The 252610-nt window shown below is 35.3% G+C and overlaps 8 protein-coding genes and 3 long non-coding RNA genes across 27 annotated transcripts; 8 read left to right on the top strand and 3 right to left on the bottom strand.

Moving 5' to 3' along the window:
- Window positions 1–8159: 8159 nt before the first annotated feature.
- LOC141396714 (uncharacterized) lies at window positions 8160–10562 on the top strand. Its single transcript, XM_073972352.1, has 2 exons — window positions 8160–8726; window positions 8789–10562. Exons 1-2 carry the CDS (start codon window positions 8303–8305, stop codon window positions 9139–9141), a joined length of 777 nt encoding a protein of 258 aa, XP_073828453.1. The 5' UTR covers window positions 8160–8302; the 3' UTR covers window positions 9142–10562.
- A 9102-nt stretch (window positions 10563–19664) lies between these two features.
- RpL17 (ribosomal protein L17) lies at window positions 19665–24799 on the top strand. Its single transcript, XM_073973580.1, has 3 exons — window positions 19665–19718; window positions 19965–20061; window positions 24207–24799. The coding sequence occupies exons 2-3, from the start codon at window positions 19981–19983 to the stop codon at window positions 24684–24686; spliced, it is 561 nt and encodes a 186-aa protein (XP_073829681.1). The 5' UTR covers window positions 19665–19718; window positions 19965–19980; the 3' UTR covers window positions 24687–24799.
- Window positions 24800–53825: 29026 nt separating this feature from the next.
- LOC141398844 (synaptic vesicle glycoprotein 2B) lies at window positions 53826–160131 on the top strand. 3 transcript variants are annotated; one of them, XM_073976551.1, is made up of 6 exons: window positions 53826–54628; window positions 74942–75617; window positions 152190–152405; window positions 152476–153019; window positions 158506–159275; window positions 159337–160131. In XM_073976551.1, the coding sequence occupies exons 3-6, from the start codon at window positions 152369–152371 to the stop codon at window positions 159711–159713; spliced, it is 1728 nt and encodes a 575-aa protein (XP_073832652.1). In that variant the 5' UTR covers window positions 53826–54628; window positions 74942–75617; window positions 152190–152368; the 3' UTR covers window positions 159714–160131. The 3 variants fall into 3 exon arrangements, with proteins under 3 accessions (XP_073832652.1, XP_073832649.1, XP_073832651.1); XM_073976548.1 differs by lacking the exons at window positions 53826–54628; window positions 74942–75617 and adding an exon at window positions 125035–125223; XM_073976550.1 differs by lacking the exons at window positions 53826–54628; window positions 74942–75617 and adding an exon at window positions 125302–134852.
- A 2199-nt stretch (window positions 160132–162330) lies between these two features.
- Window positions 162331–175712, bottom strand: ari-1 (E3 ubiquitin-protein ligase ariadne-1). 6 transcript variants are annotated; one of them, XM_073976555.1, is made up of 9 exons: window positions 175075–175253; window positions 174384–174694; window positions 173652–174068; window positions 168598–168753; window positions 168466–168525; window positions 167742–168391; window positions 167548–167671; window positions 167245–167471; window positions 162331–163714 (listed from the first exon to the last, which is right to left on the bottom strand). In XM_073976555.1, exons 3-9 carry the CDS (start codon window positions 173865–173867, stop codon window positions 163633–163635), a joined length of 1515 nt encoding a protein of 504 aa, XP_073832656.1. In that variant the 5' UTR covers window positions 173868–174068; window positions 174384–174694; window positions 175075–175253; the 3' UTR covers window positions 162331–163632. The 6 variants fall into 6 exon arrangements, with proteins under 6 accessions (XP_073832656.1, XP_073832657.1, XP_073832658.1 ...); XM_073976556.1 differs by having other exon boundaries at window positions 174798–175100; XM_073976557.1 differs by having other exon boundaries at window positions 174841–175092.
- On the top strand, window positions 175142–182149 carry LOC141398849 (uncharacterized). Its single transcript, XR_012411718.1, has 3 exons — window positions 175142–175243; window positions 179725–179778; window positions 182057–182149. It is a non-coding gene; the product is annotated as an uncharacterized lncRNA (long non-coding RNA).
- A 15477-nt stretch (window positions 182150–197626) lies between these two features.
- LOC141399651 (uncharacterized) lies at window positions 197627–209519 on the top strand. Of its 2 annotated transcripts, none has more exons than XM_073978777.1 (4): window positions 197627–197805; window positions 205480–205739; window positions 206102–206896; window positions 206951–209519. In XM_073978777.1, the coding sequence occupies exons 3-4, from the start codon at window positions 206145–206147 to the stop codon at window positions 209499–209501; spliced, it is 3303 nt and encodes a 1100-aa protein (XP_073834878.1). In that variant the 5' UTR covers window positions 197627–197805; window positions 205480–205739; window positions 206102–206144; the 3' UTR covers window positions 209502–209519. The 2 variants fall into 2 exon arrangements, with proteins under 2 accessions (XP_073834878.1, XP_073834879.1); XM_073978778.1 differs by having other exon boundaries at window positions 197780–197805; window positions 206116–206896.
- Window positions 209520–209538: 19 nt separating this feature from the next.
- LOC141399649 (uncharacterized) lies at window positions 209539–214940 on the top strand. 3 transcript variants are annotated; one of them, XM_073978775.1, is made up of 4 exons: window positions 209539–209765; window positions 210972–211096; window positions 211167–211947; window positions 212017–214940. In XM_073978775.1, exons 3-4 carry the CDS (start codon window positions 211196–211198, stop codon window positions 214919–214921), a joined length of 3657 nt encoding a protein of 1218 aa, XP_073834876.1. In that variant the 5' UTR covers window positions 209539–209765; window positions 210972–211096; window positions 211167–211195; the 3' UTR covers window positions 214922–214940. The 3 variants fall into 3 exon arrangements, with proteins under 3 accessions (XP_073834876.1, XP_073834877.1, XP_073834875.1); XM_073978776.1 differs by lacking the exon at window positions 209539–209765 and having other exon boundaries at window positions 209785–211096; window positions 212017–213052; window positions 213224–214940; XM_073978774.1 differs by lacking the exon at window positions 209539–209765 and having other exon boundaries at window positions 209785–211096.
- Window positions 214941–215586: 646 nt separating this feature from the next.
- LOC141399655 (uncharacterized) lies at window positions 215587–219003 on the top strand. The gene is made up of 2 exons (XR_012411894.1): window positions 215587–217081; window positions 217850–219003. It is a non-coding gene; the product is annotated as an uncharacterized lncRNA (long non-coding RNA).
- On the bottom strand, window positions 217006–219235 carry LOC141399654 (uncharacterized). The gene is made up of 2 exons (XR_012411893.1): window positions 218509–219235; window positions 217006–218234 (listed from the first exon to the last, which is right to left on the bottom strand). It is a non-coding gene; the product is annotated as an uncharacterized lncRNA (long non-coding RNA).
- A 4573-nt stretch (window positions 219236–223808) lies between these two features.
- Window positions 223809–231084, top strand: LOC141396963 (uncharacterized). The gene is made up of 2 exons (XM_073972711.1): window positions 223809–225190; window positions 225405–231084. The coding sequence occupies exons 1-2, from the start codon at window positions 224019–224021 to the stop codon at window positions 225643–225645; spliced, it is 1413 nt and encodes a 470-aa protein (XP_073828812.1). The 5' UTR covers window positions 223809–224018; the 3' UTR covers window positions 225646–231084.
- Window positions 231085–239232: 8148 nt separating this feature from the next.
- On the bottom strand, window positions 239233–242815 carry LOC141399652 (uncharacterized). Of its 7 annotated transcripts, XM_073978780.1 has the most exons (6): window positions 242371–242815; window positions 241509–241616; window positions 241379–241445; window positions 240976–241310; window positions 240459–240923; window positions 239233–240407 (listed from the first exon to the last, which is right to left on the bottom strand). In XM_073978780.1, the coding sequence occupies exons 4-6, from the start codon at window positions 241071–241073 to the stop codon at window positions 239552–239554; spliced, it is 1419 nt and encodes a 472-aa protein (XP_073834881.1). In that variant the 5' UTR covers window positions 241074–241310; window positions 241379–241445; window positions 241509–241616; window positions 242371–242815; the 3' UTR covers window positions 239233–239551. The 7 variants fall into 7 exon arrangements, with proteins under 7 accessions (XP_073834881.1, XP_073834886.1, XP_073834883.1 ...); XM_073978782.1 differs by having other exon boundaries at window positions 239257–240407; window positions 240976–241445; XM_073978784.1 differs by lacking the exon at window positions 241509–241616 and having other exon boundaries at window positions 239257–240407.
- Window positions 242816–252610: the final 9795 nt, after the last annotated feature.

Below are 252610 nucleotides of genomic sequence, written 5' to 3'. Positions count from 1 at the left end.
AGTTCTGGAACACAGCTATAATGTGTCAATTGCATTGAATTTATGTCAAATTTTGAAATCTTTGGTCTGTTCCTTTACTTTTAAAAATGGTAACAGTGGCAGAAAATGGTAAAAGTGGTAAACTGCTACCATATAAATTGTATGCTATTAAAAGTAAGGGAACACTTTACAGGTCAAAAATGGTAAGAAATAGTAAACTCAGGCACGTAAAGGAACAGAGCACTTATGTTACCAAAAACGGCAGTTGCTGCTACCTTCTTATTGTATCATGCTCTAACATTAGCTTCGTTCCCGTACTTTTTAATAGTAAAACTCGTAAAAGAGAGAACTGCAAACAATTTGTTGTCACACACAAGTTTTTTGAAATAGTTCGGGAACGGAAAAATGGAAAATACGTCAAAAAAACTGGAACAAATGTCAAAGTCGACATATCAGCCAATCAGACGCCGGCAACCATGTTAATATTTTTTTACTCGCCCAAATTTGTCGTGTAAAAAGTTTTTAAAGAGAGCGTCATTCAGCGCCATTTTTGTTTAAAGAGAAGTGAACATTTTACAACTTTTTTGTGTACGGGAACGGTTTTTGGAGTAAAATGTGTAAAAGTCGTAAAAATTGTAAAAACTTTTTAGTTCTGGAACACAGCTATTGATACATGGAGTTGCCATTTATTGAAGTGTCAGCCATGGCACAATAAGTCCGTGTTTAGACACACAAATTTCTCGGGAAAGTAAATACAGTTTTTAGGCAGTGTTTAAATTTGCTACTAGTTTTTCGCAGAACAGCACAAGGTCTATGCTGGTGCTGTGAAAGTGACGCAGCATAGCACATAGCCACGGCATCAAAAATAAAAACGAGTGCTATTGCTATGCTGTACTGTTTTCAAAAACAAAATCGAAAACTGTTGCTGTGCTATGCTGCGAACATAAACGTAGCATAGAACAAGGTCTATGCTGTGCTTCTGAAATCTTCACAGCACATAGCATAGCATAGTCATCAAAATCAAAAACGAATGCTATTGCTATGCTGTGTTGTTTTCAAAAACAAAAACGAAAACTGTTGCTGTGCTATGCTACGAACATAAATGGTCTGTTCCAGTACTGCAAGAATCTACTAATTTTTACTATTTTGTTCGATAACATCAAGGAACAAATGTTATCGTAGTAAAAAATAGTAGCTTCTTGCAGGTTCTGGAACAGAAAGTAGCATAGCACATAGCATAGTCATGAAATCGAAAATCGATTGCTGTGCTCTGCTATGCTGTAAACATTTCTACATAGCATAGCTTAATTAATGTTAACCCAGCAAACTCACTAACCCCCATTATTATAAATAAGCCTTCTGTGGTTATAGTTTGGATTTTTCGATCAGATTTTTTAGCGTTCCGGTTAAAATAATATTAAAAGGGATCATTCAATTTCAAGGAAAACTTTCATGGCATTAACTTATAATTTTACGTTTTCAAATACATCCAATAGTAAAAGAAAACTTATAATAATGACCCTATGAGTTGTTCAGTGTTGTTTATTGCTTACAAGGTACATATGTACATGGTACTTTTTTCATCGATTGGATAATAAATGTGGTCTATAGGGTGATTTTGTGAAAATTCGCCTTTGGCCCTATAAAATGGGGACCAATTTTAATTTATATTGGCGAATTTTCACAAAATCATTTTACAGATCACATTTATTGTCCAATCGATGAACACAGTTTACAAGTTGCTAAACAAGTAATCCCACAAACATTTTTGAAAATTGGGTCAGATTTTAATTTTGGCTATATAAAGCGCCCATGGAAACTTTGAGGCCCCAGTGACACGTGTTAACATACTCCGATTGTGCTCAATCTCTGACAATCTTAATTTTTAACAAAATTAAAAGTTTTAGGAGGGTGCCGCATAAAAAATCCGACATCGATTTTTAAAATCACTCTAGTATATATATTAAAAAAGGTACAAGTGGCAATAACATGCATTTAGAAACTCGAAATTCGCTTCCATAAGCCATGGACCACACTAGCGAGAATTTTATTAAATTTCATGAAAATAGGCGTTCTTAGATCGATTCTCCACTACAGCAATTTCACGATTTTATTCCACTGTGGAACTTGATCTAGAAACACAAAATGTTATTAAGTTGTTTAATGCAATTCATGCTAGTATGGTTCCCGACTAAATAAATTAGTTTCAAGAAACTATTGTTACTACATTTTTATAGTATTTTGTGTCAAATTTGTTATATAGCGGTCTTTCGAAATGTTTTTATATTTGTCCTAAGAACATTTTTAGAACGATCAATTATTCAATATTTGAAATTTTGTTATCTATAACAACAATTAGTTGCAGAACATACAGGAATGTTTGGGCTTTTTACAGTCGACCAATAATAATAATCAGCAAATTGTCATGGGGTTTCTTTCCTTATTTCTTAAATTTTTCATTCAGGTAAAGAGATTCGTTACAATTTCACATAAGAGATTTTTTGGTACTTTAAAAAATTATATATTACTGTTTTGTCAATTAACAGACATATTTGCTCTGTTCCAGAACCTGCAAGAAGCTACGATTATTTACTACGATAACATTTTTTTCCTTTATGTTATCGGAAAAAATAGTAAAAATTAGAAGATTCTTGCAGTTCTGGAACAGACCAAATAGTTCATTTTTTATATTTTCTAAAGACAAACTTGTTAATGGATGTTTTATTTTAAAGAGTACATCTATCGTCATAATGACTAAACAGTTTTTATTAAAGTTTTTTTGGGATAAATGGTTTATCTAATCCAAAATACGTTGTTAGATTAATTAATAAGAGTATACAAAAACTAGTCTTTAAATGATGAATTTTAAAAAATAGTAAACGTACAGTCAGAGTCAAAAGAAAGTTTACACCTCACAAAAAGTTGTTAATAGCATAATTACACAGGTATTATAATATAATAAATATAAAACACAAATACAGTTTGTTTATGTGTTTAGTGTTGAATTAAAATCCATAAAATATTAGGCCTTGTATAAGCTTTTTTATGAAATAAATGAAGATTGATAAAATAACCCAAAATTTCAAGAGTCAAAAGAAAGTTTACACTCTTGCCAAAAGTAAGACATTTTTTAATTCTTTAGCTTAACATGCCTTTACTTTGGCTTTTTAGCTTATTTTGATTCTATTCGAGTGTCTAAATAATAAATCCACCAAAATTTTGGTGAAATCCGGTGATAATACCCCATTGGACCCGAATTACAGCTTTCGGAAAATTTTGGCACAGAATGGGGCTTTATTTAACATTCTTTTGGATTTTTTTCGGTAAGTACTCAATGGATTTGAGGTCTAGAGACTACAATGAGTGATCCTAGATGCATGGGAGTAAAACATAGCAATATGTTATCCATAAATATGGGCGAAGCCTTCATATCCCTGCCCAAATGTCAGATCCCCCTTTGATATAAGCCCCATTTCAGTTCACAAGGATCTGTAATCTCGTGTAAATATTAGTATACGATATTGTTCTTGCTTCCTTGAACCCATACAAACTATTTCTTTGAAGCCCGCATCTGTCAGGCACCCGATGAACATGTATAGGACACTCCATCAAGTTTGATTTTGTATACAGCATTTTCACCGTTAAAAGCTTCGTACATATTTTTCCACAGGTTTGGAATTTTTTCACCAAAATAGTTTGGGAAAATGTATTTTTATATTGTCATAACCCTTTTCACATATTGGTCGCAAAATATGCCATAACTGTCGAAAAATGTGAACGAAGCTTTTAACGGTGAAAATGTTGTATACAAAATCAAACTTGATGGAATGTCCTATACATGTTCATCGGGTGCCTGACAGATGCGGGCTTCAAAGAAATAGTTTGTATGGGTTCAAGGAAGCAAGAACAATATCGTATACTCTTATTCACACGAGATTACAGATCCTAGTGAACTGAAATGGGGGTTATATCAAAAGGGGATCTGACATTTGGGCAGGGATATGAAGGCTTCACCTATATTTATGGATAACATATTGCTATGTTTTACGCCCATGCATCTAGGATCACTCATTGTAGTCTCTAGACTTCAAATCCATTGCGTACTTACCGAAAAAATCCAAAAGAATGTTAAATAAAGCCCCATTTTGTGTCAAAATTGCCCGAAAGCTGTAATTCGGGTCCAATGGGGTATTATCACCGGATTCGGCCAAAATACTGGTGGATTTATTATTTAGACACTCGAATAGAATCAAAATAAGCTAAAAAGCCAAAATAAAGGCATGTCAAGCTAAAGAATTAAAAAATGTCTTACTTTTGGCAAGAGTGTAAACTTTCTTTTGACTCTTGAAATTTTGGGTTATTTTATCAATCTTCATTTATTTCATAATTAAGATTATACAAGGCCCAATATTTTATGGATTTTAATTCAACACTAAACACTTAAAAAAATTGTATTTGTGTTTTATATTTATTATATCATTATACCTGTGTAATTATGCTATTAACAACTTTTTGTGAGGTGTAAACTTTCTTTTGACTCTGACTGTATACAAATATTTATTGATATCGCTCTTTTTTTCATTTCTTTGTAAATTAACTTAAAACCAAATGTGTAAATTCGCACAATAACATTTGACAAATCTACAGCAGTTCAAATACTAAAGCTCTGTTCCTTTACGTGCAAGAATCTTCAAGTTTTACAACTTTTTACTCAAAAAGCGTTCCTTTACTTCAGACACCATACAATTCATATGAAAACAGTTTACAACTTTTGCTACATTTGCCGGTTTTACCACTTTCAAAAGTAAAGGAACAGACCAATAAATACATTGTCTTATACCCCGTTCATATATAACAAGATTTAACAAACCGACTGGGTTTTAAATGTCAATTCCATTGCTTATATTTCAAACAAATCTTTATAAAGAAGGTTAACCCTGCAAAAAGCTCTAATATAAACAGCATATTAGAAACATATTTGTTCTGTTCCATGGTGTAAGAAAGAAGGTGATACAATAATAGCAACCTATGTCTTCATTTGCTGTCAAAACATATTTTTAATCAAAAATAAATAACAAATATTTCGCTTCTATAAAAAATATCTGTGTACAACATCTTTGTTTAAGCTTCGCGAATAATATTTTAATGTTTTCTTCTAAATTTTAGGGAAAATTTGGCGCAAAAAAAATTTGACAGCAAATGAAGACTACAACCTAACGTCAACTATTGGATCACCTTGTTAAATTCGCCTTGTTCTGTTCCTTTACGTGCCTGGGATTACCATTTCTTATAATTTGTAACCTGCAAAGGAACGCTTTAGAAAACATACAATTTATATGAGCATACTATTTTTACCATTTTTTTTTTTTTTGTAAAGAAACAGACCAATTGATAGTACGATTACATTTACGAAATCCAATCGCTTTCAACTTTACGTAAATGTCAATTGAAAACTCGTCTAAAATCCAGTGGATTTCATTTGACGTATAAGCAATGGAATTGGCAAATCGAGTGGATTTCGTAAATGTAAACATACCATAACTTTTTCTTTGTCAGCAGACGTTTAGCAGTGGCATTTTACTCTCAAAAATTCTCTCATTTGGCCTGTTCCCGTACTTTATAAAGTGGTAAAAGTCGTAAAAGTTGTAAAAGTCGTAAACGATTTTCATATAAATTTTGTGTACGGGAACGCAAAATGTGTAAAAGTGGTAAAAATTGTAAAAACTTTTTAGTTCTGGAACAGAGCTATTGTTTTTCCGTTATTTTCTATTGCTATTTGTTTCAATCTTCGTAAGGGAGAAATATACAGTTTGTCAATAAAACGAATACATTTCTTGTATTAGTTGTCGAAAAATGGCAAATAAGTCGAGTTTTTTGCAAAATATTGTTGGTGGACTTGTTTATAAATGAATTGTATGTGTGTTCCCCTACGTTTTTAATTGTGAACGTTGCAAAATGAGTTAAACAAACACATTTGTCCAAAACGTATGGTAATATGAAAATAGAAGAAACGTCAAAAAACTACATATGTACTTCTTTGCCATCAAACATTTTTCTGGGTTATGTTTGATGCTATGCTGTTGATTTTGTTCATAGCACAGTACAGCAATAGTTTTCGTTTTTGTTTTCTCGACTGCGGCTGTTTACTATGCTGTTAAAATGTCTGCAGCACAGCATAGCAATAGCATTCGTTTTTGATTTTGATGACTATGCTATGCTGTGTGCTTCGCAGATTTCAGAAGCACAGCATAGACCATGTGCTGTGCTACTTTTATGTTCGCAGCATAGCACAGCAACAGTTTTCGTTTTTATTTTGGATGACTATGCTATGTGCTGTGAAGATTTCAGAAGCACAGCATAGAGACCATGTGCTGTGCTACTTTTATGTTCGCAGCATAGCACAGCAACAGTTTTCGATTTTGTTTTTGAAAACAGCACAGCATAGCAATAGCATATTTTTAGTGATTTCAGTGCTGTGCTGGTAGCAAATTCAAACACTGTTTTTAGGGAATAGGGGGTAGGAATGAGTATTGAGGAGCTCTTTCCTCTGCGCTCTCTCCCAAAAAACTCAATTTACTTTCCCGAGAAATTTGTGTGTCTAAACACAGACTAATACAGGTACAACGGGAAAACAGCTGATTATCACACTAGTTGTCAAAATGCATTATTGTGAATAAAATCACATTCAAAAGGTAAACGAGCAGTAATCCGTTATTGTTGAACAATTTTGACGTTTGGTATGATTTGATGTAACACCTTCTTATTCCACCATGGTGCCAGCACATAAATTTGTGTGATCGTGTTGAGGTGGCCTGGCAACACAGAAAATTTCATGGTTAAATGCACGCAACATGATTCGAATGTGGTAAAATTAAAACGAAAAATTTTGAATGAAAATTCAAATAAAAGTTGATAGCACTCTTGCTATCGGTAGAACTTCATGACCACTTTTAAATCGTCGCTAACTTACCAAAAACATCGTTAATAACCGAAATTATAAACATTTTAATTTTAGTGATATATATCGGTAAAGCGGTTTTACACGGTCGGCATCAAGACATATTTTTATAAGGTATATACATGAATTACAATAACAAATTTAGAAAAACAACAGTGTTGTCAAGGCGTATTTATATACGGTATATGCATGAATTACAACAACTAACAAATTTACAAAAACAACTAACAAATTTACAATAATAGGGTCGTTCTTAAAATTTTCTCAGGAAAAACGTAAATACATTTTGAAAATCCTCTAAAATGGAACAAATTTGAATCAAAATGTAAATATAAAGCATTCAGAACTGTCATAGGTCATTTTTATTACACGTTTAGGATGAAAAAAAGGTATTTTATTGTAGCAAATATCGAAGTTCCAAATTTCATGAGTGATCCTACTACATTTTGAACACCAAAAAAAAGTGAAAGAAGTGAAAAAAATGATCATTAAATTTCAAGAAGGACCTTCTTGGCATTAGCTTCTAATATGAAAATTGTATTTTTCATGCCTCTAAATTGGTTTATTTTGCGTTTTCAAATCCATCCAATAGTTAAAGAGAACATATAATAATGGCCTTATGTGTACAAAATTAAGATCCGTAAAAAGCAACAGTCGTTATGTAAAATAAAGTCCGTATAAAAATAGCTTAACTTAAAAAATTGGCTAAGGTAGAAGCACAATCAGCCTGTTACTTGCTTTGCTTAAATTAGTCTTGGCCATGGCACAATTACCCAGGTAGTGGCATCGTAAAATTTTGAATATGTTATGTCAAAACTTCCTTTATCTTGTTGGGGAAATTGCAACAAAAATATTTTTTTTTATAAAGGGATTTGACTTTTCATATTCGACCAGCTGGTGTGATACCACTACCTGGTAGTTTTGCCATGGTCTTGGCCGTTCTTTATTCTTTTACCCGAAATAAAGCCACACAAGCAAGACAAAAATCCATTATATTTCTATTCTAAAGGCCTGGGTACATAAGCTGCTTCGCCTGCTTCATTTCTGATATAATAAAAATAAAAGAAAGACGACAAAAATTATTCGGCACCAGAGGAAACTTGCGTTTTTCTTTTCGCACTATTGACATCACCGGAAATGTCAAATCTTAACAGATGTTTAAGCCGATTCTAGAACCCTATTTTCAGAAGTAGTTTTTTCAAACTAAGTGTTCCTACCTTGTCAGCGTTTTTGTTTTGATTCCACTATTTTTCGGCCATCACCACTTTCTTTTGTGAAGGGAGAGGGGAGAGGAATTGGCGGTGGTATCAACAAATTCATAAACAAACAAAAAAACAACTTTCTACTAAATAGAATAAAACAAAAATGGAATCCTCCGATGGTGAAACGCCTCTTAAAAAACGTCGAATGAAACCTAAGGTAATAAAGGAATGGACAGAGGATGACATACTCAAACTCATCTCTTTGGTGGAAAAACAAACATGTCTCTGGAATGCAGCTTATGAGGGATACACTAACAAAACAATACGGGACAAGTGTTGGCAACATATAAGTGAAGAATTTGATAAAAAATATACGCCTGACGACCTTAAAGCTAAATGGACAAACTTAAGGATACAATATCGAGGATATGCTAGTAGATCCAAAACCAAATCGCCACCGAAATGGAGATATTTCAACCTAATGGATTTTGTTGGACGAGCTGAGGATATACAGCAGCAGACACAGGAAACAAAATCGAATTGGTCTATAGAAATTGATTCAGAAAGAGTTGATTCCGAAAGTAATTGTAAGTAAAATGTTGACAAAAATCCCATCATTCTTTGACTAAAGCCATTAACTTTTTTTCAGTTGCTATTGAGAATTCCCCGTCACCATCATTGTTAACACCTCTACCGACATCAAACCCACTGCAGCCGCAATTTTCGCCTGCTCCGCCTGAGCAATCCGCAGCAGCTCAGATTGCAGAAACTATGCGGGAGGCAGTGATTGCAATGAAACAACGAAACCAAAACGCCTTGGATCCTAACACATCGTTTGCCAACTACCTCCTAAGTGAACTAAAAACACTCAGTGACAGTGGATCAGCTACCGTTCGAAGGAAAGTTACATTGTTTTTCCTGCAATGCGTGGAAGAAGAGAGAAATAATGATGATTGCAATGGTAGAAGAAATAATGGACTTCGAGTTCGAAAAGATCTATAGAACATGTTCAAAATGCAATTTAATTGTCATAGGATTTGATTGTTTCCAAAATAATTTGGCATATTACCCAAACAGTGAACACATGCATACACAATTTGTGTATATTGCTTTGAAGATTTTTGGGACGAGCGAAGGGGAAAAATTAAAAACTGACAAAAGCATTAGCTACCATCCTTTCTTCTTCAACCATGATAATTACTTTTAAGCGTTTAGTATTTTTATAAAACAAAATCCAGAATTATAGAAGAGGATATTTTATACCTGCTACGCAAACAAACATTGATTGTCTGTACGAAAACAAATTTGTTAAGTGCCATTAGTCGCGTAATACATTATTTTTACCTGTTTTAATGGTATCTCTCGCAGAAATAAATATCCGCATTTTTCATTTAATACATTTTGTATTGATTCCAACAAAAATGTCGAACCAATACCCAGCAAAAAAAAAATGGAAGTGGTGCAAGTTGGAGTGAGGATTTCATTACATGCATGGATGCGCTTCCAGTGGACTAATGAAAAAGGCAATCCTTTTCCTCACATTTGGATTACATCCAACAAGCACTTTTATCTATAAACGATAAAAAATTCAATTTTCATTCAACAAATGAAATTAAAGTAATACGGCGTTTATATTATAGTTTTTTGCAGGGTCAACCTTCTTTATGAGGATTTGTTTGAAGTATATACAATGGAAATGACATTTGAAACCCAGACCCACTGGGTTAACCTTGTTATATATAAACGGCCTATAAGAATAAAATTAAAATGTCTTATTAATGGCCTGTTCCCGTACTTTACAAAGTGGTAAAAGTCGTAAACGATTTTCATACAAATTTTGTGTACGGGAACGCAAAACTCGTAAAAGTGGTAAAAATTGTAAAAATGGAGTGCTTCCTAGCTGCGTGCTGCGGAAGCAAAATGGAGTGCTTCCTAACTGCATGCTGCGGAAGCAAAATGGAGTGCTTCCTTTCTGCGCGCTCCCTTGTAAAATTCACTGAGGAATTCATAGAAAAAGAAGCACTTCGTGACACTTGCACCAGTGATTTAACTGCTTCCGTGGATGCAAACTTTTTGCTGGGTAATGTTTGTTCTTGAGTTTAATCCTTTTGTGTACCAAGCATACAACTCTTGAAGTATTTTGGTGTTTGTTCATAGATAATTTTTAATATTATATACACTTCCACACTGGAGATAGCATCTATTTATGGAGTCAAAACTATGTTAGTTTGTATTTTCAAATGTAATGTTTTAATATAAATGAATATGTGTTTATGTTTTGTGTTTTGTAAGATATAGATCTCATTTTTTGGTCTGTTTCAGAACTGCAAGAATCTACTAATTTTTACTGTTTTTTTCTTTTCGAAAAAGGAAAAAATTTTATTGATTTTTTTACAATAAAATATCAATTTGTATTATTCAAATTATTTGTATTTCATTTGTAAATTGTGAAAATTTCCTCTTAATTCTATGAAATGTAGCAGAGCGGCGAGGCCTTTAAGGCCTGTGTACATAAGCTGCCTCGCCTGCCTGCCTTGGTCCCAATTTACATTAGGCGAGTTTACTTGCGGCAATTGTCAGTTTGTAGGTGAGAGAGGGGGCTGAGAGGCAAAGGCTTACCATATGTCTCACCTACAAACTGACAATTGCCGCGAGTAAACTCGCCAAATGTAAATTGGGACTTGATTACTTGTTATAAAAGAATAAAAAAGAAAAGGGCAACCCAGTTCGAAATTTGCTTGCAAGGCCCTTGAACGACGTTATAAGTGATTTCGACTATACTTCTAATTATAATTGTATTCCAGAACTTGCCCTAAATGGTACTCTATTACACTTTCATTTTTGTGCTAAAAAAACGCATATTCCAAAAACTAGAAAAAATTGCGGTGATTATTTCTGGCTCCTTTGTTCTTCTGCTAGACAATTTTGGCCGATTTTTGTTCATTTAATTTATAATTTTATTTGAGGTTTTATTTTATTATGATTTTTATTTATTTATTTTTATTTTATTCCATATTTATTTTTTTTTGTTATTTTAATTCTTATTTATTTTATTGTTTTCTTTTTATTTTGATTTTATTATTGTACATATTTATTTTTACCTTTTTAATTTTAATTTTTTATTTATTTATTGATATTAATATTATAGTAAATATAATGTTAATTCGCGAGAAAGAAAAGCATTGGCTGCAGAGGACATCAGTTTTTTTTATTTTTATTCTATTTTAATTATTAATTTTATTCATTTTTATTTCTATTTTATTTTTTTTTTTATTCTTATTTATTTTATTATTTTCTTTTTATTTTATTATTATTTTTTATTTATTTACTTATTTATTTTATTTTTATTTTATTATTATACATATTTATTTATTTTTACCTTTTTAATTTTGTTATTTTTTATTCTATTTTAATTATTAATTTTGTTTATTTTTATTTTTATTTCTATTTTATTTTTTATTTTAATTCTTATTTATTTTATTATTTTCTTTTTATTTTATTTTAATTTTATACATATTTATTTATTTTTACCATTTTAATTTAATTTTTTAATTTTAATTTAATTTTTATACCCTCCACCATATGGAGGGTATAATTAAATTTGTCATTCCGTTTGTAACACATCGAAATATTCGTCGGAGACCCTATAAAGTATATATATTATTGATCAGCATAAAATTCTATGTCGATTTGACCATGTCCGTCTGTCCGTCCGTCCGTCCGTCAGTCCGTCCGTCCGTCTGTCTGTCTGTTGAAATCAAGATACAGCTCGCAATTTTAAAGATACAGAGTCAAAATTTGGTACAGAAGTTTTTATTACTTGCAGGATGGTTGGTATTGAAAATGGGATATATCGGTCCACGTTTTGATATAGCCCCCATAGAACGGTACCTCCCGATTTTCGGTATTTTTAAGGTTTTAGCTTCATTATCCTACCAAAATGGCTGAAATTTGGTACGTAGTCTTCTTTAGGGGTATAAAACTTTCCCCCAGAATTTTGTCGGTATCGGTCCACACCTTCATATAGCCCCCATAGAACGGTACCTCCCGATTTTCGGTATTTTTAGGGTTTTAGCTTCATTATCCTACCAAAATGGCTGAAATTTGGTACGTAGTCTTCTTTAGGGGTATGAAACTTTCCCCCAGAATTTTGTCGGTATCGGTCCACACCTTCATATAGCCCCCATAGAACGGTACCACCCGATTTTCGGTATTTTTAAGGTTTTAGCTTCATTATCCTACCAAAATGGCTGAAATTTGGTACGTAGTCTTCCTTAGGGGTATAAAACTTTCCCCTAGAATTTTGTCGGTATCGGTCCACATCTTCATATAGCCCCCATGGAAAGGTACCTCCCGATTTTTCGTATTTTGAAGGTTGCGTCTTCAATAGGTCCACGTTTCGATATAGCCCCCATACAACGGTACCTCCCGATTTCCATCCTACTGGAAAAGGTCATACGAGACGCGAAGGTCAAAAGAAATGGAACAATATACACGAACAGCCACATGTTACTGGCTTATGCCGACGACATTGACATCATGGGTCGATCGGTAAAGGAAGTAACTGACACCTTTGCAAAAGTCGAAAGAGAATCTGCTAAAGTTGGTCTGGCAGTAAACGGAGTAAAAACCAAGTTGATGGTATCGACGCGTAATATGTCCATAAACACCGCACCATCTGTGAATGTTGGTACCTATAATTTTGAGGTAGTAAAGGACTTCGTCTACCTCGGCACCGCCATAAACACAACAAATAACATCAGTTGTGAAATACGAAGAAGAATAGTGTTGGCTAACAGATGCTACTTTGGGCTGAGTAAGCAGTTTAGGAATAAAGCCACCTCTCGTCAAACAAAAATAACACTGTACAAAACACTGATACTACCCGTGCTAATGTATGGTTCCGAAGCATGGGTACTTGCTCAAGCAGATAAGGCAGTGCTTTGTGTGTTTGAGAGAAAAATTCTACGAAAGATCTATGGGCCAATCTGTGTTGACGGCGAATATCGGCGTCGTATGAACATCGAGCTGTATCAACTATACAATGACATCAATATAGTTGAACGAATCGAGATACAACGATTGCGATGGCTAGGCCATGTTATAAGAATGAGTGATGATGAACCCGCTAAAAAGGCGTATAAATACGGGCCGCATGGAGGTTCTCGCAGATCTGGAAGGCCAAAGCTTCGTTGGAGCGAACAAGTGAAACGAGATATCACAAAGTTACATATCCCAGATTGGGAAAATACAGCAGCAAACAGAGAGGATTGGAGATTTTTTCTTAGTTCGGCTTATGGAACAAATGTTCTGTAAAAGGCCAGCTAAGTAAGTAAGAAGATTGTGACGTCAATATCCAACCGAAATGGCTGAAATTCGTTATTTCGTCTTGCAAGAGTTATAAAATATTCCAGAAGAGTATTATCAGTATAGGTCCACGTCTTCATATATCCCCATAGAAGCGTACTTCTTGATTTTCGGTATTTTTTAAGTTTTAGCCACATTCTCTTACCGAAATATAGGAAATTTGGTAGAAAGAAGACTAAATTCTTTGAGCCTAAAAACTTTCCGTCAGAAATTTGTCGGTATAGATCGAAGTTTGGAAATAGCCCCCATAGAATGGTGCCTTACATTGTTTTATCGAAATTGCTGAAATTTAGTATTAAGTCTTCTTCATACACGAAAGGAAACTAATTATTCCATTTTACTTCAATACAACTTGTGGTGGAGGGTATAACAAGTTCGGCCCGGCCGAACTTAACGCCGTTCTTACTTGTTTATTCTATTTTAATTATTAACTTTATTTATTTTTATTTCTATTTTATTTTAGTTCTTATTTATTTTATTATTTTGTTTTTATTTTTTTATTATTATACATACAGTGAGTGTCAAAAATATTCGGTTTTCAATTTCACCAATAATAACACCTCAGTATTTTAGAACCCCATAACCAATATTCAAAAAAAAAAAAAAAAAACAAATACTTAAAAAAATTTTGGTCCTGTGGCTATTAAAAAATGTATGTAGCATGGATCCATGGCAACCCTATAAGCGAGAATTACAAACAACAATTTGTTAAACCTGTTTTCTATGCGTCAAAAATATTCGGTTTTTGTAACTTTTGTTAAATATTTTGGCAAAAAAACAGTCAATACCAGACTTTTTCTGCAATATTAGTATAAATTTCAATAATTGCGAACAGAATCTTTGTTCCTGTGTGCAAAAATATTATATTTTATAACAAATTATTAAAATTTAGGGCTAAGGAAAATCGCTATCCTAGAAAAGAGAAAACTGTTTATATTTCATTATAAAAACGGCAGAAATAAATGGAATTTTTGCTTATTTTTGAATATTTAGTCGAATACATTTGAAATAATGTGCAAAAGTCACGAAAATATAGAAATAATCGTTTTCGTGAAACACATAAGCCAGCCAAACCAAGGACTGGGAGGGAAGGTAGAGGAATCTCCTGAAAAATTACGGCTAAACCGCCCTTAATTTTCTTGAAATTGATCGCCGAGCCCTAAATGACTTTCAGAAGATAGAAAATATGCACTTATGCTAAGTTTACATTTACGAAATCCACTCGATTTCATCTGTCAATTCCATAGCTCAAACGTCAAATGAAATCTCATCTGAAATCCATTGGATTTCATTTGACGTTTAACCTATGGATTTGACAGATGAAATCGAGTGGATTTCGTAAATGTAAACATAGCATTACTTTCCAAAAAAAAAATCGTAAGGCAGCCAAGATCACCCATATACGTTAACGTGACTGCAACAACAACATAGGTTCTCTTCATTCTCATCCGTCGTGGTTTAGCAAAGGAAAGACTCGCTCTGAGAGACTAATTTTAATTGTTCCACAAACATCCCATACGGGACAAGGGAGACTTCTCTCATATCAATGAGTGCACCCCGATTCATATTAGCTCAATGATATGGGACCTACTGTTTATCGCCGAGTCCGAACGGCGTGTCTTAAGACACCACTTTGTAGAGAAGCTTTACATGGCTGAAATACTCAGAAAATGTCGCCAACATTACTGAGGGGTATTTTGCCACCGTTGAAAATTTTGATGTTGACTGGCCGGGGAATCGAACCCACGACCTTCAGCGTGCAAGGCGGGTGTGCATACCATTGCACCACGGTGGCACACTGAGAGACTAATGCACAAACTATTTTGAGCACCACCGTCGTAAGGATAAAGTCTAAAGTGGGGTACACACGATCAGATTTGGCTGTCAGTTTTGCTCAAATAATCGGTTGCTTGCCAGTGTGGCCGTTCATTTTTGTCAGTCACATGGTACAAATACACAGGTAGCCGCATCGGCAATTGTTGGTAACATAAGATGTCAAAATTTGACATCAATTCAATGCAATTGACACATTATGTTACCAACAGCTGGCTTGAAAATGCTACCTGTATGATTGTACCATGGTCAGTCATTAGCATGGTACAATAATACAGGTGGCATTATCAAGCCAGCTGATGGTAACATAATGTGTCAATTGCATTGAATTGATGTCAAATTTTGACATCTTATGTTACCAACAATTGCCGATGCGGCTACCTGTGTATTTGTACCATGGTCATTAGGCAACCACAAAATAGATGTGTTCCCTTAATTACCTGTTACCATTTACCATTTTTAACCTGCAAAGCGTTCCTTAACCCCAAAAAGTGGTAAAACTGGCAGCAATTTTTAAGAGAGGAGAGAGAGCACACACGCTGGTACCACAGGCTACCAGCAAAATTTCTGCAGGTAAAAAAATGGTAGAACTGATTTTTGACTTTTGTTTGACGATTATTTCACAATAAAGAAAAAAATGGACGAAAAACAGCAGAAAATGTCGAACGCTGACGAAACTAATTTAAAAACTGCTCCTTTACTTTCTGGCAAAAATGTTCATGAGAGAACAATTTTGAGAAATGTTGACACTTTTCTCTTTTAACACTTTTACCATTAAAAAAGTAAGAAAACAAAGCTAATATTTTGTGGTTGCTGTACAGTTTGACATTTATCGATATTTCCGGAAAATCGACAGACAAAACTGATCGTGTGTACCCCGCTTAAGCCATTCACCCGGTACAAGTGTGCCATCTTGGATGTAGTTGTCTACGGTTTGACATTTTCTATAGACAAGGCTTGTTGAATTGACTGTTTCTATAGAAAATGTTCGTCAAAATAACTTTTTCTATAGAAAATTTTTGCTAAGTTACATTTTCCTGGAGAAAAACTTTGCTGAATTGGCTTTTACTGTAGAAAATGTTAGTTGAGTCGACTATTTTTGTGGAAAAAGTTGGCTGAATTGCCTCTTTCTATAAAAAAATCATAATACTTCAGACCATGGACCAATAAAGAAGGTCATCCAATCGGCAAATTCACCAAAAAATACAACTCTGCACCTTCATTTGTTGTCAAAAGTTGTTGTTGCTGCGAATAAAAATTATTTCGTTTTGATTTTGATATTATTAAAGATGTTTATTTATTTTTGGTTTCTTTTTTTATCACACAACAATAAACGCCACAAAACACAAAGATAATTGTAGACAATGTTTTATTCGCGATATATCAAAAGAAAATTTTAACATTTGGTGTAAAAAACCAAAATTTGTTTTGATAATTTTGTTATGGGTTACTATAGCTCTGTTCCTTTACGTGCAAGAATCTTCAAGTTTTATCACATTTTACTCGAAAAGCGTTCCTTTACTTCAGACACCATACGAGTCATATGGGAGTAGTTTACAACTTTTACTACCTTTGCCGGTTTTACCATTTTCAAAAGTAAAGGAAGTGGAGGTATCAGCTTGTCTTATTGGATGACCTTCTATTTGGATCATGACTTCAGACATTTGCAGTCTTTTGCCAAGCAACTGACGAAGTCAGCCTTGCTTTTGTCTACTACTGCTACTGTCTATGAAAAAATGATGGACTGGGGCTCAATTCTGTTTCCATGAAAAAGTGGAATGAAAACTTTTATAAAGGAAAAAACTGTCAAATGAAAAAAAGTATAAAGGAAATATTTTTCATTTCAAATTTTCGTAGAACTAGAATCCAGACCAAGGCCTATGCATACATTTGTTGGTCTGTCTCCCAGCTGTCATTTTTTCATAGACAGTAGGGCATGGCACAATAATGCTATGTTTACATTTACGAAATCCACTCGAGTTCAACTGTCAAAAATGTAAACAAGCAATTCACAGTAATGCATTATTGAGATTTGACGTTTTGTGTGATTTGATATAACACCTTCTTATTCCACCATGACAGTAGGGGTCATGGTACAATAAGAAAGGTAGATGCATCGGCGAAATGCTACAACAAAGCAACTTTTTTTGTAATGTAATCTGTCAAAATTTTCGCCAAATGGTCTCTTGTTGTCTCTTTTTATCGCTTGTGTTTGTCTATAAAGTGTAGACATGCTATCTCTTACTTACCGAATCATATGGTTTTTTGTTTTGATTTTTCATGGCGAATTCATAGTTTTTTGACGTTTTAGATTCGATCAGCTGGGCTGAGGCATCTACCTTTCTAATTGTACCATGATATGGTTTTTTGTTTTGATTTTTCATGGCGAATTCATAGTTTTTTGACGTTTTAGATTCGATCAGCTGGGCTGAGGCATCTACCTTTCTAATTGTACCATGTACCATGGGTAGAAACAGAATGCTTTGTTTCATGGTACAATAATACAGGTAGCATTATCATGCCAGCTGATGGTAACATAATGTGTCAAGTGCATTGAATTAATGTCAAATTTTGACACCTTATGTTACTAACAATTGCCGATGCGGCTACCTGTGTTTTTGTACCATGCTTTGTTTGCTTCTCAAATGTCAAATTATAAATGAATGCCGGCGCCTCTTTGCAATTCTGCCGGCGTTCCCCCATATAATTTGACATTTGAAAGCAAGCAGCGACCTGATTCTGGCACGGCCTTAAAGGCCAGAACAGAATCAATCGTCGCTTGCTTTACTTGCTTCCCACATGCAAAGCAAGTGACGATTGATTCTGTTCTGGCCTTAAAGGCCTGGGTACATTAGCTACCTCGCCTGCTTGCCTTCCTTTCCTGCTTCATTTCTGACATAATAAAAATAAAATAATAAAGAAGGCCGAGCAAATTTCGAACGAGTTGCCCTTTTCTTTTTTATTCTTTTATCCGAAGCAAGCAAGGTAAGCAGGCGAGGCAGCTTATGTACTCAGGGCTTACGAATTTTTTCCCATATGTTATCGAAAAAATATTAAAAATGTGTAGATTCCTGCAGTTAGTCCCAATTTACATTAGCCGAGTTTACTTGCGGCAATTTTTCTCGTTCCTTTTTTAAACTTGCTTCTTGCGTTTACTAGGCGTTTACACCAGACACTTTGTCTTCAAATACAACTCTGATTTACTAACACATACATACATTTGTGGTTTGCCTCCCATTTTTTTCCATCATTTTTTTAACAGACAGTAAGGAAGAAAAGTTTTTGGCATTTTTGTAAAAATAAATGAGATAATAATTGAAATGTGTTGAAAACAAAAGAACATGAACAAAAACAAAATATGTGAACGGAAAACAAAAATATGTCTATGATTTTCATTCAAAATTTTACAACTGTTTTTGCAGTTGTCGGGACGCCTACGTCACACGGGCAAGTTGTGGGATTTTGACAATCAATACATGAAGTCAATTGTTCTGTCATTTGTAAACTCAGGGTTATAAAAGGCAATTCTGTTCCGACAAGTTTTGTTTTCAAAACAATGAATATAATGTCAAATACGAAAATATAAAATTAATTGCCTGAGAATTGCCGGTACGAGCAATTTTTGCCATTTCCATTCCCCTTACGTATCTCTTCTACAAACTGGGACTTGCCGCAAGTAAACTCGCCTAATGTAAATTGGGACTAATGGGGCTGGATTCTTGAAAATTTTAAACGAAAAATATTTTCTTTATAATTTGTTTCATTTGACATTTATTTCCTTTATATATTTTTTCATTTCATATTTTCATAGAAAAATAATTGAGCCCCTGGAACAGACCTCTTTTTTATAAAAAATCATAGAAATTTATACACCCTTTTTGTATTTGGAAGAAATGATGTCGCTGCTGCATGTAGGGATCAACAAAGTGGAGTGCATATCGGGATCTTCAAGCAAGTGCTTATAAAATGTATTGAACAGAGTGCATTTTTGACGACTCCGTTTATACTGCATCGAAACATACAGTGAAATCCTGACTCCACAACTTCCAATTTTTTGCTGGGTAAATATTAAAGTATGTGACAAGGGATCATATGTCAATTCTGTCCATTATTTTTTTTTTATTTACTTTTAATTATATTTAAATTTATCTCTTATTTAATATATCTTTTAAATTCTACAAATTTCTAATATCCCTTTACATGATTTTATACATTCTCCATCTGGCATCTCTGTTTGTCGATAATAACAGTGCAAACAAAGTGGCATCATTTACACAGCCATGTCAACGACAATACAACACTGCTGGGTTGCACTGTTTTACCCACCATATGACAGCTGTCAAAAAAGTTCTTTTCCGGTTTAATTCACTAAGAAGAAGGTACGATATTTCCGAAAAATGCTATGAAAAAATTGAAAAACATCATTAAAATAAATGAAATTATGGAAAAAATGAAAGTGCTCAATGATAAACAACAATCTGTAGCATGGAAAAATGAAAATATTATAAAGTGCAAAGCAAGTGAAAGAAGAGAAAAATGAATTTGTGTGCAGCTAATCTCTGTGTCGAAACATTCAACTAATGTGTTTTGTATTTTGTTTATCTTTTCATGTGTGCGTTGTGCAGAAATTAAACACAAACCATGGGTCGTTACTCTAGGGAACCAGAGACAGCCGCCAAGGCTTGCAAAGCCCGTGGACCCAATCTACGTGTGCATTTCAAGGTAAGAAGACAATAAAAAAATTGCGACATATCAGTGCAAATGACAACATTGAGCCGAGCCGCCAATGGATGCAGCCAACAACAATAACAATTTGACAACTGTGAACGTGAAACTACGTGTGTGTGAAGAGTGTAAAAAAGAAAATAACATGTGAATTAGTGAGGTTAGGTTAGAGAAATGATTTTTTGTTTCTTTTTTTTTGTAGGATTTTGTTACGGAAAAGTTGTGAATTTCTTGGTAAACTTGTGTTTGTGGCATCTCAAATCAGTTGCTGGACCTACTCAATGTCTATTTTAACTTTTGCAAAGATGCCAGAATAAAAAGGTTTCGTAAATGCGAAATTTTGGTTTCGTTCAAGCATCAGCAGGGTATGGGAAATCTTTACAATTCCCTTATTCTTCTTAGTCTTGAATACATTTTGAAATGTAAAAAAAAAAAACAAATGTTTGGGTAACATTTTTGTGGAGGAATGCATAGCCTTATGACTTGAAGGCAACTAAGTTACAAGAATGGGAATATTATCTTGCACAGAGGAATTGTTGCTCCTTAAGAACTGAAAAGCATTAAATTTAACTCAGTTATACATCCAGGGTTGTGAAAATGCTGCTGTTGTTTAGTTAGGCTCCTGAAACCATATAAGCAAAATTTAGACTTCAGAAGCTTAACCATATTTAATCGTAGAGCTTATTTAGTATTGACTGCATTTTTGAATTCGAGTTCCAGAGCATATATTATAAACATTTAGACTTGACAGGCACCCCAGAATTTACCAGCTTGGCGCATGGCTTTAAGAGACAAAAACATCAGGTTTGAGATTTTTAGTTTTTAAATAGAATTAAATAATCAAAATGTTTTGTATTTACAGTGACATCTTTTAGTACTTGAAAAACACATACAAGTCATAGGAATGTTATTCATATATGGACAAGTTCGCCTTGTAAACAACTCCAAATCACACGTCACAAGTGGTCACACATATAAATTTGAGAGACATGCAATGGCAATTTTGAGAACTTTTTTTTATTGGTTTGCCTCCCCTGTATTATTTCCTTTCCTTTTACATGGAGTAGCGTTTAAAACCAACTTTCAAGGCCAAACAACATCAGTTAAATATAAGATGTGGGACCAATTTTGACAAATATTGTCCATTTAGCGCCACGACCATAATTTGTTGCATCGACAACAGCACCATCACAATGTAAACAAATTTATACAATAGAAGTAATTGAAGCATATCTACTAGATTTTGTAAAACTAATGTTACAACAACAAGCAACCGATTTATATATGTTTATAATAGGAAGAGATAGTGATCTTGAGAAACCTCCCATAAGATAACATTTATGATTGGGCTGTAGGATTACCATTCGGATGAATGTCAAGGAAGTCTGTAAATGATTCAAATTCAAGTTGATAAAGAATATGTAACTCAGTTTATTTGTTTTTCTTTTCAGTATTAGGATTTTTTCCAATATAGACTTTACAATGAAATACAGGAATCCCATTTAGATTCTTAGTGAAATCCTGATTTAGTCAAATCCTGATTTAAATACAATTTAATTCCAAATGATATTAGGTAAATTTGCGTCAAACATTGTCATCTCAGTGCATTCAAAGTGTCACATTCAACCATTAAAATTCAATTTCCTTAGGCTTCTAGCTTTATTTCCAATAGAAGGAGCTTTCAAAGAAGACTCGAAACGTGGATTCTAAACAAATTTAGGAAATTTCACAGGGGACTTTAAAATTAGATTTGTTAACGAGCAGCCTTTAAAGAAGTGTTGTAACAATTTAAGTTTAAAACCCCTACAAGGATCTTTTGGTCATGTCTACCTTTGATAGCCCTAGAAGATAACAATGACATATATATTTTGATGTGGAAGTTTCAAGACATTTCGTAAGCAACGTTGATTTTGAAAACAACCATGGCTTTTGAAGTCCAACATCGGCTAAGTACTGTCTTGCTTGTCCTCCCAAAATAACGATATCATATACAGAACTTTCCTTATCAAAAAATAAACATATAGTTTGTTATCAATTCCTCAAGGGCTATCAACGTTTAGACATATCAAAGAGATCCGTGTTAAGAGGGCCCATAAACTGGACTTAAACCAAGAAGCTAACAACACCATTTTCAAATGTAATTCGAAGAATTTCTGTTATAATTTGAGAATTCCAATTAAAATTCGAATATATCAATGAAAAAGTAGGTCCCATACTTTTTATCGCCTATTCCGAACGGTGTGTCTTACGATACAAGATCAAATTAGGCAAATATTTGCTACAGCGACTGTCAGTGAGCAAGTGACCGTAAATAATGCATTGAAATTTGTGCTCACTTGCTCTTAGCAAGCGCACACTGTCAATCGCTGGACCAAATATTTGCCTAATATGACCTTACCTTAAGATCATTCGAAACGGAACAAATTGAATACTCTACAAACTGACGGAAAAAATCTGAATATTTTTTTTTTAAATTGTAAGTTTTTTCTAAGTTGCCGGCCTTCAGCCGGGGATTTAAGACTTTCTCCTATGGACAGGAGCCAATTTAGGGCACGAAAACAACATTTTTTTTTAATTTAATTTTTTTTTCTTACTTTAACAAGGGAATTTTCGGAACTTCGGGGGCCCATATCTCGGGAAGTTTGGACTTGTACTACGCTGAAAGGTATTTTGCAGGCGTTCGAAAGTATGATATTTTTGCCCGGGCTAGAAATCGGCCGGGCATACAGAGTGCAAGGTGGACGCGCCTACCATTTCAACCCGGTCGTGGCATCCTAATTAAATTTCGAATTATTTCATTTTAATTTCAAAATACCAATTGCAATTCTAATTATTTAAATTAAAATTTAACATTTTTCATTTGTAATTTAAATTATTTCCTTTGTAATTGGAATTTTTCTATTTATTTTTCGAAATATTCCACTTGTAATTCGAATTTTTCCATTTGTAATTTGAATTTTTTATTTGAAATTCGAATAATTTGAAACACTTTTTTTTTTGTAATTCGAAAAAAACCAAAATTTAATTTAATCATTGAAATTACGAAATTACAAATGGAAAAATTCAAATTACAAATAAAATTCAAGTAACAAATAAAAATTCCATATCATAAATGAAATGATTAGATTTCAATTGGTATTCTTCAATTACAAAGCAATAAATAAAAAAGAATTCCCATTTCAATTGGAACTCTCAAATTACAAGTGAAATGGTTCGAAATTTAACTGAAATTATTCCTAATACCTACATACGAAAATGGCTTGGTCCTGATTTATTTCCACAAGTAGTTCCTCCACAAAAAATATAATTTGCATCTTAATCAGTTCATATGGATTTCTCAATATCCCCTTGGACTATTGCAAAGATGCTAGAGCGAAGAAGTACCCGTCCTCACAGGCGGGACTTTAAATAGCCAAGAATTCACAGAATTTTGGAGTATTGAGTATATAATTCCAAATGTTCTTCTTTCACTTGGTTACATTGTTTAACTTATTTCAATTAGACCTCTCTTCCAAAATCAAACCAACCCTTCCCTGAGATAATTTTTTACAGCATTTATGCGTTAAATGTAAAGTTCTTCTACCTTTTCATTTGACTTTACATTTAAATAAAATGCTAAGATAAAATTTTCGACAGATAAACAGTGTTTAAGGCTTAAATTATTGAGCTTAGACACTACCTGTCCTGTTGAACATTAATCAAATTTTTAAATTTCTAACAGTTCCCTAAATTGCAGCATTTTATAATAATTTTGATAATTTCGGTTAACCTTCAGGATTGTCATTTGATTAGAATGCTTAGATAAAACTTACTTAACAGATAAACAGTGGCTGAGGCTTTGTACCAACAGCTTAGACATTACCTGTCCTGTTAAACATGATCTCGAACAATCTTCACACACTCACAGTTAGAAAAATTGTACAGCATTTTAAAATATTATGTGATAAGATTTATTTTGCAAACTTATCACTAACCTAAAATGCTGAGATTAACCCCCATTGACAGATAAACAGTGGCTGAGGCTTTGTACCAACAGCTTAGACACTACCTGTCCTGTTAAACACTTGAAATTTGATATATTTGCCTATTTTATCTCTATTGTTTCAATTTTTTAGTAATTTCATTCCCCTTTTCTCTTACAGAACACCCATGAAACCGCCCAGGCCATCAAACGCATGCCCTTGCGTCGTGCCCAACGCTTCTTGAAGGCTGTCATTGAAAAGAAGGAATGCGTTCCCTTCCGTCGTTTCAACGGTGGTGTCGGCCGTTGCGCCCAAGCCAAACAGTGGAAGACCACCCAAGGTCGTTGGCCCAAAAAATCCGCTGAGTTCCTTTTGCAATTGCTCCGCAACGCCGAAGCCAATGCTGACTACAAAGGTCTCGATGTCGATCGTTTGGTCGTTGATCACATCCAAGTGAACCGTGCCCAATGCTTGCGTCGTCGTACCTACCGTGCTCACGGTCGCATCAACCCCTACATGTCCTCACCCTGTCACGTTGAGGTCATCCTCACCGAAAAGGAAGAAGTTGTTGCCAAGGCCACCGATGATGAGCCAGCCAAGAAGAAGTTGTCCAAGAAGAAGATGCAAAGACAAAAGGAGAAAATGATGCGCTCTGAATAGACGTAATTGTTTTTAATAAATTTGTGTATAATTTTTTTTAAAACTAGACCTATTTTGTGGTTTCTTTTCGCGGCTAATTTTTATAGTCGTGCAACTGCAAAACAAAACACAGAGACTAAAAGAAGAAAAAAGATGTTCAAATAAAAAAGATCCAAATTTGAACGGTGTTTTTTAAGAAAAAGCAGAGGAGTGTTTCATTGCAAAAAATCTGAGAAAACGGGGTTTCTTGAAGATTTTTGGGAGCAAATGGCTCTATAAATGTGGACTTCATAGATTATTATGGAAGTAAGCAAAGGTCCGTTTATTAGATTTTAGAAGGGAAAAATGCCATTACGAACTAGACTTCACTTAGATTTTTAGGAGGCAAAAAAGAACACCTGCACCTGGGGGCCTATTCTGTAACTTTTATCGATTGAAAAGTTGTTAAAATTTCTTTTGTTTTTGTAACAACTACAAAACAAACAAATGAAATTGTTGTAAAATAAACAATGAGTAAAATTGTTAAAAAGTTACAGAATAGGCCTACTGTAGTTTTTGGGAGATTTTTGGGGCCCACTAATGCCACTATATTTAATGATTACTTACTGATTATTAGGAGCCAACAAGGACCACTATTAACATTATCTTTATGGGAGATTTATATGGGAATTCTCGAGATTTCTGGAGACCAATAAACGTAAATTTCTTAGAGGTTTTTGGGAGCCAACAAAGACCATTTTAAAAGTGAATATTTAGAGACTTTTGGTAGCTTAAATAGGACACTATAAATAAGTATTTATTAGCCATCTTAATAATAAACCATAAACGTGGTTTTCTTGACGAATTTTTGAAGGCTATATAAATCTCACGGCAGCGGGTTCTATCGTATCGGATTGCTTGGGTGTTAAGCTCGTTGATCTAGAGGTTCTCCCCAACCCTACGGTGTTCTTTTCTACAGAAGACCCCTACGGTGCTTTTCTATTCTATAGAAGACCCCTACGGTGCTCTTCTATTCTATAGAAGACCCCTACGGTCCTCCTCTATTCTATAGAAGACCCCTACGGTCCTCTTCTATTCTATAAAAGACCCCTACGGTGCTCTTCTATTCTATAGAAGACCCCTACGGTGCTCTTCTATTCTATAGGAGAGCCCTACGGTCCTCTTCTATTCTATAAAAGACCCCTACGGTGCTCTTCTATTCTATAAAAGACCCCTACGGTGCTCCTCTATTCTATAGAAGACCCCTACGGTGCTCCTCTATTCTATAGAAGACCCCTACGGTGCTCTTCTATTCTATAGAAGAGCCCTACGGTGCTCTTCTATTCTATAGAAGAGCCCTACGGTGCTCTTCTATTCTATAGAAGACCCCTACGGTGCTCTTCTATTCTATAGAAGACCCCTACGGTGCTCTTCTATTCTATAGAAGACCCCTACGGTGCTCTTCTATTCTATAGAAGACCCCTACGGTGCTCTTCTATTCTATAGAAGACCCCTACGGTGCTCTTCTATTCTATAGAAGACCCCTACGGTGCTCTTCTATTCTATAGAAGACCCCTACGGTGCTCTTCTATTCTATAGAAAACACCTACGGTGCTCCTCTATTCTATAGAAGACTCCTACGGTGCTCTTCTATTCTATAGAAGACCCCTACGGTGCTCTTCTATTCTATAGAAGACCCCTACGGTGCTCCTCTATTCTATAGAAGACTCCTACGGTGCTCTTCTATTCTTCTATAGAAGACACCTACGGTGCTCCTCTATTCTATAGAAGACTCCTACGGTGCTCTTCTATTCTATAGAAGACTCCTACGGTGCTCTTCTATTCTATAGAAGACCCCTACGGTGCTCTTCTATTCTATAGAAGACCCCTACGGTGCTCTTCTATTCTATAGAAGACCCCTACGGTGCTCTTCTATTCTATAGAAGACCCCTACGGTGCTCTTCTATTCTATAGAAGACGCCTACGGTGCTCTTCTATTCTATAGAAGACCCCTACGGTGCTCTTCTATTCTATAGAAGACCCCTACGGTGCTCTTCTATTCTATAGAAGACCCCTACGGTGCTCTTCTATTCTATAGAAGACCCCTACGGTGCTCTTCTATTCTATAGAAGACCCCTACGGTGCTCTTCTATTCTATAGAAGACCCCTACGGTGCTCTTCTATTCTATAGAAGACCCCTACGGTGCTCTTCTATTCTATAGAAGACCCCTACGGTGCTCTTTTATTCTATAGAAGACCCCTACGGTGCTCTTCTATTCTATAGAAGACCCCTACGGTGCTCTTCTATTCTATAGACGACCCCTACGGTGCTCTTCTATTCTATAGAAGACCCCTACGGTGCTCTTCTATTCTATAGAAGACCCCTACGGTGCTCTTCTATTCTATAGAAGACCCCTACGGTGCTCTTCTATTCTATAGAAGACCCCTACGGTGCTCTTCTATTCTATAGAGGACCCCTACGGTGCTCTTCTATTATATAGAAGACCCCTACGGTGCTCTTCTATTCTATAGAAGACCCCTACGGTGCTCTTCTATTCTATAGAAGACCCCTACGGTGCTCTTCTGTTCTATAGAAGACCCCTACGGTGCTCATCTTTTCTATAGAAGACCCCTACAGTGCTCTTCTATTCTATAGAAGACCCCTACGGTGCTCTTCTATTCTATAGAAGACACCTACGGTGCTCCTCTATTCTATAGAAGACTCCTACGGTGCTCTTCTATTCTATAGAAGACCCCTACGGTGCTCTTCTATTCTATAGAAGACCCCTACGGTGCTCTTCTATTCTATAGAAGACACCTACGGTGCTCCTCTATTCTATAGAAGACCACTACGGTGCTCCTCTATTCTATAGAAGACCACTACGGTGCTCCTCTATTCTATAGAAGACCCCTACGGTGCTCCTCTATTCTATAGAAGACTCCTACGGTGCACTTCTATTCTATAGAAGACCCCTACGGTGCTCCTCTATTCTATAGAAGACCCCTACGGTGCTCCTCTATTCTATAGAAGACCCCTACGGTGCTCTTCTATTCTATAGAAGACACCTACGGTGCTCTTCTATTCTATAGAAGACCCCTACGGTGCTCTTCTATTCTATAGAAGACCCCTACGGTGCTCCTCTATTCTATAGAAGACCCCTACGGTGCTCTTCTATTCTATAGAAGACCCTTACGGTGCTCTTCTATTCTATAGAAGACCCCTACGGTGCTCTTCTATTCTATAGAAGACCCCTACGGTGCTCTTCTATTCTATAGAAGACCCCTACGGTGCTCTTCTATTCTATAGAAGACCCCTACGGTGCTCTTCTATTCTATAGAAGACCCCTACGGTGCTCTTCTATTCTATAGAAGACCCCTACGGTGCTCTTCTATTCTATAGAAGACTCCTACGGTGCTCTTCTATTCTATAGAAGACTCCTACGGTGCTCTTCTATTCTATAGAAGACCCCTACGGTGCTCTTCTATTCTATAGAAGACTCCTACGGTGCTCTTCTATTCTATAGAAGACCCCTACGGTGCTCTTCTATTCTATAGAAGACCCCTACGGTGCTCTTCTATTCTATAGAGGACCCCTACGGTGCTATTCTATTCTATAGAAGACCCCTACGGTGCTATTCTATTCTATAGAAGACCCCTACGGTGCTATTCTATTCTATAGAAGACCCCTACGCTGCTCCTCTATTCTATAGAAGACCCCTACGGTGCTCTTCTATTCTATAGAAGACCCCTACGGTGCTCTTCTATTCTATAGAAGACCCCTACGGTGCTCTTCTATTCTATAGAAGACCCCTACGGTGCTCTTCTATTCTATAGAAGACCCCTACGGTGCTCTTCTATTCTATAGAAGACCCCTACGGTGCTCTTCTATTCTATAGAAGACCCCTACGGTGCTCTTCTATTCTATAGAAGACCCCTACGGTGCTCTTCTATTCTATAGAAGACCCCTACGGTGCTCTTCTATTCTATAGAAGACCCCTACGGTGCTCTTCTATTCTATAGAAGACCCCTACGGTGCTCTTCTATTCTATAGAAGACCCCTACGGTGCTCTTCTATTCTATAGAAGACACCTACGGTGCTCTTCTATTCTATAGAAGACCCCTACGGTGCTCTTCTATTCTATAGAAGACCCCTACGGTGCTCTTCTATTCTATAGAAGACCCCTACGGTGCTCTTCTATTCTATAGAAGACCCCTACGGTGCTCTTCTATTCTATAGAAGACCCCTACGGTGCTCTTCTATTCTATAGAAGACCCCTACGGTGCTCTTCTATTCTATAGAAGACCCCTACGGTGCTCTTCTATTCTATAGAAGACCCCTACGGTGCTCTTCTATTCTATAGAAGACCCCTACGGTGCTCTTCTATTCTATAGAAGACCCGTACGGTGCTCTTCTATTCTATAGAAGACCCCTACGGTGCTCTTCTATTCTATAGAAGACCCGTACGGTGCTCTTCTATTCTATAGAAGACCCCGTACGGTGCTCTTCTATTCTATAGAAGACCCCGTACGGTGCTCTTCTATTCTATAGAAGACCCCGTACGGTGCTCTTCTATTCTATAGAAGACCCCGTACGGTGCTCTTCTATTCTATAGAAGACCCCGTACGGTGCTCTTCTATTCTATAGAAGACCCCGTACGGTGCTCTTCTATTCTATAGAAGACCCCGTACGGTGCTCTTCTATTCTATAGAAGACCCCGTACGGTGCTCTTCTATTCTATAGAAGACCCCGTACGGTGCTCTTCTATTCTATAGAAGACCCCGTACGGTGCTCTTCTATTCTATAGAAGACCCCGTACGGTGCTCTTCTATTCTATAGAAGACCCCGTACGGTGCTCTTCTATTCTATAGAAGACCCCGTACGGTGCTCTTCTATTCTATAGAAGACCCCGTACGGTGCTCTTCTATTCTATAGAAGACCCCGTACGGTGCTCTTCTATTCTATAGAAGACCCCTACGGTGCTCTTCTATTCTATAGAAGACCCCTACGGTGCTCTTCTATTCTATAGAAGACCCCGTACGGTGCTCTTCTATTCTATAGAAGACCCCGTACGGTGCTCTTCTATTCTATAGAAGACCCCGTACGGTGCTCTTCTATTCTATAGAAGACCCCGTACGGTGCTCTTCTATTCTATAGAAGACCCCTACGGTGCTCTTCTATTCTATAGAAGACCCCTACGGTGCTCTTCTATTCTATAGAAGACCCCTACGGTGCTCTTCTATTCTATAGAAGACCCCTACGGTGCTCTTCTATTCTATAGAAGACCTCTACGGTGCTCTTCTATTCTATAGAAGACCCTGTACGGTGCTCTTCTATTCTATAGAAGACCCCTACGGTGCTCTTCTATTCTATAGAAGACCCCTACGGTGCTCTTCTATTCTATAGAAGACCCCTACGGTGCTCTTCTATTCTATAGAAGACCCCTACGGTGCTCTTCTATTCTATAGAAGACCCCTACGGTGCTCTTCTATTCTATAGAAGACCCCTACGGTGCTCTTCTATTCTATAGAAGACCCCTACGGTGCTCTTCTATTCTATAGAAGACCCCTACGGTGCTCTTCTATTCTATAGAAGACCCCTACGGTGCTCTTCTATTCTATAGAAGACTCCTACGGTGCTCTTCTATTCTATAGAAGACCCCTACGGTGCTCTTCTATTCTATAGAAGACTCCTACGGTGCTCTTCTATTCTATAGAAGACCCCTACGGTGCTCTTCTATTCTATAGAAGACCCCTACGGTGCTCTTCTATTCTATAGAAGACCCCTACGGTGCTCTTCTATTCTATAGAAGACCCCTACGGTGCTCTTCTATTCTATAGAAGACCCCTACGGTGCTCTTCTATTCTATAGAAGACCCCTACGGTGCTCTTCTATTCTATAGAAGACCCCTACGGTGCTCTTCTATTCTATAGAAGACCCCTACGGTGCTCTTCTATTCTATAGAAGACCCCTACGGTGCTCTTCTATTCTATAGAAGACCCCTACGGTGCTCTTCTATTCTATAGAAGACTCCCACGGTGCTCTTCTATTCTATAGAAGACCCCTACGGTGCTCTTCTATTCTATAGAAGACCCCTACGGTGCTCGTCTATTCTATAGAGGACCCCTACGGTGCTCGTCTATTCTATAGAAGACCCCTACGGTGCTCTTCTATTCTATAGAAGACCCCTACGGTGCTCGTCTATTCTATAGAAGACCCCTACGGTGCTCTTCTATTCTATAGAAGACCCCTACGGTGCTCTTCTATTCTATAGAAGACCCCTACGGTGCTCTTCTATTCTATAGAAGACCCCTACGGTGATCTTCTATTCTATAGAAGACTCCTACGGTGCTCTTCTATTCTATAGAAGACCCCTACGGTGATCTTCTATTCTATAGAAGACCCCTACGGTGCTCTTCTATTCTATAGAAGACCCCTACGGTGCTCTTCTATTCTATAGAAGACCCCTACGGTGCTCTTCTATTCTATAGAAGACCCCTACGGTGCTCTTCTATTCTATAGAAGACTCCTACGGTGCTCTTCTATTCTATAGAAGACCCCTACGGTGCTCTTCTATTCTATAGAAGACCCCTACGGTGCTCTTCTATTCTATAGAAGACCCCTACGGTGCTCTTCTATTCTATAGAAGACCCCTACGGTGCTCTTCTATTCTATAGAAGACCCCTACGGTGCTCTTCTATCTATTCTATAGAAGACTCCTACGGTGCTCTTCTATCTATTCTATAGAAGACCCCTACGGTGCTCTTCTATTCTATAGAAGACCCCTACGGTGCTCTTCTATTCTATAGAAGACCCCTACGGTGCTCTTCTATTCTATAGAAGACCCCTACGGTGCTCTTCTATTCTATAGAAGACCCCTACGGTGCTCTTCTATTCTATAGAAGACCCCAACGGTGCTCTTCTATTCTATAGAAGACCCCTACGGTGATCTTCTATTCTATAGAAGACCCCAACGGTGCTCTTCTATTCTATAGAAGACCCCTACGGTGCTCTTCTATTCTATAGAAGACCCCTACGGTGCTCTTCTATTCTATAGAAGACCCCTACGGTGCTCTTCTATTCTATAGAAGACCCCTACGGTGCTCTTCTATTCTATAGAAGACCCCTACGGTGCTCTTCTATTCTATAGAAGACCCCTACGGTGCTCTTCTATTCTATAGAAGACCCCTACGGTGCTCTTCTATTCTATAGAAGACTCCTACGGTGCTCTTCTATTCTATAGAAGACCCCTACGGTGCTCTTCTATTCTATAGAAGACCCCTACGGTGCTCTTCTATTCTATAGAAGACCTCTACGGTGCTCTTCTATTCTATAGAAGACCCTGTACGGTGCTCTTCTATTCTATAGAAGACCCCTACGGTGCTCTTCTATTCTATAGAAGACCCCTACGGTGCTCTTCTATTCTATAGAAGACCCCTACGGTGCTCTTCTATTCTATAGAAGACCCCTACGGTGCTCTTCTATTCTATAGAAGACCCCTACGGTGCTCTTCTATTCTATAGAAGACCCCTACGGTGCTCTTCTATTCTATAGAAGACCCCTACGGTGCTCTTCTATTCTATAGAAGACCCCTACGGTGCTCTTCTATTCTATAGAAGACCCCTACGGTGCTCTTCTATTCTATAGAAGACCCCTACGGTGCTCTTCTATTCTATAGAAGACTCCTACGGTGCTCTTCTATTCTATAGAAGACCCCTACGGTGCTCTTCTATTCTATAGAAGACCCCTACGGTGCTCTTCTATTCTATAGAAGACCCCTACGGTGCTCTTCTATTCTATAGAAGACCCCTACGGTGCTCTTCTATTCTATAGAAGACCCCTACGGTGCTCTTCTATTCTATAGAAGACCCCTACGGTGCTCTTCTATTCTATAGAAGACCCCTACGGTGCTCTTCTATTCTATAGAAGACCCCTACGGTGCTCTTCTATTCTATAGAAGACCCCTACGGTGCTCTTCTATTCTATAGAAGACCCCTACGGTGCTCTTCTATTCTATAGAAGACCCCTACGGTGCTCTTCTATTCTATAGAAGACCCCTACGGTGCTCTTCTATTCTATAGAAGACTCCCACGGTGCTCTTCTATTCTATAGAAGACCCCTACGGTGCTCTTCTATTCTATAGAAGACCCCTACGGTGCTCGTCTATTCTATAGAGGACCCCTACGGTGCTCGTCTATTCTATAGAAGACCCCTACGGTGCTCTTCTATTCTATAGAAGACCCCTACGGTGCTCGTCTATTCTATAGAAGACCCCTACGGTGCTCTTCTATTCTATAGAAGACCCCTACGGTGCTCTTCTATTCTATAGAAGACCCCTACGGTGCTCTTCTATTCTATAGAAGACCCCTACGGTGCTCTTCTATTCTATAGAAGACTCCTACGGTGCTCTTCTATTCTATAGAAGACCCCTACGGTGATCTTCTATTCTATAGAAGACCCCTACGGTGCTCTTCTATTCTATAGAAGACCCCTACGGTGCTCTTCTATTCTATAGAAGACCCCTACGGTGCTCTTCTATTCTATAGAAGACCCCTACGGTGCTCTTCTATTCTATAGAAGACTCCTACGGTGCTCTTCTATTCTATAGAAGACCCCTACGGTGCTCTTCTATTCTATAGAAGACCCCTACGGTGCTCTTCTATTCTATAGAAGACCCCTACGGTGCTCTTCTATTCTATAGAAGACCCCTACGGTGCTCTTCTATTCTATAGAAGACCCCTACGGTGCTCTTCTATCTATTCTATAGAAGACTCCTACGGTGCTCTTCTATCTATTCTATAGAAGACCCCTACGGTGCTCTTCTATTCTATAGAAGACCCCTACGGTGCTCTTCTATTCTATAGAAGACCCCTACGGTGCTCTTCTATTCTATAGAAGACCCCTACGGTGCTCTTCTATTCTATAGAAGACCCCTACGGTGCTCTTCTATTCTATAGAAGACCCCTACGGTGCTCTTCTATTCTATAGAAGACTCCTACGGTGCTCTTCTATTCTATAGAAGACCCCTACGGTGCTCTTCTATTCTATAGAAGACCCCTACGGTGCTCTTCTATTCTATAGAAGACCCCTACGGTGCTCGTCTATTCTATAGAAGACCCCTACGGTGCTCTTCTATTCTATAGAAGACCCCTACGGTGCTCTTCTATTCTATAGAAGACCCCTACGGTGCTCTTCTATTCTATAGAAGACTCCTACGGTGCTCTTCTATTCTATAGAAGACCCCTACGGTGCTCTTCTATTCTATAGAAGACCCCTACGGTGATCTTCTATTCTATAGAAGACCCCTACGGTGCTCTTCTATTCTATAGAAGACCCCTACGGTGCTCTTCTATTCTATAGAAGACCCCTACGGTGCTCTTCTATTCTATAGAAGACCCCTACGGTGCTCGTCTATTCTATAGAAGACCCCTACGGTGCTCTTCTATTCTATAGAAGACCCCTACGGTGCTCTTCTATTCTATAGAAGACCCCTACGGTGCTCTTCTATTCTATAGAAGACCCCTACGGTGCTCTTCTATTCTATAGAAGATCCCTACGGTGCTCTTCTATTCTATAGAAGACCCCTACGGTGCTCTTCTATTCTATAGAAGACCCCAACGGTGCTCTTCTATTCTATAGAAGACCCCTACGGTGATCTTCTATTCTATAGAAGACCCCTACGGTGATCTTCTATTCTATAGAAGACCCCAACGGTGCTCTTCTATTCTATAGAAGACCCCTACGGTGCTCTTCTATTCTATAGAAGACCCCTACGGTGCTCTTCTATTCTATAGAAGACCCCTACGGTGCTCTTCTATTCTATAGAAGACCCCTACGGTGCTCTTCTATTCTATAGAAGACCCCTACGGTGCTCTTCTATTCTATAGAAGACCCCTACGGTGCTCTTCTATTCTATAGAAGACCCCTACGGTGCTCTTCTATTCTATAGAAGACCCCTACGGTGCTCTTCTATTCTATAGAAGACCCCTACGGTGCTCTTCTATTCTATAGAAGACCCCTACGGTGCTCTTCTATTCTATAGAAGACCCCTACGGTGCTCTTCTATTCTATAGAAGACCCCTACGGTGCTCTTCTATTCTATAGAAGACCCCTACGGTGCTCTTCTATTCTATAGAAGACCCCTACGGTGCTCTTCTATTCTATAGAAGACCCCTACGGTGCTCTTCTATTCTATAGAAGACCCCTACGGTGCTCTTCTATTCTATAGAAGACTCCTACGGTGCTCTTCTATTCTATAGAAGACCCCTACGGTGCTCTTCTATTCTATAGAAGACTCCTACGGTGCTCTTCTATTCTATAGAAGACCCCTACGGTGCTCTTCTATTCTATAAAAGACTCCTACGGTGCTCTTCTATTCTATAGAAGACCCCTACGGTGCTCTTCTATTCTATAGAAGACCCCTACGGTGCTCTTTTATTCTATAGAAGACCCCTACGGTGCTCTTCTATTCTATAGAAGACCCCTACGGTGCTCTTCTATTCTATAGAAGACCCCTACGGTGCTCTTCTATTCTATAGAAGACCCCTACGGCGCTCTTCTATTCTATAGAAGACCCCTACGGTGCTCTTCTATTCTATAGAAGACCCCTACGGTGCTCTTCTATTCTATAGAAGACCCCTACGGTGCTCTTCTATTCTATAGAAGACCCCTACGGTGCTCTTCTATTCTATAGAAGACCCCACCAGGGTCAAAAGTTGCCCATGATGTTACAGCTTGGTAAGAAAAAATGTGATTCACGATGTTATCTAATGTTTTAGCATCCGTAGGTGTACTTGAGCCGAAGCATTTCAGTTTCTTTGTCACAATCTTGTACGCCAGTCCAAACTGCTGGTTTTCTACATCATCGCAAATAGCGAGAAAACACGATCTTTTTCTTGCATGTATGGCTTTTTTGGGGGCTTTCTTCTTCATCTTGAGAACCTGTCTATACGCTTCATTGTCTTCTCTATCACGAATTCTTACAAAACATCTTCTAGCACGAAGACACTCTTTACATAGTTCAGCTATTTAAGCGTTCCACCTATATACTGGGGCTTTCTTGACACCCCGCTTCCTTTTTTGCATCGATGCGTTGCATGCTTATGTTGCCCGGAGAATAAAGGTGTGAACAGAATGAAATACGCCGCTTTTTTCACGCTCAGTTTCATGTAAACTATTAAAGGCCAAGTACTACCTAATTTAAGTGCTGCCTAATTCATTTTAATTAGTTAGTACTTGGCTTTTAGTCTTTTACATGAAACTGAGCGTGAAAAAGCGGCGTATTTCATTGTTTTTCTAACTTAAGCTCTTCCGCCATATTTTCGGGGGTTCCCTGCAGTTCTGTGTCTTCCATACATAGCGCGAATATATCTTTATCAAGTGAGGCTTTTTTTCCCAACCAGATATTTCAGGCGTTCGAACCGATCTCCTTATTGTTGCCGCGTCATTATGATTAATGATTACAGCCTGATGATCACTATAAATGAACTTGTCACTGATTTGCCAGTTAAACTGATTGGAATGTTAGTACTGCCAAACGCGAAGTCGATTATGGAACTCCCATCATTTCGACTGAATGTTGGATTACTCCCCGAGTTCAAAATTTCCACATCTAATTGGGCAAAGGATTCTAAAAATATTCGTCCCCTTTCATTTGTTCTAGGACAACTCCACTCTGTGGCCCAGGCATTAAAATCGCCCGCTATCAAAATTGACTGGATGCGGCATCATTTGCTAGGTCAGTTATAATTCTTCTGTAATCTTCAATAACATATCTTGGTGGTATATAACTGTAGACTATCCGGCGACAGTAGCGCGGATAAAACCTGTTGCAGAATTCTTAGCATTTTGTATTGGTTTGTTTAAGGACCACACATCCGGACGTATCACATCCTCTAAGTTGGAGTAGAGCTTCCTTGTATTTCGGACACACATTCGACCCACTGATGTGGCTACGATCTGTTTATGGTTCCTTGCATAGCATACACCTGGAAGGGTTTTTACAATTAGCAAACCTTGTGACCCGCTTCTCCGCAGCAAATGCAGCGGCCTGAGTTGTCGTTCGGGTTTTTGCATCTAACTGATGTATGACCAAAGTCCAGACATTTATAACACCTCATTGGTGTCAATTTTTCATATATTCGACAATCCAATATTCGCTAGCAACAAGCTTACGGAAACTGTAGCAGTTTGTGTGCCTCTATATGCGTTTCGTAGGGATTCCAGATGCTTGCAATGCTTTAATATCGTCCGAAACGTCACTGATAGCCTGGAGAATATCATTTTTAGTAGACACCCCATTTATATCTTTAATTTCCAGTTGTACTTCCTGGGTTAAGGCACGCACTTCCGCGGTTGGGCCTAAAGGCCTGCGTACATAAGCTGCTCTGCCTGATTGCTTTGCTTTCCTGCTTCATTTTTGACATAATAAAAATAAAAGGATAAAGAAGGCCGAGGAAATTTCGAACTAGGTTGCCCTTTTCTTTTTTATTCTTTTATCAGAAGTAAGCAAGGTAAGCAGGCAAGTCAGCTTATGTACGCAGGCCTTTACACATCTTCAATGGGTTCTCTAAAGTCATTTGTGTTCTGGTGTGTTGGTTTATTTAGTTCTAACAATAGCTCACCCTTCTCTGTCTACCGAATTGCCTTCTCATTTTTACCTAGCGCATCCATCTTTGCTTAACTTTTCACATCCTTCAGAATGTCTGAATATGAGGAAACTCCACATGTTTTAATTATTAAAGCATCTGGTTTATTGGGTTTCCTTCTGCTTCTAGACCTTGTTTGAACTTTATTCCATACTGCCGCATTGTGTATGGTATCGGATCTTCCCAAGTTTTCATTGATCGTCTCTTCTATTGTCTTTACAGAATCTGGCTCTTTAATTTTAGGTACGACTTCTTTTTTGTCCTATTCTCCTTCGGGCTTTGGGTTTTAGGGCCTCTTTTCAACGCAGGTGTCGATGGGGTTCCTGGTTGTTTAGGCTTAATCCATGCTTTGGTTTGGGTCTGCTTATTGTCTACCTGGCCCATTTGAGTATCTCAGCTTCCTTCTTCAGATCATCGGCTACTTTTAAATATATTGCCTGTATCTTTCTCATCATGGATTGGATATCCTTGTGGATGTTATTTTTCAACTTTTTTCAACGCAGGTGTCGTTGGGGTTCCTGGTTGTTTAGGCTAATCCATGCTTCGGTTTGGGTCTGCTTATTGTCTATCTGGCCCATGTGAGTATCTAAGCTTCCTTATGCAGATAATCGGCTACTTTTAAATATATTGCCTGTATCTTTCTCATCATGGATTGGATATCCTTGTGGATATTATTTTTCGTCTTTTTTCAACGCAGGTGTCGTTGGGGTTCCTGGTTGTTTAGGCTTAATCCATGCTACGGTTTAAATATATTGCCTGTATCTCTCTCATCATGGCTTGGATATCCTTGTGGATGTTATTTTTCGACTTAACAAATTCTTCCAGCTGCGCCATTTTCCTTTCGAGCCTCCTTAGATTTTCACTTCCAGGACTTTTGTTTTTAGGCGCTTCTTCGCCTGAATTATTAGCCAGTGTCGCCATCACAATCACCGAACTCCTTTCTAATGGGGAATCTACGCCTCCCGTTTTTCGACTCGTAGACCCGACTCGTATTTTCGATCTTTCCAGTGGGGTTTCTTCAACCTCTATATTTGTTCTCCTTGTTTCTTGATTTGCTTCGTTCATTTTACGTTTCGTGGTCCCAACTCAAAGCCGCTATCTCCGCTCGTAAAATGTGCAGTCAAGTAAAGATCCCATAGGTCCCTATTTCCATGCGAGGGTTGACGGGAGACCCTTATGAGATCTCCCGTTCAGAGCCAGATCCGTGTTAATCGGGAATGTACATCCGAACCTACACTGCCAACTTAATGGGAACGAACATTGAACGTACTTTGAGAAGACTTGCCAGGTTTTAACGGGACGGAGGCAGCTGTGGCATTAGCCTGAAAGCCATTTCTGCAAGGTTTCACCCCGACATACACAGGTTCCAGAATACCACAGCCGTCAGCCCAGGGTTCATCAATTCAAAATCGTAGTCTAGTGGGACCCAGTGGGATTTCTTCAACCTTTATGTTTGTTATCCTTGTTTCTTGATTTGCTTCGTTCTTTTTACGTTTCGTGGTCCCAACTCAAAGCCACTATCTCCGCTCGTAAAATTTGCAGTCACGTAAAGATCGAATGGGTCCCTATTTCTAGGTCCAGGCGAGGGTTGAACGTACTTTGAGACTTGCCAGGTTTTAACTGGATGGAGGCAGCTGTGGCATTAAGGCCTCGTCACATAAGAGGATTCCTGGCTTAATTCATTAACACGATTTTCGTATGCTTTGACTTTTGACTTAAAGCCTAAAGAACATGCAACGTAATGAATTAAGCCAGAAATCCTCTTATGTGACGAGGCCTTTAACCTGAAAGCCATTTCTGTAAGGTTTCACCCCGACATACTCAGGTTCCAGAATACCACAGCCGTCAGCCCAGGGTTCATCAATTCCAAATCGTAGTCCAGTAATGTCATAATCAAGATCGTGCTCGCTTGATCTGCCTTGATGCCTTTCGGTAGGGATTTGTTTTCTTCTTTGTGTAGGTTTTGACTAGGGAAAACCATGGAGTCGTCACCACCTTTCCAAACCTCTCTTGAGGTGTGTGTCTATGCGGAATACTTAATTGTCACGTAAAGATCCCATTGTCCCTATTTTTAGGTCCATGCGAGTGTTGACGGGAGACCCTTATGAGATCTCCCGTTCAGAGCCAGATCCGTGTTAATCGGGAATGTACATCCGAATCTACACTACCAACTTAATGGGACGAGCATTGAACGTACTTTGAGACTTGCCAGGTTTTAACGGGACGCAGGCAGCTGTGGCATTAGCCTGAAAGCCATTTCTGTAAGGTTTCACCCCGACATACTCAGGTTCCAGAATACCACAGCCGTCAGCCCAGGGCTCATCAATTCCAAATCGTAGTCCAATAATGCCATAATCAAGATTGTGCTGGCTTGATCTTGATGCCTTTCGGCAGGGATTTGTTTTCTTCTTTGTGTGGGTTTTGACTAGGGAAAACAATGAAACAATGACCTCCTTTCCAAACCTCTCTTGAGGTGTGCCTCTATGGCGGAATACTTAATGTTGGACGGTATTCATTCGCCCCGACACAGGGTTTCACAGAGCACCTGCACCATTTTGGTACGTTATCCACACCTGCCAAAACTAGGGTCCGCGGGGTCGTTACTCCCGTTATCCTCTTCAGAGAATACCCTTGCGGTACCCTACTGTCGTATCCTTTTCTATAGAAGACCCCTAAGATGGTCTTCTATTCTATAGAAGACACCTACGGTGGTTTTGCATTTTATAGAAGACCCCCACGGTGGTATTCCGTTCTATAGAAGAACCCTACGGTGATTTTATATTTTATAGAAGACCTCTACGGTAGTCACCAATTCTATAGAAGACCCCTACGGTAGTCTTCTATTCTATAGAAGAAACCTACGGTGGTTTTAGAGCCTTTGAAACAACCCCACGGTGGTCTTCTGGCCAATATAAAGGGCCAAGTACATACGGTCCGTTGCGTGACGCGTTGCCCGCTGAAAACAACAACCACCTGAAAAATGTGTTAATGATGCCAAGTTTGTTCTTGAAGTTTTCATGTGGTTGTTGTAATGCAACGTTCAACGGACCGTATGTGCCTCGGCCTACCCCGCACGGTGCTCTTTTATTCTTAAAAGAAACCTACGGTGCTCTTTTATTCTATAGAAGACCCCTACGATGCTCTTCTATTCTATAGAAGACCCCTACGATGCTCTTCTATTCTATAGAAGACCCCTACGATGCTCTTCTATTCTATAGAAGACCCCTACTGGGCTCTTCTATTCTATAGAAGACCCGACGGTGGTTTTAAAGTCTTTGGAACACCCCCACGGTGGTCTTCTGGTCAGTAGAAGACCCCTACGGCGCTCTTTTATTCTATAAAAGAAACCTACGGTGCTCTTTTATTCTATAGAAGACCCCTACAGTGCTCTCTTATTCTATAGAAGACCCCTACGGTGCTTTCCTATTCTATAGAAGAATTCTACTTTCTATAGAAAACCCTTGCGGCGGTTTTCTATTCTCTCTGCTACAGAAGGAAGACCCTTCTGCTAGAAGGCCCCCACGTTTGCCTTTTTATAGAAGACTCCTACGATGGCCCTCTATTCTATAAAAGACTCGTACGATTGTTCTCTATTCTATAGAATTGACATTTGAAATCCAGTGGATTTATTGAGTGAGGGCGTCCTGTGGACATCCCCTCTTCCTAATTTTTTGTATTTATTTACCATTTTCCCGTCTCACATGTCTGTCAAAAAAAGTTTTGTTTTTTTTTCATATATGCAGAGTTGTCTATGCCATTGAATGCCAAAAAACACGGCATACTTTTAGGCGCATTTTTAAAAACCAACAAAAGAGCCCTCAATTCAGTTGTTTTGCCGTGCGGCAAAACCAAACAGAATCTCCTCCAAGTCCGAACGACGAGCCGCACAATAAAACATCGCTTATAGGGGCGGTACAACGTTTGTTAATATGTGAGGTATTTTGTTAAATTTAAAAAAAAATAAAGCCCTAATAAACATATGCTTCTTTGTTTTCAATAACGTAATGCTTGGTTTACATTTACGAAATCCACTCGGTTCCAACCGTCAATTCCATTGGTTAAATGTCAAATGAAATCCAATTGATTTCGTATGAGATTTCATTTGACGTTTGAGCAATGGAATTGACAGTTGAAATCGAGTGGATTTCGTAAATGTAAACCTAGCATAAGATTCAACCAACTTCTTCTTTTTCAATGAATTTCCAGCGAACCCAAATATTTTTGCGAGAATTCCACATTCTGCGAGAAATTCTACATTTAGTGGAATGATGTGGAAACATTCAAATTGAAAATGTAACGAATTTTCATTCATGTTTTCCAAACAAATTCAATCAAATGTAAAAAATTATTAGTTTTTTCAATTCAAATAATTTATAGTCATTAATATTATGTTTACATATACCTGTGACAGTAACATTACAAACAAAAACAAATTTCTATGTGGTTTGTTGTTGAGTTGTATTTACTTTACTACCATGATTTTACAGAGGCAATTTAAAACCTGTTCTTTGTATGCGTAGCATAACTCATAGAAATGAAACCAGGGGTGTGCCATGTTGGTGGTTTTCCCGCTACTTGTGGTGATTTTTGACGTACAAAAACCACTGTTTAAGCAGGAAGGTCAACTGTTTTAAGGTAAAAATCGCTACAGACCTATGGTGCGTATGTGGCTGTAGCGATTTTTACCTCAGAACAGTTGGCATCCCTGAATGAAACGATCGTTCAAGTTAAAAACTTAGTACAAACATAGGTATCCGAAGCACTTTTTCCACTCAAACTCCACTAAGAAGAGAAAGTTATTTTCATCCAAACTCTCCACTCGCCCATTCTTAAATCTCTTTCTCTCACTCGTTTCTCTATTATGATCTATTGTTGACAATCATACCTGACAATTGTCACATGTTATAGTTCCTTTTTTTCCATACTTTAAAATAATTTTCACATCAAATGTCAACCTGCTGATCTGGTGGTTATATCTCTATGTTGTGTATTTTTGTAAGTGTGTCCATGTCCAATTGCAAGCTATTCTTCTTGTTGTTGTTGGTGATGTGTTGTTGCTTTTTGTTTATTGTATTGTATATCGTTTATTTTATTATAAATTGAATTTAGTTGATAGTGTATTTATTTCGTCAAATGCTACAGCAAAACAAAAACAACAACAACAAATGTCATTCTGTGACGCCGCTATTGTGGATCGCTCTCCCATAGCTCCCATTGGGCGTGTGTGTGTGATCGTTTGGTTAGCCCCCCGAGTAAATCAAATTAGAGAAATTAGGGAGAGACAACGAACGGCCTGTTACCGCTGTGTATCTGTCATTTGTGATGTGTGACAGTTCTGTGATTTGGTGTGGTGGGGGTGTTTAAACCTCCATAGGCAAGACAGTTGATGCTGGCTGGGGATGGATGAAAATGGATCGGCGTTTGGTTGGGTCGCTGTGCTGGGGATAAATTGATACACTGACTTACATATTTTGCATTTATAAGTGTAGTTTTGTACGCTCAAAGAAAAATTTATAAATTTGATATAGAATGAAAAAAAACTGGCAGAACATTGTTCTAGAAATTGAAGACTTTCTCAGGAATTTTATAGATAGGAGACCGTATGAGCTAAATTCTAAATTGGGGAACGTATATCAGCATGTGTTGGCAGATATGGGTTTTCTATGGAATAGAAAATCACCTTAGGGGTCTTCTATTGAATGGAAAACCACAGTAGGGGTCTTCTATACAATGGGAAACTACCGTGGAGGTATTCTAAAGAATAGAAGACCACCGTAGGGGTCCTCAATATGTTTTGTTAACCTACCTTAAGTTTCGACGGCGTAAACCGCAACGTATAGACGCCGTGGTTGTACGCGAACATCGATAGTACACCTGAAACTATCGATGTTTATAGATAATTTTTTTTTCGATTTGTAGCAATAGGTGTAGCATGCGAACTGCAACCAACTTCGCTCATCCTTTTAGAAAAGAAAAGTGCACAAAAGTGCCAGTCATGATATATTTTTTTTACCTCTTTAATAATTTAGTAATACTTATTAATAAAACATGAAATAATGAACTATTTAGGATTTGTATGAATCTTTTGTTTATTTATTCATAAATAATTGTAATTATTGCTAAGGCTGCGAAACCTGTAATAAATGGAATAATCTGAGATCATATGCTTTAAAGATTATTTGTGTCTAACTAATCAATAAAAGGTAATGTAAGGTGATATGACCGAGTTGCAATCGTGGGAGCTCTCATGAATAATGCAGCTCATAAGGGGATTCACCTTTTAGAACCCAGTGGGAGGGCAATTAGGGATCCAAAACACCAGGGATTCCCAGCGCGTCAACAACAACTGCCAAAGGGGAAATAAAGCTGACTATCATTTGATTATTTTTAATATGTGATCAATTAATAGTGTCATAGTTTTTTTATTGCATGCTCGAGAGCGGTCGATTGAGCTGAGCTGGAACGAATCAACAATTTAAATGAGGCATGAAACAACACCAGCATGTAAAAACCAGTCTCCCTCTCTATGGGTGGTGCAACAAACAGAATAAAGAATAGAAGACCACCGTAGGGGTCTTCAAAAGAATTGAAGACCACCATAAGGGTCTTATAAAGAATGGAAGACCACCATATGGGTTTTCTAAAAAATAGAAGACCACCGTAGGGATCTTCAACAGAATAGAAGACCACCGTAAGGGTCTTCTATGGAATAGAAGAACACCGTATAGAATAGAAGACCACTGCAGAGGTCTTCTAAAGAATAGAAGACCATCGTTGTTGTTGTAACAGTGTTAATTATTGTATGTTTGTGTCTTCGTTCTTCTGATCGATCAATCTGGCTCTGGGTCTATCTCCAGAACTATAGAAGCAGCCTTTTTCTCAGAAAGGGTCTATATAAGCACACTTTCTTTCAGAAAGGGTCTATACAAGCACCCTTTTCTCAGAAAGGGTCTGTAGAAGCATCCTTTCTTTCAGAAATTGTCTGCAGAAGCACTCTTTTTCGTGATACAAAGGTGATAACGGAATTGTAGTTCTCGAATAACTGAGATCAGAATTGAGTTTTTTATGGTCGGCTTGCTGAGAGTATTTATAGATGATCTAAATGATGCTTATAAAGACGACCAGAAGGAGTCTATATAGACCAGCTTCAGGGAGTCTTTGTAGACAACCAGAAAGTAGTCTTTACAGACGGACAGAAGGTCTTTTAGATGACAGAAATAAGTGAGTGTTAATAAACGGTAAGGCGGAAGTCTTTTTATACAAGCAGGAGGAAATCTTTACCAGAAGACAGTATTTATAAACGACCTTGTTCTGAATAGGTTCCTTAAATAATCCGATCTTTATTATATCCATTTGATCCATTGCAAAATGTATGAGTCAACAAGTTTCGATATCTAAAACACAATCTCAATCCGACAGAGTTTTTTTGAATGACCCAAGTCATTGGGAACGATGCTTCTTGCTTGTGTTCCCACTTTGGTTTAATTGGAGGTATTATAATCTAGATGCCACTGTTGGCTATCGCCCAACTACGAAAATGATAGCATACGGAACATGGATGCAATAAGCCAAACACATAAGGAGTACAATATTTCACTCTTCATAGGCGAACACAAGGAAGTTTTTTTATAGACGACCAGAAAGTAGTCTTAGCGACGAATAAAAATCAGTTGTTGTTGTTTTAACAGTGTTTATTATTAAGTTTGTATGTTCGTTCTTCTGTTCAATCTGGCTCTGGGTTTATCTCCAGTTCCAGGAAAGTGGCTGTTTCGATGGGATTTAACCACAGGACCACTGGAGTTAGATGAGTATGGCAGGGCAGTCGAATAAGTGCAGTGTGTTGTGCGGTTCCATACGAATTTAAGCGACTGCAATATCCCGAGCGTAGTTGAGCCAAAACTACTCTGGTTTGCGGTGGCAGCTGACGCTTCTCAGCTGCGATAGATGGTGGATGTACTCCGAGGGGATGCTATTTAAACCGGATTGATATGCCTGCTGATCTAGAGGTTCTCTCCTGTATCGTTGGATCTCTTCCTCTAGAGCGTGGATATCCTTCCTGATTGCCTGGGTGTGTCGGGCCTACTTATCAGATGGTGATTGGGATGGCTATCACGGTAACACCCGAGCAAGTACTGCAACGAAAGCATCTCATTGTGTTGCTGTACTGGAAGAATCTTTGCCTCATCATGTAGATGGTCCACTGAAGACATGAGGAGGCACCCTGTTGCTGTTCTCAGTGCAGCATTCTGACAGGTTTGATTCTTTTCCCAATTCGTATCACATAATCTCGTGGACCAAACTGAACCGTATAGCTTACCACAGACAGGCCTATCGCGTTATATGTGGACTTGAGGACCTTGTTCCTACTTCTCAGTTTGTCGCAGATAGCTGTGGCATGCGCGCACTACTTAAACGTTGTGTCGAATGTGACCCCAAGAATTTTAGGGCAGTTTGTGGTCGGAATTCCGCTGGTAACGACCAAGACATTCAACCCTCTTCCAAACTGCACAGTCCATGTGGTGAACAAAGTGGCCGTAGATTTACCACCTCGCGTGGAAAAAGGTTGTAAGATCAGTTAAATAGGAGTTCAGTTTTTCACAGATATCATCAGGGAAGGAATCTGACGCCAGGATCGCGCAATCATCCGTATACGTTACGATCTCGATGACGTCTGGGAGAGGCGGAATACAGGAGAGGTAGAGATTAAACAGTTCCAGAGATATTAACCCACCTTGGGGAACTCCCTCTTTCACTCTACTGGGCTTGGACTTCTTGTTCCTGAATTCCACGAACAACTACAACAGGCTTCCACACATATAATTGACTATACAACGTTTCAAGCTTGGCCGGAGGGTTGTCTGTTCAATGTCCTCAAACAGCTTGGAGTGCCTGACAGTATCAAAGGCTTTTGATAAGTCAAGCACCACCATCGCTGCTCTATCACACGTCGGTCTCTGGTTGAGTCCTTGACAAATATGTGTGCAGATGGCGGTCAGCGCTGTTGTCGTGCTGTGCTGCTTACGGCTACTGGTGATCGGCAACTGGATAGCTATTTCTGACGCTGGGGAAGACTAAAGGTGAGAACACAATGGATTTTTGTTGCTTATTTTTCCGCCTAGCCTCAAAGTGCAAAAGTGAAATTATACTGTTTTCAATAGGACAGACCGAACCCGATGTTGCAACTCTTCAGATGATTTAACCATTTGTTCCGCTTATGCTCCCCGACCAACCTGTTAACTTCCTGGCCCTGGGCTCACTGGGGTTGGCTCGACGAAGGTCATCACGCTCATTTGCTTATCCCGTCGCTTCTGCTTGGAAGTTTGGTCTCACTTCGGGTATTCGTCCAGCAGGTATATGGCGAGCGGCTGCTGCAGTGATGATGTTTCCGCTAACCGAACATTAGAAGGATTAGTGAACTCTCCCAAACGCGGCCAATCAGCTTTCCCAAGATTGACGAAAGTGCGGCGTTCAGATGTGATTAAATCGGGCGGTCTGCTGATGAAGACAATTATGGGGAGATGATCTGATCCAAGAGAAATTACGGGTTGCCAGGTGACGTAATTTGTCACACCAGGTTACACGATGGCTGGTGTATTAATTTTCCCTAGACCAGAGGGTTATGACCTACGAAACGCGGGCTAATGTTAGGGGCCAAATATATACGGTCCGTTGTGAGTCGCGTCATGGGGAGAAGGTAAGAACCTGCATGTATAGCGAAGAAAAGTTTAAATGTATTCAACTCTATATTTACAGTGATGGCGATACGACAGTAGTGAGGCTGGAAGTAGGCTCCGAAAGGGCCTTGGCGCTAGCCTCGTTCTACATGCCGTATGTACGGTCAGTTGCAATTTAGTAATGGGCTGTGATGCAAATGCTCATCACTTTCACTGGTGAGAGCAGTGACACCAATACGCGGGATGAGTCCATATTCGATTTCATTTTAATTAATAATCTACGAGTATTTAATAGGAGAAATACGGCCACCTTCCAGAATAGGGTAAGGGAGGAGGTAATAGACCTCTCCCTTACAAATATGGAGGATACTTCCATAACAGATAAGCTTTCGAGTCTCGCGTGTAAGTAAAAGGCAACCACCTCATAGGAATCCCAAAAGAATCAAGTGGGAGATATTCAACTCTCTGGTCTCTTCAAGACTATGTGAAATTCCCCAACTTCACACAGATACCGAAGTCGACAGTCGGGTTGAGGGCCTTACAAATGTTCTACGCGACTACTATGAAAAATCTTGGCCATTAACTTATCCAGGTAGGAGAACACAGCCCGTTTGGTGGAATAAAGATCTGGCAAACCTCAGTAAGGTTAGCAGGAGGACATAGAACAAGGCGAACAGGACCAAACTTAGTACGGATTGGGACCTGGGGCTCAATTCTGTTTCTACGAAAATTTAAAATGAAAACTTTTATAAAGGAAAAAACTGTCAAATGAAAAATTATAAAGGAAATATTTTTCATTTCAAATTTTCATAGAACAAGAATCCAGCCCCTGTATAGAAATTAGCTCTGTTCCTTTACGTGCAAGAATCTTCAAGTTTTACAACTTTTTACTCGAAAAGCGTTCCTTTACTTCAGACACCATAAAATTCATATGGAAGCAGATTACAACTTTTGCTACTTTTGCCGGTTTTACTACTTTCAAAAGTAAAGGAACAGACCAATAGTTTCAATAAGCACAAAGGTGAGGTCAGGAAAGCCATGAGAAGCTCCTGGATGAAATTTAGTGAGGCGATAGAGGTGTTTCTCAATGAAATGCGCCGCTTTATCACGCTGCAGTGATGATGTTTCCGCTAACCGAACATTAGAAGGATTAGTGAACTCTCCCAAACGCGGCCAATCAGCTTTCCCAGGATTGACGAAAGTGCGGCGTTCAGATGTGATTAAATCGGGCGGTCTGCTGATGAAGACAATTATGGGGAGATGATCTGATCCAAGAGAAATTACGGGTTGCCAGGTGACGTAATTTGTCACACCAGGTTACACGATGGCTGGTGTATTAATTTTCCCTAGACCAGAGGGTTATGACCTACGAAACGCGGGCTAATGTTAGGGGCCAAATATATACGGTCCGTTGTGAGTCGCGTCATGGGGAGAAGGTAAGAACCTGCATGTATAGCGAAGAAAAGTTTAAATGTATTCAACTCTATATTTACAGTGATGGCGATACGACAGTAGTGAGGCTGGAAGTAGGCTCCGAAAGGGCCTTGGCGCTAGCCTCGTTCTACATGCCGTATGTACGGTCAGTTGCAATTTAGTAATGGGCTGTGATGCAAATGCTCATCACTTTCACTGGTGAGAGCAGTGACACCAATACGCGGGATGAGTCCATATTCGATTTCATTTTAATTAATAATCTACGAGTATTTAATAGGAGAAATACGGCCACCTTCCAGAATAGGGTAAGGGAGGAGGTAATAGACCTCTCCCTTACAAATATGGAGGATACTTCCATAACAGATAAGCTTTCGAGTCTCGCGTGTAAGTAAAAGGCAACCACCTCATAGGAATCCCAAAAGAATCAAGTGGGAGATATTCAACTCTCTGGTCTCTTCAAGACTATGTGAAATTCCCCAACTTCACACAGATACCGAAGTCGACAGTCGGGTTGAGGGCCTTACAAATGTTTTACGCGACTACTATGAAAAATCTTGGCCATTAACTTATCCAGGTAGGAGAACACAGCCCGTTTGGTGGAATAAAGATCTGGCAAACCTCAGTAAGGTTAGCAGGAGGACATAGAACAAGGCGAACAGGACCAAACTTAGTACGGATTGGGACCTGGGGCTCAATTCTGTTTCTACGAAAATTTGAAATGAAAACTTTTATAAAGGAAAAAACTGTCAAATGAAAAATTATAAAGGAAATATTTTTCATTTCAAATTTTCATAGAACAAGAATCCAGCCCCTGTAAAGAAATAGTTTCAATAAGCACAAAGGTGAGGTCAGGAAAGCCATGAGAAGCTCCTGGATGAAATTTAGTGAGGCGATAGAGGTGTTTCTCAATGAAATGCGCCGCTTTATCACGCTCAGTTTCATGTAAAAGACTAAAGACAAAGTACTACCTAATTCAAATTAATTAGACAGCATTTGAATTAGGTAGTACTTGGCCTTTAATCCTTTACATGAAACTGAGCCTGAAAAAAGCGGCGTATTTCATTCTGTTCACACCTTAAACGCAGCGGCTAGATTTCGTAGGGTGATCTCAAAAGACCCCAAACCTATTGGGAGCATCAAGCAAAGTGATGGTACGTGGACGAACTCCGCTCTAGAGACTATCGACCTACTGGCAGAGACCCACATTCCGGGACGCTGATTCTTATCCCAGTCCGGATGTGAACAGAACCTATACTCCTGACGTGCAGGTCTTTGTTGACAGGTTGATAAGTGATTCAAGAATTTTTGGGCGATCGGCAACTTTCAGCCCTATAAATCTCCTGGTCCAGATGATGTCATTCCGGCGATTCTTCAGAACGCACCACCGGCCCTGATCACTATACTGAAGGTTATTTTTAGGGCCTGTCTACTGCTGTCGCACATACCGGTACTGTGGAAAGAGGTAACAGTGACTTATATTCCCAAGGATGGGAAGCCAAGCCACGCGCTGCCGAAGGACTACAGATCGATTAGTCGTTCCTCTTTTCCATTGAAAACTCTAGAAGGGCTTTTCGTCTTGGAGATTAGATCTTATATAAATCGGGACCTTATAAGCAACTCACAACGCGCTTAGTCCCAATTTACATTAGGAAAGTTTACTTGCCGCAAGTCTCAGTTTGTAGGAGAGACACGTTAGGGGAATGGAAATGGAATTGAATTGCTCGTACCGGCAATTTTCAGGCAATTCTTTTTGTATTTTTCGTTTTTGACATTATTTCCAATGTTTTAAAAACAAAACTTGTCGAAACAGAATTGCCTGTATAAACGCAAGAGGCAAGTTTAAAAGAGAACGATGCCGCAATGAAATTCGCCTAATGTAAATCGGGAGAGAGTTACGTAAGGAAATCAGTCACTAGGGGCACCCCACAGGGTGGAGTTTTATCTCCTCTACTGTGGCTCCTAGTGCTGAACGGGATACTCAAGGAATTTGACCAATTAGGAACTAAAGTAATAGCATATGCTGACGACGTTGTCATTTTAATTAGTTGCAAATTCTTGTCAACGCTTTCTGAACTGATGCAGTGTGCGCTGGTAAAACTCTCTCGCTGGGCTCACCACAATGGTCTTGGGGTGAACCCTGCAAAGACGAAGCTGGTACTATTCACAAGAAAAATTAATATTGCTGAATTTGTGCCACCAATGCTGGATGGAGTGCGGTTAGATCTCTCTACGGAGGCTAAGATGGAAAAGGAACACGGAGGAGCGCACCAAGAGGAGCCTGATTGCGCTCTATTCCTGTAGGAACTCCCCAGGCAAGAGTTGTGGTCTCAGATCACAGTTAATACACTGGTTGTATAGGACAGTGGTCTGTCCCATTTTGATCTATGGTTGTCTCCTCTGGTGGCATGCCCTAGGCAATAATTCCAATATGTCCAAGCTAGCTACTGTGCAACGAGCTGCGTCAATTCTCATTACTGGAGCAGCAAAAAGTACCCCTCAGGCAGCACAGAATGCCATAATGAATGCCCAGCTCATGGACGTTCTTGTACAGTATCAAGCATCACGATTTGGCTTGAAGGCCAGAACAGAATCAATCGTCGCTTGCTTTGCATGCTTCCCAAATGTCAAATTATAAAGGCATGCCAGAGCCTCCTAAAGGAGAACACAGGCTGATTTGCAAAGAGGCTCTGGCATTCCTTTATAATTTGACATTTGGGGAAGCAAGCGACGATTGATTCTGTTCTGGCCTTGAGGGCTTAAGGAGCTATATCTGTGGCGTTGTTCACGTCTTGGACATGCAGCGTTCTACAGAAGAAGGCACGGGATCTGGAGTGTTTTGTGAAGAACTAAATATCAGAAACTCGTATAAGCTTAATGACAATTGTAGTGTTTTTCAGGCAGAAGTCTTTGCGGTTTGGAAAGCCTTGGAGCTACTAGTGGGAATGACGTACCATGTAGATAGGATAGTCACGGTTCACGTTGGTGTTAAGGTCATACCCTATTAAATCTAGGACTGTTCAAAGTTGTAGATCTATCTTGAAAACATGTAACATAGTCCTTAAATTTTGTTGGGTACCAGGGCACTGTAATGTTGAGGGAAATGAGATAGTTGATGAATTAGCAAGATGAGGCTCTCAATCCTCGCACCTCAGGGTGGAGGACTGTGTCAAGCAACCGCTCTGCTTTTCCTCGATAAACTCAGTAAGATCTACGCAGAGAAAACCGTAAAGGCCTGCGTACATAAGCTGCCTCGCCTGCTTACCTTGCTTGCTTCTGATAAAAGAATAAAAAAGAAAAGGACAATCTAGCCTGAAATTTGCTCGGCCTTCTTTATTCTTTTATTTTTTTATGTCAGAAATGAAGTAGGGAAGCAAGGCAACCAGGCGAGGCAGCTTATGTACGCAGGCCTAAAGAGTTTGGAAAGACGTATCTGGCTGGCCGGCAGTCTAGGAGCGTAGAACTGCGCCCCTTCTCCAACTACGTAAATCAGAATCGCTGTTGGGCCCATCACTGGTCACTGCGGCATCACATCTATCACAAGTAAGTGGGAGGATAACAACATTGAGTACTGTAGGTTGTGCCAGAATGTAGAGGAGACGGAAACGATGGAGCACCTTCTCTGTCGGTGTCCTAGATTGTATGTAAAGAGACACAGGTTGTTTGATGTGTGTGAGATACAATACCTCTCCTGTATTTGTTCTATTGACCCCACAACCCTGTTAACCTACTGTAGGTGTCTTAAGCGGCTATGCGGCGGGTCAACATAGATCATTTCATTTTTAAACTAATTATTTCTACCCTATCTCTCTGCCATATCTACTTTCCTTCTACCTCTTTCCATCTCTCCATCTTCCTTCCACCCTCCTACCCCATCTTTTATATCTACTTCAAGGATGAACGCAATTTCACCTCTCACACTCTTCTCAGTGCAACACATACATCTCCAATATTACCACCAGAATCAAAAGCCAAAACCATCAAGCATCATCACAGTCATTTCATCTCCGTAAATCACCATCATCACACCCAACCACGTCAAAAAGCATGTTTTTCCTCAACTCACCAGTCCCAACACATGTGAAGCAATAGCCCAAAATCATCAACCGTCATCATAATCATCTGATCTTTCACATACTCCTCGCCTCAACAACTTAACACCACCATCACAACTTTAACACATCTATAATCATCTCTACAACTAACCCCTCTTTCAATAACCAGGATGATCACAATGGACCTCAGGGTCTCCGAGTCGAGTGGCTGCCATTACAGCAGCTGCGCATCCTCAAACCTAAACCTAAAAACCATCACAACGCTGTCAGCTGCAGTTATTGTTGAGTTTGGTTTCATGTATCGCCGCGATCTTGATATTCGATCTTACCTCGGTATCCATTACAATTCAATCGCAAAAAGAATGCATTTTCTGTGATTGGAACATCAACGGCTGATGTTAAAAGTTGTGTGTGCGATTGGTGTTGGGGGGACTGCGGGGGAGTTTTCGTAATCTGATGACGACGACTCACTGGAGGCCGTGTTCACGCAGCAGCAACAAAATAGTCCCTATAGTAGTCCCTCGCATGGACAAGTCCAGAGCAACCCCTTAGATGCATCCACTCCTGACATCCATCCATTCCATCTCACCGCAGGTTGAATTTGTTGTAATCTCCATATAAAATAATATGGAGAGCCCTATTTTGTTTGATAAATAGAATCAGAATTTAAAATATCACCATTTTCAAAAAGTACGTTTTATTTGTCACATCGCTTAGAGGATCATTAGTTCTTTCTGACATCTGCGACTACATCTGTGTGAATGCTATTCAAACCTGCCGATAGAGTTGTTCATCTCTTGCAACGTTAAAACTCGCACGTGGTATCGTGTTGATCCATCATATGAAGAAAGAGGAAACACCTGAAAAGGCGGAGCTCTGCAGGACTTGAATTTAGTTATCGTCTTGATCTCCATTTAGGAAAATATGGAGAGCCCTATTGATAACTGGAATCAGCGTTTAAAAGTATCAAAATTTTCAAAAGTGCTTCTTATTGGACCTCTCGAATAGCCACGTTCGACATGACTAAAACAATTAGGAAATGTAGCCAATTTGAAGCTGAAAACACATCCAGCTTTTCAGTAAAGTTGGGCGTCATTTCTGATAAAAGAATAAAGAAAAATTCGATCTATGTTGCTCTTGCTCCTTTATTCTTTTATCAGAAATAACGACGCTCAACTTTACTGAAACGTTAGATGTGTTTTCGGCTTGACGCTGCAAGGCTTTTAAAAAAATTTATGTCTATGACAAACTTTTTTCCTCTGGTGTTCCGGCTCTATGTTATATTGTACCCACACTACTATTATGTTTTGCCTTTGTTCCCGTGAATGTTAGTTGCTTTTTTGTCCAACTTTTTTGTTGTTGTAGTTCTTTGTGGATTCATTATTGGAATTTGAAAATGAAAAAAACCTAAGCTCATGTCGCGGCAACTTAGTCGTCTCTTTGGTAATTTTTGAAATCACAGTTTAATACAAAGCACGGTTTCAAACACGCAGATAAAACGCTACGCCATTAATAAAGAAAAGCGGTAGAAAAAATTGGAATAAACGAAAAATTTTGGAAAGCAGAGCAAATAGAAAATGTGATATAAATTTAATGGGGAAAAATAATATAATAGTTATTAAAAAATAAAAATATCCGAATTAAAAAAAGTTTATTTTCTTAAAAAAAATCAGAAAATTGTGTGAAATATCGGGAATTGATACCAACTCGAATAATTACAGAACAAAAAACAAAAATAAAAACCTTCTCAGATGATACACAAGAGAAATATTTGAAAACAAATTATTATTCAAATAAATGTTAAAAGAAATAAAACAATAACTTTATATAAAATAAAAATAAACAAAAGTCAAAATATTTAATATCAATATAAATGTTCTTCCAAATGGTGTTTTATATAGTGAATAACAATATTTCTTTGTTTTGTGTTTTTATTGTGAAAAATGGATTATTAAATCTTTCTCCACCTTCCGTCAAGTGTTTCCTCGCACCTAATTAACATACCAATGTCAATCTACGATTTTGTTTGTGACGTCGAACAAATATCCGCATTTTTTGTGACTAATTGAATGATAAATGATATTGGCCTCCATTTAAAAAAAGCGATAACAAGAAAACTTTTGTGGAAATGTACCGTATAATTGAATAAAGGAATTTGAATCTGATGATAATCGCAAAGGTGAATTTGAGTCAAAGGAATTATTAAATTAAAACCAGTAATAAAATATTTAATAATAAAATATTTAATTTTGTGCGGCGCTTCTAAATATTTCGGATCACACATTCGTTTTGAAAAATAAAACACTGTAATTATGCTAAATATTTATTGTCCCCATGATGTAATTAATAACGTGTACGAGAAACTATAATAACAAGACTAATTTGATAGAAAGTCCTTCGAGTAGTCAAAATTTTTGTTTACGTTTTCATACGACAATGAATTTGACAGACTTGGTGAAATCAGCTGGTCTTACCCATGATGTTATTATATAGTCGCGTAAAACGCCAGAGTCGCGATTACAATCTGCCAAATTTTTTGTTATTGTGAATAAATTGTATGAAAACGTAAACAAACATTTTGACATCTTGAAGAACTTTCGGCCAAAACCAGAGTTGTTGTTGTGCTACTTACGTGACCTGGTAAATAGATCTTGGTCTTACCGCTTCACCTTATTTATTGCATCATGGTTGTCCCGATTACAATTTTAAGAGGCAACGAGAAAAATTGTCGCAAGGAAAATTGCCAAATGTAAATCAGGGGCTGGATTCTTGTTCTATGAAAATTTGAAATGAAAAATATTTCTTTTATAATTTTTTTCATTTGACAGTTTTTCCCTTTATAAAAGTTTTCATTTCACATATTCATAGAAACAGAATTGAGCCCCTGGACTTATACTGACATTTTTTGTTTTCAAAATAAACCCTACTTTACACTTGCAACTAATAGGGTAAATAGGTACGTCATTTATCTGACAGTTATTCAATGGAGTTGACAATTTAAATGACGTTGTTTTTTATATACCCAGCAAAAAGTTTGCATCCGCGGATGCAGTTGAATCACTTATGAATCCTATGAATTCACTTATGAATTTTACAAGAGAGCGCGCAGCTAGAATGCACTCCATTTTGCTTCCACAGCACACAGCTAGGATGCACTCCATTTTCGATCCAAATCACAGTTTTTGATGTAATGTTTTGGATTGAATTTAAAGCCTCTCTTCGGATTGCATTTTTGATCAGTCCAAAGATGCAAATAAAATGCAAGCCATTGCGAAATATCCCAAAATAAATAATTATATAAACACAAATTAAAACAAGTTTCCATTAACTTCAATCACATTTGAGCTTACTTCCTCCGTTCTCGATCTAATCCAAGCGCATCTGATTTTCTTTCATCATCCTAAAGTTGTTTTATGTTGCCTTCCCATCACTAGTTCAGCTTTCGGCATGGACTCCAACTCCACTCCAATAAAAATTTCCGTCTCGTGAATTACCGCAAAAATGTTCGCAACTTAAGTTTTTATTTCTCTATTTTATAACAAATTCTTCGAAATGTATACACTCTTGTTTATCTTTTGAAAAAATGTGTAGGGATCAACCAACTGTTTTTTCAGTAGGGATCTCTACAGCAACTGCTTATAAAATGTATCGAACGGAGTGCATTTTTCATAACTCTGTTGGACTACATGGAAAGATGTTGTGAAATCATAACTCCAATTGCACAACTTCCAAAATTTGTTGCTGGGATACTGTTAAGGCCTGAGTACATAAGCAGCCTCGCCAGCATGCCGTGTTTGCTTCTGATATAAAAAAATAAAAGAATAAAGAAGGCCGAGCCAATTTCGGACTAGGTTGACCTTTTCTTCTTTATTCTTTTATTTTTATTATGTCAGAAATGAAGCAAGGCAAGAATGCTGGTCCGTTGAGTGTCACGTTACAACCACATGAAAACTTCAAATATAAACTTGGCATCACTTACACTTTTTCATGTGGTTGTTGTTATTGACGCGTGAAACGACACTGAACGGACCGTATGTATTTGGCCCTTAAAAGAATAATGAAGCAAAGGTCAACGTAGTTCGAAATTGGCTCGGCCTTCTTTATTCTTTTATTATTGTTACGGAATTAGATTTAACTAATCTCCGTGTAGACGTTGTTTTATTCCCCGATACGATTTGTACCAAATAAAACAGGGTTCGTTTTAGATTACGTTTCTACAATGCTTTATTTACTTTATTACACTTATTCAGAACCGACTTTAATTACAAAGCACACAGCAAGTCTCTAGTTAGCACGCAGCTCTTATTTAACCGATCTGTTCAGTTCAACGCTTAAAACACAACTAACTCGTCATTGCCAGTTCCCCTGTATTTATATCCCAAAGTCTCCCTGTTCGAGGGTCCTCTAGAAAATGTCTGGCAACTCCTCGAATATGTACAACGAACACACAGACGCACATTCGCACTAAGCGAACAACCAGACTCACATACATGGGGGATGATCAATGACGTAATTACAACAACAAATAAATGCAAGAAAAGAAGTAACAAACTAAACGATAATTACATGATTTTGGCAAAACAAACAAAAGAACATTAACAAAAGGTAATGTAACGACTAGAATGATGAAGAGAGTTCTACATGGTAGTTGTTGTTGCTTAAATAAAATAACTGCGTAATAAAACGTTACGTTCCAATTCAAATTTTTAAATTAACGGAAATTAAACTAAATTAACTTAAACCTATCAGTTACATTCGTAACATTATTGTTATGTCAGAAATGAAGCAGGAAAGCAAGGCAATCAGGCGAGGCAGCTTATGTACCTAGGCCTTAAAGGCAGAAACAGAATGACTTTTGTTGCTTGCTTCACGCTCAATTTTATGTAAATGAATAAAGGCCAGGTACTACCTAACTAAAATGCGATCCTGCATTCCTTTATTCTTTTACACAAATTTAGGCTTGGATAAGCGTGAATTTCTCATTCTGTTCGCACCTTAAAGGCCTCGGCACATTAGAAGCATGACATTCTTGCTTAAGTCATATCTGGTAAATGACTAAAGCAGGGTACACACGATCGGTTTTGACTGTCGATTTTTCGGAAATATCGATAAATGTCAAACTGTCCAGCAACCACAAAATATTTTGTGGTTGTCTGATGACTGACAAAAATGAACGGCCACACTGGCAAGCAACCGATTATTTGAACAAAACTGACAGTCAAAATTGATCGTGTGTACACCGCTTAAAGACCAAGTTCGACCTAATTCAAATCTTATTCTGAAATCTTTTTATTAGGTCGAACTAGGTCTTTAAGTGCAGTACACATTATCAGTTTTGAATGTCGATTTTTCGCAATTATCGATAACTGTCCAACCGTCCAGCAACCGCTTTTATCATATGGTTGCATGATGAATGATAAAAATGAACGGCCACACTAGCAAGCAACCGCAATGCTGTCATTCAAAACTGCCAATGTGTTCCCAGCATTAGTCTTTTATCAGATATGACTTATGGGCCAAATACATACGGTCCGTTGTGCGACTCGTTGCGCGTTGAAAACAACAACCACATGAAAAATGTGTAAGTGATGCCAAGTTTGTTTTTGAAGTTTTCATGTGGTTGTTGAAACGCAACGCGCCGTATGTGCAGCGGCCTTTAAGCAATAATGCCATGCTTCTTATGTGTCGAGGCCTTAAAGGCCTGGGTACATAAGCTGCCTCGCCTGGTTGCCTTGCTTTCCTGCATCATTTCTGACATAATAAAAAGAATAAAGAGGGCCGAGCAAATTTCGAACTAGTTTACCCTTTTCTTTTTTATTCTTTTATCAGACGCAAGCAAGGTAAGCAGGCGAGGCAGCTTATGTACCCAGGCCTAAAGAACCTCGCCTGCTTCATTTCTGACATAATAAAAATAATAGAATACAGATGAAAAGGGCTACCTAGTTCGAAATTGGCTCGGCCTTCTTTAAACGGCGTTTGCATTAGAGCTTTTTGTCGGGTTAACCTATTTTATGAGGATTTGTTTTACGTTTGCGCTATGGATATGACATTTGAAACCCACTAAGTTTATTAAATCTGGTTAAGTGCAAACGGGGTACTACTCTTTTATTTTTCTACGTCAGAAATGAATCAGACCTTTAACCCATAAACACGTCCAACGTTTCAGTAGAGTTGGACGTCATTTCTGATGAAAGAGTTAACAAAAATTGTTTGCTCTTTTATTCTTTTATCAGACTTGACGCCCAACTTTAATGAAACGTTGGATGTATTTATGGTTTTAGACTTACGAAATCTACTTGCTTTCTGATGTCAATTGACATTTGAAATCCAGAGGATTTCACTGCTAGATGTCCTTCCGGATGTGTCTAAAGGGTTGTTTACACCATCTATCAATGTCGTATGAGATGTCAAATTTTCTACCTGCGAATGTTGTACATATAGTGTGACCACTATGAAAATTTTCATCTATAAAAATGATTTGGCAACTCATATGTAAATTTTTCATTTAGGGAGCGCTCTATTTGATACGGCATTCTCGTATGTAAACATAAATTTACCAGCTGTTTTCTGGCATTCTCAAAAAAAAATTGAAAAACAAAATCTTTTAAAAAAGAAAATGGAAAGTTATGTATATTTAAATATTTAGAAAAGTAAATAAAGGGTGTTTATAATGTTATTTTCAGATCGATTGGTCGAAAGAAGCAGTCTTGGAAATGATTGCTTTGTGGCAAAAACATGAATGCCTCTATACCCCAAAAACCTATTCTACCACAACAAACATGCTAGATATTCATTTTCCTTCAACCAAAATTAAAATTTGCCCAAATTTGCAACTCAACAATAAATGTAAACAATGACAAAAACAGCTGTTTTTATATTTATAGGTTATGTCATACGAAAATAACACTTGTAGGTATGAACGCACAAATTGAAAGTTGTATGGATGACGTCAATTTTGACAAACATAGAGAATGTCGAATGGGTGAAAGAAATGACAGCTCATATGACATTGATATATGGTGTAAACAGCCCTTAAGATATGAATCTTAAACTACTATATGGTAAATGGGATTGGTGGGCAGATGACATGCCAGCAGGAACTGCCGAGTGAGCGCAGCACATAATGCTTTCCTCCTGATGCAGATGAATCGAACTCTTCATGTGGGCATGTCCGGTTGCGGTGCAAAGGCCATTTTTCTGTGTTGTCTTCCATTGGGCGCCACTTATGAAGGAAGTTCATGCTGGCGCCAGTTGGCCAGTAATATCTCCTTATCTTTACCCAATGTTGTGGCCTAAATAGCGTTAAGTATTTTTTAAGACCCCGGCACATACGGCCAATGAGTGTCGCGCTACAACAACCACATGAAAAATTCGTGAACACACTTGGCATCACTTACACATTTTTCATGTGGTAGTTTTTAACGATCGACGCGGCTCACAACGGGCCGTATGTGCCGAGGTCTTTACCGTTTCTGGACTTTGGTCTTCAAGACTGAAGGTTGTCAGAGATTGGATCGTGTGTTCAACCATGATTGGCAGTCTCCGCGTCGTGAGCACTGGACGGCGAAATAATAAGTGTTCGATTGTTTCTGTTTCATTTTCATCATCGCATAACCTGCAGTAGTCAACAGTATTTTCTCTTCTCATTTACAGGACATTGATCTTATTCTGCAGGGACATGTGATTATTCCTAACTTTAATTTCTGGTCGGTTTTTTTCTTCGCTTGGAGAGGATGGACCAGATTGCCTTGCATACCTTACAGACTATGCTTGGTTTAGCTAATCCAGTCGATTTAAGTTGTCATTTTCATACACAATATCTCAAATAAATCGAGATAATGCACTTAATCATCGTATAAGTGCATAGTCTAAACCAAGTTTAACATTGTCTCGCTATCTTCGTTCAAACTGCCGCATGAAATGGTACAACGGTGGCTTGATAGAGTTGTCGACTTCAATATCGGTTGACTCCGATCCGCAACGCGCCATTTCATCCGCTTTTTCAGTTCCTTTGATTTTGCAATGACCCAAGATCCCACACAAAGTTACGATTGATTTTAGCGCTTCCAAAGCTTTCCTGCAATCTAAGACCGCCACAGATTTGATTGAGTGGCATCTGAGTGATTTAATGGCCGCTTGGCTATCCACATATATAGTCACCGGTCCAACTATGTCCCTTTTTAAGTTTCTTATTATCTCTGTTGCTTTCCTCACAGCAAAGATATCGGCCTGGAAGACGCTACAATTTTCGCTCAGCCTATATGAGAACCGTAGATTTAAGGCCAGAACAGAATCAATCGACGCTTGCTTTCCAAATGTCAAATTATAAAGGAATGCCAGAGCCTCCTAAAGGGGAACGCAGGCGGATTTGCAAAGAGGCTCTGGCATTCCTTTATAGACATTTGGGGAAGCAAGCAAAGCAAGCGACGATTGATTCTGTTCTGGCCTTAAGGGAATCACTGTTGACGCCTGTTTCTGTTCCCGTTTTCATCTTGGAGCCATGAGGAATATTCCTCTATACCGCGTAGAGGTGTGAAATTGTGGCTCCAGGCCTCTTTGTGTGGTATTTTTACATCAATCTCGTCGAAGTGTAATTGTGGGATATATATTATTACATCTTACCTCCGACCCCATTGATCGATCATCGGTAAATAGCAGCGTGATCGTATTCGTAGTTGCGCCATGAGTTTATCTCCTTGAGTCGGAGAACACTATTGGCCGCCAGCTCCTGCACCACAAGAATCAACGGATGAATTTTAATTAGTACATGGAGGACAGCCTGTGGTGTGCTTGCATGGCACCTGTGGTTAGTAGTGATGCTGCTCTATTGACATGTCTTACTCAAAGCTTTCCATCATATTGTTGTGAACATCCGATGGTGTGGTTTCAGTCCCCCAAATCTTACCTATATCGTTCTTACATGAATAAAGGGCTATTAGACCTTTGTTGGCACGTTTTCGACATTCCTTTTCCCAGTCACTTCCCGCTAATCGTTATGACCGCGTCATCAGCATAGGTTATAGTCTTTAAGCCTGAAGCCCTAAACACATCCAACATTTGAGTAAAGTCGTGTGCCATTTCTGGTAGATGAATAAAGGACAAAGTGCTGCCAAGTTTAAATTTTTCTTTATTCTTCTACCAGAAATAACACAAAATTTTACTCAAACATCCAACGTTTTAGGGCTTAAAACACATCCAACGTTACTGTAAAGTTGGGCGTCATTTCTAATAAAATAACAAAAAAGCAAGGGCAGCATAGATGGAATTTTTCTTTCTTCTTTTATCAGAAATGACGCCCAACTTTACTGAAACGTTGGATATGTTTTAAGCCCTAAAACGTTGGATGTTTGAGTAAAATTTTGTGTTATTTCTGGTAGAAGAATAAAGAAAAATTGAAACTTGGCAGCACTTTATTCATCTCGGCTTTGTTCGTAGTTTATCAAATTCCTTAAGTATTTCGTTTATCACCAGAAGCCGCAGCAGTGGTTATAAAACACCACCTTGTGATCTTTCCCTGGTGACAGTGTAGAGAAAACACCTAAGTTCGAGACTGCATTATGCATTCAAGCTTAACGTTACTAAAGGCACCTTCTGTGTCAAGAAAGACGGCTAACGTACGTTTGAGCCTTCCCAAATCCTCTTGATAAGACCCACGACATAATTCAGTGTGGTCTCCATCGGTTTGTCTTATAGACATGTTGGGCAGGACTTACAACAGGTGTTGAAAGCTTGGTCCTGATTCCAAGGTCTAGAGCAGCCTTTCTAAGGTTTTTAGTAGAAAGGAAGATAGGCGGTTCGGTCTATAGTCTTTGGAAAGTGTGTGGCTAGACTTCCCCACTTTGGGGATGTATGTATGTAGGGCGTTCATTCTCTAAGTTTGTGTGTGTCACTGAGCCGTCTACATCGGGCTATTTTATTCGCATCAACCCCAGCAAAACTATTTAGCACCACTTTTTGTTTAAACTTTTGTTGGAAAAGAAATGTGCCAACTTTTTGTTGGAAAAGAAATGTGCCAAAGTGGTGAAAATTGTATTAACTTTTTAGTTCTGTAACACAACTAAAGTCTCCGAGGCGAGGCAACTTATGTGTCCAGGCCTTAAGAGGCTTTAACTTTAACACACTAAATTCGTAAAGTGTTCGTGGAATAAGAAGGTGTTAAGGCCAGAACAGAATCAATCGTCACTTGCTTTGCTTGCTTCCCAAATGCCAAATTATAAAGGAATGCCAGAGCCTCCTAAAGAGGAACGCAGGCGGATTTGCAGAGAGGCTCTGGCATTCCTTTATAATTTGACATTTGGGGAAGCAGGCAAAGCAAGCGACGATTGATTCTGTTCTGGTCTTTACATCAAATCATGTCAAACGTCAAATTTGCTCACAATAATGCATTACTGTGAAATGCTTGTTTACATTTTGTATGTGATTTTATTCACAATAATGTATTTTGACAACTGGTATGAAGATCAGCTGTTTTTGGCGTTACACCTTATTATTCCTCCATGGTCTACCTCATGGCACAATTACCCAGGTAGTGGTATCACACCAGGGGCTGGATTCTTGTTCTATGAAAATTTTAAATGAAAAATATTTTCTTTATAACTTTATTCATTTGACATTTATTTCCTTTATAAAAGTTTTCATTTCACATTTTCATAGAAACAGAATTGGGCCCCAGGTGTTCGAATATGAAAAGTCAAATCCTTTATAAAAAAATATATTTTTGTTGTAATTTCCCCAACAACATAAAGAAAATTTTGTGCCATGGTCTACCTTATATAAATTTGCCTTGTCAATAATTCTAAAGCCACACGCTGAAATTTTCATACGAAACTTTCCCATTATTTTGGCGTTCATAGATCGAGTTCCATACTAAAGTTATTTTATGAATTTACTTTATTGGGGAACTCGACCTAAGAACGCCAATGGGAAAGTTTCAGCGTGTGGCTTTAGAGTAATCAATATGGTTTTTTAAGGCCTTGGTACACAAGAAACCTCGCCCCTGTCTTTCTTGCCTTACTTCATTTCTGACATAATAAAAATGAAAGAATAAAGAATGTCGACTCAATTTCGAACTAGGTTAACCTTTTCTTCTTTATTCTTTTATTATGTCAGAAATGAAACAGGCAAGCAGCCTCGTTGCCTGGCTTTCTCGCCTTGCTTCGTTTCTGACATAAGAAAAATAAAAGAATGAAGAAGGCCGACCCAATTTCGAACTAGGTTGCCCTTTTCTTCTTTATTCTTTAATTTTTATTATGTCAGAATTGAAGTTAGCAAGCAGGCGAGGCAGCTTAAGGCCTGCGTACATAAGCTGCCTTGCCTGCTTACCTTGCTTACTTCTGATAAAAGAATAAAAAAGAAGAGGGCAACCCAGTTCGAAATTTCCTCTGCCTTTTTTATTCTTTTATTTTTATTATGTCAAAAATGAAGCAGGAAAGCAAGGCAATCAGGCAGAGCAGCTTATGTACGCAGGCTTTTATAGTACATTTACGAAATTGAGTGGATTTTATCTGTCAATTCGTTTGTGTATACGTCAAATGAAATCTCATCTGAAATGCATTGAATTTCATTTGACGTTTAAGCAATGGAATTGACAGTTGAAATCGAGTGGATTTCGTAAGTGTAAACCAAGCATTAGTCCCGGTCAACACTAGAGCGATACATTGCAAAATTTCATGAAATTAGGTGTTCTTAGATCGAGTTCCATACTACATCAATTTCATGATATTACTCTACTATGGAACTCGATCTATGGACGCATAATTTCATGGAACTTTTTCAATGAAATCACTCTAGTGTGGACCGGGACTTAGGGTAGAAACGCATTGGATTTTTCTTGCTTGCCTGGCTTCATTTCGGGTAGAAATATAAAGAACGGCCAAGACGGATTTAAATTAGGTTTTTTTTTTCATTTATACTTTTACTGGAGCAAAGCAAGTAACATGCTGATTGTGTTTCTACCTTTAGCGCCAGAAAGAAAATCTGGTTTCCACTCCCCAATGTCTGATAGTTATTAATATTACATTTATTTGCATTTATTTATATGAATTGAGGTTACGACGACATCCCGTTTCTTACCTTCTTACCCAAATAAATGTTTTTATTTAAAGCGCTGATTAAATAAATAAAAACAAAACTTAACAAAACCCTTTAAACGATTAAGTTAATGGAACATTTGTTTACAAGCTACAAGACACAGCAAATATTTAATTATGAATATTCAAACTAATTTTGTTCTGTAATATTTTTAAACATATTTAAAGTATTATAAAAAACATAAAAAATCCCTTCATAATTAATAAATATTTCCTGATTTAATAAGATCAAGATCAATTAAGTGACAGCAATAAGAATCGAACTGTCACATCAGGATAAAGTTATTTGCCCATGCTAATGCAAGGTATGGCGGGCATAGTCCGTCCGTGCGAAAACAATTTACAACTGTTCAATTTTCATACAACCGGATTTGAGCGGTTTTAAGTTCAAAAAAACCTTGCACTAAATTGCAAAACCAAGTTTCAAGTGCTGCCTGACTGATTGGTTGGCTGGCTGGTGGCTGAATTGTTTGATTGAAAATTGCCACAAATTGTTTGATTAAAATTGCAAAACTTTTCAAAATTTATTGTTATTATTAAGAAAGCAATTGAGTGTTTGGATAATGTGTTTTATTGATTTCTTATAAAAAATGTCTTTATTAATTTATGGTTATCACAATTCAAATACAAAATATTTGCATGTTATACAAAATAAGCTTATGGAACATTTTTTACAAAATAATTGACAGTTGTTATGTTGTTGTTCTAGTGTTATAATTTCTCCACTTCTCGTTTTCTTGTTTAATTAATAATGAAATTAATAATAAAAAATTTTATTAAGAAAACAACACTCCACCAATGAATTAACATATTTTTCATATGCATATTGCGTTTTAGCATAAATTAAGTGTAATTGTTTTTTTTGTGTTGTTTTTACAGAAAAAGCAATAACAACATTAATAATAAGTTAAAACAAACAAGAATGATGAAATTTAATTGAGAAACTAGACGTAAAACCCGTTTAAATGTCTTATTTATGATCTATGAATGATTTTAGCTATTCGATTTACTTTATTTAACTAATTATTTTCTTTCTTTAATTGAATATTCAGTAAAGAAAAATTTTATAATAAGGAAACTGAAAGTGTTAAAACACGTGCTAGATAAAAATAATGCACCATAGCAACAAGGGAAAAATAACAAGACAAGTAATCACAACATCCAAAAGAATTGTTCACATTTTACCGTTACATGATTTCCCAACATGGCCTGGAAACATAAGCTGCCTCGCCTGCTTGCCTGCTTCCATGGCACAATTACCAGGTAGATGCATCAGCAAACAACTACAACAAAAACCAGTTCAGTACTGTGAAATGTCAAAAATGTTTTCCAAAAATAAAGCGATTCACGCCAGTTTTTCAACAAAATGTTGTAGGCAGATATTAATAAACGAATTATTACAAAAATCCACCAAAAATTCACAATTTTTCGTTTAAATTTTTGTTTTTTAATTTTATGTTTTCAATTACAACAACTTTTTTGACAGCTTGCAGTACATCAGCTGGGCTGATGCGGGTACCTGTATGATTGTGCCATGCCTGCTTCATTTCTGACATAATAAAAACAAAAGAATAAACGCCGAGCAAATTTCGAACTAGATTGCCCTTTTCTTTTTCTATTCTTTTATCAGAAGCAAAGGCAAGCAGGCCTTTAAGGTAGAAACACAATGAAATACACCGCTTTTTCACGCTCAGTTTCATGTAAAAGACTAAAGGACAAGTACTACCTAATTCAAATGAATTAGGCAGCATTTGAATTAGGTAGTACTTGGCCTTTAATCTTTTACATGAATCTGAGCGTGAAGAAAGCGGCGTATTTTATTCATTTCATTTCACACCTTTAAGGCCAGAACAGAATCAATCGTCGCTTTCTTTGCTTGCTTCCCAGGTAAGCTGAAAGCACATACAACGTTTGAGTAAAGTTTTGCGTTGGGCGTTGACAAAAAAACAACATCAACAGGGCCGACATCAAAGTCCGGCGTTGATGTGTTTGCCGGCATATATTTCAAATGAATTTGAATTTTTCGGCATCATGCCCAACAGTGTAAAAACGGCCAAAACGACACAAAACTTTACTCAAACGTTGTATGTGTTTTCAGCTTTAGAAACAGAATCAGCTCGTTGCTTGCTTTCTTCGCAATTCCGCCGGCGTTCCCCATATAATTTGACATTTGGAAAGCAAACAACGAGCTGTTTCTGTTTCTACCTTCAGACTTTTGACTGCAAAAAGTCGATTAATAGAAATTTGACTTACCTATCCCTAATGACTATACCACGCCTTTTTGCTTTTTCACATGTATGTTGTCACTTTGGGTATACTAATATACAGGCAAGCTGATGTCATACATGTGAAAAAGGATATGGTGTGATATAGCCATAAGCTGCCTCACCTGCTTACTAGGCGTTTACCCTGCGTTTACACATGACAGGACAGTTGAGTTCATGTATTGATTTCAAAACTCCAAACTTGCGTCCATGCAACTGCAAAAACAGTTGTAAAATTATGAATGAAAATCGTCGTTTTTTTTTTTGTTTTCCGTTTACATATTTCGTTTTTGTTTTGTTGCATCCCAGTCCTTTTGTCTTTTTTGTTATTTGAAATAGTTTTGTTTTCATTTATTCAAAAATATCCATATTTACTGTCTACGAAAATTACCAGACAGTGCCGAGGCTACTAGCCAAATGTTTGTATGTGTTAGTGAATCAGAGTTGTATTTGCAGACAGTCTGTCTTGTGTAAACGCCAAGGAACAGAAGACAATTTGTCTTCTAATACAACTCTGATTTACTAACACATACATACATTTGTCGGCTGTCTTCCAGTTGTCCATAATTTTTTCACAAACAAATTTTTGAAATTTTTGTGAAAATGTGTGAGATAATAATTGAAATGTTTTGAAAACAAAAGAACATGAACAAAAACAAAATATGCGAACGGAAAACAAAACGAAATCGATGATTTTCATTCATAATTTTACAGCTGTTTTTGCAGTTGTCGGGACGCCGATGTCACACAGGCAAGTTTTGGGATTTAGACAATCATACGTGAAGTCAACTGTCCTGTCATGTATAAACGCAGGGTTGCCTTGCTTGCCTGCTTCATTTCTGACATAATAGCTTTGTTCTTTTACTTTCTTTTAATGGTAAAAGAGAAAATTGTTCTCTCATGGCCAGTTTTACGAGAAAAGTAAGTCCCGGTCCACACTAAAGTGATTTCAATGAAATAATTTCATGAAATTAGGTGTTCTTAGTTCGAGTTCCCCACTGCAGCAAATTTATAAAATTACTTCAGTATGGAACTCGATCTAAGAACGCATAATTTCATGATTTTTTTTTAATGAAATCACTCTAATTTGGACCGGGAGTAAAGGAACGGAAAAATTGTAGATCTGGTAACAATGTCAAAAAGAAACATATAAAAATTCAATTTTCTGCTTTTATTTCACTGTTTTTTAGTTTGTTTTGTCATCGTTCGCTTTTTTCTTTTGGTTTTGCTAATTGTTTTTCTTCATTAGCAAATAATCGTCAAGCTAATGTCGACAAATCACTGATGGTGCATTTTGAAGCATCGCCAGAATGATAACATCTGATTCAGCAGATTTATGGATTCGAAAGGTACTGATCACTCATGAAATTCTTTGATTACTTATTAACCCATCAACAAATACCCCCTCATCAGGGGAGTAGGTCCTATTCGTAACCACACTAAACAGATAAGAAATTGTCTAGAGTTTCTAGAGCCGAGTTCGTCCACGTGCCATCCTTTCGTCTGATGCTTCCAATAGGTTCGGGATCCTTTGAGATTACCCTGCAAAATCTGGCGGTTGCATTAACTCTTTCTATTGCCTCACTGAAGTTTATCCAGGAATCTCTTGTAACCTTCCTAAGTCCCGGTCCACAATAGCGTGAATTTCATTAAAAAATGAAATTAGGCGTTCTTAGATCGAATTCCCCACTACAGCAATTTTATGATTTTACTCTACTATGGAACTCGATCTAGAAACGCATGTGGACCGGGACCAATTTTACTCTTATATTTATTGAAAGTATCTATATATGTATGTGTTCCAATCTGAATTATATTCAGTTCTGCTAGCCTTATTGTATGCCCTGCTGCTGACTTTCCTGAGGTATGCTAGCTCTATGTTCCACCAAACTGGTTGAGATTTCCTACCAAGACTTAACATAGCAATCCCAAAGAACACTTGTGAGGTCATCAACTTGCCAGTCAACTTCCCTGCCTGCGTGAAGTTCTGAAATTTTACACAGTCTTGAAGACGATGGAGAGTTGGTCCTTCTGGTGTTCCCATGAGGCGGATGTCTTTTACATCTATAGCGGACATGAACGTGTATCGCCTAGGGCATACTCGCAGATTGTTAGTCAAAATAAAATCGAATATGAACTCGCCTCTCACATTGGTGTCACTGCTTCCCCAGTAGAAGTGATGAGCATTTGCATCACAGTTGATTATCAAACTGCCTGATGTCTTGTCCAAAAGTTTGCGCGGCAATTGACTTGGCGAGTCTTGTACTTAAATACGGCATGTAGACCGAGGCTAGCACCAAGGAGAATTTCGAGCCTACTTCCAGCCTCACTACTGACGTATCGCCGTCACTGTAATTATAGAATTGAATAAGACTTAGACTTTTCTTAGCTACAATACAAGTTCTTATCTTCTCCCCATTGGAAGTATAAAATAGCGAGTAACTCTTATCGTGTAGTACAGAGACCATAATTGGGTTCCTGAGGCAAAACGATGGCTTCTTCTGTTCAGGTAAGAAAGAAGTTTAGCAGCTGCCGTTTTGTAGTGATGTAAATACATAGATTTATTTGCACTATGACCCCGGAATGCGGAATCGAAGCCATCCCACAGACAGAATTTTATTCAAACTTCTATATTAAAGAATTATACGTGGGTTAGAATCTTTAAAATACCTCAAGTGGAAATACAAATACTTTTATAATATGAATAGGGTTATATTAGACCACTGAGAAGCCAATATGGGCATTTCAGCCATAGCTTTGTTCCAGAACTAAAAAGTTTTTAAAATTTTTACCACTTTTACCAAAAAAATCGTACCCGTACACAAAACACTTGTAAAATGTTCACTTCTCTTTAAACAAAAAAGGTGCTTAATGACGCTCTCTTTAAAAACTTTTTACACGACAAATTTGAGTGCGTAAAAAATAGTAACATGGTTGCCGGCTTCTAATTTGCTGGTATGCCGACTTTGACATTTGTTCTAGTTTTTTTGACATTTTTTTCCATTTTGTATGTATGTATCTCATTTTTCACAGTTAAAACTTCTTTACAAGTGGTGTCTTAAGACAATCCGTGTGCACTCATTAATATGAGAGAAGTGTCCCTTGTCCCGTCTGGGATGTTTGTGGAACAATTATTATAATTCCTTGCTCTTTCTATGCATAAAATGCCAATTTCTTATTTGAAATGAGATCACTATAAATAAAAAAGGCAATTTTATGAAACTTCTATAAAACACATTCTAACACCCAATTGCTTTATTAATAGAACACATACACTTTGAAATGAAAAGTTTTTTAATTTAAACTTGTTGTTTATTGCAATTTTCATCAATCAATTCAAAACTGTTAAAATCCAGTTGTAGCCAGAATAATTTTCTTTCTTATTCGCTACTTTCCCAGCTTGACAGTTTGATTCTTTTTGCCAGCCATTGATCGATCAATAAAATCAACAAATATTTATTAATTACAAGGGATTTTTAATAACACATTAAACATGTGATAAAAATAATATTGAACAAGCTTATTTGTAAGTTTTATTGTCTATTGAATATTCATCACTTAATATTTGTTGTCTCAGCTTGTAAACTAATGAATCGATTAACATTGATTGAATTAAGGGTTTTGTTAAGCTTTTTTTATTGGCCATTGGGGTAAATGAAAACAGTTATTAAAGCAAGCTAAGGTGTGGATAACATTAAATGCGTTGTAATATTATATTAAAAACTAAAAAATTATATTAAAAACTATCAGACGTATATTACGGAAATTATTCAATTTTCCTTGGCCCGGGGTCTAATTCTCGCATCCGTTATCGCGCGATTTTTTGTTCGAAGACAAATTATACGATCGAAATTATTTAAAAAAGTTATCGATACATACGGTTATCGAACGGTGAAACATATTTGGTTTGTTCCATTACTACACATTTCTAGACATTTTTACTCCGATAACCGATTTTTCCTTTATGTTATCGAAAAAAAATAGTAAAAATGTGTAGAAATGTGCAGTACTGGAACAAACCAATGGTAAACATAAAATATTACAAACAAACAGGGTGTTGTGCGGCAAGTTCCTCGTAAAATGAAATGAAAACATGAAAATTGTATAAAATAATAGAAAATTGTGAAAAATTAAAAGTAATAGTGACCCGAAATAAATTCCGCTATGTAAAAATATAATAATCGCATTCTGGCATTGGAAAATATATTTTTAATTTTTAAGAAACAGTTTCTTTTTGTCTAGTTGTTTATTCAAAAAAGTCATTAGTATGCGAGTTCGATTAGTTTTATTGCAAAATGTTCTATTAAAGTTCGTTTTTTTGCCACAAAAATAATCATTTCGACAGCAAATGTGTGGCGGGCAAAAACTCGCAAGATTCCACTCGAATGTGTATTCGGCAATGGATGCCGTAATGCTAAGTTTACATTTACGAAATCCACTCGATTTCAACTGTCAATTCCATAGCTCAAACGTCAAATGAAATCTCATCTGGATTTCATTTGACGTTTATCCTATGGATTTGACAGTTGAAATCGAGTGGATTTCGTAAATATAAACTTAGCATAATCCAAATACTTAAAATATCGATCGAAATAACTCGATCACGTATGCGAGAATTATACTATGTTTACATTTACGAAATCCACTCGATTTCATCTGTCAATTCCTTTGTGTATACGTCAAATGAAAACTCATCTGAAATCGATTGGATTTCCTTTGACGTTTGAGCAATGGAATTGACAGTTGAAATCGAGTGGATTTCGCAAATGTAAACATAGTATTAGGCTTACACTAGAGTGATTTCAATGAAATAATAGACCTGTTCGATAACTTCGCAAGTAAAAAGTGCTTGCAACTACTTGTTAGCACTTCTCCTCTCTCTTTCACTGGACACGTTTGTTATCGAACAGAATTTTGTAACAGTTTGTGCAAACTTTTGGGTTATCGAACAGACCTAATTTCATGAAATTAGACGTTCTTATGCCATGTTCATACCAGCATTTGAATCACGTCGTTCGTTCTCATAATTACGTACACGAATTGACCCGCTCATACGACATGGTACACAATTCATAGCAACATGATTCATAATTTCATAGTTTTTGTTTACTGATTTTAAAGAAAGTTTCAGCTAAAAGACCTGTAAAATTAATTGAAATGAACTGAAAAAATATTTGTCCTTACAGATATCTATTCAATATTAAATTATATTATTTTCATTCATATTTTCTATTTTTTCTCAAAATGTTGGCGTTTTCAGTATATTTTCAAATTTTTCTATTTTAAAAAATACGAGAGAGACCTGCCAAAATAAATTTTTGGTATACAGACTTTCCGGCAGGCATTTGACTTTTGATTCTAGTTTGAAACTATGTACAAGAAATGTAACTGCAATGAAAGAGAAGACAAACTTTGCTATGATATGCTTTGTTCCAGAACCTGCAAGAAGCTACTACTTTTTACTACGATAACACAGTTTCCTTTATGTTATCGAGAAAAATAGTAGAAATTAGTAGATTCTTGCAGTACTGGAACAGACCAATTATAATGTATACTAGTCGTTAAACCGTTTACTTTTCATTCATGTTTTGCAGTTTTTCAACAAATGTTTGGGGTTTTCATACATTTTTAAATTTTGTATTTTGTCTGTCATAATTAATTTATTTCGATAAATTCTCTCATTTGTTAGTGATGGGACATTTTTTATCGTCGTTTGGAGAGTAATTTAAATTGAACAATGTACAACTATCGTTGTTCGTTCTCAAAATTTTGTATGGGAAATGAAGTAATTATATCCAGGGCAATCATGAATAAATATTCCGTGCGGAATTTGTTCCCTTTCCCCAGTTTCACAATTTTTTATTTCCGTATTTATGTCCAAAAAGGGAATATTGTTGTGATTAGGCAAGAATATTCCATAATTAGGAGATTCTAGCAGTTTTCCACGTTTTAAAATAACGATTTTTAAAGAAATTTACCTTTTTAAATTATTTTCCGTGCGGAAAAATTCCGAGGGAAATATTCATGATTGTCCTGATCGTAATTTGAGTTCGAACAACGAATAGAGAGCGAATTAGCCTTAGTATGAACAAGGTATAAATGTATTGTTTTTTTTTTTGGTAACAAAGTTTCGATGTGGGAAATTTTCTTTTTTGTGCATTTTCTTCGTTATTTTTTTTAATAAAATACAGCATTTTTGCTCCCTTTGGTTCCTTTATTGGCCGACAAATTGTTCTGTTTATGCAAGTCAGCTGATTGCTTGCTGGTTTTTGCTGGGAAGGTGTCTGTTTACTTTTTACAATTTTCTAGCAAAAGGCAATTGCTCTGTTCCAGAACCTGCAAGAAGCTAGTACTTTTTACTACGATAACATTTTTTCCTTTATGTTATCGGAGAAAATAGTAAAAATTAGTAGATTCTTGCAGTTCTGGAAAACACCAATTAAAAACTCCTTATACTATGTTTACATTTACGAAATCCATCCATCTGTCAATTCCTTTGTGTATACGTCAAATGAAAACTCATCTGAAATCGATTGGATTTCATTTGACGTTTGAGCAATGGAATTGACAGTTGAAATCGAGTGGATTTCGTAAATGTAAACATAGTATTACTCTCTGAGAAAGTTCCTGCTGGGAAAGTAACCAGACAGACCTATTTCAAGTTGTTTACATTGAACAGCTGATTTAAAAACTTTGTTCCTTTTTGTTTGTTACTTTTTAATAGTAAACGTAGCAAAAGAGAGAACTGTTAAAATTGCTGTCAGGTAACAAGTTTTGCACAAAAGTAACTCTTATGTTACATGCTAAAACTTTCATACGAAACTTTCCCATTATTTTGGCGTTCATAGATCGAGTTCCATACAAAAGTAATTTTATGAAATTACTGTAATGGGGAACTCGACCTAAGAACGCCAAAATAATGGGAAAGTTTCGTATGAAAGTTTCAGCGTGTAACATAAGAGTTTACTTTTTAATAGTAAATGTAGCAAAAGAGAGAACTGTTAAAATTGCTGTCAGGTAACAAGTTTTGCACAAAAGTAACTCTTATGTTACATGCTAAAACTTTCATACGAAACTTTCCCATTATTTTGGCGTTCATAGATCGAGTTCCATACAAAAGTAATTTTATGAAATTACTGTAATGGGGAACTCGACCTAAGAACGCCAGAATAATGGGAAAGTTTCGTATGAAAGTTTCAGTGTGTAACATAAGAGTAATAAACGGAAAAATAGTAGATCTGGCAGCAATGTCAAAAAAAAACAAACATGGCTGCTTAAAAAATAACAACAAACAAAAAATAAATTTCAATGTTTTTTATTTTTTATTTCACTGATAAAATTTTTTATTACTTATATTTATTTTATTTTGCTTTGGCAGTACGCGTTGTTTTTCTTTTGCCTTAATTGTCAAATCTGCAATTTGACAGATTTTCCGCTTTTTACAGCAGTTACTGGGGATTGTTGAGTAATTATTAGTTGTGTCTTTTTACTTTTTCAGTAATAATTATTCAGTAACTTATTTTCAGAGAGTAAGAGAGATTTTACTCTTTGATACGAAAATAGAGAAAAAAGTAAAAAGACAGCATTTAGTAAACTTTAGCAAGATAACAGTTGATAACCAAAACAAAAACATTGGGGCCAATGCATGAAAGAAAAACTAACTCCAAAGCAATGAAAAAGTTCTTCAATTTTAAGAAAAATAAATAAAAAATAATTAATATATTGATAAAACAATAAATATAGCTGAATCGTAATATTTATAGTACTTTTCCACAAAAATAAAATAAACATTGAGCAGCTGGCCTTTAGCAGATGATTAAAAACCAGCTGATCGAACTTGCTAAATGTTGCTGGGAAAAATTCTTTCAGTAGCTTTCAGCAATTTCTCAGCAAACAACTGTCAAAATTGTTCTCTCACTTCGCTCTCTTTTACCGAACTTTTGTGTAAAAATACATCATTTAGTAACATTTGGTAATAAGAAAGTTGGCTGAGAAAGTTACCGTACAGACCTATAGTCGATCACCACAAACTCTGCCTCAAACTTCGAGGATTTTTCTTTATTTGTTCCTATGCTAATCCATTTGGCCACATGTCAAGTCGTATTATCAACATGAATAAATGTTTTTCTTATTTTTCAGTATAATAAAAAACAGCAAACAATTAAATTACCAAATCTTGCAAAAAAGAAACAATAACAATACGCCTAGAATTCACCTAAATTAATTAAAACCAACCAATTTCACCACAACATCTTCCACACACACACAACAAATAATTCATTGGAAATTTTTGAATGGAAACATTGAGTGCAAATTTTCACCTACCTCCTCCATCCAGAATAGTGCGATATTATGTTTGTATTGGTAAGTGTTACTACACTGTGATAGAGCAATTTCTACTCGGCATCATCAGCAAAATCATTGAATTTGCAACGTGGCTACAACAAATACAACAATTACTGTTATTACCACCACAACAAAGAGAATTATATACTTCATCACATTATCAGTGGGAGAAACAACAACACCAGCAGCATCTCTCCTACTTCCAAAGAGTCTTAATAGCCTTCCAGATAATACCGTTAAAGGTGAAGGAAACGATAAAGCAGCGAACGAATACGACGTGAAATTCACATGTCATAAAAAACAGACAACAACAGCAAAATAAAGTAAACAACAGTAGTAGTTGCAACAACAACGCCAACGAAATTTAATCAAAGGCCACATCCATTCATTCAACCATCCATCTCTGCACCGAAAAACACAACAAAAATCTCAACAATAACAAAAAGGCAACAACAACAGCAACAATAAAGTAAGTACCACAACCATTTATACACTTATTTTACTATATTTATTTATTTTTAGATTCACTTTTGGCAGTTTTGTTGAGATGTGTGTTTTACTTACTATTTGTATGTAAGTCGAGCTCAATCTCATATTTGTTGTTTTCAAATTTAAAAACAACAAGTTTAAAGTGGGAAGTAGTTAAAATTGATTACTTTTGGGGATGGCAAAGAATACTAGTTTCGTCCAACGCCACTTGGACTCATCAGTTCTCTTAGTTCTTTGTGTTGAAACAAAGAACCCTTCCCCAATTTTATGACGACTCGAGCTCAAGAATAAGTGTGACTGATGAATTCGTTTCAATGCGAATTCAACCGAAAACACCTAAAAACTCTCGTAGCCGCATATGTAAACCAAATTAACTACTCCCACTGTCATGTGTCTCCACATTGCAGAGAATGCACATAACTATTTTGATAGTTGTCGAAAAATAACAACAACCCATCGTCCACGGTGCTCTGTGTCTATTTTTAGATTCACTTTTGGCAGTTTTGTTGAGATGTGTGTTTTACTTACTATTTGTATGTAAGTCGAGCTCAATCTCATATTTGTTGTTTTCAAATTTAAAAACAACAAGTTTAAAGTGGGAAGTAGTTAAAATTGATTACTTTTGGGGATGGCAAAGAATACTAGTTTCGTCCAACGCCACTTGGACTCATCAGTTCTCTTAGTTCTTTGTGTTGAAACAAAGAACCCTTCCCCAATTTTATGACGACTCGAGCTCAAGAATAAGTGTGACTGATGAATTCGTTTCAATGCGAATTCAACCGAAAACACACATCTCAACAAAACTGCCAAAAGTGAATCTAAAAATAGACACAGAGCACCGTGGACGATGGGTTGTTGTTATTTTTCGACAACTATCAAAATAGTTATGTGCATTCTCTGCAATGTGGAGACACATGACAGTGGGAGTAGTTAATTTGGTTTACATATGCGGCTACGAGAGTTTTTAGGTGTTTTCGGTTGAATTCGCATTGAAACGAATTCATCAGTCACACTTATTCTTGAGCTCGAGTCGTCATAAAATTGGGGAAGGGTTCTTTGTTTCAACACAAAGAACTAAGAGAACTGATGAGTCCAAGTGGCGTTGGACGAAACTAGTATTCTTTGCCATCCCCAAAAGTAATCAATTTTAACTACTTCCCACTTTAAACTTGTTGTTTTTAAATTTGAAAACAACAAATATGAGATTGAGCTCGACTTACATACAAATAGTAAGTAAAACACACATCTCAACAAAACTGCCAAAAGTGAATCTAAAAATAGACACAGAGCACCGTGGACGATGGGTTGTTGTTATTTTTCGACAACTATCAAAATAGTTATGTGCATTCTCTGCAATGTGGAGACACATGACAGTGGGAGTAGTTAATTTGGTTTACATATGCGGCTACGAGAGTTTTTAGGTGTTTTCGGTTGAATTCGCATTGAAACGAATTCATCAGTCACACTTATTCTTGAGCTCGAGTCGTCATAAAATTGGGGAAGGGTTCTTTGTTTCAACACAAAGAACTAAGAGAACTGATGAGTCCAAGTGGCGTTGGACGAAACTAGTATTCTTTGCCATCCCCAAAAGTAATCAATTTTAACTACTTCCCACTTTAAACTTGTTGTTTTTAAATTTGAAAACAACAAATATGAGATTGAGCTCGACTTACATACAAATAGTAAATATATTTATTTATGTAAAAAATCTGTTACTCTTGTTGTTGTAGTCAGTTAGTTAGGGGGAGGAGGTAAACATATGGTCTGTTCCTTTACTTTTGAAAATGGTAAAACTGGCAAAAGTAGCAAAAGTTGTAATCTACTTCAATATGAATTGTATGGTGTCAGAAGTAAAGGAACGCTTTTCGAGTAAAAAGTTGTAAAACTTGAAGATTCTTGCGCGTAAAGGAACAGGTCTATAATAAAAATTAATCAAATTATATTTTTGTTGGGTCCTTTGTTGTTGTTTTTTTGGGAAGCTTTCCTCACAAAATTTTCTTGTATGGACAAATTATTTTAAATGCATTCTTGTCTTGAAATCTTTTTCTACCTTTTTGTCTTCCGCATTCTTCTTGGTGGAGGAAGCGATTCTGTATAAAAGAAATTGCGATATCATCTGTCATAACTAATTAATTTAAATTATTATTAAGATTAATTTGTTTACGGCGAAAACCTAATAAGGGGAAATTTATAGTATGTTTACATTTACGAAATCCATTCAATTTCAATTCCATTGCTTAAACGTAAAATGAAATCCAATGAATTTCAGATGAGTTTTCATTTGCCATATACCGAAAGAAATTGACAGTTCAAATCCCACAGATTTCGTATATGTAAACGTACTATTAGTTATTGATAAAGATTCTTTGTTCTTTCTAAAACTTGTTTTAGACTATGCACTTATACGATGATTAAGTGCATTATCTCGATTTATTTGGCATATATTGTATGAAGGTGACAACTTAAATCCACTGGATTTGCTAAGCCAAGGATAGTCTAAACGGGGTATACGTATTTCTTAAATTGTCACCTAAAACAAGTGGGCAGTTGACAGATATTCAATGGAACTGACAACTTAAACGCCTACGTACAGTGACACAGAAAAGTATACATACACCCTACAAAAATGCAGTTTTGGCTAAATCGTTGGGTTTTTTACAGCAAGAACTGCACTGTGTGGCTCCTTGGTGACTAAATAACCATACTTACACAAATTTATTTTAATCTAATACGTATATTAATTACAATTAAAGAAATTCAATTTTCACAACACAGAAAAGTATACATACACCCCAAGGAAATACGAATATTATCGTAAAATTTATGGAATTAGTAGCAAAATTTATAATTTTTTTTAGTTTTGGCGAATGTCTCTGGGTGTCTGAGATATATTTTAGAGAAAAGAAAATAATTTGTGGGGGCCAAATGCCGTTATTTAGGGTCAAATTTCTTATATACCTCGTTAAAGCTGACCCTTGCTTAATTTTTTGCGTTTTTAGGTATTGTACTTTATAAAAAGCACAAAATTCGTATCAGATGGCAAATCTTGAGACCCTAGAAAGCTTTGAAGTTGTTTTTGTGCGTATTCTACCTTCCTGAACGTCGATAAATGCACGATTTTCCTCAGATTTCTAAGGAAGCGAATAGATTCCGCGGAATTCTTGGTGCAAATTACATATAGATGGCCTTGAATTGCCTTGTAATATTGTCGGATACAATCGTTTCTGGCGCTAAAGGCCTGGGTACATAAGCTGACTCGCCTGGTTGCCTTGCTTGCTTCTGATAAAAGAATAAAAAAGAAAAGGGCAACCCAGTTCGAAATTTGCTCGGCCTCCTTCATTCTTTTATTTTTATTATGTCAAAAATGAAGCAGGAAAGCAAGGCAGCCAGGCAAAGCAGCTTATGTACCCAGGCCTTAAGGCTATCGAATTGCAATGTAGGAAAAATTATACATATATGAAATTAATGTGTACTTTCTTGTTCTACTCGGTCAATTCGAAAGCGTTTGATGTTGTCGATCTATATAACTTTTGCCCCAAACATCGGAAATTTTCTTCATCGACAAATATCATGATGTTGTATCTTATCTGACAGATCAAAATCCGTGCACATAGGAAGAGGGAAATCGTAAACATTAAGAGTTGGAAAGAGAGTCCCAGAAAAAATCGGATCCGTTAGTCATTATGTAACGCATTACAAAGTAATGTAAACAAACTAATTTATACATTACTAGTAAGCTGAAAATAATGGGTTATTTCTTAAAAATTTTAGAAGCCTAAACTAACTACTTACCTTACCTGAAGGAAAATTACAATGACGATGGTCATTATAGATTTGTTAATTTGGTCATTGTACACGAGCCGCAGGAGTATCTATAGACGATCAGAAGAGATTTCTTGTAGATGAGCTACAGAGGGTTTTTACAGTTGACCAGAAGAAGAAGGAAGTATAAATAGAAGAAAAGAAAAATTACGAAATTTACGTACCTCGAAAATGGTGTAATAACGAATGACAAAAGAATGTCTTAACAGAGGAGCAGAAATAAACGTTTATGGTCGGTGGCAGGGAGGGTTTATAGATGAGCTAGAGAGAGTTTATATAGACGACCAGGCGAGATTACAGGGAGTCTACCAGAAGAAAGTCTTTATATACGATACGCCTTATTAGCCGATCAGAAAGAGAGTCTTTATAGACGACCAGAAAGATAGTCTTTTTAGACGACCAGAAGGGAGTCCTTATAGGCGACCAGAAGTGATTCTATATATTCCGATTCCATTAATGTTCGATTTCGCATCCAAACATCTTTTCGTATAGGAAAGGAAACACTTAAAATAAGATTTTCTAAACTTGTTGACTCATACATTTTGCAATTAACTATTTTTAAGTACAGTGAGTGTCAATTTCACCAATAATAACACCTCAGTATTTTAGAAGCCCGTACCCAATATCCAAAAAACCAAATACTTGAAAAAAGGTTGGTCCTGTGGCACTTACAAAATGTATGTAACATGGATTCATGGCATCTCTATAAGCGAGAATAACAAAGAAATCGTTGTTAACCCTGTTTTCTATGCGTCAACTATATTCGGTTTTGTAACTTTTGTTAAAGGGTGACGTAGGGGATGGAAGATACCAAGGAACGGTCCTGACCGGTTTTAACATGGCAAAGCCCAGGATTTATCTTGGTCCCTCTTTCATCCCAAGTGGACACTGACCTCCCCGTGGTGTCACCTGGGGAACTGCCTTTAACACCCGTTAAAGGTAGTGAGCTAACATGTGCCGCGCGTTCACCCATAAGAACGTTAAAAACTTGGGTTTGGGCGTCGGGTTAGTAACCCTCCCCTAGAAAAAACAGTCTACTATGAAAAAACGAAAGAAAAGAAAAACAAACCCCTCTAAAGTTGACGAACCCCGCAAACGTTTTAAGGACCATGATCTGCGAATCTGCACCTGGAATGTTCGCACTCTTTATAGAGAAGGTGCAGTCTTCGCATTGGCAGACGTACTTGAAAAGTACAAGACCGATATTACTGCCATACAGGAAATACGATGGATTGGGAAAGGCGTCACAACAACACCTAAAGGTGACGCACTGTATTATAGCTGCCATGACGTAAAGCATGAGTTTGGTTGTGGATTCGTAGTTAGTCGGAGACTAAAACATCTTGTATCCAGCTTCACTCCAGTGAATGAAAGACTTGCTGCAATTCGAATAAAAGCTAAATTCTCCAACATCAGCTTTATTTGCGCTCATGCTCCCACTGAAGAAAAGGACGAACAGACCAAAGATATATTTTACGAGTGCTTAGAAGAAACATATGACCGTTGCCCTGCCCATGACATTAAAATCATTCTAGGCGATTTTAATGCCAAAATTGGAAAGGAGAATATCTTTGGCCCAACAGTCGGGAAATTCAGTCTCCACAGTGAAACAGCTGACAATGGTATGAGACTGATAGACTTTGCAGCTGCAAAAAACATGGTAGTTAGCAGTACCAGATTTAATCATCTCGATATTCATAAGGGCACCTGGCTGTCTCCAGATCAGAAAACAAGAAACCAAATTGATCATGTTGTGATAGATGGAAGACATTCATCGAGCGTGTTGGATGTACGATCGTTCCGAGGCGCAAACATTGATTCGGACCACTACCTTGTTGCAGCAAAGGTACGCACCCGCTTAAACGTAGCAAACAAAGTACGAGCAGACACAACACGAAAGTTAGACATCGGTAAGCTGCAATCACAACAGATAGCCACAGCATATTCCACTCAACTAGCCCAATTGCTTAATCAAAGCCCTCCTCATCCCGATAACATATCAGCGCAATGGCAAAGCATTGCCCACTCCATGCAAACAGCCGCAAAATCCATACTTGGATACCAGAGACCTCCACCAAGGAATCCATGGTATGATGAGGAGTGTCGTGCTGCCACCGAAGAGAAAAATGCGGCATATAAGGCTACTTTACAATCCGTAGCAACGCGTAGCGCACGAGAGAGATACAGGGAGAAAAGGAGAGAGGAGAAACGTCTTTTCCGCAGGAAAAAGAGAGAGATGGAAAAGCGGGAGTGTGAAAAAATCGAGATGTACAGGAGCCAGAATGAAGTCCGAAAATTCTACCAAAGAGTCAAGCATCAAACTGATGGCTTTGGTACAGGCACATCCTCCTGTAGAGACCAGCAAGGTAATTTGGTAACTGATACAGATAGTATACTCAGGATATGGAAAGAACATTTTTCAAATCTGTTGGTATCCAATAGCAGCGAAGAAGACGAAGATACCACAGTCCCAATCCCAGAAGATGGTATTGAATGTATACTGCCCAGCCAAGATGAGGTAAAGACAGCAATAAATCGGCTGAAGAATAATAAGGCAGCAGGGGCCGATGGCTTACCAGCCGAGCTGTTCAAAACCGGAGGCGACACGCTGATAAGGTGTATTCATCAGCTAGTTAGCACCATCTGGCAGGAAGAACGAGTACCCGACGATTGGAACCTGAGTATCCTGTGCCCCGTCCACAAGAAGGGAGATAAGACTGTATGCTCTAACTATAGGGGCATAAGTCTACTCCCTATTGCCTACAAGATCGTGTCAGGCATATTGTGCGAACGACTAAAGCCAATGGTCAACGAGATTATTGGACCATACCAATGCGGCTTTAGACCTGGCAAGTCCACCATTGACCAGATATTTACCCTGCGGCAAATCCTGGAGAAGACCCAAGAGATGCAGATCGACACCTACCACCTTTTTGTCGATTATAAAGCAGCCTTCGACAGTCCGCTGCGCTCAAAGGTATTCCAAGCCATGTCTGAATTTGGTATTCCCGCAAAGCTCATCCGGCTTTGTAAAATGACTTTAACTGACACGAGGTCCTCAGTTAAAATAGGAAAGAACCTCTCCGAAGAGTTTGGTACCAAAAGAGGTTTCAGACAAGGAGACAGCCTTTCGTGTGACCTCTTCAACATCCTGCTAGAAAAGGTTATACGAGAGGCAAACGTCAAAAGAAGTGGCACAATCTACACCAATAGTCACATGTTACTTGCTTATGCTGATGATATAGACATCATGGGTCGATCAGTAAAAGAAGTAACTGATACCTTTATAAAGGTCGAAGGAGAATCTGCTAAAGTGGGTCTGGCGGTAAACGGTGAGAAGACCAAGTTGATGGTGTCGACGCGCAATGCGTCCATTGAGCTCGGACCGACTGTGGAAGTTGGTTCCTATAATATTGAGGTAGTAAAAGACTTCGTCTACCTCGGCACCTCCGTCAACACAACAAACGACATCAGTTGTGAAATAAAAAGAAGAATTGTATTGGCCAACAGATGCTACTTTGGATTAAGTAAGCAGTTTAAAAACAAAGCCACATCTCGTCAAACAAAAATAACGCTCTACAAAACACTGATACTACCCGTGCTGATGTATGGCTCCGAAGCCTGGGTACTTGCGCAAGCAGACATGGCAGTGCTTGGTGTGTTTGAGAGAAAAATTCTTCGAAAGATCTACGGACCAATCTGCGTTGACGGTGAATATCGACGTCGCATGAACCACGAGCTGTATCTGCTATACAACGACATCAATATTGTTAAACGTATCGAGATGCAGCGATTGCGTTGGCTAGGCCATATCATAAGAATGAGCGATGATGAACCCGCTAAAAAGGCGTATGAATACATGCCACATGGCGGTGCACGCAGAATTGGCAGGCCAAGGAATAGATGGCGCAAACAAGTGGATGTTGAGATGAAAAGGCGCGGTATTCCAGAGAGCAAAGCAACAAATAGAGAGGAATGGAGATCTCTTCTTAGTTCGGCCTATAGAACAAATGTTCTGTAATGGGCCAGCTAAGTAAGTAAGTAAGTAAAGTAAGTAACTTTTGTTAAATATTTCGCCTAAATACAGGTCATCATCGAACTTTTTCTGCAATATTAGTACACATGTTAATAATTGCGAACAGAAACTTTGTTCCTGTGTGTAAAAATATTATATTTTATAGCAAACTAGCTGAACCCGGTGCGCTTTGCTGCCCCGACTTCGATAAAATATAATGGAATGACATAATTATTTCAAAATTTTTAATATTTTAACGAATAATAAAGGAAATATGAAGGCGTTATATACCTACTCAGGGTTGTTATGGAGCTACTATGGTATTTTTGTATGTTTCAGGAGGTAACACTCCTCCGAAAGCCTTTCCACCTATAAGTATTCCTAATATATATCATAACTGGCTGAACCCGGTGCGCTTTGCTGCCCCGACTTCGATAAAATATAATGGAATGCCATAATTATTTTAAAATTTTTAATATTTTAACGAATAATAAAGGAGATATGAAGGCGTTATATACCTATTCAGGGTTATTATGGAGCTACTATGGTATTTTTGTATGTTTCAGGAGGTAACACTCCTCCGAAAGCCTTTCCACCTATAAATATTCCTAATATATATCATAATAAAACATAAATCTTAAGAAGTCTCTCAAAGACATGATACTTAATAGCTGTAGCCTTGGTCAATTCCTTCCCGACTATAAGTACTTCTGTAAATAATGATGACTTTTACTGACTGCTAAGTCTTCAAAATTTCATTGAAATTGAACATACGTAACAAAAACATGAAATCGACCGAAAATATATGTGGGTAGCTACATATATTCCTATATGAAGCGCTCTCGATATAATTCGTCAAATTTATTTTTTAGACCAAATCCCGCCTCACATTTACATTTTGTGCATAAAACACAGAAAATCAGCCGAAAATATATATGACAGCTATATTCAAATATTAACCGATTTCGATATAATTTGTCCCACTTATTTCTAGAACGAATTGCGCCACGTTTTCGAAATTTCAGTGAAATTGGACATATGTAGTGTGTCCAAATCTGAACCGGTCTCGATATAATTTGACACATTTATTTTTGGAACAAATTCCGTCAGACATACCAAATTCCAGCGACATTGGACACATATAGCGTGTTTCTGTAACACATTCCAAATTTCAGCGAAATTGGACATATATAGCGTGCTTGGTGCATAAAATACAGGAAGTCGGCCGAAAATATATATTGGAGCTATATCCAAATCTGAACCGTTTTCGATATATTTCGGCACATTTATGCCTAGACCAAATTCCGTTACACATTCCAAATTTCAGCGAAATTGGATATATATATAGCGTGTTTGGTGCAACAAATGCGGAAAATCGGCCGAAAATATATATGGGAGCTATAGCCAAATCTTAACCGATTTCGATATAATTCGGCACATTTATGTCTAGACCAAGTTTTGTAACACATTCCAAATTTCAGCGAAATTGGACATATATAGCGTGCTTGGTGCATAAAATACAGGAAATCGGCCGAAAATATATATGGGAGCTATATTCAAATCTGAACCGATCTCTATATAAGTTAGCACATTTATTTCTGGAACAAATTCCGTCAGACCCTCCAATTTTCAGCGAAATTGAACATATATAGCGTGTTTGGTGCAATAAATGTGGAAAATCGGCCAAAAATATATATTGGAGCTATATCCAAATCTGAACCGTTTTCGATATAATTCGGCACATTTATGCCTAGACCATATTCCATTACACATTCCAAATTTCAGCGAAATTGGACATATATAGCGTGTTTGGTGCATCAAATGCGGAAAATCGGCCGAAAATATATATGGGAGCTATAGCCAAATCTGAACCGATTTCGATATAATTCGGCACATTTATGTCTAGACCAAATTCCGTTACACATTCCAAATTTCAGCGAAAGTGCACATATTTACAGTGTTTGGTGCATCAAATGCGGAAAATCGGCCGAAAATATATATGGGAGCTATATCCAAATCCGAACCGATTTCGATATAATTCGGCACATTTATTTCTAGACCAAGTTTTGTAACACATTTCAAATTTCAGCGAAATTGGTCATATATAGCGTGTTTGGTGCATAAAATACAGGAAATCGGCGAAAATATATATAGGAGCTATATTCAAAACTGAACCGATCTCTATATAATTTAGCACATTTATTTCTAGAACAAATTCCGTCAGACCCTCCAAATTTCAGCGAAATTGGACACATATAGCGTGTTTGGTGCATAAAATAAGGAAGTCGGCCGAAAATATACGTGTATGGGAGCTATATCTAAATCTGAACCGATTTAAATATAATTTGGTAAATTTATTTCTTCATCAAATTCCGTCACCCATACAAAATTTGGAGATTGTATCTGTAACAGTTATAACGATATTTGCATACAAAATCTAAATTTTTTGGAGGTACCTCCGGTTTTGATGCTATATCTCCAGATCAACGCGAAATTTCAAAAAATGATATGGCCTATTTTCATTCCAGGCCATGTAGCAATGTACCCTAAAAATTTCAGTAAGATCTGTTCAGCGGTTTTCGCGTCTATAAGGCACAAACAAACAAACAAACAAACAAACGTACAAACAAATTTCAATTTTATATATATAGATTATAGCTTCGTTCCAGTACTTTTCGAACATACACCTTTTTTCCCAAATGTACGGAACGGAAAGATGGCAGAAACGTCAGAAAATCTGGAACAAATGTCAAAGTCGGCGTATCAACTAATTAGAAGCCGGCAAACATGTTGCACATTTTTGCTCGCTCAAATTTGTCGTGTAAAAAGTTTCTAAAGAGAAAGCTATTTAGCGCCATTTTTGAACAAAGAGAAGTCAACATTTTGCAACTTTTTTAGTGTACGGTAACGAATTTTGTTTAAAAATTTGCAAAATGAGTTAAATGTGTAAAAACTTGTTAGTTCTGGAACGAAGCTTATTAAAATTTAGCGCTAAAGAAAAACGCTATCCTAGAAAAGAGAAAGCTGGTTATAGGTCTGTACGATAACTCAAAAGTTTGTACAAATTTGTACAAACTTTTACAAAATGCTGTTTAGTAAAAGAGAAATGAGAAGTACTTGCAAGTAGTTGCAAGAACTTGCAAAACCATGGACTGGGAGGAAGGTAGAGGAATCTCCTGAAAACTAACGGTTAAACCTCTCTTAATATTCATGAAATTGGTCACCGAACCCTAAATGACTTTCAGAAGATACAAAATATGCACTTACATTCCAAAAAATCATAAAGCTAAAGCTTCTCATAGCATTGTAACCCATTATAAGTCATTGGTAAATACATGTCTCCAAGAAGTTCCTTTGTACTTTTTTTGTTGGAGTACACAGAAAAGGCCGAATATTTTTGACGCATAGAAAACAGGTTTAACAAACCGTTCTTTGTTATTCTCGCTTATAGGGTTGCCATGAATCCATGTTAACTAAATTTTTAAATTTTAAAATTTTATTTGCCACAGGACCAACATTCTTTAAGTATTTGGTTTTTGGGTATGGACTTCTAAAATACTGAGGTGTTGTTATTGGTATAATTGAAAACCGAATATTTTTGACACTCACTGTATGTAGAATATTTTAGCCAAACATAATTTCAATCGAGGACCTACTTAAGTTGATAAGACAATAACCCATAACGCGACAAATATGTGGACGATAATGGAATTGGTTTGGGTACACCCTCAGAAGGAACGAGAAAGCCAGGCCGTCCAAAGATGTCTTGGCGCAGAACAATCTTAAAAGAACTAAACACCTTAATAAATCTTAAGACGATATAAAAATTATATGTAATGACAGAATAGCTTGGAATAATCTTGTAGAAGAACTATGTTCCCAAGTGGAATAAATAAAGAAAAAAAATCCATGAAGGTGTAAAAAATTGACTAAACGTCGGTATAAATAATATAAAAAGGTCTACAAACCGTCAAATGCATACAAAAACAACCTAATTGGAAAAAATCTACACAACATTATAGACATATTAGCACTTCTTTATAAATTCTTCTTCGCAATCACTTATGAAGTCTATTTCCAAGTCGACAACGTGTCAAACTTCATTGGAGTATTTGATGAAGACTCCTTTACAGACATTTAAACTTTGCCGACTATTGCTTTCTTTCCTTTTATTAATAAAGACGGCGGTTTATTTGATCAATGATTTATAAATGTCCTTAAGAGTAGTCTCTTAAAATATTTATCTTATCGGCTATAAACAGGCTTTTGGTATTGTCTTTGAGGGCTAATTCATTCCTTCCCAGTCCCCTATACGATTCATCCATGAAAGCAATCGTCCTGTCGATCATAAAAAAGGCGTCTATTATTGTCTTTGAATAATCATTGATTCCTTCCCACATCTACATATATATTCCCACCGATAGAAGGGACAAGGTAGACTTCTCGCATATCAATTCATATTAGCTAAATGATATCCGACCAATAAGGACTTGACAACATATTTGTTTTTAAATGAATCGCAAAAATTACATCTGTCACAATACGGTGGACTCAATTTTCGATGACTCGGCCACAAATTTCAGCCAAAACAGTCACTATTTCCCGTTCAATGTTGATTTTGAGCTCTTCCAAGGTTTGTTGCCATAGACTAATGACTGAAATAGCCCCAGAGAATATAGTCTAGAGCCGACAAATGGCACGAACGAGGTGCCTAATCGACTGGACCACATCTTGTGATAACACGCTTACTTAAACTTACTCTTCAATAAGTCGATTATAACGTTGTTTTGTATCTTGTGGCACTGGTCTGTAAGAAGCACATGTCTTCCAGGTCCATATCTTTCAATTCAGGCCACAAATAATCAGTCAGCATGGTGTGGTAGCGTTGGGCTTTTACGGTAACATGACGCATTTCGTCTAGTCGACTAAAGTTCGCCTCCAAACATCTTTTCGTATAGAAAAGGACACTTTGAAAATTAGATTTTCCAAACTTGTTGACTCATACATTTTGCAATTAATTGTTATTTTTAAACACCGAACGTCTACTTAAGGTCTTAGATCTGTAAAGTATGACTTATCTCGTGATGGGAAGTCTTCCCCAGAAATGTATCAGGAGAATGCTACATAATCTAGAAAAGACAAGATTTGGAGTTAAAGATTATTTCGTCGGAGCCAGCATGACAAGGACTGAAGTGAATTTTTATAGACGAGCTGAAGGGAAGTTATTATAGAAAAAAGTCTTCATAGATGAGAGGCTATAGATTTTTAATTTGATATTTATACAAGTACTTCGAGAAGTATTTATAGACGACCAGAAGAAAATCTTTATATACAAGCTGCTGAGAGTTTTTATAATCGACCAGAAGAATAAACTCTGCCGAGAAAACAAATAAATATAACAAAACGTACTTTTGAAAATGGTGATACAATTGTGATAAGGGAGATAAAGTTTGTATTTTTTGAATAATCGAAGAAGGTTTTAACAAACGAGCAAAAATAAGTTTTTTATGGAGGGCTTGCAGGAATACACACAAACACTTCCTGCAAGCCCTCCATAAAAATTTATTTCTGTTCGCTATAGATTAGCTGAAAGGGGTTTATATAGACCATCAGGCGGAAAGTCCTATTGAAGACCTTCAAGTAATCTTTATAGACGAGCTGCAGGCATATTTATGGGCGATCAGACGAGCTTCAGGGAGTCTTTATTGATGATTCGCCGTGAGTTTTTATACACGACGATCAAAATGAAGTTATAGACGACCAAAAGGACTCTTTGTGGACCAGTAATGGCATTCTGTAACAAATTTTATGAGTAACCGACAAAAATCTGTAATTTTAAAACAAAATTATGAATGAAAAGTTTTAATTAAGCTTGACAACGCTTTTGATATGGGTTGGTCTTAACGACTACTAAATTGTGGTCGCTATCTTACCAAAAAACAAATCGGTAGTTATCAAAATTATAAGCATTTTAACTTTACCGATTTTTGTCGGTAACTCAAAAAATGAATTACAGAACTCAGAATTTATAGACAAAGAAAATTGGGTCGTTAAAGACCACCATAAGGGATTCTTTATAGACGTCCAGAAGAGTCTTTAAACACGAATAAAATTGGGTCTTTATAGACGACCAGGAGGGAGTCTTTATAGACAACCAGAAAAGAGTCTTTATAGACAAACAAGGTATTCTTTATAGACGACTATTAGTCAGTCTTTATAGACGACCAGAAGGGGGAATTTATGGAATTTAAGGTCGTCCGGGAGTCTTTATTGACGACAAGAAGGAAGTCTTTTTAGGCGACCAAAAAGGAGCCTTTATATACGACCAAAAGGGAGCCTTTATAGACGACCAAAAGGGAGTCTTTATAGACGACCAAAAGGAAACTTTATAGACGACCAAAAGGAAACTTTATAGACGACCAAAAGGGAGACTATAGACGACCAAAAGGAAGTCTTTATGGACGACCAAAAGGGAGTCTTTATAGAGGACCAAAATGGAGTCTTTATAGACGACCAAAAGGTAGCCTTTATATAAAAGGGGGTCTTTATAGACGACCAAAGGGAGCCTTTATAGACGACCAAAAGGCAGTATTTATAGACGACCAAAAGGGGGTCTTTATAGACCACCAAAAGGGAGTCTTTATAGACGACCAAAAGGGAGTCTTTATAGAAAAGGGGGTCTTTATAGACGACCAAAAGGGAGTCTTTATAGACGACCAAAAAGGAGTCTTTATGGACGACCAAAAGGGAGTCTTTATAGAAAAGGGGGTCTTTGTATAAGACCAAGGGGAGACTCTATAGACGGCCAAACGGGAGTCCTTATAGACGGCCAAAAGGGAGTCCTTATAGACGACCAAAAGGGAGCCTTTATAGACGACCAGAAGGAGGTCTTTACAGACGATCAGTATAGATACCTTCTAGACGACTAGAAGGAATTTTTTATAGATTACCAGTTATTTTCTTCTCCAAACTTCATAATTGCAATGCTCCAGAACCTGCAAGAATCTACTATTTTTGAAATTTTGACATAAATTTGTCAAAAAATTCAAATATAGTAGATTCTTTCAGGTTCTGGAACTGAGTATATATTACAAACTTCCTGACAGCGGTGGCCCCATACAGAATATCTGTCCCAATCTCAGAATATATTTTTGTAATACTTCTGATCTTTTTCTTGTTTGTTTCATTGTTGTCTTGGCCCTACACCGATGATATTCATTATCTGACATGATTTGTATTACATATGTAGTTCAGTAACTTATCTTTGAGTTGAATATATCAACGAAATTACACGTGAAAAATAACATTTAAAAATAAATAGTATCTGTCTTAACCACACATTTTGCCCTATATCTTTGTTATTCTACAAAATTTTCTCTTCTATTTGTGTTGGGATTAAGATGTAATAAATTTGCTTCTTGCGGCAGATACATATGTACATATTTACCAAATCTAATCAAATGACCTTCAAATAGGATTGTTTTCTGTTGAAGGTGATTGGTATGGTTGGAAAATTTTTGTTAAAACCACAAAAACATGGGAATTTCAGGAGTCAGGTCGTAGGACTATGTAGGCTATGAAAACGGGGACTTTCAGCAATATTTTTACTGAGGCCTAAGAGGACAAAATTTATACCACAATGAATGAAACTTTAGGGACCTATAACGAGAAATCTTACCCCGGAAGCAATACGTGGAATTGAAATATTTTTTTCTTAAACGATTAATAGTACCTTAGCAACATTTCCCAAAGAAGTCTATAGAGGAATTTAAGAAAGTTTCTAAAGGATTTTATAGTCCACAAAGAGAGGATAGAAATATATTTGTGTTATCTAAAAACGTACTTTTGAAATTGGTGATACATATTTTGTATAAGTTCAATTCATTCTTTTTATTGCATATTTGAAAACACCACGAATACCATATTCTCATGAATAGGTATTGTAATAAAAATAGGTATTGATTAAAGTCCTGAACCATACAATAGGTGTGTCTTTTTTTTGTAGCAACTTTCCTTTAATACAACTGTCAAAATTTGAAGCATTTGTAATAATTATTACAAATTATCGAGTACGCAGACACACTTTTCATAGAACCTTAACGACAAAAAAGTGGAAAGTTTCGAAAATTTTTTTCTTCAAAACATTTTAAAAATAGCCATTTACATTTCATAGAAGCAGCTGTCTTTCTTTATTTAGATAATTGTTTCTGGCTTCTTTAAAATCTTTTAAGATTAGCACCTTCAATTACACAATACGATGCTACTTCTACATTTACCTAAAAAAAAACAACAATCCCGAACAAACTATACCCTCCTACGTCATTATCTTAACTAAAAGTTTATAAAACATAAATCTCTTTATGACCTTAGAAAAGCATTTCCGAAATTAAAGTTTATCAAAAAACCATGTGCCAGAGTGTTCAGGGTTCACTCATAAAACTAAGCTAAGCAATAAATTTATTTTCATGATTTTATGTTAGAATTGAGAGAAACATGTGATTTTTTCTAAAAATTATTTTCAGAAAGATATGTTTTGGGTCTTCCATGGGAAATATCCGTAGAGGAATGGGAATCTTTATAAGCGGTTTTGAAAGCAGATTTTAGAGATTACATGCGGGGACGAGCTGAAGGTTCTCATTTCTGATGATCAAAAGGGAGTCTTTATAACAGTTTGAAGGGTGTCTTCAAAAGCAATCTGAAGGCAGTCTATTTAGACGAGCTGATGAAAGATTTTATAGGCTTTTATAAGAAAGTATTTAGGGACGAACAAACTTTACTCTTTATATACTACCAGAAGAGAGTTTTTATAAACCTCTATATAGATTTCCTTCTTTCAGAAAGAGTCGCTTCTGTTCTTTCTATCCGAAAGGGTCTACAGAAGCACCCTTTCTATCCGAAAGGGTCTACAGAAGCACCCTTTCTATCCGAAAGGGTCTACAGAAGCACCCTTTCTTTCAGAAAGGGTCTATAGAAGGACACTTTCTTTCAGAAAGGGTCTATAGAATCACCCCTTCTTTCAGAAAGGGTCTATAGAGCACCCTTTATTTCAGAAAGGGTCTATAGAAGTAACCTTTCTTTCAAAAAGGTTCTATAGAAGCACACTTTCCCTCAGAAAGGGTCTATAGAGCACCCTTTAATTCAGAAAGGGTCTATAGAAGTAACCTTTCTTTCAAAAAGGTTCTATAGAAGCACACTTTCCTTCAGAAAGGGTCTATAGAAGCACCATTTCCTTCAGAAAGGTTCTATAGAAACGCCCTTTCTTTCAGAAAGGGTCTATAGAAACACCCTTCCTTTCAGATAGGGTCTATAGAAGCACGCTTTCTGGTGATACAAAGGTGATAATGGGATTATATTTCTCGATTAACTGAGATCAGATTATATCCGATCTTTATTATATCCATTTGATCAATTGCAAAATGTATGAGTCAACAAGTTTCGATATCTAAAACACAATCTCAAACCGATAGAGTTTTTTGAATGACCCGAGCCATTGGGAGCGATGCTTCTTGGTTTTGTTCCCCCTTTAGTTTAATTGGAGGTATTATAATGTAGATGTCAGTGTTGGCTATCGCCCAACTTCGATGAAGATAGTATACCGAACATAGGATGCAATATGCCAAGCACATAAGGAGTAAAATATTTCGGTAACATTAAAGCGCAAAATTATAAATAAAAAGTATCTATAAAAGATGACAACATTGTTGCTATCGGTAGGATTCAACAACAGCTTTATTTTGGTTGTTAACTTACCGAAAATTTCGAAGCATTACTGAAATTATAAGCATTTTAATTTTACCTATATTTGTCGGTAACTCGAAAAATGAGTTACAGAATTCCACTACAGAAAGTAGTCTAGTCGGTAAAATTAAAATGCTTATAATTTCTGTAATTACCCATGTTTTTCGGTAAGACGAATAAAAAGCACGAAGCGCCCTTTTTCAGAAAGGGTCTGTAGAAGCCCCCTTTGCTTCACAAGGGTTCTGTAGAAGCCCCCTTTGCTTCAGAAGGGTTCTGTAGAAGCACCATTTCTTTTAGAAAGTGTCTATAGAAGCACCATTTCTTTTAGAAAGTGTCTATAGAAGCACCATTTCTTTCAGAAAGGGTCTATACAAGCACCTTTTTTTCAAAAAATTCCTATAGAAGCACCCTTTCCTTCAGAATGGTTTATAGAAGCGCCCTTTCCTTTAGAAAGGTTCTATAGAAGCGCCCTTTCCTTCAGAAAGAGTCTATAGAAGCACCCTTACTTTCAGATAGGGTCTATAGAAGCATCCTTCTGAAAGAAGCACCCCTTCTGGTGATACAAAGGTAATAATGGGATTGTATTTCTCGAATAACTGAGATCAGATTATATCTGATCTTTATTATATCTATTTGATCTATTGCAAAATGTATGAGTCAACAAGTTTCGATATCTAAAACACAATCTCAATCCGACAGAGTTTTTTTGCATGACCCGAGTCATTGGGAGCGATGTTTCTTGGTTTTGTTCCCCCTTTAGTTTAGGTATTATAATCTAGATGTCACTGTTGGCTATCGCCCAACTTCGATGAAGATAGTATACGGAACATAGGATGCAATAAGCCAAGCACATAAGAAGTACAATATTTCGCTCTTCATAGGCGAACACAAGGAAGTTTTTTTATAGACGTCCAGAAAGTAGTCTTACCGACAATTGTCGGTAAAATTAAAATGCTTATAATTTCTGTAATTACCCATGTTTTTTGGTAAGATAGCGACGAAAAAAGCAGTGGTTGTTGTTTTAACAGTATTTATTATTATGTTTGTATGTTTGTTCTTCTGTTTAATCTGGCTCTGGGTCTATCTCCAGTTGCAGGAAAGTGGTTGCTTCGATGGGATGTAACCAAAGATCCACTGGAGTTAGATGATTAGGTTTGGTGGGGCAGTTGAAAAGGTGTTTTGTGTCGTGCGGGCCCACCGCATACTTGGCAGATGTCTTGCACGGCGCGGTCGATTTCCGCCCAATAAGAATATAGGCGACTGCAGTATCCCGAGCGTAGTTGAGACAAAACTACTCTGGTTTGTCGTGGCAGCTGACATTTCTCAACTGTGATAGATGGGGGATGTACTCCGAGAACTTTATTTACACTATATTTGCTTATGGCATTAGCAACTACATCCGTGTGAATGCTATTTAAACCTGCTTGATATGCATGTAGATTTGCGGGTTCTCTCCTCGATCGTTGGATCTCTCCCTCTAGAGCGTGGATATCCTTCCTGATGTGCCTGAATGTGTCGGGCCTACCCACCAAATGGTGATTGGGATGGCTCTCACGGTAACACGAAAGCATCTCATTGTATTGATGTACTGAAAGAATCTTTTTCCTCCTAATGTGAGTGTATGTGGTGGTTGAGGAGGCACGCTGTTGCTGTCCTCAGGGCGGCATTCTGACAGGTTTAAATCTTTCTCCAATTCGTAACACATAATCTCGGTGACAAAACTGGAGCCGCATAGCTTACCACAGACCGACCTATCGCGTTATATGTGGTCAACAAGGTTTCTTTATCTGCACCCCAAGTGCTGCCGGCTAGGGACTTGAAGACCTTGTTCCTACTTTTCATTTGGTCGCAGATAGCTGTGGCCTGTGCGCGATTTGAATGTTACCCCTACAACTTTTTGGGCAGTTTGTGGTCGGAATTCTGCTACCGTCGACCACAACATTCAACTCTCTTCCAAACTGCGCTGTCCATGTGGTGGACATTTTGTGGCGGAAATCTGCACATTCCTCGAGTGGGATCGGTATAATGGGTTTTCAGTCTCTCACAGATGTCATCAGGGAAGGTACCTGACGCCAGGATCGCGCAATCATCCGTATACGTTACGATCTCTATGCCGTCTGGAGGGGGCGGAATACAGGAGAGGTACAGATTAAACAGTTCCGGAGATATCATCCCATCATGGGGAACCCCTGTTTCACTCTACTGGGCTTGGACATCTTGTTCCTGAATTCCACGTACGAATGGCGTCCACAACATATAATTGATTATACAACGTTTATGACTTAGGCGGAGGGTTGTCTGCTTAACGTCCTCAAACAGCGTGGAGTGCGTGACTGTGTCAAAGGCTTTTGATAAATCAAGCGCCACCATCACTGTTCTGTCAAACGGCGGTCTCAGGTTGAGTCCTTGACAAATATATGTGGAGATGGCGTGCAGCGCTGTTGTCGTGATGTGCTGCTTACTGAATCCATGCAGATGATCGGCAAATTGATAGCTATTTCTGATACTGGGGAGGACTAAGGCCTCAAGGGTCTTTGCTACGGGCGAAAAAAAATCGAAATCGGCCTGTAAGATTTACTTTTGCTGGCATCAATAGGGAGATACTCCACTCCCGGCTCATCCAGCTGCTTCAGCATTAACATGAAGATTCCATCAGGGCCCAACGCTTTGGATGATTTAGCGTTCCTGATGGCATTGGCAACATCATCCATTGTAAACAGTGGTGGTTCATCCTCGGCAGGAAGACATCTGGTGCGACGCAATACTCTTCTCGAGGCAATACAAATCGTCGATTGAAATAACTTACGCACCTCTTCGGGTCAGTCAACGTAACGTCACCAAACGTAACTGAGGTCCTGTCATCCCTCCTTCCGGGGTTCGAGAGTGACTTAATCGTTGCTCACAATTTACTTATACCGGCTCCAATGTTGCAACTCTTCAGATGATTTAACCACTTGTTCCGCTTATGCTCGCCGACCAGCCTGTTAACTTCCAGTGTCAGCTCCCTGACTCTGGGGTCACTGGCGTTGGCTCGACGAAGCTCATCATTTGGTCTTACTTTTGGTATTCGACCAGCAGGGATATGGCGAGCGGCTGCAGCAGTGACGATATCTCGGAACGACCTTTCCCCTACCCGAACATCAGAAGGATTGGGTAGTTTTCTGAAGCGGTGATTGGAGAACTCTCTGAAACTGGACCAATCAGCTTTCCTCTGATTGATGAATGTACGGTGTTCAGAGGTGATGAAATCGGATGGCCAGCTAATGAAGAAAATTATGGGGAGATGGTCTGAACCAAGGGAAATTACGGGTTGCCAGGTAACGTCATTTCTCAGACCAGGTGACACGATGGTTATGTCTGGCGAACGGTGATACTCTCCTCTAATTCTGGTAGCGGCGTCCTCATTGACCGTGCAAAACGTAGAACAATCAATCTGCTCAGCCAGTGCAGTACTCCTCTGGTTGTTTCCGAGGGCCGAATGCCACATCTCAAGATGCGCATTAAAGTCCCCCAGGACCAGACGATTATGACCTTCCAAAAGCAGGCTAATGTCTGGCTCGTAATCTGAGTTACAGCTGTTGCTCGGCTTGATGTATACGTTCAGGAACTCTATCACGGCAGTACGGGTCATTAGAGACAGGCTCAAGCGAGATAGGTCTGTATTGTACAGACTGGCACAATACGAAAGCTAATCCCCCACCTCCACTTCTGGTGCGATCCTTCCTTAACACGTTGTATCCATCACAACGTTGTAAGCCGCCGCGACCTTAATGTTCTTCCGACTCATGAAGTCTACTACTTCCTCGGAGTCCATTGCAATTAAATTGCAAAAAGGATGCATTTTCTGGGTTTGGGACAACAACGGCTGGTGTTAAATGTTGCGTGTGCGGTTGCTGTCGAGAGGACTGCGAGGGAGTTTCATAATCTGACGACGAGGGAGTTTCGTAATCTGACGACGACTCACTGGGGACTGTATTTTTGCAGCATGCAGCAACATAGTCCCTGTAGTAGTCCCTCTCCTGACATCTGTTGCATCTCACCGAAGATGAGCACAAATAAATTGGTCCTGGGTTTTCCTCCGTCCCGGCACGGACCAACAGAAAAACGAAACAAATATAAACGCATGTACACTGATGTGGCAGCCGCTGGCCGGAACGCTGATGTTGTGTCGTTCCGGTCAATCCGGTACGAAAGAACCCGCTTTACAAACGACCAAAAGGGAGCTTTTATAGACGAAAAGATGAGCAGAAGGGACTCTTTATAGGCACCAGAAGGAGAAAGTCTAAATAGACGACCAGACCAGAAGGGAGTCTTTAGATACAACCAGAAGGAAGTGTTTATAGACTACCATACGAGAGACGACAAGAGCAGAATATTTATAGACGACCAGAGGAAAGTGTTTCTAGACGACCAGAAGGGAGTCCTTATAGACGACCAGAAGTGAGTATTTTTATCGACGATTAGAAGGAGAATTTCTAGATGACCAGAAGGGAGTTTTTATAGAAGAACAAATGGTAGTCTTTATGGACGAACAAAAGGGATTCTTTAAAAACGTGAATAGGAATTCTTTATTGAAGACCAGAGGGGGAGTTGTTACAGGCAAAAAGAAGGGAGTCTTAGTAGATGACCAGAAGGTAGTCTTAATGGACGAACTGAAGGAGTTTTTATAGACGAGTAAAGGGGAATTTCTAAGGAGACCAGCATGAAGTCCTTATGGACGAACTACAGGGAGTCTTTACGCGATCAAAAGGAACGAGAAGAGTTTTTGCAGACAACGTTTATCACCATTTTCAAAAGTACGTTTTTTTAATCAGGTTAGGATATTTGGGTATAATTGTCTTAAATTATTAAATATGAAATTGCGCAGGCTTTAGACTTTATATAGCATTGGAAGAGTTTAAGGGTATCTGGAGGCATATTTGTGATCTGCTTTAGTACTTTCAACAGCAGGATATAAATGTCGCAAATATGAATGGGTCCCTTGTGAACGAACGTAAAGACAGTCCTTTAAGACTGTCAGAAGTGTGTCTATTTACTCTGGTTTAACACAAAAAAATACAAATTGGACATTAAAATGTTTATCACCATTTTCGAAAGTACGTTTTTTAAATCAGACCAAGGATATTTGGGTATAATACATTTTCAAAAGTACGTTTTTTAATAGATCCAGGATATTTGGTTATACTTGTCTCAAATTATTAAATATGAAATGTCATAGGTTCTGGGAGGTTACATATCATTGGAAACGTTTAAGGGTATCTGGAGGCATATTCTACTACTTGGTCTTGAAAAATCAACGATTTCTTGAAGAGTTTCAGAAGAAAAAAATCTATTTCAGTATGTGATGATGTGTGTGTGAACTTTAAAAAAGTAAGTGGATTGTTGTTTTTTTGTTTATTGTTGTTTTGTTCTTTGTTATTTTTCTTTGTCCAATTTTTATTCTAACTGAGTTTAGGCATTAAGTGTTTGGATATTTGTGTTTCTTTTTGCTTTTATCTTGATTATGTTTGAAATGAAATGACAAACTAAATGTACCCACTTGTTATTCGGTATAAAAAATACATAATATACAATCATTGCGGTAATGCAGTTTCTACCGGTAAATATTCCCAAAACAAATTAAGAAATTGAAAAGAATACTGTGATAACCCCGAAATAAAGAGTTATCTAATGAAATTCTAAAAAAATATATGTACATTGCTGTATTGAATGAAACCGCATTTCAAATAGAAATTTGGATGCATTATGCACCACCCATTTCCTGCTTCTGTCAAAATTGCCAAGATAAAATAATTTTGGAATATTTATTTATATGACAGAATTATAATCACTGTCATATATCTCTTGATAAACTTTTGAAATTTTTCAAGAGATTTGTCATTCAAAAGTTTAAGATGACGCCGGATTTGTAGCTACAAGCAAAGTGTCCAAACTTAATTATAATATTAGGTGTTGGTTAAATTAAAAAAAAGCCCAATTGACATCTAACCAATTTTATAAAAACATGCGTCATTTAAATTGTCAATTTCATAGAATTTCTGTCAAATAAATGACGTTTTTCCCTAAATAATTGTTGTAATAAAACTATTAAACTAATCTCCTCAATAACAGAACAACTTGTCGTCTTTCAAGTTATAAATAAATCAATAATTATGATGAGCTATTAATAAATTGTCGTCAAACATTTGATATTTGATAAACACACATACACTTCTTCTCTTTACGTTTATTTCTTTACTGTGGTAAAATATAAATGTTTTCTGAAATAATATTTATTTTCGTTTGTAATATTCATTGTAAACTTTTGACAAATATTTATAATAATTATCTAATGCTAATAAAAAGAAAATAAGAGAAATAATAATGTAAAACAACATCTGAAATACTGGCAGTATAGTATTTTATCTCCTGAATGGTCGAGAATCCACATGAGGATGACAAATGTGCAAATATTTGCAATGAATCTTCTTTTCTACACAAAAATAAGATGACAAAAGACGTAAATGTTATACAAAGATAATGTCACAAATGGAAGAATTGTACAAACAAACAGAAAGCAAAAAAAAAAAGATTTAAAGCCTTGCTGTTTATTTTGACAAGAGTCTGTGATTTTTTCTAGTTATGTTTGGTTGTTGAAATGAAATGAGAGTAAAAATTTCTTTAGCATACAGCGTCTAATTTTAATTATTTTTCTCATAATATAATTCATATAGGGATTGTAATAAAATGCATATACTGAAATATTTTGAAAAAGAAAATGAAAAAATAAATTCATTCAGAAGTGAATTCTACTTAAGCGGGGTACACACGATCAATTTTGACTGTCGATTTTTCGGAATTATCGATACCAGTCCAACCGTCTAGCAACCACAAAATATTTTGTGGTTGCCTGATGACTGACAAAAATGAACGGCCACACTGGCAAGCAACCGATTATTTGTGCAAAACTGACAGTCAAAACCTATCGTGTGTACCCCACTTTAGAGTTTTTCATCGGTTATTTCCGTCTCTGAAATTTCCCGCTAATTTTTACTTCGGACGTGCTGCTGTCTATCATATCAATTTGTCGGGAAATGTCATATACTAAAAGACTAAAGGCCTGCGTACATAAGCTGCCTTGCCTGCTTACCTTGCTTGCTTCTGATAAAAGAATAAAAAAGAAAAGGGCAACCCAGTTCGAAATTTTCTCGGCCTTCTTTATTCTTTTATTTTTATTATGTCAGAAATGAAGCAGAAAAGCAAGGCAACCAGGCAAGGCAGCTTATGTACGCAGGCCTTTAGAGTAGAAAGAGAAAATCCCTTTCCGGGAAGAGAAAATCCCTTCTCCTACTCCAGGGAAGTTTTCTCTGGAAAACTTCTTTTCTATAGAAGCATTTCATTAATTTTACCAACATGCAAAATGTATGAGTCAACAAGTTTCATCACCTCAATTTCAGTCTTAATCCGATGGTGATTTATTGTTGTTCATAATTTAAAAGTCCATGTGATTTACTCCGTAAATCCCTTTCTGTATGGTCGTTGGTTCCTCAATTGAACCCTATACACTCAAGTAAAATCAAGCTGAGGGAAGTCTTTATTGTAGAGCTAACAAAAAACCGATGGAAATATCGATAATATCGATTATGTTTTAAAAATTCAATATCGGCAGATAGTTTTGTCTAAAAACCCTCAACCTAAAATTTATTGAAATAAATAGGAATTTCGCGGCTTTTCGGTTTTGTGGATGTGAGAAAGTATTTCCGTAGTCACACGTACAAATTTTTTGGATAAGTAATGTATTTTTGTGTATTTTTGTTTAACAAAAGCAATTTTATATTTCTGTGAACTACTTGTGCAAAACGTCAACAAAAGCAGAGACATTTCCGCCATTTTCATCTCCAATTTAATGACGTGATGACCAGTTAACAATAATATTGGTAGCAATTGATTTTTTGAAATGAAATATCGAAAATATCTAATATTGGGAATATCGATAGTTCGCCAGCTCTACTTTATTGACGGCCTGAAGGGAGTGCTTATATACGTCCAGAATGGAGTCTTCAATACGATCACGACCAAAAGGGAATCTTTATAGACTACCACAAGGTAGTCTATAAAGTGAGCCTTTTTGGTCGAGAAGAAGTTATAATTCTTAAGGCCTGCGTACATAAGCTGCCTCGCCTGGTTGCCTTGCTTTCCTGCTTCATTTCTGACATAACATAATAAAGAAGGCCGAGCCAATTTCGAACTAGGTTGCCCTTTTCTTCTTTATTCTTTTATTCTTGTTATGTCAGAAATGTCCGTGTGGAGTTATTTTTTTTTTCATTATTTCTCTCCCATCGGACGCCTGCCCAGGTGGTGGATAGGGGAACGCTCATCAGATATAGCGGGTACCGCATAAATAAAATCTGCGGGGCGAACCAAAAGAAAAAAAATGGAAAACGCAGCGTCTGACCAAAGGATTGGCGGCAGCAAACAGCGTCTGAACTCCAGGAGGAGGAGCGGCTGAATTAGGAGACAGAAAACTCTAAACTCTTCAGAAGGCAACGGGAAACCACTGAAGTAATATCCCTTGAAAATCATACATATAACAATGGAAGTACAAAATAACGAACGGCCCTCAGTCTCCGGCAAAAAGAGGGTGCTAAGAATCCCCGTAGGTAAAACAAAGAGAAAACTAAAAAATGTGATCAATTTCAGTACAAAGAATATTCCTGCAACAAGGCAAAATAGAAAAACAGAAGAACGGATGACAGATGATACAAGAGAACTCCGCAATGAAAGGAGAAAATACAAAAACAAAAACTATGAAGTCTGTTGGGAACTAAATCAAGAGATTCGAATAGCAAAACGTGTTGCAAAGACTGTGCACATAAATCGTCAGTGTCAAGAATTAGAAGTTCTGCAAGCATTACATGATGACTATAATCTCCATAAGAAATTAAAGGATGTGTCAGGTGTATGTCGTACAACATCGCCAGGAATTTTATTCGACTGCTTATTTGACACCTTAGAAAGGAAGAAGGCATGGCAAAACTACATACAATTATATACAGATGATGAAAGTTCGACATACAACATTCACTCAATGCAAATTGAACCAACTGGAAGCCCATTAAGCGTAGAGGAAGTGAAAGTTGCAATAAAAGCATTAAAAGATAAGAAAGCAGTGGGATCGGATGAAATACCTTCAGAAGTACTAAAACTAATAGACGATAACAATATCCGCATCTTAACCGTTCTGTTCAACAATATCTATAATACTGGTGTATATCACAATGACTGGCTTTTGTCAACATTTATCGCCATACCGAAAGAAAATAATGTACGAAGATGTAACGAGTTCAGGTTAATAAGCCTAATGCCTTATGCACTTAAAATTTTCCTTCGAATCATACATACAAGGATCTATCCGAAATGCGAGAAATATATGGGAGCAACACAATTTGGGTTTAAAGAAGGAATGGGTACAAGAGTAGCACTCTTAAGTATACAAGTATTAATGCAAAATTCAGGGATAAGCTTATCGCAATTCTTAAATCAATAGGAATTGATGGAAAGGAGTTAAGATGTATACAAAACTTATATAGGCATCAGGTTGCAAATATAAAAAATGTATGGAGAGACAACAGATAAAATTCCCATATTAAAAGGAGTAAGGCAAGGCTTCATTTTATCGCCACTATTATTTAACATCTACGCAGAAAGGATATTCAGAGAGTCGGTCAATAAAGAAAAACTGGTGTCAGAATTAACGGAGAAACTAATTAACAACATACGCTATGCCGACGATTAATAGATAAGCTAATTCAATGTAGTGAAGAATATGGCTTGAGAATAAACACGAAAAAGACCAAATATATGATTAGGAAGAATGGAGTACATCAACTGAAATAAAATGTCGCATAGAACAGGCCAGAAATGCTTTCTTCAAATACAATAAAGTCCTAACAAGCCATGATATAGCCCTTCCTCCAAACTGCGCTTTATTAAATGCTATGCTTCGTCCGTGTTGCTGTACGCTGCTAAAACATGGACAATAAAATCTGTGGATGAAAAAAAAAACCAGATGCTTTTGAAATATAGTTATATCGAAGAATCCACAAGATTCCATGGACTACTCGTACAACAAACGAAGATATTTTAAGAAGAATGAATAGAAAACTTCTGAAAATTATCCGAAGAAGAAAACTAGGATACCTTGGCCACCTAATGAGGATCAATAAATATCCAAATTCCACAAGCGATTCTCAAAGGAACTATTTAGGGTAAACAAACCAGAGGGAGACGAGAAACTACATGGTTACAGAATATATAAGACTGGACACATATCTCTGATGAAAGTAATCTATTAAATGCTGCAAAATGTAGACAACTCACCATTACAGAATGAATGCATGCACTAAATAGTCGAAGGTCACACTAGAGTGGTTTCATTGAAACTTTTAGGTATTTATAGATCGAGTTCCCCACTACAGCAACTTTATGATATCACTCTACTGTGAAACTCGACCTAGGAACCCCTTTTTCATGAAATTGTTTCAACGAAACTCTCTAGTGTGACCTTCGACATAGTAACATATTGTAATGAATGGACAAAAAATGTATGATTGCTAATATCCGAACACGGATTTGCAAATAAAGAAGAAGAAGATGTCAGAAATGATGCAGGAAAGCAAGGCAACCAGGCGAGGCAGCTTGTGTACCCAGGCCTTTAGACGAGCCTGAGTGAGTCTTTATAGGCGACCAGAAGGCCGTCTTCATAGTAGACTAAAATAAGTCATTATAGGCGACTGAAAGAACTATTTAGAGGCTACTAAATAAGTCTTTGTAGATGGCAGAAAAAGATGATCTGAATGGGTCCTCATAATTTACTTCATAGAGGGATCATAAGAAAATTCAAATATGGACATATTTTTTAATATATTTATATAAAATCAAATTACAAATTATGTAAAGTCTGTTAAGATTCCGTTCTGGTAATTATAAAGACTAGACTAGAGACTTTTAATACTTCTTCGGATCGTATTTAAAGACTCAATTCAGGTCGTCTATAAATACATTCTCCGGCTTGTCTGTAAAATCTCACTTCTGTCCGTCTGTCTGTAGGATTTGTTGTTACAATGACTCACATGTACTCGCCTGTAATACCTCCCTTCTTGTCGTCTGTAAAAAGTCCCTTCTCTTGGTCCATGAAGTCTTCCCCTATAAATACAGCTTAATTGTCTATCCGATCTTCTGAGAGTTGCAGAATGATCCAAATAAAAGCACCTCCCCTTAGTCGTTATAATGAAATTAATCTCAGCTTCCTATCTACCTTGTTATCCCATCATTTATCTTCATAAAATTTAATCCCCAGTGGCTTCCTAATCTATTTATATTCGTATGTTCTTCGCAGTGGAATTTTGCATTTGTAAGGAACACCCTAAAATACTGTACCACCATTTTCGAAGTAAGTTATTGTAATATTTGTCGCTTTATAAATACCCCTTCATTGTATTCCCAAACTTCTGAGAGTTTCACAATAGCACCTCCCCTTAGTCGTTATAATGAAATTTATCTCAGCTACTTATCTACCTTATTATCCCACCACTTGTCTCAATAAAATTTAATCCCCAGTGGCTTCCTAATCTATTTATATTCTTCTGTTCTTCGCAATGGAATTTTCCATTTGCAAGGAAAGCAACTCCCAAAATACTGTGATTAAAAATATCTGTAACTCACATGACACCCAAATTACAATAACCTCGCAAATAAACAAAACGTGATCGCATCAACACTGATTATAAAGCGATTTTGTTTTCAATGTTACGTAGGCACACTGGCCCTTTACAAGCTCCCAAAAAGAAATAAAGCAAAACATCTCGTATTTCCTCAATTTTATTAAGGATTATAAAAGTGAAGAACAAAATCTGAACTGTAAATAGAATTTAAGTTAAGTGGAAAAGAAACGTCAAAATAAATCATAAATAATAATCATAAAAAAAAATTAATTGCGTCAAGGCGATCTCCGTTTATCACTCCTTCTCTCTCTCTCCCTTTTGTTTTTTACGTATTTGGATGTCTACACACCATTTGGTTGACTTTATTATCTGACACCAAAAATGGTCACCTTGTCTAGTATTAACAATCTATGTACATACATATGTATGTACGTTGGTGTGTACCAAACGACACATTTTATCCCAGTTTTATTTAAGAAAAAAAAATAGAAGATACAAAAAGGTGAATACGTCAAAGCGTTACAGTGGAGGAAATTGGGGATTATTTCCACAAAATATAAAGCAATCGCGTCCGTTACAAAACTCTCTTCAATAGAGTGATGGTTCCAAAAGATAGATGGTTTCAGAAAGATTTCAAGGAGGACCTCTATTCTACATAAGCCTACTTTGGAGGCATTCTAATCCATAACCATTTAGGCGAATGTTGGAGGGGTCATGGAGTTGTTTTCTCCTTTAAAGGACGTTGATATATAAAGAATTATTTTCAATATTGATTTCCATGACCGCACGAAACTTAGCCTAAATGGCCATTGAATAGAAGGCTTTCGGAGAAGACTTGTATAAAATAGAAGGCCTTTAGAGTAGGCTTCCTTAAAATATAAGGCCTTCAGACGAAGACTGAATTGAAATCCTCCAGAATAGCCTTCTACTACAGGGAATTCTTGTCTGGAGGCCTTCCTTTCTATAGAAGCCTTTGTTCCATGGTTAAACCAGCATATGTATTATCCATTGCAAAATGTATGAGTCAACAAGTTTCAACATCTCAATTTCAGTCCATAATCCGATGGAGATTTATTTAGATGAAATAATTTCGAAATCCATGTGATTTACTCCATAAATCTTGTTCTGTATAGGCTTTGGTTGCTTAATTAATCCCTATAGACTAACGTAAAAACGAGCTAAGGAAGTCTTTATAGGAGCGCTAAAGGAAGTCTTAGTTCCGGTCGACACTAGAGTGATTTCATTGACAAAATTTCATGAAATTATGAGTCTCTATATCGACTTCCATAGTAGAGTAAAATCATAAAATCGCTGTAGTGGGGAATTCGATTTAAGAACGCCTAATTTCATGAAAATTTTCACGCTAGTGTGGACCGGGACTTATTTACGACCAGAATGGAGTTTTAATATGCAATCACAAGGAATTCTCGACCGCAAGGAATTTTTACAGACGACCACAAGGGAGTCTTTTTAGACGTACATATTTCCTTTTTTCCAGAGCGTTTTTACGAGTAGGTAGAATATATAGGCGATCAGAAGTATTTAATGGCGACTTTGTACGAGACAAGAATAGAGTCTTTATAGACGACCAGAAGGGAGTTTTTCTTTATAAAGGCTTTATAGATTATCAGAAGGGAGTCTTTACTTGCGACTTGAAGTGTCTTTAATAACGACTAGAAGGGAGTCCTACCAGAAGACCAGAAGGGAGTGTTTTTTTTTGACAACCAGATGGGAGTTTTCATAGGCGACCAGAAGGGAGTATTTTTATCGATCAGAAGTCTACTTTATAAGCGAGCTGATGGGAATCTTTAATGGCGATTAGAAAGGAGCCTTTAATAACGACTAGAAGGGTTTCCTTATAGACTACCAGAAGGGAGTCTTTATAGACGCCCAGAGCGTAGAATTTATAGGTGACCCTAAGGGTGTCTTTATAGCCGACCAGAATGCAGATGTTAAAGGCGACCAGAAGCCAATCATTATAATTATCAAGAAGGGAGTGTTATTAGACGAGCGAGTCTTTATTGGCGAACAGGAAGAAATATTTATAGACGAGCAGGAGGTAGTCTTTTTAGACAACCAGAAGAGAGCTTTTATAGACGTCCAGAAGGGAGTCTCTCTAGAAACCCGTAAGAAAGTCTTTATAGGCAACTGGAAGGGAGACTTTTATGATTGAGTATGAGGGCGTCTTTATAGACGAGCACATGGGAATCTTGACATATGTGCTTATAGACGACCACATGATGTCTTTAGATGGGCAGAAAAAAAGACTTTAAAAATGAGCAGAAGGAAGTATTTATAGTCGATCAGTAGTGGGATTCTCTAACGCTTTTTTTGTGTATCGACAAAAATCATTAAATTTAAAATGCTTACAACTTCGGTAATTAACGATATTGTTCGGTAAGTTAGCGACCAATAAAAAGTTAACGACGCCCAGAACGGTGTCTTGTGGACGACTTTGTAGGCGAAGGAAGCCTGATTTTAATGAAGACCCGAAGGCAATCTGTTAGTTGAGAAGAAGGAAGTCTTTATAGAAGAGCGAGATGGAGTCTTTATTGGCGAACAGAAAGAAGTATTTATAGACGAGGAGGAAGAAGTCTTTATAGAAGCCAATAAGAGAGTCTTTATTGGCACCTGGAAATGAGTCTTTATAGAAGCCCATAAGAAAGTCTTTATAGGCACCTGGAAGAGAGTCTTTATAGGCTTTTATGATTGGGTACGAGAGTGTCTTTATAGGCGACTACAGGTAAGTCTTGAAGTATTTAGATTGGAAGAACAAATTATTTAAACATGAACAGTAGGATGTCTTTATAGACAACCACAGATGAGACTTTATAGACGATAAGACGGAAATCTTTCTAGACGCTTAGAAGGAAGTCTTATGGATAACCAGAAAAGGAGTCTTCATTGCCAAACAGAAGAGAGTCATTATAGGCGACCATGTCTTATACATGTCATATACAACGGGATAGATTGTCTAAGCCAGTCCGGGGAAAAGTACCTTACTGTTCTTCCACTCTTTTCATCTATTCACGAAAAATGTCTTGTTTTTAGAGACCGGAGACTTAGAATGTAATTTTCATAGTATTTTTCACGCTTGCCCTGGAAGAAATTCTTGATTTGTTTACTGACCACACTTTTGTCAATAATATGTATTAGGTTAAAAAGAATCCAATAACTATTCTCCGATACTTCTGTGAAAGATAAGTTAAGTGAACATTTTCCAGATTAACGACCTGAAGTTTGCGTTCCGTGTACAAACTTCGGCAGTAAAAGATATTAAATATAATAGTTGTTTGCAAAATGTATGAATCAGCAAGTTTTCTTACATACTTAGTGGCCCTCTACAAAACATTTGTCATATAAGCCGAACTAAGAAAATATTTCCATTTCTCTCTATTTGTTGCTTTACGTCTCCAACATTGGAAATCGTGTTTTTCGATCTTGTCTTCCACTTGTTTACATCATAGAAGCCTAGACCTTCCAGTTCTGCGTGTACCGTGAAGCGGCCTTATTTACACACCTTTTTAGCGGATTAATCATCGCTTATTCAACAACAAGTTAGGTTAGGTTGAAAAGAGGGGCGAATATAAGAATCGCATTGACATAGTCTCTTAAGTTTTTGAACTCGCTTGCCCTAATTTGGTGGAGTTCTGGTATAGTGTTATTTCCTACAAATTGGTTTCTTAGCGTCGCGAAGGCTGGGCAATGACAGAGATAGTGTTCCAACGTTTCGTTGTCCTCTCCGCATGCTCTGCATTCACTGCTTTCTGCACAACCGATTTTGTGCAGGTGTGCCTGTAGCCCTAGGTGTCCTGTAAGGATGCCTGTCAGTCTACTAATGTCTTTTTTACTCATTTGAAGGAGTTCCTTTGTTTTATCCTCGTCTGGGTTTCCCCAGAGGATTTTTCCCTTTCTCTTCAGTATTCCAGAAGGATGTATGGGCGTTTTCTGCCCATGCTTTTAACTCCAGACGCGCCGCTTTTAAAGGCTTAGCATTATCTAGGCTTATCGTAGCTTGCTCTCTGGCTTGCCTTGCCAAGGAGTTAGCTATCTCGTTACCCCTAATCCCTTTATGTCCTGGTACCCATATAATGTTAACAGAACCATGGTGGGAGTAGTCGTTGATTGATTTTTTACACTGCAGGACAGTTTTTGATTTCACCGTCTTGCTTGTTATTGCTTTAATTGCTGCTTTACTGTCCGTTAGGATGTTACAGTGATTGGCCTTGTGTTAGCTTTAAACCAGTTTAGACACTCAACAACAAGTTAAGAAAATCTTATTTGAAATATTTTGTTTTTTTTATACAAATAGATTTTTAGATTTGAATCAAATGAAATCGTTGTCAAGCAAAAAAAATTGTGTGTTTTTCGAGATCGAAGATTTGTAATGCCATTTCCTTTGTCGTTGCCATGCTGACTCTGAAGAAACTCCTGAACACGTCTTTCCGTCTCTGGAGCACTATTCTTTAAAGGCTTCCTGATCAATATTTCCCATCATTACTTAAGTCAAAAACTGTCGAAACTGCCTTTAAAGAGGCACTAAAAAATAAGAGTTATTTGCAAAATGTATGAATCAACAAGTATAGTAAATCTGATAATAAATAGCTGTGTTCCAGAACTAAAAAGTTTTTACAATTTTTACGACTTTTACACATTTTACTCCAAAAACCGTTCCCGTACACAAAAAAGTTATAAAATGTTCACTTCTCTTTAAACAAAAATGGCGCTGAATCCCGCTCTCTTTAAAAACTTTTTACACGACAAATTTGGGCGAGTAAAAAAATAGTAACATGGTTGCCGGCGTCTGATTGGCTGATACGCCGACTTTGACATTTGTTCCAGTTTTTTTGACGTATTTTCCATTTTTCCGTTCCCGAACTATTTCAAAAAACTTGTGTGTGACAACAAATTGTTTGCAGTTCTCTCTTTTACGAGTTTTACTATTAAAAAGTACGGGAACGTAGCTAATGTTTCGTTTTTTATTCGATTTTTTCAATTCGATTAAAAACTTGGAAAAATATCAAGTTTTTGGCTCAAATGGCCGCCACTCTGTGAATAAAGATGTCGACACATAAGAAGAATGGCATTCTTGCTGGTACATAAGCTGCCTCGCCTGATTGCCTTGCTTTCCTGCTTCATTTCTGACATAATAAAAATAAAGAAGGCCGAGAAAATTTCGAACTGGGTTGCCATTTTCTTTTTTATTCTTTTATCAGAAGCAAGCAAGGCAAGTAGGCAAGGCAGCTTATGTACGCAGGCCTTTATATACAATGAACAAACCACGTTCCTATCCGTGATAATCCACCAAAAATTCAATATTTCTGTGGATATGTTGGTCAGTATAATCGCGAAAACGTTCGTTGAAAATGGTCATACATGCTAGTGAACAGTGGTAGTTTTGGGTAGTATGGTTCATTGAGGGGATTGATCTGTTTTTTTATTTCGTTCGATGGCTCATTTTCGTTTAATATTACATTTCAGACTATCATTTTCTTCTTATCCAAATGTTTGCATCCATAATTATTATTCTACACTGTGGCGTCTCTCTTTTGTAAATATAAGAAGAAAGAGCAAAAATTCATTCATATTCACTCGTTCAATCTAATAATATGGAAGAGGTAAATGAACGAGATAAACTAAATGAACTACATAAAAGAATGAGAAGGATATGATTCCGTTGGAAAACTAAAGTAAAATGGAAGAGAAGAGCTACATGATAGTCTAAATGAACAATATAATAGAATGGGCAGGATATAGTTCTGGTCGTTCATTTCACGGAATCGTTCCTTTGAACTATGTAGTTCAGTCATGAACGACACAACTCTAAACACTGGTAATATGTATAATCGATTTGCATTAAAACTACTTATGAGAACATAAATTAGTTATTTCAGAACGTCGATTCTGGAAATATAGCATCGCAAGGCAGATGTCCGTAAAAATTCATAAAAACCCGAAAACGTACTTTTGGAAATGGTGATATAAGTTAGGGATTCTAACATGTTTATTTTAGAAATAGAGCATCGCATTGAAACTGTAATTTAGCCCCCCACTGTTCGCAGCCATTTTTTCTTACTTTGACGTTGAAGGGTTTATCTTAATTTCCGCAAATTTGTACAACTTATCTGATGATAAGTACCATGATATGATTTCAGAGTACTATTGTTATTTACCTCCCCTCTTCTGGCAGTTTCTTTGTTTTTGTTACTCTCAAAGAAAATAATTATTTTTCACAAATTTTTTCTATAAAGATAAAATAACGATTAGAAGCGGGAAAAAACAATAACAACGGCATTTGAAAAAGATCGATCAAATAAAATTGAAAAAATTGACGCCTTGGTCAACCATAAACAAACAAACGAACGATATTTTACTCTCTAGAGTAAAATCATAAAGATTATCGGAAATGTGGTCTACAATAAATCGATTACAGGCAACAAACGTCAGTTGCAGATGCCTAACAAATAACAAAATTATTTCGTTTATCGATGGAATCATAAAATGAATAAACGAAAAAAACTGGGTTTTCCGTTTGTTGCTTTGAGAGCAAAAATTATGCTTGGTTTATTGACAGTTGGCTTCTTGTATTACTCGTGATCGTTATTTGTATTGTTTTTGAAAAAAATCGTTGATCAAAAACAAAAAAATTATAATAATAAAATATACCTCTAAACTGCCCGGATTACCTTTAAAAGTGTCATGGTGAAATGTATTTCAGCTCAGCGCCGTGTCGTTTTTAATATTTATTTAATGTGGTAGATTATTTATCATTTATTTAAATATGCAATGTAATGCCTACAAAGAAATGAGCTGTAAGGTAGTCAGAGGTAAACAAGGCAACAACAAGTCACATTGTGACAAAAAGATTAATGTCATATTTTCCAAGAAATTATATTTTTATTTAATAATGGGTGAAATTTTAGCAATAAAAAAAAAGAAATGAAAAAATATATATTTTAAAAAATACTCTTTTATAACATTAATTTTTAAAACAATTAAATTGATGTTGTGTGTACTGCTTGCTCATTTTTGAAAAAATAAGTAAATAAACCATGTTTTTCATTAAAAGGTTTTGCATTATAAGTTTTTGACGCATATGTATGTATCTACAATAACTTTTCAGTTGTGTTTCGCAATATGGGCTCACCAGGAAGAAAGTGGTCTTCACATATCAAATGATTTTATTTAAATGTTTTACCACATGCACATCGATCTCCGTTTGTGGCCAACTAGTGCTTTGAACTAAAAAACTTACAATAAAATTTCGTATTTAATTTTGAATAAATTTATTTTGTCAAACTTGTCAAAAATAAATTTATAGAAACATTCTCAAAACTGTTTTGACGCAATACGGGGAAACACCGGAAAAATTGTAATTGAAAGAACTATATGTCCTACCTTGTAGTGACTGTACATGGGGTAATGTTATCCACACTGATTAAATGAAGATTCACCCTGTTCCAATTCTAAAGTCGACGTTCTGCCAGCACTTATATTCGCGACCATACTGACACCGCATAGCTTATCACAGACCGGCCTATTGCGTTATGCATATATGGCCAGTATGGTTCTGATGCCGGTTATGGACTTGATGACCTTGTCCCTACATCTCAGCATTTGGCAGATAGCTGTGGTTCGCGTGGACCAGGTGAACACAATATCTTAAATTTTGGGGCTGGAAATTTGGTTACCATCGACCAAGACATTCACTTCTGTATTCATCTCTCTAGTCCATATGATGAAGAGAATGACCGTTTTGTGTTTGTAAGTAGCCGTAATAAAGTCTGGCTGTAGTAGACAGAGTTTGATTAAGGCTTTTTCAATATAAAATCCTATCCCATTCTTCCAATTTTCCTCTATTGTAAGGCTTCTCCTCTTGTTTTCTTTTTTAAGAATCCCACCAGCCATCTTGTGTTTTTTCGTTTTCATTGGAATTGGGAAAGCCATCTTTGAATGACTTCCAGTACACTTTCGTTTTTTGTCTATCGACCTTCTTTATTCTTTTATCAGAAGCAAACAGGCGAGGCCGAGCAAATTTCGAACTGGGTTGCCCTTTTCTTTTTTATTCTTGTATCAGAAGTAAGCAGACAAGGCAGCTTATGTACGCAGGCCTTTAGGCCTCGACGCCTGGCTTTCTTGCCTTGCTTCATTTCTGACATAATAAAAATAAAAGGATAAAGAAAAAAGGTCAAACTAGTTCGAAATTAATTAGGACTTCTTTATTCTTTTAGTCTTATTATGTCAGAAATGAAGCAAATAAAAATAAAAGAATAAAGGCCTACGTACATAAGCTGCCTCGCCTGGTTGCCTTGCTTGCTTCTGAAAAAAGAATAAAAAAGAAAGGGGCAACTTAGTTCGAAATTTGCTCGGCCTCCTTTATTCTTTTATATTTATTATCTCAGAAATGAAGCAGGAAAGCAAGGCAACCTCGTCGCCTGGCTTTCTTGCCTTGTTTGATTTCTGACATAATAAAAATAAAAGAAGCAAAGGGCAACCTAGTTCGATATTCGCTTGACCTTCTTTATTTATTATTGTGTTAGAAATGAAGCCAGGCAAGAAAGCCAGGCGACGATGCCTTAAAGGCCTGCGTACATAAGCTGCTCTGCCTGATTGCCTTGCTTTCCTGCTTCATTTTTGACATAATAAAAATAAAAGAATAAAGAAGGCCGAGGAAATTTCGAAGTGGGTTGCCCTTTTCTTTTTTATTCTTTTATCAGAAGTAAGCAAGGTAAGCAGGCAAGGCAGCTTATGTACGCAGGCCTTAAAGGCCTGGGTACATAAGCCGCTCGGCTTTCTTGCTTAATTCATTTCTGAAATGTGGTTCTGACATTTCTTTATTCCTTTACCAGAAATGAATTAAGTAAGAAAGCCGAGCGGTCGAGGCCTTAAGACCTGGGTACATAAGCTGCTTTGCCTGGTTGCCTTGCTTTCCTGCTTCATTTCTGACATAATAAAAAAAGAATAAAGAAGGCCGAGCAAATTTCGAGCTAGGTTGCCCTTTTCCTTTTTATTCTTTTATCAGAAGCAAGCAAGGCGAGCAGGCAAGGCAGCTTATGTACCCAGGCCTTTGAGGCCTCGACACATAAGAAGCATGGCATTCTTGCTTATGTCATATCTGGTAAATGACTAAAGACCAAGTTCGACCTAATTCAAATGTGATTCTTAAATCTTTTTATTATGTCGAACTTGGTCTTAAGTCCTTTATCAGATTTGACTTCAGCAAGAATGTCATGCTTCTTATGTGTCGAAGCCTGGAACATAAGCAACCTCGTCGCCTGACTTTCTTGACTTGCTTCATTTCTGACACAATAAAAATAAAAGAATAAAGAAGGTTGAGCTATTTTCGAACTAGGTTGCCCTTTTCTTCTTTATTCTTGTTTTTATTATGTCAGAAATAAAGCAAGAGAGCAAGGCAAACAGGCGAGGCTGTTTATTGCGAACTAGATTGCCCTATTCATCTTTAAGGCCTGGGTACACAAGCCGCTCGGCTTTCTTGCTTAATTCATTTCTTGTAAAAGACCAAAGACCAAGTTCAACCTAATTGAAATGTGGTTCTGACATTTCTTTATTCCTTTACCAGAAATGAATTAAGTAAGAATGCCGAGCGGCTTATGTGTCGAGGCCTTTATTCTTTTATTTTTATTATGTCAAAAATGAAGCAGACAAGTAAGGCAAGCAGGCGAGGCTGCTTATTTACCCAGGCCTTAAAGGCCTCGGTACATAAGAATCTTCGCCGGCTACCATCTTCATTTCTGACTTAATAAAAATTAAAAATAAAGAAGGTTGAACCAATTTCGATCTTGGTTGTCCTTTTCTTCTTTTATTTTTATTATGTCAGAAATGAGCGGAGCCGGCGACGATTTATTTGACGTTTGCGCTATGGAATTGACATTTGAAAACCACACCCACTAGGTTAATCCGGTTAAGTGTAACCGGGGTATTATGTACCGAGGCCTTAAGTTCGAGATAGAGTCCCAATATTAGCACAAAATGGAAGCCCATTTGATTTACTGTGTTCTAACCTTACATGTGTATCGTCTATTGCAAAATGTATGAGTCAACAAGTTTCAACATCTTAATCTCAGCCTGAATCCGACGGAGGTATATTAGGATTGCCTAGGAAAATTGTTAGTTTTTGTGGTATATTAAACAGATTACATATAGATAAAGTTGAAATATTAGCATAAGTGTGACTTCCATGTGCTTTACTCCATAAATGTTGTTCTGAATAGGCTATAGAGACAAAACTGTTTTGACGCAATACGGGGAAACACCGGAAAAATTGTAATTGAAAGAACTATATGTCCTACCTTGTAGTGACTGTACATGGGGTAATGTTATCCACACTGATTAAATGAAGATTCACCCTGTTCCAATTCTAAAGTCGACGTTCTGCCAGCACTTATATTCGCGACCATACTGACACCGCATAGCTTATCACAGACCGGCCTATTGCGTTATGCATATATGGCCAGTATGGTTCTGATGCCGGTTATGGACTTGATGACCTTGTCCCTACATCTCAGCATTTGGCAGATAGCTGTGGTTCGCGTGGACCAGGTGAACACAATATCTTAAATTTTGGGGCTGGAAATTTGGTTACCATCGACCAAGACATTCACTTCTGTATTCATCTCTCTAGTCCATATGATGAAGAGAATGACCGTTTTGTGTTTGTAAGTAGCCGTAATAAAGTCTGGCTGTAGTAGACAGAGTTTGATTAAGGCTTTTTCAATATAAAATCCTATCCCATTCTTCCAATTTTCCTCTATTGTAAGGCTTCTCCTCTTGTTTTCTTTTTTAAGAATCCCACCAGCCATCTTGTGTTTTTTCGTTTTCATTGGAATTGGGAAAGCCATCTTTGAATGACTTCCAGTACACTTTCGTTTTTTGTCTATCGACCTTCTTTATTCTTTTATCAGAAGCAAACAGGCGAGGCCGAGCAAATTTCGAACTGGGTTGCCCTTTTCTTTTTTATTCTTGTATCAGAAGTAAGCAGACAAGGCAGCTTATGTACGCAGGCCTTTAGGCCTCGACGCCTGGCTTTCTTGCCTTGCTTCATTTCTGACATAATAAAAATAAAAGGATAAAGAAAAAAGGTCAAACTAGTTCGAAATTAATTAGGACTTCTTTATTCTTTTAGTCTTATTATGTCAGAAATGAAGCAAATAAAAATAAAAGAATAAAGGCCTACGTACATAAGCTGCCTCGCCTGGTTGCCTTGCTTGCTTCTGAAAAAAGAATAAAAAAGAAAGGGGCAACTTAGTTCGAAATTTGCTCGGCCTCCTTTATTCTTTTATATTTATTATCTCAGAAATGAAGCAGGAAAGCAAGGCAACCTCGTCGCCTGGCTTTCTTGCCTTGTTTGATTTCTGACATAATAAAAATAAAAGAAGCAAAGGGCAACCTAGTTCGATATTCGCTTGACCTTCTTTATTTATTATTGTGTTAGAAATGAAGCCAGGCAAGAAAGCCAGGCGACGATGCCTTAAAGGCCTGCGTACATAAGCTGCTCTGCCTGATTGCCTTGCTTTCCTGCTTCATTTTTGACATAATAAAAATAAAAGAATAAAGAAGGCCGAGGAAATTTCGAAGTGGGTTGCCCTTTTCTTTTTTATTCTTTTATCAGAAGTAAGCAAGGTAAGCAGGCAAGGCAGCTTATGTACGCAGGCCTTAAAGGCCTGGGTACATAAGCCGCTCGGCTTTCTTGCTTAATTCATTTCTGAAATGTGGTTCTGACATTTCTTTATTCCTTTACCAGAAATGAATTAAGTAAGAAAGCCGAGCGGTCGAGGCCTTAAGACCTGGGTACATAAGCTGCTTTGCCTGGTTGCCTTGCTTTCCTGCTTCATTTCTGACATAATAAAAAAAGAATAAAGAAGGCCGAGCAAATTTCGAGCTAGGTTGCCCTTTTCCTTTTTATTCTTTTATCAGAAGCAAGCAAGGCGAGCAGGCAAGGCAGCTTATGTACCCAGGCCTTTGAGGCCTCGACACATAAGAAGCATGGCATTCTTGCTTATGTCATATCTGGTAAATGACTAAAGACCAAGTTCGACCTAATTCAAATGTGATTCTTAAATCTTTTTATTATGTCGAACTTGGTCTTAAGTCCTTTATCAGATTTGACTTCAGCAAGAATGTCATGCTTCTTATGTGTCGAAGCCTGGAACATAAGCAACCTCGTCGCCTGACTTTCTTGACTTGCTTCATTTCTGACACAATAAAAATAAAAGAATAAAGAAGGTTGAGCTATTTTCGAACTAGGTTGCCCTTTTCTTCTTTATTCTTGTTTTTATTATGTCAGAAATAAAGCAAGAGAGCAAGGCAAACAGGCGAGGCTGTTTATTGCGAACTAGATTGCCCTATTCATCTTTAAGGCCTGGGTACACAAGCCGCTCGGCTTTCTTGCTTAATTCATTTCTTGTAAAAGACCAAAGACCAAGTTCAACCTAATTGAAATGTGGTTCTGACATTTCTTTATTCCTTTACCAGAAATGAATTAAGTAAGAATGCCGAGCGGCTTATGTGTCGAGGCCTTTATTCTTTTATTTTTATTATGTCAAAAATGAAGCAGACAAGTAAGGCAAGCAGGCGAGGCTGCTTATTTACCCAGGCCTTAAAGGCCTCGGTACATAAGAATCTTCGCCGGCTACCATCTTCATTTCTGACTTAATAAAAATTAAAAATAAAGAAGGTTGAACCAATTTCGATCTTGGTTGTCCTTTTCTTCTTTTATTTTTATTATGTCAGAAATGAGCGGAGCCGGCGACGATTTATTTGACGTTTGCGCTATGGAATTGACATTTGAAAACCACACCCACTAGGTTAATCCGGTTAAGTGTAACCGGGGTATTATGTACCGAGGCCTTAAGTTCGAGATAGAGTCCCAATATTAGCACAAAATGGAAGCCCATTTGATTTACTGTGTTCTAACCTTACATGTGTATCGTCTATTGCAAAATGTATGAGTCAACAAGTTTCAACATCTTAATCTCAGCCTGAATCCGACGGAGGTATATTAGGATTGCCTAGGAAAATTGTTAGTTTTTGTGGTATATTAAACAGATTACATATAGATAAAGTTGAAATATTAGCATAAGTGTGACTTCCATGTGCTTTACTCCATAAATGTTGTTCTGAATAGGCTATAGAGACAATTAGTAGCCATTTGAAGCATTGCAAAATGTAGAAGTAAACAAATTCTGAAATTTCTATCCGACAGAGTTTTATTTGAATGACCCAAAAAACGTATATTTCTGACCGAGATTCAATTCTAACATTAGGTCTGTTCGATACCTTCGCAAGTGAAAAGTACTAGCAAGTTGTTGCAAGTACTTGAAACTACTTCTCATTTCTCGTTTACTGAACAAGTTTGAAATCGAACAGCATTTTTTAAAAGTTTGTACACATTTTTACAAACTTTTGGATTATCGAACACGCCTATTAGCATAAGTAATAAGTAATACTCGGCAAAATTCTGATCTATCAGTTGTCAGGTGTAGACTGGAACTGACAAAACAACGTGTTGAATATAGCGGCAGTTTGGAGTTTAATAATCTACCTTCTTATTTAAAAGAATCGCAATCAATTTCGATATTTAAAACAAAATTAAAAGAATATTTATTGCAGAATTTAGAAATGCTCTTAATATAAAATAATATATATATATATACATTTTTTTTAAATATATTTGATTGTAAATATGTTTGGTAATGTAAATCGAGTATTATGTACGTTGCCAGATCGCCTCTATAATGCCATTTGGCGCAGAGGCATTTTGTAAATTGAAATACTACAAATTTGAATAAAGATATAAATACAAAAAAAAAAAAAAAACCAGTCAATATGATTTGCTCCGACAAATCTTGTTTTAAATATGCTATGATTCCTTAATTAACCCAATTTGTAGCCATTTGATCCATTGCAAAATGTATGAGTCAACAAGATTCAATTTCTTCATCTCAATCCTACGTAGTTTTATTTGAAATACCCGATGGTCTACGCAAACTAATATGCTGTTTATATTATGGCTTTTTGGATGGTTAACCTTCTTTATGAGGATTTGTTTGACGTGTACGTAATGGAATTGACATTTGAAACCCAGTGGGTTTGTTAAATCCGGTTATATATAAACGTACTGTAACTTATGTTTTTAGGTATATGTACAGGTTTAAGATGGAGTTCCAATATTCATAATATGAAAGTCCATGTGATTTGTTCTGTATAGGCTATGGTTCCTTAACTAGCCATATTTTTAAACCATTTGCAAAAAATATGAATAAATAAGTTTCAAGATCTTAATACAGGAAAGAGTATACCGATTTAGTCAATATTCAAACTTGATCTATGCGTGGAAGTAGTATAACCATATTCAAAGTTATGACTTATTAGGCAACTCGTTTTCGCTGGACCCCATTCGTTTATTTTTGACGGTTTCATTCATTTTATTTTGTTATGAAAACCAAAAAAATTACGAAAATTAGCAAAATTGTGGCACACTTAATGGGTGACATAAGCCGCCTCGCCTGCTTGCCTTTCTTTCCTGCTTCATTTCTAACATAACAAAAATAAAATAATAAAGAAGGCCGAGCCAATTTCGAACTAGATTGTCCTTTTCTTCTTTATTCTCTTATCAGAAGCAAGCAGGCGAAGCAAATTATGTACCCAGGCCTTTAAATTGGCGATGAACATACATAAATAAAGTCCAACGCTACCTAAAGCCGTCCGTCCATGTTTTTGCTTATCAGCGATTACAAAAAAAAATTGTTTCCCTTCAAAGATCTATTCGATTATATATAGACATGTCACAGAAACCAATTCCGATCGAATGTGGAATTGATTCCGTATTTGGCTTATTCAGAAACCGAAAAATGAAAAAAAAAAATCGGAATGAAACCACTTTTGGTTTCTCAAGTGGAATTGTATTTTTTGGAAACATGTCACTTTAAAACAATCCAAAAACACTTAAAACTAATTGTTTTATTAACAACATTTAATTTCATATTTTTTAATCATTTTATTTATTTCTCAATCAACGAATCCAATTATTAACAAAGTATTGCCGCGTAATATTTTCGTTGTAAATTTGTAAAAACTTAACAATCAGGCATTCGCAATGAAATCAAAGCAATGATAAAAGAAAACAAAAAAGGAAGAACTCAAACTAGGTATTTGTCAATGTTATATTGATTTTTTGCGCCTCAATTACAGAAACAATAGAAAAATTGAAAATCCAATAAAAATAAACTTTCTTTCGCACAAGAAAAGCTTTCTTAAAACACAATTTTTCACAATTCCCACTTTTACAGTGTTTTCTGATCATCTGTTTTTGTTTTCTTTGTTTTGATTCCTCTAATGTTGCCATATTTATACTAAATAATGAGATTTTCGGAATTCATCAAATCGATCGAAATCTGAAGAAGCTAAAACAAAAACGATCGAAATGAAATTACGGAATTGAAACCATTCCGATCGGAATCTGTGACATGCCTGATAATTAAGGTTTCTAAACTTGTTGATTCATACATTTTGCAAATAACTTATATTTTTAAATACCTTTTTGGGACAGCAGCTCGATGCCAAAACTTCTTCTAGACTAGGGCACAAATATGTGTATGAAATCTTATAAGCCAAGCAAAAACAAACTACACTTCTCATGCTGCTTCCTCTGGGTGGGTTACTTTTCTCATCTTATCTCTTGACTAATAAAGCCTTATTTTGTTGAGCAATGACTTTGGCAATCAGACGTTACTGGCAATCTTCTCGAGGCCAGGTATAAATATGGTAAAAACCAAAAATGTTTTAGACTCAAGACTCAAAGAATACTCCATGGGCAATATACAAAGAATCCTCCATGCACAATGAAGGCATTGCCCCACTGATGATGCACTCATCAAGGGAGAAAGTGCAAATAGTGCCAAGTGCATAGAACAATAATAGAAGATAGTCAAAGCTCTTAAGAATAAATCAGAATCACTTCTCATTTAAAAAACACTTTAGCGAGAATTTTCAGCAGTTGCAACTGAGGTGTTCGATGGTGTTAATTCGATATAGATAGACTTTCAGTGTATGTACTAAATATACATTTCCACTTCCGTAGTAGTAGAGAAAGTGTTCAGCGGTCTTCTTAGAATCATGCTTTCCTCCGCATGCCCACAAAGCTGCATTTAGTGGACCTCCACATTGCTTGGGAATTCAGCTCTTCACTGTTTTCTTCAGTCGTCTCCCTCTTTTATATGCTCCAGAATTTCAATCCACATGTGCATCGCAAGATTCTTCTGCGATGTGATCTTCTTCTCAGTTTAGAAAAAATTATATATATAGGAAGTGTTCTGTGCCTCCTTGGGATCCATTTATTGTTTCTTTGGGTTCAATTTAAACTTTAGATGTTGTTCCCCAGAACGCAATGCTTTCGCCAACTTCATCTATCAATTTGTGGTCCTGCTCCATACGTGAGATTTCCATGAAAGTGGTTTTTGCTATTTATAGCAGCCATCTTCCTTTTTCGCAGGAGTTTTTGCGGGCATGTGACGCTCTTCTTTGCTTCCGAAGAAGTAGGGGTCTTCTATAGAATAGAAGTCCACCGTAGGGGTATTCTATAGAATAGAAGACCACGGTAGGTGTCTTCTATAGAATGTAAGTCCACCGTAGGGGTCTTTTACGGAATAGAATATCACCTTAAGGGTCTTCTATAGAATAGAAGACCACCGTAGGTGTTTTCTATAGAACTGAAGACCACCGCATGGGTCTTCTATAGAGTTGAAGACCACCGTAGGGCTATTCTATAGAATAAAAGACCACCGTAGGGGTCTTCTACAGAATAGAATGCCACCTTGGGGGTCTTCTATAGAATTGAAGACCACCGTAGGGGTCTTTTATAGAATAGAGGACCGCCGTAGAATTTCCTATAGAATAGAAGACTGCCGTAGGGGTCTTCACCTTAGGCGTCTTCTATAGAATGGAACACCACCGTAGTGGTTTTCTACGGAATAGAATACCACCTTGGGTGTCTTTTATAGAATAGAAGACCACAGTAGGTGTCTTCTATAGAATAGAAGACCACCGTAGGGGTCTTCTATAGAATAGAAGACGACCGTAGGGGTCTTCTAAAGAATAGAAGGACACCGTAGGGGTCTTCTATAGAACAGAACACCACCGTAGGGGTCTTCTATAGAATAGAAGACCACCGTAGGGTTCTTCTATAGAACAGAGGACCACCGTAGGGGTCGTCTATGGAACAGAGGACCACCGTAGGGGTCGTCTATGGAACAGAGGACCACTGTAGGGGTTTTCTATAGAATAGAAGACCACTGTAGGTGTCTTCTATAAAATAGAAGACCACCGTAGGGGTCTTCTATAGAATAGAAGACCACCGTATGGTTCTTCTATAGAACAGAGGACCACCGTAGGGGTCGTCTATGGAACAGAGGACCACCGTAGGGGTCTTCTATAGAACAGAACACCACCGTAGGGGTCTTCTATAGAATAGAAGACCACCGTAGGGGTCTTCTATAGAATAGGAGACCACCGTAGGGGTCTTCTATAGAATAGAAGACCACCGTAGGGGTCTTCTATAGAATAGAAGACCACCGTAGGGGTCTTCTATAGAATAGAAGACCACCGTAGGGGTCTTCTATAGAATAGAAGACCACCGTAGGGGTCTTCTATAGAATAGAAGACCACCGTAGGGTTCTTCTATAGAATAGAAGACCACCATAGGGGTCTTCTATATAATAGAAGACCACCGTAGGGGTCTTCTATAGAATAGAAGACCACCGTAGGGGTCTTGTATGGAATAGAGGACCGTCTTAGGGGTCTTTTATAGAATAGAAGACCACCGTAGGGGTCTTGTATGGAATAGAGGACCGCCGTAGGGGTCTTTTATAGAATAGAAGACCACTATAGGGGTCTTCTATAGAATGGAAGACCAGGGTAGGGGTCTTCTATAGAATAGAAAACCACCGTACGGGTCTTCCATAGAATAGAATACCACCGTAGGGGTCTTCTATAGAATAGAAGACCACCGTAGGGGTCTTCTATAGAATAGAAGACCACTGTAGGGGTCTTCTATAGAATAGAAGACCACTGTAGGGGTCTTCTATAGAATAGAAGACCACCGTAGGGGTATAAGCGTCTTCGATGGAATAGAAGACCACCATAGGGGTCTTCTATAGAATAGAAGACCACCGTAGGGGTCTTGTATGGAATAGAAGACCACCGTAGGGATCTTGTATGGAATAGAGGACCGCCGTAGGGGTCTTTTATAGAATAGAAGACCACTATAGGGGTCTTCTATAGAATGGAAGACCAGTGTAGGGGTCCTCTATAGAATAGAAAACCACCGTAGGGGTCTTCCATAGAATAGAAGACCACCGTAGGGGTCTTCTATAGAATAGAAGACCACCGTAGGAGTCTTCGATGGAATATAAGACCACCGTAGGGGTCTTCTATATAATAGAAGACCACCGTAGGGGTCTTGTATGGAATAGAGGACCACCGTAGGGGTCTTCTATAGAATAGAAGACCACCGTAGGGGTCTTCTATAGAATAGAAAACCACCGTAGGGGTCTTCTATAGAATAGAAGACCACCGTAGGGGTCTTCTATAGAATAGAAGACCACCGTAGGGGTCTTCTATAGAATAGAAGACCACCGTAGGGGTCTTCTATAGAATAGAAGACCACCGTAGGGGTCTTCTATAGAATAGAAGACCACCGTAGGGGTCTTCTATACAATAGAAGACCACCGTAGGGGTGTTCTATACAATAGAAGACCACCGTAGGTTTCTTCTTTAGAATAGTAGACTACCGTAGTGGTATTTTATAGAATAGAAGCCCATCGTAGGAGTCTTCTATAGAATGGAAGACCACTGTGGGGTTCTTCTATAGAATGGAAGACTACTGTGGGGGTCTTCTATAAAATAGAAGACCACTCTAGGGGTTTTCTATAGAATAGAAGACCACCGTAGGGGTCTTCTATAGAATAGAAAAGAATAACACCTTAGGGGTCTTCTATAGAAGAGAAGACCACCGTAATAGCATTTTATAGAATAGAAGCCCACCATAGGGGTCTTCTATGGAACAGAGGATACTTTAGGGGTCTTCTATAGAATAGAAGATCACCTTAGGGGTCTTCTATAGAATAGAAGACCACCGTAGAGGTCTTCTATAGAATAGAAGACCACCGTAGAGGTCTTCTATAGAATAGAAGACACTGTAGAGGTCTTCTATAGAATAGAAGATCACTTCATAGGTCTTGTATGGAATAGAAGGCCACCGTAGAAATCTTCTATGGAGTAGAAAACCACCGTAGAACTGCAGAAAATGCAATTTTTAGACATTTTCTTAAATTCAGCTGAAAATGTAGCTGAATTGAGGATTTTTACAACATTTTTTAGCACATCTGGCTTGGGTTTTAAATTCTTTTTCCCCTATTAACAGCTATTCAGCTGTTCATTATTTTCTAAATCACCATCCATATCGGAAATAAAGCCACCTGTTGCCTTAATCAGAATAATATTTTTCTTGTTTATGTTAATTACCGGCGTCATCCTTGGATTTACAGCTAGCCAGCCAGCCAACACGCAAAAAAGTGAAATGCCAGATTCCAGTTTAACTGCTGGTAAATGTTTTAATTTTGTTAACATTTTTGTTTATTAGCTTCAAATAGAAAAATAACTACGCATGTCGCGTTTTTCTCTTGAATTTTGTTAGATTTAATATTTTTGTTGTTGTTGCTGTTGGTTTTTATCATACAAATACTTTTGAGATTTATAACTAATCATAAAATTTCCCTGAGAGAATGAATGTTTCTACGTAAGAAGTGGTTTTCATTCGTCGTGTGTGACAAAAATATCAGAACGATATTTTTGTTTTAATGTGTATTGAAATGATAAGGATCCCCGCGCGTTACAGCTTCAGCTGGCCAACAACAATTCTGAATGATTTAAACTCTCGAAAGCGTCAACGGTAACATTTGCAACGCCAACAGCAAAGATATCAGCAAAGACACATTACGGGCACAACAACAACAAATCAGTTATCGCAACTTATCCAAATCGCAAAGAGATTTCTTGATTTTCTGACTGTTTTCTTCGTTTTGATATAAAAACCTCACCGTCGGAACTAAACATCACCATTAACTTCAGGTTTTTGGAGCCGCTAGGAGCTCAATAACCGCACTAACTGACTAGTTGTTCAAAGTTGTTAAACCGTTCCCGTATTTCCAAACAAAAGTCCAGCAAGGCTAAAACCATTCGTGAGTGGGCGAAAGTGAAGTGCGACGAATTTGATCAAAACAAACACAAAAAAGGTGCGTAAAAAGGACCTCATCAAGAAAAATAATAAGTGTTGCAAGTGTGTATTCAAGTGAGCAAAAAAAAAAAGAGTTTAAAAATGGCAAAAAAAAATAATACTGCTTAATTAAGTGTCAAGAAAACCCCCAGCAAATCAACAATGCTGAAAAATTTAAACAATTGCAAACAAATACAAATAAATAAAAAACAATACAAAGACGAAAGCATGACAATGCATCATGCATTGTGGGTCAGGAACCTTTCTGCAATACTTCTTAAAACAGCAATTCATTATTTGTAATTGTTCTAAATCCCCAAGACTTGATATTCAGCAAGGCAAAATTCCAATTCGGCAAGGTGAAAAGGTGTTAGAATGAAGATTTTTAACATTTAACAGCAATTCAGCTGCAAAAATTGCAATTCAGCAAGGGTAAATTAACACATTTGTCATTAAAACAACTCAAAACCTTTAGAAAAGTCGATTTTTCGGCTTTTTATCGAATTCAGCTGAGAAAAAATCTAATTCAGCAAAGCAAAAACTTGTTAAAATCATGATTTTCGTCAAATTTTAACAATTCAGCTGGAAAAGAACCAATTCAGCTAGAGACAATTTAAATTCAGCAAGAGAATAATGTGTTAGAATGAAGATTTTTAAGATTTCCCAACAATTCAGCGGCATTAAATGCAATTCCACAAGGCTTAACTAACAAATTTTTCATTAAAACTCCTGGAAACCTTCGAAAAAGTATATTTTTCAACATTTCGTGGAATTCAGCTGAGAAAAACTTCAATTCAGCAAAGCAAAAAGGTGGCAAAATGAAGATTTTTGTCATGTTTTAACAATTCAGCTGCATAAGAACCAATTCAGCTGACGTAAATTCCAATTCAGCAATGGAAAAGGGTGTTAGAAGGAAGATTTTTAAGATTTCGCAACAATTCAGCTGTAAAAGTTGCAATTCAGCAGGGGTAAATTAACAAATTTTTCACTAAAACTACTGGAAACCTTTGAAAAAGTATATTTTTCAACATTTTGTGGAATTCAGCTGAGGAAAATTTCAATTCAGCAAAGCAAAAAGGTGGCAATATGAAGATTTTTATCATGTTTTAGCAATTCAGCTGCATAAGAACCAATTCAGCTGAGGAAAATGATAATTCAGCATGGGAAAAAAGTGTTAGAATTCAGCTGCCAAAATTGCAATTCAACAAGGCTTAACTAACAAATTTTTCATTAAAACTCGTGGAAACCTACGATAAAGTCTATTTTTCAACTTTTTGTGGAATTCAGCTGGGGAAAATTTCAATTCAGCAAAGCAAAAATGTGGCAACATGAAGATTTTTATCATGTTTTAACAGTTCAGCTGCATAAGAACCAATTCAGCTGAGGAAAATGTTAATTCAGCATGGGAAAAAAGTGTTAGAATAAAAAAATTTTTAACATTTCACTGCAATTCAGCTGCAAAAATTGCAATTCAGCAAGGGTAAATTAACAATTTTTTTCACTAAAACAACTGGAAACCTTCGAAAAAGTATTTTTTTCAAGATTTTGTAGAATTCAGCTGAGGAAAATTTCAATTCAGCAAAGCAAAAAGTTGGCAATATGAAGATTTTTATCATGTTTTAGCAATTCAGATGCATAAGAACCAATTCAGCTGAGGAAAATGTTAATTCAGCATGGGAAAAATGTGTTAGAATGAAGATTTTTAACATTTCGCAGCAATTCAGCTGCAAAAATTGCAATTCAACGAGGCTTAACTAACAAATTTTTCATTAAAACCACTGGAAACCTTCGAAAAAGTCTATTTTTCAACATTTTGTGGAATTCAGCTGAAGAAAATTTCAATTCAGCAAAGGAAAAAGGGGGTAATATTAAAATTTGTATCATGTTTTAACAGTTCAGCTGCATAAGAACAAATTCAGGTGAGGAAAATGTTAATTCAGCAAGAGAAAAGTTTTTTAGAATGAAGATTTTTAAGATTTCCCAACAAGTCAGATGCATTTAATACAATTCAGCCAGGGTAACCCAAAAAAATGTCCATTAAAATAAGTGGAAACCTTCGAAAAATTCGGGCTTTTAACTTGTTGTCGAATTCAGCTGAAGAAAATTTCAATTCAGCAAGGCAAAAAGTTGTTTAAATTAAAATTATTAAAATTTTTTACAATTCAGCTGTAGAAGTACCTATTTAGCTGAGGAAAATTTTCAATTGAGCAAAACAAAAATTGTTCAAATGAAGATTTTCATAAATTTTTAACAATTCAGCTGAGGAAAATTGCATTTCACTGAAGAAATGACAATTCAAAGGAAAGCGAAAAATGTCTTAAATTGTAGTTTTTTAACATTTTCAACAATTCAGCTGCAAAAAAATCAATTCAGCAAGAATTTTTCATACAAATAACACTTAAATTTCGTTAATATTATATTTTCGACTTGAAAATAACAATACCGCTGTGATATATGTAATTCAGCAAAGACTTTAAGGATGAGAAAATATATTTAAGTTCTCATTAATGGTTTGTAATGTGCAAAATTGCAATTCAGCTAAGAAATATGTAATTTCGCTAAGGTTTTTTGAGGCCGAAAACCCATTAAGACCCATTTTGTTATATTTTCATGTTGAAAATTACAATTCAGCTGCGAAATATACAATTCAGCTAAGATTTTTCAGGTCAGAAAATATATTTAAGTCCTCTTTGATGATTTGTCATGTTGAAAACTACAATTCAGCTGTGAAATATGTAATTCAGCAAAGCTTCTTTGAGCCCGAATATTCATTAAAGTCCTTTTTATTATATTTTCATGCTGAAAACAACAATTCAGCTATGAAATATTCAATTCAGCAAGGGTTTTTTTAAGCCGAAAACCCAATAAGACCCTTTTTATTACATTTTCATGTTAAAAATTACAATTCAGCTGCGAAATATACAATTCAGCTAAGAATTTTCAGATCAGAAAATATATTTAAGTCTTCTTTGATGATTTGTCATGTTGAAAACTACAATTCAGCCGTGAAATATGTAATTCAGCAAAGCTTCTTTGAGCCCGAAAACCCATTAAGGCCCTTTTTATTATATTTTCATGCCGAAAACAACAATTCAGCTATGAAATATGTAATTCAGCAAGGGTTTTTTGAGGCCGAAAACCCATAAAGACCCTTTTTATTATATTTTCATGTTGAAAATTACAATTCAGCTGCGAAATATACAATTCAGCTAAGATTTTTCAGATCAGAAAATATATTTAAGTCCTCTTTGATGATTTGTCATGTTGAAAACTGCAATTCAGCTGAGAAATATGTAATTCAGCAAAGCTTCTTTGAGCCCGAAAACCCATTAAAGTCCTTTTTATTATATTTTCGTGCTGAAAACAACAATTCAGCTATGAAATATGTAATTCAGCAAGGGTTTTTGAGGCCGAAAACCCATAAAGACCCTTTTTATTATATTTTCATGTTAAAAATTACAATTCAGCTGCGAAATATACAATTCAGCTAAGAATTTTCAGATCAGAAAATATATTTAAGTCCTCTTTAATGATATGTCATGTTGAAAACTGCAATTCAGCTGTGAATTATGTAATTCAGCTAACGATTATTCGGTCCAAAAACACACAAAAGCTCTTATTATTATATTTGCATCTTGATAATTACAATTCAGCTTTGAAATATGCAATTCAGCTAAGGGTCTTCATGTTCAAAAATACATTTAAATCCTCTTCTTTACATTTTCATGTAAACATCTATAATTCAGCTTTGAAATATGCAATTCAGCTAAGGCTTTTCTGGCCAGAAAACACGTTTGGCTGCTCTTAGTCATATTTTCATTTCACAATTTCTAATTCAGCTGCGAAAAATCTAATTCAGCATTGCCTTTTTAATTTATGCCTAAATGACTAAGCAATTTCGTGGAAAATCCATAAATTCTGGAACAATGTGCGCATTTTTTATTTTTCAAAAATCCATATCTCTTCAATGTAAGGTATGAAAATTAGTTAAAAAAAAATTAAATTTGATTTGATTTGTTGTCAAATTAATTGTTAATCAAATTAGGTTATTTGTAATACAAACCTATTGTTAAAGTCAGCATTTGTTGTTGTAATTGTTGTTGTATCTAAATTTAAATACAATAAAACTTTCAATTTTACTTGCAAAACAAAAAGCAACAAACCACCCCTTCTTCGTCGTCTCTCCCTCCCAACAATCCCAAAGCATTGTGAGGAAATTATTTAACAGTTCAATACTAATTACGTTTGTTTGGTTATGCGACTTTTTTGGGGGAGAGAATGGAAGCCAGAAACAATTATTCTCCAAGCTGTACCAATCACAGATTACCCTAGTCTTCATTAAAAATTAAAAAAAAAATATGTTTATTTTTTAGCATTTTGTTTTAGAATATTTGTTTACAAACACGAGCTTTTAGTTCAGTTCACATTTGTTTTTCTGATAAATTCAGCTAGCAGCAGCATTCAGCAATTGAAATTGTGAAATAATAAAGCCATTTAAATGCATTACACATTGATTCTACTGATATAGATTCAAAATTTTGGGGATATTGAAAAGACATTTCAAAACCAAACAATTGCAGTTGCTTGTGCAGCTAAGGTCATTAACTGCCTTGTGTTTGAATTTTAGGAATTCAAAAATAATGCATTCAAATAATTTTAGGAAACCCCAAAATTTAAAGTCTTAAAATATATCAGTCATTGTGTGTAGAAGTTTCTAGTAGAGTAGTATTTGCAATTCAGCAAAAAGAAATTTAATTCAGCAAGGGGTTTGTAAAATAAAATGCATTTTTTGAACATTTTGTAAGATTTTTGTTAAAAATAATGGAATTCAGCTAGAGAAAATTTGCTTTAAATTTAGCAGAAAATACTTCCAGATTAATTTCTAACAGAAAAACAACAATTCCGCCATGACAGAGATAATTCAGCTAAGATTTTTTAGGATAGAAAAATCATTTAAGCCCTCTATAATGATTTTTCATGTGTAAAACTGCAATTCAGCTATGAAATATGTAATTCCGCTAAGGTTTTTTGAGGTCGAAAACCCATTAATGCCCTTTTCATTATGTTTTCATGCTGAAAACAACAATTCAGCTATAAAATATGTAATTCAGGAAGGGGTTTTTTGAAGCCGAAAACCCATAAAGACCCTTTTTATTATATTTTCATCTTGAAAATTAAAATTCAGCCGGGAAATATATAATTCAGCTAAGATTTTTAGATTAGAAAATATATTTAAAACCTTCTTATTGATTTTCATGTGGAAAACTGTAATTCAGCTAAGGTTTTTTGAGTCTGAAAATCCGTTAAAATACTTTTTATTATATTTTCATGACAAACTTCACAATTCAGCCTGGAAATATATAAATCAGCTAAGACTTTTCAGATCAGAAAATATATTTTAGTATTTTTAATGATTTTTCACTTGGAAAATTGCAATACAGATGTGAAGTATGTAATTCAGCTAAGGTTTTTTGAGGTCGAAAACCCATTAATGCCCTTTTTATTATATTTTCATCTTGAAAATTAAAATTCAGCCGGGAAATATAGAATTCAGCTAAGTTTTTTAGATTAGAAAACATATTTAAACCCGTTTTAATGATTTTTCATGTGGGAAACTGCAATTCAGCTAAGAAATATGTAATTCAGCTAAGGTTTTTTGAGTCTAAAAACCCGTAAAAATTCTGTTTATTATATTTTCATCACGAACTTTATAATTCAGCCTGGAAATATATAATTCAGCTAAGATTTTTAGATTAGAAAACATATTTAAAACCTTTTTAATGATTTTGCATGTGGAAAACTGCAATTCAGCTGCGAAATATGTAATTCAGCTAAGGTTTTTCAGATCAGAAATTGTATTTAAGTCATATTAATGGCCTTTTTACAGGAAAATCTGCAATTCAGCTGTGAAATATGTAATTCAGCGAAGGTTTTTTGTGTCCGAAAAACCTTTAAAGCCACTTTTGTTATATTTTCTATTTAAAAATTCCAATTCAGCTATAAAATATGTAATTCAGCTAAGACTTTTTAGATCAGAAAATATATTTAAGTCCTCTTAAATGATTTTCCATGTGCAAAACTGCCATTCAGCTAAGAAATATGTTATTCAGCTAAGGGTTTTTGAGGCCAAAACACAATTAAAGCAATTTTATGACATTTTCGTCTTAAAAATCAAAAGTCCGCTGGGAAATATATAATTCAGCTAAGGTTTATTGTGCCCTAAAACCCATTAAAGGCCTTTTTATTATATGTTCATCTTAAAAATTACAATTCAGCTGTGAAATATGTCATTCAGCTAAGGGTTTTCAGATCGGAAAATACATTTAAGTCATCTTTAATGATTTTTCATGTGAAAAATGCAATTCAGCTAAGAAATATATAATTCAGCTAAGGGTTTTTGAGCCCGAAAATACATTAAAGCCCTTTTTATGATATTTTCGTTTAAAAAATTTACAAATCAGCTAAGAAATATGTAATTCAGTTAAGGGTTTTTATGTTAAAAAAACATATTTTAAACCTCTTTAATGATTTTTCATGTGAAAAATGCAATTCAGCTAAGAAACATGTAATTCAGCTAAGGTTTTTTGAGGCTGAACGTGATTAAAGACCTTTTTATCATATTTTCATCTTAAAAGTTACAATTCAGCTAAGAAATATGTAATTCAGCTAAGGGTTTTCATGTTCAAAAATATTTCTTTAAACTCTTTAATGATTTTTCATGTGCAAAACTGCAATTCAGCTAAGAAATATGTAATTCAGCTAAGGTTTTTTGAGGCTGAACATCATTAAAGACCTTTTTTGATATTTTCGTCTTAAAAATCAAAAGTCCGCTGTGAAATATATAATTCAGCAAAGGTTTTTCATGCGTAAAATTGGATTTAAGCTCTCTTTAATCATTTTTCACTTGGAAAATTGCAATTCAGCTGTGAAATATGTAATTCAGCTAGGGTTTATTGTGACCTAAAACCCATTAAGGGCCTTTTTATTATATTTTGATCTTGAAAACTGCATTTCATCTGTGAAATATGTAATTCAGCTAGGGTTGATTGTGCCCTAAAACCCATTGAGGGCCTTTTTATTATATTTTCATCTTGAAAATTATAATTCAGCTTTGAAATATACAATTCAGCTAAGGCTTTTCAGGTTGGAAAATATTTTTAAGACCTCTTTAATGATTTTTCGTATGCAAAACTGCAATTCAGCTGTGAAATATGGAATTCACCTGAAGATTTTTTAGTCCAAAAACATATAAAAAGCCCTGTTTATTATATTTTCGTGTTAAAAATTACAATTCTGTTATGAAATGTGTAATTCAGCTAAGGTTTTTTGAGCCCGAAAACCCATTAAAGCCCTTTTTGTTATAGAGTCATGTTCAAAATTACAATTCAGCTATGAAATATGTAATTCAGCAAAGGCTTTCCATGTTCCAAAATATATTTAAGTCATCATTATTGCTTTTTCGCGAGAAAAACTGTAATTCAGCTATGAAATATGTCATTCAGCTAAGGTTTTTTGTGTCCGAAATTTCTTTAAAGCCACTTGTGTTATATTTTATTTTTAAAAATTCCAATTCAGCTATGAAATATGTAATTCAGCTAAGACTTTTCAGATCAGAAAATATATTTAAGTCCTCTTAAATGATTTTTCATGTGCAAAACTGCGATTTAGTTGTGAAATATGTAATTCAGCTAAGGTTTTTTGGGACCGAAAACCCATTAAAGCCCTTTTTATTATATTTTCATCTTGAAATTTACAATTCAGCTGTGAAATGTATAATTCAGCTAAGACTTTTCAGATCAGAAAATACATTTAAGTCCTCTTAAATGATTTTCCATGTGCAAAACTGCGCTTCAGCTAAGAAATATGTTATTCAGCTAAGGGTTTTTGAGGCCAAAACACAATTAAAGCAGTTTTATGACATTTTCGTCTTAAAAATCAAAAGTCCGCTGTGAAATATATAATTCAGCTATGGTTTTTCATGTGTAAAAATGCATTTAAGCCCTCTTTAATGATCTTTCATGTGCAAAACTGCAATTCAGCTAAGGAATATGTAATTCAGCTAAGGGTTTTTGAGCCCGAAAGCCCATTAAAGCCATTTTTATTATATTTTCATCTTAAAAATTACAATTCAGCTAAGAAATATATAATTCAGCTAAGGCTTTTCATGTTCAAAAATATATTTTAAACCTCTTTAATGATTTTTCATGTTCAAAACTGCAATTCAGCTAAGAAATATGTTATTCAGCTAAGGGTTTTGGAGGCTGAACATGATTAAAGCCCTTTTTATGATATTTTCGTCATAAAAAATATTATTCAGCAAAGGGTTTTCATGTTCAAAAATACATTCAAGTCCTTGTCCTTACATTTTCATGTGAAAATCTCCAATTCAGCTGTGAAATATATAATTCAGCTAAGGTTTTTCTTGTCCGGAAACACATTTAGCTCCTAACAATCATATTTTCATGTGAAATTTTGCAATTCAGCTACGAATTTTGTAATTCAGCTAAGCTAAAAATTTCCTTACTTAAATGTTATTACAATTTTCAAAGAAACTTTGCAATTCAGCTAGGAAATATGTTATTCAGCTAACAACTTACGCGTGTCTGCACTCTCTTTTCTAATATATTCAAGTCAAAAACCCCATAGCTTAGCTTATCTATCAACAAAACCAGTTAAATAAACATCATGATCGCGTGAATCTTATTTATAATAAAACACTTCTTAGTCCAGATTAGCAGCAGCAGCAAATCGGCTGCATGGGGAAAAAGCGTTTCAAACAATAATAAACTTTCTTAAATATGCAAATAAAAAGAGAATTGATTCTATATTTGAAATGAGATCAAAGAGAGTTGCTGAAATTATCATTGAATTCAAGTGACATTGTCTCTGACAAAAGTTCAGCTCAGAGAAGTTGAGAACTGAGAATATTCAGCAAAAATAAAAAAGATAAACAGAATCAACGCTAACCAAACCAAAGCGGTTTTGTGTTTATAAACCTTTCTTTCGTCATTGTTGCTGTTGTTGTTGATATTTTTATTATTATTGCTGCTGTTCGCAGATCATAAAGCAGCAGCCAGAAAAAACAAAAAAAAAACAATTGACAGAGAAATACACAGAGCAAGTACCCAAACACAAAGAGTCTCTGGCTGGCTCTTCATTGTATTTAAAGCCTGGTTACAGACTTCAGATACAATTTGCCATTTGGCGCGTAAAAAACATACAATCGACTTTAGCGGCTCCACGACTTTTAAACTAAATAAATAAAGAACGAAAAATAATAATAAAAAAAATTAACAAAAATTAATAGAAAAAATAAATAAATATTACACATTAAAGTACTTAAAAATTTCAAGTTACGACTGCTGCGGCTGTTGCTGAATTGTGGAGACGCGTTCATGTTCTCATTAATTCAAAAAAATAACTTTAAAAACCTAAATTTTCAAAAGACTAAACGTGGAAGTAAAAAAATTGAAATTTTTGTATATTTATAACGATAATTGTTTTGATAAAGAAAAAGAAAGAAAACGCATTTAAGAAAGTCGAAAGCAACAAAAATTGTGTGAAGAAAAAAATTCACAAAAGTGCAATTGTAAAGGGAAATTTACCACAACTCATCTTTATAAGAGGAATAAAAAAAGAAGAATTCGGGTAAATCTTGTTTTTATTTGATTTGAAATGTAAACAAGCTTTTTTTTACCGTAAAAACGTGGAATATTTTTTTGCAAATTTTTTAAATGCTTCCAGGGCACGTATAGATTTTTTGCATTTATTTTTCAAGCATGGGAAAAATAAACAAACAAAATATTAGTTATGTTATTAATTTAATAAAAAAATATCTTATTCAGCTACTGATTTTCGGACCAAAAATCATAATACCTAGATTGTTGTCACGTTTCCTCAAGAAATGTACCAATTCAGCTGTGAAAATTTCAATTCAGCTAAGCAATTTTCTACCCGAAAACACATAAACGACCTTTTTATTAAATTTTCATGTGAAAATCTACAATTCAGCTATGGAATATGTAATTCAGCAAAGATTTTTTCACATCAGAAATATATTTAAGACCAACCCTATAAATTTTCATGTGAAAATCTTTAATTCAGCTATGAAATATGTTATTCAGCTAAGGTTTTTTGAGGTCGAAAACCCACTAAAGACCATTTTATTCAAATTTCATGTGAAAATCTACAATTCAGCTATGGAATATGTAATTCAGCTAAGATTTTTCACATCAGAAACATATTTAAGACCAACTCTTTAAATTTTCATGTGAAAATCTTTAATTCAGCTATGAAATATGTTATTCAGCTAAGGTTTTTTGAGGTCGAAAACCCACTAAGGACTATTTTATACAAATTTCGTGTGAAAATCTTTAATTCAGCTATGATATATGTTATTCAGCTAAGGTTTTTTGAGGTCGAAAAACCACTAAAGACCATTTTATTAAAATTTCATGTGAAAATCAACAATTCAGCTATCAGATATGTAATTCAGCTAAGACATTTCATATCAGAAAATTTATTTAAGTCCTCTTCGTTAAATTTTCATGGAAAATCTAGAATTCAGCTAAGAAATGTGTTATTCAGCAAAGGTTTTTTGAGATCGAAAACCCACTAAAGACCATATTATTACAATTTTATGTGAAAATCTACAATTCAGCTATCAGATATGTAATTCAGCTGAGATTTTTCATATCAGAAAATTTATTTAAGTCATCTTCGTTAAATTTTCATGGAAAATCTAGAATTCAGCTAAGAAATGTGTTATTCAGCTAAGGTTTCTTGAGGCCGAAAACCCATTAATGCCCTTTTTATTATATTTTCATCTTGAAAATTGCAATTCAGCTGAGAAATATGTCATTCAGCTAAGACTTTTCATATCACAAAATATATTTAAAACCTCTTCTTTAAATTTTCATGTGAAAATCTATAATTCAGCTATGGAATATGTAATTCAGATAAGGTTTTTTGATCCCGAAAACCCATTAAAGGCCTTTTTATTATATTTTCATATTGGAAATTACAATTCAGCTGTGAAATATGTAACTCAGCTAAGACTTTTTAGATCAGAAAATATATTTAAGTAATCTTCTTTAAATTTGTATGTGAAAATCTATAATTCAGCTATGAAATGTGTAATTCAGCTAAGACTTTTTAGATCAGAAAATATATTTAAGTAATCTTCTTTAAATTTTTATGTGAAAATCTATAATTCAGCTATGAAATATGTTATTCAGCTCAGGTTTTTTGACCCCGAAAACCCATTAAGGACCTTTTTATTATATTTTCATCTTTGAAATTACAATTCAGCTAAAGGTTTAAATGTTGAAAAATATATTCAAGTCATCTTTATTGCTTTTTCACGGAGAAAACTGCAATTCAACTGTGAAATTTGTAATTCAGCTAAGGTTTTTTGATACCGAAAACCCCTCTAAAGGCCTTTTTATCATACTAACATCTTGAAATTTACAATTCAGCTGTGAAATATGTAATTCAGCTAAGACTTTTCACATCAGAAATATATTTAAAACCTCTTCTTTACATGTTTATGTTAAAATCTTCAATTCAGCTATGAAATATGTTATTCAGCTGAGGTTTTTTGAGGCCGACAACTCACTAAAGCACTTTTTATTATATTTTCATGCTGAAAATTACAATTCTGCTGTGAAATATATAATGCAGCAAAGGGTTTTATGTTGAAAAATATTTTGTAACCATCTTTATTGATTTTTCATGTGAAAAATTGGAATTCAGCTAAGGCATGTGTTATTCAGCAAAGTTCTTTTTTGATCCTGAAAATAAATAAAAGCCATTTTTATTATATTTTCTTCTTGAAATTTACTATTCAGCTGTGAAATATGTTATTCATCTAAGCATTTTCGAATCAGAAAATATGTTGACGTTTATTTGTTTGCATTTTGATATGAAAAACAGCAATTCAACTGTGAAATAGTTAATTCAGCTAAGCATTATCCAAGCAGAAAATTTACTGACGTCTATTGTATTGGATTTTCATACGAAAAACTGCTATTCAGCTGTGAAATATGTAATTCAGCTAAACTTTTTTCCAGCCAGAAAATATGTTGACATCTATTCAATTTCGTTTTCATATGAAAAACTGCAATTCAGCTGTGAGAAATGCTATTCAGCAAAATGTTTTTCCAAAATTTTTTACTTTTTTGATATTTAAGAATTTTGTAGGCTTCCTAAGTTATCTGTCTATATTGTTAGGTAAAGAAAATTGCAATTCAGCTAAGAGAAATGTAATTCAGCAAAACTTTTTTCCAAAAATATTATCTTTTTCGAAATTTTGAACTGATGTTGGCTTCATTAAGAATTTGTCCATCTTGTGGTGTAAGAAAAATTACACTTCAGCTATGAAAAACCTAATTCAGCAAAGTTTTTGTTAGAAAATATTTATGTTTAACAATTTGTATGGACTTATTCAACATTCTAGGATACTTCTTAATGTCCCTAAATAAAGAAAATTGCAATTCAGCTATGAGAAATGATATTCAGCAAAACTTTTTTTCCAAAAATTGTATCTTTTTCGAAATTTTGAACTGATGTTGGCTTCATTAAGAGTTTGTCTATCTTGTGTTGTAAGAAAAATTACACTCCAGCTATGAAAAACATAATTCAGCAAAGTTTTTTTTAGAAAATATTTATGTTTATCAAGTGTATGGACTTATTCGACATTCTAGGATATTTCTCAGTAACCCTAAATAAAGAATATTGCAATTCAGCTATGAGAAATGCTATTCAGCAAAACTTTTTTCCAAAAATTGAACTATTTTTAAAATTTTTAGACTGCCGTTGGATTCCTTAAATGTTTCTCTATCTTGTGGTGTAAGAAAAGTTTCAATTCAGCTATGAAAAACATAATTCAGCAAAGTTTTTTTAGAAAATATTTATGTTTATCAATTTGTATGGACTTATTCGACATCGTAGGATACTTCTTAATGTCCCTAAATAAAGAAAATTGCAATTCAGCTATGAGTAATGCTATTCAGCAAAACTTTTTCCCAAAAATATTAACTTTTTCGAAATTTCAGACTGCCGTTGGGTTCCTTAAATGTTTCTCTATCTTGTTGTGTAAGAAAATTTACACTTCAGCTATGAAAATCCTAATTCAGCAAAGTTTTTTAGAAAATATTTATGTTTATCAATGTGTATGGACTTATTCGACATTCTAGGATATTTCTTAATGTCCCTAAATAAAGAAAACTGCAATTCAGCTATGAGAAATGCTATTCAGCAAAACTTTTTCCCAAAAATTTTTAATTTTTTTCGAAATTTCGGAATGCTGTTGGATTCCTTAAATGTTTCTCTATCTTGTGGTGTAAGAAGAGTTATATTGCAGATATGAAAAACCTAATTCAGCAAAGTTTGTTTTAGAAAATATTTATGTTTATCAATGTGTATGGACTTATTCGACATCCTAGGATATTTCTTAATGTCCCTAAATAAAGAAAACTGCAATTCAGCTATGAGAAATGCTATTCAGCAAAACTTTTTTCCAAAAATTGAACTATTTTTAAAATTTTTAGACTGCCGTTGGATTCCTTAAATGTTTCTCTATCTTGTGGTGTAAGAAAAGTTTCAATTCAGCTATGAAAAACATAATTCAGCAAAGTTTTTTTAGAAAATATTTATGTTTATCAATTTGTATGGATACTTCTTAATGTCCCTAAATAAAGAAAATTGCAATTCAGCTATGAGTAATGCTATTCAGCAAAACTTTTTTCCAAAAATATTAACTTTTTCGAAATTTCAGACTGCCGTTGGGTTCCTTAAATGTTTCTCTATCTTGTTGTGTAAGAAAATTTACACTTCAGCTATGAAAATCCTAATTCAGCAAAGTTTTTTAGAAAATATTTATGTTTATCAATGTGTATGGACTTATTCGACATTCTAGGATATTTCTTAATGTCCCTAAATAAAGAAAACTGCAATTCAGCTATGAGAAATGCTATTCAGCAAAACTTTTTCCCAAAAATTTTTAATTTTTTTCGAAATTTCGGAATGCTGTTGGATTCCTTAAATGTTTCTCTATCTTGTGGTGTAAGAAGAGTTATATTGCAGATATGAAAAACCTAATTCAGCAAAGTTTGTTTTAGAAAATATTTATGTTTATCAATGTGTATGGACTTATTCGACATCCTAGGATATTTCTTAATGTCCCTAAATAAAGAAAACTGCAATTCAGCTATGAGAAATGCTATTCAGCAAAACTTTTTTCCAAAAATATTAACTTTTTCGAAATTTCAGACTGCAGTTGGGTTACTTAAATATTTCTCTATCTTGTGGTGTAAGAAATGTTGTAATTCAACTATGAAAAACCTAATTCAGCAAAGTTTTTTTAGAAAATATTTATTTTTATTGATTTTTTGGACCTATTCGACATCCTAGGTGATTTCTTAATGTCCCTAAATAAAGAAAATTGCAATTCAGCTATGAGAAATGATATTCAGCAAAACTTTTTTCCAAAAATTTTAAGTTTTTTCGAAATTTCAGACTGCCGTTGGATTCCATAAATGTTTCTCTATCTCGTGGTGTAAGAAAAGTTACAATTCAGCTATGAATAACCTAATTCAGCAAAGTTTTTGTTAGAAAATATTTATTTTTATTGATTTTTTATTGATTCGTTATCCCAGAATATATTTTAATATACTTAAGCAAAGAAAAATAAAATTCAGCTGCAAGAAATGTTATTCAGCTAAGGATTTTCAATGTTAAATCTTTAAAAAATTCCTTTTAATCAAATTTTCACCAAGGTAACTGCAATTCAGCTACCAAAAATAATATAAACATTTTCACTGGCCACTTTTTATTATATTTGTCTAAAGAAAATTACAATTCAGCTACCAAATATGTAATTCAGCTAAGGTTTTCGAATGTCAAATCTTCAAAAAAATACTTTCAATCAAATTTTCACTAATATAGTTGCAATTCAGCTACGAAAAATGTAATTCAGCTATGGTTTTTTTATATAAAAATGTTAAATGGCCACTTTTTATGATATTTCCATAAAGAAAATTACAGTTCAGCTACCAAATAGGTAATTCAGCTAAAGTTTTCGAATGTCAAATCTTCAAAAAATTACTTTTAATCAAATTTTCACTAAGATAGTTGCAATTCAGCTACGAAAACTATAATTCAGCTAAACGTTTTTTATATAAAATTGTTAAAAATCCATTTTTTATGAAGTTTCAATAGAGAAAATTACAATTCAGCTACAAATCTTAAAAAAAAATAATAATTTTGATCAAGTTTTTAATTCAGCTATTAGAATTGTAATACAGCAAATTATTTTTTAATTTATTATTTCCATGTTTTAACATAAATTCTTAACAAAACACAGCCCTTATGTAGAAACAAATTATTAAAAAATTCCACATTTTGAAAAATGAATTCTTAAACCAAATTCATTAAAATAATAACTGAACAATTATTTGCTTTTAATCAATATTTAATTATTTCCTCTACCAAGCCCTCCCTCTTCTCTTGCCCCTTTCCCTTTAGAACTTTATTTAAGTCTCGAAATTAATTTAAAGCCATAAACACGTATTGAATTTGTAAAGAATACATTTAATGGAAATTATTCTTACTTTTTATTCTCAAATTGCATATTGATGTGTTGCTGTTGTTGTTGCTGTTGTTGTTCTTAGTCATGAAAGTCGAGTAGCGGCGGTTCGTGTGATATATAGGCTAGAGAACACGCTATTTATCATAGACTATTGTGGAACTGTTTTACCAAAAACAACAACAAACCTTTGCTGTGGCTTCTTTTGCAGTTTTGTTTTTTTGGGTGGTTGTTGTTGGCACGTGACATTTTGCCAGATATTTGTTTTAAGACATGACCAGATCTTACTGGTATCAATTCAATTAATAATTGCCAATTAAAAACAACAACTGGCCAATTAGGGCCACTGCAGAGGAAAAATTTTTGCACTAGATATATTTTTGGATTTCATTCAGGATTATTATGAAATACTTTTGAGATCATTAAGACGGATCATTAACATTTATGGCTTTTTAATTCGATGACATGTCTCTGTCATTGTTTGTATCCGAAAATAGCATGGAAAGTGACCCACAATATTGAAACAAAGAAGAAGAAGGAAAATATCTTGGAATATGCTAATGAGTTACATTTTTGTCTTTTGCTAAATTTATAACTTACGTAATGGAAATTTTTTCGACTTTCTTTAGGTAATATATACTTTGCTGAATATACTTATCGCATAAAAAATGACATCAGAGAGGAGTGAATACGCATCACTGAAGCATTATTTATAATGTTTAATGGTCATTAGCTCAATTCAGCTAACAAATATGTAATTCAGCTAAAATTTTTCAATACCAAATTATCAAAAAATTACTTTTAATCAATTTTGCACAAAGAAAATTGTAATTCAGCTACTTCATTTGAAATTCAGCTGAGGTTTTCTGTTACTAAAACTTCAAAAAAACGAGTTTTTATCAACTTTTTATAAAAAAATGCAATTCAGCTACTTTTTATGTAATTCAGCTAAGATTTTTCATGTTTATGTTTTCAAAAAATATTTTTTATAGATTATTTCGAGAACAAATTTGCAATTCAGCTACTTCTTATACAATTCAGCTAAGGCTTTATGTTATTAAATATTTAAATTATCTACTTTTATGAACTTTTTATAAAGAAAATTGCTATTCAGCTACGAAAAATGTAATTCAGCTAAGATTTTTAACAGCAAATTGTCAAAAAATTACTTTTAATAAATTTTTCACAAAGAAAATTGTAATTCAGCTACTTCATATGCAATTCAGCTGAATAAAAATAACTTTTAAACCACTTTTCACAACGAAAATTGTATATCCACTACTTCATATGCAATTCAGCTAAGGTTTTCCAATGCCAAATAATCAAAAAATACCTTTTAAGCCACTTTTCACAACGAAAATTGCAATTCAGCTACTTCATATGCAATTCAGCTGAGGTTTCCAATGCCAAATAGTCAAAAAATAACTTTTATGCTACTTTTCACAACGAAAATTGAAATTCCACTACTTGATGTGCAATTCAGCTAAGGTTTTTCAATGCCAAATAGTCAAAATATAACTTTTATGCTACTTTTCACAACGAAAATTGTAATTCCACTACTTCATATGCAATTCAGCTGAGGTTTCCTCATGCCAAATAGTCAAAAAATAACTTTTATGCTACTTTTCACAACGAAAATTGTAATTCCACTACTTCATATGCAATTCAGCAAAGGTTTTCCAATGCCAAATAATCAAAAAATACCTTTTAAGCCACTTTTCACAACGAAAATTGTAATTCCACTACTTCATATGCAATTCAGCTAAGGTTTTCCAATGCCAAATAATCAAAAAATAACTTTTAAGCCACTTTTCACAACGAAAATTGCAATTCAACTACTTCATATGCAATTCAGCTAAGGTTTTCCAATGCCACATAGTCAAAAAATAACTTTTATGCTACTTTTCACAACGAAAATTGTAATTCCACTACTTCATATGCAATTCAGCTGAGGTTTCCTCATGTCAAATAGTCAAAAAATAACTTTTATGCTAACTTTCACAACGAAAATTGTAATTCCACTAGTTCATATGCAATTCAGCTAAGGTTTTCCAATGCCAAATAGTCAAAAAAATAATTTTTATGCCACTTTTCACTATGAAAATTGCAATTCAGCTACTTCATATGCAATTCAGCTGAGGTTTCCTCATGCCAAATAATCAAAAAATAACTTTTATGCTACTTTTCACAACGAAAATTGTAATTCCACTACTTCATATGCAATTCAGCTAAGGTTTTCCAATGCCAAATAAACAAAAAATAACTTGTATGCTACTTTTCACAACGAAAATTGCAATTCAGCTACTTCATCTGCAATTCAGCTGAGGTTTTCTGTTACTAAATCTTCACAAAACTAGTTTTTATAAACTTTTTATAAAGAAAATTGCTATTCAGATACGAAAAATTTAATTCAGCTAGGATTTTCCAATGTCAAATCTTCAAACAAATAATTTTAATCATCTTTTCACAAAGAAAAGTGCAATTCAGCTACTATTTATGCAATTCAGCTAAGGGGTTTTTATACAAAACTCAACTTAACCACCATTTATGAAATTTTCCCAAAGAAAATTGTAATTCAGCTGCGAAAATTTTAATTCAGCTAAGGTTTTTCAATATCAAATCTTTAAAAAATTAATTTTAATCAACTTTTCTCCAAGAAAATCGCAATTCAGCTACTAAGTATGTAATTCAGCTACTAAATAACTAATTCAGCAAAGCTATTGTACTACAAAATCCTCAAAATAGTGGGCCATACCTTCCAGGAACTACTCATTATCAATTCTTCTCAAAGAAAATCGCAATTCAGCTACAAAGCATCTAATTCAGCTACAGGTTTCTACTACCAAATCTTCAAAAAATAACTTTTTATTAACATTTTATCAAATAAAATGTCATTCAGCTACTAAATAACTAATTCAGCTAAGAGTTTTCAATGCTGAATCCTCACAAAAATACTTTTTATTAATTTTTCACTCAAAAAATCGCAATTCAGCTATGAAAAATGTTATTCAGCTGAGCATTTCTTAATGAAAATTCCAAATAAATCCTATTTTTGGTAGATTTTAATAAAAAGTTGGGAATTCAGCTACAAAATCTTAAGTCAGCTAAAGGTTTTTAGTAGCAAATTACTAAAAATCACTTTTTTTACATTTAATTAAGGAAAAATGCCATTCAGCAACTGAAAATCAAATTCAGCAAAGAAAGATTTCTTCATTTTATAAGTCTAAGACGGTAAATAAAAATTCAGCTAAGGGTTTTTAGAAGTAAATCATTAAAAATCACTTAATTTGTATATTCTATTGAGGAAAAATGCAATTCAGCAACTGAAAATCTAATTCAGCAAAGGAAGATTTCTTCGTTTTGTAAGTCTAAGACGATAAATAAAAATGTCCCTTAATATTTTACATATTCAGCTGTGAAAAATTGGGAAGTTTTGCTTTTAATGGTAAATCTTGAGTTTTTGTTGGAAATATTGTAAAATTTTGCCTACAAATGCAATTCAGCTAAGAAAAAAAGTTTAGAAAAGATGCCTTGTATTGCCGAGTATCCATTCCGCATGCGTTTTTTGCAATTCAGCTAAGTTAAATGGTATTCAGCAAGGTAAATGTTACTTCAAATTCATTGGTAAAGACACAAACGTAACTGAAAGCTTGCCTTGTTAAAGTTTTATACCCTTTTGCCTTGTTTTATTATGAGATCAGTCAAGTTCACTTAACAATTTATTACCCACAGCAGCCAGTTTTTAAATCTGTCTGGATTTTCATAATTCACCAGACTAGAGAATCATCAATACAGCCAGCCACCCTGGACGAATGCAAAAGAAAACTTTATTGTTTGAGTTTGACAAATTTATTGCGTATTCTAATTGTGTCAACATTCAGTTTGAATGAAACGTCATTTGTTGTTGCGATTGTTGTTGTAACAAACAGATATAGCAAATTTTTTTTGGTGTAAATTGTTTGCTGTTCGTTTTGTGTGGAGAGTGAAGGTAAACAGGAACTGATTATGCACCCCAGCACCGAGAGATTTATTTGTTTGACACTTTTTTTGTTTGTAAAATTTCGATACGAATAGAAGTTGAGTCAAATCAAACTGTCTGCCGGACAGGGGTTGCATTGAGTTTGAGTGTTGGAAGAATTATTGTTTTGGCGCTTAGATCGTTCACCACACAAACACACACACAAGTAAAAGTAAACAAAAGATTTTTTTATTAATTAAAAAACAATTTCAATAAATTTTTAAATCTTTCTAAATAAATTATTTATGCACATATATTTGATGTTTATTAACTGTACACGTTGTAAATCTCATATTGCGATTCCAAACATGGTTGTTAGTCATCAAAAACAACAACTACGCATAAAGAGTAAGGATCATAAAACAATTTTTTATAACCCAAACAAGGCTTTTTATGGTTTTAAATCAAATTTTGGATGGATTTACATTTGTTTTCAAAAAAAAAATCTTTTGCTGAATTACATTTCCAATGGCTGAATTGGAAAATTTCATGCAAAACTTAAAAGAAGCGTTTAAAGCATTAAAAATGCAAAAAAAAAATATTTATTTTGGAAAAAAATTTTGCTGAATAAGATTTTTCATAGCTGAATAGCATTTCAACACATCAAAATTGATCTAAAGATGGCTAATAAAACCTTTCGAACCCTTAATTTTAGAAAAATTTAAATTTTTGGACAAAAAATTTTGCTGAATAGCATTTGTCATAGTTGAATTGGAACTTTTCATAAAGATTTCAACTTCTGTATACTCTATGAAGCCGGTAAATCGTTTAAAAATCTAAAAATAAAACTTTTGGAAAAAACAAAATTTGCTGAATAAAATTTTTCATAGCTGAATAGCATTTTAACACATCAAAATTGATCTAAAGATGGTTCAGGAAACCTTCCGAACCCTTAATTTTAGAAAAAATTAAATTTTTGGACAAACAATTTTGCTGAATAGCATTTTTCATAGTTGAATTGGAGCTTTTTATAAAGATTTCAACTTCTGTATACTCTAGGAAGCCGGTAAATCGTTTAAAAATCAAAAAAGTTAAAATTTTTGGAAAAACAATTTGGCTGAATAACAGTTTTCATAGCTGAAAAACATTTTTCATAGCTGAATAGCATTATTCATAGCTGAATAGCGTTTCTGCACAACAAAGTAGATAGAATAACAGTTAGGGAAGCCTTCTGAACCCTTAAATTTTGAAAAATAAAATTTTTGGAAAAAAATAATTAGCTGAAAAACATTTTTCGTAGCTGAATAACTTTTTTCCATAGTTGAATAGCTTTTTAACACAACATAGAAGATGAAAAGAGTGCTTAGGAAGCCTAAAGGTTCCTTAAAATTCGAAAAAAAATCAAATTTTGTCTAAAAAAATTTTGCTGAATAACATTTTTCGTAGCTCAATAGTAAATATTTATAAAAATTTTATCTTCTGTATACAATAGGAAGCCAGTAAATCACTTTAATTTCAAAAAAACGTCAACATTTGTGAAAACAAATTTTGCTGAATAACAGTTTTCATAGCTGTATAGCATTTTAACATAACAAAGAAGATTAAATAAGGACTTAGGAAAATATCAACGCACTTTAAATTCGAAAAATCACTAAAGAGCTATATATTTTTCTAAAAATACTTTGCTGAATAACAGTTTTCATAGCTGAATAGCAGTTTAACATAACAAAGAAGATTAAATAAGGACTTAGGAAACTATCAAAGGCCTTTAAATGCGAAAAAATCACTATAGAGCTATATTTTTTATTTTTTTCTGAAAAATACTTTGCTGAATAACATATTTCTTAGCTGAATAAGTCAAAATGATCTTGGGCTGTATTAATTAGATGTTATTTATTAAATAGTAAAAAAATTTCTTTGCTGAATTATATTTTGGGTTAAATGTACTTTGCTGAATAGCCTATTTTGTAGCTGAATATGTAAAAATGTAGATGAATAGATAATATTGAATAGAGTTGTACAATCTAGTTCATTTGAAAGATCTAGTTCAATAGCTCAGCTCTTTAAACTGAACTAGGTCAGTAATCTAGTTCATAGTTCACTGTCCAGTTCAATCATTCGGATAAAAATCATTCACCACCGGCTCTAAATCGGTCGTTTGATGAAAACGCATACATACGCCAAATACAAACAAACAAAAGGCTAATATAATTTAACTACTCCATAACAAAAATAATACATTTACATAGTTTTATTGCATTCTTTAAGAAAGATTAATTAATTTTAGAAAAAACATCCTTCATTTAGGTGACTGGCAAAAAATCTTATGTTGTGCGTGTGTGTGTGTAGAAATTGTCATTGCGTAGAAGCTTTGTGCGTGTGTGTTTCTTTTTATGTTTTCCCTTTTTTTCTATCTAAAAAGGCAGATTCATTAGGTAATCGATTCGACATATTGTAATATGTTATGTCTCTGTTTTTGTAGAAATCTTCATTTTCGGACAGCTATTCCATGTACCTTGATTCAAAACATAAACAAACTGATCACATTACGAAGGCATCCCTTAAGATAGACGACGTCGTCACTTTATGTATTTGTGAACGACATGTTGAACTAGATTGTGAATCGTTCTACGGTCACCGACTGATTATAGTTCAGTGAACTATTGAACTATAATGAACTATATCCACTGATCTAGTTCATACTCTCTTTTCAATGAATCGTTCAATTGAACTAGTTCGTTCATGAACTATACAACTCTAATATTGAACTTAGATTGTATAAATAAGATATTATTTGTTAAAATAGAAACATTTTTTTCTTGCTGAATTAGATTTTTGGTGAAAAATACTTTGCTGAATAGCCTATTTTGTAGTTAAATAGGTAAAATTGATCTTAGATTGTATTAATTGGATGCCGTTTTTTTAAAAAAATAAAAGTTCTTCTTTGCTGAATTAGATTTTGGGTCAAAAATACTTTGCTGAATAGCCTATTTTGTAGCTGAATAGGTAAAATTGACCCTAGATTGTATTAATTAGAAATATCTAGTTAAAATAGACACATTTTTTCTTTACTGAATTAGATTTTAGTTTAAAAATACTTGCTGAATAGCCTATTTTGTAGCTGAATACGTCAAAATGACTTTGGATTGTATTAATTAGATGTTATTTGTTAAAATAGTAAAATTTCTTCTTTGCTGAATTAGATTTTTGATGAAAAATACTTTGCTGAATAGCCTATTTTGTAGCTAAATAGCTCAAAATGACTTTGGATTGTATTAATTAGATGTTATTTGTTAAAATAGTAAAATTTTTTCTTTGCTGGATTAGAGTTTGGGTTAAAAATATTTTGTTGAATAACCAATTTTATTTTTTATTTACCAAATTTTATAGCTGAATAGGTCAAAATCTAGCTGGATATGTAAAATTGACATTAGATCGTATTAATTGAATGTTAGTTGGTAAAACATACAATTTGTTTCTTTGCTGAATTAGATTTTAGTTGAAAAATACTTTGCTGAATAGCCTATTTTGTAGCTGAATAGGTCAAAATGCTTTGGATTGTATTAATTAGATGTTAATAGTAACATTTTTTCTTTGCTGAATTAGAGTTTTGGTTTAAAATATTTTGCTGAATAACCTATTTTATAGCTGAATAGGTCAAAATGTAGCTGAATATGTAAAATTGACATTAGATAGTATTAATTGGATGTTAGTTGGTAAAATAGAAACATTTTTTCTTTGCTGAATTAGATTTTAATTGAAAAATGCTTTGCTGAATAGCCTATTTTGTAGCTGAATAGGTAAAAACGATATTAAGTTGTATTAATTAGATGTTATTTGTTTATATAGAAACATTTTTTCTTTGCTGAATTAGATTTTGCATTAAAAATGCTTTGCTGAATAGGTAAAATTGACCCTAGATTGTATTAATTAGATGTTACTTGTTAAAACAAACACTTTTTTCTTTGCTGAATTAGATTTTAGTTTAAACATATTCTGCTGAATAACATATTTCGTAGCTAAATAAGTCATATTGACCTTAGATTGCATTATATAGATGTTGTTTGTTGAAATAGAAACATTTTTTCTTTGCTGAATTAGAATTTAGTTTAAAAAAACTTTGCTGAATAAACTATATTTTAGCTGAATAGCTAAAATTGACCTTGCACTATATTAACTAGATGCTATTTGTCAAATTGGAAACATTTTTCTTTGCTGAATTAGATTTTTGTTTAAAAATACCATGCATTAAGAATTTCACATAAAAAGCCTTGCTGAATTACATTTCTCATAGCTGAATAAACGAATTTGTTGTTGCTGTGTGTAGACAATTAGGTTATATCAATATTCAAATTGTTAAATTTTAATTTGCAAACAAATCAATTTGTTAATTATTGGAAGTTCAACGGGCCCATTAATTGGCAAAATAACGCGTGCATGAAATCAATAATTGCAGGCATTTTTTTTTGTTGAATTTTACATCACATTAAAAATGTGTGTTAAACATATTCGTTTCATAAGAAAAAATGTTTATTTAAAAATATCCGCAACAGTTATTTGTATATCTCAAAAACCCAATGACTGATATTTTTTGTCACAATAACCCCTTCCTCCTTTTTTCAATGTACAACTGACAATTAATAAATTATGGCATATTATTAACAGCAACAAAACTTGCAATATTAAATCTGAATTGTTAAATTGTTGTTTTTGTTGTTGTTGTAACTGAAAATTACATAATTAGGCCAAAAACAATTTCAACATACGACAGCTGTCAGTGCAATATTTTGTTTTTAATAAATTAAAATTTTATTAATAAATACACGTGTTGCAATTTTCTGTTTACACTTTACACAATTATCAATACAAAAAACATGTGTTTTGTTAAATTCACCATTAAAAACATTTAGCTGAATTCATACTTTTATAGCTGAACTGTAAAGATTCATTAAGGAATAATAACAAAAAGTGTTGATTGGCAATGTTTTTCATGAATAATCCTTTGCTGAATTACATATAGTGTAGCCGAATTGCAATTTTCTTCACGAAATGTTGTTTACTGGTGGATTTCTGATGATTTGATATTAAGAAACCTTAGCTGAATTGGTTATTTTGTAGCTGAATAGCATAAACTTTACTTCAGACATAATTCTAACATAAATAGCAACATTTTCCACACATTTTTTGCCTTGCTGAATTCACTTAAACTTAGCTGAATATAGATTATTTTTGGAAAAAGAGATTTTTCTATGGATTTTCTGTAAATGTAAATAAATTTCTCAGCTGAATAGCTGAAATATGGCTCAAATGTGTCTCAAAATTATCCCACAATTTTGTAGAAACGATAAATACCCAATTTCCACAAGTTTTTCTTTGCTGAATTACATTTGCTTTAGCTGAATAGCACTAAAGTTGCACAAAATGTAATCCTAACCGCCGGAGCAAAATTTTCCCTTCATTCTTTCTTTGCTGAATTCCAGTTAACCCAGCTGAATAAAAGAAAATAGTACCAAAATCGGCCTTTTTGGAATTGTCATAAGTCTCCTCAGATGAATAGTTGAAATAAGTTCAAAATATGTCTCAAAATTATCTCACAATGTCCAAGAGACCATATATGTTCAATTTTTTACAACTTTTCCTTTGCTGAATAACATTTCCCTCAGCTGAATAGCACACAAGTCACTGAAAATGTAATCCCAACTACTAGAGCAACATTTTCCATATCTTTTTTCGTAGCTGAATTCATTTTAAGTCAGCTGAATAACTCAAAATTTACCAAAATCTAGCTTTTTTGGGTTATCAAAAAATTTCTTCAGCTGAATAGCTGACATTAGTTCAAAATAAGTCTCAAAAGTATTGCACAGTATTGTAAAGACAATAAAAAATCGACTTTGCACAAGTTTTCCTTTGCTGTTTTCCGTTAGCTGAATAGCACAAAAGTTGCACAAAATGTAATCCCAACTTGCAGAGGAACATTTTCCATGGCTTTTTTCTTAGCTGAATTCATTTTAACTCTGCTGAATATAAGAAAAAAAATTCAAAAATCTGTCTTTTTGGAATCACTATAAAATTCCTTAGCTGAATAGCTGAAATAAGCCTCAAATGTATTTCAAAATTATTTCACAATGTTGTGTAGACCATAAAATATCAATTTTGTATAAGTTTTCCTTTGCTGAATAACATTTCCGTTAGCTGAATAGCACAAACGTTACCTAAAATGTTATCTCACCCAGTAGAGCTATCTTTTTCATTAATTTTTTCTTAGCTGAATGCATTTTAAACCAGCTGAATATAAGAAAAATTAATAAAATTTGTTAGATTTTGATTACCCTAAAATTTACTCAGGTGTATGACTAAAATAAGTTCAAAAAAGGTCACAAAATTATCCCACAATATTGTGGAGACTTTAAAATTTAAATTTTTCTCAAGTTTTCCTTAGCTGAATAACATTTCCCTTAGCTGAATAGCACAAAAGTGACCGAAAATGTAATTCCAACTCATAGAACTACATTTCCAGTTCATTTTTTCTTTGCTGAATTCATTTTCACCCAGCTGAATATAAGAAAAAATTTCAAAAATGTATCTTTTCTGAATGTTGTTTAAATTTCTTTAGCTGAATAGCTGAAATAAGTTCAAAATATATCACAAAATTATCCCACAATATTGTGGAGACTTTAAAATTTCAATTTTTCACAAGTTTTTCTTAGCTGAATAACATTTTCCTTAGCTGAATAGCTCAACAATTACAAAAAATTTAATTCCAACTCGTAGAACTACATTTGTAGTTCATTTTTTCTTTGCTGAATTCATTTTCATCCAGCTGAATATAAGAAAAAATTGCAAAAATGTGTCTTTTCTGAATGTTGTTTAAATTTCTTTAGCTGAATAGCTGAAATAAGTTCAAAATATGTCACAAAATTATTCCACAATGTTGTATGGACCTTAAAATTTCAATATTTCACAAGCATTCCTTTGCTGAATAACATTTTCCTTAGATGAATAGCACAAAATTTACTCGGAATGTAATTCCAACTCGTAGAGCAACATTTTCCATTCCTTTTTTCTTAGCTGAATTCATGTTAACCCCGCTGAATATAAGAAATATTTACAAAAATGTATTTTTTGAAAGTTTTTTTTTTAAATTCTTTAGCTGAATAGCTAAAATAAGTTGAAATTAGGTCTCAAAATTATCCCAAAATATTGTAGAGACCATAAAGTTTCCAATTTTCACAAATTCTCCCTTGCTGAATACACTTTTAGTTAGCTGAATTCGTTAAATTTATGAAAATAATTTATTTTTTTTTTTTATATTTCCACAGCATTGCCAAGCAAGTTTAATGAAAACGATGCTTGACTTTGATTAGACTTAATTTACCTTTTCAATTTATTTAAACTTTATAATAATGTCGTTATGTTTTTCTTCTTCTTCATTTCATTGCAGAACTTAAAGACCTCTTGTGAGAACTAGTCAACTATTTTATTTGTTAAAAGAAAATAGTTGTAAATCTATATTTGTGGTTGTAATCCATAGCCTGTTTTCCCTCTTCTTCTTGCTGATTTTATTTTGATTTTTGTGCGGAAACCGCCAAAGGAAAAGCTAAAACAAATCGAACTCATAGAATGGTAGAAGGTGACTCTAATAAAAACTCCAGTAACTGTAAGTATTAAAGACGTTTCTCTCTCTCTCTTACTCTTTGGAATCATTGTTTTATTTTCTTTTTTTCCAGCCTATAATGTAGAAAGTGGCCAACAACCAAACTACAATACAAACACCGTCGATAATCGCTCGATAATTCAACCCTACGGCTTGGGTTCGGACTCTAAGGACTTGGGCTATCACATCAATGACGCCTATGAAGTAGACAAAAATGATTTAGAGAAAAACGGTGGCCGTTCGGGGGCCGGCGGCTTGAAAGCCGGCTTCGAACAGGCCATTGAAATGTGCGGCTATGGCAAATTCCATTACATTCTGCTGGCCATTTGTGGTCTGGTCAGTACCTCAGAAGAAATGGACGTTATCAGTATGTCTTTCATCCTGCCATCAGCTCAATGCGATTTGAACTTAAATACCGAGACCAAAGGCTGGCTGAATTCGATCATTTTCATTGGTATGATGGTCGGAGCCTATTTTTGGGGTAGCATTGCTGATTCGATGGGCCGTAAGAAAGTACTGATCGTCATCTCTTTCATGAATGGTTTTTGCATTGTCGCATCGTCATTTTCGCAAACTTACGAATGGTTTATGCTGTTTCGATTCCTGAACGGTGCTGCGTAAGTATAACACACTCCCTTTTCTCTCCTGTCTCCCACAGCTCTTTCTCCTGTCATTCGTTCCCCCATGATTCATCCAAAAATATTGAATGTGATAATTTGATTAGCATGTGCCTGAAATGAGTTTCAGAATTTATCACGATTTGTTGTTGTTGTATGTTTTTGTTATTATGTTTGTTGTCTTAATGCAGACCAAACGGCTTCCCCTTAACATGCTCATCAAGTCGAGCTTGACTTTTTTGTTTTTGCCTAAAAATACCCAACTATGAGGAGGGCACAAATTGATCGCAAAATAGCATGACTTTGCCTTGTTTACGACTAATGAACTGCAAAGGCTGAATGAGTGACTTGGCTGGACCTGGCATTTAGCGGTAGTTGATAATTAATTTGTTAAATTTGGCAAAGTGTGCCGGCCGGACGAATTCATTTCAAAAGTAGCATGTAACCACTTAAAAAACCCCCCAAACAAATATTGTTCAATTTTTTTAATAACTTTGATCCTTTGTTTGCATGTTGAAAGCTGATATGTCAGCTGAATTACTAGATTTCTGTGGGATTTATTAAATAATTGATAGTTGAATTGCTCAAATTACACCTCTTGAATCATGTAAAGCCATTAAGAATAGATTTACAAAAATTTTTAAGCAATTCAGCTACAAAAAAACTTTGCTGAATACAATAAATAGTAACAATTTTGAATAAAACGAAGCAGAAATGGAGTTCTAAGCAACTGATGTATAGCATATCTCCAAAAATTTCCTCAAAATTAAATATTCATGCAATTCAGCAAACTTGTTCTTTGCTGAATATGCATTTTTGGAAATAATTTCCCCTAAAAATATCAGAATCCCACTTAAGACTAATAAAAACTCATTAGCAAACGTTTTCCAGTAGCTTTTTAGCAATTCAGCTACAGAAAAAAGACTTTTTTTCAATTCAGCTAAGGAAAACGTTTACTGAATAAGATAAAGAGTAAAAATTTCGTATGATAATAGTCAGAAATGAATTTCTAAGCAAATCCGGAATCGTATAACTCCGAAAAATTTCTACTAAAGTCAATATTTATGCAATTCAGCAAAGTTTTTCTTTGCTGAAAGTGAATTTTCGGAAATAATTTCCCCTAAAAATAACAGAATCACACTAAAGAATAATGAAAACTCATTAAGAAATGTTTTCCAGAGACTTTTTAGCAATTCAGCTACAGAAAAAACACTTTTTTGGAATTCAGCTAAGGAAACCCACTGCTGAATAAGATAAAGAGTAAAAATTTCGTATCATAATAGTCAGAAATGAATTTCTAAGCAAATCCGGAATAGTATAACTCCGAAAAATTTCTACAAAAGTCAATATTTATGCAATTCAGCAAAGTTTTTCTTTGCTGAATGTGAATTTGCGGAAATAATTTCCATTGAAAATGCCAGAATCTCACTAAAGATTATTAAAAACTCATTATCCAGCGACTTTTTAGCAATTCAGCAACAAAAAATCTTTGCTGAATACAATAAATAGTAACAATTTTGAATAAAACGAAGCAGAAATAGAGTTCTAAGCAAATGCTGAATAGTATATTTTCAAAAAATTTCCTCAAAATTTAATTTTCTATGCAATTCAGCAAACTTTTTTTTTGCTGAATATGCATTTTTGAAATAACTTCTCCAAAAATATCAGAATCTCACTAATAAAAACTTATTAACAAACGTTTTCCAGCAGCTTTTTTAGCAATTCAGCTACAGAAAAAAACTTTTTTGCAATTCAGCTAAGGAAAACTCTTTGCTGAATACAATAAAGACTAAAAATTTTGGATAAAAATAGGCAGAAATGTATTTCTAAGTAAATGCTGAATAGTATATCTCCAAAAATGTCCTCAAAATTCAATTTTTATGCAATTCAGCAAAGTTTTTCATTGCTGAGTGCAATTTTTCGGAAATAATTTCCCCTAAAAATAACAGAATCACACTAAAGAATAATGGAAACTCATTAAGAAACGTTTTCCAGTAGCTTTTTAGCAATTCAGCTACAGAAAAAAGACTTTTTGCAATTCAGCTATAAAAAAGCTTTGCTGAATACAATAAAGAGTAACAATTTTGGATAAAAATAGGCCGACATGAATTTCTAAGCAAATGCTGAATAGTATAACTCCAAAAAAATTCTTCAAAAGTCAACATTTATGCAATTCAGCAAATATTTTCTTTGCTGAATATGAATTTTCGGAAACAATATACCGTACAAAAATCGGTAACGCACTAAAGAATAATAAAAACTCATTAACAAACGTTTTCCAACTACTTTTTAGAAATTCAGCTACACAAAAACATCGCTGAATACGATAAAGAGTAACAATTTTGAATAAAAGGAAGCAGAAATAGAGTACGAAGCAAATGCTGAATACTATATCTTCAAAAAATTTCCTTTAAATTCAATTTTTTTGCAATTCAGCAAACTTTTTCTTTGCTGAATACAAATTTTCGTAAATAATTTCACCTAAAAATATCAGAATCTCACTAAAGACTATTAAAAACTCATTAACAAATGTTTCCTAGCAGTTATTTAGCAATTTAGTAACAGAAAATTTTTGCTGAATATAATAACGAGTAACAATTTCGAGCAGAAATAAACAGAAATAAATTTCTAAGCAAATTCCAAAAAATTCCCTCATAGTCAACATTTATGCAATTCAGCAAACATTTTCTTTGTTGAATACAGAATTTTTTATTAAATTTGCAATTTTTCACATATTTTCCATTGCTGAATAGTATTTTCGTTAGCTGAATAGCGCAAAAGTTGCACAACATGTAATCCCAAATCGTAGATCAAAATTTTTCTTTCATTTTTTCATAGCTGAATTCATGTTAACTCACCTGAATATAAGAAATTTTTGCAAAAATTCATATTCTCTCAGCTGAATAGCTGAAATAAGTTCAAAATAGGTTTCAAAATTATCCCGCAATGTTGTGGAGACCATAAAATGTCATTTTTTCACAACTTTTCCTTTGCTGAATAGCATTTTAATTAGCTGAATAGCACAAAATGTAATCCCCAATCGAATAGCAACATTTTGCGTTCATTTTTTGTCTGCTGAATTCGAATTAAACCCAGCTGAAATACATATTTTTCAGTTTTTTTGAACTATTCCTTTGCTGAATAGCATTTTCATTAGCTGAATAGCACACAAATTGCACAAAATGTTATCCCAAATCGAAGAGCAACATTTTCCGTTAATTTTTTCTTTGCTGAATTCATTTTGAAGCAGCTGAATATAAGACAAAATGGGTAAAATATTTATTTTTTTGCAATGATTATAAATTTCATCAGCTGCATAGCTGAAATAATCCTCAAAACTGTCTCAAAACTATACCACAATGTTGTGGAGACCAGAAATTTGCAAATGTTCACTAGTTTTTCTTGGCTGAATAGCATTTTCATTAGCTGAAAAGCACAAAAATTGCACAAAATGTTATCCCAAATCGAAGAGCAACATTTTCCGTTAATTTTTTCTTTGCTGAATTCATTTTGAACCAGCTAAATATAAGAAAAAATTACCAAAATCTGTCTTATTTGGAATGACTATAAATTTCTTCAGCTGAATAGCTAAAAAAATCCTCAAACGTGTCTGAAAATTATCCCACAATAGAGAGAGACCATAAATTTGCAAATTTTCACTAGTTTTTCTACGCTGAATAGCATTTTCATTAGCTGAATAGCACAAAAATTGCACAATATGTTATCCCAAATCGAAAAGCAACATTTTCCGTTCATTTTTTCTTTGCTGAATTAATTTTAACCCAGCTGAATATAAGACAAAATGGGTAAAATATTTATTTTTTGCAATGATTATAAATTTCTTCAGCTGAATAGCTGAAATAACCCTCAAATGTGTCTCAACATTATCCGAAATTGTTGTACAGAGGATAAAATTTCAATTTTTCACAAGTTTTCCTTTGCTGAATAGAATTTTCATTAGCTGAATAGCACAAAAGTTACGCAAAATGTAATTCCCAATCGAAGAGCAACATTTTCCGTTCATTTTTTCTTTGCTGAATTCATTTTGAACCAGCTGAATATAAGAAAAAATTACCAAAATCTGTCTTATTTGGAATGACTAAAAATTTCTTCAGCTGAATAGCTAAAATAATTCTCAAACGTGACTGAATATTATCCCACAATAGAGAGACCATAAATTTGCAAATTTTCGCTAGTTTTTCTTCGCTGAATATCATTTTCATTAGCTGAATTGCACAAAAATTGCACAAAATGTTATCCCCAATCGAAGAACAACATTTTTCGTTCATTTTTTCTTTGCTGAATTCATGTTGACCCACCTGAATATAAGACAAAATGGGTAAAATATTTATTTTTGCAATGACTATAAATTTCTTCAGCTGAATAGCTGAAATATCCCTCAAATGCGTCTCAAAATTATCCGAAAATGTTGTACTGAGGATAAAATTTCAATTTTTCACAAGTTTTCCTTTGCTGAATAGCATTTTCATTAGCTGAATAGCACAAATGTTACGCAAAATGTAATTCCCAATCGAAGAGCAATATTTTCAATTAATTTTTCTTAGCCGAATTCATTTGCAATCAGCTAAATATAAAAAATAATTAAAATATTGCCAAAATATTTCCTCAAAATTCACTGTTTTTGCAATTCAGCAACCTTTTTCTTTGCTGAATACAAAATTTTGAATAACTTTTCGTATGAAATCATCATCAGACCTCAATTAGAGGGCAAATCAAGCATTTGAGAGCAATTCAGCTACACAAAAGCTTTGCTGAATATGATCAAAATAATCAACTTTGTAGGAAATTCGCCCAAAATCGTTTCCTTCATCACTTCTAAGGAATTTTAGTGTCAAAACTCTTTGCTCAAATTAGTTTACCGGCAATTCAGCTAACGAAATACCTTGTTATTAAGCAAATTGTTTGAGAAAAAATAATCACAATTAATTTTCTAGAGGATTTAAAGCTATTCAGCTGTAAAATATGTTTGCTGAATAACTTTTGTTGACTTGGTGGCATAAAAATAAATACAAACTTAATTCAGCTAAACAAATCTCTGCCGAAAACACAATGTTTATCATACTTCAAAGCGGAAATTGTTGAAATTATCTGTCACAGCATCTGTGTTTAGCTAATCAATCGGAGCATAAAGCTTGTGTTATCACGTGTTGCTTATTCAGCTGCTTTTTAGTGTTTACTCTCAGATTGGCTTCCATGCAAATTACAATTGTTGACATATTCTGCTGAGCTAATCAAAGTTCAGCAACTCTGAACATTAAAAAATCACATTTCAGCAATGATGGATGACATTATTCACCTTTGAGCATTTCATACTCACCTCATCTCACATTTCAACTTGTTTCTCTCACCTCTCCTTCGAAGCTTTTCTGTTGAAAGCTTTTTCATTTTTATTCTCTCATCTCTTCTTTTGTTCTAATTTCTATTTAAATTATTATTAATTTTTGTTTCTCCTCCTCTCCTTGCAGCCTTGGCGGTAGTGGCCCTGTCATCTGGTCTTACTTTGCCGAATTCCAACCTAAATCGAAACGTGGCTCCATGTTGAGTTTCATGGCTGCCTTCTGGACTTTTGGTAATCTCTTTGTTGCCGGCTTAGCCTGGCTCATTATCCCCACCAACATTGGTTTTGTCACCTCTCTCTTCACCTACAACTCATGGCGTATCTTCTTGATGGTCTGCTCCCTGCCCTCATTCGTTGTGGCCTTCTTGTTGTTCTATTTGCCCGAATCCCCCAAATTCTTGTTGTCAAAGGGTAAGCAGGACAAGGCCATGGCAATTTTCCGTGGCATCTTTGTGACCAACACCAAGAAAGCTCCCGAATTGTATCCCGTCACCGAATTGGATATCGATGAAAAACTGATGGCCGAAATTGCCGAAGCCCGTGAATCTGTCAAGGGTAAATACGCCAAGATGTTGTCCGGTATGGTGGCCCACAGCAAACAATTGTTTACCTCGCCCATTTTGAAATTCACCTTGGTTTCGATCATCATCAACTTCACCTTCCACATTGGTTATTACGGCTTGATGATGTGGTTCCCTGAATTGTTCAATCGTTTCGAGGAATACAGTACCGATTTCCCCGGTGAAAAGGCTGGTGTGTGCACCGTTACCGAATATGTTGTTGGCAAGGGTGCCCACGAAGATGCCGTCTGCTCCTCCCACATTCCCTCGGCTGTATTTATGGAATCGTTGATCTCCTTGGCTTCCGCCTTGCCCGCCAACTTGATTGCTATTTTGGGTAGGTATATTATGGTATATTTGCGGGATATGTAAAATAACCTTTCCCTTTTCCCGTTTAGGTATGGATTTGTTGGGTCGTAAGTTCTTCTTGATTTTCGGTACCATGACCGCTGGTGTCTGTTCGGCTGCCATGTACTTCGTGTATAACTCCACCCAAAACTTGATTGTCACAGCCGTGTTCAGTGGTGCCATTTCAGCTGCCAATGCAGCCTTGGATTGTTTGATCACTGAAGTCTTCCCCACCCACTTGAGAGCTACTGGTGTTGCCATTTCCATGGTTGCTGCCCGTATGGGTGGTATTATTGGTAATATTGTCATTGCCACATTATTGGATCAATACTGTCCTGCACCTACCTTCATTGTTGCTGTCCTATTGATGGGTGGTGGTTTGATGTGTCTGCTCTTGCCCAACACAACTCGCAAGGAATTGAACTAAAAGCTTTTGCAACCAAATCGGAACAAAACCAATCCCACCCAAGAATTTGTCCGTTAGTTAAAAAAAGCCCACACACACTTACACATACACACATGTACACACAGACACAAACACATCTACATCCATCCGACAAGACAACACACCCATACACAACACACACACCCACAATACCGTTCGTTTAACAGAGGAGATTTCTGAAATTTCAAATGAAAACCAAAAATAACGGACCTTCCATCATCTGCTATATTTTTGCCATAGTAGATCTTAAAACTAAACAACATCCGGCTCCAAATCTTACGACCAATTTGGTATTTTAAATAATGTTTTTAAACAATTTTTTTTTTGTTCTTATGCTTAGTTAATGCTGTAAATTATATACTATAATAAATATGTATGTATATCATATACATAATATAAATATATAGTGAGAGAATATACTATAATATTAAATAATTAATAGATACATTTGTATGTATTTTTAAAAACAAGATAAAACCAAATAAAACAACAACTTTGAAAGAAAGAAGCGAAATGCGTTTTTATTACTTACTTAGCTGGCCCATTGTTCCATAGACCGAACTAAGAAAAGATCTCCAATTCTCTCTGTTTCGTGCATCGCTTTTTGGAATACCGCGCCTTGTCATCTCTTCATCCACATTGTTCCAGAACGGCACTTATTAAATTTTTACATTTTATTTATTTTTTATTGACGTTGCCGCCAAGCGTTTTTATTGTGTTTGCGATCGATTCTATTGATATCGATCGTCATTGTGATTTATCATGTTTCTGTTTGTGATGTTGTTAGTTATCGCAGTTTCCTCCATTTTCTCTCTTTGACAATTTCTGATTAAGGCATTTGATATTTGTCTTTTTGCAGTCAAAGGAGAAGGTGAAATGATATTTGTTATTGTAATTTGTGTTAATGACTTTACATTTTTAGAAATAAACGCGATCTACGGTATAAATTGTTTTATGCAGTAAATATAAACAAAATTGTTTAGCGTTCAACGCAAGCCATCCTTCTTTGACGTTTAATCCATAACACACTTGTTTGCGCCATCTATTCTATGGCCCGCCACTGCGTGCACCGCCATGTAGCTCGAATTTATACGCCTTTTTAGCGGGTTCATCATCGCTTATTCTTATTATATGGCCTAGCCAACGCAATCGCTGCATCTCGATACGTTTAACTATATTGATGTCGTTGTATAGCAGATACAGCTCGTGGTTCATACGACGGCGATATTTACCGTCAACGCAGATCGGTCCGTAGATCTTGTTATCGACAAGAATTTCTATAGAAAATCTTGTTATCGACAAGAATTTCTATAGAAAATCTTGTTATCGACAAGAGTTTCTATAGAAAATCTTTTTGTCGACAAGAATTTCTATAGAAAATCTTGTTATCGACAAGAATTTCTATAGAAAATCTTGTTATCGACAAGAATTTCTATAGAAAATCTTGTTATCGACAAGAATTTCTATAGAAAATCTTGTTATCGACAAGAATTTCTATAGAAAATCTTGTTATCGACAAGAATTTCTATAGAAAATTTTGTTATCGACAAGAATTTCTATAGAAAATTTTGTTATCGACAAGAATTTCTATAGAAAATCTTGTTATCGACATGAATTTCTATAGAAAATCTTGTTATCGACAAGAATTTCTATAGAAAATCTTGTTATCGACAAGAATTTCTATAGAAAATCTTGTTATCGACAAGAATTTCTATAGAAAATCTTGTTATCGACAAGAATTTCTATAGAAAATCTTGTTGTCGACAAGAATTTCTATAGAAAATCTTGTTATCGACAAGAATTTCTATAGAAAATCTTTTTATCGACAAGAACTTCTATAGAAAATCTTGTTATCGACAAGAATTTCTATAGAAAGTCTTATTATCCACAAGAATTTCCATGGAAAATCTTGTTATCGACAAGAATTTCTATAGAAAATCTTGTTATCGACAAGAATTTCTATAGAAAATATTGTTATCCATAAGAATTTCCATTGAAATTCTCCTTATCGACAAGAATTTCTATAGAAAATCTTGTTATCGACAAGAATTTCTATAGAAAATCTTTTTATCGACAAGAATTTCTATAGAAAATCTTTTTATCGACAAGGATTTCTATAGAAAATCTTATTATCGACAAGAACTTCCATAGAAAATCTTGTTATCGACAAGAATTTCTATAGAAAATCTTGTTATCGACAATAATTTCTATAGAAAATCTTGTTATCGACAAGAATTTCTATAGAAAATCTTATTATCTACACGAATTTCTATAGAAAATCTTGTTATCGGCAAAAATTTCTTTAGAAAATCTTGTTATCGACAGGAATTTCTATAGAAAATCTTGTTATCGACAAGAATTTCTATAGAAAATCTTTTTATCGATAAACATTTCTATAGAAAATCTTGTTATCGACAAGAATTTCTATAGAAAATCTTGTTATCGATAAGAATATCTATAGAAAATCTTGTTATCGACAAGAATTTCTATAGAAAATCTTGTTATCGATAAGAATATTTATAGAAAATCTTTCTATCGACAAGATTTTTTTATATAATCCAAAAAACCTATTCTAACCCTTCTATAAAATAACAACCCATTTTATATTTTTATACAATTTTATTTGTTTTTATTTATTTAAGTTTCTTTTTAATAAGACAAATAGAGAACTATTTACATTTAAAGTTTTTTAATGATAATTTTAAAGCAATTAAATAAATTTTTGAATATACGTAGAGTAAATGAATGAGAATAAAAAATACAATAGAAAAAAATGTAATTTAAAATATTTTATGTTTTTATGGACTAATAACAACTAATGCATGAAATGAACAAATAAAAAAGAGAAACGTAAACAAAAGATTAAAATATAGGCAGGAGAAAAAGATTCTCGATTAACTCAATTTTTTTTTTAAACCAACCTATGGGTTTTAGCTATATAAGAATAATTTATTTCATTTTATTTTGTTTTTGTTTATGTCCTGTATTTAAAAACATAGTTTGTTTATATAGCTTCACAATATATTTTATAAGTGATAATGTGGTAAGGAGAATAAAGTAAAAGAACAAAATTTTATATTTTGTAATTGTTGCTTGTTGTGGCTGATTGGTTGGCTGGCAGAAGAAGTAAAGATATTTTGGGGCTGTGGTAAAGAAATCCTGCTTGTTTGTAAAGCTTTGTTAGTTTTTGAGGGGAACTAGAACTTAAATATGTTACTTGATTTTTGCTTTCAAAAAGAATTTCTTTTTCAAGAATGAACTAATTTGATAATATAGCCTAAATGTATGCTTTATTTTTAATTAAGAGAAAATCCTATTTATTTGTAAAACCAACAAAACCGGTCAATCACTTGGCTTGCTAAAAACGCATGTTTTTGTTTACTCTTTTTTCAATTAATTTAAATAAATCTAATAATGCTAAGCATTTTATATGAGTTATTATTAGGGTTTACTTTCTGTTCATGTCGAATTCCAATGAATAATAAATTTCTTAACATTTTTTCTTTAGACTAAAATTTCCTTCCAAGTGATTTCCTTCCATTGCTTCTGCCCAATTTTCTGTTGATGCTCTTTCAAAGGACCAAAACCATTTTCATATATTTTTTTCTGATTTTTTTTTGTTGGTGTTTATTGGTTTTTGTTTATTGTTATTATAACTATTTAAATTTGTTTTTTGTTATTTAATTATTATGTTTCGTTTTGTGGTTGTATATATAGTAAAATGTTTTTGTTTTAATTGTTAATTTGTTTCATGTTTTTTGTTTTTCTTTTTGTTTGTTGCTGTTTTACATGTTCTGCTACTCAGTTTGCTGGTTTATTTATTTTTCTTCTTGAATTATAACGAATTTCTTTTTAATTTATTACCACCATATCGCCCTAGCAACGGTTCTTGAATATCTCGTCATTCCAAATATTCCCACCAATCCTTTTCGTAGCCCTCATGCACATGGTCTAAAAGTACTGTACATCTCTTTTCACAATATCTGCAATGAAAAAAATAAAAATGAACGTAATGAATAACAAACATAACGTTAACAAGATTTGAAGGATATAGCAACAGGATTTTCTTTAGGACGTGTGATCGAAAACAAGATAACATTTCCTATAGATATTTCTGTTGATAAAATTTTCTATAGAAAATCTTGTCGATAACAAGATTTTCTATAGAAATTCTTGTCGATAACAAGATTTTCTATACAAATTCTTGTCGATAACAAGATTTTCTATAGAAATTCTGGTCGATAACAAGATTTTCTATAGAAATTCTTGTCGATAAAAAGATTTTCTATAGAAATTCTTGTCGATAAAAAGATTTTCTATAGAAATTCTTGTCGATAACAAGATTTTCTATAGAAATTATTGTCGATAACAAGATTTTCTATAGAAATTCTTGTCGATAACAAGATTTTCTATAGAAATTCTTGTCGATAACAAGATTTTCTATAGAAATTCTTGTCGATAACAAGATTTTCTATAGAAATTCTTGTCGATAACAAGATTTTCTATAGAAATTCTTGTCGATAACAACATTTTCTATAGAAATTCTAGTCGATTATAATATTTTCTATAGAAATTCTTGTCGATAACAAGATTTTCTATAGAAATTCTTGTTGATAACAATATTTTCTATAGAATTCTTGTCGATAACAAGATTTTCTAAAGAAATTCTTGTCGATAACAAGATTTTCTATAGAAACCCTTGTCGATAACAAGATTTTCTATAGAAACCCTTGTCGATAACAAGATTTTCTATAGAAACCCTTGTCGATAACAAGATTTTCTATAGAAACCCTTGTCGATAACAAGATTTTCTATAGAAACCCTTGTCGATAACAAGATTTTCTATAGAAACCCTTGTCGATAACAAGATTTTCTATAGAAACCCTTGTCGATAACAAGATTTTCTATAGAAACCCTTGTCGATAACAAGATTTTCTATAGATACCCTTGTCGATAACAAGATTTTCTATAGAAATTCTTGTCGATAACAAGATTTTCTATAGAAATTCTTGTCGATAACAAGATTTTCTATAGAAATTCTTGTCGATAACAAGATTTTCTATAGAAATTCTTGTCGATAACAAGATTTTCTATAGAAACCCTTGTCGATAACAACATTTTCTATAGAAATTCTAGTCGATTATAATATTTTCTATAGAAATTCTTGTCGATAACAAGATTTTCTATAGAAATTCTTGTCGATAACAAGATTTTCTATAGAAATTCTTGTCGATAACAAGATTTTCTATAGAAATTCTTGTCGATAACAAGATTTTCTATAGAAACACTTGTCGATAACAAGATTTTTTATAGAAACCCTTGTCGATAACAAGATTTTCTATAGAAACCCTTGTCGATAACAAGATTTTCTATAGAAACCCTTGTCGATAACAAGATTTTCTATAGAAACCCTTGTCGATAACAAGATTTTCTATAGAAACCCTTGTCGATAACAAGATTTTCTATAGAAACCCTTGTCGATAACAAGATTTTCTATAGAAACCCTTGTCGATAACAAGATTCTCTATAGAAACCCTTGTCGATAACAAGATTTTCTATAGAAACCCTTGTCGATAACAAGATTTTCTATAGAAACCCTTGTCGATAACAAGATTTTCTATAGAAACCCTTGTCGATAACAAGATTTTCTATAGAAACCCTTGTCGATAACAAGATTTTCTATAGAAACCCTTGTCGATAACAAGATTTTCTATAGAAACCCTTGTCGATAACAAGATTTTCTATAGAAACCCTTGTCGATAACAAGATTTTCTATAGAAACCCTTGTCGATAACAAGATTTTCTATAGATACCCTTGTCGATAACAAGATTTTCTATAGAAATTCTTGTCGATAACAAGATTTTCTATAGAAATTCTTGTCGATAACAAGATTTTCTATAGAAATTCTTGTCGATAACAAGATTTTCTATAGAAATTCTTGTCGATAACAAGATTTTCTATAGAAACCCTTGTCGATAACAACATTTTCTATAGAAATTCTAGTCGATTATAATATTTTCTATAGAAATTCTTGTCGATAACAAGATTTTCTATAGAAATTCTTGTCGATAACAAGATTTTCTATAGAAATTCTTGTCGATAACAAGATTTTCTATAGAAATTCTTGTCGATAACAAGATTTTCTATAGAAACACTTGTCGATAACAAGATTTTTTATAGAAACCCTTGTCGATAACAAGATTTTCTATAGAAACCCTTGTCGATAACAAGATTTTCTATAGAAACCCTTGTCGATAACAAGATTTTCTATAGAAACCCTTGTCGATAACAAGATTTTCTATAGAAACCCTTGTCGATAACAAGATTTTCTATAGAAACCCTTGTCGATAACAAGATTTTCTATAGAAACCCTTGTCGATAACAAGATTCTCTATAGAAACCCTTGTCGATAACAAGATTTTCTATAGAAACCCTTGTCGATAACAAGATTTTCTATAGAAACCCTTGTCGATAACAAGATTTTCTATAGAAACCCTTGTCGATAACAAGATTTTCTATAGAAACCCTTGTCGATAACAAGATTTTCTATAGAAACCCTTGTCGATAACAAGATTTTCTATAGAAACCATTGTCGATGACAAGACTTTCTATAGAAATTATTGTCGATAACAATATTTTCTATAAAAATTCTTGTCGATAACACGATTTTCTATAGGAATTCTTGTGGATAACAAGATTTTCTATAGAAATTCTTGTCGATAACAAGATTTTCTATAGAAATTCTTGTCGAAAACAAGATTTTCTATAGAAATTCTTGTCGATAACAAGATTTTCTATAGAAATTCTTGTCGATAACAAGATTTTCTATAGAAATTATTGTCGATAACAAGATTTTCTATAGAAATTCTTGTCGATAACAAGATTTTCTATAGAAATTCTTGTCGATAACAAGATTTTCTATAGAAATTCTTGTCGATAGCAAGATTTTCTATAGAAATTCTTGTCGATAGCAAGATTTTCTATAGAAATTCTTGTCGATAACAAGATTTTCTATAGAAATCTTGTCGATAACAATAGAATACCTGTCGGTAACCAGATTTTCTACAGAAATTAATGCCGATAGCAAAAATTTCTATAGGAATACTTGTCTATAACAATATTTTTGTTGTCGATAACAACATTTTCTGTAAAAATTCTTGCCGATATCAAGATTTTCTATAGAAATTCTTGTCGATTACAATATTTTCTAAAGAAATTCTTGTCGACAACAAGATTTTCTATAGAAATTCTTTTCGACAACAAGATTTTCTATAGACATTTTTGTCGACAACAAGATTTTCTATAGAAAACCTTGTTGACAATAACATTTTCTAAAAAAAAATTCTATCGATGACAAGATTTTCTGTAGAAATTATTATTGTCGATAACAAGATTTCCGATAGAAATTCCAAGACTTAACAACAAGACTTTCTCTCGGAATTATTCAAATTTTAATTTGTTTACTGTGACCAATTTTAATTTTTATGTATAAACTTTCAAAATGAGTCTTACCTATATTTATCTTGAACTTTTTGTTTGATATCAGCTAAGTTTTCTGATGTTATATCACGTTCCAAATATTCCGATAATGTTTCTGTGGCAGATTCTAAATCCTTTTGATTATCTTCGAATATCATTGATTGATTGTTTTTCTTTAAATAATACGCAAAAACATACGTATACATGAGAGTTTGACGACATTGGCATAAGATATCAACGGCCTTTTTAAGAAATTGCACCTGGAAAGGAAATGGAAAAAACAAAAAATAACAAGAAAATTTAATAAAATGGAAGCATTCAATGTTCCCAACTTACTTCAATCCATGACATGTTGTGCTGCTGCATTTCTTCCATTTTATGTTTTACAGAGGCATACAACTTATTTTCAAATTTCAAAGATTGCATATGATTCATATAACGATTATAGTAATGTAAATATCTGTAAGAAGATATCAAATAGGTGTATTGATATGGATCTTAAACTTTTAAGCACAACCAGTCTGTTTTACCTTGCTAATGATGATCTAAACTTTTCTTGTGCATCACGTGCTGCTTTGGCTTCATCTTCATCATAACGATTACAATTGTACCATGACGAACCGTGTGGCTCCCATGAGCCCAAACAAACCCAACAAAAATCATGTTTACAATTTTGATTCTTACACACCATGTGATTACAGCCACCATCCTTTTCGATTGTTACATTGCACTTGGGACACTCTTTGGTGTTGGCGGCAATCCAATTACTTGTCTCCGAGTCATCATCGCATTTCTTAATCCATTTCTTTAGCCAACGGCACTTGACAGGATCATGCCAATTTTCACCGCATACAAAACAAAATTTGTGGCCACATTTACAACGTACCGGTCGTGATTCAACATAGGATACTTTAATTGCATAGGTGCAATCAATGGACGGACACCAGCGTAACAATTGATTGCATTCGACAAAACTATTGGTGATCAGTTGTTGATATTTGACACGCACACGACCATCATGTACCAGTTTCATAACAGTAACATCATCTACCAATATATCACAGCCGTGAGCGGCACATGAAATTGATTGGCCAAGGCCCTCGGTAACTATCTTCGTTGTTAGATATTCACGCCAGCAGTTTAAGCAGAAACGATGACCACATTCTAAGCCAGCCATAGACTGTGAAAACAAATCATAAACAAACATAGTTATATTTCTGAGGTAATGGGGTTTGGTCATCACAATACACTTACATCTGAGGGTAATTGTGAAAAGCAAATTTCACATTCTTCAGCTGTATTAGCTTTTGAATTCTGGAATAGAAAGAAAGTAGGTAGTAGAGTTCAGTTATATTTGTCAAATTTTAAGGATCAGGGACCTCTTACCTTTTGTTTGTTGGCATTGGCAGGTTTATTAAATGGATTTATAACATGTGCACCACGGAAAAATTCATCTGCATTACCATCAAAGTATTTCTCTAAAAGTTTCTCCTTGTCCCATTTAAAGTGGTTTAGAAGTATTCGTGTGACAGTTGGTTGTAGCTAAAATTAAAACAAAAAGAAAAGATAAAAATTTTTAATTAATAGTTGAAAACAATTCTATAATTTGTTATCAGAGTATAATTGTTTTCCTACGTTGAAACACATTAATACTTTTACTTATGTAGATGTGTTTGTATGTGACAAATTGTATGCAACAACGTTGCCTTTTATTGTGTTTTTGGTATGTGTGATTACAATGTGTCGTCGTCCATGTAACCATCATTACTATCCTTGGCCTAATTTAAAGCATAACCTATAATTGCAACATTGTTCTCAACATCTGCACGCATAAGTACATATGTACATACATACCAATTAATTTCTATTAATTTTTATTTTTGTATAATTATTATCCTTTGATTTATCTCGTATTTTCCTAAAGACTATGTGTGAGGTTAATGTGTCAAAGGGAAATTTATCAGTCGTAAGCATTCTCAGTTGACTTGTCAATGGCTTAACTTGTACAAATAAGTTACAAATTATTTTATATATGTAGGCCGGGGCGATTTGTGTGGAAGGAAAAAACCTTAATGGGCCCTTCGCTTTTCTAAGTCCTGGGATTGAACTGAGCAAAGATGAAAATCGAGCCTCCCGATTGTATGTATGTATCAAGAAGGATATTCATGCTCTAGAGACGACGGTCCAACAATATAGGAGAGAACCTCTAGATCAACAGGCATATCAGGGAGGTTTGAACAGCATTCACACGGTCATCGGAGCACATCCACCATCTATCGCAGCTGAAGAGCGTCAGCTGCCACGACAAACCAGAGTAGTTTTTGCCCAATTACGCTCGGGATATTGCAGTCGCCTAAATTCCTATTGGGCGGAAATCGATCGCACCGTGCAAGACATCTGCCCAGTATTCGGCATGGGCCCGCACGATACTAAGCACCTATTCAACTGCCCCGCCAAGCCTACTCATCTGACTCCAGTGGATCTGTGGTTACATCCCATCGAAGTAGACAACTTCCTGGAACTGGAGATAGACCCAGAGCCAGATTGAACAGCAGAACGAACATACAAACATAATAATAAAACACTGTTACAACAACAATTTTGACTTGAAGTTTTTTATTGACGTTTTTGGATATTTTGGCATATAACAGCCAAACCATTGAGATTTGCGATCCAACACAAAGAACAAAATTGTAGCCAACACAATAATTAAGAACTCTCTTCTACACCGCAAAAGTATTGGATTGCTCCTTCAGGCAGTTTTGGCCTTGAGAAAGTGCACATTTTTCGGAAAATATCGATAAATGGCACTGTGCTACAAAAGCTGACCAGAAAAATATTCAAGCGTTCTGTTATAAAAATCTATCGTATTGAGGTCCATAGACAACGGAAATACCTTTGGCTCGTTTGCGTCACTTCGTTTTATTATTTTATAATGGTAAAAGTAGTGAAAATCTGGGTTTCCTACATTTTCAAATTTAAACAGGCATATCTTTTTTTATATAAAATACTGAAAAGGTCTACTGTCTACTGATGAAGATCATAAAATTTATGCTATAGAAGGAAAGGTCTTGCAAGCTCTTCTGTCTATTAGCGAATACCTTAAAATGTCTTCAGTCTACTATAGAAAACCTTTAAAAATTCTTCTGTCTACTAGAGAAAGACCTTAAAAGGTCTTCTGTTGACTTCAGAAGAACTTCAGCCAACTTGAGAATACCTTAAAATGTCATCCGTCTACTAGAGAACCTAAAAGAACTTCTGTTTACTAGAGATTAACTTAAAAGGACTTTCGTCTACTCATAAATACCTTAAAAGGTCTTCTGTCTAGTAGAGAACACCTTTAAAGGTCTTCTGTCCACTAGAGAAGACATTTAAAATTTTGTGTACATTAGAGAATACCATATAAGACTTTCTATCTACATGAGAAAACCTTAGAAGGTCTTTTATCTACTATAGAAGACGTTAAAAGATCTTCTGTCTGCTAGAGAAGACCTTAAAAGGTTTTCTTTCTACTAGAGAAGACCTTAAACGGTCTTCTGTGTACAATACAAGACCTTAAAAAGTCTTCTGTCTACAAGAGAAGACCTTATAAGGTTTCCCTGTCTACTAGCTTGGACCTTAAAAGGCCGTCTGTCCACTAGAGGAGACCCGAAAAAGAACTTCTGTCTACTTGAGAATACCTTTTTATCTACTACAGAAGACCTTAAAAAGACTTCTGTCTACTAGAGAAGTCCTAAAAAAGGTATTCTGTCTCCTAGAGAAGACCTTACAGGTTCTTCCGTCTACTATTAAAGACCTTCTGTCTACTAGAGAAGACCAAAAAAGTTATTCTGTACAAGGTCTTCTATATACTAGACAAGACCTTAAAAGGTCTTCTGTCTACCAGGGAAGACTTTACAAGGTCATTTGCCCACTAAAGAAGACCTTAAAGTGTCTTCAACTCGTATATACTAGCGAATACCTAAAAAGGTCTTCTGTCTATTAGAGAAGACACTAAAAGTCTGTTGTCTGTATACATGAGAATACCTCAAAAGGCGTTTTGTCTAATAGAGAAGGCCATAAAAGGTATTTTGTCTACTAGAGAAGACCTTAATAGGTCTTATGTCTAGTATCAAATTTCTTAAAAGGTCTTCTGTCTCTTGGAGACCTTAACAGGTTTCGTTCTGCTAGCAAAAACATTAAAACGTATTCTGTCTTCTAGAGAAGACCATAAAAGTACTTCTGTCCACTAGAGAAGACAACAAAATGTCTTTGTCTACTAGAGAAGACCATAAAAGGTCTTATGTCCATAAAAGGTCTTTTGTCTACTATAAAAGACCATAAAAGGTCTCCTGTCTACTATAAAAGACCATAAAAGGTCTCCTGTCTACTAGAGAAGACCTAACAGGGTCGTCTGTCTACTCGGGAAGACATTAAGATGTCTTCTGTCTACTAGACAAGAACTTAAAAGGTCTTCTGTCTACTAGGGAAGACTTTACAAGGTCATTTGCCTATTAGAGAAGAGCTTAAAGGGTCTTTTATAAATTTTATAAAAGTCTTTTGTCTGCCTCCTTAAAAGGCCTTCTGTCTACTAGAGAAGACCGTAAAGGTATTCTATCTACTAGAGAAGACCGTGAAAGGTCTTCTGTCTTCTAGAGAAAGGTCTTCTATGTACTAGAGAAGATCAAAAAAGTCGTCTGTATACTAGGGGCAGACCTAACAAGGTCTTCTGTCTGCTATAGCAGACCCTTGAAATGTCTTCTGTGTACTAGAGAAAACCTTAAAAGGACTTCTGTCTAGTACCGATAACCTTAGAAAGCCTTCTGTGTGTTAGAGGAGAACCTAAAAGTAACGACCTTTAAAAGTTACTCTGTTTACTAGAGAATACCTTAAAATCTGTCAACTTGAGAATACTTTAAAATGTCTCCTGTATACAAGAGAAAAATTTAAAAGGACTTCTGTCTACTAGAGAAGACCGTAAAAGGCCTTTTATCTGCCAAAGAAGACCTTAAGAGGTATTCTGTCTACTAAAGAAGACCTTAAAAGGTCTTCTGTATAGCAGAGAAGATCTTTAAAGGTATTCCGTCTTCTGTAAAGACTTTAAAACTTCTTCCGTCTACTAGAGAAATCCCCTGAAAGGTCTTCTTTCTACAAAAGGTGACCTTAAAAGGGATTCTGTCTGCTATCGAAAACCTTAGAAGGCCTTCTGTATGCTAGAGGAGAACCTGAAAGGCTTCTGTCTACTAGTAAAGACCTTTAAAAGTTATTGTCTACTAGAGAAAATCTTAAAAGGTCTTCTGTCTACTAGAAAGGACCTTAAAGGGTCTTCTTTCTGTCTATTATAGAAGACCTTAAAATTTATTTATTTTACTTCCTACTTTAGGAAATAAAAGTTTGATTCCTCTCTCCTTGCATTAATAAAATGTCCAATCATAATCGAGAAATCAGCTAATACATTACAATGCACAATTTTCGTTTCCATGGCATTAGGTCTTCGAACTGTAAGGCCACGAATTCTAATCATTAAAATGTTAAAAGGGTGCATTTCTTTATATTTTATGCCAATAAAAAATTGATTGTTTTGATATATTTCTCTGTAATACTAAATGTATAATTATTCAAAATAACACGAATCACCTACATTTCACAGCAGCCCTACTTCAATGATGTCAAATATATGTGAGAAGTTTGCAACTCCGAACCCATAGAGGAGAGTAGAAAGAAAGGGAATTTGCACGTTCATGTTCCCTTTCTGTCCGTTCATAAAACGTCCCCATTGAATTCCGTTAATATTTCCAAATTCCTTTAGATTTTACATTTTCATTTGCAAAATTAATCTTAATCTAATTCACAATAACAAAATCAGCTGATGTCAATTAACTAGGCAAACGATCATTTGACATACTGTCAATGTTAATGACCTCTCTCAATCTCATTACTAAATTTCTCTTTTTCTCTTGTTAACGGACAATACCTCCAATATTCCGTTTCTGTTCATAAAACACAAGATCTATTTAACAGGTCACGTAAGTAGCACAACAACAACTCTATTTTGGCCGAAAATTCTTCAATATGTCAAAATGTTTGTTTACGTTTTCATACAATTTATTCACAATAACAAAATATTTGACAGATTGAAACCAATCAGCTGGCCGTTTTACGCCACCTTACAATTCCATCATGATAAAACATTCCCATTAAATTCCGTTAATATTCCAAATTTCTTTCAATTTCAATTGCAAAATTAATTTTAATCTACCATTCACAATAACAAAATCAGCTGATGTCAATTAACTAGGCAAACGATCATTTGACATACTGTCAATGTTAATGACCTCTCTCTATCTCATTACTAAATCTCTCTCTTTTCTCTTGTTAACGGACAATACCTACAATAATTGCTATTATTTTTGCTTTTCATTTCCATTATGACATTTTGATAGACAAACAAAATTACTCACCTTTATTACGCCTTTAACTTCATCGATTATCTCCCTTTGATGTTGGACAATTTCCTCTGTGGTTAAAACTTCATAATGATATTCATCGGATTCAGCTTGACGTTCATGGGCTGTTGCTATATCATCCATGACATCCATAACAAAATCATCATCGCCATCATCACCTGATGACACATTACCGGAATCCATTTCAAATGAATCTTCATCGGAATCCATAGTGATGATTGGTGGTGTTGTTGTTTTTTTTTTTTTTAGAAAATATCAATTATTGCAATTATTAGTCAAAGGGTGAGTAGTACAAACGACGGTCTGCGACAGGGAACTATAGATGGGCAAACGTTGAAGTTGATAAATGACACAAGATGGTTGTAAAGGGGTTGCTTATTTTAAAGCAGCGAATTTATTTCTTTTGTTGGGCTAAAATAAAAGAAGAAAAGGGAAATACATAATAAATATGTCTTGTTAATTTGTCATTGCATTGCAAAAAAAAACATTTGTTGTAAAAGTGAATAAACAGCTGCTGTTGGTGAACTTATGATGGGGGGTTTCTTATTTTTCTTGCTGCTGTTGGCTGTTGTCTATTTGCGAAGAAGCAGCAACAACAGCAAAACGTCACTTGACCTTGTTCAAGTTATATTTCTATAGCTTTGAATTGTTGTTTTTGTAGCCTTTTTCATGTTGCTGTTGTTATTGTTGGATTGTGTGTGTGCGCTTTTTTGCACACCTCAATACCTTTTCTTGTTATTGCTGCTGTTTTTGTTGTGCTGCTATTATTGAAGAGGAAACTGCGCTGTTTATTGTTGTATCACATAAGGGTTTTTTACTTGTTTATCTGAAGTGAGTGACACATCAATATCTTCTAAAATTCCTTTGTTTAGGTTTAATTTTCCGTTTGTTTTGAGAAGTAATTAATATATAACCAATTATATTTTCCGTAAACTCTTTCAATTCACAATAATGAAATTCACTTGTCACTCTCTAAACAAGTCTTATTCTCTTATTGGACACCCCTCCTCTCACAACACACTCTCTGTAACTTTGCACTAAAAAATAAAAATGTAAAAGAATGAAAAGGCAAAGCAAACGCAAACAGTTGGAATTTAATACACTAGTTTTTTTTTCTTTTTTTCTTCTTTATTTCATTACATGAAATTGGATTATTTATATAAATAAGGGAAAACTCGGTTACATATCCTTTAACAATTTGATTTTCGTATCGTTGTTATTTTTTAATCAATATTCACCAACACATTCAACATAAAATAAATTTGTAATAAAATGAAACCAACAACATCAGAGTTCAAGGCTATTAAACAAATGGGGCCACACAAAGAAAGAAAAACATTAAAAACCCAAGAAACACAGAAACTTTTTTGCTTAAAACATTTAATTCGCCAACACTTTGCTCAGAAATTTTACATACTCTTATTATCACAATATTTGACTGTAAATATTTTTTTCTTCTTTTCGTATTCTCAAAACGAAACACAAAGAAATTGCTGCTGACTGAGGGAAAAAACACTGACGTCTAAAAATGCAGTTAATTTTTCAATTGCAACGAAAAAGCAACCATGCCAACCTAACGAACAAGGGTAAATATAAAAGCTATAGGAACCTATAGGAACGGAATATCGTTGTCTCTTTCTCATACATACACAAAAATATTTTTTTCTTCGCACCACACAATTTAATTTTTATATATTACATTAAATTTCACACAATATTTTTAATTTTTGTATGTTTAAATTACTTTGTTATAATTTTATGGTGTTTATTTATCTAAATTGAAGAAATTTGTCGTTTTTATTATTGCTTTAATGCACGAAAAAACACCGAGGATGTCACCAGCAAATGAAATGGATCCAAACTAGGGATATATAAGGCGACTTTTGACCAGTCAAGACCAAGAGAGATGTGATGTCCCAACTCTCCTGTTTTAGTAGGAGCTATCATTTCAAAGTGATTGGTTAAATAGTTCAAAGACCAACAGCTCTTGTGTCAGACAACGAAAAATTTCATGAAAATGTTTTGAACTTAGTGCTGTTTTACATTTAAACGATTTCTCTTACGATTTTTTGTCTCCTCTTTGTGGTGGTTATTCTTGTTAGGCAGAGTTGCAAAACATAGTAAGAGAAATTGAAACAAAATTTAGTTTTGCAATGAATTTTGTACATAAAAAAATTATTTAAAGCATAAAATAATTATTTTTTATAAGAATTTTACAATTTTTATAACATATTTTTATAAAATACCTTCTTTTTACATTATGAATTTTTAACAAAGTCCCAATTTACATTAGGCGAGTTTACTTGCGGCAATTGTCAGTTTGTAGGTGAGAGAGGGTGCTGAGAGGCAAAGGGTTACCATATGCCTCACCTCTCTCTCCTACAAAATGACAATTGCCGCAAGTAAACTCGCCCAATGTAAATTGGGACAAAATGTACACTTGGTACCATGTTACAAAAAAATGCAACCCTGTGTGTGAAATTTACGAAGATGAGCAAAGAGGAGACAAAAAATCGTAAGACAAATCGTTTAAATGTAAAACAGCACTTAGCTGTGTTCCTTTACTTACCTGAGGTTACCATTTTTCCCATTTGTTACCGTTTTTAACCTGCAAAGCGTTCCTTAACCCCGAAAAGTGGCAAAACTGGAAGCAATTTTTAAGAGAGTGAGAGGGGAGAGAGAACGAAAATGGCTTTCTCTTCTACCACAGGCTACCAGCAAAATTTCTGCAGGTAGAAAATGACAGAACTGATTTTTCGACTTTTGTTTGACGATTATTTCACAAAATGGACGAAAAACCGAAGAACAAGTCGAACACTGACAGAACTAAATTAAAAACTGTGAAATAAAAGACGAAAATTGTTTTTTTTTGTTTCTTTTTGACATTGCTGCCAGATATACCATTTTTCCGTTCCTTTACTTTTCTGGTAAAAATGTTCATGAGAGAGCAATTTTGACACTTTTCTCTTTTACCACCCTTACCATTAAAAAGTAAAGGAACAAAGCTCTTATGGGAAAGAAGGGAGAAAGCGAGCGCCTTCAACTCCGCTCTCTCCTAAGAGCAAAAATAATTTCATGTTTAGTTTCAATGTCTGGCTCAAGAGATAAATAAAAGAAGATTGGGGATACGTATTATGGCAATATTACACCATATGCTTTTCACATGTATGACATCAGCTGGGGCTCAATTCTTGTTCTATGAAAATTTGAAATGAAAACTTTTATAAAGGAAATAAATTTCAAATGAAAAATTTTATAAAGAAAATATTTTTCATTTCAAATTTTCATAGAACAAGAATCCAGCCCCAGCTGATGTCATACATGTGAAAAAGCATATGGTGTAATATAGCCAAGCAAAAGTCGACTTTTCGGTCTTTTGATTCTTGGTTAAAACCATGGTGGAAGGTGTTACATCAAATCCTGCAAAACGTCAAATTTGCACACAATAATGCATTACCGTGAATTGCTTGTTTAGTCCCTGTCCACACTAGAGTGTTTTCATTGAAAAAATTGCAAGAAATTATGCGTCTCTACATCGACCTCCATAGTAAAGCATGATACAATGATACAAGGTAGTCTTACGCTCACAACTCACAGAGTTGTATTCGCTATGCCGTCCCTTCATTGACAAAATGATTTTGACAAACTTTGTATGTATATGTAAAAATATACATACGTATGACAGTTATATTTGAATTTTCAAATTCAACAATATTTTTTTTTATAATTTTTTTATTTTGAACGGAAATTCACAAAAAAAAAAAAACATGAAGACGTGTGTTTTATGTAAAAAAAAGAAATGTGGTGGTAATGGTTCTTTTTTTACCATTCCGAAATGCGAAGACCTAAAAAGGAAATGGTCAGAGGCATGTGGAATGAAGTTCACAGGTAAAGAATATATATGTGGAGACCACTTCTTACCTTCGGATGTTATGAATTTTCCAAAACGGAAATGCTTGCAGTCAGGTGCCTTACCCTTTGTGGTATCAAGGACAGATGAATCCGAAGTCCAATAGTAAGTTTTTGGAAATATTTTATTTCAGTTACTGTTTAATGTATTTGCAGTATTGAAGATGTTGTGGGCTCCAATGATTATAATGAACCATTTGAAATCCCGACCATTCCTGGCAGATCTGAGTAAGATTTTATTAAGTTTATATACAATACATACGTGCTGTACACATACAGAAGGCAGTGTGAGTTATACCCCGTTTATATATAACCGGATTTAACAAACCGACTGGGTTTTAAATGTCAATTCCATTGCTTATATTTCAAACAAATCCTTATAAAGAAGGTTAACCCTGCAAAAAGCTCTAATATAAACAGCATATCAGACAAGTTTGTTTAAGCAATAGAGCTCGTTTACCAATACAGATCTTTGCCAGATATGAAGCCATATATGGGAAGAAATTAGCCCAGTCGTCGAAATCGAATATTTTTAGTATAAATAGTATAAATCGTGTGTTGAAAATTTTATGTTTTCTAAACGAGAATGGACGTTGAATACTGGAATATATGAAAAGTGTTGAGACATTATTAGACATAAAATAGCGTAATCAGATCAATGAGAATGTAATAAATAGTCAGGTCGAAAACAGCTTTAGATATTAGAGAGCAGTAAACGATGAACTAGAAAAATGCTTGTAGTATCTTCAGAATAACTTTACATTTGATGGTTCTTACATACATGTATAGTTAGACATTAATTTATGTTCGCTGTCGAAATCTAAAATAATTGGGTCAATATAATAATGAAAAATGTTTTTTTTTGTCTTTCCGCCGCTTCCTTTAAAGAAGAGAGTGGGAACACTCATGGGGAATTTACATTCAGAATAACCCCCATTATGTTTTGAAGAATTTAGCTGCTTATGCAACACCTTCGCCATCTTGCAAGAGACCTAGCAGACTGAGGTTTCAATCCGTATGTATTCGTCCTCCCACCCAGTGCATGAATTCTCTTAATACGCTTTTCAATTTCTGCTATATCATTGTACTTCAGGTAATTACTTGCTAAAATGTCCCTTCAAGAGTGTTCTCTTGTCATTTTTTGCACTTTTACTAAGTTCGGCTTCCATCTTTTGTTATATCACACTTCTGTTGTGATCCTTGCCTGTAGAAGAAAATGGTAAACGTATCCAGCTCCTTCCGTCTATCACAGGACGATCTTGTTGCTGTGGTTGTAACCGGGTTTTTATTTAACGTTTCTAAGTCGATTTCCTGCTTATCTGCCTTAGTTCAGTAGGTTTGAAAGGACAGTTGAAATAGAGCAATGTGTTGTGAAATAGAGCAATGTGGGGCCTGTGCCACATGCTGAGCATATGCTTTGCACGGTGTCATCAACCCTTGCCCTACAGGAATTAAAGGGGCTTCACTATCCCTAGCGTAGTTTAGCCAAAACCACTCTGTTTCGTCGTGGCAGCTGCGAAAGAGAGTTGTTGATGACATCTGCGACTGCATCAGTGCGAATACTATTTAAACCTGCTTGATAGGCTGAAGTTCCTTCCTGGTTTAGTTGTTCGATATGGAGACAGTCATGTGACCGCAGTTACAGTCTGTCACAAAAATTAGTATACGACGTTGAAACCAAAATGTATTAGGGATAAAAACACTATAACTAATTGAAAACAACAAGCAATTAGTTTAGTTATTGTTTTCGGTAATAATGCTTTACTTAGGGCAAAAATACAACTAAACGAATCAGTTAGAAGTAGTTCATCAGACATTAGTATTACATTAGACACTGTGGACACGGGAAACGTGTCCGATACTGCTAAAAGGCCGATAGTTCAGTATAACTGTAGCGCTTACAGCGGAACTTAAGGTTGTGACACAATTTGTGAGAAGATTAACTCAAAACATACAAAATGCAAAATACATATGATTAAAGTCCACACGTTTGATCTATTCGACTTTACTTACACAGATCATCAAATTTCAAAGTGCAAAGAAACTCTATTGATATTTCATAATACATATCTAGGCAACAAATACGTTAACAGCTTTTTACTTTCCACTATATTTACTTACAATCCTATTTATATACGTCCATAACAATTAATTCTAGAATCGTTGCTAATGAAAATCGGATCAATGTTGAAAGCAAGGAAGTTCAAACTGAGTAAGTAGAACCACTATATAACAAGCAAATTACGGACGAAATTTGCTTTTGGGGACGAAAGCCCTTGGCGAGTATATAAAGAACATCCGAAGAACAGACCAGCCGTGAGACGAACTTTTGACTTTTTGTATAGTGCATATAAGGCACCAGGAATTATTAGCATTACACTGTGCAACATTTTTAAGGTAACCTTGTGCAAACAACACGAACCTACGATTTTTTGAAAATACAGATCCAAACGACAAGAAATGCTAGCTGGGTTTTGTTGTGTCAGATCCAGCTCGGATTTTATGACCCCATCTAAACATGGTTAAATGGTGTTTGAAATACGTGTTGTGAAAGGTCAAACTCCTATTCGTTTCTGGGATAAAGGCCTAATAAATGCAAAAAGTACAGTTTTAGCCCGGTTTAGATGAGGCCATAAACTCCGAACTGGATCTGACAGGACAAAACCCTACTAGGGTTTTTGTAGTCTAAATATGTACTTTCAAAAAATGCATACTATAAGTTGTTTGCATTTTCAGTGTTGCATAGTGTTATATTATTGATCGCTGTTGTTTTAGCGATTTCTGAGAGGACATGTATTCAGTCAAATCAATCAATGAAGTCGATATACTATTGATTTAGTAGTCCTTTTCCACTATTTCTTTTAAGATACACGTTAACGTCATTGTTCTTGTCTTCTTTTTGGGAGACATATACTGATATCCAAAATTATAAACCATTTGTGAGATATTCAGGTATGTGATGAAAACCGAATCAACTTGATATGCAGAAACGAAATAGTATATAATCGGAGTACCATTGATGATATAGACAGTTTTGATTCGCAAACACACCTTATTTGAATACTTACTTACTTACTTAGCTGGCCCATTACAGAACATTTGTTCTATAGGCCGAACTAAGAAGAGATCTCCATTCCTCTCTATTTGTTGCTTTGCTCTCTGGAATACCGCGCCTTTTCATCTCAACATCCACTTGTTTGCGCCATCTATTCCTTGGCCTGCCAATTCTGCGTGCACCGCCATGTGGCATGTATTCATACGCCTTTTTAGCTGGTTCATCATCGCTCATTCTTATGATATGGCCTAGCCAACGCAATCGCTGCATCTCGATACGTTTAACAATATTGATGTCGTTGTATAGCAGATACAGCTCGTGGTTCATGCGACGTCGATATTCACCGTCAACGCAGATTGGTCCGTAGATCTTTCGAAGAATTTTTCTCTCAAACACACCAAGCACTGCCATGTCTGCTTGCGCAAGTACCCAGGCTTCGGAGCCATACATCAGCACGGGTAGTATCAGTGTTTTGTAGAGCGTTATTTTTGTTTGACGAGATGTGGCTTTGTTTTTAAACTGCTTACTTAATCCAAAGTAGCATCTGTTGGCCAATACAATTCTTCTTTTTATTTCACAACTGATGTCGTTTGTTGTGTTGACGGAGGTGCCGAGGTAGACGAAGTCTTTTACTACCTCAATATTATAGGAACCAACTTCCACAGTCGGTCCGAGCTCAATGGACGCATTGCGCGTCGACACCATCAACTTGGTCTTCTCACCGTTTACCGCCAGACCCACTTTAGCAGATTCTCCTTCGACCTTTATAAAGGTATCAGTTACTTCTTTTACTGATCGACCCATGATGTCTATATCATCAGCATAAGCAAGCCTTATTTGAATAATATTTTTAAAATCCATTTCCAATTTCATTGAAATATTCCCCAAAATTAGAGATAACAACAACATTGTTCCACAACATCCCGTATGGGGAGGGAGACTTCTCTCATATCAAGGGAGACTTCTCTCATATCAATGAGTGCACCCCGATTCGTATTTAGCTTAATGATATGGGACCTACTGTTTATCGCCCAACATTACTGAGGGGTATTTTGCCACCGTTAAAAAATGTTTGATGTTGCCTGGCCGGGGAATCGAACCCTCGACGTTCTGCGTGCAAGGCGGGCGTGCATACCATTGCACCACGGTGGCACCCAAAATTTAGAAATATACAATTTCGATTTATGGCAAAACGAGTCGAATCGTTTTCCATCACATACCTGATTAAAATTAAATGAATTGCGAAGATGATATTGAAGGAAGTAAGACATTTGGCAGCAGATATGTCACTGATATAATAACTTAGAAATTCTAGGACCTGTCCTTTGGAATTCATAATATACCCACCAAGCACTTTGACCACCAAAAGGAATTTTCCATCTCAGAACTTGAGCTCTATTTTGTTGCATATTATTATTTACCAATGTCCATTTAGACCCATTCACCTTTATTGCGAAATGAACGAGGAGTTGAAAAAATATAAGGACTTGGCAACTTCGTTGCAAAGGGAGTTAACAGAAGTTAAGATTCAACTAGAACAAGCCAATAAAGTTGTTAAATGTATGCGATCAGTTTTCACCGAAGGCCAAATTAAAAAAATTATCACACCTAAGGCGATTCATTATACCTTGGACGATATTTCAAATGCAATTTGTCTGCATGCAGCGGGACCAAGAGCTTATAATCATTTATATCAAAAAGGATTTCCATTGCCATCAATTGCCACATTACATCGTTGGTGCTCAAAAATTAATATAAATGAAGGTATTTTAAAAATTGCAGTGAAATTTATGGCCCATGCAACAAATATGAGCCAAGAGGATAAAATTTGTATACTCGCCTTTGATGAAATGAAAATATTAGAAACGCACGAGTATGACAATGTTGTTGATTTCGTGAGAAACCCTTGTGAAACGGTCCAAGTCGTCATGGCCAGAGGTCTGTGGAAATCGTGGAAACAACCCGTTTATTATGATTTTGACAGACCAATGAAAGCTGACATTCTAAAGTGTATTTTGAAAGAACTTCGTGACGCTGGATATGTTGTAGTGGGTATAGTTTCTGATATGGGCTCATCAAATAGAGCTTTTTGGAATGAGATAGGTGTCAATAAAGGTATGGTCATTCTTTTAAGTGTTTGTATTCATTATATAATAATATATCCTTCAGATCGTCCATATTTCCAAAATCCAATAAATATCCAGGAAAGGATATTTGTATTTGCCGATGCTCCCCACCTCCTTAAATTGATAAGGAATCATTACATTGATGAAGGATTCATAATCAATGATGATTTCATAACTACAAGGACTATTGTAGATTTGTTGAAACATACATCCTGTAGCGATATGTCAATAGCATACAAAATAAATAAGGAACACATTAGTGTGTCTGGTACTGGTATGTACACATTTTTAAAAATTATTTAATGAAACACAAAACGATTATGTAAAAGAAGAAAAAGGGTTAAAGTTCGGCCGATAGAGGCGAACTTCTCTGTAGTAACAATCTCTTAAGGGCTGTTTACACCATCTATCAATGTCATATGAGCTGCCATTTCTTTCACCCATTCGACATTCTCTATGTTTGTCAAAATTGACGTCATCCATACAATTTTCAATTTGTGCGTTCATACCTGCAAGTGTTATTTTCGTATGACATAACCTAAAAATATAAAAACAGCTGTTTTTGTCATTATTTACATTTATTGCTGAGTTGCAATTTTGCGCAAATTTTAATTTTGATTGAAGGAAACTGAATTGGTAGAATTGGTGTTTGGAGTTATAGAGGCATTCATGTTTTTGCCACCAAACAATCATTTCAAAGACTGCTTCTTTCGACCAATCTATCTAAAAATAACATTATAAACGCCATTTTTTTACTTTACTGAATATTTAAATATAAATACCTTTCCATTTTCTTTTTTAAAAGATTTTGTTTTTCATTTTTTGTTTGAGAATGTCAGAAAACAGCTGATAAATTTATGTTTACATACGAGAATGACGTATCAAATAGAGCGCTCCCTAAATGAAAAAATTACATATGAGTTGCCAAATCATTTTGATAGATGAAAATTTTCATAGTGGTTACACTATGTGTACAACATTCGCAGGGAGAAAATTTGGCATCTCATACGACATTGATAGATGGTGTAAACAACCCTTTACTAATTTTTTGGTTACCGTCAAAAATCAGCAGTATTAAAACGCTTACGAAATTTGTACCGTAATTTAGTGGTCAAAACAAAGTTTTCGCCAAGTACTAGTGTAATCATCATTTTATAAACCCAGAAGATCATATTTGACGTATACGCTACACATTTTGAAATCGAGTGGATTTCGTAAATCTAAACGTACTATTTTCCTTTCGTAATTATACTAAAATCACCATTTACATACAGTCGCTCATTTACTCAAAGAGTGACGTAACTCAAAAAATGCGTTTTCTGTATTTCTATTTTTCTACCACTTCCGATATCTCTAAAACTCGACGAGTTGCAGCTCTTTTACTACGAGTTTCAACACAAACGTTTTTGAGGTTATGAAGCACTAAAACACTTCAAATCATGCTTGATCTTGCACAGAAACGATATCTGGCTATCAGGTTGAAAAATAAGGGCCAAGTAGTTATTTTAGTTTTTGTGTAATAATAATGTTTTTAGGTAGGGAAGTCAAATTTCAATCGCCAACTCAAAACGCTTTTTTCTCGATACTGGATTTTTTGAGATGTGCCATTTTATTAGTAAATGAGCGATATGTATAATCTGTTTTGTTTCTCTGTAATTTTAGCAAATTAGTATATTGTTTCATTGTGTTATTAGAATTTGTAATTTTATTCTACTTTTGGTAGCGCGCCAAAAAGTGAAGCTGGCAGCGCAACTCTTCTCAAACACGACCGCAAAAGCAATTAGACGCTGCGATTTTCATGGATTTGACATATATAAACCCAAAGAGACAGCCGAATTTTTTGAGTTGGTTAATGACTGGTTTGACTTGATGAATTCCAACATTAACACTTTCAATTATCCCGGAAAGGTATATTACAAAAACATATACATATTCCCTTGTGGCATTCTAAATACCCTTTCAGGAACCGTTTGGACTTAAAATTGAACAACAAACCGAAATATTGAAAAAAATGAAAGATATAATGGCACAGCCGATATTACCAAACAGGAACTCACTCGAATTTTTTCAAAAGGGAATAATAATGTCAAGTAATGCAATAGAAATGCTTTACGGATACCTAAAAGAAAAATACAATATGCAATATATATTGACGTACCGCCTCAATCAGGATGTTTTGGAAAATTTTTTTGGTGCTATACGAAGCAAAGGAGGTATGGATGATCATCCATCTCCAAAACAATTTAAATATAGGATGAGAAAATATATTTTAGGCAAGTTTTAAATCATTCTTTTTATGCCCTCAGGCTATATGCATCTTCGATATAATGGTTGCAAACCTCAAGTATGAATGGAAGAAACCTGTTTCCGTCCGTCCGGCTGGAGCGCAGGAAAAGTCTCAAACGGATGAACTGATTTCTTCCAATATGAACTATATCGAACCTTCTCCCACTCGAAATTTGTCGCACAAGTGATTTTAAAGACAAGTCTTGTATCGCTTGGAATATGTTGTTTTTTACAGGGTATATCTCTGTCGGCAAATCTTACTGAAACTCATTAACTTTTAATATGTTTATACGATATTATTAATATATTTCAGCACGCAATACGGAAATTCTGAAGGAAGGTAAGAATGTAGCAAATGATTCGACAGATTGTGTACCGCTATCGCCTGAAGCAAATGTAAATTTTTTCAAAACCGTTGACGATCATCTGGATCTTCGAAGCTCTCAGAAGGAAATATTCCAATTCGAAGATTGTATAGAACTACCTTCATGCTCAAGCGCCACTAGGAACGATACAGTAAATGATCCATTACATCTCGACAGCCCGGCACCATTAGAAAACGAAGATTTTGAAGATTGTATAGAACTACCTTCATGCTCAAGAGCCACTTGGAACGATACAGTAAATGATCCATTGCATCTCGAAACACCGGCACCATTTGAAAACGAAGAATTTGAAGATGACAATTATGAAGAAGTATCATCTCAGATTAATGACATTGGGCTAACCCAAGGGGACGCTCTTGAAAATGTGGCAGGCTACATAATTAAACAACTGCATTTAGTTGACTACGAAGAAAATATTAATACAAATTCGTTCGTTGACACACTTTCAAAAGGATCATTGAAGAAACCATCCCAATTTTTTTTTTAAATAATATACGGAGTCTTGAACGTGTCTTCATCTCTATAAACGGCTCTACCATAGATCATAATTTTAATCTCCAAAGCCGGCTTTTAAATTTGAGTCATAATGTTAATTTGTCAGATAAAATTAAGAAGTACTTCTTTAAATGCCGAATGTACTTCAGGATAAAACATCTCAATCAAAATATAAAAACTACTAAAGCAAAAAATAGATTAATAAGTCAGTCAAAACTTAAAAAAATAAAACTTTGAAAAGATGGAGATTTTCGTACTCTATAGCTATAGTTATACACATTTTTTTGCATATCAAAACCATTGTAAATTTCATTTTCAAATGTATTATCTTTATTACCTTAAAACTTAATCTACATTCATTTTATAATAATAATATTTTTCCATCTTAAAAATATACTACTGTTAATTTAATTTGTATTTCAACATTCGTCCTCATCTCTTCTATAATGGCATATTAAATAATTGCTAATAATATAATACAGTTTAATCGTTTTTCATTTTTACATTGTCGTATAGAATATCTACATGGTTTCTTAAAGACTCGCATCTAATAAAAAAGCTCATTTTACTAAAAAAGATAAAAACGACCAAGGAGGGATAATTCTGACTTTTGTTGGTGCCCAAATAATGTAATCTTTTTAATTTTTTACACTTCTTCAGCAATGTGAATCTCTTTTATATTAGACCACCATAAAAAGGACTGAGATTTGAATTTTTATTTCTGTCAATAAAAGTTGTTTTATTAGACAAAGAGATTATAGGTGTGTTCGTTTACTCAACAATTTGTACAAATTTGCACAAGTTCAGTAACTCTTGTAATCGGCTAAGGTCTTTTGCATTATACTGTAGAGTAAACGAACAACATCCAGTAACAATTTGTACAAATTTTGAGTAAACGAACACACATTATGTTGATTGTATAGAATTGTTGCATTATGGCGAAAATTCATAGATTAAAAAGTATACTGTATTCTCTTAAAAACTTCCTAAATATTCAAAGGCCTTCTGCAGCATTTTAGAACGGTTGGCAGCACCTTTATTGATAATAACAGCAAAGTATTTCTTATCCAATTCAATGTTGTTTTTCTTAGCGAGAGTCTTGGTACGCTTGTCAGCAACAAAGCAGATGATTGACGAACAATGGACAACGTTCGGATCTCCTCGCACACAAACTTGTGTTGGTCATCTGGGATTGTTGAGGCGAGTGAATGTAGATTAGGTTGAAATGACAAAGTAACAAGACCACGAATTTGAACAAGTTCATCTTGTAAACGCTTATAACTTCAATGCCGGGGATGTTACGGAAAGCACAAAGCAAATCTTCACCGTCGTGGTATACGGTAAGGCGCCAACGACTTCGGCTATAATCGCGTATGGTACCCCGGCCAGCACGGAGACGTTCAAATTTGTACACCTAACAAAGAGATCGTTTGAAAATTAATAAATAATTTCCAAAGCTGAATTTCAAAAAAAATTATTTTATAAAGGAACGTCTTCATAAACCGAATGGGAAAAGGCTATGTAATAACATATACCACGACCACAGTGTATAAGCTTTTCACTGGTAAACATTTATTTTAGGAGACAGTAACATAATGCTAATGGAACCAAACAATCAATGAAAGTCCAAAAATTAAATATAGTTATAACTTGATGCCTTTAGTTATATGTTTTATATTTTATTACTGTCGAAAATCAGTGTAGCGTGAAAATAAGGTGTAGATGGACTCGGTTGTTGTTGTTGAGGCAGCATAGATTTGATGCAGTGTTGCCGATGACCGTAAAACATTTGTCAATCCGGTACAAATAAATCATTGATCGTTCAATCGCAAGCAACAATCAATCCTAAATAAAAACAAGTAAGAGAGGGCTATAGTCGAATGGGGCCGACCATGTTGTACCCTACACCACTTGCCTGAACATTATATTTGCACGGAATTTATTTTATATTATTGCGTCAAGTAATATTTTGTTTTAAAATTTGTATTAAAAACGAAACTAAAAGCATTTAAAAATAGCATTATGTGACTTTTGCCGAATTGACCAAAGAGAGCATCAGTCAGGAATTATGAAATTACTCCGGAAAAAAATGTACGGTTGTAATATGAACCATGAAACAACCTTCGGCAAATAAATTATACAAAGTTTGCAAAAATCAGAAACTCTTTGCTAGAGTTATCATGCTGATTTGTCATTTTAGTTGGTGTCGTCAAGGATTCTTGATGCTTTTAGGGCATTATCTCAGGAAGTATGGCCTTAACTTGTACCGCCGGAAAGAAGGACAATCATAATGATTTCGAAATTAAGTTTCGCGTACCTTATTTTGTTGGAATATGCCCCCAAGAATTCAAAATATTGAACAAAAACTAAATTTAAATATTTTTCCACCAAAATGAGGGTCAATTTCACCCGCTAACAACTATCCTATTATTATCCAAGATGATTGGCATTTTCATTGACCAAAACTCTTACCTCGTGCAAAAATGTTTCAGCATTGAGCTATAACTGCGATATTTATCGTGATTATTATTCCACTACACATTAAAAACTGTGGGGTCCCAGCATTAAAAACACTGTTATCTGACCACATACATCACCTAATTTGTATCAATGGAAAGGTCAAGAGTTCCACTTTCAAATATAACTTCCGTGGGTGGAAATAAAGATATAGTCATTATATTAACAATTTTACCAATTTTAACACAAACGTTTTGGTCCATTTAACATGTTAAATATAATCTGACCATTATCAGGCATATTCTTTATCGTAAATTCAAACATTACTTAAAATTTCGCGCCGATCATACTACCTGGCGGCATAAAGAGTCAAAACAAAATTGGATAAAAATTTGTTTTTGGTCACTTTCACCACCTATATATTCCACGATCATCGGCAGAAACTTTAGGGGTCCATTCCTGTCTGAACCCGACCTCCATACAAAATTTTGTGAAGATTGGTTCATAATTGCGGCCTGTAGCGTGCGTACAATTTTTAACGGACGGACGGACACACTTCCCGAAATCGCTTTATCTCGTGGAGATATGAATTACGACGAATATTTCGCGGAACAACTCTAGTTTAGTAAAAACTCTCCGATTTTTTTGAAATGTATAATTTTCTTGGGGGACGGACCCGGTTATTGGACCCGAAAGTCCGGGTACAAAACCCGGCTCTACTGAACCGATTGCTACAAAATGGGTATCATTAAAGCTTATGGAAATACCTATCCAACAAGCGGCCATATGATGGGTTTATTTACTTGTTGGATAGGTATTTCCATAAGCTTTCCAATGATACCCATTTTGTAGCAATCGGTTCAGTAGAGCCTGGTCCAACCCGGGTTTTGTACCCGGACTTTCGGCTCCAATAATCGGGTAACCGGGTCCGTCCCCCAGAAAAATTATACATTTCCGTGATCAGCGCAACAATATCTACCTCTGGTAAAAATTTCAAAAAAATCGGAGAGTTTTTACTAAACTAGAGTTAAGCCTATTTCGCGTTGTTACATGAATGTTGGGGCATGAATGGGGCAAGCATGCGACCGCCGCAGAACATGCCACGGAAACGGGCAATACGTGCAACAACACGAGCAGTACACCATTATGCAGCAGCACACATTCAATAAATTTATAAATATAAATCCATTTATCATCACTCCGGCATAATTACTTACCGGCTTGTTGTCGTTGATGATATCAGGGGGAATGGGTTACTTGACAGTGTTTGTCTTCCTTGATTTGCTTGTTTTCCGAATATACGGAAAACTGACCTTGCTTGCGTTTGCTAAACTCTGCAATAGCTAGAATAACAAAATGTTGTTTAATGTTGTGTTCCACAATTTACTTTCGTGTCGTGAGGACGAAATGTCGATCTGCGTTTACATTTAGCTTTAATTTTAGCGAATTTCCACACAATTTCTTAATTTCTATATTTTCACAGACCGTTTTGGGCATGCTGTTCACCATTTTTCTTGGCGAGTCCTTCCAAACGTATCATTTTGCAACCACAGAAACGTCCACCATTTACCAATAAAAGATCGAAAATGAAAACTTAACACAAAATTACGACCATATTTTCGCGATATCACTTGACTTTTTATTTCCACAATCATCATTCAATTATGTACAATAAATAAAATGTAAACAAACAGTCTTGTTGTCATTGGCATACAATTACAAAAACAACATTTATGTATACTCGACACAGGGTTGTATGTGACAGCTCAAGGACGGTTTTTTGAAATGAGATTACCTTGTATCATTGTATCATGATAGTAAAGTAAAATCATAAAATTGCTGTAGTGGGGAATTCGATTTAAGAACACCTAATTTCATGAAGTTTTTTAATGAAATTCACACTAGTGTGGACCGGGATTTACATTTTGTACGTGATTTTATTAACCCAGCAAAAAAAATTGGAAGTTGTGAAATTAGAGTTATAATTTCACAACATCTTTTGATGTAGTCCAACAGAGTTATGAAAAATGCACTCCGTTCGATAAACTTTAAAGGCAGTTGCTTTAGAGATCCCTACTAAACAAAAACAGTTGGATGATCCCTACCCGTCGCTGCCGACATAATTTCTTCAAAAGAGAAACAAGTGTGAATATATTTCGAAGAATTTGTTATAAAATAAAAGAATACAAACTACAGTTGAGAACATTTTTGTGGTAATTTACGAGACGGACATTTTTAATGGAGTGGAGTTGGAATCCTTGCCGAAAGCTGAACTAGTGATGGGAAGGCAACATAAAAAACCTGTATGGCACCGGCACAGACGGCGCGTTGAGCGTTGCGTTACAACAACCACATGAAAACTTCAAGAACAAACTTGGCATCACTTACAAATTTTTCATGTGGTTGTTGTTTTTAACTCGAGACGCGACTCACAACGGACCGTATGTGCCGGGGCCATTAAGGCCTCGGCACATACGGCGCGTTGAGCGTTGTGTTACAACAACCACATGAAAACTTTAAGAACAAACTTGGCATCACTTACACATTTTTCATGTGGTTGTTGTTTTCAACGCGCAGCGCGTCGCACAACGTACCGTATGTGCCGATGGCTTTAGGATGACGAAGCAAAATCAGTTGCCCTTGGATTAAAGGTTAAATGGAGAACGGAGGAAGTACACTCAATTGTGATTGAATTTAATGGAAACATTTTTAATTTGTGTTTATATAATAAAGTTCTTTGTATTCTACACAAATAATAAACGCATTTTATTTATTCTGGGATATTTCGCAATAGCTTGCATTTTTACTGCATCTTTAGATTGATTAAAAACACAATCCGAAGTGGTTTCATTTTATTACAAATCTAAACGACTTCATCAAAAAGCTGCACTCCACTCCATTAAATTTTCCGTCTCGTGGACTACCGCGATAATGTTCGCAACTTAAGTTTTTATTTCTTTATTTTATAACAAATTCAATTCTTAGAAATGTATATACTCCGTCTTATTTTTAGAATAAATGATTTCGCCAGCGGCGGGTTTGATCCCTACCCAACTGTTTTTGTTTTGTAGGGATCTCTAAAGCATCTGCTTATAAATTGTATCCAACGGAGTGCATTTTTCATAACTCCGTGTGAACTGCATCGAAGGATGTAGTGAAATCATAACTCCACATGCACAACTTCCAAAATTTTTTGCTGGGTTGATAACAATGTTACCAAATTTTGTTGTGTAAAAAGTGGAAAATCTGTCAAACGGCTGATTTGACATTTATTTGACAATTAAGGCAAAAGAAAAAAAAGAAAACTACGCGCTTTGTCAAATCAAATAAAAACAAAATAAAATTCTAAAAATTTAAACCAGTGAAATAAAAAAATAAAAAACAGTGACATTTATTTTGTTTGTTATTTTTTTAAGCAGCCATGTTTGTTTTTTGACATTGCCGCCAGATCTACTATTTTTCCGTTTCTTTGCTTGTATTTCGCAATGTCTTGCATTGTACTGCATCTTTAGATTGATTAAAAATTCATTCTTGTAAAATTCAAAAGTGAATTCTTAGGAAAAGATGCACTCCAACGGCAAATGTACTGTACAGTTCTAGTGATTCAACTGCATCCGCGGTTGCAAACTTTTTTCTGGGTAAGTACATTTACAGCCTGTTCATGTATGTCAACCGAAAGGTTTCTTGCGCTTCGGAAGTCGAAAAAAAATAATTTTCCGTTAATGTAAACATCTTCGAAACGAAACTCTATGCGACCGACAAGCCATATGAAATAACACGTAATGGGGTTTCTACACGGCATGTTTTTTACATATTCATGCATAGCAACTGTCACTTTTTCTCGCCCATATGTAATTCTTCTGCACGGCAAATTTTTATTTTTCATTTGTTTTCTGTTGTTTTCTTTATTTATATCGCGTACAAACAAAACAGCTGTTTACACTTGTTTGTACAGACGAGAATAGAGCGCGTTCTATTCGAAAAAATACATATCAGCTTTGTTCCTTTACTTTTTTTAATGGTAAGGGTGGTAAAAGAGAAAAGTGTCAAAATTGCTCTCTCATGAACATTTTTACCAGAAAAGTAAAGGAACGGCAAAATGGTATATCTGGCAGCAATGTCAAAAAGAAACATAAAAAATCAATTTTCGTCTTTTATTTCACAGTTTTTAATTTAGTGTTGTCAGTGTTCGACTTTTTCTTCGGTTTTTCGACCATTTTGTGAAATAATCGTCAAACAAAAGTCGAAAAATAAGTTCTGCCATTTTTTACCTGCAAAAATTTTGCTGGTAGCCTGTGGTAGAAGAGAAAGCAATTTTCTCTCTCTCTCCCCTCTCACTCTCTTAAAAATTGCTTCCAGTTTTGCCACTTTTCGGGGTTAAGGAACGCTTTGCAGGTTAAAAATGGTAACAAATGGGAAAAATGGTAACCTCAGGTAAGTAAAGGAACACAGCTATCGTCACCTGAAATGCTTAAAGACGTAATACCCCGTTTATATATAACCGGATTTAACAAACCGACTGGGTTTTAAATGTCAATTCCATTGCTTATATTTCAAACAAATCCTCCCAAAGAAGGTTAACCCTGCAAAAAGCTCTAATATAAACAGCATATAACCCTTTGAGGGTTACGTCCTTGGGCATTTCAGGTGACGATATGTATGCACATAACACTTTGATGCATTGAAATTTCTGTATGGTTCAAAACATTGTCCTGATTCTTTACTTTTAAAAATTGTAAAACCGGCAAAAGTAGTAAAAGTTGTAAACTCCCCTCTCAATACGTTGCGGCGGAAACAACCGTTTTCGTCACGCTATGCCAATATACCACCTTCAAGAGGTTCATGTGGTACATATGGCAAGAACAATTACAAAATGAAGTTCAAATAATTGAACCATGTCTCCCACAAGAGATAGGTTTAGAAATAATAGAAGAGGAACAGATAATACCATCATTTGAGATTGTCATATTATCTACTGAAATTGTACCAACCTACCGATCGGAGGTAGCGCAGCAAACAGTTCCACAAAATGACGAAAACGTTGAGGTAGTTCAACAAAATGAGCCATATCTTTCCCATGACATAGGGTTAGAAATAGTAGGAGAAATATACCAAGATGTTAGTGAAGCTGCAAGTGTATTATTTAATATAAGTAGCAGTTTTCATAATCATGAAAATTTACTTACAACATTTGGTCTGTTCCAGTACTGCACATTTCTACACATTTTTACTATTTTTTCGATAACATAAAGGAAAAATCGGTTATCGGAGTAAAAATGTGTAGAAATGTGTAGTACGGGAACAGACCAATTGTTACTTACTTCCATGCACCCTTACAATTATACGCAAGTGTAAACTTGGCATTATCCATGACATGGGGGTATTCTTGCGCATGATGGAATCTCTCAAAATAAAAGGCTTGTATTTAAATTAAAAATTGTGAAAAAATTAAATGACAATAAACTGCAAGCGTTTTATTTGAGAAATACCATCATAAAGAAGAATATACTTTTTGAGACTGAAGGTGTGAACAGAATGAAATACGCCGCTTTGTTCACGCTCAGTTTCATGTAAAAGCCTAATGGCCAAGTACTACCTAATTCAAATGCTGCCTAATTCATTTGAATTAGGTAGTACATGGCCTTTAGTCTTTTACATGAAACTGAGCGTGAAAAAGCGGCGTATTTCATTGTGTTTCTACTTTAAGAGAATAATTAGTTTCTACTTTTAGTGCATTTATAAATAAAACATAAATTACTTTTTTTAATTATTTTTATTATATAAAAATTTTGATATTTTCATTGCTTTACATTGGTTTGAGAATTACGAATTTAAACACCTTGTGTACAGAGTTCAGAGAGTTTTCACGCTAACGAAATTTTCATAGTCTGGCATAAGACTATGGGCAAACTCGAAAACGATTATGCGATTTTTCCTCCACACAAAAGTCGACTACGATTTTTAGACTTTTGACTGCAAAAAGTCGTTTAATCGATTAATCAAAAGTCGTTATACCTATCCCTAATACCAAACTCTAAAGCCACACGCTGAAACGTTCTCAGTAGCATGGTACAATTAGAAAGGTAGATGCCTCAGCCCAGCTGATCGAATCTAAAACGTCAAAAAACTATGAATTCGCCATGAAAAATCAAAACAAAAAACCATATGATTCGGTAAGTAAGAGATAGCATGTCTACACTTTATAGACAAACACAAGCGATAAAAAGAGACAACAAGAGACCATTTGGCGAACATTTTGACAGTTTACATTACAAAAAAAGTTGCTTTGTTGTAGCAATTCGCCGATGCATCTACCTTTCTTATTGTACCATGGCCCCGACTATTTAGTTTGCTGTCAAATACATTATTGTGACGTAAAATACAAAGGAAATCAAATCACAATAATTAACAAATCACAATGTTAACAGAACTCTGAGTGGCCGACTGTATAGACTGCATGGTACAAATACACAGGTTAGTCCGGTCAAAATAGACATGCGTATAAGGGGGAAATAGCAAAAATTCCCACAAAGCTGAATTTTGGTGGAGAGCTAGGGTTAGCCATTAGATGCAACGTCCTAAAAGTCCCCATCGATCCCATGTGTGCAAAACAAGTTATTCGGGGTCAAAGGTCATTTTTGGAGGCATTATTCAGTTTTTTTTTAATTTTTCTCAAAAACGGTAAGACTTAGCAAAAGCCGGCTAAAGTAAAAGTTGTAGATTCAATAATTGTCTAGAAGTGTGGTCTTTATGATTCTTAAAAAAGACTTACCATTTTCGAGATATCGCGATCTAAAGGTCAAATTAAAAATTAGCCGCGTAAGTACATTGTGAGGCGGGTCGTTTAAAGTAACGACACAGTGTGTTAGATACTTCCGTAAGCTTTGAAACGATATCCACTTTGCAGTAATCGGTTCAGTAGAACCGGGTCTAACCCGCTTTTTAAATTTGGCCTTTCGGGTCGAATAACCGGCGAACCGGATCCGAAACCGTTGAAAATTATACAATTCCGTAATCATGACTCTAACATTGAATAACTCTACTGAACACGCTCCGATTTTGTTGGAATTTTTTTTAGAAGATAGCTATAAGTTCGCTCTTCAAGAAAATATATATTGTTTTGGGGGGACAGACCTGATTACTTTGCTTATTTTAGCCGGTTCGTCTGAATATGTGCATATTTCCCTTATAAGTCCATAAAAATCATGTGTTTTTTAGAACAGCTATATCTCAAGAATGGTTCCTTCTAGGAAAAAATTATAAAGGTCAAACTTGTAGATAATTTTTCTGTCTACAATATTTACTTTAGTCACTTTTTGATTAGATCAACCGTTTTCAGGAAATAAATCCGAAAACTTAAAAACCCTTAAAATTTGACCTTTGACCCTGAATATTTTTTTTTTGCACACAAGGGGTCGATAGGGACTTTTAGGACGTTACTTCTAATGGCGAACCCTAGCTCTCCACCAAAATTCAGCTCTGTGGGAATTTTTGCTATTTCAATGTCTATTTTGACCGGACTAGGTAGCCGCATCGGCAGTTGTTGGTAACATAAGATATCAAAATTTGACATCAATTCAATGGAATTGACTTGATGTCAAATTTTGACACCTTATGTTACCAACAATTGCCGATGCGGCTACCTGTGTATTTGTACCATGATGTATACCAAAGCCATCAGAAGGTACTTGGTATGTTCCTTTACTTTTGAAAATGGTTAAACCGGCAAAAGTAGTAAAAGTTGTAAACTGTTCCCATATGCATTGTATGGTGTCTGAAGTAAAGGAACGCTTTTCGAGTAAAAAGTGGTAAAACTTGAAGATTCTTGCACGTAAAGGAACGGAGCTACTGTATTCAGAGTACTGTTATAGCCCGTTTCCACGGTACGTCGTTCGTTCTCTATTGGTTGTTCGACCCATAACTATGAATAAATTACTTATTTCCCTACACAAAATTCTATGAACGAACGACGATTTTTCTAAGTTGTTCGATTAGAAATACTCTCTGAACGATGAATAAATATGTCCCATCCCTAACAAATGAGAGAATTTATCGAAAAAATTAATTATGACATGTCTAAATTCAAAATTGAAAAATTTGTTGAAAACACAAACATTTTTAGAAAAAGGGAAAAAGATGAGTGGAAATTAATGAACTAAACATTTTATATAGATGCCGAAGGAAAATGGCTGTGTTTCCTTCTTAATTCCACACACATTTCTTGTCTATTAGTTCAAAATCGCGTAAAAAATCAGAAACAGAAAGGAAACAAATAACTGAAAATCTGTATACACAAACATTGTTTTGACATCTCTCTCTCTTTAATTTTGAAAATAGAAACATATAAAAATATATTGAAAATACAAAATTATGCAGAATTTATGGAAAAAATTAATGAAATGTGTGTAGTTAAATATAAAAGATACATTTGAAGGAAAGTCTATTGCTTTTCCTATTCATTTAATGTATATTTTATTTGTTATTGGTTCAAATTTTCGTGAAAACAAGGAAACAAAAATGAAGGAAATTTTGTTTATGTTTCTGTTAATTACGAATGGTGTCGTGGAAATGGGTCAATTCATGGCATTAACAACATTTGACAACAAACATAAAAGATTGTTCATTATTGTGATTTAATTTCCTTTGTATTTTATGTCACAATAGGTCTGTACGATAACCCAAAAATTTGTACAAATTGGTACAAATTTTTTACTGAATGCTGTTCGATAACAAAATTATCCAGCAAAAGAGAGCGAGTTTGGAGAGATTTTTGGAGAGTTTTGTGACTGAGAAACTCGCAAGAAAGTCAGCTGTTTCCGAAAATGTATGAAATTTGTTTCTTTTGATATTTTAAACCAAACGGAACAAAAACACAAATTTTAAAATTGCAGTTTACTTATTTAATGCTATAATCCTATCCACAACGCTTTAAAATCTAAAAAAAATGTGCAATTGTGAAATTTTCTTGGTCAAAAATTTTAACATTTCAAGTTGTTTACATTGAACTGGTGATTAAAAGTCAGCTGATCAGAAAGAGAGCGAGTTTGGAGAGATTTTTGGAGAGTTTTGTGACTGAGAACTTGCAAATTTTTGCTGGGAAAATTTGTCCCGCAAAAATTTGCAAGTTCTCAGTCACAAAACTCTCTCCAAACTCGCTCTCTTTTGCTGGATAATTTTGTTATCGAACAGCATTCAGTAAAAATGTGTACGAATTTGTACAAATTTTTGGGTTATCGTACAGACCTATTGCATATTATTTGTCATTTGTAAAGCAATTGACAATACGGAAGTCGGCCTTCATGGTTAAAACCTATTAGTTTTAAATATTTAGTTAACATCTGCCAAAATGAATCGAGATATAAATCATATAGGGAGTATACCAAATCATGGACCAATACTGACAGCAGCTGCCCCTACCAAGATCCTACAAAAAGGTTGTGTTCAGTTGTGTGTAAAAAAATATACATACATATTACAAAAAAATAAGCAGAATTAGTTTGATGTGGTCCTTTTATAGTACGTTTATATATAACCGGATTTAACAAACCACTGGGTTTTAAATGTCAATTCCATTACATATACGTCAAACAAATCCTCATGAAGAAGGTTAACCCTGCAAACGGCTATAATATAAACATGACCTTATTCTGATCAGAACGAAATATAGTTTTCAGCATTGTTTTAAAGCTTATAGACAGTACGCGCATATGTTATGGTAGAAACGCTTAGAAGCCCTGTTTGAGTTGTCCGCATTGAATAAATGGTAGGGAATCGGAGCCGTAACATCTCGAATACCAACAATCCCACGGCAGCGGGTTCTTTCATACAGCATTGACCCAAAATCGCAGCGGCTGCAAACCCAGCATCAAACCAATGCGTCTACGTATGATGTCAGATGTTTTGACATCATTTTCGAATAATTTCAAACATTTTCGCGACAATAATTTCTTACTTTGCTGATTACAATAATAAATTAGATATTATTTCATTTCATCAATAGTTTATTATAATTACATAAACTTAAAAAAAAATATTTTAGTGTAAAATCTTGTTTCTAAGTTATGTTCTAAAAAATATTTTTAAGCGTTTTTATAAAAAGGGAGAGAAAGAGAAATTTTTAAAATTCCCCTACTCCGTCATCATTTAATGAATTTAAAAACACAATATCATTTAAATTTTTATGTCTCAAACCGCCACATTGTTCATTCATGAGATTCTTTGTGGAAAGATGTAGCCGCTGTGATTTCTTGGTACTTGCTGGAATGGCTAAGATGAAGGCAGCTAAACGGGACAATAGAGGATATTTTTCTCTATTTCTAAGCCACCATTGGCAAACATTAAACTGAGGAGTTATCGTAACATGTTCTTGACAATACTGGTGCAGTTCTTGCTTGGCATTTGTTCTCAAACTGTGATTATCTTTTATTCTGACAGAAGTTTTGTCACTTGTTGTTGTCTGTAGTTGGGGAAAGAATTGGATGTCATCATTATCGCTTGAATCTGTGTTACTTTCTTTTAGTTCATCTGCTGCCAATATTTCGATTCGTTCCAAACAAAAATTTTGTATGGTAATTAAATCTTGTTTCTGTTCCTGATTTGCAGGCGGATATAGGAACAACGCCGTTTTATGCCAAATATTAATGTTTTTTAGCCACAGGACATCTAGAAATTTCAAAATTTGTACTTTCAGCTTGCGTATGCCAAAACAATCCATTGGTTTTGGTTGACAGATAGTTTTTACCCCATTAAAACATGGTATTACAAATGGTAGTGAGGGTTTTTCGGTTTCCTGGAGTTTGCGAAAAACATTATTGAATTGATTAAAGAAGTCAACAAACATTTGTAAGAGTTTAACATCGGCATCACCGAGATTGAGGGCTTTGTGATGTTTTTTGATTTCCAACCAGTTTTGGGTTATTAATTTGATTAAAGCATACCCAGAGTTATGATCACCTTGAAATGCCGCTACTCCAAAGGGATTGGGGGCATCTAATTTTTTGGCTTTTCGTTTGATTTGCCTACATGTGTCCATGACACTTTGAATTTCGATGGTATTACTAATGGCAACCTGGAGTACCTTAGTCAAGATGTGACTGTTACAATATGAAATCTGATAATCCCTTAGAGCCTCCTTGATTTGTAGCTGTTCTTCAAAGGTGATGGGCATGTGGGTGAAATTATCAATGCCAAATTTCGTCAGAAGAGATTGTAATTTTTGTCTTATCGTCTTGCCTCTAGTTTCCGATAGGGCCCAAGATTTGGCACCCATTGTAAAGTTATGGAATTTAAAATCCTTGGCATAATGTAAATTGGCAAGGAGTATAAACTTGCCAGTAATATTGTCGGGATACAATTCAAATGATATGGAGCCAAAAAGATGTAGGTCTGGAAGTTTTGAAATGAGTTCCATACGTTTTTGTTCAGACATTTCGTTGAGACATTCAGCTGTCAAAGATGAGCTGGAGTTCGTTATAATATCTTTGGCGTCATATTTCGAAGACAATTGCAAACAATAACTTAACAATTTGCGAAAGCCACTACCCTCCAAAATGTTCACTGGCAAACAATCCTCTATCAGACATTGGGCAAACTTCTTTGTGATTTCAGCTTTTGCAGCTGGATCTGGGGTTTTGTGACAGCAATGAAGTCTCAAAGAACGTGTTGTGTTAGTAGAATCCTCCACCTTGACAAGTTGCATACATTTTTGACAACAATACCATGATTTGACAAATTCCTTATCTGGCCGTTGTATGCGTGCAAATGTTTGACCAAATTCTGTGTTGCGTCGTATGCAAAGAGCATAGATACCTTTTTGTATGTACTCTTCTATTATGTGGGGGTCATCATCGTTTTTATTCCACTCTTGGATGGCCTCCCAATCGTTGTCATCACATAAGCTGCCCCAGTCCTCTGTGTGAATTGAAGAATTATCTCTAAATATGGGAACAATTGTGTTCCCAGTATCTATCAAAATATCTACTTTGTTAATGTCTTCATCTGCACTACATTGCATTGGGGCTTGCTCCATGATCTCCGCATACACATTACATGCCATCGGGGGTTCCATTGCAGGTTCTTCTTGTATCTCCTCAATAGTAAAATATGTTTCTGGATCCTGTTTAATATAAACAGAAGATGTGGGATTTGTTACTACCTCTGCTGCTAAGGATGTAACAGATGCAATAGTTATTGGCAATTGTTGTTGTTCGGCATTTGTTAATTCCTCTGCTGCTGGAGCTGGAACAGGCTTCGAAGTATTAGTTGAGATCGCAATTTCCTCTTCTTCTTCTTCTTTAATATATATAGAAAATTCGTCTTGTTGCTTAGTGTTCTCATTATCGCCAGGGCTTTCCATAACACAATCTAAATAATTTTGTGGCAGAATGTCATCGGGATCAGTGCTGCTATAATCATCGCTAAGGCTAAGAGTAATTGAACATGTTCCTTTCTCATTTCTTTGGGTTTCATTAGTTTTAGGTGTCACATTGCTGCGAGACGAATTCTCCCCAGCTTTTGTAAAACACACATGATCATGCAAATAACGCACATCTGTATCATTGTCATATCTTATAAGTTCCTTGCAATTACGACAGCATACGAAGCCATTTAAAAATGAACCACCCTCAGACATTGCAATGAAGCCAAACTTGTACCATATGGATGCCTTGGAGTTCGGATTGGCCTGCAATACATAAACACCTTTTTGCAACTTTTCCATAATACTTTGTTGCAAAACAGACATTTCATAACTGAAATTCCCCTGAGACTTTGCTGTTCTCTTTCGCCGTTTATATGATTTTTCCATATTTTGCTTTTCTTCTCTCTGTCTCTTGGCTTGCTGCATTGCAACCTTTTCAAGATGTTCAATATTACATTGATGACGGCTTAAACGTGAAGTAAAATATCTACCATTGCATTTGAAAACGTTAAAACACTTCCGGCAACAACAATAGCTCTCCATTATACTGCCCTTGTCGTCGACAATTAAGGCAAATGTTTCCCATACCCTATTCGTTGAAAAGGCATTATTTTTCAGCTTATATGTTCCATTACGTATCTTGATGGCAATTTCTGTGCGTATTTTCACATCATCGCGGACTCTGTAAAAAGAACGGTACTCTCTAGTGTAGAACGGAACTAAGCAATTTATTATATAAATCATACACTTACCTGTTACTTGCTTTTTGACATGTATGCTTACATATTGCATCTTCATTTCCTGGAGCATATTTGAAAACCTGTGTACATTTGCGACAACAAACCATATCGGTTAGAACTTCATCATATTCATTGCGTATTAAGTAAAATGCCCTCCAAAAGGGCTGAGTTGTATTCATATTACATTGTAATTTATAAAGACCATCTTTGATTTTTTTCATAATATTTTGACATTCCTGATCGGTTATATTTATCCGACCAACGTCGTCATCATCATCGTCAATGCATATTGGATCATTATTAGGCTTAGAATTTGTTGCCAAAAAATTTGTCAATATAGAATTTTCATTGTCCTCCGCATCTTGAGAAATATTGTAGCTATTCGAATTCATGGTTATTATGTAGAAATTCGGGTAAATCTTAAAAAAAAGAAAATAAATTTAAATACATTGCATTTTCAAATAAAATAAATAAATTAGGATTTTTTAATTTAAATTGTATTTTTTATGTTAATTAAAGCAAATTTCTAATTATTTTATTTAAAACCCGACAATTCACATAATGAGCGAGGGATAAAATAAATTTAGTTTTAAATAAAAATCGTCAAAATAACACACATTTTGCTTTTATTAACAACACTTGCCCTAACTGGCAATGCATGAGAAGTTCTCATTGAGAACTCTCTGAGAGAGAATGTTAAGTGAACATGAAGTGGGCAAAATTTGAAAATTTCAGTTGACTCTCATCTCATTGTACATGTGGTCACTGTGTATGTGCGTGACGTATGTAGAGTACAAAAGAAAACAACTGAAAACATGCAGATGAGAGCTATTTACATTTTTATCTACGCATTTTAAGCGCAATCACACCGAAACTGATTGAATAACTCAGCGGTGCTACAGTTAATCTCTGATCTTTTCTTTTTACGACAAACATCAATATAATTTACTTACTCCGTATTAAAATAATAAATGATTTCGTTACTCTGTTTTTGTTTTGATGGTATATTTTATGTTTGTGCCCGCTCAACACACATTAAACGTTCTCACTGTTTCACATTTGCAACAATACTAAAACCATTGTTGAGAAATATCGACTCGAAATTGCAATACAGACGTGCCACACTCAAACATTGACAATAATATTGTGCTGGTATTTGTGCAAAATGCCAAATTCTCTTTTGAGAAAATTTCTCGCTGCCTTAAAAATGGGAGATGACGAACCCAACAACATGAACAGTAATGCCGTTTGCGCGATTTTTATTGTGAAACAATGTGACACTTTAACGTTTTTCTTATGTTTGACGGCTTGTTAGTTTTATTGTGAATGATAATAAGTAAAATTACGCGGCAAAACTAGGAATTACAAAAAAAAGTTAACCAATTGTATTATTTACTGAATTTTTAATAAATATTTGGAGGAATAAGTTCGTTTCGATTTACAAGGGGCATTTCTCAAGGCATACATATAGCAATGATCCCTACCAAAATTTCTAAAAGTCACATCAAAAATTCACTTGAAGTTATTGTAGGGCTTCCATCAACTTCAACAGGTGATATCAGGGTGTTCTATAAATAAAAATAAAGGTTGTCCTATAAAAGTTTCTATGGATAGAAACCCTTACATGATGGTGTGCTGTGGATAGATGAGAATACCTTTTCCAAAGGTTTTATATGGATAGAAGGCCTACAGTTAAGACCTTTTATGCATCGTAGTCAACATATTAAGATACTTTTTGAATAGAAGAGCATCAATAAATATTCCATGGATTAAAGTTATGCAATGAAGATATTTTATTGAGTCCTATAAAAGTAATCGGCGGATTTTCAAAGATGTAGAATATTAACGGTTCTAGGACAAAAGATCTTCTATCTAGGCCTTTTATAAATGGTCTTCTAAGGAGTCTTTAGAGATAAACACTCATAAGTCTATTATGGATAGAATACCTATGCTAAATAGATAGAAAACATTGTATAAAAGGAATTCTATATATAGACCTGAAGATATTGCTAATAAATATATAAAAAAGCCCCTTTAAAATTCTTCCAATTATAGAAAGACTCCTATAAAGGACCTATTTAATAGAAGAAGATTTCTTGTGCAGAAATTCTATAGACAGATGACCTGCTATGAAGATCTTCTATGCATAAAAGACCAGCAATAACGATTTTCTGTGGATATATAATCTCTTCTATAAAGACATTCTTTGAAGAGAAACCTCCTTTGTGGGTATTCTATAAATAGAAGGGCTCCTTTAAATGTCTTTTTTATATCCTCCACCATAGGATGGATGGGCGTATATTAAGTTTGTCATTCCGTTTGTAACTACTCGAAATAATCATTGTAGACCCCACAAACTATATATATTCTTGATCAGCGTGCAATTCTATATCGATATAGCCATGTCCGTCCGTCTGTGGAAATTACTCTAGCGTCAGAACGGATTGACGTAGGTGGATGAAATTTTGAGAAAATCTATTATATGTACGTAGGACTTTTGGTATTGCAAGCGGGCTATGTAGGTCCATGCTTTCGTGTAGCCCCCATACAAAGTGGCGCGTGACGCGTCGTCGTTTTAAGGCATTTTTAAGATATTTCTCCCATTTTACCACCGAATTGGTTGTAAACTGTTATTTTGTGTCTCCAGAGGCCAAAAGACATTCCTACCAAAGTTGGTTTATATAGGTCCACGTTTTGGTATAGCCCCCCATATAACGCCCCATATAAAGTACGCGTCATTTTAATATTTTTTGAATGTATTAGTCTCATTTGACAACAGAATTGGTTGTAACTTTGTATTTTGTGTTTCCAGAGGCTAAGAAACATTTCCAACATAAAATGTTTATATAGGTCCACGATATCTCCCGATTTTCGGTATTTTGAAGGTTTTGGCCTCATTATCACACCGAGATGGCTGAAATTTGGTATTTAGTCTTCGTTGAGGGTATAAAACTTTCCCCCAGAAATTTGTAGGTATAAGTCCACGCCAATATATAGCCCCCATAGAACGGTACCTTCCGATTTTCGGTATTTTGAAGGTTGTGGCCACATTAATCCACCGAAATGGCTGAAATTTGTGGTGGAGGGTATAAAAAGTTGGGCCCGACCGAACTTATCGCTTTTCCCAATTGTTTTAGGTTAGAAAGTCTGCTATGGAGGTCTTCTTTTTTATAGAAGTTCTTCTATGAGCGTCTTCTATACATAGGTACCTTTTATGAAAGTCTTCTACAAATTGAAAATGTTATCACGACACTTGGATCATCGCTCCGGAATGAACTGAGTTTCACTTGATCCAATGAAATTGACATTTGAAACCAAGTGGGTTTATTAAATCCGTTTATATATAAACGCGCCATCCAAGACGGGATCTTAAAACTCGAATTTTAGGTGCCCGTCTAAATAAGGTTTAAGTCCAAATTATACGAATAGGCTTGTCAAGTTTGTTTAAGGACAAAGACGTGGTCCAGGGTAAAACGTCGTACTGTCATCTCAAACACACAAATAGTACGCTTGAACTGCGCGTTATTTGATGTTTGCGCTAAGAAATTGAATTTTTAAGTGCAAACGGGGTAATATATTTACGAAATCCAGTGGATAACATGTGTATAAAGTTGAGAATTTATTCGACGTAGTCGCTTTCTCAAATCTCAATGGGTTTCAAAAATTTATTTTACGAACCACATTCTCATTTGATGTAAACATAACCTTAGTTTATCCTATTCTCTGCCGTTATGGAATTGTGTGCATTGTTATTTTTCCACGTTTTTGTTATTTTTAGCCAATTAATAAACTAATTTAACTAATTTATCATTTAAACATTAAAAAAATTATGTGGAAACCTTTATATCCATGGAAATAATTAAATGAAACGGTCTCTCTCACTCTCTTGACATGCTCCAGTTCTCTCCGCATATCTAATGTGGTGTTATTGTGAATTGTTATTTTTACAGAAAATGAAATGAAAACACTGTGTATTTTGACACTTGGTTGTGTTTGCAATTTGTTAAACTAAACAAAAAAAAAAACATAAATATTTTATAATAAATTAATCAACATTAAATTTGCAAACATAAATGCTTTAAACCCAAGAGAGGACTCAACAGGGAATTGTAAAACAAAGACTTGCTGAAAACCACAAAAACAAAAATAATTGGTAAAAAGTGCAGGAAGGACATTAGGAAGTCCGTCCTGACAAGCTCAAAAAAACAAGGTAAATAAAAATGAAGCGGGATGGATGTTTGGACTGGATTCGGATCGATAGGGCTTGCAGTGCTGATCACGCCAATATATATATCATGGGCAGGAAGTCCATACTTTCCGAGATATAGGCTCCGAAAGTTCAAAAAACCCCTTGGTTTTGACGATATACATAAATAGAAATTTTTTCATATATAGCCGGCCTTCGGCCGTGGATTTAAGACTTTCTCCCCACGGACAGGAATAAATCTCGACTATCGCAAACCAAATTTTCCTTCAAACCGAAATTTTTTTATCATCGATCCGAATCCAGTCCTTATATTCAACTTATGCCATAAAAATTAATATTTTATTAATAATACTCAATTACAATAGTTGAATATATTTAGAAATCATCGAAGACATTTGCTTACCAGAAATGGACTCTGAAGAAAAAGATCACAATAATTTCCTAACGACTGTAAAACTAAACATCCAAAATGGTGTGTATAAATTGCGCACCCTTGATCAAACATTTCAAACAGTTTACCACAATTTCAATTGTATTGTGGATGAAAAGAATCAAATTATCAATGGATTGGTTAGCTGTCGGCAGTGTAATATATTGATTAAATTTCGTGGGGAAAATTATAAAGAAAATTTACAATTCCATATAAACACATGTGTACCGACACGTCTTAAAAAGGATATTGAAACAAAATTATCCTTAGGTCTGTATACTACTCGCTTGGAAATAAAACGTGCAGGACGTCATAGCTTACTCTCAAGACTGTATGCACGTATTATCGCGGATACTGGTCAGGCAATTGAGGGATATGTATATTGTACAAAATGTTCCAAATTAATGAAATCGGTGGTACTCAAACAGCATTCATGTTGTGATGAAGCTGAGCTACATCATATTGCCAGAAGAGAGTCATATTTAAGGAAAAGTGTCCATATTGGAAGTTATACTCTCTCAAAGCCATCCCAAGTCGTTCAGAGTATATGGCGTAATTTTTCATTTATTGCCAAGAAGAAAGTGATACAGGGTGAACCAAATATTATTACGGATTATATTTACTGTCGCACTTGTAATTGGGTACTGTACTACCCAGAAGAAAATGATGAGGAGTTATGGCTGCAAAGGCATCAATGTGATATGCCGAGGGAAGAGTTGTTTCAAAGAAGGTGAGTCAGGTCTTGCTTTAAAATTATTTGCTTTTAATTTTATCTCGTTTGCAGTCCTCATACTGCTTGGCAGTATTTGAATTATAAAAAAGATCTGGAAAATAAAATCCATTTGGGAATTTATAAACTACAACGCAATGGCATAACACATCCTGAGGTTTACAAACGATTTGGCTTCATTGTGGAAAATGACACCCGGCAGAGGGTGAAGGATATGGTCTGCTGTTACAAATGTAAAAAAGTGAAGAAATATGCCGAATATGAAGATGTTTATTATCTGTATCAGCATCAATGTGCCAGGACATCTATTATTGCAGAACATAAACCCGAAGAGCGGATGTTTAGGACTGCCGGTGAATTAATAACTTCCAAATTAATCGATACTATACAAGAAAATATTACCAAGGGAGTATATCGAGTTGAGAGACTCAACAACAGCAAAAGTCTAATGTGGAAGGTATTTGGAATCGTCAAGGATGAAGACGATACCACATTGGATGCATATGTTTGTTGTTTGATATGTAAAAGTATATTTGTGAGGAGCACTAGGTGTTTAAGGCACACATGTTTGGTAAAATATCTCATGAATTTTCCGGAAAGGAATGTGCTGTATGATAAGCAAACAAGCAATATAGAACTCAATTTGATATGTGGTAACTATAAACTGAAAATGGTGGAGAATCGTTCAAGTCGTATGTGGAAAGTTTTTGCAATTATAATTGATGCCCAGAATAAGCCCATAAAGAATTTTTTGTATTGTCGGAAATGTGCAAGGGCATTGCAAGTAAATGGTGGGAAGAGTGGTGGTGGTTGTGCAAAGGATAATATAGCTCAACATCATTGTCTGCTTAACTATAACGAAAATGGGTCCACGGAAAATGGAGGTGAGAGTGGTGACGGTGCAAAAGATATTAAAGCTCAACATGATTGTCGGCTTAACAGTGAAGAAAATGTGTCCAGGGAAAATGAAGTTGACACTAATAGATACAAAAAATGTTATAAAAGATGGAATAACTCTAGCCAAAATGACGTTCGCCAAGAAGACGCTCCTCAAAATGTCGCTTATCAAGATGATGCAAATACGGGTATGGATATAAAGGAGCAAGCAGTAGATGACTTTGTTCGCAAATTTAAACAATGGCATGAAAAGAAAAAACGTAATCAAGTTTATAATAGTAAAAATGAAAAGAATGCGGAATCCACAACTGTAGAAATTAAAGAAACACAACACAGAAGTGATGGCATTGCGAATGGGGAAGTTAAACAAGAACACGATATCAATATGACACATGAAGTGGAGCAGAAGCAAGGAAAATGCAAAGAAGATTCTAATAGATTCAAACGCTGCTATGATAGAAGAAAGAGTAATCTACAAAATGAGTCCAATAAAAGACTTAAAATAAAGGAAGAAATTGTTGAAACAGAATCAAATGTACGCCTTATAGATACCGAAAGTAAAGAAAATTCGAATAGTACACCTAATCAGGAAAAGAGACTGCGAGTAAAGGAGGAAAATATTGAATTTGAAAAGAATTTTGAGGAAGAAGGTATGCCACAACATGTGGCGGGGAAAAATCTAGTTAAAAATCCAAATGAAATCAACACTTTGGAGGACATGGAAGAATTTACAGATGATAACATTTCCAGGCTGCAAATAAAGCAGGAAAATATGGAATTCGTATCAATAGTAGAAGCAAATGAAAAGACTAACAGAAACTTGCAAATAGAGGATGAAATTATCACTCATAAAGAAATGAGAATTGCAATAAAAGAGAATAATATTGAATCAGATACCAATTTAGAGGCTAATGCGAGAGGAAGAAGTGTATCTCTGGTAATAAAGGATCAATTTGGAAAAGAAACTGCAAACAAAAACAAAGCTGCAGAAAACAAATATACGAATTCACAAATAAAACAAGAAGATGTTGAAAAAGAATCAAATGTGGAATCTTCTAGTAGAGAAAGAAATGAAGATTTGTATAACCATTCAACTCTTGCAAAAGATCCAAAGAGTGAAATAACCCAAATTACAATTGAATCAATCAAAGATGAACCTCTTGATTTCATCGATTCCAACTTTGAATATGTCGGTAGAAATGAACAACTAAAAATTGTCTGTTGTCGTCATTGTCAAACTTTATTGCAATATAATGAAGAAAATTTGCAATATCATCAATGTGATAAAATTGAAAATTCCACCCCACAAAGTCAAGAAAATAATGGAGAACTTTTTATAATAAAAGAGCTGCAAGAAATCGAAGGAGTACAAGTTAAAGAAGAGGACAGTGAAGATACTATAGAAATCAATGATTATGATATTTATCCAAATGATGAAGAATCCTGTAATAATTCCCAAACTAGCTGTTACGATCAAGAAATGTTCTCGAATAATGAAGAATTCGATAATAGTGTCATAACAACAAACGACGACTATGATGATAACGATAATGCTGAAAGGGATGATGATAGTACCTGTGAATCGCCATTACCTAAATGTATTCAAGATGAATATCAATTATTTTTAAATGAATTTAAAACAGTTTCGTATAGAAATAACAAAGGAATAATTGAACATGAAATACACATAGATATAGAGAGTGATTAAAAAATGTGTAAATAAAAAGATTTTTTATTTTTTTTAGATTTGTAAGATTATCGGCGATTATTACATGTTTCCTTTTACAATTTGATGGATTTGAAAGCCCGAAATAAACCATTTTGGAGGCATCAGAAATATAAGATTGACATTAAAAGTTAATGGCATGAAAGTTTTCCTTGAAATTAAATGATTACTTTTAACTTAAACGGAACGCTATTAATATGTTCGTAAAATCCAAAATGTAACTAAAGAAGACATACAATTATGGAGGTAAGCCATTGATAGAAGACCCCTTCAAGAGCTCTCCTATAGATAGAGGATTTTTTCAAGAGGCTCTTTATAAATTGAAGATTTTTTAAAGGCAGAAGAATCTCTTGAAGGGTCCTTTTATGTGTTGTTGAGCTCTTATAGGTGTTTGTATCTATATTAGAACTCTTAAAGGATTCATTTCGCTATAGAAAGCCTCTCATAGAGGAATTCCAGCCATAAGAAATCTATCTTGGAGAATATCCCATTCTGTATATAAAAATCATTTCACAGTAATATTATTTCTATTTCGGTACACTTGAAGGTATCTTCTATTGTTAAATTAATTTATTTTACAAGTTTAAAACCTATTTGATGTAAATATAGCTATTCCTCCCCCTTTCACTTTTATTTTTAACTATATTAGGGCCAAAACTATAACTCTGCGTGTGCGTTCAAAAGTACAAAAACAAAATACATGTCTTTCAAATTGAAATACATGTATTTTGTTTTTGTATTTTTGAATGCGCATGCAACACGCAGGGTTATAAGTTTGGCCTTTAAGATAATAATTTAATAGTTAAAATATAAACAAACAACTTTAAAGCGCTCGGCACATACGGTGCGTTGAGCGTCGAGCTACAACAACCACATGAAAAATGTGTAAGTGATGCCAAGTTTTTTGAAAAACAACAACATGGCTGACGCATTAAAGTTAAACTTAAGCTCTGTTCCAGAACTAAAAAGTTTTTACAATTTTTACCACTTTTACACATTTTGCGTTCCCGTACACAAATTTTATATGAAAATCGTTTACGACTTTTACAACTTTTACGACTTTTACCACTTTATAAAGTACGGGAACAGGCCAATAATTTAACTGTTTTGGGACAACGCATGTCCCAACGTGTCACTAAACGGACCGTATGTGCCGAGGGCTTAAGTCCTCGTCTAAAGAAATTAAAATAATTAAATGAAACGGTCTCTCACAATCTCGCTCTTTGTATCAATGCGCTAGTTCTCTCCGCATATCACACATATGGTGTTATTGTGAATTGTTATTTTTACAGAAAATAAAATGGAAACAGAGAAAACAGCTGTGCATTTTGACATTTGGTTGTGTTTGCAATTTGTTGTTAAGCTAAACAAAAATACATTCATAAAAGTTTATTATAAATCAATAAAAATTAAATTTATTAAATTTGCAAATATAAATGTTTTAATTTTAAGATCCAGAGGGAATTGCAAAACAAATTATTTGCAGGAAGAACATTGACCGTCCTGAAAAGCACAAAAAGAAATTAATTGGAAGGACATTATTGCGTCCTGAAAATACAAAAAATACATTTTAGACGGTAAGCAAAATAACAATTAACTTATTATTAGTAATAATAATACTCAATTATAATGTTTTTATTTATTTAGAAATCATCTAAGATATTTGCTGGCCAAAAATGAACTCTGAAGATTACAATAATTTCCTGATGACTGTAAAACTAAACATACAAAATGGTGTGTATAAATTGCGCACCCTTGATCAAACATTACAAACAGTTTACCACAATTTCAATTGTATTCTGGATGAAAAGAATCAAATTATCAGTGGATTAGTTAGCTGTCACCAGTGTAATATGTTGGTTAAATTCAGTGGAGAAAATTATAAAGAAAATCTACAATTCCATGTTAACACTTGTGTACCGGCAAGTCTTAAAAAGGATATTGAAACAAAATTATCCTTAGGTCTATATAATATTCGCTTGGAAATAAAACGTACAGGAAATCTGCGAAGTAGCTTGCGATCAAGACTGTATGCACGTATTATCGAAGGCACTGGTCAGGCAATTGAGGGATTTGTATATTGTATTAAATGTTCAAAAATAATGAAGTCGCTGGTACTCAAACAGCATTCATGCTATGATGAAGCTGAGCTATATCATATTGCCAGAAGAGAATCACATTTAAGGAAGAGTATCAATAATGGAAATTATGAACTTTCAGAGCCATCCTTAGGCGTTCAGAGTTTATGGCGAAATTTTTCATTTATTATCTCTAAGAGAGTGATAAAGGGTGAGCAAAATATTATTAAGGACTATGTTTACTGTCGCACTTGCAAATGGGCACTGTATTACCCCGAAGAAGATGATGAGGAGCTATGGCTGCAAAGGCATCATTGTAATATGCCGAGGGAGGAATTGTTTCAAAGAAGGTGAGTCAGACCCTGTTCTAAAATGATTTCTTTTTAATCCATGAAGGCATCCTTCGACTTTGTTTGCAGTCCCCATACTTCTTGGCAGTATTTGAATTATAAAAACGATCTTGAAAATAAAGTACGTTGGGGAATTTATAAACTGCAACGCAATAGTAGAATAAAACCAGATATTTTCAAAAGATTTGGTTTCATTGTGGAAAATGACACCTGGCAGAGGGTGAAGGGCATGGTCTGCTGTTACAAATGTAAAAAAGTCAAGAAATATGCCGAATCCCAAGATGTCTATTATCTGTATCAGCATCAATGTGCCAGGACATCTATCATTGCGGAACATAAAACCGAAGAGCCGATGTTTAAAACTGCCAGTGAATTAAGAACATCCAAATTAGTAAATAGGATACAAGAAAATATCTTCAAGGGAATATATCGAATAGAGAGACCGAGTAACAAAAAAAGTCTAATGTGGAAAGTATTTGGCACAATCAAGACAGAAGATGATACCACTTTGGACGATTTTGTTTGTTGTTTGGTATGCAAAAGCATCTGTGTTAGGAGCAGTGATAGTTTAACACACACGTGTTTGGCAAAATATCTCGAGAATGAGCGAGAAAAGGGAAAGGATGTGCAGCATGATAAACAAACAAGCAATATAGAACACAATTTGAAATGTGGTAACTATAAACTGAAAATGGTGGAGAATCGTTCAAGTCGTATATGGAAAGTTTTTGCCATTATAATTGATGGCGAGAATAAGCCCATAAAGAATTTCTTGTACTGTCGCAAATGTACAAGGGCATTACAAGTAAATGGTAGTAGGGATGGTGGTGGTGCAAAAGATAACATAGCTCAACATGATTGTCTGCTTAACTATAACGAAAATGGGTCCACGGAAAATGGAGGTGAGAGTGGTGACGGCGCAAAAGAAAATATAGCTCAACATGTTTGTCGGCTTAACAGTGAAGAAAATGTGTCCAGGGAAAATGGAGGCGAGAGTGGTAACGGCGCAAAAGAGAATATAGCTCAACATGATTGTCTGCTTAACAGTGAAGACAATGTGTCCACGGAAAATGGAGGTGAGAGTGGTGACGGCGCAAAAGATAATGTAGTTCAACATGATTGTCTGCTTAACAGTGAAGACAATGTGTCCACTGAAAATGGAGTTGAGAGAGGTGACGGCGCAAAACAAAATATAGCTCGACATGTTTGTCGGCTTAACAGTGAAGAAAATGTGTCCAGGGAAAATGGAGGCGAGAGTGGTAACGGCGCAAAAGAGAATATAGCTCAACATGATTGTCTGCTTAACAGTGAAGAAAATGTGTCCAGGGAAAATGAAGTTGACACTAATAGATACAAAAAATGTTATAAAAGAAGGAAAAACTCTAGTCAAAGTGACGCTCGCCAAGAAGACGACACTCATCAAAGGGCTCAACAAGATGATGCAAATACGAGCTTGGATACAAAGGAGCAAACAGTAGATGACTTTGTCCGCAAATTTAAAAAATGGTATGAAAAGAAAAAACGGAAACAACTTAATAATAGTGAAAATGAAACAAATGCGATATACAGATCGGTAGAAAGTAAAGAAGTAGAACATGGAAGTGATGATAATAATAGGACTCTGGAAGTTAATATTCAAGAAGAACACAACAGTGATGTAAGCAGGCCACATGAAGTGGTTAAGCAGGTGCAAGGAAAGAGAGAAGAAAATTCTAATAGATACAAACGATGCTATGAAAGAGAAAATAATGAAAAAGTAGATGCAATTAAAAGATGTAAAATAAAGCAAGAAATTATTGAAACAGAAACAAATGAAGACCTTATGGAAATTGAAAGAGAAGAAAATCTAAATAGTATACCTGATCAAGAAATGAGACTGCGAATAAAGGAGGAAATTGAAATTCAATCAAATTTTGAGGAACGAAGTACGGCACAAGATGTGGCAGAGAAAATTGAAGTTAACAAAACAAATGAAACCAACACTTTGGTGGACATGTTTGGTATTACAAATGAAAACAACATTGCCAGGCTGCAAATAAAGCATGAAAATATGGAATTCGTATCAATAGTAGAAGCAAATGAAAAGAATAACAGAAATTTGCAGTTAGAGGATGGAATTTTCACCCATAAAGAAATGATAATGGCCGTAAAAGACGAAAATATTGAATCAGAAACCAATTTAGAGGCTAATTCAAGCAGTCGAAGTTTCGCGCGAAAAATGATAGATCAAGTTGTAAAAGACACTCAAAATAAAGACAAGACTGTAGGGGAAAAGGAAAAGAAACCACAAATAAACCATGGAAGATTTGGAACAAAATCAACTGCAAAAGAACCAAAAAGAGAAAAAACTGAAAATGCCAACGAAGATAAAAACCTAAATGAGAAAGATGCAACTACAAGTTTACAAATCAAAGATGAACCTCTTGATTTAATGAATTCCAATTTCGAATATGTTGGCCGAAATGAAGAATTAACAATTGTCTGTTGTCGTCATTGTCAAACTTTATTGGAGTATAATGCAGAAAATTTGCAATATCATCAATGTGATAAAATTGAAAATTCCAACCCACAATGTCAAGAAAATAATGCAGAAATTTTTATAATACACGAACTGCAAGAAACCGAAGGAGTACAAGTTAAAGAAGAAGAAGACAGTGAGGATGCTATAGAAATCAGTGATTCTGATATTGATTCAAATGAAGAAGAATCCTGTGATAATTCCCAAACTAGGTGTTACGATCAAGAAATGTTCTCAAATAATGAAGAATTCGATAATAATATCATAACAATAAACGACGACGATGATGATAACGATAATGCTGAAAGGGATGATGATAGTACCCGTGAATCGCCATTACCTAAATGTATTCAAGATGAATATCAATTATTTGTAAATGAATTTAAAACAGTTTCATATGGAAATAACAAAGGGAAAATTGAACATGAAATTCACATAGATTTAGAAAGTGATTGAATAAAAGTATAAATAAAAATAGTTTATAGTTTTTATATAGAGATTAATCCTTAGATAGAAGGAGGTCTCTCAACAGGTCTCCTATAAATAGAGGATTCTTTTAAAAGGATTCTTTAAGTCTACTTCAAAAGGTCTTGTACGACAAAAATAAGTTTCAGTAGGTCTTTTGAAGGTAGAAGAATATCTTGAAGGGTAATCTTAGGTATGAGTGAGCTCTTGCAGGTGGTTTCAATCTATATTAAAACTTTTAAAGAAATAATTAAAAAATTTAATTAATTAATTTCCTCTCAAAGAGGAATTCTATTTATAATAGATCTCGCACTTTTTCTACGATTTCAGTACACCATTATAGATTCTAAAGGTTTCACCTAGCTATTTAAGATCTCTTGAAGAAATATTCTCAATACAGAAGACCTCTCGATATAGTCTTCCTTCTACATAGTCTTTTCTCTATAGAACTTCCTTCGAAAGGATTTTCAAGCTATCAAAAATCATTTGAAGAGGTTTTCTATCCGAATAAGCCCCTTTGGAGACTCCTTTTGTTTATAGACTACCTCTCAAAGTGGTCTCATATCTACAAAAATTCCCTTCCCTTTATGATGTATTTTATAGATTGAAGAAAGAAGGATTTAAAAGGTTTTTTACAGATAGAACACCTTTCTTTCCAAAGTTCTTGTCTGTATAGAATAACCTCTCAGTAGCTCTTGTATGCTTGGTTTACATTTACGAAATCCACTCGATTTCAACTGTCAATTTCATTGCTTAAATGTCAAATGAAATCCAATGGATTTCGGATGAGTTTTCATTTGACGTATACGCAAAGGAATTTACAGTTGAAATCGTGTGGATTTCATAAATGTAAACCAAGCATAAACCCACCTGATTTTTTTATGTTTGCTGTCAAAAACATTATAGTGATTTAAAATACAAAGAAACTCAAGTCACAATGGGGGTTATCATGAACGGCAATTCCCCGTGAATTTTTTCACTTTCTGCCTTAAGTTGCAACGGCGGAAAAACAAAACTCACGGGGGAAATTTCATTCATGATAACCCCCATTAATTGCTGTGTTCCAGAACCTGCAAGAAGCTACTTTTTTTTACTACGATAACATTTTTTCCTTTATGTTATCGGAAAAAATAGTAAAAATTAGTAGATTCTTGCAGTACTGGAACAGACCAAATATAACATTTATTAGGTTTATTGTCAAAAGTTGTTAACAGAATTCTGAATGGCCGACCTTCTATAGTCCTTGGTATTTTGTTTTCGATTCCGGACTAGCTCTGCTGGTGATGATTTTCCCCTCTTGTAGACAAAATTCATAAGAGTAAGCTCATCTATTGTGAATGAAACTGGTATGAAATGGAAATCAATTAACAATTGGAGTACAAGCTGTCAAAGACTATGTTTTCATCTACGAAATCCACTCGATTTCATCTGTCAATTCCTTTGTGTATACGTCGAATGAAAACTCATCTGAAATCGATTGGATTTCATTTGACGTTTGAGCAATGGAATTGACAGTTGAATTCGAGTGGATTTCGTAAATGTAAACATAGTAAAATGCTTGTTTACGCTTTCATACGGTTAAATCTATCAGTTGGACGTTTTATAGTACGTTTACATCATGGCATATGTTGCGTGGTCTTTGCAATTTTTTTTTAATAAAAAAAAGAAACGAAAAACCCGACAACATTTCTTCGCACAACCGACCGAACAAGACACCGTTTTAAAAATGAGGCGCGGAAACGGCAAGTAGATGCTGGTGAATAAAAAGTGGTGCCAATTACAGGGCTGTGTTTGAGTAGGGTAATGGAGAATGATAACAGATGACGAGATACAACCCTGAAGTTATGACAGGTTTAGTAGTACCTGGGTGTAAAAGAAAATAAATAAACTGAAGGAAAATAAAAGAAAATTATTGGAAAGTAGGGGAACATTTTAGCGTCATTTCCCAGGATATAAAAGGGCCTAGAACCTAAAAAGCGCGTCAGAATCAAGTGCCGTGTCTAACCCCTAAGTTGGGATATTAAACCTCAACGTTCACCCAGAAAACAAAAAATAAAACAAATAATTATAAATTATTTTTCAAAAAACTATTCAAATATTTTATTTAAAATTGTGTCTTTTTTTTAATGTTGTGGGCAGATTACCAACTACGTAAGTTTTAATTTTGGTGCTTGTATTTAGTAACAAGTCATGGTAGAACAAGAAAAGGTAGCAGCAATACCCAGCTGACTGAACTGGGTTGTAGTGTTAGTGTCAAATTCCATTCGACATTTTATGTATTTATTTCTATGTTCGATGTATATTAGGGATATATATTTTTGAAGAACAAATTTATTCATCAGAAAAAAAAACTATTTCCCATAAAGACGGCTTCATATCATTGACATGTAACCTCCTCCAGGTCCGAACGACATGCCGCACACTAAAACACCGCTTATAGAGGCGGTACAATATTTGTTAATATGTGTGCTATTTTCTTAAACTTGAAAAGAATAAAGCCCTAATAAACATGTGTTTTTTTGTTTTCAAAAGCAAATGATTGAAACATCTTCTCTTTTTTCAATGAATTACCAGCGACCCGAAACATGTTTGCAAGTATTCTACTTTCTGCGAGAAATTATGCATTTAGTGGAATGATATGGAAACATTCAAATTGAAAATCTAATGAGTTTTCATTCATGTTTTCCAAAATATTCAATCAAATGTGAAAAATTATTAGTTTTTTAAATTCCAATAATTTATAGACATTTCCTTGTTTTGTTTACATTTACGTTGACACTAAGGTTTACAAACAAAAACAAATTCCTTTGTGGTTGTTGTTCGAGTTGTATTTGTTGTAGTATTAACTTTACCTTGTATTTGTTCTACCATGGTAACAAGTAGTGATTGGTGTTGTGTTTATTTTATTCTTTATTTAAGATTGCACCAACAATTTAAAAGAAGACATCAACTGTCCTCCTCGACGATCCAAAAGGGAGGAGGGCAGCAACATTTTATTCATCCATTTGAAAATTATCCATAAAAATACATCGGGGAAGCAGAAATAACCTTATTTTTGGGTTTTGCTGTGAACCACACATATGATTGCCTGGATCATTGAAGAATTGATGTAAACCGTGCGTTTCTGGTGCTTGCCAAGAAAACCCTTTCTTTGCTGAATTGAGTAAAAGATTGATGTAAGCCTTTGATGCCAGGTAAATTACATAGTGAAATCCCCCGTTTACACTGCTTACGAAGAACGAATTTATTTAATTGACGGCCATTTCGCGCATGAGCGCCAATTATCCAAAAAGAAAAAAAATACCTGAAATGAAAGTAATGAGAAAACTTTGAATTAATTCTTAATATAAAAAAATATCTTGATTCTAATTAATTTGATTTTTATCGTAAACTAGATATATTTTAAAATAAGTTGAGTATGGACACTCAATATTTTAATGTTAATTTTTTCTTTATGTGAGGGTTATTAATGCCGCCATTTAATATTAATCGAGTGTAGGATTACTTCTCAGCAAAATTATCATAAAAGGATTTAAACAAAAAAAAATACTAAGACTACCAATGAACAGTCTACTCACCGCTTAAGAGAGCTCTTTTAGGTAGGGAATTTGTTAGAATTTTATTGTGTGTGGCCGAATTGGCATTGTAATTGGAAAAGAGAGGTAATCTGAGTCAGTGACTCGCCATTTTGTCTCTAATTTCGGTATTAATAATTCATTTCTTTTTTTTTTTTGTGATTATGAATTTTTGTTAGTAGGTTAAGAAAAAGAAAAATGACTAACCCAATGATTACACATGCAAGTAACTTACAGACAGTTGTGTATACATATTATAGTCGAAACTTCAATTTTTTCGAACTGACACTTGCATGTGTAGACGTTCGGAAAAAAATTGAAGTTACTTTCAAAGCACTTACATTGATTACTGACAAGAAAATTTTGTCGGCAGTGAGGTTGTTAGTTGGTGTGGCAATGAATATGTGTGAGTGTATTTGTGTTTTTCGAACTGCCACTTGCATGTGTAAACGGGGGGTAAGCCATCAATATATTTTTATGCTTGATTGTCAAGAAAAATCATGTGTTAGTTTTGTGTTATAAAGGGGGGTAATACGATGTAAATTGCTAGGTAAGTGTGTGTGGAGTACGGGGCCCTTTTAATAATGACTGATGAAACGGACTAAAGGGTCAAGGTTGGGCGGGCTATGTGTGGGTGCAATTTTCCATCAAGCACCTTTGTCACTGGTATATGTAGGGTTGTACTTGTTGTTTATGTTCTTGTTTTTTTATGTTCAAATTCAATTATTGTTTATCCCCTTGGGCTGATGGTGCCAGGGTTGGGATCGCCTTGAGTACAGCTCCCCTGAACTAGCTGGATACCCCACCACAGTGCCGCATAAGGCGGATTATAACAGTACCTTTTGTTAAAAAAGTGTCTAATGAAAAAAACGAAATAATTTTATTTATTATGTTTTAAGACTTCGTCTTATCGGGCTATAAGGTCTTCGTTAATCAATGAAAATAAAGACTATTTATTTCATTTTTCTACCCGACGTTTCGTTGGGATTTTCCAACATCTTCCGCATAAGGCGGATTATAACACATAATAAAACAGGTGCTCATGGTGGAATAATGCTATGTTTACATTTACGAAATCCACTCGATTTCATCTGTCAAATCCATAGGTTAAACGTCAAATGAATTCCAATGGATTTCAGTTGAGATTTCATTTGACGTTTGAGCTATGGAATTGACAGATGAAATCGAGTGGATTTCGTAAATGTAAACTTAGCATAATAAGGTGTAGCGCATGGCACAATAATACGGATACAACGGCAAAAACAGCTGATTATCACATTAGTTGTCAAAATGCATTATTGTGAATAAAATTACATACAAAAGGTAAACAAGCAATTCACAGTAATGCGATATTTTGACGTTTGGTGTGGTAAATTGCCCGATTATTGTTATCGATTTAACACCTTATTATATGATGTAACACCATGGTGGAATAAGAAGGTGTTACATCAAATCATACCAAACTTCAAATTTGATCACAATAATGCAGTCATGGTACAATAAAGTAGAGGTAGGCCAGGTATGAAAATCACTGAGAAATGTCACCCTGCAGCCATGGCTTAAAACGTCAAATGGCATGGTACAATAATAATGGTAGATGTACCTGCATAGCTATCAAAAACATATGGGACTTAAAGCTTCACTTTTTATATGTTAAAAGTGCCATATAGTGTAAAAACATTTCTTTCTAGGCTCCAGAATATTCTTGCTGGAAAAGTGTTCCAAAAATAGCAAAAGTTCATCCCAAACTTATGACAGTGAAAAAATGTCATTCACTTATCTACTTGACAAGTTTGGCTAATCTGACATCGTGATTGCTGGTATCCGATTTGCAGGTAAATGTCAGCAGAATTTTTACAAAAATTGTAATTTTTACATTCCCATACTTTTGGAACAAATTTAAATTAATATCAACATTTGATAAATTGTTCATTCGTAAGTTTTGCTAAAAAATCAGCAATTTTATTTTGCCGCGCGAATACATATTTGTTGTCTTTGTTTTCAATTTTAAGATATAGTGTTACAGCAGAAGTTTTTTGTTGGAACAATTCAGCGATACATCTACCTTTATGATTGCATAATGTCAAAAACAGTACGAAATGTCAACCATGCTTTTGACAGATTAGGCCATAAAAAGAAAAAAATTGTAATCAGCTGTTAGCTGTGGCCTACCTTTACTTTATTCTACCATGAATGCAGTGCTGTGAATTAGAGTTGCATCGTTCATGAACGAACCGGCTCAAAGGAACGATTCCGTGAAAAGAACGAACGGATCCGTATCCAGCTCATTCTTTTATACATATCGTTCATTTAGATCCCCGATGGGAAGTCATCCCCGGCTGCTTACAAAGTTACGGTTTTGCAGTCAAACTCTAAAGCTGAAACCACATACAACGTTTGAGTAAAGTTTTGTGTCGTTTCGGCCGTTTTTACACTGTTGGGCATGATGCCGAAAAATTCAAATTAATTTGAAATATATGCCGACAAACAGATAAACGCTGGACTTTGGTGTCGTCGTCGCCCTGTTGTTGTTTTTTTCTCGACGCCCAACGCAAAACTTTAATCAAACGTTGTATCTGTTTTCAGCTTAAACACAAAACAATGATTCAGAGAGCTACTCTCGCTCAGTAACTCACCTCATTCAGTAGCACATCTCGGTCATATTTCTTTTGCATCATTCGTTCATCTGGTTCTTTCATATCAAAACCATCACCACTACGTTCAGAAACAAAACCACCCCATTAGCACACAAACAAGCAAGTTACTTGAAGTAACACAAAAGAACGATTCGGTGAAAAGAACGACGGAGTCGTATGCAGCAGAGAACGAACGAGTTCAATAGAAAATAATACAGTCAAATGTATTGTTGAACGAAAAAGAGCCAACGAACGAAGTCAAGATCTATTTAACAGGTCACGTAAGTACCACAACAACAACTCATTTTTGGCGGAAAATTCTTCAATATGTCAAAATGTTTGTTTACGTTTTCATACAATTTATTCACAATAACAAAATATTTGATAGATTGAAACCAATCAGCTGGCCGTTTTACGCCACCTTATAATTTCATCATGGAACGAAGTAAACGACCCGGATCTTTTTGGTGAACGGAATGAAAAAGATCGATCAGCTCAATGAACGAGATTGCCCAACTCTACTGTGAATTGCTTGTTTACATTTTGTATGAGAGTTTATTCACAATAATACATTTTGACAACTAGTCTGAAAATCAGCTGTTTTTGGCGCTATACCTTCTTATTGTGCCATGTGTAACACCTTCTTATTCCACCATACAGGTGCTACACCCCAGCGAAAAGTTTGCCTCCAAAGAGGCAGTTAAATGATATGTACAAGTGATTTGGAAGTGCATCAAATTATCCATTTTCACTCATGATTTTTAAAAGGAAGTGACACCGGAAAGAGGCACTCCATTGCACCGCATTTTAACTGACCCTTTCGCATTGCATTTTAACTGAACCTTTGGCACTGCATTTTAACTGACCCTTTGGCATTGCATTTTAACTGACCCTTTGGGGTAGAATAGGAGGCAGTCCAGAGCACGTGTTTTGAATAACAAAATAAAATGCATTTATTATTTGTGTAAAACAAAAATATTAATAACTTTATTAAATTAACACAAATTATGAAAATTCTCTATTGAATTCAATGGCAAACATGTGTGTTTCCTCCGCTCTTCATTTAATCCAAGCTTAAGTGCTTTTGCTTCATCTGCTAAATGGGTTTGATACTGTCTTCCCATCACCAGTTAAGGGTTGTTTACACCATCTATCAATGTCGTATGAGATGCCAAATTTTCTACCTGCGAATGTTGTACACATATGGTCTGTTCCTTTACTTCTGAAAGTGGTAAAACCGGCAAAAGTAGTAAAAGTTGAAAACTGCTCCCATATGAATTGTATTGTGTCTGAAGTAAAGGAACGCTTTTCGAGTAAAAAGTTGTAAAACTTGAAGATTCTTGAACGTAAAGGAACAGGGCTATAGTGTAACCACTATGAAAATTTTCATCTATCAAAATGATTTGGCAACTCATATGTAAATTTTTCATTTAGGGAGCGCTCTATTTGATACGGCATTCTCGTATGTAAACATAAATTTATCAGCTGTTTTCTGACATTCTCAAAAAAAAAAAAAAATGAAAAACAAAATCTTTTAAAAACGAAAATGGAAAGGTATGTATATTTAAATATTCAGTAAAGTATCGATTGGTCGAAAGAAGCAGTCTTTGAAATGATTGTTTGGTGGCAAAAACATGAATGCATCTATAACTCCAAACACCAATTCTACCAATTCAGTTTCCCTCAACCAAAATTAAATTGCAACTCAACAATAAATGTAAATAATGACAAAAACAGCTGTTTTTATATTTTTAGGTTATGTCATACGAAAATAACACTTGCAGGTATGAACGCACAAATTGAAAGTTGTATGTATGACGTCAATTTTGACAAACATAGAGAATGTCGAATGGGTGAAAGAAATGGCAGCTCATATGACATTGATAGATGGTGTAAACAGCCCTTTAAGATTTCGACATGTACTCCAACAACACTCCATTGGGAAATTTTCTTCTCGTGAGTTACCGGAAAAATGTTCACAAATTAAATATTATTTAGTTTGTATTAACAAATGTTTGGAAATGTTAACACGATTATCTCTTTTTGTAAATGTATTCCGCTGCCTGTAGAGATGTACAAACTGACTTATGTACATGTAGGGATCTCTAACAACTGCTAATAAAATGTAGTGAACGGAGTGCCTTTTTCACTACTGCATCCGGATGCTGATGAATTGTGAGGAATTGGAGTGCCTTTTTCACGACTCCGCTGAACTGCCTCCGGATGTGGTTAAGATGTGACAAATGGATGTGATTCTTTGGATTACATCCAAATGCGGTTAAAATGTGAGGAATGGAGTGCCTTTTTCACGACTCCGTTTGAACCGCATAAAAACAAGCCGTGAAAGAACTAGTCTACATTGCACTACTTCCAATTTATTTTGCTGGGACGTAAAACAGCTGATTGCCACACTAGTTGTCAAAATTTATTATTATGAATAAAACACATACAAAAGGTAAACAAGCAATTAACATTAATTTTGACATTTTGTATGGTTAATGGCACAATTCTTGTTATTGATGTAACACTTACTTATTCCGCCATGGTTTCCATTTACGAAATCCACTCGATTTCAACTGTCAATTCTATTGCTTAGGCGTCAATGAATTTCATATGAGTTTTCATTTGACGTATACGCATAGGAATTTACAGTTGAAATCCACTCCATTTCGAAAATGTAAACGTACTATTAAGCCACCTTCTTCTTATGCGACCTTGTATATACCATAAAAACAACTATTGTGATGTCAATAGTAGTTTATTGTGAATTATTTTCCTGTTTTCTTTTTGGAAAATAAACATTTTAACTAGAAGAATTCGTAAAATTGTTGTAACAAGTCGTAAATAAGAGACAAGACCACAAGACCTCCGTTAGCCATGTCTGGACTTCATTTGGGACGCATGTGTCTTACATGTCTACAAAAATCTTCCGCAATGTGTAAGTTAATGGATACAACAGAAGACAACTATCCATCGATTGAGTTGATGCTACGCCAAATAATTCCGACTTGTATTTCAATTGTGGACGATGCGAAATCATCATCCCTTGATATGGCTATTTGTAAAGATTGTTTGGAAAAGTTAACAACAGCCTATGATTTTCATAAAATGTGTTTGGAAAACAATGAAAAATTACACAGTCTGTGGAGGGAAGATGTAAAGATGGCACAAATGCTGTATCAAAAGATAAAGGTAGAAGTTTCAGGAGATGTTCCAAGTGAATATGATAAAGAGCAAATGGATAGCATTGAAATGGGTCCAGTAAAATCGGAAGTAAGCCATGACATTATTAATGATGTCAAAGCAACTAAAAAAGCGATTGGCAATGATGGAGAGCAAGAACAAGTTTCAGAAGATACTACAAATGAATGTAAGCGGGAATGTGGTGGAGAGCAAATGGATTTCGTTGAAATTGGTCCAATAAAATTGGAATCCGATGAAGACACTTCCTATGGAAGTGGAGTACAACATGAGGAAGAAGAAGAATTTACTGAGATTTCAAATCTCGATGATGCAATGAATTTCGAGACTAGCGATGATGAAGAGCAAGATGAGAAAAGAGACAAATCTGACAAAATTTTAAATAAAAACGAATGCCCCCACTGCCAGAAGGTATTTAAAGTAAATTACTTATTGAAATTGCATCTGCGTGTTCATAATGAAGAGAATAAACATGTTTGCCAGATATGTCAACATCGATTTGTTACCAAGAAGGGATTAAGCCTTCATATTAAATACAAACATGAATATGAACAATTGCTATCATGTAATATCTGCCAATGTTATATTGGATCACTTCCAGCACTGGCGATGCACATGAAACATAGCCATCCTGATGTGCCACCCATTAAATGTGAAATGTGTGACAATGTTTTTCGTTCGGAAAGTCATCTGGCGCAACACAAAGCAGCAAAGCACGATGTGCAAGATTTTACCTGTCCAGTGTGTGGCAAGTCCTTTAAAAACAACAGCATTTATAAGAAACATAGGAGAATTCATGAAAAAGATGACAATGATAAGCATTTCCGGTGTACAACTTGTGACAGAAGGTAAGTAAAGATTATGGAAATAAAGGAGCAAGAGTTAAGTTTAGGGACATCGATTGCTCCACATAATATGTGGATAATCTTAAACAGGACAACAATACCTACCACTTCATAGCAATCCAAATGGTGCCTCTAAACTTAATTTATTCCCAATTTCACAGAAGCTTTTTATTTAAACAAATTACAAATATTTATCACATATTTTCTTCTTTTTTAGATTTGACACCAAACACATCTTAGAACGTCATCAAGTTGTACACACTGGCGAGAAGAAATATGCATGTACCTTTTGTAATAAACCCTGTGCATTTAAGGGAGATTTGATCAAACATTTGCGCACCCATTTGGGCGAAAAAACATATCTCTGTGATAAATGCCCAGAATCATTTAAATATCACAAAGAATGGCGGGCACATAAAATTCAACATGATAAAATAAAAATTAATAATATCAACTGAGAGGAGTCAATAAATGATTTACAAAATGAATACTTCACACACATACCTAACTAACGACGCGACGTACAAAAATATTCACCTCCCCTCTACCGACCTTATATAGGCAGGCGCCTTGATTGGTATTCCCTTTATATTGTTGATTATTCGGAACGTAAATTCCTTGTGAGTTTTCTCCTTTAACTTGAAACGGCGAAAGACAAATCTCAAGGGGAATTATTGTTCAGAATAACTAAGCCCCATTATATTTAGATACATATTTAATTTTTATTTATTTTTCTATTAGGTTAATTTGATCTCATAATAGTTCTTTGTGTAACTAAATGGCAAAATCTGAATCTGCTTTGTTGCTATAATATTAAAAAATAAATTACAAAGTATATATAATTTCGCATCTGTTCAACAAAGGGGTATTAATTAACCCAATATTCTAAAAATCTCACTTTATAATAAAAAAAAACCCTCACGAAAAATGGCACATTTTTGTCTAACCTTCCGCCAAAAAATGCCGCTATGTCACTCTTCATATCATCAGAGTAACTACTTACGTATCAATAGTTTTTCGCTGAACCAGTAAGGAAAGGATCATAGTCGGGCGGGTCCGACTATATGATACCCTACACCACTGTGATTATGTAAAATATATATTTAGGAGATATACAGTCAGGGACAAAAGTTTACATACACCCCCTAAATCTCGGGCATTAGGGTTAGTAGTGATTTTTATGAAATTCCAAATATGCAGTCTTATTTCTTCTCACTAATAAACAATATTTAATAGAACAAAAGTATATTCCATAATACAAATAACGGTAAATTTTACAAAAACCTAAAAATGATGGGGACAAAAGTTTACATACACCCCAAGGAAATGTGGGTATTACCGTGCTCTTTTTGGAATTAACAGCAAAATTTATACATTTTGTTGTTTTGGCGAATGCCTCTGGGTGTCTGAGTATTAGGGTAACCCTAGTACTACCACATAAAATGCAACAATCTGGCAGCATCATAGCAGTGTTGCATGCATCAGTAGTTTTAAGTTATTATCTCTCTCTACTCATTGTCAGTACACAGTCAGTTAGTTACTTTGCAACCACCAGTTAATAGACATCTCATCTGTACATATTTCGTTATAGTTCATTGTTCTTCATAATTAATACTTTATTTCAACTCAAAAAACAACTTAAAGTTTTATTCAATAAATGAATTGATTGTTATGTTTAAACATCGTCTTTCATTCAATCGACCACCTCCGTAAGAACATAACAATTTGGCGACGAGGATTTTGGAACAAAGATGTATCATTCTCGCTAACAATTTGGCGACGAGGATTTTGGAACAAATATAAGTTTCAACAAGGCTGCGTAATAAGATCAAGAGATCGCACACAATAAAAGTTGTGGCAGGAAGATTTTCAAGGAAAACATAAAAACGCACAGGCGCAAGTTCATCAGGAATATTCTAACAAGAATTTTCAAGAAATCTTCAGCGATCAACGCTCACACAAACAACAGTTTGCAGTCTCACATATACAGAAATTTTTTCAGCTCAACACACACACCACTACAACGTTGGGAATTTCATCATTTTTGCAGCGCACACATACAGACATACAACGGCAGCGTCTCTAACAAAATTGTAACGGCTGATAACACACAGACACTAGAACAATCTAGACATGTCGGAACAAGCGAATATTTTACAAATACTTGCGAATCAACAGGATTTGCTCAACAAACTCACACAAATCATCGCTGGACAACAAGGTGCAAACACAGTTTCATCATCAATTCCAGGTGAATCATCAGTGGCAAAAGCCCACCTCATGGAATCTTTAGCTAATTCCATGACGGATTTTCACTATGAGCCTGACAGTGGTTTATTATTTGAATCGTGGTACAATCGTTTCAAACACATCTTCGAAAGGGAAGCAAGTGCACTGGACGATGCAGACAAAGTAGGACTTTTGTGGAGAAAAATGTCCAATCACATTCATGAACGATTCAAGAATTTCGTGTTACCAAAACAACCTCAAGAACTTTCATTGGCAGACACAATCAAGCATCTCACAAGACTATTTGGCCGAACAGAAACACAAGTAAGTTTACGTTATAAGTGTCTCCAAATCACAAAGATGGAAAATGAAGATTTTAAAGAATACGCTAGTCGTGTCAATCTTCAGTGTGAACTTTTTAAACTGGATGACTTAACTACAGACCAGTTCAAGTGTTTAATTTTCATACTTGGTCTTAAATCATCACAAGACAGTGACATCAGAATCCGTTTATTAAGGCATCTTAATGAAAGTAAGGAAGTAGTCAACTTAGAAAAGCTGGTTGATGAAACACAAAGCATTTTGGATTTGAAAAGTGACACAGCACTAATTGAGGGAAGCCAAAAACAGTGCAACAAAATTGGTAAGCCTCAACAAAAACAAAAGATACCAAAAACAGCATGTTGGTATTGTGGAGATATGCATTATGCAAAACATTGCCCCTACTCCAAGCACAAGTGTACCAAATGTCAACAGATTGGTCACAAAGATGGTTTTTGCAACAGCATGCACAGGCAGAGCAAACCAAATCACAACAACAACAAACCTCAACAGAGCAAAACCAATCATGACCAAAATTCTAAGAAGAACAGTGTGACTCATCAGAATTTCAACAAGAATAAATCAAAATTCAATACAAAAACTATATTGTCAACAAAGCAAGTACACTTCAAGGAATTAAGAAAATATGTCACAGTGAGTATTAATTCAAAACAAGTGAAATTACAAGTGGATACAGCCTCCGACATAAGCATAATTTCTGAGTCAACTTGGAAACGCATAGGAAAACCTGAAACAACCCCAACAACAGAGACCGCCAATGCTGCAAATGCTGAGGAGATGAAATTTCTAGCTAAATGTTCAACAGAAGTCTCAATAGGAGATAAATGTGAAATAGTGGAATGCTATATTTCAGACGTGGAATCACTAAATGTAATGGGCATAGATTGGATTGAGAAATTTAATCTATGGAACATTCCAATTACAGCATGGTGTCATCAAATAAATTTCAACGATGAAATATCAAAAATAAAATCATCATTCAAAGAAGTATTTGACAACAGTTCAATGGGTTTATGTACCAAAACAAAAGTAAACATCAAGGTACTTCCAAACGCAAAAGAAGTTTTTATACCAAAAAGACCAGTTCCATACGCAGCACGCAGTGAAATAGAAACCGAACTGCAACGTCTTGAAAATTTAGGTATAATAACTCCAGTGGACACATCAAAGTGGGCAGCACCTATAGTCGTAAGTAAACGCAATGGAAAAGTAAGAATTTGCGGAGACTATTCAACAGGTCTAAACAATGCCATAGAACCTAATCAATATCCGTTGCCTACACCAGAAGAGATTTTTGCAGAATGTCACAACTGCACAGTTTTTACCCATTTGGATCTATCAGACGCCTACCTACAAACAGAAGTAGATGACGACAGTAAGGAGTTGTTAACAGTCAACACCCACAAGGGATTGTTCAAATTCAACAGATTACCTCCAGGAGTGAAATGTGCACCAGGTGCATTTCAACGAATAATGGATAAACTATGCACAAGTATAGATGGCGTTAAGGCATATATCGATGATATTATGATTGCCAGTCCAAACATTGAAAAGCATAAGCAATCCTTACAAACATTACTGCAACGTATTCAAGAATTCGGATTTCGTCTAAAATTTGAAAAATGTGCGTTCTTTCAAAGCTCAATTATTTATTTGGGACAAATAATTGATAAAACAGGAATACGTCCAGATCCAGAAAAAATCAAAGCAGTTCAACAGCTCAAAGTTCCTGAAAATATATCCGAGGTAAGATCTTTATTAGGTTCAATCAATCATTATGGAAAATATGTTCCTAATATGAGAAATCTGAGAAAGCCTCTTGATGACCTTTTAAAGAAGGAAGCTCATTTCAAATGGACAACCGAGTGCCAGGCAGCACTAGATAAATTCAAAAGTATTCTTTCATCAGATCTCTTGCTCACACACTATGATCCAAATTTACCAGTCCATATAGCAGCTGACGCATCAAGTCATGGTATTGGTGCTGTTATATATCATACATTTCCAAATGGAAGTATGAAAGCAATTCATCATATTTCAAGGTCATTGACTCCTGCAGAGAGAAATTATAGTCAAATTGAAAAGGAAGGTCTCGCTTTAATTTTTGCAGTACAAAAATTTCACCGCATGATACTTGGTCGAAAATTCACACTTCATACAGACCATAAACCATTATTAGCCATATTTGGGTCTAAAAAAGGCATACCTGTTTATACAGCGAATAGACTTCAAAGATGGGCGCTAATTCTACTTGGTTATGATTTTGACATCAAGTATACGAACACTCAAGACTTCGGACATGCCGATGTTCTCTCAAGGCTTATAAAATCTCATGAGAAGCCTTCAGATGATTTCATAATAGCATCAATCAACTTTGAGCAGGACATACAAAAAGATTTAAATGAATCAATATCAAAATTTCCAGTAACAAATGCTATGATTGCAGAAGAAACAAAATCTGATAAAATTTTTCAGAAAATTTTATCATACATGGAAAAAGGATGGCCTGAAAAACAAAATCAAGTGGACCAACAAGTAGCACCTTATTTCAAACATAAGGATGAATTATCACAGGTTGACGGATGTCTACTTTTAAATTCAAGAATAATCATTCCACAAAAATTCAGGAAGAAAATTTTAACACAACTTCATCGTGGACATTTCGCAATTGAAAAATGCAAAACGCTCGCAAGGAGTTATGTCTATTGGCCCAACATAGACAAAGATATTGAAGACTACGTCAAAAGATGTCAAAATTGTCAATTAGTATGTAAAAATCCAGTCAAGACAGACTTATCATCATGGCCATTAACAACAAGACCGCTAGAACGAGTTCACATCGACTACGCTGGTCCAATTAAAGGATTTTACTATCTCTTAATAGTGGATGCATACTCAAAGTATCCAGTAATTTATCAAACATCGTCAATCACAGCTACGTCTACAATCAAATTAATGAACGAATACGTTTCACAATTCGGAAACCCGGAGCAGCTCGTGTCAGACAACGGAACACAGTTCTGTTCCAACAATTTTGAGCAATGGTGCAAGGAAAGAGCCATTCAACATACACGCACAGTTCGTTTTCATCCCAGCTCAAACGGACAAGCCGAAAGGTTTGTTGACACATTCAAAAGATCACTCAAAAAAATGGAAGGGGAAGGAACGATACCGGAAATACTTTGCAAGTTTCAAGAAGTATACAGATCTATGCCAAATGTAAATTCACCAAACGGTTCATCACCTGCAGAAGCATTTATAGGACGCAAAATGAGAACCATATTCGACGCTCTTAGAAAGCCTTCAACATCAGCTCTGGAAAGAAACGAGAAAATGGAAAATCAGTATAATGCCAAACACGGAACTAAGCCTAAATCGTTCAAGCCAGGAGAATTAGTATATGCAAAAGAGTTCCGTCACAACAAATCAGAATGGGTTCCTGGAGAAATAATCAACAGAACAGGTACAGTCACTTACGACACAGCAATATGGGTCGGAAGTCGCAAAAAGTTAATCAAGGCTCATGCAGATCAACTTCGAACAAGATTAGCAGATGAGGTTCCTCCATCATCAGACAACGCATTACCTCTTGATATATTACTTCAAGACTTCAACATTCAATTGCCTACTACGGATTATACAGCATCACAACAGTCAAGTGAAGATTTCATTACTCCACCAAGTTCACCCATCATCAACTATCAACCAAGAAGGATCACACAGAGAAGACAGCCAGTTGAAGTAATATCCAGAAGCCCGGTTCAAACTTAAAAGGGGAGATATTAGGGTAACCCTAGTACTACCACATAAAATGCAACAATCTGGCAGCATCATAGCAGTGTTGCATGCATCAGTAGTTTTAAGTTATTATCTCTCTCTACTCATTGTCAGTACACAGTCAGTTAGTTACTTTGCAACCACCAGTTAATAGACATCTCATCTGTACATATTTCGTTATAGTTCATTGTTCTTCATAATTAATACTTTATTTCAACTCAAAAAAACAACTTAAAGTTTTATTCAATAAATGAATTGATTGTTATGTTTAAACATCGTCTTTCATTCAATCGACCACCTCCGTAAGAACATAACACTGAGATATATTTTAGAGATAAGAAAATAATTTTTGGGGGTCAAATGCCGTTATTTAAGGTCAAACTTCTTGTATAGCTTGTTAAAGCTGAACCTTGCTTAATTCTTTGCGTTTTTAGGTAATGCACTTTAAAAAACCACAAAATTAGTGTCAGATTACAGATTTTGAGACCCTAGAAAGCGTTGGAGTTGTTCTTGTGCAAAATGTTACTTATTGGACGTCGATAAATTCCTGCTTTTCATCAGATTTCTCAGGAAGTTAATAAATTCCGCGGAATTCTTGGTGCAAATTACATATAGAAGGCCTTGAATTGCCTTGTAATATGGTCTGATACAATCCTCTGGCATCAATTAACTCAGAAATGTACAATTATACGAAACTTTTCGCCCCTATAGTGACGGTAATGATCATAATACGAAAACGACGTTGTTCACAGTACAAATTTCATCCTTTTTTGGTAGTGCTTACATTTTGATGCGTTGGAAGCTTCGGGAACAGGTTTGTAACAGAATATTTCACATTTCTGATTCAATTGATGCCAGAGGATTGTATCAGACCATATTACAAGGCAATTCAAGGCCCTCTATATATAATTTGCACCAAGAATTCCGCGGAATTTATTAACTTCCTGAGAAATCTGATGAAAAGCGGGCATTTATCGACGTCCAATAAGTAATATTTTGCACAAGAACAACTCCAACGCTTTCTAGGGTCTCAAAATCTGTAATCTGACACTAATTTTGTGGTTTTTTAAAGTGCATTACCTAAAAACGCAAAGAATTAAGCAAGGTTCAGCTTTAACAAGCTATACAAGAAGTTTGACCTTAAATAACGGCATTTGACCCCCAAAAATTATTTTCTTTTCTCTAAAATATATCTCAAACACCCAGAGGCATTCACCAAAACAATAAAATGTATAAATTTTGCTGTTAATTCCATAAATTGCACGGCAATACGCATATTTCCTTGGGGTGTATGTAAACTTTTGTCCCCATCATTTTTAGGTTTTTTTAAAATTTACCGTTATTTGTATTATGGAATATACTTTTGTTCTATCAAATATTGTTTATTAGTGAGACGAAATAAAGCTGCATACTTGGAATTTCATAAAAATCACTACTAACCCTAATACCCGAGATTTAGGGGGTGTATGTAAACTTTTGTCCCTGACTGTATATCAATTTGAACTGATTTCTATATAATATGGTACACCTATTACTAGACAAAATTCCGTCACACATTCCAAATTTCATCAAAATTGGACAAATATAGGGCGTTTCCTGCAGCAAATACGTGAAATCGGGCGAAAATATATATGGCAGCTATATCCAAATCTGAACCGATTTCGATATAATTTGGTACACTTATTTCTAGTTCGAGTTCAGCCACACAATCCAAATCTTATCAAAATCGGACGTATATAGCGTGTTTGGTGCAGTAATTACCTCAAATCGGCCGAAAATATATATGGGAGCTATATCCAAATCTGAACCGATGTCGATGTAATTTGGCACATTTATTTTTAGTCCGAATTCAGTCACACATTCCATATTTCATGGAAATCAAACATATATAGCGTGTTTGGTGCAGCATATACCTGGAGGAATCGGGCGAAAATATATATGGGAGCTATATCCAAATCTGAACCGATTTCGATATAATTCGGCATACTTGTTTCTAGATCGAATTCAGTCACGCTTACCAAATTTCAACAAAATCGGACCTATATAGCGAGTTTGGTGCATCAAATACTTAAAATCGGCCGAAAATATATATGGGAGCTATATCCAAATCTGAACCGATTTCGATATAATTTGGTACACTTATTTCTAGTTCGAGTTCAGCCTCACAATCCAAAGTTCATCAAAATCGGACGTATATAGCGTGTTTGGTGCAGCAATTACCTCAAATCGGCCGAAAATATATATGGGAGCTATATCCAAATATGAACCGATTTCGATATAATTTGGCATACTTGTTTCTAGATCGAATTCAGTCACACATACCAAGTTTCACCAAAATCGGACCTATATAGCGTGTTTGGTGCAGCAAATACGTCAAGTCGGGCGAAAATATATATGGAAGCTATATACAAATCTGAACCGATTTCGATATAATTTGGCATACTTGTTTCTAGATCGAATTCAGTCCCACATACCAAATTTCATCAAAATCGGACCTATATAGCGAGTTTGGTGCATCAAATACGTAAAATCGTCCGAAATTATATATGGAAGCTATATCCAATTCTGAACCGATTTTGGATCAAATAATTATATTCCCCAATTTTCAGCTGAATCGGACAAAAACTGCGACCTGTACGTTGCGAACAAAAATACATGGACAGACGGACATGCATAAATCGACTCAGAAAGTGATTCTATGTATATCCCCAAAAGGAACTATGGGTCTATTTCGTTTCCTTTTGTGTGTTACATACAAATGCACAAAGACATAATACCCCTTACCACAGTGTGGTCTAGGGTATAAAAATAGAAAAGGATATGTTACTCAATCTGAACCTTAAGAACGAAGTAATGGAAATCCCGGCCAAGTCTACTATGGGAAATAGATGAAATTAACATGGAGCAAGGGAGTATGGACTCAGATGCTAAACTTGCAGCAATCCCAGTTCCAGCTAGGCACATGCCGGTATTAAACTTCAAAGGCAGAATGGAGAAGGAGGGATCGACGATAGAGAATTCAAGGAGATTCTAACATCAATCAATCAGTGCAATCATAAAAATTTACCTCGGAATATTTTCGCACGGAAAATAATTTAAAAAGGTGTATCAGTATTTTAAAACGTGGAAAACTACTAGAATAGCCTAGTTATGGAATATTCTCGTCTAATCGACCAAAATATTAATTTTTTGAACATAAATACGGAAATAAAAAAATTTGTGAAATTTGGGGAAAGGGAACAAATTACACACGGAATTTTTATTCATGATTGCCCTGAAAATGAACCCCCCGTGAATTTTCTCACTCTCTCCTTAAAGTTGCAATGGCAGAGAGACAAAACTCACGGTTAGTTTACATTCATGATCGGGCCGAATACATAACTCTAAGGACAGACCTACTAGAGAAGCTAAAGATGCGCAGCACTACAAACGTGCTGTATTATATCTTCGCAAATTTGTGGTATGAGATCCGATTTTGCATTCTGAGAAGGAAGTCTTCTTCATTAGAAGCAAGCTTAGGTACGTGAGAAAATTCGAGAGAACTTAACTTCAAGTACGCCGACACGAATTTCAGATGGCCGAGATCTTCCTCCCATAACCCAGTAGTTGCTCAAGTCAAAAAAAAATGCGATACCTACTGCTTCGAGCAATGTGGTAGAGTCAATATCTGTTCCGAAGCCAAACCCAAGCCAGAAGAGATTTGTTAATGGCCTTGGTAAACGCTGGGAGGGGCTACGGTCTTCCAAACTGAAATATAATAGAGAAATTTGTTACCAGCACGGATTCCCCGCAACTATCATCGACAAGGAGTTCTTAGTAATAATGCTGGACGTGTCCTAATCTTCTTACATCTGGCAGTACTATTTCTAGTTTAACCCCTTGTGAGAAGTATGGAGAGATGGATATTAAGGTTGCTTTGAACTCTATAGGGGGGAGAGGGAGGTAATAAAGTAAATACAGTTTATCGGGTATGTTATGAGAAACACTTCACCTCTAACTTCACACTTCAAGCATTTTGTTCAGACCATTTACGCTTATTTTTGGAGTATTTTATGGACGAGTATTTATAGGGTGTAATCTTCATTTTGAATACCCTAGGGAATCTGGAAGAGACGGACTTGTGTAGTAGGTACCCAGTTAGGCTTAAGTCTCGTTTAGGGGCACCTCACGGATTCGGCTGAAATTTTCACCATAGGTAGTCCTTGGGATCCTGATCACAACTATATACAACTTTTCCGGGGGAAGTACATACTGCCCGAGATATGGGTCTTTATATTTTGGGAAAGCCCTACTTTAACACCACCATTACTTTATTTATGGGCACCTCTCTGATCGGGCTGAAATTTTCACCATAGGTAGTCCTTGGGATCCTGATCACAACTATATATAACTTTTCCGGGGGTAGTACATACTTCCCGAGATATGGGTCTTGACATTTTACTATTTTTACTTGGGCAATATGGGTATCATTTTAATGGGCCGATTCCGTACAGCGAGGCGAGTCATGTCGCGTCGTCTATCGTCTCTGTGACAAAATTTAAAAAATGCACTACGTACAGCGATAGAAAATAATCGTCGATAACAAGTTATTTTTATTTTATTTTTATTCGTTAGTAAAAATGAACGGCGACAACAAATTTGTTGTCGCCGGAAAATGAACATTACGGCGACAAAATTTGACGTCGTCGTGCGACTTTTGCCATACGTAATGGAAAAATTGCAACTGGCAACGCGACACGACTCGCTGTACGGAATCGGCCCATAAAGCTCGTGGTGAGTACTTTTGATTGCGTTTACGACTTTTGCTCCTGTCCATAGGAGAAAGTTTTAAAACCCAGCCGAAGGCCGGCTACTTATATCTCGGAAAGTATGGACTTCCCCCTGGAAAGATATATATCGTTGTGATCAGGGTTCCAAGGACTACCTATGGTGAAAATTTCAGCCCGATCCGAAAGGTGCCCATAAATAAAGTAATGGTGTTAAAGTAGGACTTTCCCGAAATGTCATGTCCCATATCTCGGGAATACATATAGTCGTGATCAGGGTCCCAAGGACTACCTATGGTAAAAATTTCAGCCCGAACGGAGATGTGCCCCCTAAACGAGACTTGTTCCGAATCATAAGGTGTAACGCAAAAACAGCTGATCTTCATACCAGTTGTCAAAATACGTTACTGTGAATAAAATCACATACAAAATGTAAACAAGCAATTCACAGTAATGCATTATTGTGAGCAAATTTGACGTTTGATATGATTTGATGTAACACCTTCTTATTCCACCATGAGAAGAAGAGAAGATTGCATGGTGTAAGAAAGAAGGTGATACAATAATAGCAACCTATGTATGTCTTCATTTGCTGTCAAAACATATTTTTAATCAAAAATAAATAACAAATATTTCGCTTCTATAAAGAATATCTGTGTACAACATCTTTGTTAAAGCTTCGCGAATAATATTTTAACGTTTTCTTCTAACTTTTTTGGATATTTCGCGCAAAAAAATTTGACAGCAAATGTAGACTACAACCTAAAGCTGAAAACAGATACAACGTTTGATTAAAGTTTTGTGTCGTTTTGGCCGTTTTTACACTGTTGGGCATGATGCCGAAAAATTCAAATTCATTTGAAATATATGGCGGCAAACACATCAACGCCGGACTTTCATGTCGGCGTCGCCCTGTTGTTGTTGTTTTTTTGTCAACTCCCAACGCAAAACTTTAAGCTGTAAACAGATACAACGTTTGAGTAAAGTTTTGTGTCGTTTTGGCCGTTTTTACACTGTTGGGCATGATGCCGAAAAATTCAAATTCATTTGAAATATATGCCGGCAAACAGATAAACGCTGGACTTTGGTATCGTCGCTGGACTTTGGTATCGTCGTCGCCCTGTTGTTGTTGTTTTTTCTCGATGCCCAACGCAAAACTTTAATCAAACGTTGTATCTGTTTTCAGCTTAACTCAAACGTTGTATGTGCTTTCAGCTTAACGTCAACTATTGGATCACCTTGTTAAATTCGCCTTGAGAAGATTGGGTGCATATATTGTGAATGAAAATATGATAATGTGGAAGTAAAAGCTTTGTTCCCGTACTTTTTAATAGTAAAACTCGTAAAAGAGAGAAAAATTGTTGTCACACAAAAGTTTTTTTCAAAAAGTTCGGGAACGCAAAAAAGCTGGAACAAATGTCAAAGTCGGCGCATCAGCCAATCAGACGCCGGCATCCATGTTACTATTTTTTACACGCTCAAATTTGTCGAGTAAAAAGTTTTTAAAGAGAGCGTCATTCAGCGCCATTTTTGTTTAAACAGAAGTGAACATTTTACAACTTTTTTGTGTGCGGGAACGGGTTTTCGGGTAAAATGTGTAAAAGTCGTAAAAATTGTAAAAACTTTTTAGTTCTAGAACAAAGCTATAATAACAAAAAAATAGGAAGAAAATTAACATCCTATTTTTTTCATTTTACTTCCACATTATCATATTTTCATTCACAATATATTCACTCAATCTTCTCTTCATCTCTACCATTGTGATTGTAAAATTATATTTTGAATTTTGCTTACAACAAGATAAGATTTTTCACTTTCTCCCTTAAGTCCCAATGTACATTAGGCGAGTTTACTTGCGGCAATTGTCAGTTTGTAGGTGAGAGAGGGTGCTGAGAGGCAAAGGGTTACCATATGCCTCACCTCTCTCTCCTACAAAATGACAATTGCCGCAAGTAAACTCGCCCAATGTAAATTGGGACTAAGTTGCAATGGTGGAAAAACAAAACTTACGGTGAATTTCATTCATGATAACCCCCAATGCCTTTTAACAGCCCCAAAAATTGCTTTTAAATTACTTAGGGGTCGATTATGGATAGCAACCCAACTCCAGTTGCGTTGCCCACAGCAAAATTAGTAATGGAATTTTCTATTTCCGCATAAAAATGTATACTTTTTTACAATTAAATTAATACCTGAAGGTTCAAAACACTGATATTGATTGAATTTGACAAAAAATTTCCGTCTTTTTGCTCATTTTAATCGCATGATTTTCTCTTCTGGCAACGCAACTGGAGTTGGGTTGCTATCCATAATCGACCCCTTATTTTCAACTTTTTAGTAAATACATTTTTTTGACCACTGAAAACAACCCCATAACCAAATACAGCCAATTTAGGATACAAAATTTAGATACAAACTTTAAAATGCCTGAAATGGGGTGGTACCGTGGGACCAAAACCTGGACTTATGTTCACACTTTTTGGTGAGGAAGTTTCTGTACCATTGGGAACTCCAAATGCCAAGTTACAACCAATTCGGCCTAAAAATGAAAATAGAATACTTAAAACACTTGAAATCGGGTGGTACCGCTATGTGGGGGCTATACCAAAACCTGGACCTATGTCCACAATTTTTGGCGGGGAAGTTTCTGTACCATTGGGAACTGCAAATGCCAAGTTACAGCCAATTCGGGCTACAAATTAAGATAAAATCTTCAAAATAACTGAAATCGGGTGGTACCGCTATATGGGGGCTATAGCGAAAAATGGACCCATATTGGTTTTGGTTTCATATTCATGTATCGTCATCAAAATCTGAGAAGTGTGCAAAGTTTTAGTTCGATTGGTCAACTGCAACTGTGTGGAAAATGAGTTACTAGATTTGAACTAAATAGACACCAAAGCAAGTTAAATGAAACACTGTAAAAACAACTTAATGATGTGAAATAAATTGTTGTTTTTTTTTTTTTCAAAATTCCATACATGTAAAAGAATGCAGTGTTGCAGTGCAACCGATATCACATATTTCAATATTAATTCAATTTTAATTTTACTTTTTATTTTGCATACTGAAAATTGTATGTATGTATGTGCGTGGTAGACGAAGGCCTCAAAAAAACTTGTTTTGAATCGAAAGATCAGTATATGCATAAACACATATGTGTCATTGTTTTAGGAACTGTTCCTTTGGCCCTATGGGCTAGGTTTCAATTATTGAAACTTTAAATATTGAAGTCTGCGTAATATTACCGCTATTGTATGGCTAAAAACTCTTCCTTGACATCTAGCTGCTCAACCTCTAGCTTAATTTCCAGTTCTTCAATCTCCATTGCATCAATTTTTGTGGTTTGATCTAAAAATTCCAATTCTTTCTTTACGGCGACAGTTGAAAACGACCTTTCTTCTAATGGGGTGATAGATGTTTCTGTTAAACATTCATTGGTATTTGGCATATCTAGCAGGTCTTCTGTTGTCACCTGACATTTGTGTTGTTTTAATTGTCTTACATATCCCGGCCCATAAGGCAAAACTTCTCGACACAATTTACAGGCAACAAATTCATTTACACAACATCCATATGTCATGGAAATATGGCATAGATTTGGATATAATAACAAATTATTGTTGTTGTTAGTTACCATTAATTTATATTGTCCAATGGATAACTTGTGTTGGACACTTTGTTTTATTAACTGCAGTTCAAAACTTAAGGGTTCTTCTTCGCACACCATTAGATTTCCTCCAATAACATTTTGAAGATCTCCAGGGAAGTTTAATGTTTTAAAGCATTCATGTTGCATGGAATCAGGTATGGAGGTTTTATGTTCCACAACTTGCTTACACTTGTGGCAAAAAAGGAAATCTTTGATTACACGACCATTTGCCGCAACAATTAAAGATAAAATTTCCTTGAAACTATTTTCTTGCAACTTATAAACTTTGTTGGCAATTTTGTTTTTAATGTTATTTCTTATGATTTGCATTTCTTCAGCTGGTGATATGCTGGGAACTTGAGAGGGATCCATACAACTTTTATCATGTGAAGACTTCAGTTTAGAATAGGTAATAGTTTTGTCGGTCTTTCTCGATTTCATTGAACGTGTTTTCCTAATGTAACAATATTTTAAAAAATCTTCTACTTTTTTTTTGATTATTTACCTTTCTTGATTTTCTTCTGTTTGGCTTAAATTTTCTTCTTCACTGCTGCTATCAAAGATGTTCCCTACTTCCTCGCATGACTCTTCTTCTTGTTTTTGCTCAAATATTTTGGTCGCCAAATCTTTTGTTTCCTCGCATTCCAAGGGTGAAGAACACTTAGGTTCATTTATATGTTTTCGATTTTGAAGTTCACATTGCCTTTTGAAACCGGATTCAGCAAAACAAACATGTCTCCTCAAATTATTACATCTTTTGGGAATGTATCTATAAATGCCTTCACATTTCCGACAATAGACATAACCATCTTCCGCCATTGCACCGTTTTGCGTCGTTATAAGGGAATATAATTTCCATATGGGATTATCCGAGTCTGTCTTTGTTATATATTTGTAGATACCGGATTTAAGATTCTTTCTAATGCGCATCTTTCGCAATCTTTCTTCACGAAATGTTTCTTTAAATATTCTAAAAATTAAAATGTAAATTAATCGTATATTAAGGTATAATTTACACGTACTTTCCATAATGGACAATGCACTTCTGACTTCCCGTCTTTGCTTGTTTCTTTAACTTTTTCACAATACTTAAGCATTTATGTTGATTCAGTTTCTTCATTGCCTCTTCTTTCACAACATGCTTACATCTGTTGCAATATAACCAGCCATTGAAACACGTACCATTTTCATCAGAGATTTTGTTAAATATTGACCATATTGAATATTTACTACAGGGTCTTATGATTGGTTTATAAATTCCGCTAGCAATTTTATTCTCATATTCATTTATCAGCAACTTATCGGAATCTGAGGCATCACAGGTGGTATCCGCTGCATCCACAACTGCTCTTTTATTCTATTGATTAGGTATTATTAATTATTACAATGCAGTTATGGTAACCATTCCTATCGCCATAAAGTTACCTGTAGGCCTATTCTGTAACTTTTATCGATTTAAAAGTTGTTAAAATTTCTTTTGTTTTTGTAACAACTACAAAACAAACAAATGAAATTGTTGTAAAATAAACAATGAGTAAAGTTGTTAAAAAGTTACTGAATAGGGGGGCTGGCTCATAGTATATTCCGCGGAGTTTTTCTTCCTGTTTCTAGTGGATATACGAGTTGAAGGTTTCATTCTGACCTGGGTATCAATTCTTGTTCTCTGAAAATGTGAAATGAAAACTTTTATAAAGGAAAAATCTGTCAAATGAAAAAAATTATAAAGGAAATATTTTTCATTTAAAATTTTCATAGAACAAGAATCCATCCCCTGGTGATTAGAAATAAAATTCAAAGTTAATATCAAACCTTAGTCCCAATTTACATTGGGCGAGTTTACTTGCGGCAATTGTCATTTTGTAGGAGAGAGAGGTGAGGCGTATGGTAACCCTTTGCCTCTCAGCACCCTCTCTCACCTACAAACTGACAATTGCCGCAAGTAAACTCGCCTAATGTAAATTGGGACTTATCAATTGAATCTACACACAGTTGTACTTCTTTTGTTTCTACTTGTCATTTGGGATGCTTTTCTTTGCTCCCATTTTGCCTAGAAAGTTTGTAGAACCAATTTTATACCTACCAATAGGCTTCGAAAGTACGGAAAAAACGTGTGATTTGTGACAAAAAATAATTTTGAAAAGAAATTATGATCGCTATTTAGCATCTGTCCATAGGAGAAAGGCTTAAACCGCTGCCGAAGTCCGGCTATTTTCGAAAAAAAAAATCATTTTTAAAAACTTTCTGTGGAAAAAGATTCAAATCCAGCTACTAAATTTAACAGTGGCAGTGTGCGCTTGTTAAGAGCAAGGGATCTTACATTTCAATGCATTTTACAATGTTTATTGAAATTTACGCTTTTCAGAGGCCCATATCTCGATAAAAACATTTTTGTAATCAGGACAAAAAGACCTACATACCTGTGGTAAAAATCTCTCCCGCCAATTGGAAGATTATTCAATTTATGCCAAAATAGTTCCAACTTCCTTTACGAATGTTTATATTAAATCATTCACAATAGTCATCGTGTAACATCAAAACAGCTGTTTGCATTGTTTTTAGTTTCATGAAGGCGGCAAAAACAAAGCCTTAAATTGTTTTTTAATTGTTGTTTTTCTTTTATTTCTCTATTGTTTTGTTTTGTGCATTTCCGCTGTTATTATAATAGCTTTGTTCCTTTACTTATATAATGGTAAAAGTGGTAAAAGAGAAAACTGTCAAAATTGCTCTCTCATGGCCAGTTTTATAGTACGTTTACATATAACCGGATCTAATAAACCCACTGGATTTCAAATGTCAATTCCAACTAATGCCAAGTTTACATTTACGAAATCCACTCGATTTCATCTGTCAATTCCATAGCTCAAACGTCAAATGAAATCTCATCTGAAATCCATTGGATTTCATTTGACGTTTAACCTATGGATTTGTCAGATGAAATCGAGTGGATTTCGTAAATGTAAACATAGTGTAACAAAGTTACAACAACTAACAAAGTTACAAAAAAAAAATGTTGTTGTTATTGAAAATTAATTGTCAAAGACAATATGTGTGTACGATAACCCAATAATTTGTACAAATTCGTACAAATTTTTGCTGAATGCTGTTCGATAACAAAATTATCCAGCAAAAGAGAGCGAGTTTGGAGAGATTTTTGGAGAGTTTTGTGACTGAGAACTTGCAAATTTTTGCTGGGAAAATTTGTCCCGCAAAAATTTGCAAGTCTGATCAGCTGACTTTTAATCACATGTTCAATGTAAACAAATCGAAATGTTAACATTTTCGACCAAGAAAATTTCACGATTGCACATTTTTTTTAGATTCTAAAGCGTTGTGGATAGGATTGAAGCATTAAATAAGTAAAGTGAAATTTTAAAATTTATGTTTTTGTTCCGTTTGGTTTAAAATATCAAAAGAAACAAAAACAAATTTCATACATTTTCGGAAACAGCTGACTTTCTTGCAAGTTTTTGCAAAATGCTGTTCGATAACTTTCTGCAATTTTTCTTGCTTGAGAGAGTAAAATTCACTGAGAGAGGTTGCTGGAACTGGCTGAGTAATTATTGCTGGGAAAGTTATCGTACACACCTAATATTGTATAATAGGGTCGTTCCATGATGAAATAATAAGGTGGCGTAAAACTTCCAGCTGATTGGTTTCAATCTGTCAAATTTTTTGTTATTGTGAATAAATTGTATGAAAACGTAAACAAACATTTTGACATATTGAAGAATTTTCCGCCAAAAATGAGTTGTTGTTGTGCTACTTACGTGACCTATTAAATAGATCTTGGGTCGTTCCAATTTTTTTTTCAGGAAAACATAAATACCATGGCACAATTACCAAGGTAGTGGTATCACACCAGCTGTTCGAATATGTAATGTCAAATCTCTTTATAAAAATAATTTTTGTTGTAATTTCTCCAACAACATAAAGAAAATGTTGACATAACATTTTCAAAATTTTACGATACCACTACCTGGGTAATTGTGCCATGATAAATACATTTTGATAATCCTCTATAATAGAACAATTTTGAATCAAAATGTAAATAAAATGCATTCAGAATTCTCCTACGTAATTTTTATTACACGTTTAGGATAGGTTAGGTTATAGGACGCGCAGCTACCGTTGTTGGCAGCTACTTCACTCGGAGACCTTGAGGTCGATTGTGATCATCCTCAGAAAAAAGTTGAGTGTTGTGGTAGGTCTATTGTAGAGTTTGAAGTATTGGTTGTTCAGGTTGTGATGGTGATGAGTGCTGGTGTATATGGTGGATGGTATGCGGTGGTTTGTCTATTGCTGATTCTGATGAAAAAGAGTTTTGGTTTTAAAGATGTGATTTAGTTATGGATGTGGGTGTGTGGCTGCTGAAGTTGAGGATGTGTTGATGTAGTTGAAGATGTGTTAATGCAGTGGAGGTAATGTAGTATGGATGTGGTTTAAGCTGAGCCGGTTTCTATCCCCCTGTGTGAAGAAGAATAGAAAAGTGGTTGATTAGTTTTGTTTGCCAAGCCAATTAAGATTTTTGACAAATTGATAAATGCAGATGGGATCTATGTCGGAGAAGAAAGTCAGAGTATTTATCTCATGTCTACAGAAGAATCGATGTCTCCTCGTGATTAGCGAGGGGCACATACACAGTAGATGTTCGACCGTCTCTGTTTCTTCGGGGTCTTGACATAGTCTACACTATTGTTGCCCCATCTAGAGGTTAGGGACCTGACCATGTTATGACCCGTAATGAGTCCTACAGTGGTCTTTATCCCTAACTTGTTAAGTGAGAAGAGAGAATTGGTTCTATATTGAGAGTAGCTAGGCCAGATTGCCTTATTGCCAATTGGCTGGAAGCTGTCTATCGCCCATTTTATTCTTGGGATGCTAATTATGCTGTCGATCAGTTCCTCCTCCTGTGCCGTGCAGCCCAGATTGTGATTCGTATGCTGCGAGTCGCTCTCTAGGTGAGTACAGCCTGGAAAATGAACTTCTGACAGCAGGTTTAGAGTCTCTAGACCAGAGTTGGTCCACGTGCCGTTTCCTCGTTTGATGCTACCCATGGGTTTGGGATCCTAGGATAGAATCTTACGAAACCTGGCATCTTCGTTAACTCCTTCTATAGACTCAGCAAAGCAAACCCAAGATCTTTGCTTAGCCTTTTTGATTTCACTCTTGTATTTATTGAAGTTAACCCTGTATGTATCCCAATCTGTACTGAGTGAAGATTTGCTGGCTTTGTTGTAAGATTTCCTGGCCGCCTTGCGAAGACTGGCCAGGCCTTTATTCCACCATACCGGCTGAGATTTCTTCCCAGGGTAGGTTATTGGGCTGGAATCCTCGTAACACCTCAGGAAGGACTTATTTAGATCATTTACAGCAACCTCAACTTCGTTTGCTGTAGACAATCTTGAGGATTGCTTAACACCGAAGTCGTTTGTAAGCTGTAATTGTTCCAGTCTGTCCTCCTGGAATTCCTGTATGGTTTTTGTTTCTCCGAACTTATGGGGACTTTGAAGAGTATCATCTTGTGATCTGAAAAAGAGCACTTTTCAGATACCTTCCAGTCCATAACTTCGGAGTCTTCCAAATTGGTTAGGGTGATGTCAATTACTTCGCCTCTAACTCTATTTTGGAAAGTGGGTGTGGTACCCCTATTACAAATTCTTAAATTATTTTGCAACATGAATTTGAAAATTGACTCACCCCTAGTGTTGGTATCGCTGCTTCCCCAATGGAAGTGATGAGCACTTGCATCGCATCCAAGAATGATGTGGCGTGTGCTCCCTATTTCGTCCATTAGAGTATTTACGATGCCGCCGGGTGCGTCGGGGTCTTCATAAGGCATGTAGACAGAGGCCATTATAAAGGGTTTTCCATGCCCTATGTCCATCCTTATGGTGGTGATGTCTCCTCTACTGAAATTAGAGAGAAGCATTAGTTTTATGTTCTTTTTTGCGACTACACATGTTCTCACCTTGTCTCCGTTCGAGGCAGCGAGGACAGTGTAGTTGTTATTACTCAGTCCAGTAACCTTATTATTGTATAAATAAGGCTCCTGGACTATGTAGAGCAATATCAATTTTGGATGAAAAGCAGGTAACAAACTTCAAGTTTAAAATTTCATGAGTAGACCCTATTACATTTTGAAAACTAAATTTACAAAAAAGAAAGAATACAGGTGATTGTCACTTCTACCTTTATATATATGCTTTGGTCAATTCCTTTGCGTATGCGTCAAATAAATCCTCATAAAGAAAGTTAACCCAGCAAAAAGACATAATATAAACAGACTATTACCAGAAAAGTAAAGAAACGAAAAAATTGTAGATCTGTAGTGCGATTCTCTAACTCATTTTTTGAGTTACCGACAGAAATCGGTAACTTTAAAACGCAAAATTATGAATGAAAAGTTCACATAAAAGTTGACCACCCTGTGGCTATCGGTAGAAATTTAAGACTACTTTTTATTGGTCGCTAACTTACCGAATAATATCATTAATTACCGAAATTATAAGCATTTTAATTTTACCGACATTTGTCGGTATCGCAAAAAATGAGTTAGAGAATCGCACTACTGGTAGCAATCTCAAAAAGAAACATACAAATTCAATTTTCTTCTTTTATTATACAGTTTTTAATTTTGTTTTGTTGTAATGATGTACGAACGAGTATGGTTTATATAAAAAAAAATAAAAAAAAAAATCACCAGATGGCAATGGCAATCGCAGAAAACATAAATTTATATCGGCTGGCTCAGTCGGCCGCACTCGTATACACTTACAAAAAAAGTTATGTTATACCACTCAGTAAAATTATTTTTGGTTGTTGTTGAAGCGCTAAGTAGTCGTTGTTGTTGTAGTGGATTCCTCAAGGTGTTGTTGGGTATCCCTTATGCCCACCCATGGGTTCCATAAGAACCCCCATATGGACCTCCAATACTGAAGACCCCCAAAATTCATCTGGCTTACTCAACCTTTACCTTACCTTAATTGACCTTTTTCTTAAAACATCATAATGTCCAATATAATTCGAGTTTCATTCCATTAATTTATTCATCGTCATGGATGACAAAAAAACTTATTATAATTTACTTAGGATAACCTTAGGTTTAGTTATGACTAATATTAAAATTCATAAAGTTCAACAGATATCGTAATTGTATATAGAATTCAATTTAAAGTGCATACAATCATCAACAGATGACTCAATGTCACTCCCATACAGGGTACCACTGTGCACCAAATGTAATTTAGACTCACTAATTTCCTGGCCTAATGAGCTCACTGGGTGGAATCGAAATAAAAGTATATGTTGTTCTCCTCTTAATCATGGATTAAAAGTATAGGTTGATGGGACTGACATTTTACATAAATCTCATAATATCAAGATAATTGCAAAATTTAATTCATTTCATTTGTATAGAATCATTTGATTTGAATGTTAAATTTAATAATAAAAGTTTTTGTATATGTTGACTTTATTGTCAACCGAAAACATATATACAATTTAATAGGTTAATTGCAGAATAATATTAAAATTTCTTACAGCACCCCGTGCTAATATCTACATACCAACTGCAGGGTAACTTTCATCAAAAATGTTTTATAAGAATAGAGATGTGGATCACTAACAAACATTTCACAATTTAATCTAAAATCTGTGTCCGAAACGAATTTAGATTCTGCTCTCTATGATTCCTACGTTCCTCGTATTTTCAAAAGCACTAATAATAATTTAGAAACTATTGTATCAACACAAACATTGCTAACCCGGATATAGCCAATCCGGTTACCGGAAAAAGGTTAAAATTTTGCTTCACAATGTAAAAGCACCTTAGTTCCTTTCCCTAATGGAAAAAGGCTAAAATTTATACCAAATAAAATCCAACAATAGTTTATAAATTACCATTACTGCCACGGAAATATTTATCTATTCTTTAAACAGAATAAAAGAAAACCTTTAAAATTCTTCTCAGCGTCAACAATAATGTATAATTACTACCAAAAGGGGTAAATAATAAGTTAATAAATGGTAAACAATAGCAATGAGGGGATACGACAATATTCAACAGTAGGATCATATGAGATAATTATTTACAATTGTCGTCGACGTCATTAAATTCCTCGTTACTACAAAATTTTTCACTTTCTCAGAGAGAAATTTTAATAATAATTATAAAAAATTATTGTCGCTGATCAAATTTCACTGAACTATTAAAACACATAAAAAAAACGCAGCAATTATTCATTGTATGCTTATTAGTATTAAACAATCATTTCCAAAAACAAAAAAACAACTGCGTCATTTAAAGGCATATCAATAATTCTGGAAGTTAACAACACGATTGTAAAGCGGGGTTGAAATAAATTGTAAAGAGGAATTAGAAAACATAAAGAGAAAGAGTGCAAAAGGAATGGCAAAATATTTGTTAGTTTTCTCTTCTCTCTTCCTACTCTCTTCTCGCGCCAAAACTTCTTTTCAATACTCAAAAATGTGCAAAGTGCACATGTTCAAAAAAAATACCGTTACCGAACCGTTTGTATGTGTATTAGTATGCACGAGGTAACCGTTACTTATCACTTAGAATGTATAAATATTGATAATAATTCACGAGATATAAAATTTGTAGAATTGGTTAAGAAGTAGAACCGGCTGACCGTCGATTCGGGATGTAATACTGATGATAAAAAAAATCAAATATTGGACCCTCTTTCCATGGACCATTTATGAACTAAAATGGCCAATGGATCATACGTCCTCTGGATGCACTACAACTACTCACTTTTTTTTTTCACTTCCTTCACCTCAACTGAGGACATGAACATAACCATGCAGATGTTGAATAAATTTGTTTGTACTGCTACACAATGGCACTTGATGATGACGTCACAGATTGTAGGTGGCGTTAATCTGGATGTAGAGAGATTGATGATGAAATTTCCTTCAATTCCGGGACGGTTCAAAATATGAGGGCTCAAATGGCCAAAGCAATCAAAAAAATACAAAATTCGTTTTGGTCGACGTTCCTTTTGTGGTTTGGTATCGGATTATCCAGCAGCTGTTTCTTTTTCTCAATGTAGAGCGATACAAAATTCGTGGTGGCTTGTGGTAGGCTGATGGTGGATGCCTTAATTAACTTGGTGGAAGACTATTTGTTAAGTTCATTTCTAAGTTAAGTTAATTTCCGGGATTCTAGGCAATGACGGTGGCTACGGCTGTTGTCCAATATTTGAGAGGGAATGTATGTGTGGGCAGGTGTTATTGCCGGGCAAAAAAATATTTCCCCAATAAACTCGTTTTGTGAACACGGGTGGCTTTTACAAAAAGAAAAGCCTTAAATCGGTGTTGAAATTATTTGCACTGCACTCATGCCTAATGTGGTGGAATTTGGCGGGGAGTGCTGTACCGAATTGTTAATGCCAACCGCCATGTGCCTTTGGTCAACCTGTTGGGTAAAAGCAAAAAAATTGCACACGCCAATGTTAGTATGCCGGTTTGGCAAAACTAAAAATTCCACACTAAACTCACCCTTTTATTGTTGGTTTTTAATTCCGCATTTATTTTAATGTTCCGTACGGAAAATATTTAATAATTATTCCCGAAGATTAGAATTATGATATTCTCGAACGGGAGCTATTCAAAATGGCGGATTTGTCCACAAATTCTTAATTTGCAAATTTTTCCTTATTGGACGACTGGCCGGTTTGCGGGTAAAATTGAAATGAATGCATTCGCCTTCGGCGTTCTCGTCATGCCCGAAGTTTGACATTTCTATTGACAGTGATGCCACATTGTCAAGAAAAAAGGAACGAAAATGTGTGAAGGGGAACACACGATAAGTGTGTGTGGTGTTGCACACAACGACGTCGTATACGCAGCGGCTTACGCCGTTGTTATACAAGGTTAACATAACAAACCCGAACACGTTGGCATAGGCCTGCCGAAGCCATACTGATTCGGGAAGTTAACCGAGGTATGCTTAGGGTGGGGAAGAACCGCGACCCTGAGATTAAGAGTCTCATGCTCTACCGACTGAGCTAGCCGGGCAAATTACTTTGTTGGCATCATGTGCTGTAGATCTTTGGAATGATATACCCCTATCTTCTTTCCTTTTAAGTCTTCAATTTCGTATAGTGAGCTTCCAATCTGTCTGGCAACTCTACACTTGACAAACTTTTGACACAACTTCGAATTAAGATGGCGCGAAGCATCACTCAAAACGAAGTTGCGTCTCAGTATTTCCTGTCCCGGTTTGAAAACTATTTCGCGAGATCGAGTGTTATACCGTGTTGCTGACTTTTCGTAGCAATCGTGAATTTTCGATTTAATCTTGTCTCGGACTAATTGTAAGACATCGGGTTTCGAGATTATATCCACCGCGCCGTCTTCTAAAATGCCTAGTTTGTTCGCCAACTCATATTCGCTCGCGTGTGTAATCATATTTGAACCAAACAATGAAAAATATGGCGAACAGCCAAGTGAAGTGTGTAAAGTTGATCTAAGGGAGCATTCTATTGCGGATAAATATCTATCCCAGTCCCTTTGATCCTCCGAAACGTACGTCCGAATCGCCGCTATAATGCTCCGATTGACCCTCTCGGAAGCATTCGCTTGCGGCGCGTAAACCGCGTTTCGTATCGGAGTGCAACCATACTTATTCAAAAACGAAATGAACTCATGAGAGACAAACTGTTTTCCATTGTCGGAATGGATTAATTGTGGCACACCAAATTTATGGAAAACCTCGGTTTCTAAAAATTTAATAACATTTTTCGTGTTGGCTTTCGCGAGTGGCTTCAATAGAACAAATTTCGTAAGGTGATCTAAAACAATCAGTATAAAGGCGTTACCTAACCTCGACCTCGGAAACGGTCCAATGAAATCTATGAAAATCTTTTGCCATGGTCGGTCAGTTATTGTTTCATTTCCCATTTTGGCCCTCAATATTTTGTTTGGAGCTTTTGTCTCCTTACAAACAATACAACAGTTGATAAAGTCACGGACTTGCTTTGCCATTTTGGGCCAATAAAAATATTGACGAAGTGCCGCGATCGTTCGTCCTATACCGCAGTGAAGTTTCGTTGAAGACATGTGAACATTCTTAATTAAATCCTCGGTTAAAGCTGTTGGGACCCAAAGCTTCCAAATAAAATTTTCGTGAACCGGGTTACCGTCCGAAGGAAGTGTCTTTTTATACACGAAATCGCCAGAGACTTTTAAATCGGGTAAACTTTCTTGGTTCTCGAGAACCATAGCAACCAACTGAGAATATTCTTCATTCTTAAATTCATCCGAAGACAAATCAATTAAAGGCTTTTCGTTATCAAACATATTCAATTCATCTAAGTGTACTCGTGACAGCGTATCGGCGACGACGTTTTGAGAACCCTTTCGGTGCTGTATCTCGAAGTTGAAAGCCTGAAGCTTCAAGCTCCATCTTGCCAACCGTCCGCTGAGATCTTTCTGTCCCATCAGCCATTTCAAGGCGCTGTGATCCGTAACTACAGTGAACGGCATAAGTTCAATAAAAGGACGAAATTTCTTAATGGCGCTTATGACCGCTAAACATTCGCGCTCAGTTACACTGTAGTTACGTTCAGCCTTGGAAAGTTGCGCAGAATGAAAGGCGATGGGACGTTCCAGACCTTCAGCATCCAGCTGGTACAAGACTGCACCGAGGCCAATATTAGAAGCGTCGCATTGGACGTAAAAACGCTTATCGAAAACAGGATGATTGAGAACGGGACTGGTAGTCAAAGCTACCTTTAATTTATTGAAAGCTTGAATTGCTGGTTCATCAAAAGAGAAAGTTTTGCCCTTCTTAAGGGTATTGGTCATAGGTGCTGTAATCTCAGCATAATTCTGTATAAATCTCCTGAACCAGGAACACATCCCTAAGAAACGACGAACCTCTCGAGTCGTCTTAGGAATCGGAATATCTGTAATGGAATCAACTTTCGACGGGTCCGGCTTAAGTTTGCCCTCACCCACAATGTACCCGAGGTACTTCAGCTCTCGTCGACAAAATTTAGACTTCTTCACATTGATGGTCAAGTTCGCCCTTGACAGCATCTCACCAACCTTGCTTAGCAGCTCAACATGGGACTCAAAATCCGGCGAGACTACCAGCAAGTCATCGAGGTACACGAAGACTTTGTTTTTCAGGTCCGGTGAGATCACACTATCCATCAACCGACATAACCGTTGGGCTGCGTTACACAACCCAAACGGCATGACGGTGAATTGATAGTGAGGTCTCCCCGGCACTGTAAACGCAGTCTTCGGACGACTCTCAACTGCAAGGGGAACTTGCCAAAAAGCGTCTTTCAAATCGATGCTTGAAATGTAGTAGGTGTCCTGAAGCCGGCCTAGCAGAGCGTCAATGAAGGGCAGAGGATAAGCATCCTTCACTGTCACCTCATTCAACTTGCGCGCGTCTAAACACAGCCTATTCTTTTCTCCACGACGAACGAGAGTGACCGGCGAATTCCACGGTGACGTGCTGGGCTCGATTACACCTAAGCTCAGCATGCGATCTAACTCCTGATAAATTAATGATTCCACAGCTGGCGACACCGGATAGTGACGCTGCTTAATCGGGACTGCATTCCCCGTATCGATGACATGCTCTTGTAAATGGGTTTTCCCAAGTCCAAACTTTTC

Source organism: Musca autumnalis, unplaced genomic scaffold, assembly GCF_047663935.1.
Source record: "Musca autumnalis isolate F117 unplaced genomic scaffold, ASM4766393v1 scaffold_3, whole genome shotgun sequence".
In the NCBI taxonomy this organism is placed as follows: Eukaryota; Metazoa; Arthropoda; class Insecta; order Diptera; family Muscidae; genus Musca; species Musca autumnalis.
Note: the sequence above shows the minus strand (reverse complement) of the source record. Positions and strands in the feature narration are given on the sequence as shown.

Coding starts and splice junctions, on each gene's coding strand:
- LOC141396714 (XM_073972352.1), top strand. CDS start 8,303: ATGGAATCCTCCGATGGTGAAACGCCTCTTAAAAAACGTCGAATGAAA. Junction 8,727..8,788: donor AGTTGATTCCGAAAGTAATT/GTAAGTAAAATG, acceptor ACTTTTTTTCAG/TTGCTATTGAGAATTCCCCG.
- RpL17 (XM_073973580.1), top strand. CDS start 19,981: ATGGGTCGTTACTCTAGGGAACCAGAGACAGCCGCCAAGGCTTGCAAA. Junction 20,062..24,206: donor ATCTACGTGTGCATTTCAAG/GTAAGAAGACAA, acceptor TTTCTCTTACAG/AACACCCATGAAACCGCCCA.
- LOC141398844 (XM_073976551.1), top strand. CDS start 152,369: ATGGTAGAAGGTGACTCTAATAAAAACTCCAGTAACT. Junction 152,406..152,475: donor TAATAAAAACTCCAGTAACT/GTAAGTATTAAA, acceptor CTTTTTTTCCAG/CCTATAATGTAGAAAGTGGC. Junction 159,276..159,336: donor CAACTTGATTGCTATTTTGG/GTAGGTATATTA, acceptor TTTCCCGTTTAG/GTATGGATTTGTTGGGTCGT.
- ari-1 (XM_073976554.1), bottom strand. CDS start 173,867: ATGGATTCCGATGAAGATTCATTTGAAATGGATTCCGGTAATGTGTCA. Junction 168,526..168,597: donor CCAATGCCAACAAACAAAAG/GTAAGAGGTCCC, acceptor TTTCTATTCCAG/AATTCAAAAGCTAATACAGC. Junction 167,672..167,741: donor TTTAGATCATCATTAGCAAG/GTAAAACAGACT, acceptor ATCTTCTTACAG/ATATTTACATTACTATAATC.
- LOC141399651 (XM_073978777.1), top strand. CDS start 206,145: ATGGACTCTGAAGAAAAAGATCACAATAATTTCCTAACGACTGTAAAA. Junction 206,897..206,950: donor GAAGAGTTGTTTCAAAGAAG/GTGAGTCAGGTC, acceptor TCTCGTTTGCAG/TCCTCATACTGCTTGGCAGT.
- LOC141399649 (XM_073978775.1), top strand. CDS start 211,196: ATGAACTCTGAAGATTACAATAATTTCCTGATGACTGTAAAACTAAAC. Junction 211,948..212,016: donor GAGGAATTGTTTCAAAGAAG/GTGAGTCAGACC, acceptor CTTTGTTTGCAG/TCCCCATACTTCTTGGCAGT.
- LOC141396963 (XM_073972711.1), top strand. CDS start 224,019: ATGTCTGGACTTCATTTGGGACGCATGTGTCTTACATGTCTACAAAAA. Junction 225,191..225,404: donor TGTACAACTTGTGACAGAAG/GTAAGTAAAGAT, acceptor CTTCTTTTTTAG/ATTTGACACCAAACACATCT.
- LOC141399652 (XM_073978780.1), bottom strand. CDS start 241,073: ATGAAGAAACTGAATCAACATAAATGCTTAAGTATTGTGAAAAAGTTA. Junction 240,924..240,975: donor TGCATTGTCCATTATGGAAA/GTACGTGTAAAT, acceptor TTTAATTTTTAG/AATATTTAAAGAAACATTTC. Junction 240,408..240,458: donor ACAGAAGAAAATCAAGAAAG/GTAAATAATCAA, acceptor TTGTTACATTAG/GAAAACACGTTCAATGAAAT.